Consider the following 208,699-nt stretch of genomic DNA (forward strand, 5'->3'; position numbering starts at 1 on the left):
GCTGTAAGGAATCCGGTGTTATCGCTGACCATGGACCATGGTAGTCACATTCTATCAGCTCTACTACCAGTTTGTCGGCTAATGTAAGATGGTTAAATTTGAGAAATAATTTTCTTCTATCGCATATAATCGAATAATATTTAATCTAATAAAAAAATATTCAAATTGCTAACTCGATTTATCCCGTTTTTTTACTAATACTTACCATTTACATTTGAACACAACTGGCACCCTTCCCGGAATTCATTAAAAATAGCAAAACCAGTAATACTATATCAGAGTACGAAAAATATTATTATGTGTTTAATTTAACGTTACTAACGTTCTTTTCATAATGGCATACTGTCTTGGTAAAGAAACTTAATTCATAATAGCTTTACAAACGGTGTAAAAAACAGTATTATACTAATAAAAAGAGCGAAACGACAACTAATATATTTAATATTATTTTAAAAGAATGTAAAACGGCCAAATTCTCGTGTAAAACCTCATCCTCCTACGCCAACTGGTTTAGGCTGTTCGTTGTATTATAGATAGATAACTATTATGAAACAACATCGCTATCTACCTCCGTCTGTATAACCATTATCCGCCTTTTTATTTTATACCACGCAAAGGATTTGTTTTACAGTTTTTACTAATAACTAGAGTTACATTAGCATAATCGTGAAATGTGGAGCTAAGTTGGCCCAGTGGTTAGAACGCGTGCATGTTAACCGATGATTGCGGGTTCAAACCCAGGCAAGCACCACAATATATATATGTACTCATTTTGTGTTTACAATTCATCTCGTGCTCGGTGGTGAAGGAAAACATCGTGAGGAAACCTGCATGTGTCTAATTTCATCGAAATTCTGTCACATGTGCATTCCACCAACCCGCATTAGAACAGCGTGGTGGAATATGTTCTAACCCCTCTTCTTAATGGAAGAGGAGGCCCTATCCCAGCAGTGGGAAATTTAGAGGCTGTTACTTTCACTTTTTTACTTTAATCGTGAAATTCCCATGCTTGTATTGATATCAGTCAAGTGATCTCAAGAAATCAGAGGTGTAAAGTTTACCTATTATTTTATTATATTTTTTCTGTTCCTATTGCTTTACATACATGTTTAAATCTTTAATCAATATTTTATGCAAACATATAAAATTCATTTTATTTTCAAACCCTAACAATTGTTAAACTAAATAAGTTAGATGTCATGATATAGGTTATATTACAAAAAAGGTTTTTTTAAGTTCTCGAGTGGCCTCTCACTTAAGAAGGAAGGTTTGTTCATACAATTCGTAAATATTTATAACGATGGGGATGTTTTATTCAATAACCTATTTACTTGTTGTTTTCTTCCGCAAATATATGGCTAACACTGGCTAAATCTTTGGAAATACATAAAAACAATGAAGTAAAAAAAGGTAAGTGTTATAAAAGCAATAATTCTATTGCATATCTTCTAAGGTACAATCATTATAACAATTATTACAGCTGCGTAAAACTAAACTAAAAACTATTTACTTCTAACTAAATGTTATTAGTGAAACTATTTTGCTCAATTAGTTATCGATACGTTTTCATATATAAAACTTTGTTAAATTTAATAATGATTAATATAATGTTTAACACTATATCATTTCAATGAATACTTTAGAAGAGTTTTATTCAAACTGTGCAACCCCGATCCCATAGGGCCTATGGGATCGCGAAGCCTTACTTATTGTGAAGTCTGCTTATTTTTAAATAAATTACCTTGAACATTACAGACATAAAATATAGGTCTTTACAAATAGTTTTGAACAGTTCTGTTTAAAAATCATTAATTTTAATAGTGATCACAATTTATCACCTATTTAAGAAAGTCATCATCATCAGAAGATAAAGCCTTGGCTTTCATATCTTGTCAATTATATCAGTAAAAGTCTCAAACGAATGCAGATATGTCTCATTTATAACATACATACAATCATACATATGAAATTTATCAGTAAATAAACAATAAAAACACTTACTGATGATGTTTTTTTTCTTTTTTTTCACTTAACTATTTCCAGAAAACATGTAGAAAATATATTTGTTTTCTACAAATAATAAGCATACATTCCATACCATATCCTTCCATACCTTACCTATTCATATATATGTATAAATAAATATATCATATCATATAGGTTTAGATATATAACAAAATCAACAACATAAAAAAACTAAGCTTATATATAATATACACATTGAACGAAAAATGTGGTAACCTCGAATAATTGAACGTTTTAACTGGAAATGAAAAAAAAAAGTCGACGTAATGTTTACTGCAAACGATGAGCAACCGGTTTAAAATTAAGATTTTTGAAGTTTAAAGTGAAATGAAACTGAAAACAAAACTACCAGACCATCTTAAATCTTTATGACGTGATTATGCCTCGTGTACGCTTCATGTATAATGCAGAAACAAATTATAATACTTGGTGGTAGGACTTATTACCCGTCTGGGTAGGTAGCACCAACTCATACATAAATATGTTTTACCCCAAACAGCAAACAGAAAACTTAGTATTCTTGTGTTCCGGTATTAAGTAGAAGTAAGCGAGTGTAGCTTTAGGCACAAGGAATATAAAATCTCAGTTCCCAAGGCCGGTGACATATTGGCGATTTATGGGATGGCTCATATTTCGCAAAATGCCAATATCTATGAGCGGTGATAAGCACTTACAATCAGGTGTACCATTTGCGAGGTCGTGTACCTATTTTAAAATTTTAAAAAACGCTCATTCAAAACTATAAAACTCTAGAAACGTCAAATGATGTTTATTTCAAATTGAAAATAAATGCGTTAAGACGAACATCTCATGGCCGTTTAAGCAGGCTAATTCGACGGCAATGCAGGCAGCTTGCCGGGATGAAGGTATATGGAGTCCGCGGCAAGTCGGATTAAACTTGTTTTTAAGTTTATCGTGGCTTTAATATTGTTCGCAAGGACTTAACGCTACGTCTAAGCTTTACTTTCCAGAACTTACAGAAAGACTATGACTCCACGATGGTAATACGAATTTTATCGCTCACGATGCAGTGAAACATTTTATAGTCTCGAGATTAACGCCTTTTTTAAATTCCAATTCTAAACGAAATAGAATTATATATTTCATGTCTGAGGTATATACTATCTCAAATATATATTATTATGAAAATTTGGAATATATTTTCTACCCTACCTTAACACATAGTCTAACACCCACGCGCGGACGAAGCCTTGGGAAATGGAAGCTGGTGCTATATATATTTTATATAGTAAATTAGAATAGCGCAAGCGGCGGCTTTAGTTGAGTCGATTCTATTTGATTTATATATAAAAATAAGTATTGTACAATTTATTTCATGTGTAGAATAAAATATTGTTTAACCGTGACTGACTTATCTGGTAAAATATTTATCCTCTCAGGATTTTATCAATTTTACCAATTCGATTGGCTAATATAAACAAACATGGCATGTCAAAGAGAATATAATATTTTTTTTCGCGACAAACAAATTTAATTGAGATGGAATTTTTCCATATTCGAAACCACGCTAGGATTACTTATACTATTTTATTAGTTTTGTATTGTTTCATGAAATTTTTATAACAAAAATTCATTTAGTAACCTAATATATAATTTAATATAATATTTATTAATTTTATATTATTTGTTATTTTATTTCATATGTAAAAATAGATTGACACTAAACGCGCAAAATGTACAAACTATTTTGTTTGACGGCGCATGGTGCGCCATCTTGCTTTTCGTACTGGCTGGAAAAGAGTGTCAATGGAAGTCGAACGGCGCTCTAGTGAAGCGTCGCGGCGCTGGTAGCGAGGCAGCCATCTTGAATGCAGTTACATTTAAGATTTCCCGCGCACCACGTATGCGACGAATCGCTAATTTCTAAAAGTCTGTATTTTAAATAGATTTAGTGTTTATATGTGTTTGTGATATTTTAACATAAAGATATTTATAGCTGCTGTGAAATTATCTGTGATTGATTTGCTTATTTAAAACTTTACTGAATTTGTGAACAATACTTTGAATATACGCCCACTTATAATTAATTATTCTGATATTGGCAGTAAAATGTCTATATCAGAAGTGGGATTGAACGAAGAAGTTACTATGGAGACAGAAAAGAAAGAAAATGATACCGCTATAAAAGTTTTAACGAATATGGAGGGGTTATTGACCCGAGTGCTAACAGCGACGCAAACACCTATCGCTATTAGTAAGATTACGATACAGCTTATTCAATTCAATCCTGACGACATAGAAGCGGATATTGAAGGATGGTGTGACATCACTGAGATTATTGTACAGAAGAAAGGGCTTGAAAGTGTCGATTCATGGCTCTCTCCAGCGCACTGAATGATCGGAATTAAAGAAACCGCGTCTGAATCTGCAATGCGTCTATGGAGTTTTTTCGAGAGAATACCTAATACCGATTTATCTGAAGAAGTAATAACTGAATTTGTTACGTCAGTGCTATGTAATAAAGATAGCTTAATATGCAGAGAACTGTCTACGCATGTTGTGACCATCAAATCGCATCTTTTTCGGATTCTTGCGAATGTTTCACGGAAGCACCGCCTAAGTGTCGCCGATATATATCAAGGGTCAGATTATAAGAAGCCCAGGGCAACAGAGCTAAGATTCTCTGGGAAGTGTCATTGGTGTGGCTTACTCGGGCATAGAGAGGTCGAGTGTGAAAGGCGTAAAGAGGGAATTATAACATTTAAATCCCCAGACACAACCACTTTAATTCGTAATCAAGATAAGATGACTACGGTTACGTGTTATAAGTGTGGAAAGCTTAGTCAAGTAACTACTTCATGTCCAGGCGGGAAAAATGGTAGTAGAGCTGTTATCAAAGAGGTTAACCTCTGTGAACATCAACCATCAAGAGTAACCTTGGAGACATCTTCCGGTGAGCAAGTTCCTTTTTTATTTAATAGTTGATCTTCTTGTTTCCTTTTAAAAGCAAGAACGTCTTGTATACCTTACTGGTATTAGTGGTGAAGATCCTGAATGCACTATTCAGATTTTAAGTACAGTAAAAAATGGTGATTAATTTGTAAAATTGCTTTTTACGTTGTGTCTGATATTTTTATTTCTGATTTCGAAACAATGGATGTACAGTACAAGTTGGAAATGTACTCTGAGCAAGATCATTCTTAATTAGTAGTTGATTAGTAGGTGTATTTAAGTAATATTGAAAGTATGGTTTCTTCGTGTTGCGTAATCTGATTGAAAAGACGGTGTCGTCCGGTCCATGCCTATGAGCTAGGATGGTCGAATGGACACACCAGTCTGGTTCAAACTTGTTTTGTAAAGCTGGTCGAAAGGACAGTGTCGTCCGGTCCACGCCTGTAATCCCAGGATCTCAGGCTGGTCGAAGGGACACACCCGTCCGATCCAGGCTTGTGTAGAAAAGCTGGTCGAAAGGACAGTGTCGTCCGGTCCACGCCTGTAATCCCAAGATCTCAGGCTGGTCGAAGGGACACACCCGTCCGGTCCAGGCTTGTGTAGAAAAGCTGGTCGAAGGGACAGTGTCGTCCGGTCCACGCCTGTAATCCCAGGCTGGTCGAAGGGACACACCCGTCCGGTCCAGGCTTTTGTTGTGAGGATGATGATGAGGAAAGGGAACATACTTTCAAATACTTTGCGATATTTATGATATGCTCGACGTTTAATGTGAGAGAGAGTATCTTTAAGTTGTTAGTCAGGATGGACGAGTGGACGACTTAGCTGTGTGCACATTGCTTATTTCAGGACGACTTCAGTAGAATAACGCCCGAGGACGGTCGTATGTCAGTCTGGCCGTGACGGCGCATGGTGCGCCATCTTGCTTTTCGTACTGGCTGGAAAAGAGTGTCAATGGAAGTCGAACGGCGCTCTAGTGAAGCGTCGCGGCGCTGGTAGCGAGGCAGCCATCTTGAATGCAGTTACATTTAAGATTTCCCGCGCACCACGTATGCGACGAATCGCTAATTTCTAAAAGTCTGTATTTTAAATAGATTTAGTGTTTATATGTGTTTGTGATATTTTAACATAAAGATATTTATAGCTGCTGTGAAATTATCTGTGATTGATTTGCTTATTTAAAACTTTACTGAATTTGTGAACAATACTTTGAATATACGCCCACTTATAATTAATTATTCTGATATTGGCAGTAAAATGTCTATATGTTCATTTAATATTAAAAACAACAACAACAACAACAGCCTGTAAATTCCCACTGCTGGGCTAAAGGCCTCCTCTCCCTTTGAGGAGAATGTTTGAAACATATTCCACCACGCTGTTCCAATGCGGGTTGGTGGAATACACATGTGGCAGAATTTCTATGAAATTTTTCACATGCAGGTTTCCTCACGATGTTTTCCTTCACCGCTGAGCACGAGATGAATTATAAAGACAAATTAAGCACATGAATCAGCGGTGATTGCCTGGGTTTGAACCCACAATCATCGGTTAAGATGCACGGGTTCTAACCACTGGGCCATCTGGACTCTTTATATACATATTAAAAAGCAAATGTTTAAAACTATAATGAAATTTATAAAAATTAAAATACGATCTTATTTAACATACATATGAAACCTGTAACTCAAAATAATGTTATTCTACATAACCGTCGACATATATTGCCGATACAATTTTAATTTTAAAGAAATGGCAAAAATCTTTCAGTTCGTAATTAACTTTTCACCTGTTTGTATTTCCCCTCTAAATTTGGGAAACGTCAGCGTGGACCGTAATTTGCTAAGACATATAACGTTTGATTTAATCCGGCACGCTGAACGGGCCCGGTCGGGGCCGTCGATTTACTTTTATTGCTATTTCGTTTTATTCACCAGTCCGATGCTGTCTGATGTGGTCCTGTTTTCGGGATCGTTAACGGCAAATGTGCTAATCTTTTTTACACAGTCGTAGAACACAATAATCGACTTTGATGGTTCCGACCAGCGCACGTCGTAACTCTCGCTAATGGCACCGATTAAGCTTCAGTTTTTTATTACCATAGAGATTTATTCAGAACGTCCCGCTTAGGTCATAACGAAGACTGAAGTTATACAAAACGACTTTATACGTTGTGGGTGAAATCACACTTCGTTATCTTTTCATTTGGTTTGAAATAACTTAGTAACTGCTACTGGAACAATGGGGCGCGGAGCAAATGTTTATTCTCCATACAATCAAACTTCGTCTTAACTAACTTTCACGTTAGCTGCGAGTAAATCTAAGAAGGACATTCGCCGACCCGCAATAAGTTTTTAACTTATGTATTTAAATTAATTTATGTAAACGTACTTTTACCGTTCATGAATAGGCTATTAAATATATTTCATCGCATATGAAGTGGTGTGAAATTGTAAATTAGCTTTTTTTAATTTTAAATTAAAATATTTATAATTATACAATGTACCTACATACTTTTAATTTTGGTCTTTTTCTCGTATATTATTTGACATCAAAACTCACCTTATGGCTACCAGAGATACATCTTTCATGTATCTCTGGGGATAGGTAAGTAAATTTGTATATAAATATAAAAATATAAAAATTTGATGGTCGCTTTCTAAAGAAGATTATAGTTTATAAAATGAATAAAACAATTTATGTCTAAATACTTTACAAATACTAAGAGGTCTTTCTCGTCAGCGGATATAGCGCACAGAACAAAGTTGTCAGCAAGCGTTCAGTACAAAGTCCTTACCCGTCCATCATTCTGAACAGTTCATATCTTCACACTTGATCTAAAGACTGACGGGGGTCGCTTTGACATGTTTCTCTTTTTGCATTTGAAATGCATTTCATGCGGGTCTGGACATATAGAAATGGGAACACTATTATATTCCTTTTGTTAGACACGTACAATGCTTCGTTATCTAGTATTTTCGTGAACCAAATAACAAGAATCCCTTACCCTTTTATTTATCCCAAATCTCATTCAAAATTGCTATTTCTAATATTTGATACGTAAGATGTCATTTTCATTCGGATTTCTATATTCTTTTCTTTTAATTACTTTGAATTAAGAATCGTTGTTCTAATTAAATGTCATATTCATTGTCAAAAGAAGGCAGTGAGTCGGGCAAACGGCCGAATTATATTAATGGATGACGTTCCAGCTCCTCTAGGGATAAATCTTTTGTGAATTTTGATAAATAGAATACCGTACAAGTCATATTTTAATTCTATTTCTTGTATTGTTGTTGTAATAATATATTTTACTAGCAATTTACATGGATCCAATTTAAAAATGAAGAAAATGAGAATTGGGCGAAAAATATGAATTTAAAGTATGAATAAAATGAGAATTAATTTGAATCGTCATATTGTTGTTAAATATACAAGAAAGCATATCTACGGTTCATACATATTTAGGTCATTTGAACTGCCAAGGTCAAAATGTATTGTTACAGTCAGTTATCCGGCCACCCGTTTCGCAGCGAACTTTTTTTTTGAGAAATAATTTGCAATTCATCGGCTAAAGCGGCCAACCGTTGTGATCGTACCAGCACGTACCACTAACTCAATTGGCTGCTCAGTTACACAGATCTACAACTACAAAACCATTGATTGAAATAAATTAATTTATTGGAATAGATAACAATGTTCCGTTCCTCGTTCATCAGTACAGTACGAAGAGATTCTTGCAGAAACTGAAAGTAATAATCGTGACACTAACGTAAATAACGAAAACCATTAAAAGCAGTTTCAACAAGGCAAACAATTTTTGATTTTAATTAAGAGATTAATGTTAATAATAATTTAACAATCCTGACGAGAATAAAGCGCATAATTCGAAACGAACGAGGCTTAGCTAAAAAAAAACCAAAATAACAGATTAATTTAAAAACTGTTTGTAGTGTGTAGACTACGCACTTACACACCTACGCATGACACATTACAATAGTGCACTCTTTATTCCCTCTCTTCCATAATCTGATGGAACGTCACACCACGTCCGAAAAGATTTCAAGTACAGGACCAGCGACCAACGATTTACGTGCTTTCCGATTCAAGTGAGAGTAAATACTTCCAATTTCTAGACTCTAGACTTTTTTCGACAGAACGTGTAGAATTTTTCCACAGAAAAATCTAGTCACTTTTAATAGGCCCGACCTTAGGTTTAGACACAGTACCTCGGAATCTGCTGCCTTATTACTAGCCGTCACGAACGAAACAGTCAATTGAAAGCAAATTATACGATTACTATGTAAATAGATTTTACTAAAATATTTGGGATTCTTTAAAACTTTTGAAATTAGATTAGAATACTTTCTGTCTATACTGTGTTTTGTTATTTTAATTATTCAATTGGTTGAAGTTTTCTCAAAACATGTTACGTAACGTTCTGTTAATGAAGTCACAGGTATCATTAACATAATTTATATTCAGTCTCGAAAATGTATGACTTGACTATGAATACATTTGTAATAGATATTTCTAATCCTTCCTTATTATTGTTATTTAAGACCATGAATCTTTTTTTGAAATATTTTACTAAAGATTTCTGTGCACAGGAAGAGTATTCAGAAACGCAGTTAGAGTTGACAATCGTTTATCATTCACACCAATCTATTGTACCACTAACTAATGACAAATAAGATATTTAAATATATTCGTAATGATATCGTAATGCAATGAACAAGTTACAAGATATAATATTAGGTATATCAGAATTAAAAATGACTTATTCTGTATCAACGGATTTATCGTACTTAGAAAAAAAAATGCAATGTATTGCCTATTCTAACCTTCAACTTGACTTCGGTGAATCGAAGAAGTAAAGAATTGAGATGAAAATTGTATGGGGTATCGACAACACACGTAACGATGAAGGTAGTGTAACAAAGGCCCGAAAATCGACAAACCGACTGTTTCATTTTGGTTATGGAAGCAATTTCGTTCTTTTGTGCGATAGTATTGCCCTTAAGTAGGCGGATTCCGGCGTCTCACTTCCCTATATAGGAAACTCCTCAGCTCACGCAAAATTCATGTGACGATTTGACGATAGGATGTTCGTACATAGTACGTATACCATTTTGTATTTTAGTTCTTATTTCGAAATATTTAAATCTTTTTGGATATATAAAATATTCTTTAACTTGATATGACATTCAAAAGTTTTTAAGGATTAATTCGTTCAGAAACATTCAGTTAATTCTATTTTGGAACGTAGCATTAACTGACAATATACATAGGTATTATTTTACATAAACTAAAGAAGCATGGATTTTGATCAGTGACAAAATAATTAAAACAAATCAATGATATCTCAATATTTAATTAGTATGTTTATCCAGTATTCACTTAGAACAGATTCAATGGTAAATTAAAAATACTTCTATTTAAAGTTTTCTTCATTTTTTATCTAGTAGAGTACGTAAGCTTTAATTCCACTCATTATCGTTAACATTTAATAGTAATCGTTGACCATAGATTGGATTTGTATTCTAACTCATTAATTAATGAAAATCGTATCCATTAAATGATACCTGGTTTTCATTTATTGAATACGCAATGTCTGATTAGTTTTGATTTACATAATACATAAAATAAGTTAAACGTGTAAACATTTATTTCCTATAAATAAATTTTTATTCAATAGAAGAGATTGCTAAACAATTTTATATTTTAAAATTACAATGAAAACTACAGAAAATAGTTTTATTAGTTTTACTATATGAAGTAATTTTATTCCATTCGATTACGCTCTCTAAACTCAGCAAAATGTGAACGAGTATCTACTTCTCATTCTATTTACATTGCACGGGCCAACGTTGTATATTTTACCATTCATTTAGTTTCATTCATTATATTTTATTGATTTACTTTACGGGCATTAACTACAAAATTATTTATCATTTAATTTTTCAATTCTTAAAACACAAAATAACATTGTAATAGAAAACAAACATAGCAATCGGCTGATACAACATTCAGATGCAAACTAACACGAATAAACTAGAGATGTTTGTTCGATTGAAACATACAATAGGCTCATCACTGTCCGGGTGACGGCGAAGCGCGCCCTGTTTCGAGTTCATGTGATAGGAATTTATATTAATTTCCTGTGTCAGTCCGGCAACCAGTTGGTTGCAGTCGATGCAGCCAGCGCAAACTGCGGTTAGCCGGCTGTCCTGACCTGTTCCAGACACTGCAATGGACAAGCACGTATAAACTCACACGCTAATTTTACCTCAACCTCGGAATTTCTATTCGCACTTTGAACTGGACATTGATAAAACAGAAATAGATCAAATATCAAATAGAACTTCTGACACAACAAACAAAGCTGATTTACCATTCTATATTAAGATACGACTCTTCAAATATTGGATTTTCGCAAACAAATTGTCATTGTATTTAAACTATAAAGGACCGTAATGAATCGTCCCAATGAAACAATGTCCGTTAATCACCTGAATGTAGAGGCAACAGCGAGAGACATTGTATCATTGTACTATTATATAGCACGGCTTGTGATTTTATATTGGAACATAATTGTCATGTAATTTTCAGGTTAGTTTTTTATGTAATCTGAAAAAGAACACAGTAAATATTATGTTATTATTTAATATATTATTGACGGAAAAGTTTTTGTCTCAAGCTACGTGTTGATTGTATTTTCCTTATAATAATAATCGGACCATGAGCCATTTAATACAGAAACACGAAGAAACAAACAAGTTTTAACGCGTCGAAAGTTGCTGCGCATCTTCACGTGCCCTACCTTATAACAATAAAGTTATAATAACCCATGGATTATTTCTTACATAACTAGAATTTTCTAGAATACTCTGCAATCATCATAATCGATATTATAAATATAACATGGATTTTCAATGTTAAATCTCATTACAAAACTAAATCTGGAATAGACAATTGAAAGATTCGGTCTTAAGAAATTATTAAGTGTTCCTTAAATAATATTTTTTTATTTAATACTTTAATACTTTTTAGGCATTTTTAAGTAAAGCTTGTAACTCGAATATAATTTAAAAAAAATAAACATTATGAACAGGAATTTTGACGAAGCGAGAGTTACATTATTAAAATTAAGCAAACAACTTAAAATTGGATTTCATGCAATTTAATAAGCAGTAATGTAATAAGTGAAATAAAATAAAATTTTAACTATCCAAAAAACATTAAAGTAAATCTCACGTTAAGTGTAGTAATCCCTATTAGCCGACACTTTATAGTGCAATGGGACGGTCCGGTGTTGCAGAGCCATTGAGGTTTACGACCAATGAAAACGGAGCCTGAACTGAGGTAATTATAGGATTACTTACACACTTATACATTACACGGTACGGTAAAGCATAATGTTGTATAACCTGCGGATCGTTACACGGGCCGAATTAACGCAAGACCCAGATGGTCCGAGGCACTATTTGTTTAAGTCGTACAAATTAGGTTTAAGTTTGTTGCAGTATTAATTTTTTTTAAGAAATAAATATTTAATTTTATTTCATTTTTATCTTTCTAAAATTAGTGATAGATTGTTGGATGTTTGATTATATGGATTTATAAAATTAATAAATATATAACGACGGAGAACCTTTATCATATATTAAGTTATGTATTTTCATAAAAAACGACACTGTTGCTTCAGATATATTACAAAGTCATATACATATGTCATATTGTATTTCAAACTCAAATTCCTTTATTCAATATAGAAGCATCACACTTACTTATTGATTGTCAAATAAACACTACCACTGGTTCGGAAAAAGGAACACCCTGACCTGAGAAAAACCGACGAAAGAAACTCAGCAAAATTTGGATCTTGTATCGCTGTAAATCATATCAATTGACGAGATTTCTCTTTCCCTCGCACAGGATTACGAAAACGAAAAAGCATATCTAAAATAAAAAAGTAATCTCGTTAAACTGAAACCCTTATTAAAATTTTGTAAAAAACTCACGATCTTGATTTTTAATATCCGGTAACTTGTACCCTTGTAAGGTATCCCGATTAAGCTTAGCTCGAGCAATTAATCAAAATTAGTGCTGTAGACGCATTATCCCTGGGTGATATATTAATTAGGTCAAAACAGCGCAACAGAACCGTCTTCCCAGGCACATTGTAACGTAATATCACCAGTTAATGAAACTTCCCCCGGGACGCGATAATACCTACAGCCGTGAAACAGTCAAATCGTGTTTCTATCTGTAGGTCCACTACTACGCTTTCAACTCACCAGGCTTATTATATTTATACTGAAACATTTACAAGTTAATTACACAGATGATATAAGTTTTAAATTTGATGTCATACAGCCGATTTAGGTATAATATTGTGGTTGTTTTATTATGTTACTAATTATTTGAGTAACAATCGCATCTAATTCGGCCACTTGGAGTCAAAAATATTCTTATCTATGTTTTTAATTTATAACAAAGAGAAGAACTCAAGATGTACGATTACACGATACTAATTATATATGATAACTTTAGATTTTTTCAATAACTTTAATTTTACTGCGTTTTTAATACTGCGAACTCTACCTAGATCTATAACAATGGATTACAAACTTTTCTAAGTTTTTTTAGGTCTGTAAAATAAACATGTTCTCATTTTATGAAATTCTTATAGTAGTGTCAACTTACCCCTTACTCAATTCCAATGCATCAATAAAATGTCAGTACAATCTGTACTCTTCTAAGTGGCAAGATTAAGTTGAAAATGCCGTTTAATCGACGTTTTCTTTGATAGTGAAGAGTATTTATACGAATACTCGTATTTCCGAGGCAACTATTAATCCTTTGTGTTCGTTTACAATTCTTGTAAATTATTGGTTTAATACTCAATAGATTAATCTCATTCTAAAACAAACCAAAACTAAATTAATTATTTCGTCTGTAAAGAGGGAATGAAATAAATTACACGTATTTTATTCTAGAAATTCAGCATTGAAATAGTCACAGTGACGTCAGATTATTAATTTGTAAACCCAAATGTGTTATGATAATTCATACATAAACCTCTGAGCGTTATGTTTGAATTGACAAAATTAAATTCATTATAGACGCATCAATTGTTACTCATTCATCTGTCAACGTGCTAATCTTATAAAGCGATGTCCATTTATAAATAAACTATAACCAACGTCGTATATCAGTTTCAGTAACCATGTGCCAACTGTACCGAGTGTGGAGTGTTCGATAAGCTGAGACCAGACTGACGAGACGAATTGCTACACCTCACCTACCCCCACCATTTAAACTTGAACCCTCTACCACCCCTCTCATATGCCGACCTAAGTAATTCAATGCGAGTACGGAAGCTCTATTGACGTCCAACGGTCTCATTCAACTGGTCGTTTTAACTGTATAATGCGCACGTAATTTATACCTTTTCGTATGCGCATAAAATATCCTGCAGTGCCAGAAAACTTTTTGATACTATGTAAAGTTATATTGACGTTTAAAAATTAACTGTAATTTTATAATGTAAGTATTTTAACTTGGTTTTATAAAAATCAACAGTGAAATGTATGGTACATAAAAGTTCAAAATCATTTAGTCTCTTAATTAAAAATTAGATTGTAAATTTTTTCTCGAATTCGAGATCAAAATTTAAAGTCGAAATGGATTTAAGAAACTCGAGAAATCAAAATCTAGTTAGACGTACAAATTCGGTTTTAGTTCGAATGGTTCGGTAGTCAAATGACTCAATGCAGAAACTAGAGCAATACTGACTGTAATCGAACGTAAAATGTTGCTAACAACTCCTCTTTGTGCTCGAAATCAAACTACATTGAATCTCAATTAATAGCATCTTAATTCTAATATAATCCCGATGATTTATAGAGAAAATGTTTATTATAAACATTAAACTCTTGAAAGTGTTTAGAACAGTGGGTTTGTTTTTCAACATGAAACGGGGACATCACCGTATGTATAACATGTGCGTGAAATGTTAGAAAATGATATTTGGCATTGATTATAATTATTATAAAATAATGTAAATGTAATATATTTATATATTTATATTAATTTACAAGTAATTACTACAGTAATTAAAATATTCTGGGGGAGGTCAGCAGTAGATGTAGCAGTGGATGATGATGAAAGATGGATGCCTCATTTGACCCGTATAATGTTTTAGTTATATGATTTTGAATAAAAGAGCTTTACTATGATAATGAGATGCATTTTTGATAACGTAGAATTGAATCAGTTCGCTTGAAGTGCGTCGAGTACTGATGAGCGCAATGGGCTGTGGAAAACAACGATAGAGCTATAAAACAGAGTCGGACATGTGGCACAGATAAATCAGATACATTTGTACACGCGTGCCGACAGCCAGGCTTCACCAATTCACTGTTTTCATCATGTCCTCGTGAATTATGCTTTTAGTTTCTGAATATTTTAACGTGACGTACATATATATCATTTTATGATTTAAATTTTTAAATATTGATTACTTACTTTCCATAAAAATATTTTATTCATTAGAAATTCAAGCCTTTCAAATTTATTGTTATGTTGAAAATAAAATTTTGATAACCGTAAAAATACTGTTTAAATTGTCGAATTTAGTTAAAGATTTAAAAAATCTTTGTTTTTCTAAAACATTATTATTATTCGTAAAATTAAATATATATCTTCTATATTGCATACTATTGCAATATAGAATATATTTATTAAATTAAATGATTGCAATTACTACTTCGCTTGAAAAGCTACTATAATAGATCAGATACGCTTTATTGTGGTGTATAGAGAAATAGAAGTTGATATTGTGAATGTCGATAATCGGCGTAACTAACAAGGAGCCGTAGTATGAACTGATGAACTAACAATAGATTTGATTCTGACATATTGCGCTCGGCGTCAGTCGTTAGCCGACTCCATTATTTATAGGCAATCTTCGTCAACGTCAATGCTCCGTTCAAGCACCGCGGTTATTCAATGATGCCATATTGTGTTCGGAACTTGTGACATAATTTGAAATTAACTCCATGAAACTGAAAGGACGTACATTGCAGTGATAGTTTATACTTGTATTTTTTGTTATAGCAACATTGACTGATTTTTTTATAATGTTTCTTAAAATTACTAAAATCTTTAATCAATTTCTATAAATATTGCTGATTGCTTTCGTCAATAAAATAAAATAAATATCGTCAGACCCATATCACCATTTAACAGTATTCATATCAATTAGGTAAATCTTTTTCTCCTATCACATCTCCGAATTCTGTAGTAGTACAGTCTACTCAGTAACATATAGATCTGTTCACTCACGAAGGCGTGGGCCAAATTATCGACATACATTAGTGTGCGTGAGATATAAGAATAACATAAAGAATAAAGATAGCAAATAAATATACAAATAACATTTGTTATAGCATGCCGATAAAATATAACGTAGAGGCGCACGTTGTCTTGTGTACATTCTATATTCATATAAAGGCTTCGTATTTATTCTTCCTGTGACTTCCCTTGGACCAAATTTCTTTGGCCAAAGATTAGCTAGCCTACAGCCTGCTTATAATATATTTTTCACCGAAACAATCGGATAATCCAAAATAATTTCGTATCCGTAACCGTATCTGAATTTGGTGAAATATTATTCTTATCCTATTCTATCCTATCCAACACTATCCTAACATATCCATAGCTAGGGAGTAGTTGTGCTATATGTAATTTCTGATATGGATCAAAGTACTGTTTAATTTAAAATCTTATATTATAAATATCTTATAATATAAGATTTTAAATTAAACAGTACTTTGATTATCTTATATTACATAAGATAATCGGTGAGATTACAATTAATAAATATTATTAAACGTCGATTTAGAAATTTGAACAAGTCACTTATAGATATGCCATTTACTGTATTTTCATTCTAAAACCATAAAGTACAGTAAAACTTATATATTTTAAAAATCGGTTTATGTATGCGTGCATGTGATTTGAGTAAAAAAAAAAAACAAACTAAAATATCTTCTTAAAAATATTAGTATGATACACAACGTGTCATATATATGAGGGTAAGCGTTCAAAATACAAATGTTAAGCCACAAAATTATAGGAAGCTGTATTTACTGCAGATAGAAAATGTTTCTGCTGGAAGCTATTTTCTAAAACGATAAAATAATATTATAGAGGAAACAGAAAAAAATATTATAAAAATTTCACCCACAATCATTTTATAGACGTTTAACTGTAATTAATAAAAATATATATAGTCTTATTTTTTTTTTTAGACGAAGTGATTTAAATAAATATCGAATGCAATCTCGTAGAAGGTATTTGTTTTGATTAACGTAATATATATTAATAAAAAATAAGATCTATTTGTTAAGAATATATTAGACAAAACGTTCCCCCGTTATAATCTTTAAATAATAAGATTTAGAGGAATATACTCAGTACATAATGTAATCAGTATCAAGTCAAGTCATTTAGCCACCCGCACCGTGGTAATACATTTTACCGCAGGGCTCGCTTTTTTTTAGCTTATATAGAAATATCTATTCTTGTAAAAACTGGTGCAAAATGTATGTTCGCGTTTAATTCTTTATCTATACATACATAATAAACATAATAGTGTCTGTTTGTAATATTAAAATAACCGCTTTTTACTAAATGCATATGTTTGTATGCAAGGTACATATACCTAAATTACATTTAAATATTTGTTTGTCTGTTTGTTACGGCTAATTTCTGGAACGAATGGACCAATTTCGATTTGGAATTTTCGCTGGTAAAGAGTTGGTGTAATAAGGAGTAAGTTAACCTACTTTACACATCGGGTGCCTCTTAGCAACGACTGAATATCACAATACAAAATTAATAACTAATAGTAAAATCTACGAACAAACCAACATATTTATTAATGCTTATCGCGCACGAATTCGCGGGCACAGCTTGTATCAAATAAATTGAAAGGTTTTGATTCATTTCGTTTCTTGTTTAAACTAATTACTATTATGCCTTAACATCTTTAATGCCTACAATGTTGTAGAATATTAATTTGTTGCATATACATTTTACATAAATAGCCAAAATATTTATAACATGTATTTAAAGCTACTTAACAACAATATTTATGTATGTTAAATATAATATCTACCAGAGGATATAATCGCAGCAAACTCACATGCTTAGAAGAACTACGTGGAACAACCAAAGCGAATAGCGTTTTATTAATGCAATGCATGAATTATTAGAACACTTTAAAGTATTTTTATAAGTTATTGCTTAATGTATAGTTTTTATGTAATATTAAACCGATAGAAATTCTTACACTTTATACATAGTGCTAAAAAATTAAAAATTAATTTAAAACAATGTTTGTTTAATGGAATAATCTTTTCTTCCTTTTATTATGCATATTATGCATGAAATGGCTGAAAAACAGGACCTCGGTACCTTTATAAGCTAACTGAACAAAGAGTTAGTTATGTAGAAAGGAATGGTACAGTAACGACTGCATTAAAAGTTTATAAAATACGAGTACAATAATACACATCATACTATGCAAAAAATTAATTGTTCAAAAGAAATAAAATATCAGCAAAATTTTAAATAAAGCTATGATTATAAGGATTTGTTAAAAAAATAGTGAGTACAATTTTTATCTTAATATGGGTTTTTCATTTTCATTTCTTGCCATGTAGTAGAAATAACACAGATATTTCTTTTATGGAAAATACGCTCGTCAAAGAGCCAATATTTTATAAAAGGTTTTTTACAAGCCAATGGTATTAATATCTACTTTAAAATATTAATCTCTTCAGCGCCGACATATGCATGGATTTGCCTATTCGATTTATTGCACCTGCCCTCGCTTTTTCATTTGCTCGGACAAATTTGCTAAAAACAATAAAGTAATGAAAAATAATCATAATGAAATGTGATCTGTTTATCTTATCGTTTTGCGATTATAAATATTGATGGATATTTTTAATTAAATGAAGGTTGAATATTTTGCTGATATATTTAGCCAATTTCATATAAAGTATAAACAGATAAGATTCTTTTTTATTTATACTTTTACGCGTTGTACTTTATTTTTTATTTTAACATCAATTAACTTTCAACTCAATCACGATTAAACATATAAATAGGGGAATTCTACCCACAAGGGTAGATAACAGGTAGAAAAAGAAGATGTTCACGAAATGTTACGGATGGAAAAACATCAAAGTAAAACGGAACGTAACTAATATAAAAACTTTACCATGTAATTTATCATTTAGAACAGACTGCCAAGGAAATTATTTCTCAAAACAATTATAAATAGAAAGCAACAAACTTTGACCTCACAATGTGTTTTCGACAGATATCTATGGCACACATTGGTTGCATTTACGGCGTCCCGAAGACATTACAAAAGCCATTCCCTTATCTAATGTTCTTCTTAAATTTATTTAACTTTTCCACGCCCTAACATCTTAGAAATCGTCCGATAAATATGTCAACAAGAAAAGGTCACCAAATCATGAGGGAATCGATTCCTATTCAGCTTCTTATTATGTAAACGAAAGTTTTGTGTTTATTTTGCTTACTCAGAATTTCTTAGAACCTGCTTATTTATCTAATTCACAAGCAGACTTTAATTCATTTATACGCAAAAATATTCGATCATTTCAACAGAGTCCAATAAAATAATTTTTTTCTATTGATGATTACCTATATTTTCTGTTTATATTTCCGACTACACTTAAGTCAGGATGGGAGGCACGATAAACGTCCACAAAATTAATATCAAGATATAAAATAATAAAAGTATTTATTTAGACATATACTACGACCAAAAATACAAAGCAATACCAACTCATAACTAAGCCTGTGTTCATACATTTTATTAACTACTAACCCAAAATTATGTTCGCAATAGTAACGGTTATTTTCAAAAAATGAACTCAATTGCTTCTTTTATAAATTAAATTTATTTGTTTACTTTCCTTATACTTATCAAGAGTTAAAAAATGCAAAAAAATAGTTCCATACAGACGCGACGACAAAGGGCACAGCACAAATTTCCGAAATTAAATATCTAATTCAGTAAGTCCAGTCCATTAACTATGAAAAAATGGACGAATGAACAGTTAAAGAAAGAATAAAATTTTGTTGAGCTATAAATTAACCGGCCCCGAGGGTGAGCTTCGCAATCTGCATTAGCCGAGACGCACTTCTTTCCAGCGATTAAATGAAATTTCATGCTCGGTTGCCTACGGAAACTCACTGGACAAAGGTCCGAGATATTTAAATTGAATGCTTTTAATCCGACAAGATATCCTACTTTTTCTAGAATTACCTTTGCTAAGTCTATGATTGGATTCATATCGAACACTTTTATTGGAGTTAGAAACTATCGACTGTTCAGAAATTTAATCCTAGAATTTTCTAATTAACGTGTTCTCTAGAAAGGTAAAAGTTATGTTTATATTAATATGATTTTCAATTAATTTTAGAATTATATCTGTGTTAAAATATATTTGGAACTGATATTTTGTAGCTCTTGAATGTTCTTGATACAGTAAGTGAGAATAAACACAATCAAACCGTCATTATGTTTGATCTAACAAATAATATATGGTTTCTACAAAATATCAAGTATCGAATGTTTAAAATTGAGTATCCTATAATATCAATACCAGCAGTATTATTCTGTAAGAATTAACTTCCTATATATCTTACTAGTGGTGGGTTGAGGTTGGGTATAAGTAGCTTTGCCTGTGACCTTGTAGGCGTTTGGATTAAACAAAAAAAAATTGTAGCATAAGTTACCCCGTATTATATCTGCCAATGAAAGTTCCAGAGATCAGCCGGAACAAACAGACAGAGAGGCAGGCAAAAATTGTGATTTTGGTATATGTATCATATACATACACATGCATTGAGTAAAAAAGGGCTATTTTAATATTACAAACAGAATCATTCAACACTGACAATTAACGATCGTGATTTTAGAGTCTACCCTTACACAATAACTCTACTGTCAATAATCCAAACTATGAACGCTATTTATGTTTTGGAAAGGATTCTTATCTTCATTACTGACTATTTTGCGATGTACTTACATACGACACATATGTTATTCCATCATATTTAAAATCAATCCATGTAACTATGTATGTAAGCTAAAATTAATTTGTCTCTGTAATCAAAAACCAAATAATTGGAAAGTCTCATTTCTATATTTACTACATTTTTTCTTATCTCTTGGTAGTCCTGGTAGGATCTAATTACATAAATAATTTGTACGAAGTGCTTAGTACGTTGCATTACTTATCAGGGGTAACTTTACTTTCTAAGAAATCTCATGCTAAGAAAACGTGTGCCGCATGAGCCTGATAGACTCGACCAAGCAAACAGCGTAATAGTTAATGGGTAAATATATTTCAATTATATCATTGTTTTGAGATGTTAAATCATTAACGATCGACTTTTGTTAAATTAAATTGAATATAAACATCTATTATAACAGAAAATTGCCAGTGCTGATAAAAGCAGTTTAATTCAGTCTCACGGATGTTACATTGAGTTGATTCTCTTCATTTAAAGCTTCTAATTATCTTTATAAAAAGCTAAAAGAAGTGCACAAATTGGGCAATCTTTGCTTCAGATATTATAGAATAAATAAATATACCATTACCAAATTTTGCTACAAGGACCATTTATGAGGGAAAAGGTAATATGATAAGACCACAGAACACTTTAAGCGACCTCGTTCACAAAAGAACTATATTGTCTTTGACACACTTCAAAATATTAACTCTTTATTTTATCTAATTAATATTTTATATAATATTATCTGTGTAAACTTTAACCTCGTTTTAACATTTAAGTTAAAATAAAAAAGACTTATTGTTTTCATACGCAATCACTTTAGAAGACAGTAATTGTTTTACAAAATACTTAAATAAAAATATTGCGTAAAAAGCTTTAGTCTGTGGAAATACAAAGAGTTTAATTTTACTAAACATTAATAAATCACATAATTGTAAATAATTATAAGCTGTGATTTTTATTATCTTTAAGCTCACATTAAATACGGGAAAACCATTATAAACCAAATATAGTTCAGAAAAGGGAAATGTATCGTCACATTGATGGATTTAAATTTTTAAAGAGAACTCGAAAGCTTGTTGAGCACTCCATTTCTGTGAGATTCTTCCTTTTTTCCGAATTTTAAATTTCTTTATGTACTCCGATTTTAAAACGGTGCACAAATTTAGTACTAAGTAATTACAATTACATTTTAAGAATCAAAAAGTCTTGTAACCTTATATTTAACAGTGTATAATTTATTTATAATCGATGTGCATCATTGATCTGGATAAATGATTGTGTTCCAAATAAAAGGACAGACTGTTAGCTCATTGCCAAAGAGAAGGTACACTAAAACGTCTTCGAGCGCTTGGTGCATTTACAAAATAAGGAGTAGTTTAAGTTCTTACTGACACGTTGACATTCGAATATATAAATATTTCTTTATCATGGCATATTCATAATAACAAAAACTATAGTAAGTGATATGATGAAAATAAGATTAAACTAAAAATACCTGAGCACGCTTGGTCCGGATTTACGTATCGCAATCGAAAGCCCGGATCTATCCCCTTCTGCACTAATCGAGCAATTTCTCCCATGTTATTAAGGGAAAATGGGAATATTTGCAGGCCGTTGCGTTCTTAAAACGAGTTCCTTATAGGCGGCATTGAATCTTTAAACAAATTTTTCGACCTACCAACCCGAGAAGCCACTTTATGGTATGGGATAAAAACGCTTTTTACACCATTCAACCTTCCGTTGTTTATCTTTACATCAAGTTTATGAATCTAATTACTTGTGGTTCATAAATTACATTACGTTATCCTGCCAGATTACTAAGATGGAAACGTAAGTGATAATTTAAAATACTATGAAACACAAACGATATTTCCCCGGGGCAACGTTAATGTTCCGGTGGTAGCGTTCGTCCATTCGACCGAATCTCTGGAAATTAAGGCAGGAAAAAAGTCAATAAATCCAAGCAAGCTGGGGCAGATAACGAATGTCTCTAGAGCGACACAACTCGGCTGGAAAATCGCAGGAGCTCGCTTGCGTTAATGTGACCTTAAGACCTTCAATATTCCACTTTATTTTAACTAAGAACCAAGTTATTGATCTACTATCATTTCTAAACTTTAAGGTATATTTTCTAATAAATATGTAAGTTATTAAAAGTTTGAGTACCTTCACTCATGATTCATAACTTCTTGAAGATTTTCAAATGTTATAAAGTAATTAAATTGCAGAGGAAAGTTAGCGCGTCGCGAATGCCGACCGGTCCACTAGTAGAAGTTGGTCAACTAATCCAAGTTTTCCCGTACGGACTAATGAGACGAGTTTGATTTGAATTCCCCGCACACTAAGAATATAGGCACTCACCTTTAATGCTGTTTTTTTACTAATCTTTTTAGATGACTTGAGTATAAAAGATTTCCAAATAATTTTATTGAAAATTTATCTATCGAATTTTATAATATTTTTTATAACAACCCTTATAACGTTATAAATGACTCGCTTATTATTTCTTGTTTACAATGCATGCTTCATGGGCGGTGGTAGTTAGTTTCCATTAGGTAAACCTCCAACTCGTTTACTATATGCACCATACAAAAAACAGTAGTTTATAACTACACATTTTTAACGCAACAATTCCATTGGTGACTATATTAAGATTTAATATTAATCGAAATATGTACCAATACAAGCAAATATACAGTACATTTTGGTCAACTAAAGAAAATTATACACACTATAGCAAATTTTGATCTGTGTTGATTCAGGTTAAATCATACGTTTTGTAAAATCTCAAGAAAATTAGATATCTAAACGTATGAGGATTCGCCTGAAGCGTTATTTAGATACTGAAACTAAGACCGGAGTTGGAAAATTATCGTAGAGGCATGTTATCTCTTATGTTAATAATAGTGAACGTACAAACTTACTAGTACTTGGAACCTGTGATGTATAAACATAATTTAACGTTCGGGTGATTTCTATAATCAATGCCTACTTAATACTGCATTAAAATCTAATTAAACGCAAAATCTAAAGGCGCTATGTATAGTATGTTTACATACAGTTTACATTTTCTACAAACAATATATCAACGTAAATACGATAAATTTAAAATCTTATAATATACACATTATGAAAACACTTCAATTTATAAACTTCCTCGAGAAATCAATGAACTCATTTTCTCCTAAAGGGAATTCAGGAAGTTTCTTAACTAATTGATATAACAGCTCTACGAGCTTTATTGCTCCTCACGTCGACAAACAAAGCGTTTTGCCTTCGTAATGGAAATTACATACCCTGAGGTCGGAAATCAAATTGACAGAAGAGGTTAAACAAACGATGTGGTCAGGGAGCCCAGACCGTGGTCCGCCGAATATTAATCGGTTGGTAAATGCGCTTTTATTTGTTTTTCCTTTACCGCGTTAGCACGCCAGACGTCTGGCCAATGGATCAAGCCAACACTCCCGACTCGGGTAATCGAATGGCGGCAAATCGAATTGATGCCCCTAATACTGAATCTCGAAATTAAGAAATTCTTCAGCTCCCGATATATTTTTGTGCTTTTGAACGTTAATGAAAATATTCAATCTTAAAAATAATTTATTTTATTTCATGTTATAATCATAACAGAGTTTTTTGAAAATCTTCATATTATTAATATTTACTTGTAAAGCTGCTGCCATCCTCGTCTTTGAGAGATTGATTAATGATGTTCTCGTGCAATATTTTTTTACAGTGTGATATCATCTAAAATGTAGTTAAATAAAGAGAAAATATTAAAGTTTCGGTATATATATTAAAACTAGATATTGATTTCTTGATTCACAATGATTTTTAATTTAACTATATGGAATTATAGACATAGCATCTATAATTCTATAATGTAAATATAAGAATAATATATATCATAAAAAACTTCTTTCGTACTTATATTACGAAGATAATAATTGAATTTATTAAAATTATTCATTCAACTAAATTCGGGGATAACATTTGCATATAATAAAATAAATCATAAGCTGGTTTGATTTACTTATAAAGTTCTAAGTAAAACTGAAGATTTAAGTTTTGTAATGTATACGACTTCTTCTAGACAAACATACTGCCAATGTTCTAAGCGTGACATGATTTCAATGAGTTTTAAACCACTTAGTTTTGTAAAAGCAGTTATATTAGTAAGAAGCATTTTTATAAACAATATTGAAATTTCTGGATATTAGAATAATTTGTAGAGATTTTTTTAATAAAATGGGCTTAAGAGTAGTAGTAGTTAGTAGAATAGAGATGGTCGTACCCTAATAGGTACGCCTAAAAGAGGTTTCACATTAAAAATGTAAGGCAATTTTATATATTCGCGTAAAATACATTTTTAATGACATACAAAAATAAAATCAATGTTCTACATCTTATACGAAGTCACAAATGTTTAATAAAAGTCGACTTTTAAAGTAATTAATGATATAATAATAACCTCCTTATGGCGTTTTGTGACTTCTTGATTCATTCTTTTTATTTCTTGCTTCAGGTGAATATCATTTTCGAAACGCTTATCCACCGACCAAGAACCATTGCTAAATACTACTGGCAAAACATAGGCATATCCTGTAATGATGATAAGCTTTTGTTACTATACGTACATATATAGTTATCAACATATTCGAGTATAAAAAGGATTCAAATCAACTACTTATAGAATATAATTATATCATTGTGTGCAAAATTTCAGCTCAATCAATATAGAACTGAAATTGAATTTGACTCACACATACAAACAGGAGAAGTTAAATAAAAGCTTGAAAAGGACAATGTGCTGATTTACTGACTTAGGAGTTTATTTTTATTTTTCACGTTCCAAGTTGCGACACTCAATTCTAGTAAATATTACATTATATTATGATGCTAATTAGTTGCGAAAAAATACTAGAAATAATGAAAATTGTTATGATGTCTGTAGTTTACTTTCTAACGAACCACTTTTAGTAGCGATTTGGATATCGTAATATGACTTAATTTTACGCTACATTTAAAAACAGAAAAGCTAGTTTTGTTAAAATGCGCTGATCCAGAAAAACTCTATACGATTCAATACAATATTTTTTAAATTAAAAACCCCATTTACTGAGAAAGATTTTAAACTGTATAACATCACGTTACTACCCATGGGGGAGCGGTAACGTTTCACGCGGATAAAATCACAGGCAACCAGCTAGTTGATATAAGATATAAAGTATTTTTGGAAAAGGAAATAAAAAGCTTTTTTTAAAGAACTAATAAATTGATGTTATATATATAAATTGATATATATAATTAAAGTATTTCTTATCTTTCATGTGGTATATGCAAATATGCAACCCAAAATATATATATTTATAATGTAAATACTGAATGAAATAAGGATAAACGCGAAAGTGTTCGTTGCTTAACAAAAGTTGCAGAGCAATGATCGACGTTTGATTGTTTGCCTAGTTTACGGACAGTAGTAGTTTTTGGTCGAAAAATTCTCGTTCTGAAAAACATTATGTAAATAATAAATTCAGGTATTTATAATTAATGAGTTATTGTAAGCCTTATTGTAATTCCTCTCCGTTCTTCTTGATGTAAGCTTCATTCTAAACCATCGATAGCTTTGCATTTATACCCGTTCTCTGAAGTTCCCAGTTATATTGTCATTAGCTATCGGTTTAATAAAGTTGTTTGTCGGTTAACGGTTATGGCTTCTTATAAAAAAAGAGCCTAAAATTATTTTATAACTTTATCAAATATGAGCTTGGCCTATTGTTTTTTTTTAATCAACTTAATACAAGTTGCCAAAAATAATTATAATATTAAATTACTACTCAACTCAAATTCACCTCCTTTCATCTTCTATTTGTCCAAAAATATAAAAAAAAGAAACTATAAAATTCTTTGTTATTTTTAGAAGATTGTGTTGCAGAATATTTTTAAGAAAATATATTTTTTTCTAATTAATAAAATCTCAAATAAAAATGAATAGCTTACAGCCTTATTTTTAAAGCACTAATCCATTAGAATTAAACTCTGATACGTTCGAATCAAACTCTGATGAGTTACTCACAATCATTACAGTAAAATTAGTTGTTTTCCTACTAATAATATAAGCAGTCAGTTTAACTGTTTTTTTTTTTATTGAAATTATATGTTTTCAAAATGCGCGCAATTATCTTAGAGTTCATGTAGTTAGTTACTTTTTGAATCGACAAACGGAGAAAATCTTTCGTACGAGGAAACGTACTTTTAAATTTTATTAATCGTAGTGCTAATTAATAGATAAAATGCCAAAAGTACTTTGTTACAATCCACTTAACTAAAACATACAATATATCAAGAGATCCTAAAAAAAAATTAAAATGAATCGGGTAAATAACATAGAAATGGAAGTATTGCATTAGAGAATTGAAATACAGTACCTAAGTAAAATACAGTAAAATACTTCTCCATGAATAAATACAAAATTGAAATATATTAATCTTAATAAAAGCACTGAAAAAGGATAAACAATAAGGCAGCTGAAACTCAAATTTTGTCAAATCGCTATTCAAATAGACGTAATTTCTTCCGCGTTACCTTTAATAGTTCCAAGTGAGCCGTCACTAATGACGCCCATGTTGTTATAAACTTTCTTGCCATCGTCGTGGATACGCGTTAACCAAATGTCTCTCAAAGTTTTGCTGAATTCCACAGCCCTATAAATACATCCGTACGGATTCTTCGACGCAGATGACGCCACCTTTTTACATAACTTTATTGAGATATTAACCTTGCTTTATAATTTAATGCCTTACATTATTAAAAAGTTAATAATTACCTCCTATATATTATTTAATATAAGAAAAACTGAACTATAAATCAGTCAACTCATCAGGTATATAGTTTTATGCTTGAAATATACATAATAGTTTAATATACGCATTTCTATTTAATAATAAATAATGATCATACTCAATACCTTTTCGATGAGTTCTTTCTTCAACCATGAAGCGCTAAACTGGGTCGAATCTAAGTTTAATGATTCCAAGAGATCTTTTCCAATTATATTATTCTCATTACAATGCGAGTCACCATCAACCTCATCATGGATAATTAAAGGTCTCTCGACTTCAATATGAAACACATCATCATTCGCGGCCCAAACAAGCACGTCATTAATGACGTTACAATGCACCTAAGGGTTTATTTTATATTTAAATTTTATTTAAACTCGGAGCCTTTGACTTAGTTGTGTATTGAATTAATTAGCGTGACTTTAAAATTAGGAACATTATTGGGGTATACAAAACAAGATGAAAGAAAAATTAAACGTACAATATTTAATTTTAATTTAATATTACTTATTTTTAAATAATTAATTCGAATTAAATGAAAATTATAGCGACAAGAGAAAGTGGTAATCAGAAAATTTCATCAAAGCAATACACTAATTGTTCTCAAGTTTGTTTGTATTTAAATTATTTCCTCATTTTGTTTATTGTGTTTGAGTACGAAACAATAGTATTATGAATAAATATTTTGATCCATATAATTAATTTCCACTGTATAACGTATCTTAAAATAATGATGATATCTATGTGGCCTATTTCAAGAGAGATCATACGACATATATGTGCACAAACACAAGTGCAATCTCAAATTCGACACAAACGGAAAGAGTGCAGCGGCAGGAGTCCTTCGTGCTTATAGAAGCATAGCAGAGGTTTGAACCCAGAACCTCAGAATATGCAGTTTTAAAGCACCAAACCAAGGAGGAGTTAACCAAATAAACATAAATATAAATAAACATAATATCCAGTGATGAGCTTGTGATACGTTAGCGTATTATTAGCGTGTCATATTCACACAGACAATGGTTAAAATAAATGTATGTTTTCAAAGCTTAAATCGTGTTGTTTTAATTGTTTTATATTAAATTTAAAAATTACGTTTAAGTAATCACCCAATACAGACTTTGTTATAGCTGTAAGGGGAGTTGGACAGAAATATATATCAGATGGCATATTTGATGACATTGAATGAAGAATATCAATAGCAACAAGACCATCAGTTAAAAATATAGGCTTTCTTTCTTTAACGGGTAGAGATTTTTCTGATTTTGCGTGTTTATTACTTTTTCTGTTCGTATTAATTTTTTTTGTTGTTTCTCCTTCTTTGTCATCTAGTTCACTAGGCCAGCTAAAGCTGTTTGCTAATTTTATTATTAAATATAAAGCATTAAATTGGTCCTCTATATTTTTCTCATGAAATAACATTAAGTTTGGATTGTCAAAATCTGTCATGAAACAAAAAACATCGCCATCTGTTACCCTGCAACAAATATAATTATAATTTTTTTTTCTAGGAAATTACGACAAACACAAATCTAGAGGGCAAATAATGGTAAACTGCGCACAAGAAAAAACTTCAGTAGAGCAAAACGTATGATAAAAGTTTGTGAGGAAATTCGCCATTTTTAAATTCATTAGTGATAGATATGGAAATCCGTAATTAAGCTTGCGTCTAAGAATAAAGGTTTATCGTCAAAGCGCTATCGAAAAATCATTTCTTAAGAAGTTAATTTGGAAATCAAAGCTTATATGGAAGTTTGTCATTTTAAGACATAGTTAGGCTTCTGTTTCAGAATATTTACTTGAATGAGGCTTAAAAGAATCAACAAGTATTTTGATTATACAAGTTATAGAAATTTTACTAATTATGCTTTCAAGAAATAATAATTTTCATACTGCGTACCTAAGCAAGATGATGCAATAGCAATTTCAACTGAACTGAATAGAACTATTAAAAGGACTTGTCATTTATATTACCTCGGTATATCTGAGGACACTTTGATAGAATTATTGCATGAAAAGGCACAGGATTCTATCTCCAATATAAAAGCTTCTGCAGCCCTGATATTATTAGTATACACTATTAGATACATATCGATCAATTGATTTTCACCAAACACAACACCAGACATAATTTTCACTATAAATAATTGTGTCGCTGGTGCAAGTGGATTAACCACATAAACTTTAAGAGGTTCTAACAACGGCTTACTAATTTCCGAAGAAGTCATTTAGATTTGTAACGTACAAAAAATAGCTGAAGAATATTTTAATATGCAATTCCTTCCTCTTGGAAAACGTACCTATTTATTTTTTAATTTACGAAACTTTATGCAGATAACTCAACAAAAAGAACATACATGTAAAGAGTATTTACTGACGTAGCTTTAATTAAAAATAAAAGTTAGTGACCCTCCTACTGAATGATACAACTTCAAGAAAAGCCCTAGAGGTTTTCTTTATTAGTTGCATATTTAATATACTGAAAGCAGTAATATAAAAATATTGATAAAATAAATATAATAAAGGTGCGTCTATACTAAAGTAAAGATGTAAGCTTTCGTCTTGTTGACAAAAGATTATTATGAGATCTTATGTTTTAAATAAAAAATTGAAAAATGTCAAGACGTTATTTGCACAATTAGCTGCCACAGATTGTCAGCTGTGTTAGTTATAAACAAAAGGCCGTTTGAATGGGCGCGTATAACAAGCATTGTGTTTCTTAAAATTAAAAAAAAACATGTGTGACAGCGTCAAGAAATGTGACAATGTGGGAGTAGGGCTGCCATAGTATGGGTTTTTAATAAATAATTTAATTTTTTAATAACCCATTGGAGCGTCGTGGTAGAGTAAGCTCTACAATTAATCTCTACAAATAGGAGAGGACGGAAGTTTGAAAAAACAGATTTTTGATTTTATACTTTTTAATAATGTTATCTGTCGATGTTGACTCCGAAAACGAAAACAAACCGAGAGAGTAATGGATTAAACAAAGAAAAATAAAATACTACTAAATAATTACCTTATATCTTGCTCTAGTTGCGCCTATTTAATTCATATGACAATTGAATTCTCTTATTATTTTGAGTTGATTTTTTTTTATTCGTAAGATTAAACTTCGACTACTGAGTTTCTTGCCAGTTCTCGCGGTAGAATTGTAGATTCTGACAAGAAACCGATAATAGCTGATAATAGTGCTTAATATAGTTTGTAGGTATAATGGCGATTCAAAAGTACCTACTTATAAAAGCCCCTTAAAGAAAGTATATTTTGATTTTGTTTATGAATACATATTATCGAATGCTTATAGCATCAACAAATTACTGCCCATACCAATTTTTCATGGATAAAAAAAGATTCTACACAATAAAACATTTAGGTCCGAAGTCGAATTTAGTTACTAATCGGAATGCTTTTTTCGACATATTCAATATCAAGCCTTAATGAATTATATAACTTAAGCTACCACATGAATTTAACGGTAAAACCATGTAAAAATCCATTTCGTTCTTTTTGTTGTGTTTCAACAAATAGAGACGCAGAATAGACGGATAGTAATATCATAGCAATATTAAAAGGAGATAAGTTCTTTTTGTTTTGCTTTTCTCCGGATTCGTGCACAAACTGCTAATCCGACTGACATGAAACTTTAGATATGGTACATGGTATATTTATATGCATTTTTTTGTAGTTACTTTTAACTTAAAATCCTAAAGTTATTGCAAATAAATTTGACGATCCAGGTATTCTTGAAGCGTACTCTGCCAAAAATACATATTTAATATAATAAAAACTTAGTGCTTATACGATAATTGTAGTTGTTCAAAATGTTGTTTAAAATGATAACTTCTTATTTAAAATATTCTGGATATAATCGTTCCCTTCGAGAGTTCTCAAGGTAGGTAATAAACTAATGACTTGACAAGCAGTCAAGTCATTAGTTTATTATTGATTAACACCTTTACTTTTAAATTATAAAAACAAAAGTTTTGTAATATCTGGTTCTTAGGTTCAAAAACATGTCAAATCACAATAAACTTAATTATATTATTTTCGTTGCTTAAGATCAAGAATCGACCTCTTGGAAAAGGAAATAAGAGAATTTAAATTCAGTAATTCTACAGAAAAATGAGACTAGCAGTCTTGCCACGATTTCACGGAATCATGATTTGTAAATAAATATTTTAAATTAGGTTTCTATATTATCGTTTACTTTCAGTACTTTTTTGAGTATTTTCAGTACTCAAATGAATTAAAACAAAAACATACATTATGTAATTATTGTTATACTGATATTTACAAATGCACAAAATGACTGACATTCTTCATGACACCGTTACAGTGACAGTTGCTGATAACGAGTGACACTTTGACACGTCAATTGTCAATAATTTGTTTGGAAAAAGAAATGTTTCGTTTAATAATTAATAGATAATATTAGTCATGGCCTCATCAAAAGATAAACACCCTGAAGTGTCCCCAGCTACTTCAACAACATCAATTAGATCTCAGATCCTTGAACGATCTCCATCGGTTTCGTCGAATAGAGAGGACAAATGGCCGGAACTATTGTTATCCAGACCAGACAAGTCGTATTTTTACAGTACAAAATGTAAGTAAAATTATGAATATATTTGTTATTTAAAAAACTATGTGTATCATCAAAATATATGAGAGGAAGAAAAAACAGTATCTTTGATATTACTTTTAAGTATATTCTTATCAACTATATATATATTTTTGTGTTGTTGTTTGTTTATGAATGTAGCAGTATTTCACAGGTCGTAACTTTTAAAATATTTGTATAAAACCTTTAAACATGTTAAGGTTTTGATCTTATTCCATCGCAATGCTGGAGCATTGCGATGGAATAAGATTTTCTGCCAATATGCACTGGAGTGCATATTGGCAGAAAATCATATTTCAATTTCATTACATAAAGAATTTCATGAACTTACACAAAAAAATACTTTGTTGAAACTGCACTGATCTGCTTCAGATATTCTATTTACCGTGAACCATTGGGGGTCTACTTTAATAAATGATTTCAATATTGCATGATTGGAAATTGCTCGATAAATATCCAACAATGTGCTGTAGAAAAGCCTTATGTTTATGTATTTTGTATCAGGTACTTTTTAAAAAAAACTTTTGTATTTTGACAAAACTGTATCATGCCCAAAAATAGTGAACTCATTTTATTATTTTGGTTAGGTTGAAAATCGTACATAAATGTTATTCTTTGATTAATTATATAATATAACATTGAAATTTTATGTTAGTGAATTCCAAAACTTATTTTTTTTCGAGAGTAATTTTTTTTTGAGTATATCTATAAAATATAATAATATGGTTGTAATAGAATATTTCTTATGAATACATAGTAAGGTACATGGTAAAGATGCTCAGATATTTGTATGTAGAAAACTTATTTCTTAATGTTGTAGTGCTTCTCTAGTGATTCTAACCTTGGAAGTGTATCTCTATTTTTGAGAAATAAGTCTTTTATATTTAATTATACACATTTTGATATATAGATTTGATTACTTATGTTACTTTTTATTTTGTGTTTGTATTTTTCTCATTCATAAAATGACACCTGGATCATGTATGGCTGGAAACACGGATGGTGACTAAAATTTAAATGAAATATCACAGACTGACTTAAAATAGAGTGTAGACACTCCTTTTTTGGCATAAATGCTGATTTAAAATATTTGGAAGTTTTTATGCGTCTCAATTAAAAAATAATTAATAGGAGGAAATTTAGGAAACTTCACATGGATTTTACTTGTACCAAAGTGGGACGAACAGCTAGTATATCAATTTCTACAAATATTTTTTTAAATATAAATTCTACTGAATGGCTTGAATTCCAATTCTACATGCAAAGATGAATGTTAACTTCCAAAAAATTTCTCAACACAAAAGAAATTTTAGAGAATAAAGTTCCAATCACAATCGGTCATCTAAATTATTTTATTATAAAAGTTTAAAACCATATTTGTAAGTGAAATCTTCTTGACTGTGAACTGAAAATCTATTTTTAACATTTTTAAATTTATTGTTAATACTGTATTAACAACACGCAGTCGGAGTATATATTAATAAAAAAAAAAAATTGAAACTTTCCTTCTCCATTCAGTTTATTTTATTTAACTTGTATCAAATAGGCATAATAATTTTATAATCTTGCAAATTCAAACGCTTTAAAATATTTAAATGTGAGTGATCTTTGTTTCATTCTTTGCATCTATTAAGGATTAACCTAGGATTAACTGTAACAGTATTTTTGCATTGGGTGTATCTTAATTACTCTGAAGTAGAAGACATGAGAAGTGTTTTCTACATAAAGTAAATACACAATGTAATCTAATGTTTTCAGAATGATCGATGTTGTTAGTTTTTTATATGTTTTGAAACGATACAAACAACATGGGATAATAATAATAATGTTTTAGATCACAATTAACTTTTATCATTGTGTGAAAAATAAATTTAATTTGCCTCTGTGACAATAATATTACATTTCGTTATAATATTGCGCAGATAAAATGTTATTCTTATAAATAAACAATGTTTCATGTTAAGCACATAATAGTAAATAAAAATGCACGCATAATAAAAAAACTCCATCTCTGAAATGCTCAGTGTATGAAATTGAAATTAATCAGCATTTGTATTTGGGTCTATGAAACCGAAAATTCTCTTATAAAAAGTTGTCTACGTTTCGAAACAGATGGCAGCACTGTTACGAAGTATTGATTTTCTCCGCAACACATGCTTCGTGTGAAATCAATATACTTTCTGAGCTCACTGGAAAAACCATTCGAGTGACATTATCCTTCGAGGTGCTTTCTTGTGATCAAAATAAATAACCTTCAGCAATCTCTAATCAGTTCTAAGATACAACAGTAGTATAATCATCAATATTTATTTAAAACTGGTTAAAATGTACATAAACGAGTGATCAAGATTCTCGCGTCTGTGTTAATTATTTCGCTTCATTCTTTTTTCTTTGCTGCATTATTATGCGTTCTTTAACCGCGGTCCATGGGGTGGATCCCTTGCCTGATTTAGGCATAACATCTCGAATACAAGGCGACGATAACCCCGATGCCGAGATGGCCGGGGCGCAGGACACAATATATCTTTGCAATTTTCGCGTTTCCGTCGATGGAGAGTGGCTTTGTTTAAAAGAGTTGCACGATATGGAAATGCAAGATTCTTTCACTCGACAATCTGATAACGGTGCCTTAACATCGCCGGACGATCCGATGCACTCTTTAATGGGTAATAATTGCGTTTCTTATAAAGACATATGAGTTTCAAGTTTATACCATATATTGTATGTATAATTTACAACGGTTAATGCGATATGTATACAAAGTGTAACTTTCGAATCTGCACCAATAATAATTATTTAACGTGTATTTTATTAAACGTAAATGATGATAAATAATATGTTTTCTTAATGAAATTTCTATTGTAATAATTAGTTTCGGTTTTTCTTGTAGCTCGAGACCCCGTAGTGATAGAGCGCAGCAATCTCGTGAACATCTCGAAACTAATCGTCAAAGAGTTGATTGAGCAATCTCTTCGCTTTGGCCGGATGCTCGACAGTGACCACTTGCCGTTACATCATTTCTTCATTGTTCTCGAACATGTTATGCGTCATGGACTTAAACCCAAGAAGGTAAGTTTATACCTCCAACATATGAAGTTCTAAATTTGAAAATATATTACATAACATAACAATTTTGTTCAGGGTCTTCTTGGTCCGAAAAAGGAATTATGGGATATACTTCAGATGGTTGAGAAGTATTCGCCGGAGGCTGCTGACATAACAGCCAGTATCAGGGATTTGCCGACTGTCAAGTAAGTTTATTGAGTGAAGGTCAAGGCTGATAGAGTTCATACGCGCAGAATTACTACTCGTGAGATTGTATTACATAATTAACCGGAAACTGTTAACATTGACATTTTTCATTGTAAATATACTATGAAAGACCATCTTTGTTGTTCTGTGTTAGTTGTTGTTGTTAGTTTATTAATACTAACTCCCATTATTTTGTCGTGACCGACATTCGCAGCTCACACCCACATGCTTTTTACAGCATCGAATTAATCTTTATAAAAATATATGAATACAAATCAGATAACGGATTATAAATATTAATCTTCGGTTTTAAAAAAACAAAATATTTTTTAAATTTGTGAAATGTTTTATTTAGAATTTTCTTCAATTTAATTTGAAACATAAGTCGGTAAATTGCACCGGCTTATAGTAAAACTATCAAAATGTAACCACAATTTCTATCTATACTTTTATACGAATATTAGAAATTTGAAACTGTCTATCTGTCTGTCCCTTTACTCTCAAGCCGCTGAACCGAATTTGATTAAACTCAAACTCAAATAACTTTATTCAATGTAGAAGCATTACAATTTCTTATTGATGGTCAATTGAAACACTACTACCGGTTCGAAAAAGAAAATACCCTGACCTGAAAAGAACCGGCGAAAGAAACTCAGCGGGTTTTTTTTTGTTTGTCTCATATATTATATAAATAAACAATTTAATATGAGATGAAATAGCCAGGACACGATTGTTTCATTCCCAAGGTGTGCTATCGATCATAAACTCATTAATTATATAATAACCTTTTGCACACAAGCGTTCCTTAATATATTATTTTTTAATCTGGCAACAGAGGCATTTTGAATGCTTTAAATTTGGCATGAAGCAAATTTGAACTCCAAGAAAGGAGGCTATATTTTTGGCCATGACAACCAAACTGCTAAAACGCGAGCCAAAGCGACAATTAGTTAGTAATTTTGATTTTGTTTACACTAAGGACTGCCATGGGACGCGCACGGGCTTGGCTTCGATTAGCACTGATGCAAAAGAGACTTGCAGACTACCTCAGAATTTTATTAGAGCATCGCGAAGAAACTCTGGAGGAATACTTCGAACCGCATGCATTAATGTTAAACGAGGAAGCTGTTATTATAACTGGATTGTTAGTCGGCCTCAATGTTGTTGACTGCAATTTGTGTGTGAAGGTAAGTTATGTTAGATTTTTAAAACGACTTAAGTACACTTAATGGTCTTATCCGGAAACACTCAACGTAACAGAACCATTAAACCCAGAACAGATGTTTGATTGACGCATTAGAAAATTGTAGTAATCTAAAATAAAGAAATGAAAAATCTTAATGATATCCAAATAAATAAATGAAGATTCAAATACCTTTATTAATTGTTTAAAAAAATATGAATGTACAATTTGAACTCAACATTTCATTGCACTAGGATAACTTGTTACTATTTTTATAAATCGAAAATACAAAACTACGTCAAAAGTGCGAAGGTGATTCACATAATCTATCAAAGGATTTAGATGATGAAAATATTGAATATGCTTTTCCAACTCAAACATCGTATATTTCTCCATTCATTAGTCATTTTTAATTTATTTTGAAAAGGAAAATATCGCAATGAGTTGCGATGTAACTTTTACCTCGTTGTCGAATCAATTTTTTATAATGGAAAGTCATAAGATTGAAAAATCTTGTGTTATACACTAGAACAAGATTTCATTATAGGACTCGTAAGAAAATCGCATACTGAAATCAGATAAAGCATCATAACGTATGGGCAAATCATTTACCACCTTATTCGATTCCAATAATTGTATGAGTATTGAAAGAGGTAAAATTCGATATGGCTCAGTGGTTAGAACGCGTGCATCATAACCGATGATTGCGGGTTCAAACCCAGGCAAGCGCCGCTGATTCATGTGCTTAATTTGTCTTTATAATTCATCTCGTGCTCAGCGGTGAAGGAAAACATCGTGAGGAAACCTGAATGTGACAAATTTCATAGAAGTTCTGCCACATGTGTATTCCACCAACCCGCATTGGAACAGCGTGGTGGAATATGTTCCAAACCTTCTCCTCAAAGGGAGGCCTTTAGCCCAGCAGTGGGAATTTACAGGCTGTTGTTGTTGTTGTATAACGATGTCAATTTTCCTTATATAGTTAAGTTGTATATTTTTAGGAGGAAGACTTGGATAGCCAGCAAGGCGTGATCGATTTCTCGTTGTATCTCCGTGGCAGTAATTCCTCAAACGATCTGTCGGGCAACGGCAACGGTAACAATGAACCGAAACAACGTCACATCAACACTATGTTAGACCAGAAGAACTACATCGAAGAGTTGAATAGACATCTCAAGTGAGTGCTCTTGTTTATTGTTATTAGGTTCACACGAGTTCAACAATGGCGACTTTGTTTTAATTTTCACATTTAATAATTCATTTACACAGATAATTAATACAACATACATAACCAAAAAAATTAAGTCGCCAAACTACTGATGCAATTTGTTCCGTTTGCCTTTGTAATATATTTTAAACAAATTCGCTTGTGATTGTTTCTTAACATATTTTTCTTCATATTAACATTGAGTGTTGTTTGTATTAAAGTTTTATTTTTTATTTAATCTGTGCTAACGTACGTCAAATTGAACAATTCTTTTTTTAAACAAATATATAAGTTTAAGCAAATTTATTAATACCACGTATTAAAATAAAATAACATATAGACGTAACATAAAATTTGGTACAAAAGATAAGCTCCTTCTACCCAATCAGGGTTGAATTTAAAAAATGAACAAAATTTTATTTGATTTAGTAAATGTTGATACTAAAGTTTCTTAAGCATATATATTTTTTAATGTAATATAATTTTAACTTGTCTTACCACCTCATGTTAGTGCCACCGTCGCGAACCTTCAAACGAAAGTGGAAAGTTTGACGACCACTAACGCCCTCATGAAGGAAGACTTGGCGATCGCCAAGAACACAATGATTCAGCTTGTCGAAGAAAACAATCAACTCAAACATGCTCTAGGTAATTCTAATGACCTATATATTTTTATAAATAGTTGATAAAATAATTAACAGTTAATATTGAATTACGATTAAATTGATTTCACATTGTTTTATTTATATAAAACTTGAGGATAAAAGATTATATATAGAGATATCGTCGATAAGCTTAAAACGCTCGTGTGAAAATTCATCGCAATACTAGAGCCGGCATTAGATAAGACACCTTGCAATGAGTCACTGTCTTTTGTATCGCTTAGTAGGCATTAGTATGCCGGTAGCATCGCACGTCGGTATATTGTCAAAATAATTTATATATTAACAAATACCGTTATGCGCTATCGAACGATGGGCAATTCAACGGCGAAGAGTCAGAGGAAATCGCACTTGACGAAAAACTGTGAGCTATTCCGAGATATGTCTATTTGTGTTCAAGTTTATTTATAACGAAATGTATACGTCTGTTTTTTTTTTATTGTGTTCAGGTCAGGACATTACCAAAGATAGCAGGATGAAAGTGATGGAGATGCAAGCCGAGGAAGAGGTGAGTTTCGTCTATCGTCTTCTTATACAGGGTGTTGCGTAAATGTTAATTGTATTTTTTTTTGTTTCGAGAAATTGATTCCATTTGTTTTATGTTTGGTTGGATTTTCTAATTGGTTGTTATTTTTTTATATAGATGGTGGTTTAAAAGTGTTGTACTTAATATGTAAATATATTAGTGTTTATTGACTCGTAACCGGTTTAACAACAGTTTAATTACAATCGTATAGTTAGGTTTCCTCTAATACGTTGCTATTGCGTTAATGTTAAGCATCATAGTGTCATTATTTCGTTATGACGTCATCAAATATATTGTTTACTATCTTAGATTACTGAGGTTGAAAAATACGTCGCAATCAAAATTGTATGCATTAACCTAAATTTGATTTAATAAAATTTATTAATTTACTTTAGTGTGTGTGTTTGTGTGTGTGTGTGTGTGTGTGTGTGCAAAATATAATGATGATTGATTGAGTAGTTACGTGAAAGTATAATAAATATATTAACTAACTATTATTACTTATTACTATTAAATATAATTAACATTTGTAATATTAGTTAAGTATTTTATCATTTATACATTAATTAATATATCAAATGTTTCTTTGTTCATAATCGGACGAAAAAGTATATTTCACATAAATAAGGAGTTATGATTATGAAATGTATCATGTTTTGATAATATATTAAAATATAATAACGACATAAATACGCGTCATATCAATGATGTTCTAGTAAACAGATATGTCATTAACGCGCAAAAAGTGAAGACTAGAAAACGTCCTAATTGGGACGTTTGCCTTTAGTCGTTTTTATCCTAATTATACCAGTAATACGTTATAATACATCATAATTACGTAGTAATACGTTTTGCGTAATTAAAACATCTAGTTATCCCATTTACTTATTGTTTTTATCAAGCTATCCTTTTTACTTGTAACGAAATGTAAAATAAACGGTCCCCGGCGCGGCACACTTTTTTCTGTTGTTTAGTATGGGTATAACATATCTGTTTATTAGAATATCATTGCGTCATATAGAAAAAAATATTTACATATATCATTGACTTCTAGGAGAAGAGAAGTGTCAAGAGTAACACTTCCGATAAGTTTAAGAATGAGAAGGATACGGAAATGGGTAAGATATTGGAAGAGGAAAGGAAGAAGAATGCAGAGTTACAAAAGGAACTTGATTTACAGGTATTTATATAGTGTTCTTATTGGCTGATGCTGTTTGTCACAAAACAGATAAAAAGATTAATGATATTACGAAACGAATTCGCTTGACCTTCTCTCTCAACTTTCTAATCAGTCACCTTCAATAGTTTACCTTAAATTAATAACTCTATTACACTTTAATGTTTTAAATTTCATATTCTCTGTACTAAATTAATATGCTACAAAATTTAAAAGATACATAATGTTAAGTGAAATGATAACGATACATGTACAACTGAAATAGAAGCCCTTTCTTTCTTATACAAGTAAACGTCTTATAATATAAATACATAAGTCAAAATATATACACGAACAATTCATTTGCAATTATATACAACGAGTCGAGATAGTTTAGAGGATGAAACAAGTACATCAGATGTTAAAGAGTTCAAATCATCACTTTCGAAGTCTCATACTGATGATTCGTGTTTATAATTAATTAGTAGTTGCCCGCTGATTTGCTCGCGTTTTAGGGCGTTGGATGACATATGTCAGGCAAAAAGGTAGCCTATGTCCTTTCTCGGAGTTCAAGTATGCTTCATACCAAAATTCATCAAATTCGGTTCAGCAATTTGATCGTGAAAGAACGACAGACATACAGCCAAGGTTGCTTTCACATTGATAATATTAATATAGATTACACCATATCGAGAGGCGTTTTGTATGAAAATTATAAGTTATTTTACTTGTTTTCCAATAAAAAGCCGAGATGGCCCAGTGGTTACAACTCGTGCATCTTAACCGTTTCGGGTTCAAACCCAGGCAAGCACCACTATACATATGTGCTTAATTTGTGTTTATAATTCATCTCGTGCATGTGTCTAATTTCATTGAAATTCTGACACATGTGCATTCCACCAACCTGCATTGGAACAGCGTGGTGGAATATGTTCCAAGCCCTCTCCTTAATGAGAGAGGCCTTTAGCCCAGCAGTGGGAAATTTACAGGCTGTTACTTTACTACTACTTTACTTACTTGTTTTTAATATATATTAACAGATATCGTTGAAAGCGGAAATGGAGGTCGCTATGAAGCTGCTCGAAAAAGATATACACGACAAGCAAGACACGATTATATCACTGAGGCGTCAGTTGGACGATATAAAACTGATCAACCTGGAAATGTACAAAAAGTTGCAGGTGAGGAATATATGTAGCATGCTTGTGTGTGATTTTGTACCCTTTGCAGTCGAACGCGTTACGTAACACGTAGAAACTTCGGCCTTGAACCGTTTGTAATATTTCATTGAGACTTTTTTCATGGTTCACTGTACATCGTATCGACCAAAATACTATTCATGCTAGTTAAGAGTTGATCTATGGCTATTTGGACAAGTCACAATAAGACTGACCTAGAACGTAAAAAAATAATAAACTGTAACCCGCTCATTATTTAATATGTCCTCCTTCTCATTTGCTTCGAAATTTGAAATATATATTCCATTTTTCTATTAAATATATTAATAAAATCGATACTTAATTCGATTTCCTAATGCATTGCCCACAATTGTAATCTTTAATTTTGGATTCAAGTATGCAATCGACGAAAACGTCGTCAATTTTTCATTCAATATGCACACCGTTTATTTTATTGAAAATGATCTTTGTATTAAAAGTCATTGGCCCACGAAGGTCTGCTAACGGCGTGGGTGCCAAATTATGATTACCCGCCCATGCATTATCGTTACCTCTTCGCCATGTATCATTTCGTTTGACCTTTTTGCATTATTTTATTTGCTCTAACACAGTGTTCTGTACCTTTGAGGCTTTTTCTCCCAGCGCATTCAATCTCAGCACATTCGTAGCGTAGTAGTAAATGTCGTCAGTGAGTTACGCTTGATCATTTAGCTAGTCATAATGTATCTGTTACTAACTTAATGCTGTATTCGTCAATGCCGCATTTGTCGTACGGAAGGAATGCGAGATGGAACTGACACAGAAAGGCGAAATGGTCTCCAGGCTCCAAGGGAAAGCTGAGCAAATTGGCAAAATACTCCACAACCTCGAAAAATATAACCACTTTCTAGGACCGGACCATGACTTAGTCAAAGCTTTAAAGTCACCATCTAATGATAATTTAGGAGAGAAATTAGAAATGCTTAAAGCACATAGTAGCCACCAAAAGGGTACAAAGTCGAAAGACGAAGGTCCGCCTAACAAAAAGCTGAACTTGCAGGAAATACCACCCTTTCGTAAAACTAACAGCACTGACAAGGGCGTAGCGCGTTTGGGGAATTGATTCCTTTAGACGATTGTAAATAACGTTAACAAAGTCCACGTGGTGGTGTTTCCTCTTAGCGAATAGATTCTCATGATAATAACTAACACTTACTCCTCTAATGTTTCCATATAAATAATAAATAATAATATCATTGAATTAATATCATGAATAGACCTATTAACCAGCACCCATCTAATTATCAGATGACATTTAGTAAAACATAATTACGCTTAGTAAAATGCGCATTTATGCTTACTAACGTTATTGTAAACTTTTTTCAAGACCCGAGTTGTAAATGCCGGCTTTGTTTTAGGAATGTGAAAGTTCCTTGAAACATAAAACAGAGCTAATTGCCAAATTGGAAGCAAAGACTGAGTCGATGGGCAGCACGATACATCAGCTCGATGAGAAGTAGGTTCTATATGTTTTCTTAAGCCTCAAGTCGCTCGACGAACAGTGCCTACTTTAATTATATGTTTAATGGGGTAATTGACTTATGTTAATTCACGTGAAAAGTTATCCCGTTGATAAAGTTTCGGCTGAACTATTAAAGTAATTGACCTCGTTGTTTTACCATTTCTAGACCAACGTTTAGAAGTTAGTTCGATTATTATAAATCAACAAATTTTTCGACGAATTTTTACCATTTAAAATTTCATTTTCGTATTTTCTGGAAATTGTCATTTTTTTATATGCGAAGACAAAAACAGTCAATTACCCCGTTCGTAATAAAGTGTATTGCTTGACATATCAATCTATCGGAAGCGCACTTAGGTGTGAGCGTTGCACCGCTTGCTGGGATTTGTAACGAAACCATCTTGATATTTATTCGATATTGGCAAACCCTCACAATGAAACAGCGATATTTTGATAAAATATATTTTTCGACATATAATAGACCACGAAACGAACAAGGCAAGGCGCTACTGTTGCTTTAGCTTGACTTTGCTGTGGTTTTTATTATTAAAATACTAGTTATAATATTTATTGGATTATGTTAAGTTTACGTCAGGTTTATTTAGCTTTTATTCAAATCGAATATTGTCATTTATGGATATATTTTTTTCCAAATATAATCGGTATGGAAAAATGGACATGTTATATTTTTGTCATAGCTTTAACGAATAGTACATTCGAATAATATTCTTATATCGATAGAAAGATTATTTCTTAAGATCTCTAGCAATTAAAAAACAATGTATTCTGGAATTTTTTTAGATGATACTACAAAGATTCTTAGATGTTTTATATTTTTCAATGATATTGAAATATTATAGCAATGCATGTGATAAAATCCATAGACTTGTATCATTTGAAAATACTATTATTTACTGATCTCAATTGATGTATTCTATATTTAAAATTATAGAAATAAATTATATCTTATTGATTATAATGCGCAATAAAGTTTTATCTGTAATAGCATTTAAAACCAAATGTATTAAACGTAAATATTTGTCGTTTTTTTTTTATAGTTTTGTAATTTTAAAGCTCTAGTTATGTAAAGCCTTCTTTGTAATAAATGATATTCAGTCGCATACCGTATTTTATTTATAAAACCACAGTTTTATTTGTTTGTTTTTAATTTTATGTTTATTGTGCAGGTTTGCCATTATCACTTTAAATTATGTTTGCATGATTTTGTACTAATATACCTTTTACTAACAAACAGCCACGATGCTTCTCATAATGATATTATAGAACACCTTTTTTATAATATATTTTTTTCTATAGATAATGAACAGACAAAAAATATACAACGAAAAAAATTGCTTTGTAAATTAAAATTTTTATTTCTTTATTTTATTTTAAAAAAAAAACTTAAACAATACAGAAAATCAAAAAAAAAAATAAACAATGAAATACAACATAAGGTTTTTAGGCTATAATAGGATAATAGATTACAGGAAGATAAATCGGCTCGAAAGAATTTAGAAGAAAGTTCAAGATGTCTGGGGCAGAAAACAGCTGCCGCTGAAACGCGGGCCGTGGCTGCGGAGAGCGATCTTAGGATAGAACGGGAATGGAGGGTATCTTTACAGGTAAATAGCTGAGAGTTCATAAATAATAAATATTTTTGAAAAACTAAACTTAATAACCTACAATCATAGTCCATTATTACATTAAAAAAAAGAACGACATTTGTCCAAACGTGTTGTTTAAGAGCGAAGTTCTTCTCGCCATATGTTATATATTAAAATATATTTATCGACATTTATAATAATATCAGATACTGTAAAATAAATAAACAAAGTTTGTCAATAATTAAATGCGTACAAAAAATATATAAGTACACATAATCCAGTGTGAATTGAAAAAAAGCAAAAGTCGCGTGGGATATAACGCTTTTAAACGCTGCTGTAAGCCGCGTAAAGGATTTTCAGGATCGAAAAAGTAAAGTAGTATTGGGCAGTAACCATTATTAATCTTACTTTCCATGTTCTTTTATTAGCTTTAAATTTTTATTTATGTATATTGAAAGTATAATAAAAAAATGGAGTCCCTGCAGCGTTGCCAAGTTGATTGGCGATACATCCAAGTGATGAGATGTCTCTACGAAGCTGCCACCATGTCCGTCCGAGTACAGAATCAGCAAACAAATCCCATACCATTGCATCGAGGAGTGAGACAAGGGGACGTTATTTCCCCCAAATTGTTCACTAATGCAATGGAGGATATGTTCAAGACGCTGAACTGGAAAGGACGTGGCATTAACATCAATGGCGAATACATCTCTCACTTGAGATTCGCAGACGACATCGTCATCGTGGCAGAAACGCTGCAGGACCTACAACAAATGCTGAACGAGCTGGCTGATTCTTCTATGCGTATCGGCCTACGGATGAACTTGGATAAAACCAAGGTCATGTTCAATGAACATGTTCTACCGGAACCGACTACGATACACGGTACCGTCCTCGAAGTTGTTCAAAAATATGTCTACCTCGGGCAGACTCTGCGATTAGGTGGAAACAACCTTGAGGACGAGGTGAATAGAAGAATTCAGCTGGGTTGGGCAGCGTTTGGGAAGTTACGTCGAATCTTAACATCGTCGATCCCACAGTGCCTTAAGACGAAAGTCTTCAATCAGTGCGTCCTACCCGTCATGACATACGGAGCCGAAACGTGGACACTCACGACAAGGCTGGTCCACCAGCTTAAAGTCGCTCAGCGTGCTATGGAAAGGGCTATGCTCGGCGTTTCTTTGAGGGATCGCATCAGAAATGAGGTGATCCGTCAAAGAACCAAAGTCATCGACATAGCCCACCGGATTAGTAAGCTGAAGTGGCAGTGGGCTGGTCATATTTGTCGTAGAACCGACAACCGTTGGGGAAAACGTGTTCTAGAGTGGAGACCGCGTCTCGGCAAACGTAGTGTAGGACGTCCTCAGGCACGGTGGAGTGACGATATACGCAAGGCGGCAGGCAGGAGCTGGATGCGAGTAGCCGGAGAAACACCACAGTGGCGTGCACTGGGAGAGGCCTATGTCCAGCAGTGGACAAAAATAGGCTGTTGATGATGATGATGAATAAAGAAATACATAACATTCATAAAAAAATTCTGACATAGATTACTTACGTTTTTCAAGAATTTTTCTTCGCTACGACAGTGAGCAGTTGGAAATTATACTATGGTCTAACAGCTTTTTATCCAATTTTCGCGCAATAAAACTGACGTCAACAACCTTATAGGTTGTTGGTATACCAAAACTTGTATTATTGCATCAAACTATATACGCTGTAGCTTGATTAGCAAAATTATAAGAACCGTATTTTGAACTGATTAACTCTAGGCCGACCGTCAATGAAATAAAGTCTGTACACTATAGCCTCGACACCATCTGTGCTAGGTTGCTATTGTATATACTATAGTATGTTAAGTTAACAATAAATAAGATGTTTAATGGTATAATATTTAGCATTATTTCACATGGATATGCTTGAAGGATTACATTTTATAGAAAATAACATTTACTTAGTAGGTATTTCTAAACGTACAGTGAACAAAAAAACCTGCAACAGACAATAGGATCTGAAAAACAATCTGGTCATCTTGATCGATTTGCTACGATGGTATTATAAAAGGCCATTTTACACATGTATAGCACAGATAAGATCTATTTTTGTACGGCGTTCCTGTTGCCTACTCTAGCATCAAAAGTCATCACAACTGTGGTCTAAATAAAGATGACTATTGTATTACATCGAAATTTCATGAAAAACGTGAAAAGACATTGTGATATCAAAGATAATTTTGGTCATAGCACACCATCTGTTTTGAAAAAACGACTAACAAAAGAAATATTGCCTTAAATATTTATTATGAGTCCAGCTTTGAGAAACCATGCTTGACGGAAAGTAACACAAAAAGGTTACTAAAATGCAATACAAAACTTTGTCAATAACTGCGAGACTTAGGATAAATCTTGTCAATTAAACAATAAAAGAAACTTTATTTCCTAAAATACTAAAATTTATTAAATTATTGCAAGCTAATATATAGGGAGACATTTTTAGAGTACCAATAATACGAGTTATATGCGTTTAATATTTATGCTTAAAAGATGCTTTAATATTAAATACAATTTGTTCGTCACTTGAACCATAAGGTCTTAATTTTCAGAAACACTTAAATATCATTGATTTATTAATACTCCTATTCCAATTTTCAAACCCAATTTCACCCTCTTGAATGGTAAAAATTTTCAAAACTAATATGGAACTATCATTAATTCTATAACTCATCAATTAACCTAAATAGATTTCAATATTTTTAACATAAAAATGACGTATTATATTAGACTAGACGTAGACTCTTGTTTAACATTCGTAGTAGAAAGTTTTGAAACCGCTTATAGTGCTTAAGTCAACGTTACATATAAATCCTGGAGAAAAATTTCACCGGCTATATGTTTTTTCTTTTTTAGGCGCCCTTTATGTCAGACACCAATACACCACATCGTTTCATTAATAAATGATATATTATGTACTTAATGTGAACTCCTGACATTGCCTATAATCGTAATCCGAGATAATTTAACATTGAACGACTTTCCCTATTAGAATATAAAATTAAATAGCAAGTGGATATTTGACCTTGAAATCGTGTCTGATCCATACTCTTTTGTACAGGAATCAATGATGCGGGATCGAGACAAAATATCAATTTTAACTCAAGAAGTGGAGTCTCTGAAAGCAATCGGACAGGTATTTCAAAACAATGCATATTGATAAATGTAAATTATTGTCATGTCAACATAATAAATATAAGAAATAAATAAATATGAGACAACATCACATACATTACTCTGATCCCAATGTAAGTAGCTAAAGCAATTGTGTTATGGAAAACCAGAAGTAACGACGATACCACAAACACCCAGACCCAAGACAACATAGAAAACGATAATCTACATCGACTCGACTGGGAATCGAACCCGGGACCTCGGAGTTATTGGGTTGGCAACTAAGTCATTGCCGATTTTGTTGATAGGTGGACTTTACACTTTCTTTTGTTTTGTGAAAGTGGCCAAGCACCTAACGTATGCTTTTTTTTATTGTTTAGACTTCTCACTTTAATTTAGTAAAAATATATATCGATTAGTGCCTTAGTTTTGTTTTTATCCCAATTAAAAAATGGAAGAACAGGACGTGCACTTCAGACATATTTTATTCGGACAAGAAGAGAGACAAAAAGAGAACGGACAATTTCTAATTTAATAAAGTTACATTTTTAAACAAAAATTTCAAATTTTCCTTCTTATTTGAAATCGGCAATCACTTAGTTGCCAACCCTATACATACCAATGAAAACCAGCGTACACACCACTCGACCAACGGAGGTCGACATGCTTGCGTTTAGTTTGTTAATAAAAGTATTTATTATTATAACGTATGTGTAGTCTAGAAATACTTCTAGCGTTGATTCTTAAAACGTTTCAGAAATATATGGCATTACAAGAAGAACAGCACCAACTAAAAATCCAATACAACGAAGCTCAAAAAACATTAGAAGAAGTTGGAGCGACTCTCAGCGAGAACAAATTGCAGCTCGCAGAGTTGTTGGAGAAAGAAGCCAGAACGTCAGATGATACTCCGAACTGGACGAGCGATAAAGATGCGGTGGCCTGTGCTGCTTGCGCTAAAGAATTTACTATTGCCAGACGAAAGGTAGATAAATACATACGTTATACGTTTATTTCCTCTATATTGTTTATGCTTTTTTTAATGACTGACTTTGTCATGGCGAATAATTTCAAAAGGTAATCTGTGGTTGTTGGTGTAGCACATATTAATATGCACAAATGTTTAGACTAATACAAGTCAACTGTCTAATTTTCTTACTATGAAATCGTATATCATAATTCTCTTATAATTAGTTTAATATTTATTTGCAAAAAATTTGCGTGCATTTATAAGCAGATAATAATATATGCACTCTTCTAATTCTAAAAGGTTACCGTAATAAACATGTGACAGCTTTGTTTTTTTTTTTAAAAAGAATTTATTTAGTTTTTTCTTGCAGCACCATTGCCGAAGATGTGGTCACATATTCTGCGGAGCGTGCAGTGAAAAAACAGTCGCATTAGCTGGCAACACCAAGCCTGTTCGTGTGTGTGACGCCTGCTTTACAGAAGTTAGACTAACGTAACACTGAATACAATATATTCAAGACTGAACCATGTTGACTATGTTTATTAAATAAATGAATTTCAATTTTTATCCCGTATCTTAAAATAATTGTTTTTGAACAAACTTACAAAAATATGTAAAGATTACATTAGTTGTTGCCTAAAATGTATAGTTCATGTTTTTAGGAAAAAGTTCAAAATGATCGTGTATTTGTAAATTATATGAGATATACAATCTTCAAACTAATTTGAAAGGATTAACAAAATATATTTGGCACACATGACTAATTAAAAGTCAAAAGAGTACATTATTATATATAATAAACCTAGGAGTATAATATTTCACAATGCGTAAACAGCGTGTGTAGGTAATATGAAATGATTACTTAGGCTCTATTATTTAAAAAATAAGTATAAATTGGGTAATTTAGAAAACAAAAAAATGAGCTATATTCAAAAATATTTAATTATAAAAATGGCTTCAATTATCGTTTTAAAACCGTAATAATGACATTGTTATCCCATTCTTGTTGTTAAAAAGAATAATAAGTAATTATCATCTTAAATTAATTCAGTGATTGTTTATATAAGCACCAATATAGTTGCTTTTATTTTAGTAGTGTTAAATAATGCATTAAGCTTTATTTCCTAACGAAATATTTTTAAATCACATTAAATGTTGCGCTAGGCGTAGTTATCATACCTTACAAAAAAATTACGGTTTCATATATGTATGGCGTAGAAATTTAAAAAAAGCGCTTAATAAGCTATGAAGTTGTTTAAATGGCGATTGTTGATATCGGAAAAAGGAGTTTAAACAAAATAAATCCTACTCTCTACTAATCTGTACCTAATGCCGATAGATTGGAGCATATCGTATCAAAGAATGATTACGCCAAAAAAATGAAAATGGTATGAAAAATAAGGCTCTACTTCACTTCAGAGTAACTTCTAATTTTATAATAATGCTCATTCATTATTATGTTCTACAGTCTCATCAGAATTCCTTTGCAAATTATTAACTTGTAATAATGGACTACCCAAGATTGTCGTGTCAGGAAAGTCATCCTCGATTATACCTTGTAATGAACATCGTATGAAAGTTTCGAATTTATCGGTATGTTACAGATTATTTCTCGGAGTACGAGCTCATACATATATTTTATATCCTTCACCGTTTTATCATTGGACCTCTAGGTGTTGCGAGTTTCTTTAATCTCACGTATAGTAGGACACAAATTAGATGTAGCATCGGAAAATGCAATGGAATGAAATTAAAACCGATTACTGCCGATTTATACAACCAATAGAAATAGCTCCCTATCGCGCCATTCGACACTATTCGTCGCTATAGATTAACGCGTTAGAGAAAGCAAGTGCATGTAAATCGACGCGTCAAATTGACAAATATATAGGTCATATGTTATTAGGTACAAGTTATTACGTTTGTGCAAAGATCATATTCGCATGAGAAATAAATGTTGATAATTTCGGATAGCGTACTCAATTCGGATGTGATCGGTTTTACGAATTTTGCCGATGCGACATCTAAGTTGTGTCGTACTATAAATGACAATTTAGAATTAATGTATTTAAATTCCGAATAACTAACGCGGCGTCTTAAAACTAGTGCGCACTGGTAACTTTTGTCACGGTGACTGTTTCGTCACTCTTGTCAAGTTCGTGAATATGTACAGATGCAGACAAATATTCATGGACTCGACAAGAGTGACTGAAACAGTCACCGTGACAAAAGTTACCAGAGCGCGCTAGTTCTTTGTAGACGATTAATATAACCTTTGGGTTTCCTAAGTAAAATCGTGAACATTCAGGGAAAGAGTAAATAAGTTATTTCTGACTAATCACGTTAACACTTTATGCTGTTAAAAGAAATGTAATGACATTTTATTTCTTGTCCCATTTGTTTCCTGTTATTTTTAGATATTCCACGTCGTAATAATTAAGCATTTAAGTGTATATTAATTAATCAATCTGTCTTAACTATTCTACATATTTATACTAACAATAATATTCCAAAAAACTTAAATCATTAAAGTTGTGTCAACAATTTTATTAATATAAATCAATCTAAAAAATTTTATCAAAAATAATATTCTTCACTCACACATCGACATTCTAATTATTCAATGAAAATAATATTCGTCTAGAAATGTTGTTTACAAAAATTTAAAAATAAATTAAAATCGGAAATGCATTGTACACCCTCAATATAGACGATAGCGTGTGTTATCAATACTCAGCTTTACAGCCTTGCGTAATGTATTGGAAAGCGAATCGGGAGATAGCAGGAAACTAAACACACCGGCACAACTTTAGTGCAAGTCTTCATGTAAATGTTCGTGAATCGATATGTATCTTTGCCCTTTTATCGTATAATAGTGCTGTATTTGCAGTTTCGTGATTACTAACGGATATCTCAGGGCGATCTTATAAAGAAGTTTGTATATTAAATTATATAAAGACTCCTTTCAAAATATGGCATCTATGAGTTCCAAATAAATAATGTCTGCTTGTCCAAATATGGTCTCCAACTTATTTCCAATTGCTAATAGAGAATGTAATTAATGTATTATTTAAATTATAATTAATTAAAAACTGTTTAGATTTCCAATTTCAAAATATATTTTACGTTGACTTGACGTACTGAATCTAAATGTTTAATGTTTTGTTTTTAATATTTTTGTTTAATTTACTAATTGAATACGTTTTGAAATAATTTATACTTGCAACATAATTGATTGTGATTATATTTTTAATTATGATTCATAATGAAATAAAAGATAATATTTAATTTCATAATAATATATTTTATTAAATAAAAAACATTAAATACTCTTAATTCTTATCTCATAGAATGATTGCATTAAAATTAAGAATAAAACTAACTATTCGAATCTAGAACGTTCGTTTAGGTGCTCTTCGGGACGATCTTTATTATAATTGACTGTTTTATATAATTTATATAAAATTTAAGATAATATTTTCGACCATAAAATTTAATAGTAAAATCTACATGAAATTTTCGGTAAAAATTGTATTGGTGCTTCAAAACGATGATTATGTAATTGTTATTCAATTATTATTACTGTAAATAAATAATTTTTCTTTTGTATATCAATTATTATGTAAAGAATTATAATACCTGTCACAACAATATACTTGTCGTTTTGTTTATTCCCTATACGGTAACTATATCATATTTAAAAATATTTATTGATATAAAAAATCATTAATCAGTCTTACAAAACAAATAACTACCAATGCAAGTTGTGTTTTAAATTGTCATCGTCCACCATATACTGCAAAATTTGCTCCATTGCCTCAGGATTGTCTTCTGGAACCTATTCAAATAAAAAAAATGAGAACTATTTAACATAAATGTAGGGAATTTATCATTAATCACTAAAATATTACTTATTTTTACTACCTTACCTAGTCTTTGACTTTTTACAATAATAATAATCCCTTTTAGTCCATTATACATATTGGTTAGGTACATATTCAAAAATATGGACTAATAAAACAAAATCAGATATAGTATCTATCGTGAATAACATTCCTGTCAGACAAAGTTCTTTTAAAGTAGATATCAGTATTGTTTTGATTTTAAGATATAGTAGACAAAATAACCGCAAATAAATCATACGAAGTTTAATATTAATTTTGCCCTAAAAATAAGCTTAAATAATAAATAAAAATTGTACATTACAAAATTTAAAAAGGATATTCATAACTGTTTTTATTTTAATTTATCAACTTTTGCTGCTCTCATTATAAGTTTCAAAGAAAATGTTCAAATTATGAACTTACCCAATGGCCTGAGCCGAAAACTGACCAAAAGCTGAGCTGTTTTGCCACTTTGAAAAATCCATTTCTATTTCCTCGAATAGGTACACGTTTGGCATTCATGAATTCTTGAGCTCCGTGCCACCTCAGCGCGTGCACCCAATTTGTAGCACCTAAACATAATAAAATTAAAAGAAAGTCCTAGTAGCTAGAGTCTTATTTATTTTTTCAATACATTAAATTGAAGTATTTTGAGTAAATTCTAACTGTAAGATGCATATATTCGAAATTAAGTCTAAACCATTACTTATCCAGATAATATGGTACAATACCATCAATAATAATGCAGAAACATAAAAAAGGATAAATAGTTTATAAAGGCATTCATAATCATAGACACGTTAATAAGCTAAATTATGTAAGTTTTCGGTCCTTTATTGAGTAGAGATGTACGCTTGTGTAGTACAATATTACAAATAGTGAGAAACAAAATATTATGTAACTATCTTTTAAATTTTAACATTAATAAATAAGAAGCTAAATTTCGAGATTAGATTATTTTTCACTACAAACATCTTTATTATTCAGGAAAATATGTTTAAACTTAATGCATTAATGAATATTATTATCCTAAATATAATTTTTATTCTTATATAAATATATCCAAAGAAGTTGTTTCACGTAAGAGTAGACGTAGAATATAAAAGGTCACTTGACTCAATGATTCAACCACGCGAAATGGCCCGGTTTCCATTGTCGTAAGTATAATTACACGCAAGAGATTAATGTAATAAAGTTTAATATTTTTGACGTTGTATTGTATTTTCCATGCCGTAAATAAATCCTACAAATATTATTTTTCCTTATATTTCAAGCTCTACGTCAGACAAAATGAAAAATAAGGTAACAATTTGCGATGTAAAGATCAGCATGAGTTTTTCCAATTCATTTATATAGGTGAGTCGAGATGGCACAGTGGTTAGAATGCGTGCATCTTAACCGATGATTGCGGGTTCAAACCCAGGCGAGCACCACTATATGTATATATGTATATCTCGTGCTCAGCGGTGAAGGAAAGCATCGTGAGGAAACCTGCATGTGACAAATTTCATAGAAATTCTGCCACACGTGCATTGGAACAGTGAGGTGGAATATGTTCCAAACCTTCTTCTCAAAGGGAGAGGAGGCCTTTAGCACAGCAGTGGGAATTTACAGGCGTTTGTTGTTGTTGTTGTTTATATAGGTAGGTTATATGCTAGGAGGCTATGTGCTTGACTACGCAAGCAATACAGAGTAACAGATAACAAAAAATTAAGACTTACATAATAATGAGTTATTAATATGATCTCATATAAAACTGTAATTTACTTTAAAAACGAGTTTAACATCGTTTCAATACTCTATATAGTCTCTATTTTCTCTCCATAATACTCTGTAGTATTCGGATACTTACCAGCGAGAGGAGTTACGACGTCCAAATTTCCATTATATACAGCGATTTTGAGACTTGTATGATTCAATAGTGTTTCTACTGAAAAAGAAGTATAAATTAAGTTCATTACTATTTTGGTCTACAAGAATATCTATACACTGGCTGTATAGCTAAACTTTCTAGGTTCATCGCAGCGATTACGAGCCTCTAGGTAAGCCTACATTGAGAAATAAGGATTTAAAATTAGCTATTGAGGAAACTGTTGAACTAATATTTAATAATATATTTTGATAGACAATAAATGTGTAAGAAATAGTCATAAAAATTCTTTAATACCACTACCAATAGTTTAGGAAATGTCTTTATATCAATATAAATTTTTAATATTTTTTTGTATGAAATAGTTTCGAATTTATTTAAAATTATCAATAAAATTAAAATATAGTCCAAATGTTAAAAATAGATAACTTACAAAATTTAGTAGACGGAACCAAGAAACTATCATTCAAACTTTGGAAAACATCGTCCGAAATATAATTCCACACGAAAGTCTGATTAACTTCCGACAACGTAGGTTTTACATATTTGTTAACTTTCGTTACCAACTCGTCTAGCGCTCTGTACGGACTCGGTTGGTTGATGTTATTGAAGTTAATCTCCATCCCAGCTTCGACATTTAAAATGTTAAACATCAAAGCATCCAGTTTGCCAGCGGTAATATATTCTCGTTTCTCTATTAGGTAACTCATTTTTTTTGCTATTTTCATTGTTTTTACATATGTGTGAAGATCGATAACGCCCTTAAATTTTAGAGTCTTATTATTATTGTGACCTCTATACATAAAAAGAAATCGATCAATGGGTATTAGACAAATCCTACACGTTTGAGAAAAATAAGTCGCCGTTCTGAATAACGGAAGTAGACTTCTACTTCTTAGGATTACTACTTCTACTTCTTACACTTCTTTTTATTACTTTTTTTGAATTTCATCTTGGGATCTCGGAGACGGCTTGACATGAGAGACCACGAGGCCTATTAGACCGTTCAAGGTATAGGTAAAAATATCCAAAATAAAAATATACCTATAATAATTAAAAAAAAATTAGATAACGTCGTCGTAGTCCTTATGCCTTTTTAAGTTAGATATAGTATTTTTCAATGTTAAATAAAATACATTACTAAATTAAATACATTATGTTATTTGTTGTACTGACCATATTATATAGAAATTCTGGTTGTACTAAGGAACTATGCTTCGGGTCAACCCATCCACTTCCAATTCCAATGCCCCTAAAGTTCATTTTCAAACGTTTATTTTTTATTGCCTGTAATAAAAAAATGTTTTTGGCAATATACTGAAAATACCTAAATTAAAAATTATTTTTCATTCTCACTAATATATTATGACAATTGTAAAAATATTTTCCTCATCGAAGAAAACATCTTAAACTCTAAGTTTAAATGAAGAATTCTTAATAGAGTATGAAATGAACGCATTACTTACCGTCTGTAAATAATAACCCAATCTTGGACATAATTTACCTCCATAACTCTGACCAAATAGATACGTCGGTGTCTTACGAAACTCTTTATGCTTTTTAAAAAAATCTTTTATTAAACGTAAGAGATCTTTCGCTGAAAATTAAACGATTTCTATAGCAGTTGTTATTTTTTTATTTTAAAATGTACGTATTTTTCCTTAAAAGTCATAAAAATGTCAAATTACAAACACTAATAGCCAAATTTCTCACGTATTTAATTTCTATACAATAGTAATATTTCGATTGTACATTTTTACAATGGTGTCTACCTTGAGGCGACTAAATAACAAGCCAAAACATTTGATATGCAAACAATACATCATAATTATGCAATTAAGTGCATGATTATTTTACTGATGTATTTAATAGTACCTCATATTAAATTTATGTTACGTTAAGTATACATGAAGAATATTATCGTTACTACGTTGTAGTAGACGTACATTATATCATACAATTTATTATATCTACTAATAATATAAAGTAAATGTGTCTGTCAGTTTCTTACCTAACTTCGACAATTAGTATAATGATGATAAAATATATAATCTCATAAATAGTCGATTACACCTAGAAGAATGTCAGGATAAATAAAAAAGCACTAACCTGCATCCTTATCTGTTTTTACGAGTAATGATTTATTCAACGCATAACTAAAACCAGTACCGACTGGATGATCAATTAGCAATAAATTTCTTCCATTTACCTTAAAAACATAATTGTATAATATAATAACATAAAAAAGTATAAAATACTAACAGAATGTTTTACTTCTATAGATATTTTCAACAGGCAAGTAAACTTACCTACCCATGTATGGTTTCGAGGCCTCATATCCATAGTTAGCGGTCCAATTTCAGCGAAATTAGCTATTCCAGTAGCCGCAAGCCCTGGTCCGCCCTGAATCCATATAATAAGTGGTTTTTGGTAAGCCTCAACTATGCTACCATCGGCGTAATAAAACCAATAAAAAAGGTGCGCACCAGGACGAACTTCAACATATTTATGAATGCTTTTCCAAGACTTATTTCGGAGAGCTTCTAAGTACGGATTTTGTCCTAAAAATACTTATCTAGGTAATATTTTGCTATTATTAAAACATAATATAATGAAAAAAACAAACAATATTACGCATGCGACTATGGCTGTAATTGATGATTTAAAATAAAATTACACTTATGCCGAAACTACAAAACTTACCTTCACATTTAATTTGTTTCATAGACAATAACAACATGAAAATATAAGTGGAAAATAAATTCATTTTAAATAAGATTAAATTCACTTTGCACTAATCGCTAATGGCACTATAACCGAATTCACATGTGTGCTTTGGAGTCGCTCCAAATCATTTAACCACACGTCTAGTAAAACACCATACGCTGATGTCATCACATATTTAATTAAATGTGTAAATTAGATAAACGAACGAAAAATGTGTCCATATATCCAGAAGCTCATTAAACTAATGTTTGTCACGCGCAACCTATTACAGGATAAGTACCTACGTAGGTGGATATCCCATTCAGAATAATTCACTTCACTTGTCAACATGTGCACTACGTTCCAATTTTATTGTCATCTTTTATATTTTTATTTTTATTTTAAAGACATGAGGAGACACCACAATGTAAAGAGTTACAGATTAAAGCGCGACGTTTCAATAGTAAACATGAACTGCCAAGGCTATGGAATCTAGGTGGAGCACGAATGAATGACGACACAAAAGAAACAAAAGGTCTTTACACCTTTCACATAATCTTATATTAAGCTCAATATAAAAATAAAATAGGTTTAATTTAATAATATTTATTTGATTACAGTAACAAATCGATAAAAGATCTTATTATTCCACCGTCAGCGTTCCTCGGTCTGTGAGACTTATAAGTATTCATATAGGATTGCGTACTCGTTCGTATATGACTATGATTTATAATGTTTGATTTTTTATGTGTCGTTGACTCTGAATAATGCCTCGTGGGCTTAACTTGGGGTAATCCCACTACATGACCGATCGGAGCCCCAACCAAACCAGGACGATACGTCATATGCGGCTCATGCCCTCCTTCATGAACCGGCTTTACGTAATCTGCAAAAAAAGTTATACTTAGTCTGATATTGGAGCGGTAGTTTTAACGTTTTCGCATTTGAGTATGTTTATTCTTTCTTTATTAAACAAACTTTGCTTCAATAGTATAATTCTTCTGTATTTACTATTGCAATATGTATTTATAAAATTGTATGATAAGTTATATTTTATCTAAATATAGATAACAGTTTATGAGTTATTAGTAATCCTAGGCAACTATAAACCCAGATATACCTTGAAAGTTTCAGTTCCGGAATTATAAATACACTGTGACCGTATGACCAGGTCAGAGAATATTAATATATCCGGTAGTTATGATAAACCTATAGTTATTTATAGTATTTACTAATGTGAATTATAAAAAACCTGTGGGTTCCAAGGGTTTTGGCTGCCTATATGGGTTGTTTCCAAAATATCCTCCAGCTGGTGGACGGGTAGGTCTTTGAGCAGGTATTGTAGGTCTATTAACACCATGATTAAAACCAAACAGCTGTTGATTAAACAGGTGTTGTGAACTATGGAAACGATTGCTTTTGTGTCCTTGCCTTCTTAATGAATGCGGCGTGACTGTACAAATAAAATAATAACGTATTAGTAAATTGTTCTCACAGATATTGATACATTACTCAAATAAAGTGCTTTAATTACTACAACTTGAGAGCTGGATTTACAATGGCTCTAAATATAAATTACTATATCAAAATAAACATGCTTCCGCATTAAGATTTAGTTAAAATTGTTGTTTTTTTTTTCTAAAGAACCATAAAGGACGTTTGGTTTTTTTTGCCCGTTATTTTTAAGAAAAATTGAAATATAACGTCATAGCATTATTGTACAATTATTTACAATTTAAAGATAAAACGACTTAATTAAATACTCTGACTCATAATATTATAAATAAATTATATTATTATGTGTGTAAAAATCATGTAGGTACGTTTAATTCTACCTACTGTCATAATAATCATTGTATTTTTTGGGGTGTTTCGTAATTATAGCAGAATATGCTGGTGCTTTTCGATACGATCTACATTCTGATACAGTGATAGCTCTACCGTCAATTTAATTTTGTCATTTTCTTATGTTTAATTACAACATCTTTTTTGCAAGCGTCCTTTATCCATTCTATATTGTTAATGAAATAAATAATCATTCTCAATTTTTTATAAAAAGTAATATTTTTTAAGTTATAAAAAATATCATTGAAAAATAATCATTTATATGATGATTTTCATCACTAAACAACTTCCAGAATTGAGACACATAAAATAAAATTAATGGAATGATATTAAAGGGTTAAATCTACAAAAAATAAATAATACGGGTTAATAAAATAATAACTATTTAAATGAGACCTCTCTACCAATAATAAATTAAAGGTACCTGAACTAAGATCATTTTCGTCATAATCTTCGATTTCACCACAATCAGTTGGGTCATCTTCTTGCGGTTTTTCCTGGAGACTGCTAGGCGCATCATACAAATTGTCCGGCTTTAACAAATTATAAAATTCGCCGAAGGTTCGCGGGTTACTATTATCATAACGAGCAACCCTTTTATGAGGAGCGATTTTATTTGTAGGACACAATGGATTCACTGTTACTGCTTCTGTTTGTAAAGCAAAACTTATTACCTGAACAATAATTAGAAAATCAATTTTCACTGAAAAAATACAAAATACAAATACATTTATCCAATAAGTATTCCACTTACAAAAATCAGACCGGCTATTAAATAATGCGAAGTATTTGACATTTTTCTTTTATATCTATAACAACTACACTAACAACGACGTTTGTTTGTTACGAGTGTCCTGGTGTTATCTGAACGTAAAGTTATAAGGTATCTGTTGCTAAAGCTCGAGGTCTCCCACGCGCCCGAAATGAATGTGTAAATCCTTGGGCAATGACCGCTGCTTATACGACAAATGACCAAATGAAACTAAACTGACCTAAACAGAAAACTCCAATCTATTGAATGATTAATTATGGTAAATTAACACTCAATATCATCCATAATTAGCGTGGAAGTTAGTGTATAATGTACTAATCTGGATATTTTGGCTTGTTAATAAAAAAAACAAATTAAACGACACATGTAAGTTTCTGATATGCATAGCAATGTTATATACCTAAGCGTTTTCTTTTCATCTTTCGTTTTCGCTACAAATTAATTTATATTTAATATAATTACTGAATGAACATTGATCTAAACTTTTGACCTACGAAATGTTCTATATACCTAAATTTTATTATTAAGTAATTGTATATTATAAATACATTTAATCCGCTAAAAAAGTTTGTTTTCGTAATAAAAATAACGTAGGACGTAAATTTGGTAGCACGAAGCATCCTAAAACAAATGTTAAAAGAGTATTACCTAATATTCATATTATTTGGAGAAGATTGCATAATTTACGTTTGTCTAATTTAAGTTAAATAGCTTGTCCTCTAAGTGAATGAATTTTATTATATGCTTCACTTTTCTTGCACTCTACAACTTTAATTTGTAATGAAAGTTGCAATTGCGAATGTCATAAGCGTATATAGTCTAATAATCTAAAATTTATTCAAAAAACATTTTGTTCTTAAGATAGTCTTTAAAAAATCATAAAAAACATTTTTTATCTCAAATACAATTGCGGAGACAAATATGTATATGTATACAATTAAATTTAAACCGTAAACAATTTAAACCATTCTTAACGTCCAATGCGCTATCAACCTTGATATCTAAGATGTTTTGTCCGTTGTGCCATGGTTGTGCCTGTAGTTTTACTGTTTCCCTTCAAACCGGAACACAATTCCAAGTTTTGCTTGGCTGTTGAACATAGAAAATATCGCAATTCAATAAATAATACCTAGGAACCACACTTTTTTTAACATATTATGTTATATACTGCAAAATAAGATTTATTCATTTATTTTTATTAATGAGAATAGGTTAAAAATATTGTGAAATTACATTTCAGGAACGATAGGTAGCCCCAGGTATTGACTTTGTAAAGTCGGAAACTTGGTGTTCTAAGTTTACCAATACATTCAAAATATTTCCTTTGAGAAACAGCATATCGAAATGTCGAAATGAGTTATACTCGTAATATTCGCAGCTTCTTGTGAAATTATATGATAATATATGTATATCTTCAAGCGAACCTTTCTCTTTATCTATAAAATAGTAATATGACTAAACTTTTCCCAGTAATGAAAAACTACAATTGTTGTTGTTATTGCATATTTCACAATAGACCAATGTTTGGCTTCTATAGCAGTTTTATGACTTACTTTAAACGAATTTGTTAGCAAATCTTTTAATACACACTATTACCACAAATCGCTTACTGAATTATTATTTTTTATTTTCATAAATTGTTTAACGTTTTTTACAAGTTGACAGTAATAATTAAATATGCTGCATTGTGGTTACTAACTGCGAGACTAGTTACAAAGTCAAGGTCGCTCAACATGCTATGGAACAGCCTTTGCTCGGAGTATTTGTGAAGGCTTATATATAAATTGAGGTCATTTGGAAAATAATTGCAGCTACTGTAATGCTTAATCATGTATGTAGAAGAACTAAGGGCAGTTTTTACGCAGTTAGAGTAAAATAAAATCCCAGTCGAGACGAGAGTCGAATCCGAGCTAAACCTAGTCTCTAGCCTTTCACAGTAAATGTAAACAGAGCTTTGTCGCATCAAGCCTATGCACATTTAAAACAGTGGATTACGATTTAAAATAATTTACTGATAAAGTTAATGATGATGATGATGATTAATAAATCATCATCATTGAACACAGTTGAACAGTGATTTCTCCGTATACGTAATAACGTATACGGAGAAATCACTGTTCAATCAATTATTTAAGATCAACTTTAATTATTTGAAAGATAAACATTGAAAAATGTGTATTAATTTTTTCTTTAAAAATATAATAAACCCTTTCCTACATGGCTGTTGTACCTTTTGCCCGGTTACGCTATAGAATCCATCAGGTCCAACACATATAACATATGTACACAGTTTGAAAATAAATGTGCCTGGCTCACTCCCTATTAAGCCTGAACACAATGTTAAATAATAATAGTGATGATGTATAATAATGCGAAAAGGAGTTAGATTGATATTTAATTGCATGTATGATTACTCTATTGAAACTTTAACGAACTCGAATTCGCATTTATACTTGTCGTATTTAATGATACATTTTGGATAAACCGAATTTTCTACACAAAACATTTATCAAGGACCGCGTTTGCGTAAACACCCACTCACACTGTTTTTGGCTAGGGAATATCGAAAATAACCATTTTCTCACTATTCACCATATTCACCCAAATAAGTCAAATAAAATCAAAAATCTTTCTTTAATAGATTAATTACATTTACCTACTTATTTATTGTCAGATTGAAAACTACAGGAGATTTGAAAAGGAAATTCCCTAACCTAAGAAAACCCGGTGAAAGAAACTCTATGGATTTATTTTTTAACGATGTGTGATTGTTAACATGTTAAATATTACAAAGAAATAGTCAGAAGGTGCGTGTTTTATTACGCTTTAGAAGCCTGTTTTTAGCCCGGATACATTCATCGTATTTTTGTTCCCTGTCTTTCAAATAAGGTTGACCCTTAAGGAAAACTGAGACCCAAGGAGGCCTCGTTCTTTAATTGTTAAAGAACCCTCAGAATTAGATATCTTATTAAAAGAGAAGTTAATTTCGATAGTTATCACATAATCCCTTAGGCATATAATGACACTCTCCAGGTTTCACGAATATTCTTAAAAGCTCCTTACTTGTGTAGGTTGTTGAGCGAAAAAAATAAATCCAATTTGTTTCGTATGAAACAGATTGTGTCTGTTAAATAGAATCGGTTTTTACTCTTTAGTAGTCTATATCTTATTGCATAATTATCAACCCAGATAATTTCCAATTGATTTAAGAAGCCTCTTCTTCTAAAGGAAAGTTCCATACTCATTGACATTAAATAACATATTGTCGCGTGTATGGTGATATTTTTAAATTATATTTATGGTACCTTATGATGGTACCTTATTTATTATTTATACCATATTTATTTATATATTTATTATATATTTATTTATACCAATCATGAGACAAAGCACAAAAGTAAAGAGGAATAATGCTAGGGCGTCCCCCTTAAGCGACGTTGGCGAGGATACTGCTAGTAATGCTAGGGCGTACCCCTTAAGCGACCAAAACCAAGAGATCGAAACATGTTGCCAATGTCCCAAGTTCGTATTGCGACTTGGAATATTGGTTCCATGACTGGACGCAGTATTGAACTAAGTGATATCTTGGAAAGACGCCACATAAATATTTGCTGTGTGTAAGAAACAAGATGGAAAGGGGCTAAATCATGTAACATCGGTAAGGGGTATAAACTTATATATAATGGAAAAGATAATGCTAAAAATGGAGTTGGAATAATTCTAGATCAAAATCTCAGCCAAAACATCGTTGAGGTAAACAGAATTAGTGACCGTATAATAGGTGTAAAAATGGCTTTTGAGAAGCAGGCATGTCTAAATGTAATCTCTGTGTATGCGCCACAATCCGGGTGCTCAGATGCGGATAAACAAAATTCTGGGATGATCTGAGTGTTTACATAAACACAATACCCACAAAAGAACAAAGACTTATCTGCGGAGACCTTAATGGACATGTGGGTTTAGACAGGAGCGGCTTTAGAGGACATCATGGTGGATTTGGGTATGGGAAACAAAATAATGAAGGAATCACAATTTTAGAATTTGCCGTCCTACAGAATTTAGCAGTAGGAAATACATTTTTCCAAAAAAAGGATGAGCATCTTATAACCTACAAAAGCGGAAACTCCAAAACACAAATTGATTATATTCTTGCCGACAAGTCGAACATAAAGCAATTCAAAGATTGTAAAGTAATACCAGGTGAACCGCTTACAAGCCAACATAGATTACTCATAGCATCGATGAAGCTTAAAAGGCCTATAAAAATACAAACTCCAAAAACTGAAAGAATTAAATGGCAAGAAATCCACTCAGAAAAAGGATCCGCTTTTCAAGAGGACATCAGAAACTTCATGACGGAAAATCCCCCTGGAAATGATTCTCCCAACACGACTTGGTCGAAATTTGAAAATAGGTGTCTTACTTTAGCGAAGAACGTGCTAGGAATCAGTAAAGGCCCACCAAGAAATGCGAAAGATTCTAAGTGGTGGAACAGCGCTACTAAAGAAAATGTAGCAGAGAAAAAGCGTCGGTTCAAAATATGGCAAGAAACTGGCCTGGACCAAGATAAGGAGCTGTACAAAGAAGCAAAGAAAAATGCTCGAAGAACTGTGGCAATTGAAAAAGACAAAGCCGATGTTAACCTATATAGACGCCTAGAACTAGCAACGGACACTGAAATTTATAAGATAGCAAAGCAAAGACACCAGAACAGTAAAGACATAATTACAACTAAATATATAAAGGATGAGAAAGGCGTATTGCTCACGGATGACAAGGACATATGTAGGCGGTGGTATCACTACTACAATGAGCTCTTAAATGAATGAATGAATTCCCACGAAAACCAGAGAAAGTCGAACCAAAAGTACAAGGACCTGCCAATGACATCACCTTAGCAGAAGTTAGAAAAGCTATTTCTAAGATTAAAAATCACAAAGCGAGTGGACCAGACAACATACCAGCCGAAGTTTGGAAAACACTTAAGGACGGGGAGGTATGGCTTTGTGAACTTTTTAACAACATCCTCAAAAGTGAAGTCATGCCTAACATATGGCGTACGAGCACACTCGTTCCCTTCTACAAAAATAAAAGGGATGTTCGGCAATGTGGAAATTTCCGTGGGATAAAGCTGACCTCACACACCCTTAAAATCTGGGAAAGAATCCTGAGGCGTTCGCCTATCAAATCTAATCACGTTAATCGATAATCAGTTTGGCTTCACACAAGGAAAGAGTACCACCGATGCAATTCATACTATTAGATCAGTGATGGAGAAAGCCCGTGATAAGGAGCTCAATGTGTACTGTAGGCTTTATACTTTTATAGCTTTATGTCAAACTCAATCGCAAGTGGCAAATGTCCGATGTCAAACTGTCAATTGAACACGGTTAAGTTGACTATTGAACAATTTCCACAAAAATCAATTGAATATTTTTTGAATGTGTGAAACGTGAAATGTTAATGCATAATACGCTAGATTGTGATAAATAATTTATACTACAATGGCAAAAAGCCAAAGCAAAGTCTACCTTGGTTACGAAGAAGAAATAATCAATGAAAGGAATAAATTGCAGTTAAACTATACAATTAATAAAATTGGTGGACTACCTGTATGGATGCTTTTTTTAAATTAATTAATTAAGTTTATTCTATCAAATTAATTTTTTTATATATATATAATGTAAATAAATAATATTTTTGTAAACAATTTTAATGCACTAAAACCCAAATGAAATTTATATAGTATCAGATAATTAAAAAGCCTTTATTTTTCCAGAATTGGCCCCCATTCGAAAACATTCAGTTTTCTACAAAATGTCCATTGTGTAATTTACACAGGCTTTTGGTAGTTCAGTGCTATGCCCCCTTAGATGACTCTGTTTATCATCGTACATTATATGTATTCGCCTGTATAAACCCTCCCTGTTGGGTGCAGTCTGAAAGGTAATCTAATTTATAAAAATCAGAATGTTATGTGGGTTTCTGATAATAAACTTTTGTTTACTTTATGTTCAATTTATTATAAGAAAAATAAAATTATTACAATTTTTCATTATTCTTTTTAGTTGGATTTGTGTACGAAGTCAGATGCAAGATGCTCCAAGTAAGACTAGTTCAGTTGTAGTGATGCCAAACGCAGAAACAAACTTAAGCTGGTGCAGAGGCTCAGACGATTGGGAGGAAAATGACAATGGTGACTCTTCAAATGGAAATGTTATGAATATTGATAATAATGGCATGCAAAGGTGAAACAATATATACTACTTATATTATTATAATACCCATATGCATAATAAATAACAGCAAAATAAATTGTATATAAGATGAACAATATATACTACTTATATTATTATAATACCCATATGCATAATAAATAACAGCAAAATAAATTGTATATAAGATGAATTAATTCTTCCAAATTTTGTTTAAAATATAATTATATGTATTCTTGTATTTAGTATGAGCTTACACTAGTGCTTCCACTAAATGAGTAATTTAAACATTTTTTTTATATCTTTATTGGCAATTAGCCATGTACAAGATTAGATATCCCATCAGAAGTCATTGCTACATTGTGCTCTTACCTATAATCAGAAGCTTTAACACAGATTTCTTTATTATAAATTTACTTTCAAAAATAATAAACTTCCATACGAAATTGTATTTTATTTCATTGTCTTTGCTATTCTGATATGCTTTTAATATATAAAATGTCATGTAACCCCCTAGAAAATAAATTCTATAAATGCATTCTATGTCAGTAAGTCATTTTAAAATTTTATTAATGTAGAAAAGTATTGATCCATAAGGTTATATTATGTGTTTATGGACCATAGATATTGGTAAGACTATAATGATCTAAATTACATGTAATTTAACCCACTACTAAATTAAGAATTAATAACACAAAGAAATGATGTGTAGCAGGAAAAAAAATTATTATTAAATTACATTTCTCCTCAGACAGTCTTATACCAAGATCATTGACAACCTATATAAAAATATTCTTTATATCTAAATGATCTGTTAACTGGATTTATGCAAAAGTTCATACCATTAATTAAACTTTTTGGTACAGAAATTCTGATGAGGAAGATGAAAGCAATTCATTTGAATTGGAAACAGTTGAACAAGCACTTGAAAATTTGCAAGTTGATTCAAACAATGCTAATATGTCTCCAGTTCAAGGTAATTTTCAAAAAAAATTTTATATTCATAAGAAAAATAATATATAAGCATGTTTGGAAATTAAATTGAAGGAGTCTTAAATAAACTTATTCAAATATCAAATGCGCACATAGTCGAGGCCACAGCTTGTCAAAAAAAAAATTTCGTTATTTAAAAAAGAAAAAGGGGTTTTCTACAACATCTCATTGTAGATAAATATTACAAATCTCAAGGGCCCATATTTACCTCCATTATATAACTTTTTTATATTTAACAATTGAATTATGTAAAGCTTCTAGATTTCTTATGTATTTTCATTTTATATTTAAAATTTCAGGTGCTGTTGGTGAAGTGGCAGCCCCGGTTCCGGCTGCTGAACTGGAAGAGGAAGATGAATCAGGTCTTGTTATTGCAGAAACACCTACTGTACCAATGAACAATATGGCATCTCTGTTTACCCAGGTTAGTCGAGATATTTAACACTAACTTAAAATTTTAAAATGCAACTGTTAGAGTTTGCCAAAAGCAACCAAATGTTCAGAAATTTCTACTCTTATTAGATTTTGATATTTTAATTTTAGTTTGATGACAAGAATCTCCTAATAAGTCATCTTAATATATGTTTGAAATCAAATAAATCTTTAATATAACAGACGGCAGAACTACCATCGGATATTCGAAGTCGCCTTGTCAGTGGCCCGCTGCAATTTGTTTCTAAATATATTTACGTAGAAGAAGAATGGAACAAGGCATCAAATGATGATGATAAAGTAACTGAATTGCTCAACAAATACAAACGGGACAACGGTAATAATCATTTAATGCAAATTAATAATTAATTTTTAAATTAAATTAATTAATAAAAATGTGTGGTAAAATCTTACAACAACAAAAGTTAACCTGTTCGATGTAACCAATAGGGAAGATGCGATATTTTTATTTTTGTGTTTATTTTAAAGAACTCCATACAGGGTAGACCACAAGTATATTAAAAATCCAGAACACTCTAATTGAGTGCAAAAAATGCAGTTTCAACATTTACATTTTCGCGCGAAAATGGATCTATATTTCGTATGACGTGACTCCTGTCTGTCAGTGGCTCTTTGATCGTACTTGTCCTCACTGGCTTTTATATTTATGCATTTTTTCTCGACTGCTGAGTAGCTTTCTTGGAAAAATTTAAAACAGACTACTCGATGCTCCGCAACAAATCCATATTGACGTATGTTTTGTGCCAATGTGTTCATCTTCAACAAAGTTTTCAAATAAATGGTTTTTGAGTGGATCTTCTGACACAAAACTAAGAAAAAAGTGAGAGAGAGAGAGTCCGAGTCTGCTTTGATAAACCCAACTTCCATTTTTGTTCAAAGTTATTAATTTTCATTTAAATATTCACTTTTTTACAACTATAACCTCAAATAAGTAGTCATAACAGGAGTGATGTCACTGAAAGCTAATTAGTGTTTTGAAATACGTTCCGTTTCGAGTTATTTTAATTCGTAATTATTGTTAAAAACAACATATCAAATATAAACCTTGCCCTTCTTTTATATTTTTTTAACATTTTAATAGCAGCATTTTCATAACTATAATATTTGCATGTTCCCTATGGAACTGAAATATTACATACCCTCCTTGATCTTAGTACACCATAGAAACTAGTATTTATTTAGTTTTATTTTTTTTTATTAATTGTTTTTTTTTTTATAACATTACATAACTTATAATATAAATAAAAATGTGTTCAGAAATCCATCAGAAATGTGTTCTGTAAAAGCATTTTTATGAAATTAACAGAAATTGAAGTCGGCAGTGTAGCCGATAGTGTGTCTGGTGCGCCAACTGAAGATGAAGCTTACGAAGACGCGACGCCATTACACGGTGACCGTTTGTTCCACGCCTTTCTGACGCGTCTGCACGCACATCCGGGACAGATTCTACGGTATATATCTAATATTCAAAAATCATTACTATAGCTATATGGTCGAAATTTTATTACAAAAGCCAATTTGTGACATATTATAGTCAGACAAAAACAATAATTACTCCATTGGACGAATAGCTTTTGGACTTTATTTGTTTTACAACTTTACAATTTATACAATTTCTTTAAATTACACATACAGTTAGCATAGCTGAAAAGCTAATTTGAAATCAAATATAATTACTAAATAAATTTGCTCAATGCTTAAATGAAGTTACTAAGCATACTAAATTTTTTTTTATGTTATTGGTTGGCGGACGAGCGTATGGGCCACCTGATGGTAAGTGGTCACCATCACCCATAGACAATGACGCTGTGAGAAATATTAACTATTCCTGATGTTATGTCCCTTGTGCCTGTAGTTACACTGGCTCACTCACCCTTCAAACCGGAACACAACAATACTGAGTACTGTTATTTGGCGGTAGTATAACTGATGAGTGGGTGGTACCTACCCAGGCGGGCTTGCACAAAGCCCTGCCACCAAATAAATAATTAATTAATGTTATATTTTTAGATACACCCGAGATGCACCACCCCTCCTGGGAGCACCATTGCCGATATCAGAAAATGCATCGAATTCTCCATACAAACCAAGTATTTGTATGCGCTGCGGTTCAAGACTGATCTGCGAACTACAACTCGTTCCTGGTTTTGCAGATACATTATGCTTATATCCAAACCATGTAACCCTGTCACACCTACACTTCCTCTCTGTCCTGATATTTACATGTTCCCAAAGTTGCTGGCAACAAAATGATAAATTAGTTGAAGAAATGGTCATATTACAACCGGAAGTAATTTAAATATAACAACTGTTTCTCTCTCTAAGCCAAACCTTAGTGCATGTTCTTTACAAGCATTTGTAACAACTTAAATGATATTTTCAAGGATATAGACTGCTAATATCATAGCCCTCCTTTGGCTTTGCCGTAGTTATAAATAATACTTAAGAGTAATTATCTTATTTTATTATGATAATTATAAATAGCATTTATCTTTCAATAGTCTCTACAAATTATATTCAAATGTGTATCATAATCATGCACAATATTACGTAGTAAACATTTAACGTCCTCAAGTTAAGCCTTATATTATTAGTGTGTCCTGTAAGTTAATCTTTTTTGATTTTGTTATTTCATTCTTGTTAATATAATATTATATTGTTATTTTTTTACCAATTTCATCTGTGATTTTAATATCTTATTATAAATTACTTTATTGTTGTAAATAAATCGTAGTCTTATCAGTCTTATATGGGGAGTCAGCTCATATCTTGACTTAGTTTTTTGCCTTTGATATCGACTTAACAGCTGAAAAGTACGGAGACATAAATTTCCATTTTTTGCCATATTTGTGCCAAAAATCGGAAGAAAGCATAAAGACACGAACACGCCACGTCAAGTGCAGTGCTACCATAAGAGTAGGGCGGAATGGTCTTATAACAAATATATTTATATGTATAAATAATCGTGAAAGAAGGTTGATATCCATAAAAAGTGGTCTAGTTATAAAATAGTATGATTATGTGATGTGAAACATTGTTTATGCATTTAATATTACATTTTGTCCATAGTTCTTAGATTTAAAGGAATACATAATTATAATAGATGTGCTGTCTATTTATATTAAACAAACTTCAGCTTATTTTATGAAACTATTATATTTTCATGCATATTTAAATAATCAAATTTTAATATATTGTGCAAAGTTGCTTAGAATTTTCTGATCACATGATACCATAATTTAAGCCGTTCCATTTAGAAATAATAATATTCGGAATTAAAAAATATAAATTACAACAATAAATGAATGTTATATTAATTAATAGTCATAATATTTAGCTTTTTCTGAAGTTTCTGCAAATGACGTCACAGTAAATACTAGTATAATAAAAATTGTACTGTACTGTAGTGATTCTAGCACCAGATGTGGTCGTTTTTTTTTTTTTGCATCTCTTAACTTTGTGTTTTGTTACTGAAATAAATTTTCTGATACTTACAATTAAATTTTTATCTTTTCTGAAAATTTAAGCCTCTTTACTATATAATCTATTAGATACAAGGAGATATTGTTTTAATTTTTGTCTACAACTAAACGCAAACAAGGCGTTGTTATTTTCTGACTAGTACCGGCGGTGTTTTTTTTATTCAGTTAAACTATAGCAATCATATTTTAGTGACAGAATTCAGAAAGACTTTAGTAGTTATTAGAACTATATTGTTGGAATAGGCATTCCAAAAAGCTCGTTTTTGGATCTTTATTGTTTTTATTTTATAGTAACGATCTCCCGTATTTTCTTATGAGAATGTTTTATGACTAAGGTTTGCAGGCGGGCAAACAGACCACGTGATGATAACTGGTCACAAGTGCCTATAAACATAACGCCGTTTTTTAACTATTCTTAGCATCATCAATACGCCACCGATGCTTGGGCTTGTAGTTGGAAATGCTGGAAAGCATTCGAATCAGAACATAATTATATATTGCTATATTATGAAGTTTGACTTGTACCAACCCCAAGAAAGTTCTGTAATCATAATACATTTTTGTAATAGTTAATAAGTTAACGATATAGTACTACTTACGATGGATGGATAGTGGAAAGTGGGTACTAAGGTTCAGTAAAGTTCTCTTATGGTATATATGTCGCAGTCAACTGATTAAATCAGCCAGCTAATTAAGCAGCTAGCCGCTTAATTAAACGCCGGCTCCTAGTTAAAAGGCTAGCCCGCTTGTAAAATGAATTTTCACTGAACGTCCAATCACCCAGCTAATTGAATGGTTAGCCCGTTGGTTTGGGCTGACGTTAAGTCAGGCGGGTAATTTGAATTTAGTACTTTTATTTTTCACCTGCAGCGCTAGTGTCAAGAAAAACAAATATGACGAAACAATGCGACCGTGCATTTAAGGTACATTATATATTATTGCTAGGGTGACCATGAATGAAAATCAAAAAAGTCTGCAATGGAATATTATTGGACGCACAAGTATGAGGTCATGGTGGTTGGGAATAAAGAGCGTTTGGTTGCGGTTTAGTAAATTGCTCCAGGAGGAGGCGGTATATGGTGGGGACTATTCTCCCTATCCCCCATTACCATTCCTATCATGCAAATTTGCTCCGTTCTTGAAATAGTAGCAAAAACTAATCTTATAATTCTAACCTTAAAACTTTATCAACAATTTAGAAACTCAGTGGCCTTCGACGTTACGGGATGTGCAGCATCATCGCCTTTCGTAACAAAGCACAGGCACGATGCACCATTGCATTATTATTCTTCACGCCTTTGGTTTCTTAAAAAACACTCTCGCGATAAGGCCTTGTCGGCCTTAGTCCATCATCCTCATCACCACATAGAATCGGAGTAAAAATCGAAACTTGTCGAACTTGAAAAAAATATGTCACTTAGCCTGCTCTTACACATATTGCGATCTATTTGACATATTTTCGCGTGTATAGGTTATGATAATTTTCTCGAAAATGGTGCAATTTCGCCGGACGTGAGTGGTATTTTTGTAATCAGTGACCAATCCTCTAACATATACAACAATTTGTTTGCCCAAAATCGTGGAGGAATTTTCTAAACCCAACCCGGGCATTTAATATTTAAAAGAAAATACCTCAATGATCCCACGGTTTACGGGGTTTAAATTTAATAAAAGTGATTATTTAAAGTTACTTGGTTTTTTTCATGCTGCATAAAATCTCATAGTCACCCTAGATAAACAGACGGCTATATACCGTTCAGCCAAATAGCTGGACGTTGTTCTCAACTAAATGGCTGGCTGAAGTTTAGCCCTCTACTAGGAGCCAGTGTTCAATTAAGCGGCTAGCTGCTTAATTAGCTGGCTGATTTAACCAGTCGGCTGCGACATATATATATTACGTACAATTGGTGACTTTTAGATTTTGAAATGAATAATAAAATAACTAAAATATTTAAAAAAACAAAACCGATACTTCGGTTTGTACCATCAATAATGGCTTTGAGTTAAATATAGTGTTTTAAATTATAGTACCGCAATTTTTGTACGTGAAAAATTCTATTTTTTTTTTCATGAAATTTAACAATTAATTTAGGAATTTTTATCAATTTATTTTTTAAATGTCTACATTAAACCTACATGTTATTTTTTTTTTGTTCTTGCATTATTATTATCCTACAAATTAGTGATGTTGCAATATACAATTTAATAACAGAAGGATACAATAAGAAGATTCTAGTAACTTTGGCCATTAAAATTTTTGAAACGTAAATTAGTCTGCGTTTTTGTATTAAACAATTAATAGGAATTGTGTGCAACTTATTACATATTTAGAAATAATTATTTCGCATTATTGCAGTTAAAAACATTTATATTTCGTAATTAAAATTGCGATGACATAATAATGGTATTTTTTTTATTTTTTCTATGGTAACCCAGTTTTCCATAAATGAATCGGCGAGTCTGTGACTGGTCCTTAGAATTTCAATCATCGCAATTTGAATCGTGATATCTAGTATAGTTCGCGTTTGATCAATTTTTTCACGTGGTGAATATTTTGTGAGCTTTAATTTGTGCGGGTTAAAAATGTCGGGAGATATACCAGTTCCTCCACCCGTATTATGGGCACAACGAAAGGAAGACATTTTACTCACATTTAGCGTCGAAACCAAAGACCCATCTATTAAAATAGAAAAAGACTCTGTTTATTTTAAAGGCATTAATGTCTCAGATAAAAAGGTCCACGAGGTAACAATTCCATTATACGATGCCGTGGTTCCTGAAAACAGCGGCTTTGAAAATAAAGGTCGCTGTGTAGAAATGGTGCTGCGAAAAGAAAAGAAGGATGCTCCTTATTGGCCTTCATTAACGAAAGACAAGAAAAAACCACATTACCTTAAAATAGACTTTAACAAATGGAAAGATGAAGATGACGAAAACGAGGATGGCGGTGGTAACGCTCACGATATCGAGGAAATGCTACGGTCAATGGGTGGCGGTGCCGGCGATAAAGGCGATAAGCCCTCATTTGACGATCTAGAAAGCGATTCAGATGATGAAAACCTGCCTGATCTTGAATGAGAACTATTGTAGTGCTAATAATTATGTTTAAATATTCAGTACATTATGTACCTATATTAAGATTTTTACAGTTATAATAAAATCATAAAAAAAAATCATACTTTTTCATTTCTAGCAATGATTGTATAGAGTAAAAAAATACATGTATGATAAATCAATTATAATTTTACCATTTTTAAACCATCAGAATGTTTAGGTGTACTTAAATTATTAGGTTAACCTTAGTTGTGTTGTAGAAGACTTTTAAATATACTAAGCACAGTTTCCTTTAGACAAGATTTTTAATGATGTTTTATTTTCATATAATTGTCATTTAATCATAGTTGACAAATATTTACCTATGTCTTTAAATTATTTACTGCTAGATGATATCGAATTAATGAGCTGTTTCAATGTAAACATTGAGTAAATACCATTTTAATAAATGAATTTTTTTTAATAGTCTGCCTAAATTTAAAGTTAAATAGTATATGTTTGTACGCAAGAGGTTACTAATATAAGAACTATAATGTCCCGTTATGAAGTTCTTATATTAGTAAAAATAATGTTCTGAGTAAAGTTAAAATAATGTGATGAACTTATTTGAAAGCAAACTATTTTAAATTATGTTTCCAATTTAATAATTTATTACTCCATAAAAAATCAAACAATTCTTTTCCAACTTTTTAGTTAAACTGTATATGTACAGTTTAAAATTATATTTTATTTCGCTTCTTGTCTATGTTATATAACAAAATAAGTAATAAAACTTATTTCTATATTTAATATACCAAATATATTAATGTAATCACACCAAGATAGCTGAGAAAATAGCTCGCTCATCTTTTTTCTCAGGATAAAGCTAGCAAAAAAAACCAACAATTTACTTTTAAAATAAATCATATCCTGTATTAACATTTAAACATTTCATAAATTTGAGTATCACAAAAATGTAAATAAATTAAGAAACAAACTCTGAGGTATGTTTCTTTATTTTAATGGAATACTGTTTAGTGGATTAGTGGTTAAGTGTGGGTCAATCTACAAATAGTGATATAAATTATACCAGATTTTGATTCCAAAATAATTAAATCTGACAAACAGTATAATTGAATGTTGAAAAATGACAACTTCATCCTAATTTTATAAAAACTTAGAAGTATTTATTTCATTTGAAATTTTTTAAAAAAATATTTTATTTATTACAGTACTAATAAATAGCTTTTTTTTAATAATATACAATGTGTTCAATCAATGCTGCTGAGGTTAACCCTCCTTTTGAAAAGAATTTTTGGATAGCTTATTCAGCTCTAGTATAAGTGTATTATCTATGAGCTTATTACACCACCCGGCACGAATGCAGATTAAAGGCTATACACAGGGTTGCCAATGCCTGTTCACCTAATTTCCCAAAAAACTTAGTGAAATTCCCCAAATTGAGGGAAGGAAATCTCCCAATTCCCCACACAGAAATAAAGGAAAAAAAAGTCATGTTACGTATGTTTGTTTTTTGTTTCCTAAGAATAAAATCAAATTTTCGAGGTAAATTTCGTCAAATCAGACTAATCATGGTTACTGACGACCCTTCTTTTTTCGTTGAATCAGACGAGTCATGGTTAATGTCTATGTATGATGTGTTTTTACTACCATGCTAACTAATCATAGACTATAATTTCAATTTTTGTGCTAACTAAAAAACGGGTAAACAATCAATTACCGATCGTTTTCGTATAAAACGCATAAGTATAAATTCCCCTCATTTTCCCCACATACGACAATCCCCGATCGACTTGCAATTCCCCGCAATTTGGGGAATTGCAAGTCGATTGGCAACGCTGGCTATACATGTAACGAATATCTTTTGACACATGCAGGTTCCGTTACGTTTTCCTTTGTGATATGAATAATTATAAACTCTTAGACATGAAAAGTCAATTATTTTGTGTTGCAGTTTTGAACCTATCCCTGGGTAAAATGCAAGTGTTTTAATCACTGAGATATCTCGATAGTTACGTGACTTTAAAAATTAAAAAAATAATTACAACGTTAAATTAATTGTAGCATTTATGAAATTCACGCAATCCAGGTAGGTAGTCACACAATATCATTTAGTTTTTTAAATAACTACAAATCTGTTGTAATAAAAATTTATATTTAAAAAATATATATATGTGTAAAATTAATAAAAAAAAAAACTATATCTAGCTCAGAATAAATCACGTTTAAAGTTTTGTAATTGATGATAATGATTTACAAGCATCGTCTAAAATATACAGAATATAGAATATTAATTCCCTAATTTTATATTGATAAATTAAATAAAAACCAAATATAATAACTTTACATTTATTTCGATTTTTCAGCAAGGGTTACGTTTACACTAAACAAATGGAATTGCTGACCGTGTCGCCTAATATTCAAGGTTACAGCAATGCAGTATATCAATCTGTTGAGACTTTCACATTTTAATATATATGAGGCGCCTTGGCTCGGACTGAATATTGGAAGGCCATAGCTTTGACAATCGAACATAAAATACGAATTATTTGCCTTCCCGAACGCTAAGTTTTTCGCAGGGCTCACTAATATTCCTAACGTATTTTTCTCGAAGAAGAAGATTAAAGCTTTGCTTAGATTGAATCTATCAGGATAAATATTATAAACGAAACCAAATATAACTTTATCGAATTTAACTGTAAACGAATACGGATACATTTCATATTGGGGTTCCAAGTCATCGAGGCTTATTTCGTGATTTTGGTTTCCACCAATTTTTTCGTGGCATTTTACGTGATAATCATTACCTGCTTCGACGATGCCGTCTAAAAAGCTACTAGTAAAGGCACTTAGGTCACACGCTCTTGTCATGACAAGCGCAATGACGCATGTAGCCAGATATTGTTTGCCGCGATGCAATTCGTTAAATTTAGTATCCAAAGGATGTAACGTTCCCCAAAGTGAATAAAGGTCTCCAGGAAATTCAATATCCCAATCTTTCCACATTGTTTTAGGTGTTTTTCTCTCAAGCCCTAAATCATTTACAGTGTTCATACGAGACCAAGGCACGGTCTCAATATTTAACCAGTAAATTTTTTCATCCACATTAGGACGAATTCTTCTTCGTTTTAAGTATGGCACGTTCGGATTAACGTCTGGCTTGAAAAGAGGACTGAGTCTGTAGTTAAGTGCCGAATGGCGTGGAGCAGTTTTTATAGAAGTTAACTCAAAAGTATAAAATTCTGGCGAATTTGGCGCGGAAACTACTTTGTTTATTCTATTTATTAGCGAATTAATAGAATCATACAATGTCCAGCCAGCGACAGCACCCAACTTTAGGGGCATTACAGGTGTCGCAGAATCTTTTTTCTTCTTCATCATCTGGTCTGGGTTACTTTCATCGGGTGGCGGGTATGGATCAAAGATATGATAATAGCCATCGGTTTTACAGATCACCATGCTACAAGAAGGGAATCTAATAATAACATACCTAAGCCTGTTCAACACAGCTTTCAAATATTGATCTAATCTCTTTTCTTGATTTTCATTAACAACGATAATTTTCTTTATATTAACATTAACGAATTTTCCATCTAATATAACATTTTTTATTACCCTCTTCTCGCAAACGCTTAAATTAGTAGCTTTAGCATGAATTTCCAACCCCTTTTCTATGCACGTATCTACCATGACATGGTCCCATGTCCGTATGGGATGCATTGTTGCCATTAGCATTGCGATTAAACTCACAAAATGACAAGATTTTATATCGGAACTAGCTTTTCTGTCTTTAAGTGACGTTGTTCCTTCTATTCTGTATATTCCGGCAATTTGTTGATATCCTATAACGGTTTCACTCTTTACATTGGATGATGCAATAGATGATTTTTTTCTTTCGGATCCTTTGCCCGATTCTGCTATCGAATATCGTGACTTGTTGGATTTCGGCACTCCAGCAGCAAAGTCATAGTCTTCTGGTAATTTTAACCTTGGCTCAGTCAAAAGTCTTCTAACTATTATTCTACTTAGTATAAACTGTTGATCTTCACTTTTGCCATCTTTATTGTACAAAACTCTGTAAACCAATAAAATATAAAAGTATATTTCACTCATAAGTTCTAGTATTATTATAATACTACATTATCTAATACTATACCTACGCCTTTCATTAAAATTCATTATACTAAAAGAAAACATTTTCCGAACATAACAATTCTTTATAATATTCCCATAAAGGAAAAAAAATTAACGAATTAAAAACACGTACTTAAGAAATATGTGATAAAAAAGTCCTAAAAATGATATCTTACCTTGCCACGAGATCGTGTAACGAGCGAAAGCGAAGAAAACATGCCTTCCCTTTAGCATTCATTTCTCGTAAGCCCATCGCGTTGCAAGAGCTCCCGTCATATAGATAATAGAGATTGTTTTTTCTAAAAAATGCAGAGCTATATGATGCCGTTGTTATCATTCCTCTGTCATATTTAGGCAAAAATTTTCTAATCAAAACATCCTCTAACTGCCATGTTGCCCCCTCTCCTACCACGTCTATGGTAGCATGGTATGCCTTTAAACAAATGAAAAAAAATTATTGATCGACAATAAACTTAATTATGTAATAACATAATCAATTAAATTAATGAAAGCTAAGTATACTTTCGATATACTTAAATAAACTTATGGTACACGATTCTGAAATTGGAATTATCGTTTTCATTTAAATAAAATATCTAGAAATTATTTTGCATTAAACAAACACTTATCTTGCAAAAACTTACTTGATGCCCAATGGCAATCTTCGGTATAATATGAACTGGAGCAAGTTGAAATTTTTCTTTTTTATTCTGATATAATTTATTAGCGGTGTCTACTACAAAGTTAACTAAGCCTGTCGTCCACGTGTTCACTGCATATTTGTAGGAGGTGACAATGGCCATGATTGCCGCAAATGGTAAAACGTCAATAGCACTTCCCTCCGATATGGCAGATGTTCCTCGAATTATTTGCGTATTATCGGGCAAGTTTTTAAAGTTACTTGGTTTTTCGAGTTCTTCTTCTGCTGTTAAATCGAAATCGGTTTCTAATAATGGCGGTGTCATTTTTTTGCGAAGTTGCCTTAATTTAAATCGATACTGCGCATCTTCTGTAAGTAATATTTCTCGATCCACCTTAACCGGTGGCAATGTTTGAATTTCATCTTCAACAACTTGCATCGGTTGCGCCAACTGAAAATTTACAATAAAACATTGTTTCGTAACCCTGTTTTCATAAACTCGTAAAAATGTCATATTAAATACTAACGACCGCAAAATAGGAGGTTTATGTTTGATCCCAAATTGATTTAATAAATATTGAACATAGTTTAACTTTTATTTGACGAATACATTTAGTCCAAAACTTGTAAAATCGTACTTGATTCTATTATTAAAAAGATACAATACCGGTACTTCTGGTTCAGGCTGTGGTGAAGGCGGAGGAGGTGGTAATGGGGGAGGAAGTTCCTCAGCTTTCCTTCGAGCTTCTTCTTCAGCCCTCTTTCTTTCTTCTTCTTCTCTCTTTTTCTTGGACATATGTTCCTCATCTTCTTCGTCGCCTTCTTCTTCCTCCTTAACATATTTAGGAATAGAAAATAATATACCAATACGTAAATATATTATCTGCATAAAAAAGATACAAGTTATATATATCTTTTTTATAACGAAAATTATATTGTGTAATTTACCTCTTCTAGGCCTCCTTCTGGTGGCTGCAAAATACATAATTAAATTAGTTATATATAACGAGATTAGTACATTGTTAAATAAAAAATCTTACAAAAATGGAGTAAACTTAATTTTTATTATTGTTATTATTGTATAAAATATCAAAAATATCTCGTTGCGTTTCTTTCGTTTAATCATCACAGGTTCGGCATAAATCTATTCGGTTCAGTGTATTTCGTAATTATGTTTACAAATATACCTACATATGTTTATCAGACATATTAACAGACAACAGATATTAAAAACACTTCTGCTTATACGAAAATTATCAACATTACTAGTACCTAAATGTAGTACAATACATATACATAACGTAATACAATACAATAGTAATAACTATTAACCTAATATCTAATATATTTTTCTGAGTATACAATAATATAAAATTCCGTCAGATTAAATACGTAGAATGTTGTCTTAAATTTTCGCGATTATTACACATTTAAATAAAACTAATTATAACGGATGAATCGCGTATATTAATTATTTTTTAACATCCCGACGTTTCGAGCACTTTGCAGTCTACCCGTGACCACGAACACTGCAAAGTGCTCGAAACGTCGGGATGTTAAAAAATAATTAATATACGCGATTCATCCGTTATAATTAGTTTTATTTAAATAAATACGTAGATGTTAGTAGCAGCGGTAATACCGGCGATGGTGGCGGAGTGGGCGGCGGCGTGGGCTCGGGCTCGGGGTCGGGCTCGGGCCGCTCGTGCGTCTTGTCGCGCGGCCGCGGCCACGGCGGGACCACCTGCGTCACCGACACCGTCGGCGAGTCCAGGTTCACTGCCACGACGACGAGTATTAACTTTAGCTATCACTTCATACAAGTTATGCAAGTTGACTACCTCGTTGTTCCAGTTACTTAAATAAGGCCAAATATCCTGAGATTGATATATCGACGCTAACATTTTATAGAGCCCATCAAAAGATATTAAGTTTTTCTCGTGTTCTGTTCTTCTGTTTGCGCACACCTCTGTACTTTATCACATCTACTGCGTAGTTAGTTGATCTTTTATCAAATTGGCAGATCTTGATAGGCCAGGCTTAAGTTTGGGTCTTATTGGACTTTCTTTGTCAATAATAGTGTTGTGGAATTGGGAATGAAAATAAAGAATCAGCTTACCTATTCCATGCTATAACTAGTTAAACACTCCGTTCCCAGCCGTTTATGTGACAAAATTCACATACATAATGTAGTGCCGGAATACAATGTATAATTTACCAATTTTTTCCTGCAGCGGCTCCGCTGGTATATTTTTGTATCTTAAAGGTATCGGTGGAAGATAATCTTCTTGAATACTGTCGACTAAAGAAATAATTTCTCCCATTTGTTCTTCGTCAACTTGTGGCTAAAATGTTTCAATACTTGTTACTCGATAAACTTCTTATATTCTATTTTAGTTCGAAAGTGCACTCATTCATATTGATTATAATTCAATGTTCTATACCAACCCCGGCCTGACTTTCTTTAAAATCTTCCGAAGGGAAGACGTCATGGATTATCTCTTTACCGCCGTCTCCTCGAGATTGGCCCATAGGGAGTACTTTACGCTTTATTTTCTTCATACCAGGTAACTGCTCGTCACTCAGTGTACATACTATTTGTGCCTGAAATTATTGATTCGTGTATTTTAATGTATCATTATAAGACAAAACACCTTATCACAATCTCTTGAAATTTAATTAAGGGCGCTAGTTTTTAACAAATTCAAAATACGAGATATGAGATGTTAAATTTCATGATTATTACCTTCGGTTCTCTTTTCTTTAATTTTAGTACTTTAAACGCGTGAATGTGGAACTGCGTCGTGGCTGGTAAATAGTCCCAATTTTTTGTAAAAACTTCTGCCATTGTCTCTGGATTCAACAGCATAAAACAACAAGCTTTACCAGCTGAAAATGATCTTAACCCATCATTTGTTCTTGGATATGGATCAAATAAATAGTACATATCTTTTTGTCTCCAAACTGCTAGTACATAATTATTGAACTCTAAAATACCACTATTGTACTCGTGGCTAAATATTTCTTCTAAGCCCGTCCGTATATTAAGTAAGCATTCTTTTGTAGTGAATAATTGTCCTTTAACCCTCTCTCTGTATATGATTATTTCACATGCATATGGACCAACTATGATTTCATTGGGTATGTTATCAATGGTTATATCTATCATTACCTTTGGGTACACACAATCGACGTACAATTTATTGCCTAAACGTAATATTTTATCTAGCGTCTTTGAAAACCATGTATTCGGAGGTGATATTTTCGCATATGTCATGGCTACTATCGCTATTGTCAACGCTTGACGATATTTGGCATCTTCAAAACATCTATCACCTAAGTGCATATTGGCGTTGACGATGGCACAATTTTCATTCAAAATTCTATACCCCATCATTGCTTTTTCCACTTGTGTAAGTTCCTTGTCTGATTCGAAATCTTCATCGCATTTCTCATCAACCATTTTTAACACTTTAAGAGAAGCTAGCACGAACTTTTGGTCTTCCAATACACTTCGTGCCAAAAGAACTTCAGCTACTGACTCTAAGTCTTTCACATTAATAAGAGCAGAGCAACCATTAGAAAAATTGGAATATGCCCTTGAGTCCCTTCCAGCTGGGTCAAATATGTAATAACATATCCTATCTTTCCATATAACCACTTTCAGTACCCTAAAAAGTTTTATCATTATTTAAAATATATTAAGATAAATCTTAAATTATTAAGTCTAAGGTTATATAATATGTTGGTATGAATACCTCGTTAACAATATTCCAGCCCGATTGTCCTTAAAGAACGCTTTAAGACCTCTACACAAATTATAAACAGTAGGGTCTAATGACATTGAATAACCTACAATATCAGGCTCGCCTAGAAGGACCTGCATGCGTTTCCCATTTAACACTAATGTTTGTTTTTTCCCGAAAGGTAAAACTTCGCACATTCCTTGAACTGCAGAATGGTCATGCACTTTTTCCAAACATTGTATATACCTGTGATGAAAATTGGATAAGAAATCATTGAAAATATTCAGTCTTCGCAGATATATAATTTATAAAAAAATTACCATTGATCACCAGCGTCGATCAAATTGTCCACCAATTTCATAGTCCATTGTTTTGGATGATAATGAAATGCTAAACAATATGCCATTACACTCATTGTAAGAGCTTGTCTTCCTTTAGACCTACCACCTAAGAATAATTTAATTGTTTTTCACTCAAATGTGTCGCAATAAATGTTAAGTATAACTTTTGATATTCTGTGTTGTGATAAAATTCTGGGCAAATTGCAGCTGTGAATTCAACTTACTAAATTTGGCATCGTACATGTTGAAGGATCCTGTCAGAATCCCGTAATGAATTTCTGGTTTACGTTCTTTGGTGCAAGGTAGCACAGTCAAAGAATGCGTCTGTAGAGTGCCTCGTTTCAGATTAGCTGGTATATGGACCTAAAATCATGACATGGGTACTTTAAGTAATATCAAAAGAAGCTAATCACTTATTCAGCATAATATGTATTAGACCATGTCTTACAAAACCTTTTAAAGCTAATGTGAACTAAAATGCTGCTATTATGTCTACTATATGTTTAATTTGATAGTACAATATTGACTATATATACATAAGTAAATGTTTTTTGTATATAACATACAAAAATAAAGTACTTAATATTTAATATCTTATTGTGACGACATTTAAGAACTCTTACATTCTACATGACAAATATTTACAATAATCAATTTTATTATTTTAGGTAATCTCTTTATATTGATAGAAATGGAAGGTAAAATCTAAATGATAAAACTCACGTGTTCAGGTTTTGGTATATCGTCAAGACCACAAACGGAATCGTCATCCTTTAAATGTCTCTGAGTACTTCTGGACCTTGCCTTTCCCCCTTGGATCTCCCTGAAAGATCTCAAATAAATTATTGTTATGTAACAAATCAAAATGATGTTATATATTTCGACTCCGACGTTCGATTGATTTCCAATGACTATTTGATTGACCAAAACAGACGATGAACATTATTCAATAATTAACTCGAGAAGACATAGGACAAAGGATACTGGGGTGTCTGTATGTCGTGTCTTGATTCCTAACACTAGAAACTGTTTAAGGGTTCAAAAAACCAGAGGACATTAGCGCCAGAGCGAAGAATGCTGCCAAAAATTAGCGACACTACGTGTTAATAATGCTCGTTTTTAATAATTTACTTACATAGTTACATTTATGTTGTAAGTACTATGCAATAATATTATATATATGCGAAAGGAACTCTGTCTGTCTTTCGCTCAGTGGTGGATTTACAAATCTGCGGCTAGTAGGCTATTAAATTTTTGCCGCCCCTACTTTTTTTTTGCAACATTTATGATTCGTGTTCTATCGTCCTCATTACATCGGCTTTTTCCCGTTATTAGTATGACTCAGGGCCGCCGTAAGCGGGTGTGCGACGCGTGCACCGCACGCGGGCGGCACGTCCAGGGGGCGGCAAATTGAGCAATACATCACGTACCTCATTCAAGTCATTATTATAATTCCCACAAATCCTTAAGTAAAATAAATTATTCAAAGCATGGAAAATATTGTACTGAGTGAAGTTAAAAGTCCGTCGTCTGTTATCCTATGAAAAACAGTAATGTCGAAGTTAGGAGAATCCCCTTTAAGCTTCCTTCTCAATTGGTAGACTAGGTATCAGTTACTTTTGTAGTAGGGCGTTGCCGTAGGGCGGCTTGAAGGGTATCGCGCAGTCAGTTATGTTGGTGGTACCTGGAAATAGCAGAGCTACGGTAGACGTCGAACCGGGCGCAGAGGTCATACGTTCGCTGTCGCAGGCGCAACGGGCTCAAAGCAAACTTAGAGGGACAGCTGTAGGCCGCACATCGCCAATTGAAAAAGGCTTTAGAAAAGCAAAGAGCAAAAGAAGAGCTTTTAATGGGCTTGAACAGGGTCCCAGGCGCCCCTATCGTGGTTTACGAGGGAAGTTCCGGACACACGGCGCTTCTGTTACGGAATCATACCGCCATATCTTCTGCAACTGGTAAGAGAGCTATTTTCGGGAAACAGAGCGAATCACTCAACCATCGATGCCCTAAAAGACCCTGAAGACCCGGACAACGGAGGATGAAGTTGCGCAAGGGAACGTAGTCCTAGCGGTATAACCAAACTTGGCGAACGTCTTCAATAGTCTACCTTTCTTATTTTTTACTTTAATTTACAAGATCCACGGGCTCACAGTTGCCCATGGATGTTGTAATGATGGCCTTTTATATTTTACATTTATACATTTTGGCGTTTTATATTTTATATTTTTACTTATCATCAGGAGATCTTCGCTGAACTTCAAGCTCGCCGTAGTTCTGTTTAGGGGATGTACTTCGATATCACAAGTTGCCTTCCTATGTCAGAAGGCCGTTGGAGCTTACCTCCAGGATCGGGTGATCCTTTGGGAGGATGCTTGTCCGGCGTCTAAGAAGCTGCGTCGGTTCTCGGTCCAATACTGTGGAACGTTGGTTTTGAGTGGCTCCTGCGGGCACTGACCTTGCCGGGGATGGAAGTATTGTCCTACGCAGACGACGCCCTCATCACGGCAACGGGGCGAACCTTACAGAAGGCGGCCCTAGGTCTTGGTGAGGTAGGAGTGTCGCTCACGGTGGACCAAATTGAGATGCGGGACTTGAGGGTCTCTGTAACTAAAACGGAGGCCCTCCTAATCCACGGTCCTCGCTAAGGTCCCCTCGAGGAGCGTCTATCGCCCTCCAAGAGCCTCGGACAACATTTTGTCCAACTCATTTTGAAGCTCATCAATGCTAACGTAGGAGAACCGGAAACACCTTGCCTGCGTGCGCTCTATGGCATTGTATAATGCATCCATTTGGGTGGACTCCCTCAATGCTGGTAACAAGCCTCTCATCTTACGGGAGCGTGGGAACGGTGCTAGTGACTCGCTTAGCCGAAGAAGACTGGGAGAAGGTGTCGTCGCTATGGACATCTTCACCTCCCGCCATAAGTGTACCGGGGTTAGGGGTCTCTGTACTCTGAGTAATCCCTAGGGAGTGGACCCCCGCAGAGGTGAGCCTACGGTCAGGACGTCACAAACGATCTCGTGACGTCCCTCGAAAAGACGGAGAGGGAGGATACCGCTGGTTTTTTTATGGTTATTCCTCCTGCCCCTGCGTTTTGCAGCAAAAAAAGGTTGGCATAATAAGTATTGCACGCGGGCGACAAAACAGGTAGCGGCGGGCCTGGTATGATTATAAACTATACTCCAGCCAAATTCGATGTGGAATGTTTAATAACAAAGCGTTGCTTAGCAACCAACGTCAGGCAGATGCTCAAAACATTTTTAGAAATAGGTACAACAATTATTTTTGATGTTAATAAAAATTAAATTAGATGATTATTAATAAAATATTTAAGACAAAGGACTAAGCGCATTCTTGGTTATAATTATAATACTTATGATCATCTGGAATAATGTAGATCTCAAAAATAATACCTCCAATTTTAAAATGATATCAGAAATTACCTCGTAGTTATATAATTCGCTTTATTATCTTTATCTATCGCCTCCCAAACGACAGGACTTATTAAGATTAATTTGAAACAGTGATTTTAGTGCTATATTTATGCTAGCCAAAACAAGATGTCTTTTTTTTAATCTATGTGTAATGAAACGTTGTGTGTAATGTTAACATTCTTAACCTGTTGTGGTTATACTACCATCATAATACGACTAAAAATATACACCACCAATTACGAAGAGCCTGTATCGCTATTATATACCTTCCTAAATTGCTTAAAAAACACCCCAAATGTTACAAACCTGCGATTTCGTTACGTCAGTATTAAAATATAGGGTTGTTAGTTTTGTAGTAATATTATAGTGGTAATTAAAAAAATTTAAACTTTTATTTTAAGCTAATTTTCATATAAATTATGTATTGACCGGCTAATTAAAATTTTTGGATTCTGTATTAAATTATTTTTTTTGTGTTTAAACAGGAAATTGTTTTATAATGAATATAGTTGTACTTATAATAATAATTATTTTTTATTAAGAGTGTATCAAACCTAATTATGATGACACATGGTTTGTTTACTAAAATTCCAGATCGAATGTGGCTGGAGTATAGATAATATTTCTGTCAGTTACTAGATTATTTTTCCAACACGCTATGTAGTGACGAGTATAAGGATTACAACGTAATGTGTATACCTACAAATAATTAAAGTTGTTTTTCATTTCTGTAAGATAAATTTGGACTAAATTTGCCGCCCTAGGCTCCAGCCTACTTAGCCTATTGGTAAATCCGACACTGCTTTCGCTGACTGAACCGAATTTGTTGAAATTTGGAATGAAGCATACTTAAACTCCGAGAAAGGACACACTCCACTTTTTTTGCCAGACAAGTGACAACCAACACCCTAAAATGCGTGCGAAGCCGCGGACGACCACTAGTATGTATATATAGTGCCTCATATACATGAATAAGGGTCTAGGGATCTAGGATCTAGAAATAATATTAAAAATGTAACAGTGTTTTACCTCCTTGATTGTCTTTTATTTTTACGATTTCTTAAAGCTGCGTACTTTCTGTAAATGCACGACAAAGAATAGATTACATATACCTAATCGCTAAAATATTAATATTTATTTTAGAGTACCTACTTATAAATATATAAGTATACAGATAGCCAAATTTTTATACATGCAATAACGGAGTCAAAATTAATAATTTAAAGCAAAACAATATACTCACCGACATTTCCTTTTATGACATGATTTTCTATAACATATTCTGGAAATAAATGAATAGAAATGTAAACATGAATATTATAAAAAATATTTACTATAAAATATGATATGAACTGACCCGCCTTTACGACATGACTTATTCTTTTCTTTATCGCTGTAAAAATAAAGTAATTAAATGTTAGCACCAAGATGACTTCATCCAAATAAATCGTCTTATTTGTTACATGCAGAATATCTTATTAACAGGTTCAAAATGAATCTCTCCCAGATAAATTGGCGTATAGGTATGTAATTACTTCGTTAAGTGAACTGATGTACCGGGGTAGTATTTAAATAATCTTACCTTGCTATGTTTCTTGGACCGGGCATGAATACTACGTCGGGCGCAAAAGATTTTTCTTTGTTTACTATTATACCGCTATGTGGTTTGAACAATCTGATAAAAAATAACACAAAATCGAAAATTTAATAAAAAAAATTAATTCATTTTAAATAATAATAACACGATTTTAAATAAAATTAAATCTTACGGTATGTTTTATCGCTGAATGTGTGGCCATGTTACATATGTATATCATCCTGTATTACGATCAAGATTTTGGAAGAATCTTTAATTTAAAAAGATACAGAAGAATAATCCTGTTATTCGTTTATATCTCAGAAAGTATTATAAAGAAATGGCCGAAGACTTACTCGTAACCTGATGCAGGTGGTATAGGTGGTTTATGATCTTCCGAAGTTACAGTAGCTTTCTGGGCTTGGATTACTTCACCGCTAGTTTTAGGACTCGGCACCTTTAGGGTTTAATTAAACATGAAATATCTTAATATATAAATGTCATTTTCATTCAGTTTTAAGTGTTAAATTAAGGTATTTCGTTGCCATAAAAGTTGTATATTTTCCAGATTTTACTTTACTAGCTATTCCAGATGCTTACATATTATGTATAGTCTATTGGAAGTCCAAATAACATATCATTATAGGATTAAAGACATTTTCTTTAATGTCTGCTTATCTTTTAACACCCGATCGAGGCTAAAAAGAAAGGGCTCTGTGGAGGACCGAAGCCGGGTTGGCCTCATGCTGCCGTTTTAAAATATAATAATATAAGCATTAAAATAAATCTACAATGAAAATAAATAACATGCTTACATTAAAAATTGACTTATCAGATGCTGAATGTTTAATCACTGGAACGGGTGTGGGGAGCATCACATCACCAGGCAAAAGGTCGAAATACCGGACCTTCTTTTTGTACTTTTCCTTCTTTTTTTTTTTCTTTAGAATACCGCCTGCATCTTCCTCTTCTGACGACTCAAATTCATATGCCCGTCTGGAACCCAACATTATTTTTATTATACATGTATATATATATGTATATGAATGTGTATGTGTGTGTGTCTATGTGTGTATGTGTATGTGTATGTGTGTGTATATTCCCAATGAGGAACACCTCACCAGCTCCAGACAGTCGTTAGGGCCTAGGGCCCCTCAGTGGTTAACGAGGGTTTCGTCGATTGTCAGTCGAAAGCCGTACCATTTTGGTTTATAGTTCGTACCATTTGGGTTTTTAGTTAAATCAGTGTGTTATGTGGTCTTTCAGATCTTTAGTAGTGAACTACTACTTAAACGTCCTCATCAAAGTTTCCGATTATGTGAGTCGTCTTTTTGTATCCTGGTGATCTATTCATTCAAGATAACTGTTGTGTATGTTGTGGCTGTTCCCAGCCCATGTTAATAATGGTACGGCGATCGAACTATTTTTTGCCGCTTTTTGGAAGGCACTATTAGCCAATACATAAGAATGGTGTTATTGAGTCCTAATTTCCATGATGGTATGGAAAGATGACTGGTGGATTATGTGGATAATTGTTTTAAATCGCAAAGGGGGTATCTTTGATTTTAAATCGGAGTTACGTCGCGAACGTATTTATGACATGTTCTGCCCGCTTTGTTGGCGATCTTTACGTCTGAGCCGATATGAGTTGTAATCTATTCCCACCTTTTAAGTCTCCTTTCGTGTCTGTCTAACATACGATATGGGAACTTTATCGTCAGCTGCCGTCTTCTTTATGAGAACCGCTTTTTACAACGGCATTGTAATGTCAATGTATTCGGGCGTTGGTGACCAAATACCATCAGGTCTTACTAATTAGGGTACAGCTATTATAAGTTACAAATTAAGTTTACCTCGATTTCATATCTGAATCCTTTTGCGGTTCAAGGGAACAATGACCAATGTACTTTAATCTGAAATTAATAAATCAAAATATTATACAAGTACCATAAAAATTAACCCTAGTTTATTAAGGTCGTATAGGTACTATATAAATCAATATTCAACTATACTTTACCTCGTATGCATTGATGGAACCATTGGAACACAGGTATCCTTATAATGTCGTGGCTTGAATGGTTTGGTTTTAAAATGCGGAGTTTTAACTTTCTGGTATTTTTTTGAACCTGAAGCAGACAATATTAGTTAAGAATTGTTGACCTTTTAATTTAAAATGGAAATTTCGATTGTAAAAGTGCACACTCCCATAAAATATAATAAATCTCTCTTCTTGCTCAGGGTTAAAATAAGTAAATGGAAGCAATTGCAAATAAAGGTACCTACTATATAGGTAATAGTTAGCACGTTGGTCTCAGATAAAAATAACATTGACATACTGACTGACGAAGACACACTGATCGTGTTTTTTTATTTTTCGTTAAGACGTAATCAGTTACGAGATCACATTGGTAATTATATTCATTTTTTTAATTTATAAATAACAAATAAATTGTTAGTTTTTACTTTTTCTTTGTGATGTACTTAATAAACAATGGACTTGAGATAATCATTGATACATATTATAGAAAGTTTATGTAGGTATACGTAATGTTGACCCGTTAACTGGAATATAAATATAGCTGCAAAAACAAATTAAGCGAGATAATAAAACAATTAATAACATTCAATAAAAGCATCAACCTACATAACTTTTACTTGTTTTTAGTTGAAATGTACTTGCAGGCAATATTTTAAAGAAGGAAGAAAGGACGAAAGTAGGTAACGCGTTACTAACAAAGAATTATAAACCTCCCCTTGTAAAAAGAATTAAGATTTACATGTTAATACTGTGATTTTAAAATATTCTTTATATTTGTCTATCTAATATATAAATAGTCTTATTCCGTTACAATTAATATTATAGTGTGTCGTATGTTGTCTAAATTTGTGCCTTTTCAAGGTATCGCGTGATATCCAGCGATGGATTTTTTGCGATACGTTTACGGAAAAGTTTTAAGCGGTTGATGGTATTAAGTTTTAATATAAAAGCACTATTTACTTTCAGCTTGATAAGTTAGAGCTTCAATTATTTCTGATACATCTTTACACTCAGTTATTTTAGCGTGCTTGCAAACTTGTTGTAGTTTTGGGGGACACTTGCATAATCTGAAAAATATAAATTAATATGTGAATTTTAATAACATAGAAATATATCATCTTTGTGAGTTTTCCAACTATAATAAATTATGTTATACTCTATATAGAGTATATTATAATATACTCTTCGTATTATTAAAAAACATACCTTTTATTGCGACTCATTTTCAGTTTTTTTTATATTTTTACAAATAATTTTCCTTTCACTTTTAAATTGTCAAATTTAGTTCGAAATATGACATTATTTTGAGTAAAATGTCTAGTGATTTTAAAATTAGTTGGTTATGGATTAAGTTCAATTCACACTAGAATTTATTTGAAAATATATATCTGACTCTGGTTCATTTATGGCACTAAAAGACCCAAAATACCTACAATGCAACTTATTTGCCAAATCATTTAAAAAATATTAAAACATAAAACATTACATAGAAATGCGAAAGTAACTTTGTTTGTCTGTTGCACTTTCATAAACCCCTGAAGCGTATTTTTTATTAATTTTATATAAAATTATCCAGCGATGGATTTTCTGCGATACGTAATTTTATATAAAAAATACTAGAAATAAGCTTGAATTGAAGTAAGAAGGCAAAAACTGGTATTATATAAAACATGCACCTGTTCATTGTTTATATTCTGACCAACAAAAGTAAGGGTCATTGATAGTACATTTTAGACACTTTAAATAGCCGAATTGAGACCACATCATTAGAAATAGAATTGTATATTTAATCAATCATAAAATATAAAAATTAAATCTTTGAAACTTTGTATTTTAAAACATAAAATTAAAATTGAAATGTTAAATTGAATTGCTGAAAATAAAAATTCATAAATGTAGGGTACATAAAATATAGATTTAATAACAATAACCATGACTTAAACAAAATTATTTATTCCATGTACCTACCTTTTTTAAATGACACATTAAATTTAACCCTTGCAAATTTGACAGATTATACAAGCTTATTTAGAAATAAATACTGAGGTATCAACTAAATAACATATAATATTAATTTATAATAAAACAATTTATTTGATAAAAAAAATGTAAGCTGTGTAATATCAGGTATGTTTTCTGGAATTTTATTAGCAAGTATATAAAACCACTCCAATTTATAATTAAAAATTAGCAATTTATATGTATACAACATTCGTAATCAACTAAACATGGAATTGTGAAGAGTCTCTATGTCCTCTTTTCTTTGCTCTGCTCTCTTCTTTTCCTTTTTGAACGCTTCATAACCTTCATCATCTGTTGGCAACTCATAACGGCAAAATGGACATGAATTTGTCTGAAAAAATATGGTCTATGTTTTATATGTCCAATAATATTCATGACTTATCTTAGTAATGGTAATTCAAAGGAGACATGAAAATTGTGTCTCCTAACAGACTACATGCTAATAGCATTAAGAAATAACCATACCCAGTTTTATGAACAATGTAGGAATAAAATTTTTAAAATAAAAGATTTTTTAGTAACTTAGTGCTCAAGTTTTTGGCATTTGTAATAATACCTTAATAGCATGCAAATGATATTTTCAATTTCTATTCAGGATCAAGTTTATATGGGCCCATAGCACACCACATTTTATTTATTATTTGATGACTGGTTTTTGTTTAAGTTTTTTTATTTGATATAATTTATTTTTGACTATTTTGTATTAATGCATACCTGATTTAGCCATGTTATAATGCATTTTTCATGAAATAAATGCTGACATGGCATTTCCTTAGCTTTCTCATTTATGCGGAATTTCTTTAGGCATATTGGACAGTTCTGTTCACTGACTTCTTCTATCACAACTTCTTTTAAGTTCTTAACAGCCTCTTTTGATGCAGCTGGTGGTAGTCTAGAAAACAATATTAAAAAAAATTATACTTTCATAGAGTTGAAAGATTGTTAAGTTAATATTTTAATAGAACAATAATTGAAAATTTTCGATTCATTCATTTATGAGTTAAAATACTTGAGTTTTCAATGTCTAATAACTAGATAAGAGTAAAAACCATTAAGCCAATGATACTCAACACAGTTTGTATATGTAGCAAAGGTTTGCTAGTACCTCAGAAAATATGACTTACCAGCTACCATACTATGAGTAACTTGTTATGTTTCGCCTTTGTTTATATTTATGGACAATATGTTAAACAAAAAACTTAAAATAGAAAATACCTAGGCCATTCTCCTGTAAAGTTATCCTCATATAGTCCACAATCAATCAAGAACCTTGCCATATGAAGTAGATGATTAGGTTGCTCACCATCTCCTAGTTCTCTCCATCCCATCTCGTGATAATAATCAGCCATTATAAAGTAATATTATCAAGAAGTATTTTTATAAAATTTTCTTTGTAAGTAAATAAATTATATTATTATGACATTTCAATTTTCATTACATTTTTTACATTTGAAGTAAAAATCAAAAGTCAAACATCAAAGTCAAAATGAAAAGTGCTTGTCACTATAATGACGTAACGTACAATAGATTCCTTTTATAGAAAAATATATTGAGACCAGTATAAAACGACTTTAAACAAAGAATATATAATTAGAAAAGAACATAAATACTATTTTAAATAATTTTATTTTTCCAATTTTATTCTTTACTCAGAAATAAGAGAAGGCAACCTTGCGAAAATCACCTTGTGTGCATCTACAGCTTGTACTTTGTCGTTAGATTGAATTTCACACATCAAGGATTCTGCCCACTACATCGTCTCATATTCAGATACAGAACCCACTCGAAAGTATCAATAGCGCATTGCCGTATTTTAAATCGCGCATTAACCAAATGTTGGGACAATAAAGTTTGAAGTCCAATATTGCTTTTATTTGACTATTCAAGTACAAGCAATATTTTACTCACTATATAAATTTGACTTATCTTCGTAATACAACATCAAGTATCAACAACAAATAAAATACATTTTATAAATAAATTGATTCGTGGCACAATAGTATATTATTTATATTAGGAAACTAGAAAGGGATAAGGTGACCCCGACGTGTTTCATCCGGCCCTGCAACCGCATATCACGTCCATCCATGCATAACCGTTTTAGTAACCGTAGCATTCACGTGTCATATCCATCCATATGGTTACCGTTCTTTCAGTTATAGAAAAATATTTTTTGTATTGACATTCATGCAGGGTAAGAGCAAAATATTCTAGATAAACAATTTTTGATGATACAAACAACTTTTATTGTTGTAGCATCAAAAAACATCAAAAAAACGAATTTTATTACAGAAACGGATACCTTGCCCCAAAAAAAATTTTTTGACTTTGCGGAGTCGGAAACTTGGCGTTATAATCTTATCCATTTATCATTGTATATGTACTAGGTTATTCCTAGTGCATATACAATGATTATCATTGATTTTATCAAAGTGTTCAATGCTACCGTGAATATACATAATATTGTTGTAAATATATTTCGACGCAACAGTGAGTATTCCTACTTTGTTAAAAACATCCCGAAGAGAGTCTCTAGCTCCAAGATTATAAATAGACCGGATTGCTCTCTTTTGTAAAATAAAGACAGATTCAATATCTGCAGCGTTACCCAAAGTAATATGCCATATAACATAATACTGTGGAAATAACCAAAATAAACCAAACGAGTCTAACTTTTCTAACAGCGTTTGCTGCGGAGCTGAGTTCTCCTGCTAGGGATGATAAATAGGGACTCCACTGAAGTCTGGAATCCAACTCTATTCCCAAGAACACCGTCGTATCGGCTACATCAAGCCGGCCACCGCTTAAAGATATATTATAATCTTGCTTTCTAACATTGGGTAAGGTAAAAACTACACATTTTGTTTTTTGAGCATTCAAAACCAAATTATTTACCTTAAACCAATCGTGTATCTGTGATAAGGCACCGTTCACATCGTCATAGTCAGTTTTTTTCCTGTCGACCTTAAAAATCAGTGAAGTATCGTCAGGAAACAATACTATATCATAAATACCTTTAAGATAGAAAGGAAGATCATTTATTTATACTAGAAATAGAAAGGAACCCAAAATCGAACCTTGTGGAACACCCATTTTCAACGTAGATCCAGAAGACTTTATTCCATTAATGAAAACTTGCTGGATTCTTTGACTTAAGTATGAAGCAATGAGATCAAGAGTCTTACCTTTAACACCGTAATATTTGAGGTTATAAAGAAGCGTCCCGTGTTCTACACAATCAAATGCTTTATTTTCCCCTTTTGCTGTGATTTTTCCCAAGCATCGTAAATATGTTTAAGAAGCGCAATTCCCGCATCAGTTGTTGATCGACCTCTTGTAAAACCAAATTGCTCACTATGAAAAATATTATTTGTACCGAAATGGATAAGAAGTTGATTTAAAATGATTTTTTCGACAATTTTACTTAAAGATATATTGAGATTCTGAGGTCTGTAATTACTGGGATCGCTTCTATTACCATTCTTAAAAAGTGGTAAGACATTACTACATTTTAATAACTTAGGAAATGAACCCGTGTTGTTAAAAATTACTGCTATATACGGAGCAAAATCGTATATGATGTTATTAATGAATTTTACCGAAATGCCCCATATGTCGTTAGTTTTTTTAATTTTGAGTGTTTTAAATACTACTAATGCAGAAACTGTTTCAAAAGAGAAATCAATAACGCATTTAGAAACATTTTTATTTAATAATCTAGCTGCATATAATGTAGCTGATTTTAAATGAGATATAAATTTGCAATTTCTAATCCAGAATTTGTATATCTACTACTATGAATATCGCTTATATGGTAAATGACAGACTTTATATTTACAAACAAAGTAATCCCTAAAAATACCGTTGTTATTTTTATTGGTTAATTATTATTATGTATGATATGTACATATTTGTTCGTAAAGAAGAAGCTTCACTGCATTGACACTTACTCTCCTAAAACTTCCTTCACGTTTCTTCTTCTAAGGAAAAAAAATCTAGAAATAAATATTCAATAAAGAAGAATACATTGATACAAAAAGGAGCGAATCCCGAAAACCAAAATGAAGACTGCTTGTAACACGCATCAACAATTTTTAAGGGAAAATGCTATCATCCTTTTTTCTTGCTTGCATATGATTTATTTAACCAAATGAGTGTGTGAAAATTAAATACCATAAATTATAAATCGACACTTTACGGCTTTTCCGTTAAGTAGTGGATTCAGGAGGTATCACTTTGCCTTAGATATACATTAAACCGATTTTAAAAGTCTGTAATCTTTCTAGAAGTTCTATCAATAACATAAAGGTCAGTAGTCCTATTGAATAAATAAAATTTTAACAAAAAGAAAAACCGACTTCAAACAAAACACTATTTTAAAACAAATGAATATGTACGAAAAAGTAATAAAAATAATTGCGTATTCAACATATTTTTTAGAGTCTTCCTAAGTTAAATGAAATGAAAAATATTAGACTACTTAAAAGTCGATTAACGATTATATCATGTAGTTATAGTTATTGGTATATTTGGAGCCGGTGTCAGCCACGGTGCCCTTGCCCCAACAATCAAAAGAAAGAAGCGATAAGAGCCCCTTGATTGATCCAGTATATTATTGTGTAAAAGGTAATTTGTAAAAAACATATTTGTTAAAGTATTCTCGTATTGTTTTTTGATAGTTATACTGTAGGGTTTTATTGGCTGACACCGACTCCAAATATAACAATAATTATAACTACATGATATAATCGTTAATCGACTTTTAAGTAGTCTAATATTTTTCATTTCATTTAACTTAGGAAGACTCTAAAAAATATGTTGAATACGCAATTATTTTTATTACTTTTTCGTACATATTCATTTGTTTTAAAATAGTGTTTTGTTTGAAGTCGGTTTTTCTTTTTGTTAAAATTTTATTTATTTTTTGATTTTAAGTGAAGCTGATGTTGACTAACTATTTTTTTTTAATATGGATAGATTAAGCGTTCCGTTTATATGAGTCAGAAACTACTTCGAGGACAATTTCAAAGGAAACTTGCGAATAAAGCAAAAATAGACTTTCGAAAATGCGGATTTAATACGTCACGCGGCGTAAACTACAAGGATTCCTCGAAAGAGCTGTAATCGAACTCAGCAAAAAAACTTTGAAAAAGACCAACTATATTTCGTCATCATATGACATCACATCACACACACAAAATTTGATTAAAGATAGTAAGAAATTCTGCCCCATATCGCACCCTAACTGCGAGCCGTATAGGAGTTCCATCACTACATAGTATAAAACAAAGTCGCTTTCTCTGTCCCTATATCTTTAAATCTACGAAACGGATTTTGATGCGGTTTTTTTTAAAAGATAGTGTGATTCAAGGGGAAGGTTTGTGTATATAATACATGAACAATATAGTAAAGAAACACTGATAATTTTAGAAGTTTGCGATGTGATGTCGTATATAAACAAATTCTGTAGTATATTTAGTATCAGTATTGCACCCGTGCGAAGCCGGGGTGGGTAGCTAGTTGATTATAATATTCGACTATGATAATTACATAAACATAACCACATTACGGAAGGTGACTCAAATATCCCAATAACCTATAAATAAAAGATTCGACCGAGTATCGCTAACGTGCTCCTCAGAATTGTTCCGTTCCCTTCCGTTCCGTTACTTTGTCATGGATCCTGTGCTCAGAACCTTACCAAACTTTCACCAAATTACCCTTGAAGTATATATTTTATAATAAAAAAAGAATTATCAAAATTGGTTAACGTGATTTTCAGTTATTCACCTATTTGTCGCGCATATACATAATGCAAATTTAAGACTTATGTCGTTTTCACATCGATACCATCATCGGAAAAAAAAATAAAAAAAATGGGACCCCATGGGAAGCACTACCTTTCAAACAAAAAAAAAATTATCAAAATTAGTCCACCCAGTAAAAAGTTATGAGGTAACAAACATAAAAAAAAAAAAAAAAAAAAAAAAAAAAAAAAAAAAAAAAAAAATACAGACGAATTGATAACCTCCTCCTTATGGAAGTCGGTTGAAAATTGTCCAATGACTTATGATGGAGGAATTTCATAACGCTAGCGTATGAATAAATTTAAGATAAGATATAAAACACCTATGTTTATAATATAACATATAAAGTTAGTTGCTCATGCATAAGTGACTTTAAGGGTTTATTTTAGGTAACTGATAAAATTATTGTTACGTTATTAATAAATATTTTTCTTGATGATTCAATAAAATGCAATTCATAAAATTAGGAGCGCAAATTTGCGCGAATTTATACCTATTCTTGAAATATAGTGGATATTGACAATATTATCATATTCATAATTTTATATTTGATAAAATTTTATGTTTGGATGTTTCTCCATTCACGCTCGTTTGCTGGATGGAAATACTATTAATAAAATTTGGAATAACAATACCTACTTAATAAAAAATACTTAGTGATGGCTCTTTTTGCAACTTTGTTTTGTCTACTCACTTATCCCTTATTCTAAGACCAAACAGAAATACTTATTATTGTACTGTTTCGGTTCGAAAAGTAAGTGAGCGAGTATTGTTACAGTCAAGCAATTAAAATTTACGCCCTACATCGTTACAAATATCAAATCATTAAAAAATAGTTATATAGACTGTGCCCAAATCTCATTGTCTTTAATAAAACAACTTAGTTGGGGTAACGAAACAGTAGAAAGCTTTTTCCCGTATTTTTTTTAAACATCACCCAAAATGCTGTCTACATTTTGGGTGATGACGTATATTATCTCTTACACATCTTGCTTAATTTCAAGCTTTAAAATCTCAGTCTCCCTAGTTTCTTATAATACTTAATTGCCTTAATGTTTACAGAGAGATGACGTTACAGCATTACCGTAACTACAAGAGTATTGTCATTATTATTAGTATAGTACTTTTATAGTACAATCGCCATCTTCTTGTCACCCCATTATCAATTTCTACGGTCTAATTATTTTCAATTCCCGTGTACGTAAAACAGGCTAACGTTGGACATGTTATTTATTATCATATGACAAAATACTTTATAGTTCCAATAGGTAAGGTAAGGGATTTTTTAAAATGAATACCTCTGCATTTAAAAAAATCCCTTACATCTCCAATCTATCGCCAGCGTTGGGTAGGTACTAAGAATGAAAGATGATGAAAGTTATAGTTAATTAGCTCACCCACCTCAACGACACTAAGTATTTATTTTCTTAAATTTAAATAATCACATTTTTATATTATATTTCTAGGATATTTGCATACCTAGATTTTGTTTAAACACAACTTTTTCTTCTTTTATATTAAACTGTTATCGCATATTACATATGAAAATCACACAGGGGATAAAAAAAACTTTCATTCTCAACTCTGTTATCGTAAGGTATACGTTGTATTGTAAATGACTCATTCGTTATTTGTATTTTGTACGTTAAGTAGGTAGTAGTTTTACGTTCGGAGACCGGCCGAGCAAACGCAGTTAGTTTTCAAAGGGTCGTGCGCACGGACGACATCACGTACCTACTGTTCGTTTTGTTTTGTTTGTGTTTTGGAAACTGTTATTAAACATACATCGGTAAGTTTAGTTTGTACGCATATTTAATAATTATTTGGTCGTATTATCTTAAGTATTTAATTAGTGTAGTAATTTATCTTACAGCATCAAACTTTTAGGCATAGATAAATAAAAGATAATATTATGATGTCACGAAGCGATATTTTTAATCAGGTCGGCCAGTTAACAAAGTTTGTAATGGTTTATTATAGTAACAGAGATAACCTAATGCATTATAAAATTAAATATAAATTATGTAGGGATATAAAATAACATTATTTCGAACTGATAGGTAAAATCTACCTATGTTAAATATTTTTTAAATTACTATATAAAAAATACGTGACCAAATGGTTTTAATTATTTTAATCATTTTATAAACTATATAACCTGTGCTACACATATCATCATTGATTTCAAGATTATTGAATTTAGAATCTAAGACGAATCTCTACGTATTCAGCTATAAACATTTTGTAGCACTAAAATCGTTCACGAAGTAGGCAAGTATGCATCAGTTTCCACAACACGCTCATAAACATACTAGACGAGCTGACACGATACCGGTTTGAATATAAAATATGTTGACACTATATAAGAAGAGTGTACACATTCTTCGATCTGTGAATGAATATTCAAAGCTATCACGTACAGTTCTTCATATTATTTTACCGTTTTATAACTAGCCTAATTATTTTATATGAAGACGTAATACAAAATGAAACAAAATATCTTTATGAGTTTTTTTTAGGTATTTACTTAAATATTATAAGATACTTATATTTCATTATTAACATCAGAATGTTCACATAAACTGACAATAAAGTATTATTGTCAGTAGGCATTTCTCATAATTATTTCACAACTATGTTATTTGTATTCTTAAAATGTTTTAAAGTTGAATATATAATGTAACAGATTCTACAATACTGGTATTTTTTAAATATTAATTATCTTACGCGCTTTATAACGAGTTTTATATTTACCAAATCTACCGGACGAAATTCCAACTGGCTAAGTAGTCAGTACCTACCTACTCGTAACATTGTAAACCAGTTCCCAAAAATCGATTTATTCAACTCGTGTAAACACTTTTAGTGGCGATACTATCTAATAACTACACTTTTAGTAGATGAAACAAGAAATTATTTAGAATTATTCAAATTTAGAATAGGTAGGTAGATAGTTAAGTGATTCATCTAGTGTTATGGTCACGACCGCATGAAGAGTTAATATTAACCGTTCCTAACATTGCCACCACAATTATAAGTAATGGCCTCAAGAGATTTTTAATAATTAATGAATAATTTATACTTTATTGTACACCACATACAGAAATATAGAAAGTAACAGACAAAAAAAGAAAGTAAAACAAAATCAATAAAGTACAAAAACGAAAAATAAATGAATAATTATATTTTTTATTACAGATAATGGGTAATATAATTTACTCGATACTATGGTTGGTGATCTTAATATTCTTCGCACTCTGGGTAGCTGGAATCTCTGCTGGATTTTACATCATACTCCATCCATTGACAGTTTGCATTGAACCTCTGTCGGTAAGTGTAAGGAAGACTATAATTGCAGTTAATTTTGTTGAACACAATATATTCAACTAAATTGATTGTTAAAATTAATTTTATATATAGATTATTCAGTTAAAACTTATATAATATGTACTATTCAATGATGTTGAAATAAACAGATATGTTATTAACGCGCAAAAGTGATGACTAGAAAACGTCCTAATTGTGACGTTTGCCTTTAGTCGTTTTACGTAGTAATACGTTAGAATACATCATAGTTACGTAGTAATACGTTTTGCGTAATTAAAACATCTATTCATCCCTTTTAGGTATTGTTTTTATCAAGCTATCCTTTTTACTTTTAACGAAATGTAAAAATAAACTAGAATAAACGGCCCCCGGCGCGGCACACTTTTTTCTGTTGTTTAGTATGGATATAACATATCTATTTATTAGAATATCATTGGTACTATTGCTATCCTTATTAGTCTCATACGTGAGTCAGAGTTAGCTGAATTTTGAATAATTATTCATACTTCTTACTAGAAACACTTATTTCTTTTGTATCACTTGGCTTTCGGCAGTATATAAATTTAAATAGTTTGATTTTTTGATAAATAGACGTTTCGAATATTAAGATATTTTACTACGTAAACGTTTTAAAAAATAAGTTAATGCCTGTAGGACTCCACATCATTGATCATATAAACAGTAAGATCGAAACCGAAATCGTTATGCAAATATTTAATAACATGTTTTTATCATCTACAAATATGTAGATATCTACATGACAAATTTTATATTGTACTAAGACGATAACCAAGAACGTAAGATATCGTTCGTAGTAATCGTACGCAATGTATTTATAATCATGACATGATTGATTATCGTACTACAAGGTTTATAGATATATTTTTATATTCAAGTCATCTTACATTGTACATATAAATTATAACATACTTTTCAAATAAAACTAGTTATAACGGATTTGAATCGCGTCGACATCGGGATGTCAAATGACATCCCAATGTCAAAAATAATTAATATACGCGATTCAAATCCGTTATAACTAGTTTTATTTCAATGTGTAATCCCGAAAATTTAAGACAACATAACATACTTTTCATCAAATACTAATAAAGTTAAATTTTAATAGTCATATTGAAAGTTACCGACGTGTATTCATAAGTTTAATTTTATTACCAGGATAATTATTTTTTTAGTTTATTCAAAAAATAAAAATGAATATTTGCTTTATTGTCTTATATATGTTAATTCTTATATTGATGAAAATTTATACTGCGTTTACGTACTGCAAGTTCATTCTTCAAAAACCATGAGATTTTTATCCTTAAATATAAACTTTTCATGGAAACCCTTATTCTAAACGTGGTTGTTAGCAAGTTACACTAAAAGCAAACATTATATTATACCTACTTACTAATTTATTTAATTATTGTATTTCAGGGTCTGACCGACTTTTTATTATCAGTTATTCAGTTCCCCAAGTACTGTGCTCAAGCAATGATGGATGGAAGAGGATTTAGGTGAATTTATTATAGTCATTATTGATCTACACATTTAATTGTTGTTATATTTTATATTAATAATTATTAATAATGATAATATAATTGAATTGTATAATTGTTAGATTGGCGCTTTTTTGCCATAATAATTATAATAATGACTGTGTAATAATAAAAATAATTTATGGTTTTTTATGTTAATTTATTAAAAGACTAGTTAAAAATACAATTGTTTATCATTTAAGAACAGTTTGTCGATATATAAAAATATTTGCTAACATTCTTCACATTCATCGAGGTTTCATTTAAACATATAAAATAATGCATTATGTTATATATTAACATATTGTTCTTTTATTAAACTCTCAACAATCTATAAAATTTAAATTCATACACTCTACGTAAAATAAAACAAGCATATACAGTTGTTAAAATTAACCTAATTAGTTTATTCTCTTGTAGCTTCTATTATTAGTTTGACCGACTCCTTTAAAATACTGCCTTGTTCTAAGCATTGGGTGATGAAATTCCTAAAATGTTAAATGGATCATTAGAATTCCACTACAAATTACATACCAGTACAAAAAACAGTTGCATGGATTGCTGCTAATTGCAGAATATGAGTGTTCTATATATTTCTATGGATATTATGTGAATTTAGGTATTCTATTTCAAGATCCTTTCTTTTTAGGTCTTTAATGACATTCAATGAAATGTATTGTCAATTAAAAAAATAATCGTTTCATAATGTTACATCGTGTGTTTTAATTTATACAATTACAATAAATATAATTAATAATATTATTAATGAAACCTTACCGTATATTCATTTATATATGGTAGCATTATAAAGTAATTATATTTACATACCTATACCCTTCTAAATCTCCATCTTCGACTACGATATCTTTAAATTCTTCAACCTTTAATAATTCCTGCATTTTGTAAGCGGAACTGCTAGTTTCTCTGGTTAATACGCTATATAGAAATGTGTACACTATTAATACAACAATCAAACTCACCTATCGCAATAAAATACAAATATATTTATATATTATGTATACGTAGGATTTGGTTGGCTGAAAATGACCATTTGGCCTTGCAATTTTTAACTCTGATTGGGAGAGAAAGAATAAGGCGAGATCGGCCGCTAAATAGAAACTCGACAATTAGTGGTAAAACGGCGCCGTAGAAAATAAGTCAATTCGTGGCAAACGGCACGAATATTATAATTCATATTAAAAAAATATTATAATTCATCTCGTGCTCAGCGGTGAAGGAAAACCTCGTGAGGAAACCTGCATGTGACAAATTTCATAGAAATTCTGCCACATGTGTATTCCACCAACCCGCATTGGAACAGCGTGGTGGAATATGTTCCAAACCTTCTCCACAAAAGGAAAAGGAGGTATTTAGCCCAGCAGTGGGAATTTACAGGCTGTTGTTGTGGCAAACGGCAACGGCGTAGAGATAATTGACTCGTCGGTCCATCCTTGTGCGTCCTGTTTCCGTCTAAGAGGCGTGACTAAGGTGAATTATTCTAGCCTGATTTTGGATAGAAAATGGAGCACCGGACAGCAATTAGTCCAGGATTGTACGTAGCCTATCAACGCCACTGCCGCTTTGGATCACCTCCTACCAAACGCGGGAGGACCGAAATAGCCATGCTAGCACTAAGACGCCAGTGTGGTATTCTCCATGGCACTGAGTATCCGTGAGTATGGCATGAGTTGATGCTCTGACCGCTTAGAACAGGGCCCTTCTGCGGAGTTCTCAGGGGACCATAGTGGTGAGCCATCAGGGTAGAATGCATAACGGATCCCATGAGACTCCCCTAACAGACGGAGTTGATACTGCTGTTTTTTTTCATATAGGCTCGGAGCTCTATATTAGCAACCGTTATTCGAGCAAAAAATAAACAAGAAAAGTAAAGAAGCTATACATGATAAAGACATACCTCGTTAATGCATCGCATAAGTCATTTAAATATGAATGCGTCTTTTCTGCTAAATTTTGAATATCGTTCTTTTCAAAGTTCCCTTCATCAGAACTCAACGTAGAGTAGCATTTTTCACTGAAATAAAATAAATTTAAAAAATTTCTATTAAAAAAAATATTTAAAAAAATATATATTTTTAATTACCAAAATCCATGAACTGACGAAAAAGTTTCTTTAATATTTTCTTGTATTTTCTGTATAATAGCCTTGAAATTTATATTCTGAATTTCCATGGCTGTGTTTAAATTTCCTTCTGCATTTTTGTCGATATTATCTCCGGATACTTCTTCTCCATCAAATGATTCATATTCATATTCGTAATCATAATCATTACCACAGTAATATTCGTCTGCCATTAACTCGTAATCATATTGTTCGCTTTCTGAATAGTCCATTTCACTTTGGTTTTCATTTTTATTTGTCCAACTATCGAATACTAAATTAGATTTATTTTTTATTTTCTCTTCAAATTCAGGACACCTAATAAAATTTCGAATAACTTTTGGTTCGTTAGTAAAAATATCTTTTTCGGGCGCAGTATCTATTTTGTCATTAGTTTCTTTAACATATTCTAAGCTGTTTTCAGCATTTGCGATTTCACCGTCTGCTTTATCCGCGATGTCTTCATTATTGGAGTTAGTTACTTTAGTTCCAACATCTTTATTTGCTTTCTTTAAACGTAAACTCATAAAAAACGACGATTCTAAATCTATGTTTCGAATGAAGGATACATTTTCAACAAGATCGTTTTTCTGAAATTTGTTAATTAAAATACTCTTAAATATAATTTTAATAAAAGGAGAAGTGTAAAAGCTAACTTTAAAAAATGATTATTACGTAACTTAAAGTCAGTCTAATATTTGGATATTTTTGAATTTTGGTCTTCAAAGAATTTTTAAATTGTAAAATTGTAAAATTTATATAAAAACAGAATCATGCCACATGTAATTTTTTGTAAGCTGATCTGAACTGATGATATTTACCTGTAACAACTTCTTTCTATGCGATCTTAAATGATATTTCCCCGGTGAGCTAACAAGAGTATTCGATTTGGCAGGACTTGAATTACTAACTATTTTATTATTTTCACCTCCATTGTATTTCACAGAATCAACTTCATCAGAAATCTCCTTACTCGCTATTTCAGTATCTATAATAACATCAACACAATCTATTACTGCTATGAAATATTTTTAAACATAACTTTTTGGTTCAAAATGCAATCTTTTTAATATGAAATATGATTTTTGCTTACCATTACAAACTTTTTCTTTACTCTCTTTAATACTATTTTCAGGTAAAATATTTGCAATTGCTTTATCTTGATTATGTATATGATCATCAGTAAACGAATCTTGATTACCGGGATTTAAGTGTGAGTCTTGTATGTCAATCAATAGCTTGGATAGGGATTCGGCTGCGATCTGAAGATCTTCACTATTACTTAGTAGGCCCTGAATGAAATGAGGATACAATTTCGATAAAAGTTTCAAAGCAAATAGGGATAACATTTAAAGATATTTTTTTTATCGAACAATTAAAATGACATTCCCCTCAAAAATGATACGAAACATTTAATCAATGTAGAAACAAAATACGATTTTAAAAAAAGTAATTTTTTTTTAATTTATTCGACGATATATCATTTTTCATCTGGAACTACATCACTACTAACCTGTAAAGCATCTATAAGGTACACCCCGTAGCTGTACATTTCCATGTATTTATTAGGATTAATATCTATTTTAATTTTACCTGCAACAAAAACATATATATTTTTCTAGATTGTAAATATTATATGTTTGACTTAACAAACGTTACTTAAACAAACTGTACCTCTCAAACCACCAATCTCAAACAAGACATTTAATAGTTTGTTTGCCGCATCAACGGTATCATTATCGTTAGAAAATTTACGTTTAATACATTCTGTTGCTTCGTATATTGTCCATGGCGGGAGCATAGTGTCTAGAATAAATGGCGGATCTTGTTGTAGGACTTGCGTACTGGCCTCCTCTATTATTTGAACGAAACGTGAAACCCACTCATCACACTTCATTTTTAAAATATCCTCCATAGCTTTACTGGTCACTTCAAACATTACATTTTCGTCTTTATTGACACAACTTTTAGAGACACGCGGTTCTTTAACACCTTTACTTACTGTCTCCGATAAACTTTGATTGTTTTCCATGTCAACAGTACGAGGTATATGTGGTGTTTCCGATGCCGATGTTTCATCAACAATACTACCTTCCCTGCATTTTTTCGGTACGACGACACTACTGGATTCACTACTTTCTCCGTTACTATATCGTCGACAAGATTCAATTGATTCCAGAGATACATAACCACAAGACTTTTGACAATTAGGCCGAAAACTTTCTTCAGCCGCTGTACCAATATTCGTTAGGTCACTTTCGCTTAATTTAGAATGACAAAAATTGCTTGAGAGACTAGTTTTTGGCCTACGCTTACTCCATTTAAATGTTTTGGTCCCTGTATTATTAGACAAGTTGATATCATGTGACAAACTACGTTTTAAATGTATTTTTTTAGATTTCAAATCTGTATTGCTGGAGGGAAAAGTATCTGCTCTTTGGTCATTATTTTTATGTATTGCATCCAATTCAGAAGAATCTGCCTGAACAGCTACATTATCAGTTTTCTTTTGTATGTTATTTGACCGTACAACATCTTCAACTTGTAATTGTATAGATGCATCATCTATTAAACTATTTTTATCAATAGTTGCTTCAGAAACTATTACTGGGACAGTTTCGTGCCTGTTTTGTTGAATATGGTCAGACCTAACTTCATTTAAATCATTTGAAATAGTAATTTTTATATTTCTTTTTTGGTTTGTTACTTCTTTTGAATCATTATTGACTGAGCCATGTGCTTCGGTTTTAATCAATATTTTTTTAATTTCTTTAACAGTAAGTACTACAAAACGTGTATTTTCTAAATTATGCAAGTCTACGTCATCAGTTAGTAGGACCTTAAACAAATTACATTCATTATTTCGTTTTTATTTTTTTATGAGAATTTTATTTAATAATAACCTTACTTACCACTTCATAGCCTTGATCTACTAATTTTGCACAGCAGTTCATTATAGCACCTCTATCATCATTATATTGTACATTTGGCTCATCTGCGAAAATAATTGCTCTTTGAAAAATTAAGGTTCACACATTTTATTTTTAAGAATATTTATCATGAAATTGCCAATTGTTCATCAGCAATGGAGAATGTTCACTAATTTTGATTATTAGCGCTCTATATTGTCTGTCAAAAATAAAAAATAATAGTGAAAGAATTAATTCGATACATCAATTAGTTTCCGAGTTATAAACAAAAGAAGTTGTTACGCACGACGCGGGCTGCCGGTGACGGTGTGACGTCATTGTACAACACGCTCAGTCTGGTTCACTCGTTCCGCCCGCAATTGCGCGCCCGCGCCATCGAAATATACCACCTAAATACTTTTAAAAATGTCCAATCCAAATACTAGGAAATTATGTGTTTTGCTTAAATGTAAAAAATACAACTACCAAAGTTGTATTTTATAGTTCCAAAAGATGTTAAAACGCGAAAAAAAATTGATAAAAGCTATGAAGCGATTAGATTGATTACAATAGCGTATTCATAGTACATATACTCATATCTCGTCGCAGAGCTCGATACCATCGAACATGTATTTCTCATCTATATTATGCACTACCTGAGCAGAGGAACAATCAAAGGACGACCTACGGTCAACAAAGTAGACGCGGCGATGGAGGTAATTTATTCCTTTCTGAAAGAAAACTCCAACTAATGTCAATTTTCTATTAGCGAGTTAATGAAAAAGACGAAATACGTCTCACAAAAATGACCACGTGTAATTATTATTTTTTGTAATTATTATGAATTCGTAGGTCGGAACACGCTCTATAATTTTCATTACAGTAATTTTTCGATACCTTTCACGAGAAAAAAAGGTATCGAAAAATTACAGTAATGCCGTTTCGTAAATTCAAATCGTTTATAAAAATACTTTGGTAAAAAAAGGCATATTATTAGATACAAGATTTTGTAGATGATAAAAAAGCTTGGAATTAATACCCGTTTCGAGGCAGGATACATTACATATATATAATTGTATTTTTTAAATGTTGAAAAAGAGTAACTACTGAGTTTCTTGCCGGTTCTTCTCCGTAGAATCTACTTTCCGAACCGGTGGTAGCTTCAATTAATTGTTAAATGACGATTCAAAAGTGCTTGTAAAAGCCTACTTGAATAAAGTTTATTTTGATTTTAATAGCGAAAACCAATTTTTTTCTGCCAAAATTCGTGTATTTTTTATCGAAATCTCGATAACGATGATCGATACATGAAAAATGTATAGGACCTTAATCGTAGATCGTACAAAAAGCAAAAAAAAGTATTCCATAAAAAAAATCGTATCTCGATAGGGAACCAAGTTATGATAAAAAGTGCTACTAAGCGGTACGCTTCCCGCGCGGCGTGTTGTGAAATGACGACACAGCACTCGCGCGGCTGTTAGCGGGACTCGATATTTTTCGAAACTTTGAATGCCTATAAAATCAAAACTACTGGGTATTTTTGACTAAAATAAAATTCAAGTGATTTGGCATAATAATAATAATAATAATAAGCCCCCCAAAATCCAACCTTACGTCAGAGTCGAACACCAGACCACGTGGGGGGCGGACACGCATACATCTGAAACTTATGTGGCAAACAAGGCTATGGTAACCCATCAAACATGGAGCAACATTCAGAGAGATTACGTATAGGGCCGCTACCCGGGGGTCGCCGGGGCACACCTGGAGCCAGTGCTGGGTGTTACAGCATGCGATCCACTGGCGGTGGGGGAATGAGCAGGCGGGTTCCCCCCGAACAATTATCTACAGCCGACAATAGTTTACCCGTTATTAGTGCTAGTCAAAATTCTGCTGTTAGTTTTAACAGGCCAACTGAGGATGTTTCGCAGGGAGCCGCTAGCTCACAACCTGCGACCACCAAGGCTGGTAAACCCAGAGTACGCATGAAGTGGGACAAAGAAGTTAACTTGTTTATTATGCGTACTTATCTTTATATTACAAAATTAGAAACTGATAAAGTTATGTACCCTAAACGGCTATTCGACAAATTTAAAACACAATATCCGGATTGGAATGTAAGTCAACAACGTATCGCAGATCAAAGAAGAGTAATAATTAGAAATAAATTAATAAGTGAAGATGAAATAGCACACCTTAAATCAGAAATTGCTGAACAATTAAGAAGGGAAGCGGATTTAAATAATCAAACAGAAACATCGTTGCATTCACCCCTTTTACAATCACAACCGTTAATTCAGACACACAATATAGTTACTAGCCCTAAAACTTACAATATTACACAATCTGATGCTTCTACACAGACAAATTTAACATCCTTAGTTCACGATACAGAAGTACAATATACTCAATCTACAACCTTAGAAAACCCACAACAAGAAAACATTGAAGAATTAAAGAATCTTTTAGAAACAGCACTAACTAAATTTCAAGGTACTGATCCTAAAACCCGACCAAAATTACCGCGATTAAAAGAGAGTAAATTACTTCATGATCTGATTTACACATTCAATACTCATATACTACCTACCTTTTTTTCATTAGATTCCGACCTACTGCATTTACATACATTAATATATTGTTCGGCTTTAGTAATAATAACAAAACTTGGCTATAAAATGAAGTCGGGCAATATAGAAGATTCAAGCATACAGAAGAAAAAGAGCCATAAGCCAGCATGGGAACATAGATTAGAAAATGATATAAAAAATCTTAGAGCAGACATTCGTAGGTTAACTCAATATATAAAAGGCAATAGATCTAAAAAAGTAGAGATAATATTTAAAAATACCAAATTGCACACTATCCACGAACGAGAAAACAAGAAACCAGAAGAATATATCGACACTCTTAAACAGAAACTATCTTTAAAATCACATAGACTTGCAAGATACAGGAAAGCACTTAATAGAAAACAAGATAATAAATTATATTGTACCAACGAAAAAGCTTTTTACAGATCATTGAATAGTTGTACCTCGAATTATACAAACAAATACCAAATAAAGATGAACTTAAAAACTACTGGGCAGGGATTTGGGAAAAAAGGAGTGACCACAATTTACAGGCAAAATGGATTGAAGAAGAGAATCAGAAGTGGGGTTATATGGAACAGATGGAATTTATAGAATTAAAATTAGATGATTTAACTGAAGTTTTAAAGAAAACGAAAAATTGGAAAGCTGCTGGCATAGACCAGATACATAATTTTTGGTATAAAAAGTTTACGTCATTACATGATATTCTAACAAAAATAATTTCAGACCTAATTAACTGTAGAACTCCACTCCCAAATTTTATAACAACCGGCTTGACCTACATGCTACCAAAAACCCAAAACACCCACGATCCATCACAGTACCGTCCCATAACCTGCCTACCAACAATATATAAAATAATCACATCCTGCATTACCAATAAGATAGGCTCACACCTGGAAGCACATAATGTAATGTCAGAGGAACAAAAGGGATGCAGACGAAACCACAGAGGATGTAAAGAGCAATTAATTATAGATTCAACTATACTAAAACATTCAAATAAATTTAATAGAAATTTGTATGTCACATATATAGATTTCAAAAAAGCTTTTGATAGTGTCCCACATTCATGGTTAGTTCAAATTTTACAAATATATAAGATTCATCCTAATATTATTAAATTTTTGAAAGAGGCCATGTCTAATTGGAGAACCACAATAACTTTAACAACAAAAACATCTAAAATCTGGTGTGACGAAATCCATATTAGAAATGGCATCTTCCAGGGAGACTCTCTCAGTCCTTTGTGGTTTTGCCTCGCCCTAAATCCTCTATCTAGAATACTATCAGATTCTAAATTTGGATACCAATTAACACGTGACATAGCGGTTTCTCATTTGATGTACATGGATGACATAAAACTATTTAGTAAATCTGTGAAAGAAATGAAAGAAATTATAAAAATTACAGCGCAATTTAGTAAAGATATAAATATGAACTTTGGCTTAGATAAATGCAAAACTTTAACTATAAAGAAAGGAAAATTAATTGAGAAAAATTATGAAATAAGTGAGGAAATAAATATATCCGAGATGTTAGAAGGGGACTTATATAAATATTTGGGTATACTTCAAGCTAAGGACATTAATCACTCAAAATTAAAACAAGATTTTACCACTGAGTACATCAAAAGAGTAAACCAGCTGTGCAAAAAACATCTTTATTCGCGAAATCTCGTAAAAGCAATAAATACTTTTGCTATTCCGGTCCTAACTTACTCCTTCGGGATAATCAAATGGTCTCAGACAGACATTAAGAATTTAGAAATAAAAACTAGAGTCACGCTAACTAAACATAATTATCACCATCCGAAATCAGCTATAGAAAGATTAACGTTGAAAAGACAATTAGGAGGAAGAGGGGTAGTTGATTTAAAAATACTTTGGCAAAACCAAATCCATAATATTCAAAAATTTTTCCACAATAAAGCAAATACTAGTAAGATACACGCAGCTATAGTAGAAGTCGATGATAATTTCACACCTTTAAACCTTAAAAATAATAAAAAAGAGTTTAAAACTATCCAAGAACAAATAAATGAAAAAATTAAAGATTGGAGAAGAAAAGAACTACATGGTAGGCATATCCACGATCTAGAGCAAAATTTCATAGATTTAGATGCGTCAAATAAATGGTTACAAAAAGGGTACCTGTTTCCCGAAACAGAAGGCTTTCTAATTGCTATTCAAGACCAGGTTATCAATACGAGAAATTATAAAAAATATATACTTAAAGAATCAATAAAATCAGATTTATGTCGAAAATGTCACAGAATGCCAGAAAATATACAACATATTACAGGAGCTTGCCCTACTCTAGTTCAAACAGATTACACCCATCGCCACAACCAAATAGTTCACTACATACATCAAAAACTTGCACACAAATATAACTTCACAAATACTCCACTAAAACCTTACTATGAATACCAACCCAACCCAGTTTTAGAAAATGAAGAAATAAAAATATATTTTGATAGAGCAATTCTTACTGATAAAACAATTCATTACAATAGACCGGATATAACTTTAGTTAACAAATCATCTAAAATAGCTTACTTAATTGATGTTTCTGTTCCAAACACACATAATTTATTAAAAACTATTACGGAAAAGATCAATAAATATACAGAATTAAAAGAAGAAATAATTAGAATCTGGAATTTAAATAAGGTTTTTATTGTCCCTATCGTGCTTTCCACTACCGGAGTCATACCTAAACACTTACACCAAAGTTTAAAAATTCTTGATTTACCACCTCTCACATACATCACCATGCAAAAAGCTGCTATTTTAAATACTTGTCGAATAGTACGTAAGTTTTTGGAATCTGATAATGAGCTGACTGACTGAACTGACTGACTTTTTCACTCCCCAGATACACTTGGTCATTGACCCGTGTGACTGGAATATTTGCCCCATTATTAGGGAGATAAATAGTCCAATAAGAATAATAATAATAAGCCCCCCGAAACCCAACCACACGGCCTGATTGACCATCTAATCACGTGGGGGGCGGACACACGATAATTAAATTACTGGCGTGGCAAACGTGGCAATGGTAACCCATTTAGTATGGAGACGCGTAGTAAGAAGAAACGTATAGGGCGGCTACCCGGGCGATCGCCGGGGCACACCTGGAGCTGGCGCTGGGTGTGACAGCATGCGGACCGTCAGCGGTGAGGAGTTGAGCAGGCGGGCTTCTCCCGATAAATTCCACACTACAGCCGGTCGTCGTGAGTTGAACAGGCGGGCTCACGGCGTTAATGCTACAGCCGCTACCGATGACGAAATTAACAGACTGACAGACAGAACAAGTAGCCCAATAGAGCCTTATAATAGTCCTAGAACTTCATCATACACACCCTCCGTCCAGTCATCACCTTCCACTATTAGCTTAAATACAGAACCACACTTACCAGCTTTGAATGTTGCGCGGGAGGCGAATGCCTTTTTGCCCGCGTCCACCAAGGCTGGAAAACCGAGAGTTCGCATGAGATGGAGCAAAGAGGTAAACTCATTTATCATGCGAACATATTACTATATTACCAATTTAGAGACTGACATGACCACATATAGACAGAAGATGCATGAACTTTTTACACAAAAATACCCAGGGATTACGGTCACAGAACAGCGAATTTCCGATCAGAGAAGAACTATAGTAAAAAACAAACTACTAACCGAAGACGAATTGAACCGATTAAAAGAAGAAGCACGTATACAGCTACAACAACACGACGTTACTACACCATTACCCCGGAATCCGTCTCACTCAGAATTTCACTCTCAAACAGAATATTTTACACTACCAAACACACAAAACACACACACATCAGATATGTCAACACAAACTGAATCTGTAACGATAATATTAGAAAACGAAGTTAATACTTTAAACGCACAAAATCCGATTACTGAAACGTACATACAAGAAATATATGATAAATTTAGTACAACTTTATTGCAATACTCAGGAACGGATCCACTAATACGTCCTCGACTTCCTAAAATAAAATATAGCAAACAACTCTACAATTTAATTCAAATATTTAACGAAAACATATTAAATAGATTTATTTCAGAAGATACACAGCTAATAGACATACATACCATCATATACTGTACAGCATTAATAATAACAGAAGAAGTAAATCCTAAACAAATAGAAAATATGCAACGCACAAAAACTAAGCAAACTAATAAACCACCGTGGCAACAAAGACTCGAAAGAGATATCGAAAAACTCAGAGCGGACTGCGGTAGACTAACTCAGTATATTTACAATAATAATAGATCAAATAAAGTAGTAAAAAGAGTAGAAGAAATATTCCAAAATTGTAATATACACACTAAACATGACAGAAATAATAAAAAGCCAGAAGAATATTTGGACACGTTAAAACAAAAACTCGCTCTTAAAGTTAATAGACTCCGAAGATACAAAAAAGCAGAACAGCGAAGAAATGATAACGCCATATTTACAACGAATAAAAAGCTCTTCTATAGAAATTTACAAAAACCACATACTCCTACTAACACAGTAACTGACAGGAACACAGACGTACCTACTAAACAAGATATAAATCATTTTAATCATTTTAATTAAATAATTTTATCTTGTTCAATTTCTATTTAGGTATTTTCTATTAGGTTTTAATTTTTCTAATTTTATATTAAATAAATTTAATATATATGTATAATTGTTCCGTGTCGAGTTGTTTGCGAAAGTCATGTACGCTAGTTATTGATGTATATATTAAGAACATGATTGTCTACTACTGAAATTATGTAAGTGTGTTAAATATATATATTGTTAGCGTGCTCAAATAAATAAATAAATAAATAAATAAAAAAGATCTAGAAGTATTTTGGTCTGGTATATGGGAAGAACAGGTAAGCCATAATTCAAAAGCATCTTGGATAAATGACGAAAAAATAGAATTTAGTATAATAGAAGAGATGGAATTTGTAGAGGTAACCGAAAGAGATATAACTAACATAACAGCAAAATTACACAACTGGAAATCACCAGGCATTGACAAGATACACAACTTCTGGTATAAAAAATTAACATCACTACATAAATGCATAGCGAAAAATCTAACACATATTGTATTAGGACAACAGAAAATACCCGAATTCATGACAATAGGAATAACTTACATGCTACCAAAAACCAAACACTCACCACAACCTTCCCAATACAGACCGATCACATGCCTACCTACAATATACAAAATCTTAACATCAGTCATTACAAACAAAATTAGCACACACATAGAACAACACAATATAATAGCAGAAGAACAAAAGGGGTGCAGGCGGGCCCATATGGGATGCAAGGAACAATTAGTTATTGATTCCACAATTCACAAACATGCTGCCACATAAAATAGAAATCTCCATTGCACTTATATAGATTATCAGAAAGCTTTTGATAGTATTCCACATTCTTGGTTAATTGAAATATTAGAAATATATAAGATAAACCCAAAAATAATAGACTTCTTGCGTAAAATAATGTCATACTGGAAAACAACACTACACCTTAACTATGGCCAAAATACTATCGTTACACGACAGATACAGATTAAGAAAGGGATCTATCAAGGTGATTCCTTGAGTCCCCTATGGTTCTGCCTCGCCCTTAACCCCTTATCGCACCTATTACACCGTTGCCGAGTAGGATATTCTCTTAAAAGTATAGAGGAAACCATTATATCACACCTGATTTATATGGACGACATAAAATTATATGCAAAGAGCGATAAAGACATGAAAAAACTAATAGAAGTAACAAAAGAGTTTAGCACGGATATCAACATGCAATTTGGATTAGATAAGTGCAAAACAATACATATAATAAAAGGAAAAATAAAACCGGGTAACTACGCAATAACTTCTTCTGATACAATAACAGCTATGGAACCAACAGATTTATATAAATACTTAGGCTATAATCAACTTAAAGGACTCGATCATACATCAATCAAACATACACTTACAATAGAATATAAAAGACGAATAAACGTTATATGTAAAACTCAACTCTCTGGGAAAAATCTTATAAAAGCCATTAATACATATGCTATACCTATACTGACATATTCATTTGGAATTATCAAATGGACTAAAACTGACATAGAACAAATAGAACGAAATACACGCACAATACTAACAAAACACAATAATCTCCACCCTAAATCTGCAATAGAGCGCCTAACACTCAAAAGACAAAATGGAGGAAGGGGATTGATAGATATTTATAATCTCTGGCAAAAACAAATTAATACACTAAAAACATTCTTTCATTTAAAATCTCGCACTAGTGACATACATAAAGCAATAGTTTTAAATGACAATAACTACACCCCATTAAATTTAAGTGAGCAAGGATATCATATGAATGACTGTATTGATAATCCTCAAAAGCAAAAACTAGAAAACTGGAAAAAAAAGATACTACACGGACGCCACCCACACGACTTAGAACAGCCCCACATTAATACAATAGCATCAAACAAATGGCTCAAAATAGGAAACCTTTTCCCAGAAACCGAAGGTTTCATTATAGCAATCCAAGACCAAATCATTAACACGAAAAACTACAAAAAATATATTATCAAAGATCCCACTATCACAAATGATAAATGCCGTAAATGTCATATCCAACCAGAGACCATACAACACATAACAGGAGCATGTATAACCCTTACACAGACAGACTACACTCATAGACATAACCAAGTAAGCAATATCGTTCATCAAAAACTAGCACTCAAACACAAACTTATACAAAACACAAAAACGCCATATTACAAATACACACCACAAACAATTTTAGAAAATGCCACACACAAAATTTATTACGATCGAGGCATTCTTACGGATAAGACCATTTACTATAACAGACCAGATATAACTCTACAGGACAAAATCAATAAAGTCACTTACCTTATAGACATAGCAGTACCCAATACACACAATCTACAGAAAACTATCGCTGAAAAAATAAATAAATATAATGAGCTCAAGGAAGAAGTCACGAGAATCTGGAAACAAGAAAAAGTCTACATCATCCCTATAGTTATCTCCACAACAGGTGTCGTCCCAAGCTATCTCCTCCATAGTCTGAAATTATTAGATCTAAATGAGTCCCTTTATATCCCAATACAGAAGGCTGCTATTTTGAACACATGTAGAATAGTAAGAAAGTTCATGCAATTAGAAGAGACTGACACAACATAATTACTACACATAAATACTACATACATAAATAACACACACCACATACTGCATTCACTTGATTTATATCCGTGAATGTAGTTTACACCAGCTTAAAGGCTGAGAAAACAAAATTTCCGAAAATAATAATAATAAGTTTATTTCGCTTAATAAATATTCAATTTACATTAGGGTGCTGAGAACTCCTAGTAAGTATAATAATACCTGTATCAGTATGTGCTTGAGTGTGTGCACGCGCGCGCGTGTGTGTGTGTGTGTTTGTGTGTATGTGAGAATTCGACATTAAACTTTTAGAAGTCTTTCTGATTCTTCGTAGGTTAATTTACTTAACCACGTGCTTACGGTTTTTTTACAGTTGTATACCTACGTTTAGTTTATAAATTTTAAGAATTTTGTTGATTTGATTATATAAATGAGCGGATAGTTTAACATAGTGATGATTTGTAAAAGCTGTTTTCGTGATATAGGTGGTAGCGATAGCATAGTCTCTTCTTTTCCTAAATTGATTTTCGTTATAAGGTAATGTTCTGTGCATTTTTATTGTTGTCTGAAGAATGTATAATTTCCGAACGGATAATAAATTACTCATCATGTACAGATTGGCAGTTGGAAATTCTTTAGGTTTAAAATACATAACTTTTAATAGAAAGCGTTGAGCTCTTTCTAGTTCAATAAATTTACTTTTTAAAGCTCCGGGGTGGAGATATAGGTATACAGTATGTTATTATCGACTGTACAAGAGCAATATATATTTTTTCCAAAAGATCGTTGGGAGCAACATATCTCAATAATTTAAAAATCCAGACAAATTTACGGATTCTGTTTGCCAAGGTTTGTATATGGGTGTACCAAGATAGGTTTTGATCAATAGTTATGCCAAGATATTTTACATATGAAATTTTGTTGATAGTTGGGCAATTACATTTATCATTATTTATTTCGTTATTACAATTGTGAATTTTTATTAAAAAGTCATCATTAGGTTGCGTTTTATTGTATATAGAGTAACATAAATAGTTTGTTTTATTGGCGTTAAGTGTTAGTAAGTTAATTCTAAGCCAGAGTGAAACTCTGGAAAGGCCCGTTTCAGTTACTTGTTGTACTTGTGTCCAAGAATTACCCGTAAATAATAAAGCCGTATCATCTGCGTACGAGAAAATGTGACCATTTGATAGGTTGAGCTTACACAAGTCGTTTATATATATTAGAAAGAGAGTCGGTGATAACACGCTGTGGAGCACCATAGTGGATCGTCCTTTCATCACTTAAGTAGTCTCCAACTTTGACCCTCTGTCTGCGGTTTGTTAAAAAATTTGTTAGCAGTTCCAGGGCTGTACCTCTTATACCAATCCATTCCAACTTTTTTACAAGAATGGGAACAGATATAGTATCGAAGGCTTTTTTGAGATCGAGAAAGACGCATAAACATTTCTTCCTCTGATCAAGATTGTCAACAATTTTGGATGTTAGAGCTGCTACAGCGTCCTCTGTCGACCGTCCCTTTCTAAAACCAAACTGGGCCTTGGATATAATGTTGTATTTGTCAGTATATTTTATTAGTCTGATATTAATTAATTTTTCTAATATTTTTGAGATTGCGGGAAGAACAGAGATAGGTCTAAAATTGTTAATGTCGGTACTGTCTCCATTTTTGTATACAGGTGTTACGATGGCTAGTTTAAGGGTCTCTGGAAATATGCCTGTTTCAAAAGAAAGGTTCGCTAAGTGAGTTATGATAGGGACTACTAGTGATTTGGTGAATTTTAAAAATTTAGTTGAGATATTGTCGTGTCCAGGGGCACTTTCATTTTTGAGACTCATCAGTATGTTAGTTATTTCTTCGTCTGTGGTTTTGAATAACACAAAAGATGAGGGATGGGAACTCGAGTTTTGTGAAGTATAGTTCAGTCTATGCTTATCATTTTCAGTTAAAATCCGTTCGGCAATGTTTTTTCCAGTGCTTGAGAAATAATCATTAATAAAATTAACTGATTCTGTAGGAGATGTTTTAAGATTAAGCAGTTTGGTAATGTCATATTTTTGTTGAGACATATTAGTCATACTTTTAATGTTTTTCCATAAAGTTTTTGAATTTTTTGTAGAATTTATTAATTGATTTCTGTCATACTGTCTTTTGATCTTTTTTATTAGATTGTTGCAAAAATTTCTGTACCTTTTATATGTTATTTTTAAAATTTCATTTTCTTTATCTAATCTTAATTTCTGTTGCATCTTATTCCTGTTTTTAATACATCGAAGCAAGCCAGGGGTAATCCAGGGCTCGATTGTACGTCTAGCTTTAGGTATAACTACTGTATTTGTACTTTCTTTAAGCGATTCTGTTATTTTTTGAATTAATAAGTTAACAATTGTATTAGGGTCAGTGCTATGCAATATTGTTGAAAGATTTTTATTCGCCAAGCTTTTTAAAGCCTTGTCAAAATCAGTGATAATTTTAGTTTTTAAATTTCGCTTCGTGGTTTTAGATTTCTTTAAATTTAAAAATATAGGCATACCTAGTAACATTCTCCATTGTATCTTAACCAATAAAAAAAAATAATTGCTTCCCTTCTGAATTCTGATACTCAAGTTAGTTTTTTCATTACTTCTATTATCCTGTTTAATACGTCTTTATGACCTATCAAACAGAGAATGAATAAATTACTTAACAATTGATTTTAATGAAATCGAAGCAGCATATACATATTGGCTAAGTTACATAGGTAAACATATATGTGTAGACGCAAATTATGGCCAAAGCCAAATGATGCCCAGGGAACTAATACTAACGGCCTTAGACTACTTATGGTCTAGGAGACGTCAGAGCGGAAACAGGAAAGGGCCAATCCTATTCAGCAAAGAACATAAGGGCGTCGACTTGGCCCTCAGTGGGAATTAAAAGTTAAGGAATGACCCAGGGGCTGAAGATGCATGTGGTCTCAAATTTCCTGTCCTTTGCAGATGAAAGCCCTGCGGAGAACGGCAACCTGGATGTCCTTGTAATACCATACATACTATATAAAATGCGTGAAATAAAAAATGGACAAATAGTTATATAGAATAAGTAATAACTTACCGATTGCTGCAATATTGGCATCAATTTGTTGGGAAATAAAATAAGCAGCTCTGTGTGCATGCGTCCGAAAACGGGAATTTGTTGCCTTTTGTATTTTATCCATAACAATTTGAGGAACCATCAAACGACATTGATTATCTAAAATATAATAAGTTATTTTTCTCTTTTGTCTGCCATTTTATATTTATAATAAGTGTATAGTGTTGATAAATTAGAAATTATAAGATTACCTGAATTTAACAAGATGTTTAAAAAATTAATACTATTTAACATAACATTTGAATCAGTAACAATATACCAGACTTTGAAATTGTCTTCTATTCGCAGGAGTTTCTTTAAAGCAGATATATCCAATGATTCATTAGAGCTTTGAGTTCTTAAATTTGCCTGAAATACAATAAATCATCTACATTTCAATGAATTGTGAAAACAGGAATAATTTCATTATTTCCTTTTCCTTTTATTTATTCCAATTTTCTTTGGAAAATTGAATTCTTATTACTTATAAACTAAAAACTATTACTTAAGTTATAAAAAAATGTTATTGCACCATAACATAACATGAGTTCATATTGAATAAGTTGTAAAATAAAAAAATGCCTCTTAAATCAACCAACTATACCCCTCTTTTTATACCTTACATTATTTCATTTCTTACCTCTAACCACATTTCGTCGTCATCATCACAAGAAATTAAATGATAGTTGTTTCTTTTCTCTTCACTTAAAGTGTTACTACCTGCAAAATTCTCTCATTGAATCATCACTCCAAAGATTACATATTAATTATTAGCTACACGATTTAAAGCTAGAAAATATTGGCTTGAGAAGGTCTTGTTTTGAAGATACAGTTAATAAAAGAGAAAACAGATGTTGGATTCTTAGTATACTTAATAATTGTATTTTTAAACAATAAATGACATATAGTTCAACTTGCTTATATGATAAAATACCAATCTCAATTATTTGACTTAACTTTAAAATGATAGTTCTTACTCTCTGGTTTTCTTTTCTTAGATGATAAAAGTAGCCGTAAATCCTTTTTATTACTCCAATTATGAAATCTGTTTCTAAAATGGTTTTTCCTGACTCCAGATATATTTCTAGTATGAAGCTGGGATTTCCTTTGAAATGGTTTCAGTTTCTTGGAAATTTCATCTAAGCTTGTAAAACGATTTGTTAAGGAGACTGCAGTATTTGTCACTGGCACATAATCATAATTATTTAAGTTATTACTTAACATGGATTGTTGACTGATAGTATTTGGTGTAATAAACATAGGGTGAGAGGGTACATTCCATATGCCTGAGTTAACTGATGGAGTAATGGGTATATTAAATTGGATGGGGTTTAAGGAACTTATGTTTGAAAATTGAGCAGCGATTTGATATGGTAACTTTGGAAATTGATTATTGATAATTTGGTTATTAAAAACTTTTAATGGGACACTATGTGTGGGTATATGATGATTAGAATGAGACGGTATTTCACTGGGGTAATCTTGTGGTGATTCCATTGGTTCTGGACAATTATCAACTGGAACACCCGTTTGATTTTCAAGCATTGATGTTCTTTTCTTTGCTTTTTCAATCTGTAATAGTTTGGAAACATACGAAACAAATTGTAAATATATTATTATTTTATAGGCTAGACAAATTTATATAAATTTTAATTTCTTTCTTTTTTACCTCAGATTCGCTTAAATTCCATGCTGCTTCTCCAGTTAACGTATTAAAATAATAAATACGACCAGCGTATGATTTAGAACGGCAAATAATCCAGGAATTTCCTACTGCTTGAACTATTTCACCAGTACTAGACATGTTATAAAAATGTTAAAAATTATTTCAGCCAATAATCGAAAGGTTCATTGCTAATCCAAAAGTATAAAATTATTACTTTTTTCTAATGAATACTTTCGAACTTTTAAATCAAGTAGAATCAACTTCAAATAATAACAATAAATGAAGGATACTGTCAAGTGTCAGCTGTCAATAAGGAAAATTCGTTTATTTGGATTTTGGACGACCAAATACTCGAATTCTTTTAATAAAAAATTAAAATTACTGCCTTATGGCAGGAGACGTCTTATCGTAAAAATGTAAGGAAATGAGTGAGGATGGTTATAGTTATTGGTTTAATTTATTTTCTGTTTTAATAATGACGACAGTTCGACCATATTCGTAATTGAACATATTTACGGGGTAACTGCGGTGGTCTTGTACTGTGAGATACATCCACTAATTTTCATATCATGATAACATCCTCATAGGCTAGTGTATTGTAAACGTTGGTAGCTTGAAAAACCACATTTGGTTTTAAACGATCTGTTGCAGGCATGACAGAACAATTGGCCTTTATTATTGGAGGTGTAGCAATTTGTGGGTTTGAGACGGGTCTTTTTAATTAGGCGTTTGGTGTCAAGGTCACTCAAACTATTTTGCTCGATTAGTAGAAGCCTTATTAAGAATATTGCGTCACTCAGATCTCAGACTAGCGAGCGATACCTTACAGTTCAGAGGGATATTACAAGCAGTCAGATGTCGCTTTAAAAAATCATTGTATCGAGGAAATTGACCTCCGCTTTCCTTCCTTCAGCTGTGAATAGAACGCGGATTTATTTAATCCTCATCGTTCATTCGAACAAATAAAGTCGTTCATTTCATAGTATACATAGTACTATCATACTACTACTAGCATACTATATAGTACTATGCACATTTATCTTTGTTCCATAGTTATGTTGTTTTCAACTTTCATATTTCTGTCTTTTAAATATAACGCGCATATGCTGCATTTGCCGTAGAAAATTCGACTTAGTTTGTCTCACCAATAAAGTGTCCATAAAGTGCAATACTTCACGGATAACATCCTACCGTTTCATGAATAAAGGAAATCCCTTCTCCGATGACACAAGTCATAGGACACGATGTGGCCAGTTGAGTGATAGGTAACTATCGTAGAAAAAAATTATTGCAGTAGACTTTATATTTGAAGCGTATTAGAAAGCTTATGTTTTAAAGTTTAAAGTAATAATCTCTTCTTAATTCAGATTAAAGATACTTTCAGAATAAACTTAAGATGGTTTTATTCATATGTTGTACCAATAAGGACAACTGAATATGCAACTTGAACTCGTGCTTTTTACTTTTATGATTATACGGTTATAATGCTACTTCGATTGGATTTTTAGTTATAGATACTTGTTCTTTACTCTAATAAATTCCCAGAAAAATAGATTAGTAAACTATGGTAGCCAATTCAATACACCACGAACGCGAGTTACGTACATACCCTCAGCAAAAAATAATATCTACTGAAGCATTAGAAGACAATTTTGTTCATTTTGGTTTCAGCATACATTACAAAACGATAATGTCCGACTGAAAGTTATACATATATATATACTTAGCTTAGGCTACCTACATCTAAATGTTTACTCCTCTAGCCCCTTAATTACCCTAAATCACGTTATCCCCTAATTGTTAATTGTTGACATTATGTATTTTCTTGTTAATATTATTGTCAAGTAAGTACTTAATTCGTGCTTACAATGTGTACGTGAAACGACTAAGAATAAATACTAAAAAAAAATTAAATATGGTATTATGTTAACTGGTTTCCTACAAAATATAGCTTAGTAAGAACCGGCAAAGATTGGGAATCAAAGATTTTTCATCATTTACCTAGAAAAGCACATTATTACTTTTTGTCATCAATAACTGATCATGTGACGGCACAATTAATCTTTACCTCTTATCCAATGATATTCTAATAAACAGATATGTTATACCCATACTAAACAACAGAAAAAAGTGTGCCGCGCCGAGGACCGTTTATTTTACATTTCGTTACAAGTAAAAAGGATAGCTTGATAAAAACAATAAGTAAAGGGGATAACTAGATGTTTTAATTACGCAAACGTATTACTACATAATTATGATGTATTATAACGCATTACTACGTAAAACGACTAAAGGCAAACGTCTCAATTAGGACGTTTTCTAGTCTTCACTTTTTGCGCGTTAATGACATATCTGTTTACTAGAACATCATTGCTCATACCTAAGAAAAAATTGCAAGATAAATGCGTTTTTAATTTTATCATGTATATTATATCGGTCAAGACGGGTAACCATACTAGCTAGAAAAACATTTCATTAGTTTTTTTTCAACATCATACATGAACGCCTTTCGCCCGAAAACTTATAACCACTGATCGTATAATCTGATTAGGCATTCAGAATTTCATTAGACAAATTAATTATGTGAGTGCGACGACCACATGAAAATCATATAATAATTTAAATTCCTATATTCCTTATATAATTACTGCATTTACCATAACATAAAGGCAACCTGGGCCTTGATAATTATCTCTGTTAATATTTTTATTAGCCAACTTTATATTTTCCCTAGGTGTGCACTAGAACCCCACAATGTGCTGAGAGGACCCGGAAGGGTACAATTTGATTGTCTTTCAAGTAAATCGCGAATTAAATATGTCATGCTGAATGAATTCTACAAAGTTATCATATTCAATAAAGTTATACTAAATATTTAAAACACTATTGTTATCATTCAATAAATATCAAAATTGTCATTATATTATAACTATATCATACAAAGAAAATATAATGTTCATAATATATATTTGTAAAATGTTACTTAAATAGTAATGTTTAGTAATTAAAACTGACTGTAAACTGAATATGTTAAGTTGTTCTACATTTATATTTTTTCTTGTTATGTATATTATTAGTTATTATGATGTAATGTTGGTTAAATAATACAAGATTTTTAATTAGACAAACTACATATATTATTATCATCACTTTTAGTTGTAGTTGACTACCTTTGAAATAGTGGGCCATCATTGTTTTGTGGATAAGTTTACAGTTTTTGAATATTGAATTGTAATTTACTTTATTATTGTCCTCGAGTATTGTTTGTTGATATGCCACTAAGCAGCATTTATAATTATGAGAATAATCAAATCACATTTACATTAATAAAGAGTCTTTAGAGTATTTTTAATTTAGGATAATATAATCATATATTTTTTACTAAAATTTTCTTTTGTACATCTTTTGTGCTCATTCAGATAGGTTACCATAAATCATAACTGTATAAGTATCATTTTTTTATAATTTTTAATAAGAGTATATCTGAACTTCTATAATTAACGTGTTGCTGTTCTTCTGGTATTTTTTCAATATAGAAAAATTCAGTAAGCTTCTCATAAAATACATCCCATAGTTTCTTTTGAATATCTGAATCTCTTAGTTCCTGAGTTAAATATATAGTTGGTTTCTTTTTAATTGTGTTATTTAAGCATTGTAGGGTTTCTATAAGAGGGTCGATTGCCTGAAAAGTGTTCAAATATAGTGTATTTGTGCTAGATGTGTCAATATTATATGTTAATTCTACAAGCCAATAGCAAATACAAATTAGTAATAGTTAATGAAAAATATCACAATCATAGCATTAATATTAATACATATAATATGAAAATATATGTAACACTACTTTACAAGCAATAGACTATGTATTTTCAATGTTATTATTACATCTTCATAATAAACACAATCGGCTAAAACAATCATATCAAATTCTTGTTTATGAATTTCAGAATTTTTGTCACCCCACACTAAAGACTCAGCTATTGCATATCCTCCCATACTAACAATTTTCTGTTTATTTTCTGATATATTCAAACGTAGTAATGGTAGAGCTTCAGGTAAGTCTGTAAGTGTAACTTGAGCCCTAAAAATATAACATTGTGAAACTGAAACATATACAAATTTCCATTACATAAGAAATTAATAAATATTGCTAACCCTAGTGTTGCTGCTGTAAGCCCAACAACTCCCAAACCAGATCCCAATTCTAATACCTTTATACCACTCAAAAAGTCAGCTTTATGTTGACACATTGTTTCAAGGTATTTTGCAAGAACAAGGGAAGCATCCCATACAACACAATTAACATCACCTTCTAACTTTTGAAATATTTTTAGTGTCTTTAAACATACTTCTATGTCAATTTCTCTTGGAAATAAATCATTAAGTTGAAAACAAGAGGTTCTGTGAGACATATTACTGTATTGTCTATTTTATGAAATTAACGAAATAGATGTTTAAAATCTTTTTACGACAAACTGTTGAAATGGGCAAAATATTGATTAAAAATATATTTAAACAAACAGAGATGAATAACTTTGGTTTATGTTTGTTTAGACAGTTGTTATTATATAATTATATATTAAAGAAAACGAATGATTCACTTAAAATTATAATAATTTTGATTTAGTTAGTAAAAATTCAAATAGAAACACTTAAAACTTCTATAATAATACATTTCATAAAAATGAAAATCTATTTGATTTGAGACATAAATCCATAATCTACGACTCTACAGTCTACAGAAACACATATGTCAATGTCAAACAAATATCACAGATTTTGCAAATCTTGTAAATTGTGATTTTGTAATAGACACAAATCGCAGTAATTTCAAGAATAAAATTTTAAAAATTAAGAATCAACAATTATTTTGTCTTGCAATATAGATAAATATAAATATATAATCATCAATAAAAGCTGCTTAAGCCTTGTTGTGCAAACTGCATCAATCAATCAAAATACGATTCTCATGCTTGGTATTTTTTGAAGTCTTAGCCACTGAACATGGTAAGACTCAATATTTTATATTCTTCAAGAAGACTCAACTGGCAGATGTAACGACTGGTAGGTCTGTACCTGTAGGTAAGAACCTGTGTTCTTTCGAATTTTTCCCCATTGCCAACAACGATGTCAATATAACAGAAACTCTAACACTTTCAGGGAAAGCAACTCGTAGGAGTGCGTCATAAGCGAGATTTCAAATTGGACTACTCAAAATTAACCCCTCTGGGATTCTGAGACAGCACACGCTCCATTGTATAAGTAGCCTTCGACGATCATCCAGTGATATTTGGATTTTTTCGATAGTGCAAAAGCTTTGCGTTAAATTTTTAGTGCCAGAAAATGTTTAATAATGGTATAACATAATAATAATTCCTACATTCGTATTTTAAATATAATATTTAAAATACGTATTATCAAATCAAGAATATAACCCTCATGATTGTCTATGATTTTATATAGACGTAAATTATCAATATCGATTTTTTAGTGGCAAGACTTTAATCATATGACAGTCAGCCATAAGTTTTCGAACAAAATGGGTGTAACAATGGCTCTTTTTTGGATTACCCTTGTAATATCTATTATTGGTAAGTAATTTACATGAATATTATTGATGATGATTGAAAACGTTTAATTAAACTTTGCTTTCAAAATAGGATCCAATGCTGGGGGCGAATTTAGTGTTCTACATAGCCCGCAATCCTTGAAGTTTACAGGCTCAAGTAAAACCTTCGAAAGCCTACTGAAGGAAGTATTCTCTGCTTCTCTTGGACTGTCCGTAGAAGAGGTAAAATAAATATTTGTTAACGAATGCATAACACCTAAGTTGTTAAATATTTCTTGAAATTATTTACTATTCAATTTAATGTATATAAAATGAGATTTTATATGGATTTAGTAATTCTTATTTGCTTTTAACAGAATTCCGAATGGAATGGTCTCTCAATAGTCGACCCTTTTAACACGCCTGAAGCAGTTGTTGAAGTTTATATAGATGGTGTGTCCTCTTTGGGAGAAAATGTAAGATTTTTTTTTAAGAAAGCTGCTATGGTGCAATTTTCAATTCAATACAATTTTATCATAAAAATACTTTTCTACTTATAGGCTGGCTTGAAAGGTAAAAATTTTCCTCTGATTGTTGATGAATATGAACCAGACACTTATGATGCTATCGAGCACAGGATTAACCAAAGATTTACAAATGGTGGTAACAAACTTGTCAAAATCAAATTATCTGAACCTGATGATGTAAGTAAATTTTTGTGTAATAATATAGTTATAATGTACATTAGTTCATAAATGATACAATGAACTGAAAATATATATAAGATATGATTTTATTATGCATTGCAGTTATTATCAGCCTCCAAAATTTTTGGAGAAATTGTGCCTCAGAAGGTATCTAAACAAACATTGCAGCATTTGAAATATGACAGAAATGAGGAAGATTATCAATTTCTTTATGAACTCGAAGTGCTGAAAGCTTTAACAGCTAAGGTATCTATTAACTAAACATTCTAAGTTTAGTGAAGTTTTTTTATTTATTTCAATACTTCAGTTTTACTTTGTCTAATTTGTACCTATATTGCGCCTTAGAGCCACAGATTGTAGATAACTTTTCCAAAAAATGATGATTAACCTAATTTTTAAGCAGCTTTCAAAATGAACATAGCCTATTAGTTAACCTTAATGTGAAGTTTAAAAAACCTATGTCACTATTTATCCCTTATTTGTCCTTAGATCAGGTCTGGAGCAGTTTCAGCAGATAACATTCTTGACTTCTACAACATCAGGTTCCGCTCTTTGCACCCATTGTCTGATTTACATGGCCCTAATTCTCTCCAAACTAAAGAAGCTAAAAAACTGTTAGGTGAGTCTTATGACATAAATAAAGATAAAATTTTATTTCTGATAAGTACACAAATTGTTATTGATATTTCTTTAATATCTACTTTCACCACATTTAGTTCTTATTTTATTATTACACAGAGACTGCAACTTTCCAAATAGTCCAATACACTTATATTTTTTCATTTTAAAAGTACACTATACATATAGAGACTATATACCTATAATGTTTTTGAATTATTTAAACGGCTAGATTTTAGCATATCTAGCTGTCATATATTTCCTTTTTTATAAGCAAAGAAATCATTAATTTCTTATTTATTACCAACTTTACTGTATAAAATAGTTTACCTTACATAATAAAGCTATAACAGGGTGATTACTGTATATACAGGGAATGCATTGCAAGATCTGAGTGATGCATTTGTGAAGGCTTATGAAGGATCAGTTTTGGTAACAGCTGTCACCACTGATGTGGCACACACACGATCTATTAGAGCTGCACCTGAATTCAGAATGGAGACACAGGTAAAAATATTTATGAACATTATTAAGAACATGAGAAAAACACTATTTTTGTGAAAATAAAAATCAATTATTTATGTTATAGAATGAGAAGAAAATTCTCAGGAATGATGATAAAAAAGTTAGTTACACAATTTCTTGCGTAGCGTAAATAATGTATTATGTTGTTGTTGTAAATTATACTGTAGTTAGAAAAAAGCCATTTGTTTAGAAACATTTAGAGTTGGCAATAAAAACTTGCATACATATAGTATTAACTGGTTAATTTACACAATCGTGATCATTGTAATTACTTTAAAAAATATAGAAGAGACATATTAATACTATTTATTTAGAGAAATTAGAGTAACAAGACATGATGTTTTAAAAAAAAAATACTAAAAATATTGTTATTTTCAGGACAACTACACAGCTGACTATGCAGCTATTTTCAACATTATGTTGTGGTTTGGAGTAGTATTCACATTTACACTGGTTGCTATTGTCTATGCTATTATGGACATGGACCCTGGCAGAGATTCCATCATTTACCGTATGACGAGCACTAGAATGAAGAAAGACAACTAAATTATTAATTTTTCTTTAGTGAAGCCTCGTGTTTTCACTTTGTAGTACCAATATTAAACATTCGAATATGTCAGGAGTTAAATTGTACATATTCCTTGGACCTACACCTATTATTGATTAAACGAGGTAACCTTAGGTACACACTCGTTAACTTATTGTATTAATAAGTATAATATTATAGTGTTATGTGAGTTGTAATTTTATGATCTTGAAATAAAGGTTCGTTAAATAAATGTTTTATTGATATGAAAAGTATTTCGAAATATTGAACATGAAAAGAAAAATGATTGTCAAAACTAAAAATTTAATGTAGCGTATAAACCTGCAGTCGTAAAAGAAGACGTCGTTGTCTACGCATTTATTTATATCCAAAACAAACAAAATACTCGATTTTTTATTTAAAACTGTTTAGAGGCAGGGACCCCCTAACAGCGAGAGTGAGTTAAAGTTTTACGGCTGTGAATGAGGATATAGTATAGTAATTGTTTTTGATAAAATAGTAATTGTTTGTACAAATAGAAGTAAAAATCTAATTAAATTGTATACATCGCGTTTTTCTATTAAGGAAAAATGAGAAAAAGTATCAAATAAAACATTAATTATATGTATGTTTTATTTTACATACAACTTATGTCTATTTAAAACCACTAACTCACACTTGCATGCTCGTTACTCTCAACGAATTGTTTAGCGAGATTGTTGTGGAGATAACTGCAACTGCTTACACATACGCATGTATCGAACGAATATACTTGAAACAATGTCGTCATTTTGGCGGCTTAAGCATTAGAACATTAATTTTAAATAAATTTTGTTTGCTTCGAAAATAACAAAAAAAAAGGAATGCATATTTATATATTATATGTTAAAGCAAACCTAAATTAAAACATTCATAGCTTACTCATGCACTTTAACACAATTCTAAATCACAAATTCTATTAAAATATAAGATCCTCATCTTAGTGACTTTGTGCTAGTCCATATCGATAAATATAACCCAATCATGAGTCGTTATATCGCCTTTAACTCTAGTATAAACTACTATAAGGTGGCATCTATATAGACTATCAGATAGTTCAATAGGGTATTCTATTCTACTATGTTTGAAAAAGTACTTAGGAGTTCTAATATAAAGCCACAAAAAATTAAATTTATATATATATATATATATATATATATATATATATATATATATATATATATATAAATTTAATTTTTTGAGCCCCGCAGAGGTGAGCACCACTTCCTAGGGTTCTAGTTCTCAGGGTACAGAAACCACTAACCCCGGGACACTTATGGTGGGAGGAGAAGACATCCATAGCCAAGACACCTTTTCCGGTCTTATTCGGCGATGAACACGGAACAGTGCTGCTGACCAAGGGCGTAGCCAGGATTCTATACAGGGGGGGGCAGATTAGCAAAATCCCATACTACATTGTTTTAATCGTGATTTTTAACATATGAGTATCTAACATTGGTGGTGGAGGTGAGGTAAACATTAAAAACAAATATAACAATAAGAAACAGCTTTATTATTTGAAGAGTAATCTGCGCGGTTCTTCACAAAATTTATTAAAAACTTCTCTTACAATTTCATCTTTTTTTTCTTGGACAATTTTCCGGTGTACGCTTAACATACATAGCCCGTTTAAACGGTTTTCGGTCATTGTAGACCTCAGCCACGTTTTGATACGTCTCAGGGTAGAAAAAGACCTTTCTATATTACTTGTTGTACACGGTTGTGCCAACAAAATAAGTATGGCTTTTTTGGTTGTCGGGAAGAAAGTGTCCGCCTCCTTTAATACATCAATAAAATCTAATTTTTCTAGAGCGTCTTTTTCCATACCTTTATCCTTCCAAAGTTTATACCATAATTCCGCTTCATGCTCAAAAAGAAGAAGATCATAGTACTGGCAGAAATCTTGCGATTTTTCTTTAAAATCAACCAGTGACATATTTAACATTGAACTTGGATGTATCGACATTAAACTAAAAGCTGGTAAATGTTCATTAGAAAAACGCTGGTCGAGTGCGGATATCAAAGAATCTAAATAAGGAATGATAATTGATCGCTTCCAAAAATCGCATGAACTCTCAGCTGGGTGATTGGACCTATGTTGTTGGTGACATACAATACGCGGGATTTGCAAATCACTGCCAATGGCAGTTGCAGTTCTACGTGAAATGTCTAAAATAATCTGACTCTCTTTGTCTGCGTTACCACGATGATCTCTAATAACAGAAATAATTCTCTTGATATGATTCACACACGTGTACATATCGATATTCTTCGATTGTAATGCATTTGCAACAGGTTCCAATATACTTGAATATTTGGCTATCAATGTAACGCATATAATGAATACTGATTTAGTAGCAGCACAGTGTAACTGATAGGCGCTTTTTCTTGCAGCAGCATTTCCTTCTGTAGATATATTTGCAAGTCCATTAATAATTTCTTCAAAATGTTTGTTGAAAATTGCAATACTCTTATATTTTTGCGACCAGCGTGTCTCACATAAAGCCGGAATATTGGGAACATATTTCCTCCTTAAAGAAGATTCTCGGAAAAAGTTAATTATATCTTTTATCGTGCCGATTGTGTTCCGTATTTCTGGCACTTGATTCAAATCATTTATTACTAAATTAAGCCTGTGACTTGCACAATGAAAATATAAGGCTTTTTTATATTTCTCTCTCAGTTTTTTTTGAACGCCCCCAATACTTCCAGCCATTGTAGAACACCCATCGTAACCTTGACCAATGCACCTATCAGGTTCAAGTCCTACGTTTTCTAAAAACTTATCAATTGCTGACGCTATAGTATTAGCATCCATTGCAATCAATTCTACGAATCCTAGAAATTCTTCTCGGATCATATTTTTGCCTTCGTCGTAAAAACGGATTCCAATGGAAAGCTGCTCTCTTCCAGCTATGTCACATGACTCATCTGCCATGACACTATATGCAAAAGCTTTCTTTGCTACCTGTATAATTTCATTCTTTACGACCAAGCCGCACAAATCAATAATTTGGTTTTGAATCTGTGGGGAAGTATACATGGCATTTTTTTTGCCATGTTCTAAGTGCTGTTTTAAATCTTGATCGCCAGATCCAATTTTTAGATTTAAAAGGTCTTCAAAAATACCTTCATGATTCTCTTTACCCCTCAAAGGCAAGTCATGAGTGCCACAAAAAATAACTGTAGATATTATAGATGCCAGTATGTTTTTATTTTTCTCTATTTCTGTCTGATGAGCCGTGTTCATCATTACATCCACAGGCATTTGCTCCGATAAATTTTTTGCATCGTTGACTGCATTTTTATGATATTGTGATGAGAGATGCTTAACGCAGTGTTCATGTATATTTTTAAAACGGCAAAAAGGTCGAATTACAAATGAACCCAAATATCCAGCTACTATTTTTGGAGGAAATAGTACGCAATATAAACACAGCGCACCTTTTAGACGTTTGGAATAAACCAGCCAAGGTGAATAAGTTTGCAACCAACTATGATTAAATTTCCGCTTCAGATTAGCAGTTTCGGCATCTTTAGCAAAGTCGTAATTTCTAGGGGGTACCCAACAACGATTGAGCATATCCAATTTTTGACTTGTGGTCATCAAAGAAGTTCGCCCTACCCATTTGCCTAGATCATTATCACAAACTACTTCATCTTCAGGTATATTTTCTACAATTTCGACTTTAGAAGAACCAGCTTGAGCCAGTGAACTCTGTGATATACTTTCGACCTTCTTTTCTTCATCACTTTCACTACTAGTTTCTTCTTTTTTCCTTTTCAAAGTCTCTGAAACAAAAATCCATATGCTTTTAAATAAAATGGTGATTTTTATACACAACAAGTAGAATTTATTATTAAAACAAAAAAAACAACTGCACACTAAACAGAATATCTCCTAAACCCGTAAGAATTTCAGGATAAAATGTATCCTATGACACTCCCGTGAATAAGACGAATCTAACGACTTACATCAAAATCCATTAAGCCGTTTAGGCTACAGGAGGCCACAAAGAAACAGACATACATTCATACTTACTTTACATACATACATATACTCGAAAACATTACACTCTTTTTTCGGCAGTAGAAGGTTATAATAATATTTCACACCAAGCCTCTAGCTAGTCCTAAACTAAAGCTTGTGCTATGGGTAGGTACTAGACAACGTTATATTTTTTAGATACTTATACACTTTTCTTGTAATTATTATTCATAGAAAACACACAGACAGATCAGTAACAACCATAGAAATAGTATGCAATAGAAAACCAGTAGGTGCGGCAAAAAATGAATGCATTTTGCAAAAATAAATGTAATTTTTCGGGTTACATTTTCTTGTAATACAGACAAATCTTCACATAACACGATATCATTAAAACAGTATACACTTTTATTGCTGTTAATTTTATGATTTGCATGTAATATTAGAAAATGTTGTCTTAGATTTTCGCGATTATTACACATTGAAATAAAACTATTTTTAACGGATTTAAATCGCGTATATTAATTTTTTAACATCCCGACGTTTCGAGCACTTTGCAGTGTTCGTGGTCACGGGTAGACTAAGGTGACATTTGTCTATTTGAAGTACAAAGAAATTATTATTTAAAACTACCGCCAACGATTTCTCAATTGGTATCTTGAGTAACGTTCCGGTTGCACGCAGAAGGCACTAACTGTATCTTTAGGTCTTGCAGTCTGTTGGATTTGGGATTTTAAATTTTTAATAAGTGGATCCCAGGTGTTAGAAAGTCTCCAACCATCTTCTCTATTGAAGTTCGGATGTTTTTGAATTTCAATAGCCTCGCGTATCATTCTAGGAATGAATCTGTGTTCTCTAGCGAGGATCTGTGGTTTATCGAATCGAATAAAATGGTTAGGTTTATCCAGAGCGTGTTCACAGACTGCAGACTTTGAAGATCGCCTATTTTTGACATCTCCTATATGTTCTTTGACCCTAGTACCGATACTCCTCTTTGTTTGGCCTATGTAAGATAAACCACACTCACATTCGAGTTTATATACTCCCGCAGTTTGTAAAGGAATATTACTCTTGATAGGTCTCAAGAATTTTAAAAAAAAAAAAAAAAAATTAATATACGCGATTTAAATCCGTTAAAAATAGTTTTATTTCAATATTAGAAAATATCAGCAATACGAAATCACGCCAGGGCGCTAAAAGTTTATAGCTGTAAACAAAAATGAGCGCGTTTGATATTTTATTTGTCTCTTTTTCTCTTGTATATCGTGCATTTAATAATGACCTCTCGTTTCACACTTTGTATGTCTAATAGCGGTACTAGCGCGCGAATTCTAAGTCTATGGTAACAACACAAACAGACATTTTTATGCACATGCACTAATGCGAGGCGGGAACCCGTGACCCTAGGTACCGAAGTCCGTCGTGCGAATCACTGCATCAATCGAGTCTTCAAATTATCTTTCTAACAAACAAATCTGTTTCTAATAACATTCATAAATTATCCGCATAAAAAATAAAAATCGATGTGCATCGAGTCGATTTTTCGATAATCGCGCATGCGTGTGTGCCATCCAACCTGTCTCTTTCTACCACACAAGCACAATACGCGGACACGAGAGAAAAACAATAGCACGTCACGTTGGGTTGTTTGGCGCGCGCGGCGACTAGCCCGCTCGACTCACGTAATTCCTCAATCTACACTCCCACATCATTATTCTTTGCTGTTATTTAATACATTATAGAAAATTATTTGACTATGTACTTACCTTTAAAAAACTTCCTTATATCCATTTTCAAAACAAGTGAAAAAATTAGAAATTGTCAATTTCGAGAAATTGTCGAGGCATTCAATTGTCAATTGAATGCCTCGCCTCTCGCGGCTCTCGCTCGCTCGACCCGCATCCCGCTCAGGGGGGGGCAGCTGCCCCTCCCTGCCCGTACCTCGCTACGCCCATGCTGCTGACCCAGCACTGTGCCCACGGTCCCGTAAGATGAGAGCCTTGTTACGAGTATTAAGGGAGTCCACCCAAATAGGCGCACCATACAATGCCATGAAGCGCACAAGCAGGCAAGACGTTTAAGGTCCTCCTACATTGGCATTGATAAGCTTCAAGCTTAGTTGGACAAAATGTTGCTTGAAGCTCCATCTACCATCCAGGATGAGGTCCTAATCCCTCATATGTGTCTGCGCCTTAATTACAGTCCCTTGGAGGACGAAAGACGCTCCTCGAGGGGATTTCAGTGAGGACCGTACCGACCGGATAAGGAGGGCCTCCATTTTAGTTAGAGAAACCTTTAAGACCAGCATCTCTACTTAGGGCCGCCATCTGAAAGTTTGGCCCCGTCACCGTGACAACACACCCATCCCGGGCAAGGTGGGTGCCCGCAGGAGCCAATTAAAACCAACTCCAGACGCCGGACAAGTCCCCCCCAATCGCCCTCTCCCAAAAGGGCGCCCCCACGGGTCCCTGTTTAAGCCCAATAAAAGCCCTATCTTTTGCGCTGTTTACTTATCGCCTTTTCTAACTTCTTTTTCAACTGGCGATGTGCGGCCACAGCTGTACCTCTAAGTTTACGTTGAGCACGTTGCGCCTGCGATAGCGAACGTATGCTCTCCGCGCCCGGTTTGACGTCGCCAGTAGCTCTGCAATTTCATATACCTCATGGCACGATACCATTCAAGCCGCCCTACGATAAAGCCCTACAACAAGTAATTGATACCTAATCTGATGATAAGGAAGCTTAAAGCTTAACTTCGACATTACTGTTTTTCATAGGATAACAGACGACAGACTTTTTACTTTACTCAGTGTGGTTATTTTCTATGCTTTGAATAATTTGTTCTACTTAAGGATTTTTGGGAATTAAAATAATGACTTGAATTATATCAAATTACTTGTCAAATTATTTACCCGGAGGATCGGAATTTTGATTTAACGGGGAAATGCTGCTAGCATTCTTGCCTTCATTTCTCGCGGTCTAGATTTATTTTTAACTTTATCTTACAGTTAGTATTGATATGATTTGTTTAAGTAATTTTACAAGCTTTACAGAACTATATGAAATATCAAGGAACAAAGAGTAAAACTTACTTCGTCTTTAGGCTTCGTTCTTTAAAAAAAATACATTTTTGATTTAAAAAAATAATATATTTTTTTTAATTCATTTCTTTTGAGTCTGTGGTCAATTTATTGACATTTGCTACTTATTCTTGACAGTTGAGTCTATGTAGTAAATTGTCATAATAACCATTACTTCCTCAGTCGTTATCGTTAATTACCCCAATATTATGATTGTGTCGATAACATAAAGAAATAAACGAATTTTTTGTACTTTATAGTATTATTATTTATTTAAATCAATGAAAAGGACTCGAAACGATGCAGTTAAAGCTGCTGTTACTTCCTACTTAGAAAGACGGAATTATCCTGTAAATAAACTATTAATAAAACCTGTGTCCATTTAATATAGCAAGTGTGGTTTTAACTTACTTAAATTTATTTCTTTTAGGAAATAGATTTTTTTAATAACACCAATTCAAGTCGCAGTGCCGAGGAAATGGCTGTGGCGACTATTGTACAAAGTGAAGCAAGCCGAGCAAATTCTATTTTGTTTTCATGTATAAACAACGACCCCGGACATTATGATGTTCAATACACAAGGTAATATTATTCTCTATACACATATTAATTACAAATTTAATGGAATGCTACCTAACATTATGCGCCTATTATTATTAATTATAATTATTTTCATTACAGGCTTGTTCATTTCATTAAGGGTATTAAAATAGAAAATGTGAAAAATGAATTACTTGGTCTGCTGACCCCATTATTATGCCATTTATATCTAGAAATGTTACGGGGGGGACATGGAGGAGCTGCACAAATGTTCCTTAAAAGGCATTCTGCCTCATTACCACAAAAGGATTTATCTTATCATCAGCCTATTGATGGAAATCTGCCCTCAGCACTTTATCGTCCTAATAGCCTAGAACAATTATTTAATTCATTACAAAATGGTACTATAGACAATGAAACTCCAGAAAAAGATTATATGAATCAATTACTGGATGATATAGGTACTGTGTATACACTACAAGAAGTGGAATCTCGGCCATCCATTGCAGCTTTTAGGTATTTTAATTATTTGTTTTGAGAATTAAATTGAAAATATTCTTTGTACCTTGAAAAAAAAAATACAATCATTTTATTTGTTTTAAAACAGGTCCTGTAAATATGACATTTACTTATCACAGGATGCCCTAAACATGTTGAAAGCATATTTGGCCAAGCATGGCCATGTTTTATTAATACAAGTTCTGCAGACTTGGTTTCATATAGATATAAATAATGACAATAGAAAAAATACTGTAAGTTATTAATATTAACTTGAAATTAGTAAAATGTTGGCACTAGCTTTTATTATGTAACGGTAATATATTTACAGGATGACGATGAAGATCAAACTGATGATGAGAGAAATTCAGTTTCTGTAAATTGTGAAAAAGGCAATGATAGTAATGGTAACCTCATTTATCTTATAAATATTTCATTATACATTTATTGTTAACATAGACACATTTTAAATAAATTTATTAATTTTTTCCAGATATATTTTCAAAATGTAATGGCCATGCAGAATATCAATCTGTGGATAAGGAACTACGAGAACTACAGGATGCTATCAAAGGTGTAAGGGAAACTATGGCACCGCTTAAGTTGTATAAAATAGCTGCTCCAGATACACAGTAAGGAATATTATATTCTCTCATTTTATCATATGTAATTAGTATAATAGTATATTATACTGTTAGTTAGTTGGTTAATAAAATAATAATACTATGTAATTTTAATTACCCTAAAATAATTAAAAAATCGATGTGTATTTTTAAATCTTTCAAAATGTTTTTTTGTGTTTGTTTTTCTTAATATAAATTGAAAATTTAGCCTCTTTTAAAGTCTCTGTATGAAATTTTTACTGTTAGAATAATATCAATGAGCTTGTGAATGTTAATTTGATATAATATTCTTATTTATCTTAAAAAAAACACCACATAGAATAAAAAAAAAAATGTAGTTAACTGTGGTTTAAATGATTGTATTAGCATTTTTCTTGTGATTGTTTAAGAAAATGACTGAAGACTGTGATGTTAAAACTTTTCCATATCTCTATGGATTCACAGTGTATGTTCTAATTCTATAAAATTGTTTAATTAACTTTTAGAATTGTACAGTTAACATAAAAAATTTTATTACTTCAAAATATAAAACAAAACAACAAAAAATTATAAGTAATGAAATTGATTAAATATAGACCAATAAATCTATGGGTTGTTTGTTATGTTAATTTTATTTTTTTTGTATTCAGTCTAGTGTGTGCAAAAACTGATCAATACTGTAATGTGCTATGTGGAGGATTTGATAATTCAGAATTAAGATTGTGGGATCTTGGTCAAAACAATGTTAAGAGAAAGATCAACAGAAATATATCTGAGATTGAACTGGCTTGCTGCATTCCACCTGAACCGGAAACACCTTTAGACACTACATTGTATGTATCATTATTATATTAGTATTCCATTAAGAAAGCTTAAAAACAACATGTCTGTATATCCCAATGTAAATGTCTTAAGTTTACTTGTTTAGGCCTATCTTGTAAATATAAAGAAAAAGTTTTTAGAAGGCCTGTTCTTATGTTACCACTTATATATTATATTATAGTCAATACTAAAATTCAAGCTAAAAATCAAAATCATATAATTATTGTTCTATTAGTATTAGTTCCATAAATCATTTATTTTTAGGGTATTTTTTCATTATTTTTGGTATTGTTTTAATGTGACTTTAATTTCAGTCAAATAGGAACAGGATTACCACTAAGAGGACATTCGGGTCCAGTACAAGCGGTTAGCATACTTTCTAGAGAAGAACTGGTACTTTCAGCCTCCCATGATAATACAATGAGGGCATGGAGATTATCAGATTATTCATGTGCTTCTATATACAGGTAGAATTGTAAACAATTGTTAATTATGTCTTTTAATAGTACTGTGCCTGAAATAATCTATAACTTGTAATATTTTAGAGGTCATAACTATCCGATCTGGTGCATGGATGTGTCGAAAAATGGATTGTTTATAGTAACCGGGTCTCATGACAGAACAGCGAAATTGTGGTCTTTGGATAGGACATTTCCTGTACGAGTGTTTGTGGGACACATGTCTGATGTGACGGTAAATTTATAATTGTAAATAAGTATATAAAGTTTAAAGACTTTTTCAACAATGGGATATAGGGTACTTATCAAATCAAAATGGCATATAATTTTATAATCCTTTATTCAGTCTCTTAGAAATGTATATTTATACTATTAAAAATAAACCTTTTAGCAAACGTAGTAGCTCTAAAATCGTCGCATAAAGAACTTTTCCTTCCGCACATGTATTGGAGGTTCGGTATGTTTAACAGTGCGTCAAGTTCCACCCCAATGAGGCATATATGGCGACGGGCGGCGCCGACCGCAGCGTTCGGTTATGGAGCGTCTGCGACGCGCGTCTCGTGCGCGTGCTTGTTGGACACCGAGCTGTCGTTCGTGCTCTCGCTTTCTCGCCCGCTGGAACACATCTCGCCAGTGCCGGTATTGCCAATTCGATTTCACACATCTGCCTAAAAATTATATTAATAATAACTATATACTTGGTGGTAGGGCTTTGTGCAAGCCCACCTGGGTAGGTACCACCCACTCATCAGATATTCTACCGCTAAACAACAGTGCGTATTGTTGTGTTCCGGTTTGAAGGGTGAGTGAGCCAGTGTAACTACAGGCACAAGGGACATAGCATCTTAGTTCCCAAGGTTGGTGGCGCATTGACAATGTAAGGATTAGTTAATATTTCTTACAGCGTCATTGTCTATGGGTGATGGTGATCACTAAGCATTGGGTGGCCTATATGCTCGTCCCCCAAGCTATTCCATAAAATAAAAAATAACCCATATTGTATATTAAAAGTATCCAACTATTTTTCAGGCGATGATAAAAAGATAAAAATATGGGATTTAGCTGCATGTACATGTGTACATGAATACAGGGGGCACCATGGAAAAGTAACTGCACTAGATTGGTCTGCCGTTGGAAAACCTAGCTTATCTAACAGAATTTCTACAGACCCCAATGATTCAAATGCTGATAATTCTATATTATGTTCTGCTGGCATGGATGGAGTAGTAAAAGTTGTATGGGACACAAACATTAAAAATAAGTAAGTCACATATATTTATTTTATTTGAATTTAGTCAATTGATTTCCAATATATGTATTATTATCATTACAGGCAAGTATCAAGCCAAGATATTTCAACTTCTACATATAATACTAAATGCTCATATTTGGTTGATGTGCAAGTACACCCAGACTGGATGGTAGCAATAGGAACTAAGAGATGATACGCTGAAAAATAAATGATCTTTTATCATAATTTAATGTTTTTTATTTTATATGCAAGTCTACACATTATATAAATGTTAACATGATTGAATATCTGAATAAATGATTTATTTTTGCTGAACACTTAAACTATCTTTCCTACTAAACTCGGTACTCAAGATCTTGCCACACACTAGTTTACCGTTATAATACCATAAGATATATATGGCACTTCATGCATTTGATAAGATTATCATTTGTCAGCATTTGAGTTTTATGAGTTTATACCATTTAAGTCTTAGAGAAGAATGTATTATGCAATATTAAACACATCATTAGATTTATATCAAAACTTTGTTTTTTTATTTGGAAAATATATCACTATTTGTTTGAAATAATTGTGTTGATAGGTAATTAAAAAGATAGATTTAAAAGATTTATTTTTTAATATTATCGAGAGAAAATATCAAAATATTCTTAATTTGACATAAGTATATCATAACAAGCTCATGATTAAATATTGAACAAAAAATAAACCTACTTCTTCTTAAAAAATTGGGCAAGTGTAGCTTGTTTGCCTTTTTGTGGAGGGGATATTTTCTTTTTAGTCATTATTACATCACTTTTCTTGTCTTTTGGTGATATTTCTTTCTTCTCTACTTTAATTTCTTTAACATTTTGTTTGACATTTTTGTCATCCTCATTTTCAGAATAACTTTCATAAATCTCTTCTTTGACGGTATGTACATACCCCTCATCATCTATATAAGTTTTATCTACAACTTTTCTTCTTTTCTTAGGATTTACAATACCTGATGTTATTTTTATACTATTAGCAGATGGCGTTGGAGGAATCTCATCATCAGATTCACTTTTGATTTCTTCTTTGACTGCAAAGGGGTCCGCCTCCTCATCACTGTCACTATCTGAAACATGCAATACCCTTTTTCTTTTCCTACCATTGGCTGTTGATTTCTTTGTATGAGTTAGAATTTTATTTTTCTTTTGAGGGATGGATTCCTCTTTATCAGATGTTTTAGTCTTGAGTATTTGATTTTCAACATCCATTTCTGTTTTTTCTTCATCTTTAAGTTGAATATTTTCTTTTGCTGCCTTGGGTTTTTGTTCCGGTTCTTTTATAACTTTTTTATTAACTCCATTAGATTTACTGAAAAATCCAGCTATTCCTTTTTGAGTTTTATGGTTATTATTTTGCTTGTTGTTAGGTTCTTTGGTTGGAGAAACAACTTCTGTTTTAATTTTGGATTTTGAATTTTCAGTGACAATTGGAGCTATCTTGTTTTCTAATTGAGTATTTTTGACCACACTTTTAGATTCTGTTTTGATTTTCTTTTGAGGAACTGATTCTAACCCGCCATTTGTTACTGTTTGTCGGCTGTTTTCTTTTAAGCCTCCGATTTCATCTATTGTCATTTTATTGCATTCACTGCTCTTAATCAAGCCAGCGCATAGATTGAAGTCATCAAATTTACATACTAATAAATAAGCAGCATGATCAGTGCGTGGAGAACCTTTGTTAACACTGTATACGTGTTCATAAAATACAATCTTAAATGATGTTTTTAGGTTTTTTAAATCATCCTCAGTACATACAGTTGTCCTCGCTTTGCTATCCTCTGTTAAACCTGATACAATATAATTTACGTTGAGCTTGATATCTGGATATTCTTTTGGAATTTTTCTTACAAAAAGGTGTAACAATTGTTTACTTTTATTTATATGAATACACAAATCTCTACTCAGTGAAATGTATGTGACGATCTTTTCTTCATCTAATATCATATTTTTTAACGTATTTAAATTAGTTTCTAAGGATTCGTCTAAATCCATTATTATGTATGTATTATAAAACCGAACCCTTCAATTATTATTTATTATAAAGGAATGTTGACGGTTTCTAATACTTTTGACTTTTTACTTTAGGCGCACTTTTTTAAGTTTTAACATGTCTACTGACAGCTGACAATCAAATGTGAAATGACCCACAGATTAAGAAAAAAGAAACATTATTTAAGCAACTCAGTTATCCTACTCAGGTAACTTATATAATTTTAGTCAAGGTCCGATGTAGGGCCATTAAGGATAAGTCACATATCGCTGACTCTTCATTTATTTTCGGCCTACGTCGTAGTCTGTAGGGCCAAGTCAGATTAATACATCTCATCATGTTTTACAAAAATACACAATGTTTTTCGTAATAGAGTAGACACTTATATGGCACAACAATTATAATGAATTTGTGGCCTATTCATGGGACGGTTTTTCGGCTGGTTTTTTTCTTTTCCTTTCGATTTCAAATAATAGCGTTTATTGAACGGTATAAAAACAAAACAACGAAGTTTATGTCAGGAAATTACAGATTGCCATTTTACACGTGATATGATTAAAAAAATTGATAAGTTCTTCTATCTTACTAAACAAAATAATATCATTTAAATTAACGTTTTATTGACCAATCTCAAATAGTAAAAGTGGCCATTATTTTGAACACGCAGTACCGTAATATTGACATAGGCAGCTTAAGAAACTGGCAGCATTGTTTACGATTGTCACGCACACACGAATCGCAAGACATATTTTTTATGTACAATATTAACATCTGACGAATAATATTTGTATCTTGTTTTTAATGAATGTTATATATATAATTTTATAGAATCATTATCATTTTTACTTTTAATGTGTAAGATTAATGTTAAAATAATCGACCTGAAGTATTAAACACAACGTTACAAGTGAGTGAAACCTTCTCATAAGGCGAGTCTATTTTGGTTGCCATTACATCATTTATACCTATATAAGTGATCTCAGTTGTTTTATTTGCAGTATACCTAGTTTTCAATTGATCTATTTTTTTACGACTCAACAGAAAGAAGCACTATTAGTATTTTTTCAAATTAGAAGGGAAAAATGCCCGGGTAAGAACTAAGAATTAAAACGGGAGTGGTCCTATTAAATGGACTTTTGCTTCCTACACACGCTTACCTCATTTGGAAAGATAACATTGCCTCATTACTCAATACTGGTATTAACTATGATTCATATATCAATGTCAATCGTTATACCTAAACTATAACATGTTAACCCTTCAACCTAATTTCATAATCCTACTTTGAATGTACTATAAACACAACCTAGTTGATGTAAACTTTTTCATTTACATAAACAAACAAAACATCGAAACGAGATCATTATAATTTTTTTTGTTAATGACTTATAAAATAAAATACTGCAAATACTAATCCTTATGAAAATTCATGGCACAATTCTGTCTGTCTTCATCACTGTTGTATTTTAATTTAAATATTTCAGCAATATAATATTTTAGTAAACATATATCACTCACAAATTGCTTGAGAACTGTAATAAAAAAAATTGTAGTATAGCTTACAAATTTACATATCTGAGCAATCCTTAGAATTTATGAATATTTCCTGAAAACATTTTTCCTCATTTAATTTTAAGTAATCTTTATCCTGTGTCACTGTAGTTTATAGGAGTAATTCAGTAACATAGTTACCATTTGGTATTAAGTTGTGAATTATTTTTATGTTTCAGAATTGCGAATATGTCTTTAGATAATATGTTTTGCACCCGCTGTGGGGATGGGTTTGAACCAAATGAGAAGATTGTCAACTCTAATGGTGAACTTTGGCATACTGGTTGTTTTGTGTAAGTGGTTTTATATTATCATGTAATTGATTATCTTTTGATATGTAAAGTATAAGAGCAACAATTTTTGTTACTATACCAACACTGTTTGTAAGTTTGCAGCATCAAAATAGTTTGCTCTCTGCTGTAAAGATTTTTTAAATAGAGATTGAAGCTGCATTTTAAAAAAACAGTCTAAGAGTTTTGCCATCAATTAAATGTAAATGTAATGAGTTGATTATTTTTTAAAAGTTACCTCAATAATTATGAGTCCCAGTGTTTAATTATCTAAACATATAATAAAATTGGAGTATCTGTTTGTAATATTAAAATATCAATTGCAGATGTGCACAATGTTTCCGTGTATTTCCGGAAGGCGTTTTTTACGAGTTTGAAGGACGAAAATATTGCGAACGAGATTTCCAAGTGCTATTTGCACCTTGTTGTGGAAAATGCCGTAAGTTTTTACAATATTGTATGTGAAGTGGTAACTTTATCTAAATTATCCTGTTATTTATTAACTTTCGTAAACTTTTTATATCTTGTTCTTTTTAGCTTTAAATATTTGATGCAGTAATTATATTTTTATATTTTAAGAAAGTCTAATTAGAGGTTTTATTTAAGGTGAATTTGTGATTGGTCGTGTGATTAAGGCAATGAACTCAAACTGGCATCCAGCTTGTTTCCAATGTGAGGAATGTAATATTGAGCTGGCAGATGCTGGTTTCATAAAGCATGCCGGCCGTGCTCTCTGCCATGCTTGTAATGCTCGTATTAAAGCAGATGGCCTGCAAAATTATATATGCCACAAGTGCCAGTAAGTTTAACTTTATATTATTCACTAAAATTAATATACTCTGAGTTGGCCATACAGAAGTTACTTACTAATGGTGAATTAAGTGTAGTATATTTTGCTTTATATTGATAGACGCTTTGGAATAATGCTTGAATTATTATAAAATAAAAAATTATTAAGTGAGCTTGGTATCTATTCAAACTGGTATGTAATATTTTTAGCGGTGTAATTGATGGGGAGCCTCTGCGTTACCGCGGTGAGGTGTATCACGGCTACCATTTCTCTTGCGCTACTTGCGGCGTGGAACTCGATCACACCGCTCGTGAGGTCAAGAACAGACCGGGATATGCTGCTAATGATGTCGTGAGTTTTTAACATATATAGATAGATAGAACAAACAAAAACTTTCAGGCTCAAATTGAATATTATTAATATTTCCTATGTAGTTACGTATCGTATACGTATATATTAGTTGAAGAGTCGAGATGGCCCAGCGGTTAGAACACGTGCATCTTAACCGATGATTGCGGGTTCAAACCCAGGCAAGCACCGCTTATTCATGTGCTTAATTTGTCTTTATAATTCATCTCGTGCTCAGCGGTGAAGGAAAACATCGTGAGGAAACCTGCATGTGACAAATTTCATAGAAATTCTGCCACATGTGTATTCCACCAACCCGCATTGGAACAGTGTGGTGGAAAATGTTCCAAACCTTCTCCTCAAAGGGAGAAGAGGCCTTTAGCCCAGCAGTGGGAATTTACAGGCTGTTGTTGTTGTTGTATGTAGTTACTTATCAATATTCTATACATGTATATAATTACTGTAAATGTTATGTACAGTGTTGTTAAGATATTGCTAAACCAAATGGTTATTCTTGTGTACATTTTGGTTCATTGCTGTAAAAGAAAATGTTAAAAAGGTAATTTTGTGTAAAATAGATATGTCATTTTCATTTAACAACAAATCTTTAAGTTAGAGTACAAATATTAATTTAAGTAATTATAATTTTAATATGAAATGACTTCTGGATTCCATAAAACTCTAACTTTTAAAATTGTATACATATCTTTAACTCTAAAAAAAAAATAAAGTATGACTTCTGTAAAATTAAGAAGGTGATTCGATTGTTATTATTTTTATTTTTTCAGAATAACCTCTTCTGTCTTCGTTGCCATGATAAAATGGGTATCCCCATATGTGGGGCTTGTCGTCGTCCTATAGAGGAAAGAATTGTTACTGCTTTGGGCAAACATTGGCATGTTGAGGTAAAAATGCTAAAAACTTTACGTTACTTTAATTACCTTTGTGTTGAATATTTTTGTTTTTATATTAATATTCTATATTTTTTAGCATTTCGTGTGCGCCAAATGTGAAAAGCCATTCCATGGTCATCGTCACTATGAGAAGAAAGGTTTGGCATACTGTGAACAACATTATCATCAGTTATTCGGCAACCTTTGTTATGTCTGCAATCAAGTTATTGCTGGTGATGGTATGTGTATACAATTAATTTATTATAATTATGAGTTTTCTATATACAAATGGGATTCATTCATCATTAATTTCTCTTCTAATTTCTCTTTCTGAGTTTTCCTGTGGCAACACTAGCCTAATGTCATAAAAAACTTCTCTCAACAAATAAAAATTATTATTTTATTATAAAAAATAACTGTATTATCTTTAATTTTGTATTTATATCAAGTTATTAATGTAATATATAAAAAGTATATTAATATACTGAGTGTCGTTCGTCAATGTGCAGTGTTTTCTTGTGTTGTGTTCGTCAGCTGACATTACGCAGGTAACGAACTCAATTTTAAAAAGTTTTCTTGTTCAACTTCTTGTTATCCCTCTAACTTACTATAGAAACCCTATTTCACAATTTATAAGTCAAATATTATAGCAACTGTTTGATCACACTGACGCCGTCTATATTATTTTATCTAATAACTTCTATTTTTATAAAACATGATGACTCGTAGCACCAAGGCGCGTCAGGCCGAGGAACAACTCCAGCTGACGCTCCAGGAACTAAAAGCATCCAGGACTCAGTGTGATCTACTGTTAAAAGAAAGGGATGATAATGAACAAGAATTCTTGCAAATTCTTAATAAAAACAACGCATTAAAATCTGAGCTTTCGCAGTTACATTTACGATATGTAGAAATGGAAGAACAAAATAATAATTTGCAAGAAATAGTCAGTGGGTTTGATAATTGCAGAGATGAGTATGAGCAAGCTCTTATGCTCACCAATGACTTAAAAGCTAAATTACATAAGGCCCAACTATATATATCAGAATTAGAAAACAATAACCTCAATTTGAAGGCCTCTCAAACCCAGTGTCTATATGATGAACTGGTTGGATATAAAGCCACATTAGTGTCCCCGCTCACCAGTAACAAAGACATTTCGACAATTGATTTGACTGGTGATGACATGGGTTCTTCCAGTCTAGTATTAAGTAATAATAAATTCAAGAAATATATTAAAATTAATAGGTATATTAAGAAAACACAAAAATTGATAAAATCTAGAAATAATTGCCTTAATTATGAAAAAATCTGTAAGGAAAGAAATACACTCAAATTAAAAATGATTGAGTATAATAAGAATGTGAAAGATATGAGACAAGGTTATGAGGCTGATGTGACTGCTCTTCAGGCTGAGATATCATATTTAAAAAGCTCCTTAGACACCATATCAAAAAAATATGAACTGTCCCAAAATGAAATTACTGGTCATATCGCAGCCATGAACAATCTACTAGACTTAAGTAAGTATAATTCGGAGCGCTTTGACTCTCTCATAAACCACTATGCTTGTGATTGTCGGGGCGCTTCTGACTCTGGGGATCGTTCTGGGCTGTGCTCTGGTATGGTGCCTCCATCTCAGTCAACAGCTCATGTCAGCGCCATACCAAGCAAAACACATCATGTTCCTCCCAAAAAATGTACTAAAATTTATAGTGATGGAATGGGAAGAGATATGGGTGTTTTGCTCAATGACATGTGTAGGGGACAATTAGTAACAAATTATTGTATGCCAGGTGCAAGTTACTCACATATAATGAATAGTATTTTGAATTGTACTCATTGTCCTTCTACTACACTAATCATACTAGTTGGGAGAAGGGGAAATGTGAACAAAAAAATTCTTGATTATTATTACACTAAATTATTAAATTTAAATGTAGAAAGAATATTAATGTTCACATTTCCTTATATTAAAGATATGCCACAGGAAAATGCAATTAGGTTTAAATTAAATAATAGGTTACATATAATGACAAATAGTTATTATGTATCAAAAAATGACATCAATAATAAAATTGAATTAATTGATATTAATAATATAATTAATAATAGTTCATGTTTATTGACATGTGATAGGTGTCACCTATCAAATTTTTATAAGAGACAGATAGCAAGCACGCTATCATATTTTATTGTTACAAAATCAACCAACTGTTTGGTTGACCAGACAACTGCTTCTATTGAGCAGTATAATAATACAAGACCATATATTTTGGAATATGTTCCAAGTAATTTAAATTAAACTCTAAGACAATGGAGGTAGTCTCTGGCACCAATAGTATAGTTACCATAGAAGCCAATAAAAAGAAAAAAAAAATAACTAATAATAAAATTGTAAACCTGGTGCACCAAAATATTCAAGGAATGTTAGGGAAGGACCTAGATATTGAATTATTTTTGACCTGTAATGATATTGATATTTTGTGTTTAACTGAACATTGGCTTCTGAATTATCAGGTCATGTTTAACTTTAGTGGGCACCAGTTGGCTAGTTTGTTCAGTAGGAATAAAGCTATTCGCGGTGGCTCTTTAATACTTATGAGTAAACACTTTCATATAAATGTATGTAACAGATGTCTGAGGATTAAAATCTTGTAGACTATTTGCTTGTTGGACAAAGTTAGTGAGCGTGTTCTTAATGGAAAGTATCCACTTGTAATGTTATTGTCAGCTGCTCCTTTTGTTTGGTCACTGTTGAAAATATTTAAAACTGGTTTGTTTATTATATTTATTATCCAATGTAAACACGGTGTTGCAGTATTCACGGCCTTGAACAAGGCATGGTGCGTGCACCACTTTGCGTGCGCCGTGTGCGACACAGCGCTGAGCACGCGTAGCAAGTTCTACGAGTACGACGAGCGCCCGGCCTGCCGCCGCTGCTACGAGCGCCTGCCCGCCGAGCTGCGTCGCCGTCTGCGTCGCGCGCACCACTACACGCTGCGCCGGTGAGCGCACGCACCGCCGCTGTCACCACCACCACCACCACGACCACCACCACCAACACCGCCACCACCACCACCACGACCACCACCACCACCACCGCCACCACCACCACCACCGCCACCACCAACACCACCAACACCACCAACACCACCACCATCCAAAACCATCCAAAACCACCACCATCCAAAACCATCCAAAACCACCACCACAACCACCACCACCACCACCACCACCACCACCACCACCACCACCACCACCACCACCACCATCGTCACCGCCATAAAACCTTACATCTAAAGTCTAAGTCTGTCTAAAGCAAATTTGAAACAAGTATTGTATTCCAGACGCCAAATAGTAACAACGCCATTACACTGCCTTTACTTGTAATAATAAATACATAATTGCAATATAAATTGTGATTCAATTTAAATACATCCAGTAAGTAATTAATTTATATTTTGTGAAATATTTCCCAAAACATTTATTTTTATTATGAAGTAACAAAGAACTGACATTATTAAAATTATATAAGAATATATCTAATAGATATTTTATGTACTAAATAATTATTATAAATTTCTTTACTTGGTTTAAGCATTATTATATAATACAATTCTTATATAGCATTTAACTTTGTCTACTAATAAAACTATGTATACCTTATTTAATAAGATTTTATTTTGGTTTGAATGTAATTGTTAACTCATGCCCACGGCTATTGTAACTGTCGAAACATCGCAAAATTAAATAATATAAATGGCGAAAAAATTAATAATTATTCCTACGGAACACTATTTAATACAAAAATTAAAACTTGTAACTACTAATCGTTATAATATATTCATAAATAGTGCATAAAAATATAATTATATTACTAGTTTAATTAAAAGTGCCTTATACTAGTGATCTGATTGTTTAATTAAAAAGTGTATTTGCCGACTGAGTGTATTTAAGTGCCTCTTTAGTGGAATATGACTTTTATTATTAAGAGATAAGTTTATAATTATTTTAACAATTTTAATAACACATCTATATAATCAGTGGTGCTTTAATAAATAATTGAGGAAACTAAATTGCGTATTCATTAACTTTAATGAATTTATTAACATATCTGCTATTTCAGAAATTGAGTTTCTATTTCTAGATTTTATTCCGTTATCACAATTATTAAAAAAAGTATAATTTTAAAATGGTATGAATTAATGCTGGGTCATAAAGATATATTGTTGCATAAATTAACAGTTACTCTACGAGTATCAGAAAATAGTATAAAACTGAAGTTTAATTTAAAAAGGTGTGTTTCACTAAACTTGAGTTATATCCCTGACTCACTCATCCCTCCAGTGGCGGCGTATGGTGTAGACGGTGTGGGCCAGCGCCCACGGCCGGTGCAAAGGGCGTCGCGCTGCACACCCGAAAGTAAATTTGAAAAAGCACATTGCATTGTAATCACAGTAATGTATGAGACATGAAAAAAAAAAACAAAAGAAAAAGCATTTTGCGGTGTGAAAAAGTATCTTCAATTCTTTACAATATATCTTCACTTGCGTAGAATCTTACAACAGGACTAGCTGGCGACGTACTTTATAGATATCCTTCATCATTTCGTAATGAAATCGAGTGGGAGGAAGTCGCTATGGAGATCTACGTTATTCATGCAATATGGTTAATCCGTTAGCATGCGCAAGCGATCGATTTTGTAAACCCTGTAGACGGACTATATTGTACGAATGCGACACTAGCGTTGGGCAAAAATAGGCATAGCTAAATACCATAGGCCGATGACGGGCAGCAGCGTCACCGGTGCGAGAAGCTACTTCCTGCGATCGCCAACCCACCTGCCCAGCCTGGCGATTATAGGCAATATCCTCCACATGCAGTTCCCGGCAGCCCCCCTATTCCTCGTCATGGCGGTGACGATTGTAACGGCGGGACGCGGGGTGCTAAGAATCACCGGGCTACGGGAGGCCACCACAACCGACTGACCCTGGCGATGTACAACGGACGCACGCTACGGTTTGACTCGCATCTTGCGCAACTTGAGATAGAACTTGAGAAAATTAGGTGGTCCATATTAGGACTATGTGAAGTCCGTAAAGAGGGAGAGGACACCGTAACCCTGAAATCGGGCCACCTAATGTACTTCCGAGAGGTTGACCAACAATCACAAGGAGACGTTAGGTTTCCGGTAAATATAGTGTTGGCAACTAAGTGATTGCCGATTTTGTGGACAGATGGACTTTAAGCTTTCTTTTGTTTTGTGAAAGTGGTCAACGCACCTAACCTATATTTCTTTCTAATCGCTTAGACAATAATTTAGTAAAAAATAAATATAGATTAGTACCTTACTTTTGTTTTTATCCCCATTAAAAATTAGAAGAACAGGACGTGCACTTCATACATATTTTATTGTATTACTTCCGAAACGGTAAGAACGCCTCGCAAGCACAAAAGAAGTTATGTGCCGCATATGGAAATTAAGCCTTGAAAGAAAGCCAGTGTCGAAATTGGTTTGCCAGAATTTGTTCTGGTGATTTTTCATCAAAAAATGCTCAACGATCTGGCTCCAGTTGAAGTAGATACTCATATTAGAGCCATTATCGATTCAGATCGTCACAGCACAACACGTGATATTGATGACAACACCTATAATCACGTCCATTCTTAATCACTCTTTAACCACGGGTAAATTTCCCTCTGCATGGAAAGATGCTCAAGTGATTCCTATACCTAAAAAACCCAACCCTTCCTGTGTTACTGATTATCGTCCAATATCTATTCTCCCTTTCCTCTCTAAAGTCCTAGAGCGACTGGTACATCAACAGTTAAGCTTATACCTTTCCAAAAACAATCTTTTAAATCCCTTCCAATACGGCTTTCGTCATGGTCACAGCACGACTACTGCATTAGTCAAAATTACCGATGACATTCGCTTTGGTATGGATAAGCAGCGGGTGACTGTGTTGCTGTTGACATTGTTGGACTTCAGCAATGCGTTTAACAGTGTTGACTATGATATTCTGCTGGCTTTCTTAAGGTCTCTTAACATATCTCCTAAAGTAATTGACTGGTTTCATTGTTACTTGGACGGGCGTCGGCAACGTATACGTGTTAACGATAATTATTCCAACTGGTATGTACTAAATGCTGGCGTCCCCCAAGGTGGCGTGTTGTCCCCTCTTTTATTTTCAATATTTATTAACTCCATAACTAAACATCTATCTTCTCTCTACCACCTGTATGCTGATGATCTTCAGCTATACCTAACGTCGCATGTAAATGACTTACCAAACTAAATAAGCATAATCAACAATGACTTAGCACACATTTCTCATTGGAGTAAAACCCATGGTCTAACAGTTAATCCAACTAAGTCGCAGGCCATTATAATTGGTAGTCAAAAGTTATTAACGAAAATTGATTGGACTAATCTACCACCTGTGAAATTTGATGGAGTTCTTATTCCTTTTGAAGACAAGGTCAAAAACTTGGGCAGAATCTTTGATAAAACGTTATCATGGATTCCGCACGTTACCGAAGTGGGCAGGAAGATGTTTTCGGTGATTGGTTCTCTGCGTACGTTACAAAACTTTTTGCCCATACCTACCAAAATTTCGTTAGCACAAACTCTCCTATTACCAATCTTAGATTATGCCGACATATGTTATCTCGATTTAAACGAGGAGCAACTAAATAAACTTGAGCGCATTAAAAATCTCTGTATACGGTTCATATTTGGGCTTCGCAAATATGACCATGTTTCTGAATTCCGCAAAAAGCTCAAGTGGCTTCCAGTCCGCCTTCGCAGGAATACTCGTATTCTATCATTTCTTTACTGTATCCTATTCAATCCAAAAGTTCCTCTTTATTTAAAAGAGAGATTTAAGTTCCTTGGCGCTTCTCATTGTCGCTCTCTGCGCTCCGAGGATAATTTAATTTTGAGTATCCCTTCTCACTCTTCAACTTATTACTCAAAATCTTTTACAATTAACGCAGCACGCTTATGGAACTCCTTGCCCTTAGCGGTACGTCGAGCTAAATCCCAGTCGCATTTTCGAATATTATACTGATACTTGAAATCGTATTTTCATCCCTTACCTTTCTCCTCCTCCAATCCTCATTTATTTTAAAATTGTCTGTATGTTTTTCTTACTAGTTATGTGTGTATTTTCTCATTATATATGTATGTATTATTTTTACTACTTTATTATATTTGTATTATAGTACACCTCCACCCTAAATTTATTTATTTATTATAATGTCCTATGCCAACCGGTTGCCTGGAAGAGATCGCTGACCGCTACTGAAATGCAACTAAATTAATCAATCAATAATAAACCCGGCGTACTTGGGCGCACTCGGCGTCCAGGGCTCCGGGGAGTCCCGCACACCCCCCCACTTTCCATCACGTGGGGGAAGCGCGTAAAGCGTTTTTCCAGCGAGAAAAAAAAAGGTCTTTGGTTACTTGCCAAAAATTATTGAAACTGGCTTGGGATGTTTTATCACATGCACCATATAGCCCTGATCTTGCGCCATCAGATTACCATTTGTTTCGTTCCATGCAGAATTCCTTAAATGGTAAAATCTTTAAAAACGCTGATCATGTCAGATCACATTTAATTCAGTTTTTTGATAGCAAAGATCAGAAACTTCGAACGTGGAATTTTTACACTGCCAGAACGATGGCAAAAAGTCATCGACAAGAATGGATAATTTGTAATGTAACATTTTATAACTTAAAGTTACATTTTTAAACAAATGAAATCGGCAATCACTTAGTTACCAACCCTATAACTCCCTTGCAACGTTGTGGAAATCTCCAGTGTGTCGAACAGGGTAGTTTACCTCATTATAAAGCTCACCGAGAGGTACAGCCTCAAGGCGGTACAAGCGCACTGTTATATCCGGGCTTAGCTAAAATGCTGACACAACCCCTTTCTCATCATTTCACACGGTAGTACTAAGATAGACAGTCAAGCAGTCAGTTCCATTCCATCTTTCAATCGCGACACACATTTATTGTTCTATAAAGTCTATTATTTTATAAATTATTAATAATAAAACGTTAATAAATCAGTTTTAATTATTTTCAATTTCTTTTTTAAAAAGATTTTCGGAAACTCCGTTATAACATTGGTGGCAGCGGTGGGATCTTGAAGGTTCCAGGGACGTCTCCCATTAGAGTGAAAGTGATTATAGTGAAAATTCGAAAGTGTTTGTGTGTCGAAAGTGTATGTTTCTAAAAATCGTAATAATATATCAAATTAATAATCTTAATTTTAATGGCGGACAGTCCTTCGCTATCCAGGATGCCGAACATATCATGGTAATGACGAACCGATAAGGATTGAGCGGGGAATATTCCAGGGCGATAGTTTGAGTCCATTGTGGTTTTGTTTAGCCTTGAACCCCCTAAGTACTCTCTTGGAGAGTTCAAGGCTGGGCTATCGTTTGCGGAGAGGAGGTAAAGTAATATCCCACCTACTTTACATGGATGACTTAAAGCTCTTTGCACCTTCAGATTCACAACTAATGGAGTTACTAAAGGTAACAGAAACTTTTAGTAATTCTATTAGAATGGAATTTGGAGTTGACAAATGCGCGGTTATGCATGTAAAGCGAGGAGAGATTATGGAATCTGACGGATTACAACTTTCAGATTCCATAAACTTTAAGTCAATGTCCGCAAACGAATCATACAAATACTTGGGTATGTCGGAAGCGTTAGGCATCAATGTGACCGACATGAAACAATCATTGCAGGAGCGTTTCTTTGGTCGCCTGAAAAAGGTACTCAAAAGTCTTTTATCAGGTGGCAATAAGGTTCGCGCCTTCAATGGTTGGGTCATGCCGGTCTTGATGTACTCTTTCGGCATACTCAAGTGGACTCAAAAAGAACTAGACACCTTTGATAGGAAAGTCCGTGTCCTGCTGACTGCATATCGAATGCATCATCCTCGGTCTTCGGTGATGAGATTGTACATCCCACGGAGATGTGGTGGCCGTGGCTTTTTAAATGCCAGGACCCTACATAACCGTGAGGTATACAAACTCAGGGAGTATTTTCTCCACACTGACTTGGATATGCACCGAGATGTAGTTACAATGGACAAGGGACTAACTCCGCTCTCCTTAGGCAAAGAGAACTGGCGCAAACCTGTAGTACTAAGTACTGAGAACCGCAAGGAGGTATGGAAGTGCAAGGAGTTACACGGACGCTTCTATCGGGTCCTTCATGGACCCGATGTGGACTTTATGGCGTCCGTATCTTGGCTACGGTTCGGTAACCTATTTGGCGAAACCGAAGGTTTTGTCTGTGCGATTATGGACGAAGTTATCATGACGAACAATTACCGGAAGTATATTGTGAGGGATGGCACGGTGGACATATGTCGGGCGTGTCACACTCCGGGCGAATCCCTTAGACATATTATTTCCGGTTGTTCTCGTCTTGCTAACGGAGAGTATTTGCACAGACATAATCAAGTGGCCAAGATTATCCATCAACAACTTGCACTTCGATACGGTCTTGTGGTATCAGAGGTACCGTACTACAGGTATGTGCCCGACCCAGTTCTCGAGAATGGTCATATCACACTGTACTGGGACCGATCTATAATCACTGACAGGACTGTTGTCGCCAACAAGCCTGATATAGTGGTGATAGATCGGTCAGAGCGCCGCACGATAATTGTTGACATCACCATCCCTCATTACGGGAATCTCGTGAAAGCTGAGAAGGATAAACAAATAAAATATCTTGACTTAGCTCACGAGGTTGTCGACATGTGGGATGTGGATACAGCAGTTATTGTGCCGATAGTTGTTTCAGCGAATGGCCTAATGGCCAAGAGCCTCGACCAACATCTTAAGAGGCTCTCGTTAGGCAGCTGGGTCAAGGGCCTGATGCAGAAGGCAGTACTCCTCGGCACGGCGCGTATTGTAAGGAAGTTCCTCTCTTTGGAGCCCTGACCACCGGTGGCTTAGACCCTGTTCCCGCCACTGGTTGGCCTCTGTATTTTATATTTTTAAATATATTTTATACATATGTTTGTATTTTATATTTAAAAATGTAACTTTATATGAGTAAAAATAAATAAATAAAAAAAAAATATCAAATTATCCAGAGTGTCACGATAATCCTTCCTGTATCCAGAAAAAAAAATGAAATTAATCTACGCGATCCTGTAAGTTTAAATATTATTAACATAACGAGAAACAAAACATTAAACACCAACGTTACGTGACTAATATCAAATTACAAGTCTGCAACACAACATTCAATATTTATATTCAAGAAACTTATCTCGTCCTACTCATCCAGCGCATCCGATCACCTGAATTATTTTGAAACCTAACCAAATTACTATCACAAATGACGTCAAGAGACGATAGCAGTTTCAGACGCGCACCAAAAGTGGAGTATGACGAAAAAATAGACATTCATTTTCTGATTAAATTTGTAAAACCCTTTGATGGGTCAAGGGATAAACTAACCGCTTTTTTTACATAATTGCCAAAATGCGTATGATCTAACCAATATACATCAGAAACCAATATTATTTAAATTTATTTTAAGTAGATTAGAAGGCAAAGCAGAATCCGTTTGCTCAATTAAGGAATTTGAATGCTGGGAACAGTTATCCGAATTTTAACTACACAATTTGGTGAAAAGAAACATTATTCTGCCGTGCTCACTGATTTACAAAGTTGCTCGCAAAATAACGAAACAGTCAACCAGTTCACACTACGTGTAGAATCTTGTCTGTCAAAATTATTAACCGAAAGAAATATAGGGTTGGCAACTAAGTGATTGCCGATTTCAAACAAGAAGGAAAATTTGAAATTTTTCATAAAACGAGTTTTTGATATATCCAAACATTTTTAATGCATGTGTGTGATACATTGAGTTTCTGTGCAAATATCACGACGTGTTGTGCAATCTGAATCGATAATGGCCCTGATATGGGTACCATCGACTTCGACTGGGCGGCCAGATCGTTAAGCATTTTCCGATGAAAAATCACCAGAACGAATTCTGGCAAACCAATTTCGACACTGCCTTTCTTTCAAGGCTCCATTTCCGTATACGGCATATACCTTCTTTTGTGCTTGTGAGGCGTTCTTGCCTTTTCGGAAGTAATACAATAAAATGTTTGAAGTGCACGTCCTGTTCTTCTGTTTTTTAATTGGGATAAAAATAAAACGAAGGCACTAATCGATATATATTTTTTTACCAAAATTAAGTGAGAAGTCTAAACAATTAGAAAAAAATATAGGTTAGGTGCTTTGACCACTTTCACAAAACAAAAAAGCCTAAAGTCCACCTATCCACAAAATCGGCAATCACTTAGTTGCCCACCCAATATATCAGTTCCCAACAAAAAGAAAAATGAACTCGTTGGCCGTATCGCAAGCATGCAAGACCTTGCCCTGCATACATTTATTGTTGGTTTACATCCTAGATTGTCTACTACTGTAAGATGCCGTGCCGTGAGACACTTAATGACGCTATTAATTTTGCCATATCCGAAGAAAAAATTTTACAAGCCTCACAAAAAAGATTTAGCGGTCATTCAAATCAGTATCCTTCGATTTCGCGATCTTCCCAACGCCAAAAAGATTATTATCAATTCAAACCTGCAACTTTAAACCATAGCTCCAACCGAAACTCAGTCCCAAATTACGATACTACCAACCGTCATCAATTATTGTTATTGTAAAACAATTGGACACGTTATTGAAAACTGTCGTAAACGCGAATATAATAACAAAAAATTCCAAAATTATCAAGGACAAAATTCTCGCAATCTTCAATTTCAACCACGAATCACGGGTGCCCCTAATATGGTTAACTTTGTCAATGAAACGGGCATTCCAGCAAATGAAGGAGAAGATACAGTCGACACCACATTGAATTACACAAACAGTTTAAACTAAATCCAGAATCGCGTAAGTGCCGTCCGAGTCGGAAAATCATACAAAATGGCACCTATAATAATGCAATAATATCTATTACTACTAACAAACCAGCCCCAAAATAATAGTAGTTCCAATGCTAAGTCTAAATTAAAATCAATTCAAAAGTCTTGTGCATGTCAATATCATATCGTTTCTGAAACAAATAAGAAACAAGATTACGTATATCAAATTACTAAAAACACAAAAAACAGATACTTACCTTATACTAAAATCTCATCTTCGGTCTCTTCTAGACCAATGACATTCTTAGTCGACACCGGCGCTACAATTAGCCTCGTAAAATTATCTTCTATAGAAAAAATCCCTGATATTACCAGTACATACAAATTAACATTACATACAAATAAAAGGTATATATTCTCCTGACGATAAATATATAAAAACACTAGGACATATTCCAGTAACATTTGCAAACAAATCTTTTAAACATACAGTAACACACCATTTTCATATCATCCCTGATCTAGATTTGCCCTATGATGGCATAATAGGAAATGACATCCTTTCTAGCCTAAAAAGCAACATAGACTATCCAAATGGTGTACTGAAAATAAATAACGCTGAATTCAAAATCCTGTTCAATGATCCCGTGTGTACAATTCCACCACGAACTGAAACAATTATAGAATGCTCAGTCGATAATCCTGACATCCAAGAAGGCTTTATTCTTGACCAAAATCATTACTAATTGCAAATTGTATAGTTAAAGTAAAACCGAATGCTCGCATTAATATTTCAGTCGTGAATACTTCCGAACATCCTATCACCATCGACTCCACATTAAAGTTAGTATTGATTCCTTTCAGCCCAAATAATTCGGAACCATGTAAAGTAACCACTTTGTTAATACCACAGTCCGCTAAAAACACTATTCATAACATCTATAAAAGAACAAATGACGTACTCAATCAACTCCGTGTCTCACACTTGAATAACGAAGAAACACAAGCTTTATTCGAACTTTGTGCAAAATTTTCAGACATATTTCATTTACCAGGAGAAAAACTATCCTTCACTAATGCTATCTATCATGAAATCAAAACTACCTCTTCCATCCCGATTAACACGAAATCGTATCAATTCCCCGAATGTCATGAAGTAGAAGTACAAAAACAAATAAACCAAATGCTCGAGGACAACATCATCAAACGTTCGTCTTCACCCTGGTCTTCACCGACATGGATAGTTCCAAAAAAGTCAGATGCTTCCGGACAAAGAAAATGGCGTGTTGTCATCGATTATCGAAAATTAAATGATATTACTATTGGTGACTCATATCCTATTCCCAATATATCAGAAATACTCGACCAACTAGGATCCAGTAAATATTTTACGACGTTGGATCTCGCTTCTGGATTCCATCAGATCCAGATGTCTCCTGAAGACTCCGCAAAAACCGCATTCTCGATACGATAAGGTCATTTTGAATTCTGTCGTATGCCTTTCGGGTTGAAAAATGCACCTGCAACATTTTTTGCCTTCACATATCGCTAACCTTGAAGAAAATTTCCGGAAACTTTGTGAATTCAACCTTAAATTACAACCAGATAAATGCGAATTTTTTTGAAGAGAAGTGTCATATCTAGGTCATTTAATTACTGACAAGGGCGTTAGACCAAATCCAGACAAAATAAAATCGTCAAAGACTTTCCAACTCCAAGATGCCCGAAAGATATAAAATCTTTTTTAGGACTCGTATCCTATTACCGCCGATTCATACCTGACCTTTCTAAAATAGCTAAACCACTAACACAACTGCTTAAAAAAGACATAAAATTCAAATGGGAAAATGAGGAACAGCTCGCCTTTGACACCCTGAAAGAAAAGTTAGTAAGTGCAACACTTCTAATATATCCTGACTTCTCCAAGCCCTGTGTACTTACCCGCGATGCATCAAACTACGCTATTTCTTCCATTCTTTCACAAGATCCCGTTAATAAGGATCAGCCTATAGCCTACGCTTCCCTAAAATTAAATAAAGCAGAAACAAATTATAGTATAACTGAAAAGGATTGTTTAGCAATATTGTTCAGAACCAAAACGTTTCGTCCCTACCTTTGTGGACACCGATTTAAAATTGTAACAGACCACAAAGCACTCAAATGGCTATTTAGCTGTAAAGACCCTGGTTCAAAGTTAGTGCGCTGGGTATTAAAATTAGAAGAATTTGATTATGAAATTGAATATAAAAAGGGCAAGACCAATTTTAATGCAGATGCGCTATCACGATTTCCAGTAAACCTAACCTAACCTATCCATGATACTTCACCCTACAACCTAATATACTTGACGACCTACTGAGCCAGATAGACGAACAAAACATTGCTGGTCCAAACTCTATTCAAACTCTACCAGATCAAGAAAGTAACTCTAATGATTATGTATCTCTCGAACACATAAGTCCTATTGATTTTCGTAACGTTGACTTTAGTTCGCTCGGCATTCCAACTGAAAATGCTGAAAACAACGCAATCGCAGATCCCTTGACTAGTCTAGATTCGCCAAATAATGATTATTCTAAATTCATGAAAACTATGACAAATAAAACGGATAATAATTTATTTATTTATTTATGTACCAACAGAGTATACAGAAATTATGTAAATGAAAAATGTGTACAAAGGGATAACTTATCTCTAACAAGAGATCTCTTCCAGAAACCCTGAATCTAGTGGAGATTATTTGTAATACATATTTATGGTGTAGGTACAATATCAATTATTTTATGTTATAAAATTGAAGTAGACTTAACCATAAATGAATATATTACACACTAAATACAAATAAATACATTAATATATACATTATCTATAATATATATATATATATATATATATATATATATATATATATATATATATATATATATATATACATACATATAAAATAAATTAAACTTAAGTGGAAAGAAAGTGTTGCTGAACTCTGATTTTAAACGATCTTATTGTAACATTATTATGGAAAATATTATCTGGAAGAGAGTTCCATAGGCGAGCGGCAACAACGGAAAACGAGTTACCATAGGAAGTAGTATTAAAAAATGGTACCTCAAGAGTTTTCGACGCCACACGTGCGCGTACTGGTCTTTCACGAGCAGGACAAAACAGAAAACGCTCATGTAGGTAATCAGGGCTACCATGGTTTAATATATTAAAAAGAAGCGATAATATGTGCAAGCTCCGGCAAAGTCGGATAGGAAGCCACTTTAACTGACGTCGATATTCAGAAATATGATCAAATTTGCGCAGACCGTAAATGAAACGTATGCACAAATTTTGAAGTCTATCTAGTTTGTCAAGTAGCTCTTCATTCGCATTAAGATAGCAAACATCAGCGTAGTCCAGGATAGGAAGAAGAAGGGATTGTGCAAGTAATATTTTTGTTTTGAAAGGAAGGATATTCTGCAAACGTTTTAGAGAATGTAGAGAGAAATGGACACGTTTACTGACTTCGTTAACCTGAACTCTCCATGATAAATTGCAACCTATGACTAACCCCAGAGTAGTATGGGGAACAGCTGCCAAAACTAATTTAGAAAGTCTACAAATAACTCAGAATAAATTAATAAAACTGTTATTTCATTATAACTATTTAACACCAACGCAAAAAATCTATAAGGAAACCCAAATCATGAGCATCCACCAATCATATATATATTTTAATTGCGTACTAATACGAAAAATATTAAACAACGAAATGCACACTCAAATAAAATTTACTAAAAAACACGAAGAGCAAAAAATGACATTACGATCAGCAAATGACATTAGCTTATTTAAGCCGCGTACTGAATACGGTAAAAAGTGCATTATGTATGAAGGTGCTAAATTGTATAACTCTCTACCCAAAAATATAAAAGACGCAAAAACGATGGCTAATTTTAAAAAAATACTTAAATCCTACATTACTAGTAATCATAACATTCTAAGTTAAATTATTTAATAAATAAAAATAAATGTCCAAAATTATATTTAGGAACCTTAAACTAATATAGATATTTACAGAAAGTATGTTAATAAATTTCTGTACAATATATTACATATCAAATATTTTTTAACATTATATAAAGGTATGTTAACACTTCCAGTTGCAACAGTTCTATGTTTCTATGCATCGAGTGTACCGTACGAATTGTCGAAGTACCCAACAAAATTTTTATAATTGTATTATTGTTTTAAGTGAATGTAAATTCTTTAAATAAAGTTCTTAAACCCGTTAGTAGCTTGGTCACTATATGCAATTTGAGTTCCATCATAGATAATTGAAGGTACAATGTTCCAATTAATTTAGCTACGTAACTGTCTGGTACCTATTATCATTGCCTTCGACTTCAAGGGATTAACAAGAAGCCCAAAGGATGCAGCCCAGTCCCTAATTTTTACAAGATCATAATTGATAGCATGTATGGTCGAACACAGATTTGTTAAGGTGGCGTGTCTATAAAGTTGTAAATCGTCTGCATGGTAGTGAGAAGAAATAACTTTGGTAATTTCATTAATGAAGATTGAAAACAGAAGAGGAGAAAGTACGCCGCCTTGCGGAACGCCAGCAGAGAGATCAGCCCAGTCCGAGGAAGCCTCATCAGACTTTACCATCTGCCGACGACCACGAAAATAAGATTGGAACCAATCAATCACAGGCTGAGCAAAGTTAAGTGAGCGAAGGATACCAAGCAATACATCAAAGTCGACTGAATTAAAGGCATTGCTAAAATCGAGCAAAATTAAAATAGTAAACTCTCTTGTGTCCATAGCAAAGCGAATGTCTTCAGTGACTTCATGCAGTGCGGTGGAAGTACTGTGACCGGAACGGAAACCGGATTGAAAGGGACTAAGGAGATGATTATGAGTTAGGAATTCTGACAGTTGCTTATGTACAACGTCTTCAAGGATTTTTGATAGGATAGGTAAAATAGAGATGGGACGAAATTGTGAAATTGAAGAGGGATTTGATATTTTAGGTAAAGGAATCACATGTGCTAACTTCCAAACTGTTGGGAAGGTATTGGATTCAAAGGAAAAGTTTAAAATGTGAGTAATAACAGGGTTTAAAGAGTCAAAGACAGGTATTAACATAATCCGACTAATGTTGTCATTACCAACCGCCTTGGAAGTGATAGACAGGAAGCTTCTCTTGACTTCGCTCTCTGTGACTGTATGAAAATTAAAAGGAATACAATCAGGCGTGATGGCGTTCGCCATCTTTAACAATGTTTCAGCCTTCGTAGAGGCTGAAATTGTTAAAGGAATGAAAAATGTTTATTTAGATAATTCAAATCAAATTAATGTTGAGAAGATTTTGAGGGATTACCCACGCCTAAAGATTTACAAAATCTCTACATTTGTGAAGTAGTCAGTTTAACGATGGAGGAGTGGATGAAACGGCGTTTATCCTTGTAATACAACTATAAAGGAACATAATCACAGTCTAATGAAAAGCAATTGTAGCGTAATCATCTTACCTACTATTCCACATCATCACTTTATCGCGATGTTCGGAATCCCAAAAATTATACTCACCAATCAAGGCACAAACTTCACCGCTGATCTATTTAAAAGAACCTGTGAGTTCCTTAAAATAAAACAAATCTGGGCTTCACTCTATCACCCGCAGACTCAAGGTGCTCTTGAACGCAGCCATTCCACTCTGAAAGAGTACTTAAAATTTTTCGTAAATGAAAACCAAACAGACTGGCACAATTTCGTCTATACAGCCATGTTAGCATATAATACCAACACCCACACTACAACACAATTCACACCTTATGAACTAGTTTTTGTCACTACGCATAATTGTCTCAGTGATCAACAGGTTCAATACCGGTAGTGATCACCGGCTTATCTGAGGCTCTCTGAATATTAATTTTAAGACCGAGCTCGTCCGTCTGATGCACGCTCCGACAAAAGCTGCTCTAAAACATTCCGGGATTTAAAACGTTCCAGTTAAACCTGGAGAACCGATTCGCTGCCGTGGTAACCACAACAGACGTAAACCAGAACCTCGGAAATGTTGTGGCATGCAGCGTAAGGGCAGGAAGTCTAAACTTTCGGAAGATACTTTCGGGCTCATGAAGAAACGACGTGAAAACCCACCTGAATCTTCGTCAGAGAAACGGCAATTAAACGAAGAGATCAACAGGCGCGTACGACACGACCTCTGATGCTCCAATACTCTTGCAATTGAAAGAGCGATTGAGCAGAATCAGGGATCTAAGGTGTTTGTACAATCTCTTGGAAGGAGCCACCTGGCGAAGTTGACCACAGCAAGTGGAGAAGTATTTCTTCTAAGCCGGCAGTACTTTTGGAAGTAGAGGACTTCTACGGCCGTTTATACGCATCGCATGCATCTCGACATGATCCCGAAAATGAGGATTTTAGAGCTACATTAACACGCCATTTCTCCGAAGACCTGCCTGAAGTCAGTATTGGCAAAATCGAGACTGCTCTTAGACAGCTTAAAAATGGAAAAGCCCCTGGAGAGGACGGCGTTACCACAAAGTTATTAAAACAGGAGGTGAACCGGTATTTAGGGAACTCCAGAAGCTTTTTAACTCTGTTTTCTTCGATGGGAGAACTCCAGAGGCGTGGAGTAGGAGTGTGGTCGTCCTGTTCTTCAAAAAGGGAGACAAAACCCTGCTTTAGAACTATCGTCCCATATCCCTACTGAGCGTCTATAAGCTGTTTAAAAGAGTGATCACGAATCTCTTGTCTTGCGCGAAGATTCGATGAATTCCAACCCCCGGAACAGGCCGGGTTTCGGACCGGATACGGCACCATAGGCCACATCCACACAGTGCGGCAGATTACGTAGAAGCCCCGTGAGTATAATCGGCCCAGAAGGCCTTTGAGTCGGTTGAAATCTGGCCTTTTCTGGAGTCAGTTTCCAAGTTGATTGGCGATACATTCAAGTCATGAGATGTCTCTACGAAGCTGCCACCATGTCGTGAGACAAGGGGACGTTATTTCCCCCAAAATGATACAGTGGAAGATATGTTCAAGAAGCTGAACTGGAAAGGACGTCGCATCAACATCAATGACGACTACAACTCTCACTTGAGATTCGCAGGCGACATCGTCATCGTGGCAAAACCGCTGCAGGACCTTCAACAAATGCTGAATGAACAGGCTGATTCTTCTATGCGCATCAGCCTTCGGATGAACTTGGATAAAATCAAGGTCATGTTCAATGAACATGTTTTATCGGACCGACTGCGATACACGGTACCGACCTCGAAACTGTTCAAAAATATGTCTACCTCGGGCAGACTTTGCGAAACAACCTTGAGGATGAGGTGAATAGAATAATTCAGCTGGGTTGCGCATCGTTTGGGAAGTTACGTCGAATCTTTACCTCGTCAATAATACAGTGCCGTAAGACGAAAGTCTTCAACTAGTGCGACCTACCCGTCATGACATACGGAGCCGAAACGTGGACACTCACGACAAGGCTGGTCCACCAGTTTAAAGTCGCTATGGAAAGGGTTATGCTCGGCGTTTCTCTGAGGTGTAGTATCAGAAATGAGGTGATCTGTCAAAGAAGCAAAGTCATCGACTTAGCCCACCGGATTAGTAAGCTGAAGTGGCATTGGACTGGCAATATTTGTCGTAAAACCGATAACCGTTGGGGAAAAAGTGCTCTAGATTGGAGACCGCATCTCGGCAAACGTAGTATAGGACGTCCTCAGGCGCGGTGGAGTGACGATTTACGCAAGACGGCAGGCAGGAGCTAGATGCGAGTAGCCAGAGAAAGACCACAGTAGCGTGCACGTTGGGAGGCCTATGTCCAGCAGTAGACAAAAACGTAAGTATGTTATGCCAAACTTTATAGAAAGCTTTCGTTATATCGAGAGCTTTTTATGTGATGAATCGGGCCTTTCAATTTGGTCTTCAATTTGGTCTTTAATGTAAAGGTAACCTCGATTGTAACCTCGATTACGGTTTCGAGACGGACTAATATAAGCCTCTTGTATATCTCACCCAATGAGTTCATTAAACTGATGGGTCGCTAGCTCGTGAGGAGATAGCTCGGCTTACCGGGCTTGTACTGACTAACTAATCAGGGAGAGCCATCCTGCCATAATGAATTTCAGTGGCGGCCTCGTGGGACTTCGTCACATAAGCATGTGGAGGAGGAGGAAGGCGCGCACTAGGCGCGCTTTAAACGTCTGTCATTCAGCCGCCTCACGGCGGCTGTCGCTGCTGGGGTCACAGTTGCATGCCCAGCGCTATCCTGTAGCCCTAGCCTCACCACTCGGAGGCATGGTGGAAACCTGAGGATGGTTTTAGTGGGAAGGACAGGGAATTAGGCCCTGGCATGGAGCCATCATGGCCCAGGAGTCAACCTTCGCAACTCACTAGGTCACAAGGGAGAAAATCGAAAATCGGGGAAGATTTACTCTAGATATTGTCAGCTAAGCACTCGGTTTATCGCTTTCATCAAATGCCAAGACTAGAAACCAGTTTTTAATGCTACTGACAGCTCAATTAAATATTTAACTCATCGCGTGCCTCCGTAAGTTGCAATGCGGGTTTTAATGTTTCTTTGCAGATCTCAGAGTCGTTTTTTATTCGTGACTCAGGGACACGAGTTATGGGCACTATTAGCCGCGTTTCGGCGTGAGTTCTCACCGTCCGCACTCAATCTCTTTAAAGCTATAATCGATCGCGTCACGGATGAACTGTGTGAATTCAACCGTTGTCACCTTCACAACCTCTATCGTGTCTATTAAGTCGGGTATCAAATTATTTTTTAAATGTATTTATATCACTGGTTAATTTTTACAATTAAATATTCTAGGATACCGCAAAAAATATATATTACCTACTGCCACTCTTCTCCTCAAGTTTCACTACATTGTCTTATTACAAATTCGAAGGAATTATAAAAAAATGTTAATATAACTTTTATTAAAATAACTTTATTAGTAGAAACTATTTTTACACATCTGCGCGAACATCTCGGCTTAATCACCGAACTAATATCCCCTCCCGCTATCTTTCCCTTTTCCGTCACTAACACAGTTTTAAATTTGAACAGCTTGTCTAGTATACATAGATATAATTCAATGAGTACCTAATTATTATGAGATTATATTCTCTGTGCTACAAGTTACAACAGTCTTAGACAGTATGGCTTCCTTTACTGTTGTGTTTGCCTGTTTAAGTGGGTACTTTTTTTTAACGGTTTTGGCGAATACAAACAATATTTTATTTAACGGAGATTATGAATTTATTGATTTAACTTACCCGTTTGATAAAAATACTATATATTGGCCGGATTCAAGAAGTTTTGAATTTATAAAAAAAATTGGTGCATTTCAAAGTGATGGCAGTTGGTAAGTATTTAGTACTTTCTACATATTTACATGGGATTTTGATTTATTGTAATAATTATGATCGGCATAGTTAGTAGATATGTTAAAAAAAAGTAGCGTTTCATGTGAAGCTGTGGATGTCTAAGACAAAGACATAAATACTCATAGCTAATCATATAGTAATATAAACAAAGAAAGTTATTTTTTTTTATCGGTATAAGTTCAAGGCAAAAAAGGGCATAATTAAATAATACACTAAACAATAGCTTACAAAAATATAAACAATTAAAACTTGTATTCTTTATGTAGTTACGTGTACGGCTGTACGTCAACATAATTGTTTTCGATAGAGTGAGGTCGAGTTCGAGACTTTTGTTTAGCTTATCATATTCCAAGATCATTAGGTAGCTTGGATCTCGTGATGTTTTAATCGTGCAAAAATTATTTCACCTCAATTTGAGTGTACCTATCTACTACTTAACCTTCTAAACGTCTTACTAATTCATTTTGTAATTGAATTTTAAATATAAACGGGTTTTTATTTTTATTTAGTTGGTTGTTAGAGAAAAAAGTATGTTTTTTTTTCACATAAATTCAATACTTATAATTCTTAAAAATACATACAAAATTGTTTAAAAACAATTGCGACATTGGCAATAATATTTCTAGACAGCTAGATTTAGTAAAATCTTTCTATCTAAAAAAATTACAGAATTAATTGATTGTTCAATTAACTTTGTGACTTTGAGATAAATGAAATAGCACTGCTATTTTTGCTTCAATTATGATTTACTTTTTATATTGTTAATATTATAGGTATGCATCTAACGACTTTAGCGCAGGCGAGCACGGTGGAACACATATTGATGCACCGTATCACTTCAAAGTAAATGGCAAATATGTTGCAGATATACCTTTGGACAAGTTAATAGTACCACGTAGGTTATTTATTCATATTGCAATTTATAACATAATTGGAAGGTCAATGTTGTCGTTTCTATTTATTTAAGAATATATTTAGCATATCCCTAAAAAGAGCCGAGATAGCCTACAGTGGTTAGAACAAGTACATCTTAACCTGTGATTGCGGGTTAAAACCCAGGCAAGCACCACTGAATTTTCACTTACTTAATTTGTTTTTATAATTCATTTCGTGCTCGGCGGTGAAGGAAAACATCGTGAGGAATTTCCCATGTGTTTAGTTTCTTCAAAATTCTGCCGCTTGTGGAATATGCTTCTCACCTTCTCCTCAAAGGGAGAGAAACCCTTATCCAGGAGATAATGTATAAGATATACATGTTACCTCTATAATCACCGATTACGGATATTTGCCATCTAATGACTTTCTAAGACTGTTTTTATAAAAATCGCAAGTTCTACGCGCTATTAATTTATTGTTATTTATTTTCAGTTATAATATTAGACGTTAGTTCAAAAGTAAATAATGACTCAAATTTTGTACTTTATAAGCATCATTTGGACTATATGTTGAATGATAATTTTGGAAAACCCTGTTTCTTAATATTTAAATTCGGATGGAGCAAGTTTGCGGGTGACAGGACAAAATATTTAGGAATAGATAAAAACAATACACTAAATTTTCCAGGTATGTTTACCATTTTATATACATTTTTTTTAAAGTAAGAAATCTATTGAAATGTTGCATTACAGCTGACGTTTTTCAGAGGAGGCAATTTTATTTTCGGAATGTATTGAATAGTAGACAAAGCGACTACTTCACTAAACACAAATTATTTTTTTACAATTTTTCTGTAAGATCTCTAGTTACAGAGATACATATAGTGAAAAGGCTTTTGCACAAATTTGTCTAAGATAGTGGCCGCGGACAAGGCCCCCAATAACTTGGGTTAAGCTTCTAATGACATCCACAAATCGCTAAAACCAAACTGCGTCGTTTGGGAAACGCAAGGTAATGGTCTAAAAATGTAACATTTCAATGGTCAACAGTAGTCCAGTAAGTCTTATTCCCTCTAAAAACTGATATGTACGTATAACTGCCATTAGTGCTTTGTATCTCATCAGTATTTTAAATTGGTAATTTCCTGAGTATACGATTTAGCTCTGTAATGTTTCAGGGTTAAGTGGTGAAGTGGCGGAATGGATTACATCATCGTATAAAAACGTCGTAGGAATAGGTGTGGACACTGCTTCTGTCGATCCTGGTTCAAGTACTGATTTACCAGTACACAAAGCAACTGCCAAAGCCGGCTTGTTTAATGTTGAAAATGTGAAACTAGATCAACCTGTTCCTGGTACGTATAAATCATTATTAAGGGGTAGCTCGTTTTATTCAGTATGTTTAATACTTAAACAAAATTATTTGTTTGTTGTTCACAGAATATGGCTGTACAGCATTGATACTGCCAATGAAGATTACTTGGGGTAGTGGAGCGCCATTGCGTTTAGTGGCTATTTGCCCAAAGCAGCCTCCACTTCATTTTTAATTTTTTTTAAAAAAAAGTTTGCTGTTATATAGTTGTAAACCTCTTTTTAATTAATATATAATTCTTTTTTTATAAAAACAATTTATATTTTTTTGAATAACTTTAATTTACAATCAGTAATTAGAGTAACAATATGAAAAATAAAACTAAGTTATATCTTAGTATAACTATGATGTAGGATTAAAGACTTATCACTAAAAGAAAAATAACCTAATCACATTTTAAAAACACATTTTCTTGAATGAGTTTTTCGTAAACTAATTGTCCAGCTTCGTTTCTTAATTCAACAGTCGGTATGACGTCAGTCGTGTCAATCATTTTCGCTTCAAATGGTCCTTTATCCAAAAAAGTATCAATAAATTTTTCAAACAATATTTTATTTTCAAAATCCGGATTAATTTTTACACCATGTAAGGAAACTGTTACTGTTAAGGGTGGCAATTTCGTGTATTTTTTGCTAATTTCTCTTACATCTGCTAAAGAAATAATTTCTATGTTACCATAATCAACATATTTGACTTTTATACGATTTTTAGCTTCGCTATATTGCAAGATTATAGCTCTGTACCATTGACCGTCTTCAGGAAATAAAGCTAAGCAAGCTTTATTTTCGAAAATACCGTTTAGTGCTAACATTTTAGAACTTTCATTTTGTAATTCTTCAAACATTTCATCGTAAGCTCTTGTAGTTTCATCGTCATGTATTACGCCCAACTCTAACTTGTTTACGTCATTAAGCACTGCAATATTGCATGTGAACTCAGTCTGGGTGTACGGTGAATAGGTCATAAAATTTCCATTTATTGATTTTATGTCATCTTCGGCAATAATAGTATTCCAATCTTTGCCTTCTAAGGAATTTAGGTGAGCAGAACTTTGAGAATCGGTGGACTCATTTCCTACATCGTCATCCTCAACAATGTAATCAGGTCCAGAATCAGTTTCAATACTTATTTCTAACTTTTTATTTTCTTTCAATTGTGGCGCAAACTTACGAACAACCGCTTTAGAACCATCTGTATAGACGGCCATTTCGAAATCGACTAGATGATCATTTATCCACAGTTTGTCGTATTTTAGTTCTATAGGAATAAGGTCGCCTATAGGCTCCCCACTGACTTTCACATAGCACTGTTTCTCGACTATTGATTTGTGTATATAATCTAAAGATTGTCTATCCCATCGTTTTCCAGCCGGTCGAATACGATTCAGGACACATTTGTGTGCTTGTATGGGAATTTGATATAATACTATACTTTTTCTTAAGTTTTTAAAACTACAGACTTCTTCGTTGCCATAGTCAACGTAATGTATTAGACAGCTAGAAGCTTCTTCGTTTACTTCTAAAACTCGGCCTCTATAAAAACGATTATCCAAAAAGAAAAGAGCGATACATGGCTCGCCAACGGTCCATTTAACATATTTCGCCTTGGGGTCTGGATTTTTGAAACGAACATCAAGTGCTTTTCTTATCAAATCCAATGTATCTTGTTGTGAGATATCATGTAAGTAGATTATGCCATCGTTGTCGATGTATCTGAGGATAAAAATATACATTAACATACGTAAAACAATTCATTATTAATAGTTTATAAAATTATTTTAATGTAATGTTGTCTTAATTCCGTAATAACTAGTTTTATTTATTTTAATGTATTTAAAAAAAACTTACGTTGGCATTGCTGTGATTTCATTACTGGGTAGAGGTTCGGGCGGCAGCCAGTCTGATATAAAAACAGTGTTTGAATTGTGGTTATCCGTTTCCATCTTTAGTGCATCATTGTCGATTGGAGTAGACGAGTTACTGTCTGACTCGGGATTAATTTTAAGAGGTTTCAAAGGCATTGGTTCTATTTGAATCCAATCACGTACGGAACCAGTTATATTTAGAAAAGATAGCACATCTTCTGCCGCATTTAAGGAAGTTTTGTCGCTGTGACTTAGCTAAAATTGAAATAAGTAAAAACAAACTTTTAAAAAATACAATAAAAATAACATTTATAATTTATTCGCAAAAAAAGACAGTTATTATTAAATTAATTAAGACTAACCTCTTCAGTCTTATCTGGTATTCCCAAGCCTTGGTCAATAATTTTTTTATTTAGACATCTCCACTCAGAAGTATTAGCCTCGAGCGCACCACCTTGAATCGTATGGTAGACCCATAATTCAACTGGCATACTTTTGCCTTTAAATTTTCCGAGTTTAGTGATAAAAACTCTTTTGTATGCATCAAGCAATTCTTTTAAATACTCTTTAGTAAGAGAAGGCCACTCCTCTCCGACAGCGGGCACTACTCCACACAGATGGCACATAACTGCAGCGTCACCAATTGAGGCAAATTCTTGAGGCATTTCTCTTAAACTAGAGACCGGAACAGTTTCGACGCAGGCGAAGTCGGAGTAAAACACTTTCGCGGTCGCATCATTTATTTCCAAGATGGCTGCCCGACGCCAGGTCTGCGACTGGTTGCATATGGTGCAACACCTGTCTTCAATCTTCCAATCTTTTGTTTCTTGAGTTTTCTTTTTAGCGTAGTATTTTTGTATGTTATCAAATAACTCCGTGAATATTTTCTGCTGATGTACGAGCGACACATAAATAAGCGAAGGTGATTGATAATTTAATATTTTTACTTCCAATCTCAATGGCCCCTTGTCTTTCGCGTCGAGGTCCTCCTCGTTTGGTTTAATCGGCTGTACTTTTAATGTCGTTCCGGTATCAATTTCGACATGTTTAGGTTTTGGTTTCGGCTCGTCTAGTGGGCATTTGTTCGTAAAGACTAACTCATCAATTTCGGCGTTTTTGTTAAACATATATAATCTGCAAAAAAATTAAGAATAAACATAACTGGGGACATATCTAAATTTATTTACTAATTTATGAGATGAAAACAAAATTACCCAAAAGTGACAGCAAATTTATTTTTAATCATCTGCGTGTTAATGCATATTACATTTTCTTCATCACATTTATCATACAGCGTCACTCCAAGCGAATTCCTATTGCGGCTCTCCTCCACATGTAGCTCCAAGAGTCGCTCCTCGAATTTTTGCAACAGCGCCACCGAGGCCGGGCTCCACTTCTTATTGAGGGGCGTCACTCCGGCCAGGTGACACTCGGTGGCCTGAAAATGAGATAGTTGAAAATTATTCAAATTAAGAACAGCGTTGATTTCCGGTTTCCGGATTAGTGGGGAGTGACGCACGAGCGCGCGCAGCACGGTGAACTTGGGCAGGATGCGGCGCAGGGCGGACCAGTGCAGCAGCAGCGTGGCGCCCACGTCTGGCAGCAGCACGCGCACGCGCCGCCGCCCCGGCAGCTCGCGCACCAGCGCGCGCGCCCACGCACCGCCGCGCACGCCGCACCGCTCCACGTGCGCCACGCACACCATATCTGCGGCACCGTATCAAGAGAGTCACATTTACGTGTTCGATTTTTGAAATGTTCCAGCAAAATCATTGAAGACATTAGAGGACACATTTTATTTAAATTTAAGTGACTGCGCGCACGCCGCACCGCTCCACGTGCGCCACGCACACCATATCTGCGGCACCGTATCAAGCGAGTCACATTTACGTGTTCGATTTTTGAAATGTTCCAACAAAATCATTGAAAACATACGAGGAAACATTTTATTTAAATTTAAGTGACTGCGCGCACGCAGCACCGCTCCACGTGCGCCACGCACACCATGTCTGCGGCACCGTATCAAGAGAGTTACATTTATGTGATGGGTTTTTGAAATGTTCCAACAAAATCATTGAAAACATACGAGGACACATTTTATTTAAATTTAAGTGTGCAGTATATCTACAAAAAATGACTATGCACTCTTTTTATCTTTTGAGACTCTTACCTATAGTAAGAGTCAAATCATAGATAAAGTAGCTCCATTTGAGCGTAAAAAATTAAGACATATTTTTTGCAATGTTAAAAATTACTAACCTTTTTCAGGTAAGTAAATACTACCGCTGTTCACGCTCAAACTATACTCTTGTTCCAAATCTTCACACAACTTTTCGAAAACGCTTTGAAGATGACGCTAAAATACAAAAACATGAAAATTCAAATCTTTGATAAAATAAAGTTCCAATACATTAAATATATAAAAATTTAATCTTACCTTCCTGACATAGAAATTATCTGGACTCACTACATGTGTTATGTAAACTTCTTCAACGGCATTCTTTTGGAAATCTTTATTATTTATGAATAATTTAGGTTTTTCGGTAATTCCCATTATTTTGGGATACTGGAAAAGACAAAATAATCAAGTCATTAACAACACTATTATTTCAATTACAATAGAACCCCAAACCAAATAAATAATATTTGGATTGTGCAGACACTTATGAATAATCTATAATATTCATTATGGTTTTCCTATATAAGGGTTTGAACATCGACGAAACTGTTATCCGACTTTTAAGTTTATTGATTAAAAGTTATATATATTTTACATAAAGATATTACTTAAGAACTGTTAGTAGAAGTAGTGAACAATGTATAGTCTATTCCAATAGGAAGAGGAGAAAAGGTAAATAAACAACTTTGACCTTGAATTGATATGTCATTTGCATTCGATTAGTGAGGTGAAAATAATTGAATGAATGGGTAATGAATGATAAAGAACGATATATTTTTTTTATTTTAAAAATAATTTTCCGTTTCTTTCCGTTTTTAATACGACCTGGCTTTGTTTAAACAAAGCCAGGTCGTATTAAAAAAACTTCAGAGAATTCCCAATAAGCATCCGTGCACATGATACGAAAAATGAGAGACGAATGTCTTTCTTACCATTGTATTATTTTCAAAACTAGAAAATTGCTATGCACAAAACTGATCTACATTTCGAGATAAGAGATTATTTTTAAGTAAAATAATTCTTTTAACATTTTTGGTAAAAAATTTTATTTTTATGTAAAAACCTTACTGTATAAAAATAACTTTTTTATCTATCGTTAGGTGACTTTTTACGATTCTAATAAATAATTCATATTATATATTACAACCAATTAAATAAATATATATTTAAAAAATATCTATAATGAATCTGAATCATTTTTTTTTCATCTGAAAATTCATTCAATCTACATTCGTTTAGCGAACATCCTTAGTTGAGGTCTCTATTTTAAATGTTCGTCATCGAAAAATGGCGTCTTGAATTTCGACAAAACTGTTTTCGTTACTTTGGAAGTGAAATTAAAGTGGATTTATGTAGTTTAGTGAAATATTGTTGTATTACAAATGAAGATATATTAATCAAGAACTGTTTGTAGTTAATCATATAGCAGAATGATCAAAAAAACACTTGTGATATTGAAAAATACGGTATGTTTTGAATGTTTCCTTTTGTCATTGGAATGGACTATAACTGACTACGGCTAACTATAAGCAAAGGCATGAAATACGAAAATCTAAAATTTGTTCTTCTCATTCTTCCTCGATTGGAATAGTGTTAAATGTATTTGTGACGCTAATTAGCAGCGTTGCCAATGTGTGGGGATTGTCGTATGTGGGGAAAATGAGGGGAATTTATATATTGCGTTTTATACCAAAACGATCGGTAATTGATTGTTCACCCGTTTTTTAGTGAGTACATAAATTGGAAATTGTAGTCGATTGTTAGTTAGCATGGTAGCAAAAACACACTACAGATTACATTAACCATGACCAGTCTGATTCAACGAAAAAAAAAAGGTCGTCAGTAACCTGACTAACCTGTCTGATTTGACGAAATTTACCTCGAAAATTTGATTTTATTGTTAGGAAATGAAAAACAAACATACAATAACATGATTTTTGTCCTTTATTTCTGTGTGGGGAAGTGGGACATTTTTTTCCCCAATTTTTGGGGAATTACGTGAATATGCACTGGCAACCCTGCTAATTAGTCGTCGGCAAAGTGGGTCGCTTACAGGCAGCTTGTCGGGCAGGCGGGCGCGGCCGTGGAAGGCGAGCGCGTGCGCCAGGCTCTCGCCGTGCTCCAGCGTGCTCACGTCCGCGTCGAGGCACGGCGCGCCGTCCGGCCCCGCGCGCACGCGCCGCACGTGCAGCACCGCTTGCTTGCTGCGGGACGCGACTCATTATAATTTTTTTTTTTTTTTATGGTATAGCTTGGCGGACGAGCATATGGGCCACCTGATGGTAAGTGGTCACCATCACCCATAGACAATGACGATGTGAGAAATATTAACTATTCCTTACATCGTCACTGCGCCACTAACCTTGGGAACTAAGATGTTATGTCCCTTGTGCCTGTAGTTACACTGGCTCACTCACCTTTCAAACCGGAACACAACAATACTGACTACTGTTATTTGGCGGTAGAATAATTTTAAGGCGCAAGTTGCTAATGAGCTGGAACCTTGTCTAATTAACAACCCCGTGACGTCACCCGCAACGAGTACAGCTAATAAAAATATCTAATAGGTAGTAATTGTATATAAATATTATTTTTTGAATGATTTATGTTTTTAATAATATTGGGTTACATAAAGGTTGTCTCAGTAAGAGTGCACTTTTTAATTTGGTAATTTTTTCTTGTAACTTGGTGGCAGCACTTATTCAAAATATTAAAAATGGAACGCTATTCGAAAGAAAAATGGAACAAAATGGAACGCTATTCGAAAAAAAATCATGATTGTGAATGAGTTTTCACAATCATGATTTTTTTTCGAATAAAAAATACAAAACTAGGTAAGGTTACGCTGAACCGCTCGCACTTCGCCAAATGATCAGATCGACCAGTACCTACGTTAAAAAGTGCACTCTTACTGAGACACCCTTTATATAATAATTGTATAGAACTTTTAAAATAAAACCAAATGTTTAAATAATTTTCAATTTTACTTGCCGCCCGGTGTTGCTAACGGTACCGTGTGTTCAATGTCACGAGATTACGTCATCAAAATGCGCGGCCAGGCGCATTAGCAATTTGCGGGGTTTATACGCTGTGACACCAGTGGCGTAGCTATCGTAGCTATCAGGGGGCCCTCTAAACTAAACCTTAAGTTTCTGAAGCTAGAAAAAAACGACCTTCGCGCACAAGATTTCTCATTCGGTATCTACAATGATTTTAAAGGGTAATTATTGGTTAAAGAGGGATGGGATGCACCGAGGATCTTCCTCACCTAGCTACGCCACTGTGTGACACTCATTGTCACCATTTATCACTCGGCTTGTTAGCATGGGATCACTACCATCATATTACATCAAGCAATGTGGTCTCTGACGCGATTTAGTGGCGGGTTTTGTGCTTTGTTTTCCATTAACAAAGGCATTTTTTTTTACATGTTTGTGTAAGGGCCGGGGCAAATGTATAAAATATACGAGTAATAATTTTGTCAATATGAAACTGCGTGCTAACTTGGTACTTTATAATATTAAGCTGTACTCATGAATAAAAGTGTTTCACTATAATTTATGTATGAGCCAATCCGCAGTCATTTTTAAATTTGCCGTTTCGTAAATTCAAATCGTTTGTAAAAAATACATTGGTAAAAAAGCATATTATTCGATACAAGATTTTATAGATGATAAAAAAGCGTGGAGTTAATACCTGTTGACTTCCATGCAGGATATATTAATTTAAATAATTTTATTATCTAACATAACTTTGTATTTTTTAAATGTTGAAAAAGAATAACTACCGAGTTTCTTGACGGTTCGTCTAGGTAGAATCTACTTTCCGAAACGGTGGTAGCTTCACTTAATTGTAAAATGACGATTTAAATGTGCTTGTAAAAGCCTACTTGAATAAAGTTTATTTTGATTTATTCAAAAATAAAAATCGAAGTCGTTGCTAAATATACATTAAAATAAATTATATTGAACTTACTTGTCGATAATGTTCTGTATGAAGAAAGAGTCATCACTGGTCCATGACCCGTTTATAGGCTCACAGTTAGCGAGCGAGCAACAGATAGCGAACGGTGGTGGGAACGCCACTCGCGCGGGTGGTATTAGACGCAACCTTAAACATACATTGCGCTTCAAAATTTTGTCCAGTATTCAAATCCAATGATATTCTAATAAACAGATATGTTATATCCATACTAAACAACAGAAAAAAGTGTGCCGCGCCGGGGACTGTTTATTTTATTTTATTTTTACATTTCGTTAAAAGTAAAAAGGATAGCTTGATAAAAACAATAAGTAAAAGGGATAATTAGATGTTTTAATTACGCAAAACGTATTACTACGTAATTATGATGTATTATAACATATTACTACGTCAAACAACTAAAGGCAAACGTTACAATTAGGACGTTTTCTAGTCTTCACTTTTTGCGCGTTAATAACATATCTGTTTATTTCAATATCATTGTTCAAATCTTAATTATAAAGCAAAAGATTATTTCTATATCTGGAGGAATAAAGACAAACATGCACGACCTTGATTTCACGTTACTTAATAGGCTATTTTACAATGAGAAAAATAAATTGTGAATTATTGTAATCAGTGTATATTATGAGTTTAAAAATGGTTATATACTAACGAAACTTGAAAATAATACTTAATTTATTCAAAAATCAATAAATAAAAATGCATTTTTTCAAACGTTTGTCACGTGACACAAAACGCTCCTTAATTGCCGGGCTTATGATGAAGTCACTTTCTTGTAAACCTTGATTTTCTACGATATGTACCACAGATTAAAATACAGCAAAGTGACGTCACCGACCCCATTGCAGCGCCATATTGTCCAAGTAGCGTTTTCGCGCGTTATTTAAATATGGAATTTTTAATATGATATTTTTCGGCAAATATGTACTAGAAATAAAAAAAACAACTTTTACTGGGTTCCTTAACATCTACTAAATATTATAAAATGGATTTTGAAAACCAGTCAAATAGCCTATTAATTATGGATATAAGTTGTAAGTCGGCATATGGAATAGCCTTGTATTAACGATGAAATCTTTCTCACTTGTCAACTGTGACGACTTCAGTGCTACCGAAATCGATGCAGAATACGTGCACGAGAGGTTTGTTGACGTCCCGCCTGTCGACGCTCACTACCCGACATCTTTGCCACAAGTTATCCGCTTTATTGAACACCAGGTAAACTTTGCCTGTACGGAAAATAATGAAATCAGTTGATTTTAAAACAAACGAAATATTTGGTAAGTCGTAAGGTACTGAATTTTTATTACTGTATTTTTGAAAGAATATATAATAAGTGAAAGATAATGGGAATCATTAACAATTTTTTAAAAGCATTCATATCACAGATCATCATCCTCCTGCCCTTTTCCCAATTTTATTTGGGGTCGGCGCAACATGTCTTCTCCTTCCATACTTCTCTGTCAGACGTCATCAGTAACATTCTTTCTCACAAGTAACATTCTTTCTAACCATATCGTCTTTCACATAGTCCATCCATCGTTTTCTTGGTCGTCCTCTACCTCTATATCCATCCACATTCATGCTCAAAGCCTTCCTCACAATATGTCCCTCATTCCTCCGCATTACATGCCCATACCATGATAGCCGCCTTCCACATAACTTCTCGGCTATCGGTGTCGTCAAATCACAGATCTTCAGGTAATTAAAATTAGATGAGAGGCCCGTACGGACAACTATATAACAAACAAACAAAACATTGATGTTATTTGCTTTACATAACTAAAATGTAAAAAATGCCTTATTTTTGTAACTTAGTGTTCAAACCCAGAGTCAGACCGATAAAGGTTTTTCAATTATTACTACTAATTACTAGCTCGGAGTCTGAAAGTTAGTACAGCCCCGAGCTTGTAAAGCATGTAAAGCTGGTTCCCGACCTTCGGCGACGTGCGCGTGCGAGGGCCGCGGCAGCGCGCCGGCGGAGCGGAACTCGCGCAGCAGCTCCTCCACGCGCGGCTGCAGGCCGGCGCGCTGCACGAACAGCCTGTGCGGGTCCACGATGTGCGACACGTAGATCAGCTCCTGCGAGCCTGCCCGCGGTACATATCATTTAATCTCGTGCGGCCAATGACCAACTTGTCCGGCTGCAGATCATGACTCTGAGAGTTTGAAATCCGGTAAGACCCAAAAATACACATTGAATTCGTCTATTAAGAAAATCTGACTAACTTCGATTTGAGAATAATCTGGTGAGTTGGAAATATATAGATCCAACACGATTGCCGATTCATTAGCTTATGAAAGCGGGTGACTTTGCATTATAGGGCACTATACTGTCTCCTACGCACTTGGATTTTCTTCGCCGAGGATGGACTTTGTGCCCAAAAACGTTTAGAAACAAGCAAGGCCAACAAGCAAAGAGCGATTTTAAAGAAGCGGCCTTAGATAATACATATATACAAAATTGTATACACCAATTAAATTACTTACTTGCTTGATATTTTAAATGTATGATTTCGACAATTTATTATTGTTAATATTGTAGTTAACTTATTGTAAAATAATTTTATTTACCCTCGTAAAATGGCTGCGTGAGTTGACTGTCAGGAAATGAAATAGTTGATTCCTCTTTTAACTTTTGCTCATCTAAAAATAATCAATAATTATAATTAGTACATTAGAATGGTATGACCTTATATTACCCATAAATAAATAGATTACCAGTAAAAGAACAGACAAATATGAGAAAAACGAGAGAAAACAAACAATTACTGACCAGTTGCAATAAGCAAGCAAATTTATATAGTGTAAACTTACATGACTGGTAACTCTTGATCGAGGAGTCACTTTTTATTGAATTCAAGGAGGTGCAAGAACCACTTTTGCTGCGGTACTTTGGTACTTTTGTGAGTAATGTTGCTGTTTTTGGGTTATCTTTTTCAATCTTAGGTTGTTTTTGATTTGAAAATTGTCTCACATCTGTAACCAAGAATTTAAATAATGAAAAAAAATAAGCATTAATAACCTCCTCGGGTAAGGTTTCTAATGTAACATTTAATTTTTTTATATAATTTAACGGACTTGATATATAAAAACAGAATTGATAGCGTATACTGAATAATAAAACTAAGAAATGTTTGCAAATAATTTTGACATTTTCCTACAAAATATCTTTAATAGAAGTAGTTTAAGTTAAGTGCACATTGTAAATAACTTTGTTTAAGTTCCAGAAATATTGTAATTAATGATGAAATTTTATAATTTCAAGTCTTAGTGCAGGTATTTGAGAGAATATATGAATATTAAGTAATACTTGTTAATTTTAAAGTTTCAATGAACCACTTTTATATTTGCAAAACTGTACAGTTTCTTACCTCTAGTAATCTCTGGTGGATAGACTAAAGACGTTGGAGCTTCTGGTATAATTTCATTATTCTCGCTTAACTCTTCAGTTGTTAGAAGTTTATATTTTGATGTCTCCATTCCTTCTAATTGTAAGTAGTTGTCTATTGATGAAAATATGTCTTCATTGACATTTAAACTAAAAAAAAAAAAAAAATTAAATTTGCTAGACATGCATTTTTCTGTTCCTCTTATAAACCAAGAGTATTAACTAATTTTCACATTTATTTTTGTATATTCTCACATTTATTCATAGAATTCGAAAAATTTAAGATAAAAAAGCTTTTTATTTAAGATAAAATAAATTACCTGAGATTAGTGCTAACAAATAGAATACAGGAATATTAATATTTCATATTATAGTCTCTTACGAAACCGGTTAGTACCAAAATGAAAAATGTCTTTTAGCAGACACTAGGTTTTGTAATATAATTATTAAAGTATTATAGTATCTTACTTTAAACTTATTTCAGATTCATCTCTGTGTAAATACCAAGGTATTTTGGTAATCTGTTTAGCATCTTCTAAGATAGCAGCCATGTTTATCTACAAAGAAATGTAGTTAATTTGTTAGTATATTTTACTTATTCACTTGTAATATAAATCATTATGATTTACCTCTTTCAATTTATTGGGATCCAAAGAATTTATAGCATTTAATGTACTATTTGCTCTCTTAAGGGCATCAGAGATGTCTTGTTTAGCTTTTTTCAATGAATCTTTCTCAATTAATTTCAACTGTAGAACTTTATTTGTAACTTCATATTTTTTGTTTTGTATAATTGAACTGAGTTTAGAGAAAAGCTGCTCAATACTATTTATCAATGTTGTGTATTTAGTTGAATTACTATCATCATCTATTTTTGTCAGTAAATGTCCAATTTCCTAAAAATGTGATAATATTAATAAAACCATATATAATACATAACATGGTCTTATTTGGGTTTCATTAAAACCTTTTTATTCAAACAAAAATATCATTTTAAACACATAAAATAATATAACACTAAAGGAACCTTTAGCTTCCACTACATGTTCATAATATTTTTAATTTTTTTTTGTTTGATGAAAATCTTAAGCTCCTAGTTGTTAAACATTTACAGGTTATTATTCCACTCCTTTTATTTTATACACTGTATCAAATATTACATTAAGTTTGAAATGACGGCACTAGGGGTTACACAATAGCTATTTCAATACTTACAACAGCAGTTTTACTTAGTCTTTTAAATACTTCATCCACTTTTGGTCCAATATAAGTTAACTCGGTCAAGAACTGTTCATTCTGTAAAAATATATATTGTCACACTGTATTTGATTTACTAATTGATATTATCAAAATTTGTTTTAAATGATTAGCCATACCACTTCTTGTATTGCTTCAACATCATGGTTTTTACATGACTTTTCCCCACCCACCATGAAACAGTCCATACAAATAGATTTTGAACAATTCTTACAGTAATAGTCCAGTTGTTTTTCTTGATGTAGTTTACAGTTATTTTTTTGTACATTGCCTCCTATAATAAAACAATTATTTCAGTCATAATAATAAAATTATACATACACATAAATGTTTATAACTACCTATGTTACACAGGACATGATTTTTGAAAATCACAAAGTTCTTGTGACTTTTATTGAAGCAATTGTTACAAACAATGATTCCACATTGTTCACACATTTTAAACGTAGGGGAGTGACATTCAACACATTCTCCTGAAATAAAATATAAATTAATTAATGCCCTTATATTGATAATGTTATTGTATTTGTCCAATATATGACATAGGTACCTTGTGTGGAATTGTCATTTTGTAGAATTTTTTTCACATCTATGTAACATTCATCAGTTTTGACTGTTTGTTCTTTTCTGTCCTGTTGAAATTTAATGTAATTAATATGCATATGGAATTTGTTTAGTTTAAAAGCAAGAGCAATATATTTTATAATAAATACACTACATTATCACCTCAATAGTCTGCATGGTCAGCTCTCCGACCAAGAATACATTGACTGGAAATATGCTATACAAAGAAATCTTGTTCTGCATCAATAGAGCCAAAGTATTAGTGTCTACTTGCATGTCCTGGTGGCATACTTTACATTCAATGGGCTCCGCAAATTTTACTATGTTACAAATACATTTTTCACACATAGTGTGCCCACATGATAGAAATAAGGGTATATTAGACTTAGTTTTTGAATCCAAAGCTGAAACCGAAAAAATATCTTTGACACCATATGATAATCACTTACATTGTAGTTATATTTTCGTGTTTAAAGATTTTTAATATAGCATTTTTATTAAATTTATCATTACACGAAATAGCTACAAGGAATGCTTACCTTTTAAAAAATAGCACTGACTACAACTTGGACAAATTTTTCTTATTTTTGCATCCATCGTAATTTTTTATTATTGTTATGGCGAAGTTGATGTGAAGAACTGTATCATGTAAAATAATGTCACATGTCAGCATAATTTAATGAGTAGTAATATATGAAATGTTCAAGTTTAGGTTTAAAATTATAACAAATGGGAATATTTATTAACTATGATGTCGTATTGTCAATATTTCGTTGTTTAGTATTTAAAACGCAATAGCAGGAATAGAAAAAAGGCCGGTATAAAATAACTTACCCTCAGAAGTAAAGAGTAAGAACTATATATCATTGGCAGAACATATAAACATTCATAATTACTCAATCAAACAAAACAATTGAAAAACGTTTTTATTCCTTGAGTTCAGAATGCGAGTTGCCAAAAGCGAAAAATGAGACAAACATGAAACAACTGACATTTCTAAGTTTTTATATCAAATTATATTTTTAATAATGGTAATTAATTGTATGAAAAACAAATAATAAGTACCATCTTTTTCTTTTATAAAAAAATAATTACATGTCCAAGAATATTTTATTATGATACGAATAATAGTTTATTTTTACTTTATTTCAAATCGTATAAATTGTTACATTTATGTTATACTGTAATATATACGATAAAAGACATTAAATAAATTAAAATATTAAGGCATTTCTTTAGATAGTGTACTTATTACCTACTAAGGCTATTGAATCGCAAGTTTTCTCAATGTCTAATAAATTTAGCATAATTTAAATATATTTAGCGTTTACCGTATGATATTCAGAGATAATGCCACAACGAATTATATTCACGTCATTTTAATTTTATCAGGTGTAGTTTTGATTTTACTATAATTATTATATATTGCGCCATTGAACATACTTGCTTGAATAATTGAGAGTGAGCACTGATGTGGTTGAGAAAATAAATAATACAGTAAATTATAAATCTGTTTCTTCATTAGAGAGCTTAAATAATCTTCGCCTATTCTTTAATTGCTGTATATTATAGTAGATATTTTATTTAAAGCTAAACGTCACCGTTCTCATATATATATTTACTTCATGTTTTTCATTGATATTTCTTATTGATGTTTCTATTAAATAGAAACAAGATTTTATATTCAAAAGTTAAGTGAACCGAACTGTCTCCAAAGAATTATATATATAATTCTTTGGAGACAGTTCGGTTCACTTAACTTTTCAAACTTAATATATATATATATATTTATTTTAGTATCTATATTAGATATAATTATATTAATAAGTTCGAATTAAAACGTGTATAATACCCGCTATTCAAACTTACTTTACGGTTAATTAAATTTCTTACATGCATTACTATTTCGTCATGAAATAATAAAGAAGAAGAATGAAAGAATTCATTACTTTCGCTTGTTTACAATGCTATATATTCCATTCTAGAAATATATCACATCACTAAAAGTAGTGAGAGAGTAGAGCAGAGATAGCCCAGTGGTTAGAACGCGTGCATCTTAATCGATGATTGCGGGTTCAAACCCAGGCAAGCACCGCTGATTCATGTGCTTAATTTGTCTTTATAATTCATCTCGTGCTCAGCGGTGAAGGAAAACATGGCGAGGAAACCTGCATGTGACAAATTTCATAGAAATTCTGCTACATGTGTATTCCACCAACCCGCATTGGAACAGCGTGGTGGAATATGTTCGAAACCTTCTTCTCAAAGGGAGAGGAGGCCTTTAGCCCAGCAGTGGGAATTTACAGGCTGTTGTTGTTGAAAAGTAGTACCTAGGTAAAATTCTGAAGTATATGTCCGAATCTCGTTACCGGAGGCTCTGGAACAATATTTTTTATAGTATAGTATAATTAGTAAACTGTTTAAGTTATATACTTCATTAGTGATAATTATACAAGTAACACTTAATGGGATTATAATTACAGCCATGTTGTGGTGATGTACGAATCGATTTGTGGTGTTTCGCACGACTACCGCAACATTAAGATCGTTTTTCTGTAGGGCTATTCAGAGATGCTTTATGTAGGTACAAATGTCTTACATAAATTTGAATGTTACAAATAGAAGAAAATAAATAAAAACATGGAAAATTCATTATTAATGGACTTCATAGCTCAACCTTATCTTCATATTAATCTGAAAGTCGTCAGTTCAATCCTGATACTTTGAATTATTTTTGGATCCACCTCTAACACAAAAAACTCTTATCGGGTTTTAAAAATGTGGCTATTCTCCTGTATTTAAAAAAAGTACCTAGATTTGTGTATGCCTTCAAACCTCCATATTGTTAAAGATAATTATTTAAAATAATTATGTAGGCTTAGATATTAATCGATGCTACTCAAAATGAGATAAAAAGTAGCGTGTGTCGTGTTTGCCTATTCTGTGTTCTAAGTAACCCCTTACTCCATATATACATGTTTTAATTTGTTAAAAGAATGAGAAAAATTATGGCAAAAAATGCCTATTTGACTGGTTTTTAAAATCCATTTTATATTATTTAGTAGAGGTTAAGGAACCCAGTAAAATGATTATTTTATTTGTAGTGCATATGTACCGAAAAATATCATTTTAAAATCTGCATAAGCCGTAAAATGATTATTCCCATCCTAGACATTATTGCACCTACTTTAGTGCACATCCTAAATTACTCCATCACCCGTAGCACATTCCCTGATGCTTGGAATTGTGCTCATATCATACCACTTCCCAAAAAACCTAACCCTATCAACAACTCCGATTACCGATCGATTTCCATTCTTCCGTTTCTTTCCAAAATCTTATAAAAAATAGTTTTTCAACAGTTAAACGCTTTCCTTAACAATCACTCCATCCTCGACTCTCACCAATCCGGCTTCCGCGCAGGTCATGCACGGTCAGGTACGGTCTCTGCTCTGGTAAAGGTTAGTAATGACATTCGTGCAGCCATGGATAATAAACAACTCACAATTTTAATTTTATTGGATTATAGCAACGCATTTAACTGTGTTGATCATGACATCCTTTTGAGTTTGTTAGGTTCTATTTATATATTTCCATCAGTTGTAGATTGGTTTCAATATTACTCAAAAGTCGACGACATCGTATTCGCCAAAATGAGTCTTCATGGCGTGATGTTCAGGCAGGGGTTCCTCAAGGTCAAGGTCTTATCTCCTTTACTCTTTTAAATTTTTAGTAATTCTATCACTTCATGCATTTCTTCTCTCTACCATATGTATGCAGACGATATCCAGATTTATCGATATGCAACATTAATGACGATCTTGTTTCAATCTCTGAGTGGAGTAAGCGATACGGACTTAACATCAATCCAAGTAAATCGCAGGTAATCATAATTGGTAGTCCAGGCATGATCTCGAGGGTAGCTTTATTAAATTTACCATCTGTTGAATTCAGAGGTACTACAATATCCTACTACTCCAACGTTTAAGATCTTGGTGTGTATTTAGACCAGACGTTATCATGGTCAGTACAAATAAAAGATGCCCGTAGGAAAATATTCGCTGCGTTGAGCTTATTACGGCGACTCCAATCTGTACTTCCAATTCCTACCAAAATTATACTAGCAAACTCTCTCCTTTTATCAATTCTAGATTACGCAGATGCAAGCTATCCTGATCTCACCGAGGACCAACTGAACAAACTTGAACGACTTCAAAATATTGCTATTCGATTCATATTTTGCCTATGAAAATATGACCATATTTCCGAATATCGTTCAAGACTCATTTGGTTTCTTTTACGTCTTCGCCGGAACTTGCACATTCTTTCCCTTCTGTACTGTGCGCTATTTAACTCTAGTTTTCCTACGTATTTAAAGGAAAAATTTGAACTTCGTTATAAAGATCTAAGCGGTACCTAACACTCAAAATGCCCGTACACAAAACAAAATTCGTAAGGAATTCGTTTACTATACAGGCCATAAAGTTATGGAATGCCCTCTCGGTAAACATAAAAAAGGCTCCAACAATTTCAGCTTTTAAAAGAGCCGTTAAAAACTATTACCTAAATAATAATATAAACGACTTTCATTAATTACCTTTATACAACATTTATAATGCAATTTTATCTATTTTTATATCATTTTATTATCTTAAGTATGTATTAGTGTCTATTAGAGATATATATTGTTTAAACATAATATTTATATATGTAGTAAGTATAAGTGTGTAAATATTTGTAGGTAAGTTTATGACTGCACCGCCTACGCCGATGGTTTTAAAATCTCTCTCTGATTGGGTTGTCTGGAAGAGATGGCTAATTATCCATAAGTCCGCCCGTTGTACCTGCAACACTTTTAATTAACATTTTTTTATATTCTATTTTACGTTTTTGTATGTTATTAATTTTGTGCTACTTTCTTTTTTTTGTTTTTGTTTGTGGTGTGCAATAAAGTATAATTCATTCATTCATTCATTGACACTTTATTTTTCGCATTGTCATATAGCCTATTGATTTTACAATAGACTTTGTAATAAAATATAACATTGAACGTGGAATATAAGTATTTTAAATTAAGAATAACTAAAATCATACCGTATATATTATAAATCGATATGCTATTGTATGATTTAATTGGAATGAGACTTTGAGCTTATCTATAAGGCTTGTATATCTTCATGTCGTTAGATATTTGCCTACATATGTTACTATTATTAAATGCGAGAAAATCACAAACGGTACAAATGAGTAGAATGTATTACCTGTTATTTTATAAAAGGCGAGCATAAGTATGTACAAATAAAAGTGCTTGCATAAAACTTTAATTTACCTAAGACATTTTAGTAAATTAGTTAATTAAATTAACGAGTTCAGCTTACTCATAACTGCTTTTCAGTTGATCTCTCAACCGCTAACAAAAGTAAAGGGTCTAGTAGGCACCAAATTAGTATTGTATCGTCTCATAACGGTATTATTTTGTAATATATACCTACAAGTACCACTTATAACGATTGGTCAGCATTAATTTTTTTATAAAGAATAGGCGGCATTAGAGGTCTTTAAAAAGGAAGACGTCAAACTTGAGTAATGAAATAAGTTGCTTTTAACATCTCATCTATGAAGTTTAGAGGTCAATTATATTGTGCTTTTGATTTCAATGGTAAATACGTGTTGGATGAACATTGCGCGCTTGGCTGTCCCCGAAAGAGCACGCGAGTATCGGTCTCTTGTGTAATCGAAGCCAAGAACGAGTAGTATCGCGCTTTACCGGATACAATTTTATGAATATCGTCAATGAGTCATATCTACCTGTTCGGTTCATCTTAAGTTCTGGTGTGATGTGGTGGTCTTTCAGTATGTCATAGTGATCTTCTAAAATTACAGTTAAAGTAATCCATTATCAAGATGAATACAAAAAATATTTGTCGTTGTTTAACTTTAGTGTTTTTTTCATTTCTTACAGTCATAGGTAAGATATTTTTGGTTTATCGTAGCGTTTTTAAGAAGAAATTATTTGTTTTGATTATTATTTAAAGTAAAATTGCAAGGAAAATTGAACTAAGATGAATTACAGATAAAATATTAAATGAATTTTGTTGTCTAGTTGTAAAAGAAAAAGGTATAAATAATATATCGTATTGCCTCACTTTCTACTGGAAATGTACATGTTACTTAATAAGATGTTCGCGATCATTTACTCGTCGCAATCTTCGCATTAATTAATTATACCTGCGTACGTCTTTTATCTCACTTAAGCTAGATTATTATGTGAAGCGTGACCATTATATAATGCCTAAATTTCTCAATATTGTGAGAGATGATTTACGAGTTCGTTTGCGTAAAGTAGTTATTTGAAAGAAAAAAATTACAAAATAAAAAAATTTAGCATGACTTTTTCAATCATCATTTCACAGAATTGTATTAAGTCTAAAGCTACCTAGAAGAGCCGGCAATAAGTTATTCGTTACTATTTTTAAACATTAAAAATACAAAATTATGTCATATTAAATATAACTGAATTTATGATATTCTGCCTAAAAGTCAAGAAGTATAAGAGTCAAGTTTTTTTTTATCATCTATGTTATAATCTTGTGTTGTTGTTGATTATAATATGCCTTATTTATTTGTGTATTGACAATAGAAGAATATACATGTACATGATTTTTCGTCACCTACAACTTTATCAAACCAATTTTAATAGGAGGTGTAAGAGATGGCACAAGAGTAAAGCGCTTGCGAGCCGATAGCACAGCGGTTCGCGAGCCTGCTCAAGCGCTGGACGCACCAGAACCAGAGTCGAATACTGCGCCTGCGCCGACGGCCTTCATCAATCCTTCAGTAAAGGAGTACCTTGAGTTGGGAATGGCGATACCTGGTAAGATTATATTATTAGGAGTAATGGTTTTATTAAATACTAACCAATATGTGCAATATTTTTTCTATCATTACTAAACAAAATAGCGGCGAAAGAATATTTCGCGTTAACGATTTCGGCATATGTAGGCGTTGCTTAGTTCACGTGGATTGTGGATGTTGAGGTAACTGAGTATCCTTTGAAAAAAATTGTGTTTTCGCAGGATACTCGGACACAATTTCCTTTTTAAAGTGTCTATATGAATGTTATTAACTTGATTCATGTCGTTCATTTTAAAATAGTTTCAGCTAAACGTATATCAAATTGTGTATTCAATTTTTTAATCTTTTTATTTAAAGTCATATAAAACAACAAATTTCATTCAACGCAGACGTATTTTACTCATTTAAATACATTTATTTTAGAATAAAAAATGTAATGAGTGCATATAATATATACTGAATATAAAGAAAACAGAATATAAAAATATTATTAACACATTTATTAAATAATAACTACAAGACGCATTTAAAAAACCAAACATGAAAAACATTGAAAACCAAAAAATATATTTACGAGTTGCCAGAATTAACTAACTCATTCAACTGACCAGACTATCGATACTTTTTTCCTTTATAGCTCTTCTCGCCTATAAAGGGCCCTTGAACTTGATTATAGGTACCGGTTGATCCAAGTTAAAAAATATACCTCGGATCAAGTGCCAGCAAGGTCGACGGGGATACGTTTTGTTTTCTTCTTATAGCAGTATCTGTTGATAAATGTATAGAAATATACCTGCATATATAACTATATAGCTAGGTATGGATGCAGCAGCAAAGAAAAATATATTTAATTTAACGTGATAAAACTCACTGGAGAGTTAAAACTACTAATAAAATATAACTATATTGTACTAAAAATAATAATAATTTCGTTCGATGATGAAAACTAAATTTTTGATATTTACCGAAATTTCAGTTTAGTCAATTATTTTTAATTTATACGCGTGTTTTCTTCCCTATTATAATATTATTTGTAGAATATTAATCATTGTTATAGAAAAAAAAATGTATATTTTCATAAATATAATCATTATATATTATATAAAATCAACTATTGCTGAAAATTTTCATAATATATTTTGTTATTAGGGCTCTATACGCTATATAAAGGAAGTATTAAAAATAAGTTTTTCCTTAAATAATTTAATTTTATCAAAATTTATGATCAATAATTACTATTTATTTTGAGAAAAATTGACGAGTAATACGTCAACATTCACTAACACTGCAGGAAGAGATCCTTACACCGTCAATTCTTTGCCAAGGATGGAGTCCAAAAAGTTGTATTATGTGTCACCTTTAGTAACCTATGTTGGACCAGTGGCCATGTTTATATCAGCATTTAGACGTAATCATGTTCAACTAGGCAATACATGATGAGCTAGTTACACTTAGTCAGGTGGACTACAAATGAAGCCCTACTTAACGTAAAAAGTCACAGTCTCTTTGATTGTATAAAATTATAGCTTGAAAGCTGAACCGATCAATAGGTGATGATATAATGAGTAAATTATGAGAAGATCGGCGTGAATTCGTCCAATTAATTGATTACGACATCCTGATACTGTGATCTGATTCTATGTGAGAAATATCTACCGTGTAAATACCATTGCTTAAATCGACACCAAGCTTTTAAATTTTCTATTAAATTCGTTAATGATGTTAACCAAAACTAATATGTATTATATTGGTTATTTTAGTTAGTTTATATTGCACAGCGAATGACGAGACACATAAGAAAAAATCATGATGAAAAAGCTCCATGCTTTTGTGTAATTCGATTTATACTGAAGCTCAAAAGCTTGAAATATATAATAAATTTAATTTATCTCTAATTTGTCGTAAATGCTGTATTTAGAGGAAAATTATTTACAAGCGAAACGTTGAAGCGTAAACCAGTTATGTCATAAAATAATAATCATTGACCTTAACATATAAAGAACATCTTCGTTGTTTGCTAAGTTCTCATGACTGACTCACGTTGCTCTTTATATAGAGTTAATCATTTAAGTAACAAATATACCTACCTGCACGACTTTATAACCTACTAATATTACATAGTGTGTATAAAAAAAATCAACATATTACTTTATATAACCTAAAGAAAGGTCAGACGGCTTGTGATGCTGAATCATCTCTTATAGAAATATATATCTACAGAATGTGTCATATTCTATGATTATCTATTATCTGATGATCCCTTATCTACGACTGCAAATGGCCTTGATAATGTTTTGTTTTAACTATAAGAAAAGAGTCAGAGCTTATTCCAAGCACTCTTGTCACATATTTTTATACATATTCAGTTATTCCTCATGAGGTTTTTGTAATGATTTAAGTCATAATTCTTGAGCCGGACTTATGTCCAATCTATCAATTCACGTGGTCACACCGCTCTGATATAATATGTCCAACTATGTAATTGAATTACATGATTTAACTTATGTCATACGTATCAACTTTAATTTAGATCATGCATAAGTGTGTTTTGCTGGCATCTAATTTTATGTTAAAATATACAAATCGTTCTGCAAAGACATTTAAGTCACTTGTGATATGTGTTGACCTCAATAACCAATTTAATATTTTATAAATTATTCATATTTTTATAAATAGGTGTGATAATTCTTAACCCTTGTAATTAATTGTGTGTAGGTAAGTTATACTTATTGGAAACATTGTTAATAGATTAGACATGGAATACGTCCCACGGTAATGAAATATCGTAACCTTTATCGCAAAGTTTAGCTTAAGCATATAAATTATATTGTATTTTAGAACAAAACACACCTACGGTTCGTTACTACGGTAACGTGCAGTGAGCAGCCTTGCTCTGTCGAGGCTTTGAGTTAAGCTCTTAATTGTGCTAACAATCGTCCATTATGAACGTAATCATTGTGCTCTTTTGGGAACACCATTGTATCTAGTTGTGCAATCTATTATATTATTAAAAATAGATCAAAGTATATTAATAATGACACGCATTGCGCGTTTTACATAACCTTTAAATTAATATTTTGTAATAACAAAAAATATATATATTCTAATTACTTTTTTTAGTTTCTTACTAGTCTTGTTGTATAGTTCACGCTGTCACAACAGACAGTATTTTTACTGTGGCTTTGTAGTTTATTTTGAAAACTAGTATAAAGATTAGCGATACAACAATAATAATCATTGAAAATTAATTATAAATATTCTCGAGGATTTGATTAAAAAATATTTTATGACGTATGATATCAAATAATTAATTATTATTTTTCATCCATCATACAAACTACAATTTTTATTTCAGTATACTACAATGTGAGTGTGTCGTTGCAAATGATAGTTATATTGCGATGATTGGCGATAGTATGAGAAGTAACAATTAAATTTTATGCAGTAATGCTTAAACAATATGTTTGTTTTTACTGTTTCTCAGTAAATATGCAATGCTTGTTTGTTATTTAAAGAACAATAACTTAAAAGACTATTTACCCGTATATTTAAAATATATATTCAAATGTTACATGTAAGCAGCATATGTTGTACTAATGTACTTATTCACAGCAACAAATAAAGTATAAAAAGGTCGTAACAAGTGTGTTTCATAAGCACTTCAAGTTCATTACAACATTAACACTGTTTTAAAATGAGTGTTGGAAATGCATCGTGCGATCCGCTAGTGCCTGTAGCCATTTGCGTGTCAAACAGTAGAATGCGATTAAGAAATTGCTGGCCAGTAGTTTATTGGCAATGTACACAATATGTTAGTGACGATTATCTGGGTCGTCTGCCTGTTAAGTATGATATGATTGTTGAAAATTGATAATTTGACTCATCGAAGCGTTACTCCAGAAATAGTTACAAAACAATTTCACATAAATTAAGTATAGATTTATGTACTTAATAAATAAAAAACTAGCAAAATACCAAATAGTTGCTATACGTAACGATAAATTAAAAAACTGAAACTACTTTAATATTAGTTCATTAGGACAACGATCTAACTACGGCGTGCTCTATCCGTTGTTGAGATGACGAGACTTGACAAGGGTTACTTAGATAATGCTCTTTTAAGCAAATTGCCCTGACATTCTCGATGAGCTTGAGGTCGGTGCGACGGCATTCATGCGTAGTCTAACCTGTGTGATTATCGCCTAACGAGTGAAGCAGATTAATACATTATAACTTTACAATTTTACTCAGCAGACATTTTCTTTTTAAACCAGTGCCTATCTGATATATTTTGTTATATTTTCTTTTTGTTTATTATTTTTAATTTTTAAGATAATTTATGTAAAATACCTACTTACTAGGAAACTGCTAGATCGTTTATTTGTATAATGTTAAATATTTTTGACATAATAATAAATATTATATTTTGTTTCGTTGGTGGTTTAAAGACATGGACCTTGGCCTGCTTGATCTGCGGTAATAACGCGAAAAAAAACTTCTAAGCGATATGGCACCAATCTTAATGCTTCCTGCCTGCCTTGACAAAAAAATCGGAATTGTTATTAAATGGGGAAATGCTGCTTTTTTTAACACAAACTTATATTTCTTCCAACGTTCCATACTCACATGATAAATTATATAGCTCTTATCAATTTTGATCTGTATTTGCATATTTACTTAAGTCCTTAATATATTAAATAATTCATCTGTAAATATATTTAATATGTATACGTACCAAAATGTTTATAAAAGTAATTTGTCATATATGCTTTCTTATACTGCTTGTGCGATATGTTGGCATTGCGATTTTTCTTGACACTATTTTTATTATTCTCGAATAAAGCTGTCTACCTTGCTGTTCATTGACATATAGCGAGTGAGGCATAATTATTTTCTTCGCTCACGTAACATTGGGCGTGAAAACAATGGTGTACGAAGTTTAGTTTCTACTCAATGATCATACATGCATTTAAAGATATTTGAATGTGATAACCTGTAAACGTCTTTCTACTGAGCTGAGACCTCCTCACCTTGATATAGTTTAGAACTCATTGCACTACGATGTTCCAATGTGGGTTGGCGGATACACATGTGTCGGATCTTCGTTCGATACCTAATCCTGTTGACGTATGCCTTCGCCACCTTCACGACGTATGAGATCAATTATCAACCAATTAAGAACGTGTAAATTTGCATTTGTATCCACAGTCATTGGTTAAGATTTACGCGTTCTAACCACAGGGCTCGGGCAGAGATTAACAGACAGAAATAAACCATGCCCTCTGCTGTTGTTTACTGTTTAAGGCTTGCTTGTATTTTTTGTTTACGTTGACAGGTGCATAAAAATGTTATAAAATTTTAACCGTGACCTCAGTATTATATAATTATACTTAATTATATATATGTCTGTCTGATATATGTGTATATACATATGTATGAAGGCGAAATCTGTGCCAATATTATGTTACTTAATCTGCTTGCCTTTCATCTCAATAATTGTTCTTTTCGTTATATATTGTTATAAGTGATATGGGTCGAAATTAATAATTTTTTGACATTCAGAGTTATTTGTCCTGTTTAATTTCTTTAAACCAATTGTGTAGGCACATCTACATGATAATAGAAATGTTAGCAAGTTTTGACTACTAAGAAACTTTAAATAATAATTAGAAATATTATTATGTATTTTCATTATATAATTCATTAATAATAAAAAAAACGATATGATTGCTTTACTACCAAAAATGTATAAGTATAATGTATCTATGTTGTATAAATCTTTAAATCGATCACTTGCACAGATATTTCAATCATTATTACATTATACAATTAAAATTATTATCTATGTACTTCCTTGGTGAGGCAAAATTAAGTAAGAAATAAAAGCATCGATTTTCACTTTCATAACAACTTGAGCTATAAAAAGATTTGTTTAAAATGATAACGCTCTTACTAAAGGTCTCTTGCGGCAAATTTAGTAATAAATTTTGCCTTTCCAGATATACTGACTTGCATTACTTGCTCAACCAACGTTACATTTGATAAACAAATGTCGAACTAAGTAAATCAGGAACGGAGATGCATTAAACGTACGCTTATGGAATGTGTATACGTAGATACATATGTAGATAGTTCCACAGGTTTCGCTGAACAAACTTGCGACATAACGATTATGTACGCAAATTGCGCCATTGTAAGTTAACGAGTATTAATAAAGACAACAATAATCTATCTATCTTATCCCAGTAACAATCTATTGAAATATAAAAATAAGGTGTGTTATCGTTGGATATACGAAATCTTTACAAATATAACGCTTAAGATTTACATTTGCTCATTTGAAATCCAGTCAAACTGGCTTTAGCATTGAAGATGTTTCATACTCGCCAGTGCTATTATTAATATTAAACTTGATGTTTTTAGTTTTGAAATATACATGCACGTACATATAAATTTGACATACACTTAGATGAATATATCTCGACGTTACGATGACACTGACCTAATTGTACTTTAAAAGGTATTTTGTTATAGGATTGGCAATTAGTAGGAAATAAGAAAATACGTGTAATGTATAAGTACAAGTGAATGTATATTATGTACTTATGCATTGTTTATATGTATGTGTTGTCTGAAAAATATCACTACACAAAGACAGCCTACACAGTTTATGCTTTATTGCCTCCAATATTACTTATTAGTCGTAAGTTCACTTTTTTTTGTGTGATAAAAATGATTATTATTTTATAAAAAAATATATACAATAACTAGGTTTCAGTTTCCTACGTACGTATTTGATAACATCGGTAGGTTTATTTTATAATAATCTCACAGTTTCTACGCTTATTGTCATGATGTTTAACCCGTATTTACATTATCAAGTAAATTGACCGTAGAAATAATTTAATTTTGTATTAATTTTCATGAAAGCTGAATCGTAGCCTTTATATCGATTAACAAATGCTCCTTTCTCATCAACGATTTTAATTTTGGTAATAAATTTATTAGTGAAATATTAAAACATCGCTTAAAATAATTCATTGGATTTCTAGGACAAGGGCTGTTTGGTGCCGCTATTAAATTTGAAATTACCGTGTTATAATAATATATTCGAATTATTTTAATCGAACGCAATTTAGAGAAGTTAGAATATTATTTTGCGTAATGCTTGGCAGCTTGTGTACCAAATGAATAATTTTGCAATAGCGTATGTATGTAAACATGACAAGGTTAGAAGTTTATACTACAGACTAGATACGACTTTATCTATACAATACAATTTTATAACTTTCCTTTTAATATAAAATAAAAGATCCTTACTCTATGAGTATTTTTTTTAATATATATAAATAGTAATCTTTAATAACAATTAAATGACGATAGAAATTTTCAATAGTATCCTAGCTTGATTAAAAGAATAATTACATATTTTTGGGTCCGATTTAATGATTATTTAATGGGCTTTATGCAACTCGTCTAGGCAGGTCCTATAAAACTATAATAGTAACATATTTTACCGTTAACCAGCAACAAACTGAATTAAAAGACGAAGAAACATAAAATATTAGTTCCCAACATTGGTAGCGCATCAGAGGCGAGAGGAGGATCTGTGGTCCCCTTTAACGAGACTAGAGGCGATATTCCTCCAAGTACCTGCATGGAATAATCAGGTAGTAGGTGTCACCATACTGCCATGAGTAGTATCGCACCCTGATGGTGTAAGACCCATAAGGGCCCCAGCTCATCGACGGAGTCTTCCCGTTACCGAATGTCATAAGAGCCCGCCTTGGAAGAGAGAGGCGCTGGAAAGTATCTGCAATAACAATGGCTCCGCAGACAGGGAGCTTGACGAAAGTGCCTCCTCTAACTAATTTTGCTGAAGAAGATCCGGAAGCATTCTTCAGTAATATTCGCTCCATACCTCGGCGTCCACATATCTTTACATACTATATACATGAGAGATAGAGATAAGAGGCCTCTATAAGCGGCCTTCAGTCATGAACAAAAAAGAAAGAAACATATAGTGGTATCGCTTGTTTTTAGGTAAACGGCGACAGTGAGTCTCAGATACTCCTCAAATTCATGCACACGCAAGGAGCGTACATCTAGTGAAAAAAGAAAAGGTGGCGCATTGGCGATGTAGGTTATAGAACAGCCCATGGGCTCGTAACTCGATAGTCAACATATTAAAATAATATTCAGAAATAAATTGCACATTGCATAAAAGATCATTTATATTTATAGTAATTACCATACAAATTGGATACAGATATCTAATAATACATAATTCACAATGAAGATTAAGATTTCCAAAATGAAGTATCTATATCATTACTCATAGTACAAAACAAAGTGGCTTACCGCTGTCTGTCCCTATGTACGCTTACATCTTTAAAATGACGCAACGCATTTTGGTGCGGTTTTTTTAATTGATAGAGTTATTCGAGAGGAAGGTTTTTGTATAATACCTGGACAATATAGTAACTGATAATTTTAGATGTTTCTTATGAACTGTCGTAAATAAACAAATCCTGTAGAATGTTTACTGTTAGTATTGCATTTGTGCGAAGCCGGGGCGGATCACTAGTATTTTAAAATGAGTCGAGATGGCTCAGTGGTTAGAACGCGTGCATCTTAACCGATGATTGCGGGTTCAAACCCAGGCAAGCACCGCTGATTCATGTGCTTAATTTGTCTTTATAATTCATCTCGTGCTCAGCGGTGAAGGAAAACATCGTGAGGAAACCTGCATGTGCCAATTTCATAGAAATTCTGCCACATGTGTATTCCACCAACCCGCACAGCGTGGTAGAATATGTTCCAAACCTTCTCCTCAAAAAGGGAGAGGAGGCCTTTAGCCCAGCAGTGGGAATTTACAGGCTGTTGTTGTTGTTGTTGTATATAATGCGGTAATTGAATAAGGTGTTCATTTAAATTCAGATTCGATACATCTTAAAAGAAACTTTATTTCAATGTCAATGTTAATAAAAGGTATAAATTATCACGTCAACGATTTCGACGCCTCGTCTCGAATTATTACATAAACGCAGTCCGCCTGACCTTGTTTTTGTCAGTACTCGTTCGCCAAATATAATTATTTTTATGTTGGGACATTTTATTTATTATGTTTTTCTTCATCATCTCAATTATTTAATCGGTTTTTTTATTATATAGACGTATCGATTTATATAAGAATGCCTTAAAATATGTATTAATGGCTGAAGACTTAAGAGGACGTAGTTATTAATAAAAAATGGCGAATTCAAACTTTTGTTCAAAATTATGTATGCTTCTGATTATAATTTATCTCTTGCAGTGTTTTTTGAAACTAAATAATGATAAGAATGTGTGAGATGAAATTCTGCTACAAATATATCCAACACAGAGCAGAGTGGCGAGATAAGCTTCCAGAGACCTTCTCTTTAAGGCGACATTTATCAACTCTTACTTAGTGTTTATAATTAAAAAGTAATTAAATTACAGAATATTAAAATAAATTCGTGTGATGAGATATTATGGGTGTTTTGGGACGAGTCAAACATCAAAATATTTTATAAAATAAATGTGTTATCATTTACCAAAACTAGTAAAAAATTAAATAAATAAACCATATCTCTAGATTAAAGTAATAATAAACAATTTTTATACGGACATGGATTTTTGAACATAAAATACAATAGTAAATACGAATGTCGAAAATGGTATTTACATAACTACCTCCTTTTTGAAGTCGGTTGAAAAGTAAACAGTTCGGTCAAAATCACTTAATGATATTGAAATTATAACGAAATACTACCTACTATGAAATTTTGTAAAATTGAAATTTCGTTTTATGTTATATTTAACATTTATAATTGAAGTAGCGGATGTATAAAACTTTGTAGTGCTTCCTCCTCTAAGGAGCTCTTTTCATGATCTTTAGGCCATTGATATTATTTAATAAACTAAAGCGATGTATATTATTAGTAAAATGCAATTATTATGAGGAAATATTAATTAATTTTATAAATCCTTCTCAATTACTAATTGCGACGTTGTTAAGAGTTTTAGGCGAAATAAAAAAAACTATTATATGTTGAATCTGTAGACGACTTAGTGTAATTTAGACTTAGAGTTACGTAGTTTGTATTTGTAAATGCAAGTTATTTATACAAACATACTGTTATATAACCAATGATAATAACATATCATATACATGGATATTGGTGAATATGAAAAAAGCAGTTTGTACGCAAACTTTGAAACTAGTATTCCCACAAGCTTACTAATGATCAAACAAGCGACCTAGCGAACTGTGTGAACAACTATTAGTTATTGTGCAAGTAATCCTTGTAATTGTATTTTGACTGCTGTGTAAGATAATACTTATACATTTCTCTAATATACGTTTGTAATATCAAAGAATTTAAAACAGATTTGAATTCCATAAATAAAAAAAGAACGACAGATATAGCACGTCTGTGGAGATACTTTAATAACAATAAAAATATTTATCCATATCGATTAAAATTCATGGAGCAGTTGTCTTATTTTTTAAGTTTTTTTTTAATACTTAGGTAGACTGTCAATTGGAATGGAAATTAAGAACCTCATAAATATTAAGTTTTAATGTTTAACGGTAAAATATTTGTTGAAGTCGTGGTCCACATGGATTTGATCAAAGTTCTAACATTAATTAAAATATTTAACTCGTGATGTAACAAATATCTATAATATATGATTGTATCAAATAAATACATCATTCTTTTACTAAATGTACCAATGTGTTTTGAGACAATCCCTAAGCTAGTTTCATTTACTCATAAGTTTGCAAGGGCCAAAGGTGAAATAATAGCTGCAGGCTTGTCATTAGACTAGATTCTTGTGGAGACAACTAAAGTTTTTCGAACGCGATTCGATCGATTGGATTAACGTTCACAAAAAAAATCATAATTATTATGAGAGTATTTGTTCTTATATCGACAGTAAGCAAACTTTGAAAACACGCCTACAGTTAACAGTAATTTAAAGGAATTTGAGAAAATAAATAATAGTATAACTTCCAACATTTTTATCGGAACGTAAGGCTCATCAAATATTATGATGGATGTAAATCTCGGAAGTTTATCATCTTTGATGCGACAATATAATGAAAACCAATAGTAATCGATCAGACCGGTGAAAGTGGTTCTATGGCAGACTTTCCTAAACGTTGAGATAACTACCGCAAGCTGTTATGCAGACGTTCGTGTCCGGGGATACCGTCAATCGCAGTAGACTTAAAAGTGTTTATTTAAAACGACAAGTTAAAGAGAATGCAGTATGTTTTAGATTTATTTTAAAGTATAAGAAATTGTACCGTGTCTTAAAATATTGCTTAAGTCGTGCACAAAGATGTTTAGGATTTCGTTATATTTATTTTATTTGTAAATGTATTTCTGTTTTCCTAAAATATAAAAAAAATCACAACAATATTTGACGACAAACATTGTTATGTATTTTTTTGAAGGCTATGACATTATCAAGGCAAATATATTTGTAATTCAGAGGTCAAGCAATTTTCGTATATATGATAATTCTTTTGAAACATTGTCGCATAGCGACTTCCGATAATATTACTGGAACTTAAAGAAAAACTGTATAAATTTTTGTTGTTGATGTTTTTATTTATTTATTTAGGGTTACTCGGCTAATCAGTCATTTTCAATAAATCACAAATCCTGAATTAACTATAACTGACTACCACTTATTAAGCAACGTTGACATGATATTTACTAATAAAAATTAATATGTAAATACTAATTTGTATTTGTATTCGTGCCTAAACCATAGTTTATATTATATTGATACCTAGCGAAGGTTTCTTATATTTTAGACGTGTATAACTGGAAAATTATAAAAATAAGTAATCCATTGTTATACATATTTGAATTTGTGAAGTTTTATAACGTCTTTAGATGGTCGACTGAATTGCTCAGTTAAATTTAATGTGTGTTATGTGTCTTCCAGGTAAACCAGGGACAGATTATCCTGTACTAGGGGCCGTTCCTTACACCAACTTCTATTGTGATGAACAAGCATATCCAGGTTTCTTCGCAGATATGGAAACACGTTGTCAAGGTAGGTTATTACTTTTTAGTATTTGTACCTATGTATAATTGTTCTTTGAGGTATATGGTATGCCAAATAAAAAAATATAAATCTTTTTAAATAAAACGTAGGTGTGCGGTTTAATACTAATGGCTCACACGTCTGAGTAGGTATTAGCTATTCATCATGTATTCTACCGCCAAATAGCAGTAGTTAGTACTGTTGTGTTTCAATTCGAAGGGTGAATAAACCAGTATAAACACTAAAGGTACAAGAGTAATAACATCTCAGGTTGGAGTTACACTGGTTATATTAGAAATACCTAAAACTTCACACGGTGCTAATGTCATTACGAAATGGTGACCACTTTGCGCATTTAGCCATCCACCACCAGTTCTACAAATTAAATTAATTATAAAGGTTACGTCATTATAAAATAATAGTCACAAAAACAAAACGTGATGATTTGGAGATCGAATGATAAATCGTTACGGGTCAGATCATTAATATATTTTTAAATATATATGTTACTCATTATCCTTGACATATTAATGCTACAGAAACAAATGTTTCTTAATAAATGTAATAAAGGATGTGTATCTACTTCGAGCGGTCATCGCGGATGTATTTGAAAATTATCATGTTGACAATTTACATAATCAAATAACTTTAAATATTTAATTATATTTCCCCGTCACAGATAACATAAGTTAAAATCAGAACTATAACAGTACTTTATTAAATGTATATATTCTATAGGTATGAATATAAACAAATAAATGATGTTTTATATGTATAGTATGTGTATCGCGTACCTAATCCACTATAATCCGATCAAGTTGACACTTTGTACAATTGTTGACGATAGTGTGAAGGTTCTTGACATTGCATGTGGTACAATGCCATGGTTGGTGGTGCATTGCCAATGTAAGGGATCGTTAATTTTTCTTACCGAGCCAATGTCTATGGGCGGTGATAGCCACTTACCACTTGGCCCATTTGCCAGTAATAGGTGGGCTGACTTCTAATGATAAAAAGTATTAACTTGTCAATTGTATATTGAATGAATTTGTAAACGTGGGTCGTGCACAATTGTTTAACAAAACTCTTTGTGCCTACCACTTTTGGTACATGACCTTGTATCTTTTGAGATGATTAGGATATACGTGGCCTTATAAACTAAGGTCACGTAATTATTATGAAGAATCATGCGGAAGTATAACGATCGTAAATTATTAGTTCGATACCGTGAGATCCTTTTAGATGATATAATTTAACAAAAAATACATCTTATTTTATTTTATCTCATTTTACGAAACTGTGGCAGAGTCCACAGAGCAACAATAATGATGACTATTTGAGATTAAATGAGTTCTTTCCTTGTTTTGGTATCGACTAATGCATGTACAACATTTAACTTTTTAACGTTAATATAAATTTAGTAACTTGAAAAGGTCATATAAAATATATCTGACTTTTTACACAACTGTCATTAAAATAGGGTGTTTGGAATTTAACTGTGAGTTTTAAAAGTTTATTTTGCCAATGTTTTGAAGGTATTATTGAGTAAGTTATTTTATGTTCAGAAACAAGTAAAATAAATTTGACAGCCTGTATATTACCCACTGTTGGGCCAAAGCTCCTCATGAGAAGATTTTCTTATTCCAACACTAGGTTCCAATTCTGGTTAATGGCTACACATGTGCCAAAATTTCGTCGATATTAGAGACGTGCAGGTGTCTTCATTGCGTTTTTCATTTACTGCCGAGCATGAGATGAATTATAAATACAAATTAAACACATGAAAACTTAGTGGAGCTTGCCTGGATTTGAGCGCGCAATTTTCGATTAAGATGCATGCGTTCTAACCACGGTTATCTCGACTCTATCTGAAATGAAACAAGCAATTAATGGTAATGTTGCGTTTATAAAGTATTACATGCGTTTTTAATTTTTGATATTATAAATTGGATAATATCAACTTATATCAATACTCGTTGAAGATATTTGTGTTACATTGGTTGGTCGTATCGTGTTGATCTATAAAATATTTTTTATTAATCGAATTCGTTGATCCTAAGATAAGCGCGTTTAACAAAAAGTTTTAGTTTACACATAAGCATTGTTATAGTTTGACCATGAAAGACTTTTCCATGGTATATAAACTTGCATGAACTATTATTTAATGGTATTAATTTTGCCGTTTATTTACAAACTTGTATAATAAGACAAGGAGGATCGATCATTAGATACATAAAGAACAAAAACCGTTTATTAATTTCTAAATGAATGGTGCTTCAATTTTTATTAAACGTTTAATTTTAATTATTTTCTGATGTAAAAATAATTCGACTTCTTACTCAGATTTATGGTTTAGTTCATGAAGTAATTAAACGTATATATTTGTTTTCTTTTTTATTTTCAGCTTGGCATTACTGCGACATAGATGGTCGCCAAGCGTCATTCCTCTGCCCGAACGGCACGGTCTTCTCACAGGGAGTGGCGTCCTGTGACTGGTGGTTTAACGTGAGATGTTCCCTATCGCCGGCGCTGTACCCACTCAACGCGAGGCTGTACCGACGGAGGAAGAAGCAAACCCGACCCAAACCGCACAGGGTCATAGACAAGAAGCTTATTGACGAAATATTTTTGTAAAAATAACAATAGAAATCTGTAAAATAGATAGTTTAAGTATCATTAATTCTCGACACATTTTCTTAGATTTTAAACTCAGACTAGTGTTATAATGCGATAGTCCCTCTGATTGTGATTTCATAAGGATTGAACCAATCGTAGGGAAATCATAATAATCTGGTAGGTACTTATTGTAAGGACACAAGCGTATAATTTGTATAAATAATGGGCTCTACGCGTAAAGTAAATTTGATGCAGACACAGTCGCGGGTAGCGATGAACTGGCTGATTTAGGTTTTTTTTTATAGCATCGTTAGGTATATAGTTTTCGAATAATTTTCCAAGCTTATACGAGTTAAGTGAATTATCAATGAGCGGAAAGTTAACCCTCATTAATTCATACCTAGTCGTTTTTATTTCCTGGAATTTAACATTTTTACAAATAAACAGATTTTTTTTCTCTGTGTGTCACTCACATTCCTTTTTATTATTGGGAACACTATAGTAAATATATCTGAATAAATATGAAACAAGATCTAATGGTCACCTAATTTGGTTTTGTACTTAAATGAGAATTAAAAAGAAATGACATCAATTAGATTAGCTTAAAAACGAAAAAAAAAAAATTAGTATATAAGTCTAAGCTGTAATGAGAAATCCGACAACTTAATTTTAATAAATCTACATCGAGATCACAATTATGTCGACAACGAATATTAATTGATTTTAACTAATTTTCATATTGGATTTCTTTTTTGTGCGTCATAATTTGTTATGAATTAAATATCTTCCAATTTAGTCTAAGCATAATAGAATATTGAAGTGTAAATACATTTTCTATTAAACTGACTTTAAGATTAATTGAATTTTTACCTTCCTTACGAAATTAAATTGCAATAGATATAAAATATTATTATTATATATATTTAGTACTATCTGGTCCACCAAATAATGTTATCATTTTATGAATTGTAAGACGGTCATATTGTTCTCCTATTTTTTCTTCTTACTTTCTTATGATATAAGTGACAAACAGGCTGGATTTTGGAAAGTGATTACCACCGCTCAGTAACATGTGCAACATCAAGGTCCCCGCAAGTCAAGGAGCTGGTCCGAGGTCAGCCTATGAGTTGCATGCTCTTTCGCTAAAAGTTCGCCCTAGTCTTTTTCAGTTTAGTTTGGAAAAACCGCCAGCGAAAGTTTGTTTCTCACAATGGTTGTATAGAGCAAATGCCTTAAACATGTCATGAGGATTTCATCTTCAACAGCGACATGTTTTAATATTAGATAGATAGATTTAGCAATTTTGATGCGATGTCTGGAATTATGTAATTCAGCAACCGGGATTAATAAACACAGAGTGATCTCAAATCTCTACGCAGAGTCAACAGATCGACCGAACAATGCTTGATCGTCAACAACTCTGAGCCGTCTTGTGTTGAATGTCGGTCAAATGGAAGAAGTTGGTTTTGGGCAGCTCCCGTTAATAGATTGGAGCAGTACTACACGTGGGGCTGAATTTGCGCCTTGTAAAGTTTTAGGCGATACGCCGACGTGAAGTAGACTGCACTTCTTGCCTTGCACTGTGCACACCAAGTTTTTAGAAGTAATTTTAGGTTTTACGAAATGTCGACGCCAAGTATTATAATACTGACTGTGACAACCATGGAGAGTTGAATTTAGATTTATCCGGTAGCCTATGTAACTTAGACATGTATAAGTATATGTGCTATCATGTATACTTTCATTATTTTATCTATAGTTTTTTTTAATAGTATATATTTTTTGTACGTTTTTGTTACGTGTTTGTTGTGCGATTCAAATGAATCATATTACAAAAATAAAAAAATATAGCAAAAGTAATAATAACCAAACCTATATCAATGAGACTTTATAGTTTGAAGATCCTCATTTTGTAATGCGCAATGAATAAAACTAACCAAGTTTAATTTTATTACAGGTCATACACTACTTCAGTTTTACGTAAGACATAAAACTTCCAAGGAACAGCTTTTGATAGTGGGTCAGTTTCTTTACACCGTGCTTGATTGATGGATGGAATCAACAAAATTATGGTGGGTTAAGGTTCAAAGCCACCTACCTAACTATCTGCTAATCTAGCTACCTCTATACGGCCACAGGGCGTTACCATTAGACATGGTAACATAATTGTTAGTTTTGGAACCCCTTAAGTGGGTCATCGATTATGACGCAGTCTTATATTTTTGCTTGTATCGGGGGAAACTTCGAGGTAAACAGAAAGATTTATTCTTCGTTAAGGGAGCTCAGCTGATCTTCGTGGAGTGCAGTATAAGAGAGACAGCATGTGGAGAGCGCCACTGTAGGTATTTTAGTAGACAACAATCCTACTATTATTATAAAGACGAAAGTTTGTATGTATGGATGTATGGATGTTTGTTACTCTTTCACGTAAAAACTACTGAATGGATTTGAATGAAACTTTACCACAATATAGCTTATACATCAGAATAACACATAGGCTACAATTTTTGAGGTTTCTAATGTGAGGTCGTAAAAATACACATTTTTTGCGCTTACATTGCAAACGCTGACTGAATCCTACAAGATAGATCAAAACAAAGTACTACAGTATTGTACAACTTAAAAAGGTCTACAAAAAAGTCCGTGATGGTATATGTTTATCTCTTAGGAATAACCCACAATAACCATTTTTTATCCTTTACTTTGTACGAGAAATAATGGCTTATTTACGAAGCGATTTTAAGCGATTACTAGACTA

General features: G+C 32.6%; 19 protein-coding genes and 1 long non-coding RNA gene across 31 annotated transcripts; 10 read left to right on the forward strand and 10 right to left on the reverse strand.

Annotated features, from left to right (window-relative positions):
- Positions 1–24,726: 24,726 nt before the first annotated feature.
- Positions 24,727–30,142, reverse strand: LOC124535409. Its single transcript, XM_047111619.1, has 6 exons — positions 29,889–30,142; positions 29,010–29,391; positions 28,040–28,255; positions 27,658–27,820; positions 25,544–25,674; positions 24,727–24,819 (listed from the first exon to the last, which is right to left on the reverse strand). Exons 1-6 carry the CDS (start codon positions 30,140–30,142, stop codon positions 24,727–24,729), a joined length of 1,239 nt encoding a protein of 412 aa, XP_046967575.1.
- A 2,122-nt stretch (positions 30,143–32,264) lies between these two features.
- LOC124535071 (RUN and FYVE domain-containing protein 2) lies at positions 32,265–50,301 on the forward strand. Of its 4 annotated transcripts, none has more exons than XM_047111119.1 (14): positions 32,265–32,523; positions 35,429–35,607; positions 35,680–35,789; positions 36,770–36,977; positions 37,975–38,150; positions 38,692–38,828; positions 39,292–39,350; positions 40,423–40,548; positions 41,565–41,705; positions 43,100–43,197; positions 44,687–44,828; positions 47,919–47,993; positions 48,729–48,956; positions 49,312–50,301. In XM_047111119.1, exons 1-14 carry the CDS (start codon positions 32,355–32,357, stop codon positions 49,435–49,437), a joined length of 1,974 nt encoding a protein of 657 aa, XP_046967075.1. In that variant the 5' UTR covers positions 32,265–32,354; the 3' UTR covers positions 49,438–50,301. The 4 variants fall into 4 exon arrangements, 3 of the variants coding, with proteins under 3 accessions (XP_046967075.1, XP_046967076.1, XP_046967074.1); XM_047111118.1 differs by lacking the exon at positions 32,265–32,523 and adding an exon at positions 34,724–35,204; XR_006966782.1 differs by lacking the exons at positions 32,265–32,523; positions 47,919–47,993; positions 48,729–48,956; positions 49,312–50,301 and adding an exon at positions 34,722–35,204 and having other exon boundaries at positions 42,481–43,197.
- A 1,923-nt stretch (positions 50,302–52,224) lies between these two features.
- On the reverse strand, positions 52,225–57,652 carry LOC124535110 (serine carboxypeptidase-like 51). The gene is made up of 9 exons (XM_047111179.1): positions 57,399–57,652; positions 57,009–57,256; positions 56,805–56,904; positions 56,162–56,292; positions 55,872–55,982; positions 55,129–55,456; positions 54,678–54,755; positions 53,249–53,397; positions 52,225–52,779 (listed from the first exon to the last, which is right to left on the reverse strand). Exons 1-9 carry the CDS (start codon positions 57,460–57,462, stop codon positions 52,693–52,695), a joined length of 1,296 nt encoding a protein of 431 aa, XP_046967135.1. The 5' UTR covers positions 57,463–57,652; the 3' UTR covers positions 52,225–52,692.
- LOC124535112 lies at positions 57,398–60,173 on the reverse strand. The gene is made up of 4 exons (XM_047111182.1): positions 60,001–60,173; positions 59,671–59,920; positions 58,654–58,854; positions 57,398–58,287 (listed from the first exon to the last, which is right to left on the reverse strand). The coding sequence occupies exons 1-4, from the start codon at positions 60,040–60,042 to the stop codon at positions 58,016–58,018; spliced, it is 765 nt and encodes a 254-aa protein (XP_046967138.1). The 5' UTR covers positions 60,043–60,173; the 3' UTR covers positions 57,398–58,015.
- Positions 60,174–64,259: 4,086 nt separating this feature from the next.
- Positions 64,260–64,847, forward strand: LOC124535410. Its single transcript, XM_047111620.1, has one exon. It carries the CDS (start codon positions 64,260–64,262, stop codon positions 64,845–64,847), a length of 588 nt encoding a protein of 195 aa, XP_046967576.1.
- Positions 64,848–65,373: 526 nt separating this feature from the next.
- Positions 65,374–70,783, forward strand: LOC124535111 (programmed cell death protein 2-like). The gene is made up of 8 exons (XM_047111181.1): positions 65,374–65,630; positions 65,798–65,964; positions 66,087–66,266; positions 67,100–67,209; positions 67,526–67,650; positions 67,842–67,995; positions 68,986–69,130; positions 69,690–70,783. The coding sequence occupies exons 1-8, from the start codon at positions 65,523–65,525 to the stop codon at positions 69,976–69,978; spliced, it is 1,278 nt and encodes a 425-aa protein (XP_046967137.1). The 5' UTR covers positions 65,374–65,522; the 3' UTR covers positions 69,979–70,783.
- Positions 70,784–73,592: 2,809 nt separating this feature from the next.
- LOC124535317 (uncharacterized protein CG16817-like) lies at positions 73,593–74,517 on the forward strand. The gene has a single exon (XM_047111503.1). It carries the CDS (start codon positions 73,745–73,747, stop codon positions 74,237–74,239), a length of 495 nt encoding a protein of 164 aa, XP_046967459.1. The 5' UTR covers positions 73,593–73,744; the 3' UTR covers positions 74,240–74,517.
- Positions 74,518–76,550: 2,033 nt separating this feature from the next.
- On the reverse strand, positions 76,551–91,453 carry LOC124535371. Its single transcript, XM_047111570.1, has 23 exons — positions 91,331–91,453; positions 91,085–91,191; positions 90,104–90,212; positions 89,940–89,999; positions 88,902–89,082; positions 88,443–88,543; positions 88,093–88,185; positions 87,868–87,903; positions 87,754–87,792; positions 87,540–87,587; positions 83,800–83,899; positions 83,301–83,439; positions 83,056–83,182; positions 82,748–82,981; positions 81,736–82,660; positions 81,438–81,593; positions 81,208–81,334; positions 80,632–80,768; positions 79,938–79,961; positions 79,657–79,821; positions 78,994–79,440; positions 78,526–78,782; positions 76,551–78,290 (listed from the first exon to the last, which is right to left on the reverse strand). The coding sequence occupies exons 1-23, from the start codon at positions 91,345–91,347 to the stop codon at positions 76,565–76,567; spliced, it is 5,355 nt and encodes a 1,784-aa protein (XP_046967526.1). The 5' UTR covers positions 91,348–91,453; the 3' UTR covers positions 76,551–76,564.
- Positions 91,454–92,061: 608 nt separating this feature from the next.
- On the reverse strand, positions 92,062–93,651 carry LOC124535356 (E3 ubiquitin-protein ligase RNF181). Its single transcript, XM_047111554.1, has 3 exons — positions 93,362–93,651; positions 92,861–93,038; positions 92,062–92,477 (listed from the first exon to the last, which is right to left on the reverse strand). Exons 1-3 carry the CDS (start codon positions 93,493–93,495, stop codon positions 92,343–92,345), a joined length of 447 nt encoding a protein of 148 aa, XP_046967510.1. The 5' UTR covers positions 93,496–93,651; the 3' UTR covers positions 92,062–92,342.
- A 5,945-nt stretch (positions 93,652–99,596) lies between these two features.
- LOC124535106 lies at positions 99,597–103,002 on the forward strand. Its single transcript, XR_006966783.1, has 3 exons — positions 99,597–99,742; positions 101,152–101,283; positions 102,718–103,002. It is a non-coding gene; the product is annotated as an uncharacterized LOC124535106 (long non-coding RNA).
- Positions 103,003–103,014: 12 nt separating this feature from the next.
- On the reverse strand, positions 103,015–123,692 carry LOC124535105. Of its 3 annotated transcripts, none has more exons than XM_047111174.1 (14): positions 122,457–123,692; positions 121,744–122,359; positions 121,428–121,507; positions 121,000–121,156; positions 120,770–120,907; positions 107,850–107,932; positions 106,612–107,776; positions 106,451–106,530; positions 106,031–106,229; positions 105,759–105,925; positions 104,920–105,527; positions 104,734–104,850; positions 103,647–103,754; positions 103,015–103,306 (listed from the first exon to the last, which is right to left on the reverse strand). In XM_047111174.1, the coding sequence occupies exons 1-14, from the start codon at positions 122,589–122,591 to the stop codon at positions 103,225–103,227; spliced, it is 3,735 nt and encodes a 1,244-aa protein (XP_046967130.1). In that variant the 5' UTR covers positions 122,592–123,692; the 3' UTR covers positions 103,015–103,224. The 3 variants fall into 3 exon arrangements, with proteins under 3 accessions (XP_046967130.1, XP_046967131.1, XP_046967132.1); XM_047111175.1 differs by having other exon boundaries at positions 121,765–122,359; positions 122,457–123,691; XM_047111176.1 differs by lacking the exon at positions 122,457–123,692 and having other exon boundaries at positions 121,745–121,983.
- Positions 123,693–125,796: 2,104 nt separating this feature from the next.
- LOC124535338 (protein N-lysine methyltransferase METTL21D-like) lies at positions 125,797–127,182 on the reverse strand. 2 transcript variants are annotated; one of them, XM_047111529.1, is made up of 3 exons: positions 126,609–127,182; positions 126,456–126,534; positions 125,797–126,135 (listed from the first exon to the last, which is right to left on the reverse strand). In XM_047111529.1, exons 1-3 carry the CDS (start codon positions 126,863–126,865, stop codon positions 125,905–125,907), a joined length of 567 nt encoding a protein of 188 aa, XP_046967485.1. In that variant the 5' UTR covers positions 126,866–127,182; the 3' UTR covers positions 125,797–125,904. The 2 variants fall into 2 exon arrangements, with proteins under 2 accessions (XP_046967485.1, XP_046967484.1); XM_047111528.1 differs by having other exon boundaries at positions 126,339–126,534; positions 126,609–127,174.
- Positions 127,183–127,910: 728 nt separating this feature from the next.
- LOC124535234 (ATPase H(+)-transporting accessory protein 2) lies at positions 127,911–130,630 on the forward strand. Its single transcript, XM_047111362.1, has 8 exons — positions 127,911–128,044; positions 128,114–128,244; positions 128,379–128,477; positions 128,562–128,705; positions 128,811–128,954; positions 129,198–129,327; positions 129,700–129,833; positions 130,230–130,630. The coding sequence occupies exons 1-8, from the start codon at positions 127,963–127,965 to the stop codon at positions 130,395–130,397; spliced, it is 1,032 nt and encodes a 343-aa protein (XP_046967318.1). The 5' UTR covers positions 127,911–127,962; the 3' UTR covers positions 130,398–130,630.
- A 1,108-nt stretch (positions 130,631–131,738) lies between these two features.
- Positions 131,739–137,166, reverse strand: LOC124535411 (52 kDa repressor of the inhibitor of the protein kinase-like). Its single transcript, XM_047111621.1, has 5 exons — positions 137,159–137,166; positions 136,915–137,048; positions 133,982–134,208; positions 133,187–133,441; positions 131,739–131,792 (listed from the first exon to the last, which is right to left on the reverse strand). The coding sequence occupies exons 1-5, from the start codon at positions 137,164–137,166 to the stop codon at positions 131,739–131,741; spliced, it is 678 nt and encodes a 225-aa protein (XP_046967577.1).
- A 465-nt stretch (positions 137,167–137,631) lies between these two features.
- On the forward strand, positions 137,632–141,881 carry LOC124535058 (TAF5-like RNA polymerase II p300/CBP-associated factor-associated factor 65 kDa subunit 5L). The gene is made up of 12 exons (XM_047111089.1): positions 137,632–137,834; positions 137,915–138,066; positions 138,166–138,540; positions 138,632–138,776; positions 138,854–138,929; positions 139,016–139,154; positions 139,775–139,957; positions 140,261–140,413; positions 140,492–140,639; positions 140,875–141,043; positions 141,434–141,665; positions 141,738–141,881. The coding sequence occupies exons 1-12, from the start codon at positions 137,766–137,768 to the stop codon at positions 141,847–141,849; spliced, it is 1,953 nt and encodes a 650-aa protein (XP_046967045.1). The 5' UTR covers positions 137,632–137,765; the 3' UTR covers positions 141,850–141,881.
- A 371-nt stretch (positions 141,882–142,252) lies between these two features.
- Positions 142,253–143,784, reverse strand: LOC124535059 (DNA polymerase delta subunit 3). The gene has a single exon (XM_047111090.1). It carries the CDS (start codon positions 143,678–143,680, stop codon positions 142,367–142,369), a length of 1,314 nt encoding a protein of 437 aa, XP_046967046.1. The 5' UTR covers positions 143,681–143,784; the 3' UTR covers positions 142,253–142,366.
- A 599-nt stretch (positions 143,785–144,383) lies between these two features.
- LOC124535060 (LIM and senescent cell antigen-like-containing domain protein 2) lies at positions 144,384–150,654 on the forward strand. Of its 6 annotated transcripts, none has more exons than XM_047111092.1 (9): positions 144,384–144,585; positions 144,662–144,768; positions 145,409–145,522; positions 145,846–145,958; positions 146,126–146,318; positions 146,519–146,660; positions 147,446–147,562; positions 147,648–147,789; positions 150,372–150,654. In XM_047111092.1, the coding sequence occupies exons 2-9, from the start codon at positions 144,761–144,763 to the stop codon at positions 150,560–150,562; spliced, it is 1,020 nt and encodes a 339-aa protein (XP_046967048.1). In that variant the 5' UTR covers positions 144,384–144,585; positions 144,662–144,760; the 3' UTR covers positions 150,563–150,654. The 6 variants fall into 6 exon arrangements, with proteins under 6 accessions (XP_046967048.1, XP_046967049.1, XP_046967047.1 ...); XM_047111093.1 differs by having other exon boundaries at positions 144,390–144,585; positions 144,677–144,768; positions 150,372–150,622; XM_047111091.1 differs by having other exon boundaries at positions 144,390–144,585; positions 144,720–144,768; positions 150,372–150,622.
- A 17,933-nt stretch (positions 150,655–168,587) lies between these two features.
- On the forward strand, positions 168,588–171,386 carry LOC124535077 (isatin hydrolase-like). Its single transcript, XM_047111125.1, has 5 exons — positions 168,588–168,872; positions 169,668–169,789; positions 170,263–170,457; positions 170,948–171,124; positions 171,210–171,386. The coding sequence occupies exons 1-5, from the start codon at positions 168,667–168,669 to the stop codon at positions 171,314–171,316; spliced, it is 807 nt and encodes a 268-aa protein (XP_046967081.1). The 5' UTR covers positions 168,588–168,666; the 3' UTR covers positions 171,317–171,386.
- Positions 171,387–171,390: 4 nt separating this feature from the next.
- Positions 171,391–185,352, reverse strand: LOC124535076 (RING finger protein 17). The gene is made up of 23 exons (XM_047111124.1): positions 185,215–185,352; positions 184,920–185,019; positions 184,543–184,784; positions 184,367–184,448; positions 184,158–184,289; positions 183,936–184,090; positions 183,775–183,855; positions 183,189–183,455; positions 183,028–183,116; positions 182,543–182,709; positions 181,986–182,147; positions 181,743–181,814; positions 181,106–181,258; positions 180,253–180,397; positions 179,160–179,294; positions 177,238–177,388; positions 175,443–175,571; positions 175,265–175,361; positions 174,525–174,712; positions 174,220–174,443; positions 173,368–174,139; positions 172,989–173,260; positions 171,391–172,853 (listed from the first exon to the last, which is right to left on the reverse strand). The coding sequence occupies exons 2-23, from the start codon at positions 184,975–184,977 to the stop codon at positions 171,527–171,529; spliced, it is 5,100 nt and encodes a 1,699-aa protein (XP_046967080.1). The 5' UTR covers positions 184,978–185,019; positions 185,215–185,352; the 3' UTR covers positions 171,391–171,526.
- A 4,720-nt stretch (positions 185,353–190,072) lies between these two features.
- LOC124535093 lies at positions 190,073–206,796 on the forward strand. Its single transcript, XM_047111153.1, has 4 exons — positions 190,073–190,348; positions 191,081–191,254; positions 203,224–203,334; positions 205,730–206,796. The coding sequence occupies exons 1-4, from the start codon at positions 190,285–190,287 to the stop codon at positions 205,957–205,959; spliced, it is 579 nt and encodes a 192-aa protein (XP_046967109.1). The 5' UTR covers positions 190,073–190,284; the 3' UTR covers positions 205,960–206,796.
- Positions 206,797–208,699: the final 1,903 nt, after the last annotated feature.

This window comes from Vanessa cardui, chromosome 14 (genome assembly GCF_905220365.1).
Source record: "Vanessa cardui chromosome 14, ilVanCard2.1, whole genome shotgun sequence".
NCBI classification, from domain to species: domain Eukaryota; kingdom Metazoa; phylum Arthropoda; class Insecta; order Lepidoptera; family Nymphalidae; genus Vanessa; species Vanessa cardui.

What these genes read in the sequence shown, in the direction of transcription:
- LOC124535409 (XM_047111619.1), bottom strand. Translation starts at nt 30,142, where the DNA reads ATGACTTCTTCGGAAATTAGTAAGCCGTTGTTAGAACCTCTTAAAGTT. An exon ending in GTGTCCTCAGATATACCGAG is followed by an intron (nt 29,392 to 29,888) that starts GTAATATAAATG and finishes TATTTGTTGCAG; the next exon opens with GGTAACAGATGGCGATGTTT. An exon ending in TATTGGGTGATTACTTAAAC is followed by an intron (nt 28,256 to 29,009) that starts GTAATTTTTAAA and finishes ATAAACCCTTAG; the next exon opens with GTGCATTGTAACGTCATTAA.
- LOC124535071 (XM_047111118.1), top strand. Translation starts at nt 34,943, where the DNA reads ATGCGTTCTTTAACCGCGGTCCATGGGGTGGATCCCTTGCCTGATTTA. An exon ending in ATACATCAGCTCGATGAGAA is followed by an intron (nt 43,198 to 44,686) that starts GTAGGTTCTATA and finishes ATAGGATAATAG; the next exon opens with ATTACAGGAAGATAAATCGG. An exon ending in AATGGAGGGTATCTTTACAG is followed by an intron (nt 44,829 to 47,918) that starts GTAAATAGCTGA and finishes TCTTTTGTACAG; the next exon opens with GAATCAATGATGCGGGATCG.
- LOC124535110 (XM_047111179.1), bottom strand. Translation starts at nt 57,462, where the DNA reads ATGAATTTATTTTCCACTTATATTTTCATGTTGTTATTGTCTATGAAA. An exon ending in CAGAATTTCTATATAATATG is followed by an intron (nt 55,457 to 55,871) that starts GTCAGTACAACA and finishes CTAAAATTTAAG; the next exon opens with GGCGTTATCGATCTTCACAC. An exon ending in CGTCGTAACTCCTCTCGCTG is followed by an intron (nt 53,398 to 54,677) that starts GTAAGTATCCGA and finishes TATTATGTTTAG; the next exon opens with GTGCTACAAATTGGGTGCAC.
- LOC124535112 (XM_047111182.1), bottom strand. Translation starts at nt 60,042, where the DNA reads ATGTCAAATACTTCGCATTATTTAATAGCCGGTCTGATTTTT. An exon ending in TAATAGCCGGTCTGATTTTT is followed by an intron (nt 59,921 to 60,000) that starts GTAAGTGGAATA and finishes ATTATTGTTCAG; the next exon opens with GTAATAAGTTTTGCTTTACA. An exon ending in CGAAAATGATCTTAGTTCAG is followed by an intron (nt 58,855 to 59,670) that starts GTACCTTTAATT and finishes TTATTTGTACAG; the next exon opens with TCACGCCGCATTCATTAAGA.
- LOC124535410 (XM_047111620.1), top strand. Translation starts at nt 64,260, where the DNA reads ATGAAGCTTAAAAGGCCTATAAAAATACAAACTCCAAAAACTGAAAGA.
- LOC124535111 (XM_047111181.1), top strand. Translation starts at nt 65,523, where the DNA reads ATGGCAAAAAGCCAAAGCAAAGTCTACCTTGGTTACGAAGAAGAAATA. An exon ending in TGTTGGGTGCAGTCTGAAAG is followed by an intron (nt 65,965 to 66,086) that starts GTAATCTAATTT and finishes TATTCTTTTTAG; the next exon opens with TTGGATTTGTGTACGAAGTC. An exon ending in GATAATAATGGCATGCAAAG is followed by an intron (nt 66,267 to 67,099) that starts GTGAAACAATAT and finishes TTTTTGGTACAG; the next exon opens with AAATTCTGATGAGGAAGATG.
- LOC124535317 (XM_047111503.1), top strand. Translation starts at nt 73,745, where the DNA reads ATGTCGGGAGATATACCAGTTCCTCCACCCGTATTATGGGCACAACGA.
- LOC124535371 (XM_047111570.1), bottom strand. An exon ending in CCACCTGCATCAGGTTACGA is followed by an intron (nt 88,186 to 88,442) that starts GTAAGTCTTCGG and finishes ATTTTTTATCAG; the next exon opens with ATTGTTCAAACCACATAGCG. An exon ending in CAGAAGGAGGCCTAGAAGAG is followed by an intron (nt 79,822 to 79,937) that starts GTAAATTACACA and finishes AAATATGTTAAG; the next exon opens with GAGGAAGAAGAAGGCGACGA.
- LOC124535356 (XM_047111554.1), bottom strand. Translation starts at nt 93,495, where the DNA reads ATGGCTGATTATTATCACGAGATGGGATGGAGAGAACTAGGAGATGGT. An exon ending in TTTACAGGAGAATGGCCTAG is followed by an intron (nt 93,039 to 93,361) that starts GTATTTTCTATT and finishes ATTGTTTTCTAG; the next exon opens with ACTACCACCAGCTGCATCAA. An exon ending in TTATAACATGGCTAAATCAG is followed by an intron (nt 92,478 to 92,860) that starts GTATGCATTAAT and finishes ATATTTTTTCAG; the next exon opens with ACAAATTCATGTCCATTTTG.
- LOC124535105 (XM_047111174.1), bottom strand. Translation starts at nt 122,591, where the DNA reads ATGTCTAGTACTGGTGAAATAGTTCAAGCAGTAGGAAATTCCTGGATT. An exon ending in TAGATCAAGGCTATGAAGTG is followed by an intron (nt 107,777 to 107,849) that starts GTAAGTAAGGTT and finishes AATTTGTTTAAG; the next exon opens with GTCCTACTAACTGATGACGT. An exon ending in GGAGATTTAGAAGGGTATAG is followed by an intron (nt 103,307 to 103,646) that starts GTATGTAAATAT and finishes TTAACATTTTAG; the next exon opens with GAATTTCATCACCCAATGCT.
- LOC124535338 (XM_047111528.1), bottom strand. Translation starts at nt 126,865, where the DNA reads ATGTCTCACAGAACCTCTTGTTTTCAACTTAATGATTTATTTCCAAGA. An exon ending in CTTACAGCAGCAACACTAGG is followed by an intron (nt 126,535 to 126,608) that starts GTTAGCAATATT and finishes TTATATTTTTAG; the next exon opens with GGCTCAAGTTACACTTACAG. An exon ending in ATTGTGTTTATTATGAAGAT is followed by an intron (nt 126,136 to 126,338) that starts GTAATAATAACA and finishes AACACTTTTCAG; the next exon opens with GCAATCGACCCTCTTATAGA.
- LOC124535234 (XM_047111362.1), top strand. Translation starts at nt 127,963, where the DNA reads ATGACAGTCAGCCATAAGTTTTCGAACAAAATGGGTGTAACAATGGCT. An exon ending in TTGGACTGTCCGTAGAAGAG is followed by an intron (nt 128,245 to 128,378) that starts GTAAAATAAATA and finishes TGCTTTTAACAG; the next exon opens with AATTCCGAATGGAATGGTCT. An exon ending in TGTCCTCTTTGGGAGAAAAT is followed by an intron (nt 128,478 to 128,561) that starts GTAAGATTTTTT and finishes TTCTACTTATAG; the next exon opens with GCTGGCTTGAAAGGTAAAAA.
- LOC124535411 (XM_047111621.1), bottom strand. An exon ending in GAAGTTAGAAAAGGCGATAA is followed by an intron (nt 134,209 to 136,914) that starts GTAAACAGCGCA and finishes TTTTTGTTTCAG; the next exon opens with AGACTTTGAAAAGGAAAAAA. An exon ending in TTGATAAGTTTTTAGAAAAC is followed by an intron (nt 131,793 to 133,186) that starts GTAGGACTTGAA and finishes CCCCCTGTATAG; the next exon opens with AATCCTGGCTACGCCCTTGG.
- LOC124535058 (XM_047111089.1), top strand. Translation starts at nt 137,766, where the DNA reads ATGAAAAGGACTCGAAACGATGCAGTTAAAGCTGCTGTTACTTCCTAC. An exon ending in TAGAAAGACGGAATTATCCT is followed by an intron (nt 137,835 to 137,914) that starts GTAAATAAACTA and finishes TATTTCTTTTAG; the next exon opens with GAAATAGATTTTTTTAATAA. An exon ending in ATGACAATAGAAAAAATACT is followed by an intron (nt 138,777 to 138,853) that starts GTAAGTTATTAA and finishes ATATATTTACAG; the next exon opens with GATGACGATGAAGATCAAAC.
- LOC124535059 (XM_047111090.1), bottom strand. Translation starts at nt 143,680, where the DNA reads ATGGATTTAGACGAATCCTTAGAAACTAATTTAAATACGTTAAAAAAT.
- LOC124535060 (XM_047111092.1), top strand. An exon ending in TATATATGCCACAAGTGCCA is followed by an intron (nt 146,319 to 146,518) that starts GTAAGTTTAACT and finishes TAATATTTTTAG; the next exon opens with CGGTGTAATTGATGGGGAGC. An exon ending in TCAAGTTATTGCTGGTGATG is followed by an intron (nt 147,790 to 150,371) that starts GTATGTGTATAC and finishes ACGGTGTTGCAG; the next exon opens with TATTCACGGCCTTGAACAAG.
- LOC124535077 (XM_047111125.1), top strand. Translation starts at nt 168,667, where the DNA reads ATGGCTTCCTTTACTGTTGTGTTTGCCTGTTTAAGTGGGTACTTTTTT. An exon ending in GGACAAGTTAATAGTACCAC is followed by an intron (nt 169,790 to 170,262) that starts GTAGGTTATTTA and finishes ATTTATTTTCAG; the next exon opens with TTATAATATTAGACGTTAGT. An exon ending in ACTAGATCAACCTGTTCCTG is followed by an intron (nt 171,125 to 171,209) that starts GTACGTATAAAT and finishes TGTTGTTCACAG; the next exon opens with AATATGGCTGTACAGCATTG.
- LOC124535076 (XM_047111124.1), bottom strand. Translation starts at nt 184,977, where the DNA reads ATGGATGCAAAAATAAGAAAAATTTGTCCAAGTTGTAGTCAGTGCTAT. An exon ending in TTGAAGCAATACAAGAAGTG is followed by an intron (nt 183,856 to 183,935) that starts GTATGGCTAATC and finishes ATATTTTTACAG; the next exon opens with AATGAACAGTTCTTGACCGA. An exon ending in GAAGTCGTCACAGTTGACAA is followed by an intron (nt 179,295 to 180,252) that starts GTGAGAAAGATT and finishes TGTATGTTTAAG; the next exon opens with GTTGCGTCTAATACCACCCG.
- LOC124535093 (XM_047111153.1), top strand. Translation starts at nt 190,285, where the DNA reads ATGAATACAAAAAATATTTGTCGTTGTTTAACTTTAGTGTTTTTTTCA. An exon ending in TTCATTTCTTACAGTCATAG is followed by an intron (nt 190,349 to 191,080) that starts GTAAGATATTTT and finishes CAATTTTAATAG; the next exon opens with GAGGTGTAAGAGATGGCACA. An exon ending in TATGGAAACACGTTGTCAAG is followed by an intron (nt 203,335 to 205,729) that starts GTAGGTTATTAC and finishes TTTTATTTTCAG; the next exon opens with CTTGGCATTACTGCGACATA.